We start from the raw sequence: 288,358 nt of genomic DNA on the forward strand, positions 1-288,358 counted from the left end.
GAAATAAGGTCTTTTAGAAAAGAAAAGAAATACTTTGCGAGCATAAGAATGCTGGACCACATCCTCAATAAACTGGTGCTGGGAGGAATCAAATATGTTACAAGGCATGCAAGAAGCAAAGGTGTTCAGGGCACTTAGGACTATTGTGTAACGGTCTTAGAGTGTGATTTCTGTAAGACTGAATGAAAGTCACTACTGCAATTGTTGTTCAACACTGAGGGTGGAAATGAACTTGGACTTCAAGTAGCACTACCTGGGTAGGAAACAATGTATCATCAGATGCTGAACGTTCTCTCGAATGAAACACAAGAAGTTACAAATTCAATATTCCATTGTCACAGCACCTGTTTTTCTTGTGAATGTAGAATACCCTTACTTCTCAGTTAAAGAATTGTTGGCCATGGCCTCAGCAAAGCATTTACTCTAAGAATCCTCATGGTTTGAATGGCTGATATCAAATGTTTAAACTACTGTGTGGTATCTGAGCTATCTGGGCACCAGTCGATTCAGTGCTGTATTACTGTTCCCAATAACACAAGCATTGTCCTTGATAGCTATACTTTTATTGGTGGAGAAATCCTCTCCATAGTAATTTGTAATAGATAGACTTCCCCCAAGTGTGAAATCTAGTAATTTATACTCTCTAGTTGTTTTGGATTAGTCAATCTGATAGACTGAGTGACTAAATGCCAGCATAATTTTTTTATAAATATAATATTTTTATTACATCCCCCAAAAGCTTTATTAAATGGACTTTGTTTGCAAAGTCGTGCTCAAAAATTAGGAAATGCCAGAATTAATGTTGCCTATGCAATCTTAAATCAGCCTCTTGGTGCATGTGCATTATACAATCTCCAATTACATTAATAGATTCCCAGGCTAGAAGGGAACATCGAGAACATCTAGTCTGACCTTCTGTATAACACAGGGCATAGAACTTCCCCAAAATAATTCCTAGAGCAGATCTTTTAGAAATTTTTTTAATCTTGATCTAAAAGTTGTCGGTGATGGAGAATTTACCACAACACGATTACTTACTATTTTTTCCCATCGGACCCCTGTGTCATTCAGTGACTGTCATTATTTTAATATTTCTTTTCATCTGCCTCATTCAATGCATGGCCACAGGCCTTATTTAAGAAACAACATCCAAACCATGTACTAAATACAACTCATTGATTTCCTCCCCCTGATGTTTTTTATGCTCTCAGTATAGTAGATGAGTCTTTCCCAAACATTCATGAATTGATATTCACAACCCCACCATGACATCATTCCTACTTTACAGGTGGGGATCTGAGGCACAAAAATGGCCCCCACAAGGATTGAACTCACAACCCTGGGTTTAGCAGGCCAATGCTCAAACCACTGAGCTATCCCTCCCCTGAATGTGCAATCCAATCAGCAAACAGGGGCTGTAAGGGGATGAAGCATGGAATCTTCAGAGAATTTAGCTGCCAAACCCTAACAAACCTGTACTGAGCATGTATGAACTGATATTTTCAAAGGCTTTTGCAGATACTCCAGATGCAGTTGACATCTGGACAACAAAGACATCCTGACTTGAAGGTTGGTGTTTGCAACAATTTCTCGTGGGCGAAACTACTGATATTTATTTGAAGTCCCTTTACCTCTGGGTGGAGATGGTGAAGAGAAGGAAATCGCATGCAAATTGGGTAACTTTTCTTGACACTTTCCTTTCTTAACATTATATAAGAGGAGAGCTACAAAGACCTCTACTGTGCTAGGTCTTATGCATACAGAGTTGTAGGTAGTTCCTGCTCTCAAGAACTTCCATTGTAAGTGGAAAAGACAAAGGATGGGAGGGGAAATGAAGGCACAGAGACATGGAGTGACTTGACCAAGGTCACACAGTGCATCGGCAGCAGAGTTGAGAATATAATTAAGATCTCCTGACTCCTGCTACACTGCCATGTCCACTGGACCAAACAGATTAAAGTTTACATCCAACAATTCCTTGAATAACTTTCTCTTTTGCATCCCAAAGCATCTTTACAGACCTGGAGAGCACTACAGCATTGCCATTCATTCCTGGCCATGTCTTGCTCCTCTGTTAAGCCCAGCCTGATTATGTCCCTGCAACATGATATCCTGCCATCTAGTAAGTGGTTGGCCTCTAGATGAGATTGACCTTGTTTGTGTTTGCATTAATTTCTTTGGCATCCTCTTGTCCATTTCTCTTCTGCAGTATTCCCGCCATTGTAATCTTTTTGATTATTAACAACCCCGTCCTCTGATTTCACTTCCTACTCTCCTTGTAATGTCTTCATTTATCTTAACATCATTCCACTTTACACAGCTACCTTTCAAAGAACTCTCATCTCCACTGCCTCCAGCATTCTGATGTCTGTTTCATTTAATTCTGCTGCTTCCAGACCATAGAGTAATGCTGCTAATACACTGGTTTGATACATTTGGTACCAAAGTGAAAATGTAACTTGTTTATTGGTCCATAATTTCATCAATTTCTGTGCAGCACTAGTGGCTAAGGCACATCTCCCTTTAACCTCGTCCGTGGCGCACATAAGATTCTACTTGTTCTACAACTTCATGTAGCACGTTTCAACACTTTATATACTGTCCCTTTTCCAAGATGCAACTACTTTGTCTTCTTGCCATTTACTGTATGTCCAAGTTGACTACACCAATTTTCCACTGTAGTGAAGGGTATCACCATTAATTCAAATGCGTCGGCCAGCTATATGATGATGTCTGGATAAACTAAAGAACTTAACTCTAGATCATCTAATGTCATACCTTCCAAATCAATTGATTTCAATGGGGCCAAGATTCCATCTGTTGGGTCTATTTCTCTAGTCTCCATTCTGCAGTGCAATGTGGTGTTATTTTGCATTAAATTTGCTTCAGTTCCAGAACTATTTGAGTCCAATTTGCTCTTTTAAAAACAGATTTATTTTTTTCTCCATCAATTCCACAGATGTTTGTAATTTCTGAATTTAGTGAAAAATGATTTCCATTTTATAAATTGTTGATGCAAAGTATTTAATATCTTCCTCTCATGATCCCAGAGAAACAAAACCTACATAAGCTGTGTGTGTGTGTGTGTGTGTGTGTTGGGGGACATCCTTGAAGGTACCAGCCTCCATGGATTTCCTACTTTTCTTGCTAACTTTAAGATGCTTACATTGTTCCATCTGGTTCTGTGGTTTCATTTTCTCAGGGGATCTATGTTATTTGGCTCCATGCTGTCTGGAAGAAGTTGCCCCCCAAAAAATCAAAGCAAAAACATAGCAACAATAACAACAAAGAAAATGGAGTCATCCCAGTAGCTTAAAAAGATAAACATTTTCTTAACTAATGCCATAGAGAGCCAGAACAATTTACCAGCCTTAAATCCACTTACATTAACATCTACTTGAAGCTAAGCTTTAACCTATTTTCAAAGGGGCAAGAAAAAAGAATTACTGTAATAATAGTATCAAAGTTAGTTATCAAAAATCCTTGGAAAAGTGTCTACAATACAATTTTTATTTGTATTTGTTATTTGTATTAGCATTGCACCTAGGAGTCCTAAGTCATGAACCAGGACCCCATCATGCCAGGTGCTGTACAAACACAAAACAAAAAGATGGTCCTTGCCCCCCAGGAACTGACAGTCTTAAATGTAAAACAAGACAAGAAATAACAGATGGATTCAGACGGGCAGAATTTATTCCTAGTGTAATCCTGTTTCAACTCTCCTCCCTCACCAGGTGATGTCAAAGCAACTGTTCTTTGAGTGGTGGGTTTAAATTACTTTTTTTTTAATGTCAGTGGGTGTTGTGTGCAAACATAGTGCATAGAATATCTATTGGGCTTTAATTATTATCATCATTTTTTGGTCAGTGTCTCCCACCCACCCAGTTTTAACAATATCTAAATGCAGGGCAGAGTATGGCTGAGAAGCTCTACGTAGTTAAATATGACTAAGTATTATTATTATTATTATCGTCCCTTTTTAAAAACAACCCAACAAAAAAACCACAGACCAAAGCATGCTATGATCACTCGTGGGTATGGTACTATTTGAACCAATTCTGTAGCACTTTTTAATTACTAGAAATGGGGAGAGACTTGGGAGGAGGAGGGCCATAGAAATCCCAGACACACAGAATTGGATTATTAACATTCTTAAAGTTACGTGTGCTTCAGTACTCTATGGGATTGGGGCCTTCTTTCTTGTGCAGAACTTTCCCCCCTTTTCAGTTCTAAAGAACTTGGGCCTGATTCTCTCCCCCACACCCTCCCCCAATTTTTATTGCACTGTTTTTGTGCCATTCTAACTGTATCAAGGTTACTGGAATAAGAGGCATTAACATTGTTTAATAGTGGGGAATTGGATCCCTCAGCTGCAGACAGAGCACCAATTGATCTGCATAGACCTTGCGGTGGTGGTCATCGGATTAGGTGTGTTTGATATAGGGATGTCCTTTTTCCACTTTGACGCTTTCCCTCCAGTTGGATTGTTGAACTAAATACCTGGAGTTGTTGCAAAAGGAAAAGGATACACTTCAAAAGCGGACCCGATTCTGCAAGCTGCTGAGTGCCTTTCGCGAGGGGCTGAATACCCCGAATTCCTATTGACTCAGTGGATAGTGAGTGAACTCCACACCTGGCAGGAGTAGGCCCAGAATACATAGGATTGCTTTGGAAAAAGGGACCACAAATTTTGTTCCTTTTCAAATTGCTGTATAATCTTTTTATGGGGAGTAAAACAGTAAGGCATTTACAATGCAAAACCTAACAATAAACAAGGCCTCGTTTTGTATTTATGACATGTGGAGAAAGATTGCGCCAACATGGTAACTTTTAATTCTGAGCTAACCAACTTTCATTCTACAGTAGGTTTGACTCTGGAGTTGTTTGATGGTGAGTCAATGAGCCTTACATGGGGAGAGGAGTAAATCAATTACTCCTTGTGCTTTGATATGGGCTGTCCCCAAAAGAATAATGTAAAGCTGTCAAGTGAATGACAGTTTACTCTGCCTCCACCAATGCTATTATTTTAAAGGATCAGGTACGATAAAGTCTAGAAATCTCAGTAATATTCAAAAGTCCACTTTGATTTTATTTGCCTTTTCCTGGGAGATGAACTTTACTGCTGCATCAGGGGACTAATGATGCCCCAATGAGACAATGGGCCCTCTATGAACTGTGGGCAGATGTTTAAAGGAGCTCAGCATCCAACAAATCCCATTTTCTCTGACTCTGGTACTTTAGGCCCCGATTCAAGAAAACATGTAAGCGTGTGCTCAATTTTAAGCATGTGAAATAGGATTTTAATATCTGCTTAACGTTAAGCAAGTGCTTAAGTACTTTCCTGACTCAGGATCATACGTTGTATTGAAGTTTTATGTTCATGGTTTGCATTGCACCATTACATCCGCAGATGGTAGCAATTTTCACCCTTGAGGATCCCAAAAAGGCTTGCAAACTATTAACTACTAAATCACCTACTTTTAGTTGGAGGATGTTGGCCGTGTGGGTGCACAGCAGTGAAGAAGAGGGGGAATATTGGCCACTAACCCTACTGTTTAAAAAAAAAATGCCATAGGCTCTTTAATGTCTACAGTGAAGGGATAAAACCTAGAGGTTCAAGCTCTCATCCAAAATATGAGTATTACACAATAAGTTGCATTTTTACTTACCGGAAAGGGTACACTTTTCACTTTCTAGAGGACATGGTTGACAAGCTGAAACTTAGAGCTGTAAAACTCCTCACCTAAATTGTGCTTTCACATTATTTTTCTTTGTATTTTGAACACAGCTATAAATCCAGTACTAAGTAAATAGCATTTAGCTTTCCCTGTACTCTAAATACAGTGCTACAGAAAATGGAATTTTATTTTCTGCCAAATATCTTTTGTGACTCCCAAGTCATATTTCTGAAACTCCCTCAGTTGCCTTGACACTGCATTAGTTTGCTTAGAAGAAAGGCAGCTGATCTGAAACCAAGATCTATTGACACAGTGCCGCCAAGAGGATCTGAGCAAAGGTGGCATTGGAGATGGATCTGTCATGTGCTTTGAATGGCAACTGATTCCATCACGAGAGTACCAATAAGATGGACAACTGAAGGCAAGCGAAAACGAGGCCTCCTGAAAACGAAATGGCGAAGAACTGTGGAAGCCGAGCTGAAAAACCTGCGGCACGGCTGGGGAACCATTGAAAGACTTGCCAGAAACAGACAGGAATGGAGGAGCATTGTCACTGCCCTAAACGCCAGAGGTGTAATAGGAACATGATGAAGAATGGTAAAAGATGGTCGGGGTATGTACTGTCCAGAGTGCCTTAGCAAACAGGTGGCAGTCTGTATAGCTAAAACATCATCATTTCAGTGTTCTGATCAATATATAGGAAAAATACTGAAGAGACTTGAGCTGAGAATAGTGGTTATAGATCAAATATGGGTGGGTTTTAATGAATACATATTTGTTTATTACTATCTATTGTGTATTAAGATAATGCCTAGATTGGGGCCCTACCATGATAGGTATTGCACCTATCACATAGCAAAAGACAGTTCCTGCTGTTAATGATTTACAATCCAAACGGAAAAAGGGTGTGAGGTAGGGAGCACTATTATTTTCATCTTACAGATGGGGAACTATGGCACAGAAAGACTAAATGACATGCCCAAAGTCACAGAATAAACCTGGGGCAGAGTTGGAAAGTGACCCCAGATCTCTTGAGTCCTAGTTGAGTGCCTTACCCACAAAATCATCTACCCTTTTCATTTGGCTTGGGAACTGCATTTAATCAGATGCTGATTGTATATTGTGTGTTTGACATCAAAGTCAGTAATGGGTTTAAGGGTTGCGGTAAATGATCTTGAAAGAGAAACTGTAATATTCATAAAGCCTAAAATGACAACTTAATGGAGAACTTAATTTTTAAAAAATCCTTTAGTGGTCAGTCATGTCCATTAGTTAACAGAATTCCCCATTTAACTGATTTTTTTAAAAAGCTCTTTGTGAAAGTAAAAATGGAACAAAATTATACCATGTTGTTTGCAACAATCAAGGGCCAAATCCTACTAGTCTTTTCCTGGCAAATCTGTGACTGAAGTCAATGAAGTTTTCGCTAAATAAGAACTGATGCTCAGATTTTTAAAGGTATCGGGGCATTGCTCCACTGAGTATGGCAACTCCGAAGTTTCACTTTCAAAAGTGGCTAAGACACTTAAGAGACTAATTCTCATTGGCCACCTGGGATTTTGGATCCTAGGTTCCTAAACCCATTTCAAAAATGAAATGTGGGCTCCTAAATCAGTTAGGCATTGCAATGCTGAGCACAGCAATGCCTCAATATCTTTAAAAATCTGGGCCCTAGAGTTTTGGCCCCCTGTAATTTTAAATGAATGCAATATATGCCCCTAATAAGTGTCACAAGAGGATTTGAAATATTAAACCGCTAAATATCCCTTTTTGTTGTTTACAATGGTGCTTATCGCAGGAAAAAAAAAAAGCCATTTTCTTAGTACTAAGTTATGGCTGCTCCAGCGTGGGTGACCTAGGGTGGGTAGGAGACCAAATGCGCTTTTCCTTGCATTCATAGCCTGTGGGAGTGAGTCTCCTAGCCTGGGCCAACAGGCTAGTGGGGCTCATGCTAGTGCTCTCAAAATTGCTATGTAGACAGTGCTTTGAATTTGCAGCTCAGACTGGAGCCATGGCTCTAAAGATTAGGGTAGGGGGTGGGATTTGGAGCCCAAGCTCCAGCCAGAGCTGACTTCAGAGCGGTGTCCACACAGCTATATTGAGAGTGCTAATGTGAGCTCCGCTAGCTTGAATCTGTTGACCCGGACTGAGAGACTCACTGTCGTGCGGTGCATAGACATACCCACACAGGCCCCACTCTTGCAAGCTGCTTCACACAGGCATATCCCCATGCCTTGTAGAGCCCTATTGGAGTAAGAAAACCAACCAACCCTTTGGGTCAGGTTCTCAGCTGCTGTAAATCAGCATATCTCCACTGAACTCAATAGAGCTACACCAGTGTACTCCAGCAGAGAATCTGGCCTTTTTCTTGACTTGGAGCCATTGAAACCCCCTGAATGCTTCCTTCCTCATGTAGATTTGGAACAGCCTAAACACACATACCACTGATGCTATTGGACTTGTTTGAAGGATTTTTTTTGTTTTGTTTTGTTTCTTTAATCATTTTTGTAGTTACACATGCAGATTCTGACGGGAACTTGTGAGGGGTGCGTGGAGGTGTTCCCATCTATAGCTCAAGGAAATACAACGTTCAGAACAAAATGAACTTGTGTAAGAAAAACAAGCACAGAAAATTTCAGTTCCAAAGGAATTTATTTGAGAAAGTTATGAGTGAGAGTTCTGAGGGGTGAGAGTTCTGAGGCTGGGGTCAAGAGAAAGGAATGGAAGCTGAAACTCAGCCTAAACTACAGCAGTCTATGTTACTGTAATAATGAGGGTAATAACAAAGCCTTTTGTAGTGGTGAGTGGAGCTCAAAAAAGTTGGCTCAAAAAAGAAAGTCTTAGTCTCATAAACGCATGTCTTCAGTTTCTACCCGAAAGCTGATTACAACTATCTTTCTTTGGTTAATATTTCCTGACTTAAATACAGTTTACAAATTATACACCTTATGTATATGCCTGTGACATGATAGACTAGATCCGGAGGCCCCCTGCTGATGGCCTCATGGCTCTGCCACATCCTACCCCAGAAAAGGGCAGTAGAGAGGTCCTCCAAGCTACCTAGAGTGGCTGTATGGGAAGCAGCCAATCAGGGCCACGCAGGCTAGTATAAGAAGAGCTGCAGGGGCAGCGGGAGTTCAGTTCCTTGCTGGAGCTGGTGGAGTGTGGATGGTGTGCCTGGCTGAGAGAGCTACAGGACACTGGACAAAGCAGTGCTGGCAGCGGCTGGGGGAACCATAAAGGACTGGTTGCTGAGACTCAACCAGGACAAGACCATGAGGTAAGGGCAAAGAATGAGCTGGGGTTGTGGGGAAGTGGCCCCGGGAATTAGACCAGCAGTGCAGCTTAGATAAAGGGACATGGCATGGCTACTATTTATAGGGTCTCTGGGCTGGGACCCAGAGCAGAGGGTGCACCTGGGTCTCCCCCATCAGCCACTGGGAAAGTGGCCTGGACTTTGATGTACCCTAGAAAGGGAACTGAACTCTTTTAGTGGCCCAGCTGAAGATATGGGCCCTGAGAGGGCAAAGACATTGCCTCTATACCAGAGCAGGGATAACTTGAGAGAGACATTATGGAGGGCACTGAGAGAGGCCCCTGTTGGACTTGTACCCTGGAAAAGGTTTGTTTTGCTTTTACCTTAGAGATAGATTGTGTATGACTTCATCGGAGGGATGAGTCAGTGAAGACCCACCATAAACAGAGAGAGAGAGTGAGAGTGCAAGCACATGTACTGAGAAAGGGAGTGCTCATTAGAGATGAGTGCACCCCATTATAGTACCAAAACAGTTCTTTGAAAAAACAGTAAGGAAACTAAGACTGGGTCTAGAAGGGGGTGGTGCCTCCAGGAGGGTGTCCCACAGCTAAGTCCCTGTATTGCTTGTAGTAAGTGACTCTGCTTAGTGTTATGGGGTTTTATTTGGCTTAAATCCTGCTAGGGTTTTCAGATTTTTCTCAGCTAGGAGGGTCTCCCTGATTTCAAGCGACTGGCTGCAGGTAAGCCTAGTTGGATCCAGAACCTTTATAAAATTGTCCAGGCTACCCTCATGATGAGGGGAGAGAGGGTTTGTTTATCAGAAGCCAGGACAGTAAGTTCTGGAGACATAACAGCAGCTGGCTGTGTTTAGCTTAGTTTGTTTGGTTGTATATTAGTTGTTTAGGAGTCTAGACTTAGTTAGAAGAGTGTAGACAGAGACTTTGTGCTGCTCTTCCATTGATTAAAATGGAAATCCCGTGGAAGGTTTCTGGTTAAATGTGGGCATCTTATGAACTTTTCTCTTTTGAATGGAGATTTCCAGAGGAAGACCCAGAGGCTGTGGGAAGCGGTATTGATAATTGGGTACGTGTTACTATTTGCTTTGGGATGGTGCCAAAACAATGGCCCACTTTGGGCTCTATAGGGTATTGTGCTGTGGCAATTGCCATTTTCAAAGTGAACTACCAGGTTCCTCACCAATAGTGATTGTCCATGGCACTGCTAAAAAAATAGGTGCTGGAGTTGTGATTGGTATCTAATGTGGCATTTTTTTCTGTCTACCTATGTTCCTATTTTGGGTTCAACTTGAGATGGGGTAAAATTTTCAAGAAAGCCTAATCCCACTTTCAAAAGTGACTTCCAATGAAGAGCCTAAATCATATTGACTTTCAATGAGACTCAGGGGCCTAAGTGCATAAGTCACTTTTAAAAATGGGACTTAAGCTCCTCAATCACTTCAGTCCTTTTGAAAATTTTACCTATGGTATTTTTCTTCACTTCCTGTCCTAAACATTTGTTTCATGCTGCTTTTGCCCTCTTCCACCTCAGAGACTGACTGTATTTTACTGGTGGGAGAAATGTATTCTAATATTTGTATAAAGTACTTTCAGATCTTTTAGAGTCAAGGACTTGCATGCGTAGAGCAATTTATAAAGTAAGTGTGGGATGCAAAAGGAAGCATATACTATTATGGGGGAGTTTTGTTTTAAAGAGAAACATCCGTTCTATAGTCAGTTCAATTTATCTAATGATTACAGAGTTCCTGGCTGGAAGGCAACTCAGTGTATTGTGGAGGAAGCTCTAGACGTGCTGGTAAACAGAGCCTTTGGTAGTTCTAAAGGAGGCAAGAAGAAGGAAACAAACCGTTCTGAATAATAATTATGATGATAGCTAGTGGATTTTCAACACCGCTCCACACCCAGCCCCTGCTCTCCTTTAGAGCTCTTGTGCTGAACCCGTTTGAAAGTCTGGCCAGTAGAAATTATTTTTACTCATCTTTGAGAGGGAGCATAAAAGGTAAAGCAAATAGTTCCATAAATAGTTAATTGTTTTAGTTCAAAGATCTTTAGGGATACCCCACACTGGGAATGATACATAGTTATTTTCTATTCAGTATCGGACATTGTGGAAGTATCCTGCATATACTGTTGCAGATTTATATTTGGGAAAGTTAAATTGAAAGGGTTCAGGGGGACTACTCGTGAGACTTGTGCAGTTCTAAGAAATTTTGTTTAAAATTTAACTTGGATAAACGAAACGGGACAAAAGGAGTAACTCTGGATTTATAGTGGTGTCAATGAGCCTGATTCTTTCCTCACTTACACCGGCACCACACTGGTGTAAATCCATTGAGTTATTCCTGATTTACTCCAGTAGAAAGAAGAGGAAAATCAGACCCGCTGTTTGTTTCAGCTGGATCCTGCAATATTGTTACAAATAGACAGACTTGTACGGGAAAAGCATTTTAATGTTTAATCAACATGCTTACAAATGAATCACCAGCTCTCTTGACTCTGAAATTAGTCATTCATTTACTGTTACATAGATGTTGTAGAAGCCATTGGAGCAGCACAGGAGCAGGTTGGCTTATCATATTGCTACTCCTTGTGGTAAAAAATACAATTTTCCACCTTCAGCAGATCTTACATAATTCATTGGTGCTGAAACAAAGCTCCCTGTCAGGGTGCTGTATCCCTAGCTCTATGTGACAATAAAAATAACCCAAGCACATTGCACTCAAGCAAACATACCTTGGCTGAGATCCTAGAGGTAGTGAGCTGAGCAAGATCAGTTTTGTTGAAGGGCCAAATGGAGTCAGCAATATTTAATATGAATATTGCTTTCTGCTGTTGTTCCTACTAAAGACTTAGCGCTTTTAAAACTCCACCTGCCCATTAGGGGACATCCTCCTTGCATGGTGCGTTCCATTCAGGAACACTGACTTCCTGTTCAAACCAATACACAAAAAGGCCAGGTCCAGCAGGTTAGATGAAATGTTTAAAGATTCAGCAGCACAATGGAAGTAAGTGGGTGGAAAATAATAATCCGAGTATAAAACAGCAGCTAGTTCCTGGAGTGGAGAATGGTTCTTGCTGTTTGTGAAAGCGAGAGAAGTCCTAGTTAAGAGGCTGTCTCCATGGTATTCTTCAAGTAGTCCCTGGTTTAGCATTAAGGATAAGTGGGTCTTTGTTAAAGTGGGAATCCTTAGATAAAGCTGTTTGGAATCCTAAGCTGCTCTGGCATGGAGCACTCCTTCATTCAAGCTACAGAGGAAGAAACAAAAGCGTAGCTATGTTTGTCTATTGTTGCATGTGTTAATGAACATTGCACAAGGTGGGAGAAAAAGACCGCAGAGCAAGATACCAGCTGCCCAGGCAATGCACAACATTTAGGAGACAATCATTTAGAATCAACTCCTAGGAAGTTTTCAGCACATGGCAATAGCAGATGATGATCAGTAAGGAAAATCCCCCAAAGCCTCTATACCAGCAGTTCTCAAACTGGGGTCCTCCAGGGGGTCCATGAGTCATGACCGGGGCCGCTGGCCCTGATGATCAACTCCTCCCCCTCCCTCCCAGAGCCTCCTGCATGCTGCGGAACAGCTGTTCAGTGGCGTGCAGGAGGCACTGGGAGGGAGGGGTAGGAGTGGGGATGGGGCATGCTCAGAGGAGGGGCAGGGGTGGGGCCTTGGGGGAAAGGGTGGAGTGGGGGCAGGGCCTGGGGTTGAGCGGGAGTTGAGCTCCCTGGGGAAAATTAGAAGCTGGCTTGGGGGTCTGCAAAAAATTTTCAATAAAAAATGGGGGTCCTGGGGTTGTTAAAGCTTGAGAACCACTGCTATATACTGTTAATGATTTAATTTTCTTGTGTCTTTGACTGTGCTGTTGGGAAGCAATCCTGGATTGTTAGTAGAAGTTACAACTTTCTGTAAGGTGCATGTGAATTGCTTGCCATGGATAAGCCTAAGAAGTAGAGAACAGATAGGAACCACTGACTACATCAGAGGAGCTGGTCAAATGGGGGGAGATGGATGTTCATAACAGAAAAATTGAGGATTTTCTCTTGATAAATAGAGTCAAGAAGGAACTTGAGCTGTGGGGAATAGTTGCTGAATTTGTGAGGAGGAACATATTATTTGAGGTCATGCTTCTTGTTGTAGAGCTAAATAACAGTGGTACCAGCAAGTATTGGAAAGCTAGCCTGCATTAGAAAAGGCAAAACAACAAATATTGTTGGTGAAGTCAAAGGGGTTACTCTGGCTGTAAAGGAGACCCAAGGTCCCATTATCTGAATATGTGGAGAAAAAGTGAAGAAAGAATTAGCAAACCAGCAGGAAATGATTTGGGGCGTTGCCTGGCTTCTTTTATACTATGAAGTTCCCGCAGTAAGTCATGCTGAGTAACACGTCTCATTTTCAAGTGAAGAATTCTCAACAGGCAGCGCAAGGTTTGAGTGAAGAGGTGATGACAGAGTAGGGGATGGAGTTAATAATGGAAGCACTTACACAACCTTAATTTCAGTGCTAGTGGATGCTTTCATGATATTTATATCCTGTCTTGGCTTATCTGTTAGAGAATTAAACCTTTTTTGGCTGGGTGCAATGTGACTCTTCCAGTAGCTCTCTCCTTTCAGCAAAAACAACGAGGAGTCCTTGTGGCACCTTAGACACTAACAAATTTATTTGGGCATAAGCTTTCCTGGGCTATAACTCACTTCATCCGATGCATGGAGTGAAAAAAAGAGTAGGCAGGTATAAATATACAGCACATGAAAAAATGGGAGTTGCCTTACCAAGTGGTGGGGTCAGTGCTAACAAAGCCAATTCATTTAGGGTGGATGTGGCCCATTCCCAACAGTTGACAAGAAGGGCTGAGAAGGGAAAATTATTTTTTGTAGTGACCCAGCCACTCCCAGTCTTTATTCAGGCCTAATTTGATCTCTCTTTTCAGTTAGTCTTATGTCTAGAATCTCTGCATAGAATGGCTGGTGCTATGGAGATATATAGAACTGGAAGACCCTGAAAAGTCAGAGTCCAGCCCCCTGCCTTCACTAAGTACTGATTTTGCCGCAGATCCCCTAAGTGGCCCCCTCAAGGATTGAACTCACAACCCTGGGTTTAGCAGGCCAGTGCTCAAACCACTGAGCTATCCCTCCCCACTCTTAAAGAGCTCAGCATTGTTCTGTGGATACAACACTGAATGTACAAAGGCCCTATCTTTAAAGGCTCAAGCCTAAAGTCCATGGCCAAAATTCTTAAACCTGGGTGCCCCTAGTTTGGACCCCAAATCCATATTCAGGCACTTAAGTTAGAAGTGGGCTGATTTTCAAAGATGCTAAGCATCTTTAGCTAGGCTTCCGTGGGATTTGTGGATGCTCAGGGACTCTGAAAATCAAGCCACTTCGGTTCCTAAATATGGGTTTGAAAGCCTAACTTTAAGGCAACCAGATTTGAACATTTTGTCCATGTGCAGAAACATGAACATTTTTGAATGCACATTGTCAGCATGTGAGTGCTGTGAAGGGAGTTGTATCTGTCTGTACTTGGGGACCACAATATGGAATGGCACATACTGCTCCTATAATGATGAATCGAAAGCATTCCCTGTTTTTCTCCAGGCCTGCTGGCACTTCAAAGTTCATAGCCATATCCCTTTGAGGCACGGAGCACTGCAGAGTTTGCTGGTTGACCACCTTCCTTGTTCTTCCTAGTGATCTGCAGCAGGATTATGGCTGCCTCTCACATAGGTGTGCTGCTGGTGGAGGAGATGCTTCATTCCCATTCCTCTCTAGAACACCTGCTCAGGGCCAGCCATAAACTAGCCCCAAGTCAGCAGATGCGGCTTTCAAGTTTCCACGCAGTCATGGAAGAAGGGTAGAATTCAGGTTGCTCAGTAGTTCACACCTAAATGGAGCAGGACCTCATAGTGCTAGGCACTGTACAAACACAGAACTAAAAGGCAGTAGTCCCTGCCCCGAAGAGTTCACAATCTCCGTATAAAACAAGAAACAACAGATGGAGATAAACAGATGGTGGTAGCACCAGGAAACAACGAGGCAGGCTAGGTTGGTACGATAGGCATTGGTCTCAGCACAGCAGCTGCTTATATGGCTGTCATCACTGTAGTATCTGAATAAATAAATGTTCATTGCAATCAGAATTTGAAATGGAAGCGGTTTATTAAGTCCCTACCCACCCATCCCCGTCAGCTAACACGGGGTTGTTTTCTGTCACAGATATTTTCTAGTGTGATGTCCAATTTCATATTTGAATGTCGCAAGTTTTGGGGCTTCGACCCATTCCCTTGGGAGGCTATTTCACAGTCTAATACATCTTGCTGTCAAAAAGCCTTTTCCCCTTCCTAGTACTCAGCAAAATATTCCCTTTCTTAATTTCATCCTATTACTCTGTGTTTATATTTAGTTATAATTGTGATTCATTCTTCCAGTTAAGAAAATGTCATTTTCTGGGCTGTTGGGTTTTTTTCCGGGGGGGAAGGGGAGGACTTTTGCTTAATTGCCACACATACTTGTGTTTCATTTGCATGAAGTAGCATGTAAGTGGTACTGAAAACAGCAGCTTTTTTTTTTTTTTTTTTTGTAAAAATTTACCGAGGAAAATCTGATGAATCACAAGCTTTTCATAGCTAATTACTGAGTGGGTTTTTAACATCTGTATGGAAATAGACTCCTAATATGAAAACTCCACAAACAGCCTGAAAATGGCTAGGAACTAAAATGTTTACATGTCTGTTATTACCATCATTTATACAATCAACTTCCAGAGGGCTGTGCCCAGCACTCTCTCTAAATTTCAATTATATTATTAGCAATAGCTCTTCACTGAAGTAATTGGTACACTCACTTTATCTAATGGAGTATTTTTCATCTAATTGACTCCAAATATATCATATAAATGTCAAAGCCAAATTTTCCTATAATAACCTATTATCTCTGCTGTTCTAGCTCGCTGCACTCACAAGAAACAGAGTAATAATAATCTTTGGGATAATGAAGGACAGCAACTTAATTCACGAAGTGCTGAGGAGAATGACAGCTACTTTTCCCCTTTCAGAAGCAGAAACCTTTAATATATTCCTTTAACTAGGCTGCAGGTTCCATTCACAAGGTATTTCCCTCCTCACTCCCCTTTGTAACACAAAGATGAATCTATCTTTCATGAGAAAATGAGACCATCCAGTGGTTCCTTGATGGGCCTTCCTGTGATTGTGTCTTTAGACAAGCATTTCCATTATACTGAGTGTTTTCAACTTTCTTTCCTTACTCTATGTAGAGTAATCAATCGTAGCCTAAGAAATAGGCAATTATATCATGACACAGAAGTGGCGAAGAGGCTTTTTAATGTGTAAATGAATTTTTGAGAATAAATATGGGGAAAATATATGCTGCAAGTGTAACTATCAATCTTAGAGATTTTATATGGGCCTAAATGAGACAGAGCTACTCTAGCAGGTTCCAGATTGAAGATATACTGTTGTTTGCTGTTGAAGGGCTGAGCCATTGTGCACTACAATGTTTTTCTGTAGTGGGATGGTGATAAAAGTAGAAGCCCCATAAAACTTGTCCTTAAATTCTATCTCTTTTTTTTTTTTTAGGCTCATAAATGTTGGGATAACTTTTTTAAAGACTTTGTTTCATCAATTCATGTGTCTTTGTTCCTTCTTCTGGTTCTAGCTAAAATCAAAAATACCAGGGGTTAAATGATGCCCCATAAGGCAGGGCAAAGAGGGATGGTGCTTTGGCAGCTGTGCTTGGGAGCACTGTGCTTGAGAAAACCATTGCTCCCCCAGTGGTGCTTGGGTACCATGGATCTTACTATGCCTCTAATAAAGCATGCTTCTCATGTGCCCCAGCATCCTTCCCTTGCTTGCCAGAATTTGGTTAAAGGCATGGGTCCACCTACCTCTTCCCCAGATACATCCCCTTCTGGATCCAATTAGTATTGCTGGCAACACTCGTCTGCACTGGCAGAGAAATGGCTTCTTCTGGCCCTTCCCCTATCCACCTTCTAGTGTATCTGGTCAGGCCTAGCTCTCATTTGAGGTTTTCTCCTGAGATTTTCAGCCCATTTTTTTGCAGAGCCAGGTGGCTTACACAATTATCAAAGGCAAATCCCTGAATCTGTTCAGGTTCACACATTGCAAGGAGCAATGGTCTCAAGTTGCAGTGGGGGAGGTCCAGGTTGGATATTAGGAAAAACTATTTCACTAGGAGGGTGGTGAAACACTGGAATGCATTACCTAGGGAGGTGATGGAATCTCCTTCCTTGGAGGTTTTTAAGGCCCGGCTTGACAAAGCCCTGGCTGGGATGATTTAGTTGAGAATTGGTCCTGCTTTGAGCAGGGGGTTGGACTAGATGACCTCTTGAGGTCCCTTCCAACCCTGATATTCTATGATTGCAAGTTGTAGCCACCCCCCTCCCCCTCTCTCTCTCCGTAGGGAAAAACTCACTTTCCTAAGAAATTATTTTATATTACTGAGACCAGATCCTCATTTTGCATACGACACTCAACAAAAAAGTCATTACAATTTTTTTTTAATGTTGCAATTATGTATGTCTTTTCAACTTGCACCTTGGGCTGAGAATGGGATTTGATGCTGAAACACTCGCGGCTAAAGCACGATGCTCTACTGCTTCTGTGGACAAGCCACGAGAGAGAGAGATCCACCACTCTCCTGCTGTGGGCTACACGCACACTGGAGGCAGTGCAGGAGCAGTGTTACACATACCCTGGAGATGGGGGACTCTATCCTGGGAAGCAGTGACTGAAAAATGTTGGGGGTTGTGATGGATAATCAGCTGAATATGAACTCTGCACTGTGGCCAAAAGGATTAATGTGTTCTGTAGATGCATAAACAGGAGAAGCTCAAGTAGGAACAGAGAGGTTATTTTACCTCTGTACTGGCACTTATGTGACCACTTCTGGAATACAGTGACCAGTTCTGTTGCCCACAATTCAAGAAGGATGTTGAGCAATTGGAGAGGGTTCAGAGAAGAGCTAGGATAATGGTTAAAGTATTAGAAAATGAGCCTGGTTGATTCAAGAGGCTCAATCTATTTAGCTTAACAAAGAGAAGATTAAGCAGTGACTTGATTAGTCTATGAACGCCTTCATGGGGAACAAATATTTAATAATGGACTTTTCAATCTAGCATAGAAGCTATAGCACAATCCAATGGCTGGAAGTTGAAGATAGACAAATAGTGTGTACAATTTTAATGATGAGGCGATTGTTCCAATAATTAACCATTGGAACAATTTACCAAGGGTCATGGCAGAGTCTCCATCACTGTTAATTTTTAAATCAAGATTGGCTATTTTTCTAAAGTCTGCTTTAGGAATTATTTTGGGGAAGTTCTATGGTCTGTGTTATAAAGGAGGTTCGATTAGATCACAGTGGGTCCCTTCTAGCCTTGGAATCTAAGAAAGGGGTTGAGGGAGAAAGGATTGGATTCCACTGTACAACTGCCTATGTTAATGTTCTGGCACCAAGCTGCTACTGTTTGGTGGCAGCGGTGTGACCTAAAAGGGGGAATAGATAGCTAAATCCATCATTCGTATGAGGTGATAGGCGCAGACTCTGCGCCTTTCTTACTATATTTCCTTTCAAGTAAGGGAACCAGTGCGCAAGGCATATGGAACTACTGCTTATTGAGGACCTTTGTGCCTGGAACATAACCCTGCATGTGCCCATGCATAAACTCTGCTTGATATAGCTTTTGCATAGCATGCTATGCAAGGACGTGTAGGAATCATAGCCTTACTGTAGTAAGCTTTTATTTATTTTTTCGAGGGGAAAATCCTGCCTCTTCCGCCCCAGCTCTGCTTCACATACTGGTTATTGCGCAAAAGCTGTAAAAGCAGCAGAACTACCATCGTTTGACCGCACGAGGCTGTGGTGGTGGGGAAGAGGCTATAGGTAAACTGCATCTAGAGGCTGCTCTCGGCTGTAGAATGGTGGTCAGTTGAGAATCTGCCATGGCTCCATGGTCCCCAGGGCCGGTTCCAGGCACCAGACGAGAAACAATGTGCCGCCCCAGGCGGGTGCTAAGGGGCAGCATTCTGGTCAATCTTGGGGCGGCACATTCCGGCCGCCCTGCTGTGGTTCTATTTTTTGCTTTGGCAGCCTGGTCTGCAGCTCCAGAGCCCCAGGCCGGCTCCCCACGCTCCAACAGTCCCAGCCCTGCAGGGGCACAAACCCCAGCCCAGGGGGGCAGGAACTAGCGATCCCCGCTGCTCACCGTGCCACTGGGCTCCCCGGGACGCACCACTCCCCGCCGCCTGCACCGGTCCAGCCGAGCCGCCTTTAAAGGAGCAGCTGAGCCAGCACCTCCTGCAACCCCAAGGGCTCCCCCTGCCTGGCCGGGAGAGGCACCCCAAGGCCGGAGGGGGGAGTCCCTCTTGCCCGGCTGCGAAGCGCTGCCCTTCACCCCCCTGCGAGCCGCCTTGACCGCCCTTCACGCGCACCCTGTGGCTGCCGTTTTTTTGTTTTGTTTTTGTTTCGGCAGTCCGGCCACCCCTTTTTTTCGCTTGGGGCGGCAAAAAAGCTAGAGCCGGCCCTGGTGGTCCCAAAGCAGCAGCAGCGATTATTGCCAGTGCATCTGCTTTACTGCACGGGGTAGGGATCTAACCCTTTCAAAGATCTGCGCCCATCTCATTTATTTGAGCTATGTTCAGGGGACCAAGAATTTGTGATGGTCGGAGGGTTTGTGCTCGATTTAGCCCTGTGAATCTCATTAAAGCCAATAGCAGCCATGTTAATGAGAGTTGTACAGTCTGGCACTGAAGGAAGGATAAAAGCACAGTTTAAAGTGCTCTCCATTTAAAAAGAAAATGCTGTCAAGTAACAGGTCTTCGCTTCAGTGGGGCATATTGGAAGCTAATGTTAGTCACAACATATCACTTTATTCAGTGGCTTCATTAAGAGTGGGCTTCACTGCACAGCATGTATCTTTTCCTTTTATGCTTTATTGCCAGTAAGTCTATTCTGCCCTTTGTCCTTTACATTTCCGAAAGTGAATATTTATATTTCAAGGGGGCATAGTTAGTTTTAATGCTTTCTCTACTTAAAAGACCACCCCAAATAGGTGGCCAAAATGATAGAAATAATTAGTTAAAAATAAAGGCCTAATGAACCTTAACAGGCCTGAGATTCATTGGGCCTACTCCAAATATTTCAGAAGCTATATTTTCCTGTATCCCCTTTATTTTACTACATAATCACAGCACTGTCACTCTGACAGGTCATTATAATACACCTGCACAATACTGGCGGAAGAGACACATTAACCAATTTTCGGGGAAGAGCTAGTCATCCCAATTTCTTCCTTTTTAAAACCAAAAGGAAGTGAAAACTCATTTTAAAAAGGTACATGTTGCTAATATTTCCAAAGTGCTTGAAGAGATGGACAGAATGGGGTCAATGCAATTGATGTACCAACAGCTAAAGGTTCCGGCATTATGTTCAATTGGGACAAGTGCAGAAATGTTAAATTGCTAATGGAAAGTTTGTCTGAAACTTTTGATGTCTTCGCTACTTCTCTGACTTTTTCTTTCTCTGGTTTTGTGTCTTTTGCTCTTTACACAACAAAAAACAACACGAGAAACCATATGGGTATAGCTGGTCCCAAATAACTGTTTTTACTAAAGATGCACCAATGGGCAAGGCCTAGCCCCTTGCTTCTCTGATGGGGAGGAGGTGGTTCTACAACATGGAAACAGTGTATATCAGGAGGACTCACAGCCTGTTTATGTTCCTATATTCTACCTCTGACCATCTTCTCAATCAACTCCCTAACTCTCTACAGTACAACTAACTTTCTGGAGGATGTAACACTTTCCTTTCCACAGCGAGCCTGATTCTGTCCTTGCTGCCTTTTTCCTTCCGATACAAGTATACTTCTCTTTTTCCTCACTCCCAGAGACCCAAAGGCAAGGTCTGTTTTATTATCCCAGGCATTTCTATGGTGGCCATATTTGTGCTTGCAAGTCCAACACAAGTCTGTTGGGCTGGCTTACTTCTCAAACATGGCTTCCCCAGGTCAGAGTGGGGCACAAGAGAACATCCTGGGTTGCTTTTTTCCCTCTGTGTGGAATATTTTGGCATGCACAAGATTTCAGCAGTGAACCCAGCAGTGGCAATCAGAGGAGTTGAATCCGGGATGAAATTGATGAGATAGCAACAACTGTATGGGAGCATTCAATGGGCCAGATCCAGATTTGGATGGTAGAGGTGAGGCGCTTACCCGAGCTCACGTGAAGCTGCCAAAATGTACATTTGGTTTGTTATTCATGTTGAGGTTCAAGACAGTTGCATCAGTCATCCATAGTGTGCATATTTACACCTGTGCCTTTGAGACAAAAATTAATTTCCGTACACTGATCTACTAAAAAAATGTGGGTTTGGCAATCGTTGCCATGCTGAAATATTTCTGGGATTCTTTTAAAACACTCATACAATATAATGGGCTGAATGCTACTCATATTTTTACTCATGGAACTTCATTGCAGCCTATAGGTTTGCACAGTTGTAACAGTTGCAGCATATGGTCCGGGTATTTTTGTGATTTATAGTTACAAAATGACTTAAAGTGCAGCTCCAGATAAAGTGTGAGGGAAGGTTTGCAAGGAAGCATTTAGAGAAAGGAAGTGGCTCAGGGGGAATGGGTGATATGGCATGGTGCCATTTTGTGCATCTATGTAATAGGAAGTGCTGAGATGAGAGGAAGTAGGCATGGGAGAGACATAGACAGAGTATGGGACAGAGTGAGAAACTAAACCCATTTTTGATGTCGTAATGTAATAAAAGCAGTTTACTGAAATCGGAGTCTCCCTGATTCCTCAAGAATACTGCAGAGGGGAAGAACACTCCAATACATGGGGCAACACAAGGGAAGGAATGATGCTCCATGTGCAAACACACAGGGAGAAGACACAATGGAATCCCAGATTGGAGGCATGGGATGTTGAAGTTCACCCCTTTGCAGAGAAGCTCTAGAAAACCCTTGTGTTGTTTATGTCACCGAAAAAGGTCTAAGTGGAACTGCATTTGGACATAAACCATGTGCTGCTGGTATCTGTAATTTCACTTGCCTTGGGGGTGGGGGAGGCACTAGGTTTACTTTAGCTAGCACAGCTATAAAGAACTGTGAAGATACTGAAGTCCATACTGCTGTATGTGCTGTACGAACCAGTCCAGAACCCTGGGTACATACTTGAGTTGCTAGCCTGTGCGCACCAGGGTCTGCGTCTGGACTGCTATTTTTAGCCACACTCAATAGATTAAAGCTGGGACTGGTATGTCTACCCAGTCTGCAACCCCACTTGAATTGCAGTATAGACATACCCTAAGGGCCAGCTTTTAAAAGGTATTTAGGCATCTAAAGATGCAGATGGGAGCCTAGCAGGATTTGAGAAGCACTTAACTCCCATTGAAATATCTTGAGTATTTACATCTTTAGGCACCTGAATACCTTTAAATTGACTGGGTCAGGGTCACACAGGAAGTTTGTAGTGGAGCAGGAACTGAAGCTGCACATCCTGAGTGTCATGCTAGTACCCTAACCACTGAACCATCCTATTCTCTCAATATTGTTTTCAGGCTCTTGCTTGTTAAACCTCTGTATGGATCACAGTTGCTGAAGTTGATGTGACAAATAGAGAAGAAAGTGGGGGAATTTTAATCTAAGAATTTAATTCCAGCAATAGGCTTACATAGAACATCCATAAAGAATAGCAAGTCAATATGAAACGCGTGTATGCTCCATTTCTCCTCTATGTTCAATATCTTCATCAATGATTCAGATAATGGCATAGAGAGTACACTTATAAAGTTTGTGGATGATGCCAAACTGGGAGGGGTTGCAAGTGCTTTGGAGGATAGGATTAAAATTCAAAATTATCTGGACAAACTGGAGAAATGGTCTGAAGTAAACAGGATGAAATTCAATAAGGACAAATGCAAAGAACTCCATTTAGGAAGGCACAATCAGTTGCACACATACAAAATGGGAAATGACTGCCTAGGAAGGAAACTGCAGAAAAGGATCCGGGGGTCATAGTGGACCACAAGCTAAATATGAGTGAACAGTGTAATGCTGTTGCAAAAAAAGCAAACATCATTCTGGGATGTATTAGCAGGAGTATTGTAATTAAGACATGAGAAGTAATTCTTCTGCTCTACTCCATGCTGATTAGGCTTCAACTGGAGTATTGTGTCCAGTGCTGGGTGCCACATTTCAGGAAAGATGTGGACAAATTGGAGAAAGTCCAGAGAAGAGCAACAAAAATGATTAAAGGTCTAGAAAACATGACCTATGAGGGAAGATTGAAAAAAATGGGTTGGAGAAGAGAAGACAGAGGACATGGTGATAGTTTTCAAGTACATAAAAGGTTTTTACAAGGAGGAGGGAGAAAAATTATTGTTCTTAACCTCTGAGGACAGGACAAGAAGCAATGGGCTTAAATTGCAGCAAGGGCAGTTTAGGTTGGACATTAGGAAAAGCTTCCTAACTGTCAGAGTGGTTAAGCACTGGAATAAATTGCCTCGGGAGGCTGTGGAATCTCCATCATTGGGGATTTTTAAGAGCAGGTTGGACAAACACCTGTCAGGGATGGTCTAGATAATACTTAGTGCTGCCTTGAATGAAGGGGACTGGACTAAATGACCTCTCGAGGTCCCATCCAGTTCTGTGATTTGTGACAAGTATACCTAGTTAGCCTGTATTTTTGCCTACTAGGTATGTAATCTTATCTATTAAATATGTCCTTATATTGCTTGTCAAATTGAAAGATACGTAATGATGGCAACAGCTACCTTTATCTTTATTAAACAGAATTGACATAGCAATTGTGAATATTGGCCACAGGGTCAGGTATTTACTCAGGTTATTTCCTTAGTAGAACAAACATTGTAACAGCTTGAGCATAATTACTGCAACGTGCACAAGGGACAAAGCATATGTAGATCTCTCACAAGACAATGAAGCAAAGTTGGCTAAAGGGAGTCCTGGATTTCCCAGATTTGTTACTATCATACTGGGAGCTGTATGTCTAAATCCTGTAGATGGTTTCAAAAATCTCCATCTTTTATTCTCATTTTGCTGGAGTATCAAATTGTTTGTCACTGCAAGGAGGACTGTGTTCCTGATTGAAAAAAGAACTTTGAACTGACTTTAGCCTCTCTCCAGAGCATTCCCCATTTAAAATAATTGCCAGTTTCTTTATGGAAAAATCCCACAGTTCAGACGGAGATAAAGAAGAATTTCAGTAACAGCTTTCAGCTTACAAGATCTATGGCGAGAAAGTGAAGACTATTTGGGGAACTATCAATACAATTGTAGAAAAACTTGCTGTTCACCATGCAGGTAAGGATGGTACAAATGATAAGCACAGCCAACCTTTTTCAATAAGGCTCAAAGGACATGAAGCAATTATTACTGTACTTCTGGCAGAGAGAGCATTGCATTGAGTACATAACGAATGGTAACCAGAGATGTACTGTACCTTGATCTTTCTTTTCATGGCAGGGAGTTTCTCAAGAGTGAAGAAGCTCTCCCATACTTTGTTAAACCCAGTGCACATGTTGGGGACATAACAATGACACTTCAGTGGAGAAACTAGATTAAGTCTTGGTGATAAAAAGCCCTTTGGTCCATCTCCATGCAATCTATTTTTGTATAAATTTAGGCCTGGATTGGATGGCTGTAGGCACCTCCCTATTTGGAAATCTTTGCAAAGGATGAAGGGGCAAGGGAAACGGGGCTGGTGCTGCCATTTAGGCAAACTAGGCGGTTGCCAAGGATGCCAAGATTTGGGGGCACCAAAAAGTGGTGCCCCCAAGTTTTTTTTTTTTTTTACATCATTCCTACGCCCCCTCCCTGAGCGCGCAGTCACTGCTCCACTTCTCCCGCCTCCCAGGCTTGCAGTGCCAATCAGCCAATTAGACCGGGGGCGGCGTGCTCGGGGAGGAGGCGGAGCAGAGGTGAGCTGGGGTGGGGAGTTGCCGCATGGCTCCCGGGGGGTGGGGAGCTGCTGCGGGGGGGGGGGGGGCCCTCAGGGTGGAGGGGTGGGCGGGGAGCTGCCGCAGGGCTGGGGAGGGGGGCGCGAAACTTCCTTGCATTGGCCCTGCAGGGAAACATTGGACTGGGATGCTGTGCTGTATACATGGCTCAGCTCACTGTTGTTCATAGTACTTAGGTGAAAGCTAAGTGGGAGAACAAACTGCACGGGGTTTTACTAATGAGGAAACTCTCTGGTCAGGTACCCAGGTGTCTTTCCAATGAGTTGTTGAATGGATTTTATTGGACACTTAAAGTGCCTAAGTCTGGCCTTCTACTCCTCTTTCCTCCCCCCGAGAAATGCCAATATTTGAAAATGGGATTTAGGAACGTAAAGTGCTTTCAAAAATGTTACCCACCCTCTTTCGGATGAGATGTGAAGCTGAGATTCTGAGCATCTGTGATCTCTAACAACCCCACAGTGTAATTGTGAGGATAGGATGTTAATTCATGCATCAGATTCTATCCTAGGTACTTTCATGCTGCTTATCACAATTCTGGTTTTAACTGTGTATAGTTTTTAATTGGATATAGTGGCCAGATTCTCTGGTCCATTAGAAGCTGGCAGATTGGGGTCTGGGATTCCCTCTAGCTAGGGGAACCCCCGGGTACCTACACCAACTCCATCCTGCACCTTGATATAGGGACCATGTCCAGGGAAAAGAGAAGAGTGGTCAGGGCACCCCAACATTGATTTGGTCCCCAACTGTCTGTCTGGCCCATGGCACTATTTAGGGCAGCCTTCAAGCTACTCTGATCTGTTCTGTGAGACTGGACTGTCATTGTTTCTGCAGAGGATCAGAGGGGTGGACTGGCCCAGTATTCTTTCCTTGCTCCTATCTTAGAGCCTGACTCTGCAGACACTTGTGAGAGTAACTTTCTGTACATGAATTTAACCTGAGAAAAGGTTACTTGTGTGTAAGTCTTGTCCAGATCAAGCCTTAAAACTACACTGCAATTTTGCTGGGTATCTTTAAACTGCCACATTTCACCCCAGAGGAGGTTGCATTTCAGTGTTGAGTGCATATACCTTGTGTATTAAAAGCCTGAATGCAGCACTTTACTCATGCAAGTAGTCCCACTGAGTATGCTATACTAATATGTTTAAAGTTCTGAGTTCTAAGTCTGTAAACACCTAAGGAAGGAAAGGATTATGATAATTAGTAGTGGTTTAAAAAAAAAATTTCAAAGACAAAACAAACGGAAAATGTACTAGGTGAATTAAGACAGTTGTAATATTACTTTTCAACTGATTCATACAAATATTGTATTGGCTGAAAGTTTTTGATTCTGAAAGAGCATTTGCTACCTTTGTCCAATTAAAGCAATGAGCAATAAGAGACATTTGTTCAAGGAGATGTGCCAGAACTGTGATAACGACATTGGCACTGGACCATTTCTTCATCTGTGACATTTATCATTGAGCAATATTCAGCATCTTGATTGTGAGTTCCTGCTGTGAAATACAATGAATGTAATATCTAGAAAACAAGAGAGAACAGATGTAGCTAGGTTGTATAATCCAGTGTGACATTCATTATGCTTTTGAAAGGAATAACTACTGATCTTGAAACATAGGAAATAAATGCAGGAGCAATGGTCAAAACTCTATCTGGATTAAAATAAATTTATAATTAATTTCAACTACCTGTGAACAGTCCTTATGAAGGAGGTTGTCATTACTACAGTTTTTAATACACACAAGAATCTCTTGCAATATGCCATAAAACCTGTATGATTTCTCTGAAGGTGTTTAATTGCACTGAAATTACCTCTTGCCAAGAAACAGCGGCTGCAAAACACAGTGGTAAGGAAATGCTTTCCCATGAAAAATTACAGTCCTGCTTGTAATCCATGACTTGAAAAGTGGACATGAGCTCTAGCTATTTAAACAGAAAGGACACTGTCAAGAATAAAAAATAATGTACATATTTTAAAATGCACTGTCATCGCTTTACAATATTAAAATTGATTTTTTTAAAAAATTGGGGCCTCATTCACCATTCTGCACTTTGCATAGTAGACCATTTGTACCAGTTCAAAATGGGTGCAAAATGTGGCCATTCTGACTGGGTAGCATTTGACACCCATTTTGCCCTGGTGCAAATGACTGCACAAGGTGCAGGGCAATAGTGACTCTTCTCCTCTTCCACGCCCCCCATTTCTTTGTTTCCATTTATTCTATTTTGGTTTCCTGGGTCACTTCACTCAAAGCAAATAAAGTATAAAAATGGAGGGTGAAAGAAGGCTGATCCATTTTGTCATCTGTTTATAGCCAGTTTCACTTTCTGACTCTTGTACACTAGCATGGTACTGGTACACTATGCAATTGGAGGTGTGATTCCAGCATGCATAGACACATTTAGCTCATTTAAATCTAGCAAATGTGGGAACCAATAGCAGTGAAGCTGTGGCAGCACGAGCTTCAGCACAGGCTGTACAAAGCTGGCCAGAACCTTGGGTGCTTGCTTGAGCACTAGCTCACGCTGAAATCCAGGCTACTCGACTGCAGCTTCACTGCCTTTGTACCCAAGCTAGCAAGATTAAAGCTATGAGTGCAGTTGCAGTGTAGAAGTACCTTAAGTTGTGTATGGATTCCAAAAAACTGCTGGTGGTGCAAAGCAAATTCATAGAGACATTTCTATTTAGCTATTGCTTTAAGTGAATGATGTTGCCGTCTAGTGCTTAGCTCACAAAGAGGATCTGGCTTACTATTGTTGTAGCCTACAGGGATTTTCTTTTAATATAGATAGCAGAGGCCTGCGGTATTGAAACAGAAAGACTCTGGTTTTAGTCCTGGCTTCTGAAGGGCACATGCATTAGCAGGAGATTTATGGCAGTAATTGTCTGTGGCACATTTTCTTTACAGACAGGAGTGTGACCGTATAGGGATTTGAACTCCAGTGGAGCTCAGGTGTTTAGGAGAAGCTTTTCTTAACGGGGGCTGAGTATGATCACTGGTTTTATGAAATCCTAAAGAAAAGACCACTGGATTCTAGAACTGAAACTACTTAAGTATCCAAGCCAAGAATAGCTTGCAAAGAAAGATGAGTCTAAAACACAATCTTTAGATCCATGTTCACAACTTTACACTATCCTTATAATGTGAGTGTGAGCTTACTGACATTTGGGAAACTTAATATCTGGAGTTTTAACTCCCGTATTCAGGAGGGCTTAGCTCAGAGGGCTTCTTATTATCCCAGGCAGACTGCGAGGAGCTACAAAAGGATCTCTCAAAACTGGGTGACTGGGCAACAAAATGGCAGATGAAATTCAGTGTTGACAAATGCAAAGTAATGCACATTGAAAAACATACGTATAGTTGGGATTATAAAATGATGGGGTCTAAATTAGCAGTTACCACTTAAAGAGATCTTGGGGTCATTGTGGAGAGGTCTCTGAAAACATCCATTCAATGTGCAGCGGCAGTCAAAAAAGTGAACAGAATGTTGGGGATCATTAAGAAAGGGATAGATAAGACAAAAATATCCTATTGCCTTTATATAAATCAGGGTATGCCTACACCTTGAATACTGCATGCAGATGGGGTTGCCCCATCTGTAAAGAGATATGCTGGACTTGGAAAAGGTTCAGAAAAGGGAAACAAAAATGATGAGGGGTATGGAACGGATGCCTTATGAGGAGAGATTAATAAGATGGGGACTTTTCAGTTTGGAAAAGAGATGACTAAGGGGGGATATAATAGAGGTCTATAAAATCATGACTGGTGTGGAGAAAGTAAATATGAGAAGGAGTAAATAAAACTTCCTTAACACAAGAACTAGGGGTCACCCAATGAAATTAATAGGCAGCAGGTTTAAAACAAAAGGAAATACTTTTTCACACAACTCAGTCAACCTGTGGAACTCTTTGCCAGAGGATGTTGTGAAGGCCAAGATTTTAACATGGTTCAAAAAAAAACTAGATAAATTCATGGAGGATAGGTCCATCAATGACTATTAGCCAGGACGGAAAGGGATGGTGTCCCTACCCTCTGTTTGCCAGAAGCTGGGAATGGGCAACGGGATGGATCACTTGATGATTACCTGTTCTATTCATTCCCTCTGGGGCATCTGGCATTGGCCACTGTCGGAAGACAGGATACTGGGCTAGATAGACCTTTGGTCTGACCCAGTATGGCTGTTTTTATGTTCTTCTTTTCCTCAATTTTCTGCCTAGTAATCTATTAGTATGCAATCCATCAGCTGATGGATTTATGCCCATATTAGTCATTGCTCCCCAGTGTGATACATACTGATAAGGGCAGCTGAATTTAGTGGCGATGTTTCTTTTGAAAATAGAAATTAGGCATTGAACTCCCATTGAATGTCCAGGAAATTGAGCACCTAACTTCTGTAGCCTTGTCAGAAAATCCCAGTCCTTGTGAAGGTGTTGGGTCTCTATGGGAGAACTGTGGCCCACACATCTGAAAGTTTGTCATTCAGTTCTGAAAGGAATCTGAGACTCAATAAAAGTATGTCAAAGTTGAGGAAGGAGGAAAAATTTGCAAGACTTGGAAAACCACACACAGAGAAATTAGAGGAGAAATTGGTGGTGGTGGGGGTGGAAGCTTTGGGAATTAATTCCAAAGCAATTTGTCTGGTGGCAAGGGAGAGGCCAAACAGAGAGCAAGATGAATCAATTAGATAGTGGAAGGCTGGTTTATTTGCTGAGAAATAATACTGCGAACAGTGACATAGGCATGTAGAAACTGACAGTCTAAAAGATTGGCTGGTTCCATCCAGAGCACCAGGGTGAATTGGTGCAAAAGCAAGACCCTACCGGCAGAAATCCTAATCTGTTTCTGATGTTAATTCTGGTTACCCCCACTCCGCCCCAGTGTTTACTAATTTAAAAGGGGGTTGGTTCAAGTTTGGCTTTAAAAATGTAGGTAAGTTTGGGGATGTTTTTGTTTTATGCTTACTGGTACATTCATCCCTAATGAGAGATGCTTCAAGAGCTCAATCCCACGCCCACTGAGTCCATGGCAAAACTGATATTTACTTCCATGAGGTAGGGGCAGGTCTCGCATAGACATATATAGATGGTATTGCACCACTGAAATCTGGGGAAGGGGAGTCCAACTGTAATTGTTTTTAACATCTATCACTGAACAAAATCCTTTAGCAGCATTTTCCATTGATGCCTTAATTCTATATGGGCAACTTCAGTTGATGATGATGATGATCAAACTACAAGACAGGCTCAACAAAGAAAATAACAGAACACCACTAGCTGTCACCTTCAGCCCCCAACTAAAACCTCTCCAGCACATCATCAAAGATCTACAACCTATCCTGAAAGATGATCCCTCACTCTCACAGATCTTGGGAGACAGACCCATTCCTCGCTTACAGACAACCCGCCAACCTGAAGCAAATACTCACCAGCAACCCCACACCACTGAACAAAAACACTGACCCAGGAACCTATCCTTGCAACAAAGCCCAATGCCAACTCTGTCCACATATCTATTCAAGTGACATTATCATAGGACCTAATCACATCAGCCATACCATCAGGGGTTCGTTCACATGCACATCTACCAATGTGATATATGCCATCATGTGCCAGCAATGCCCCTCTGCCATGTACATTGGTCAAACCGGACAGTCTCTCCGCAAAAGAATTAATGGACACAAATCTGACATCAGGAATCATAACATTCAAAAACCAGTAGGAGAACACTTTAACCTGTCTGGTCATTCAATAACAGACCGGAGGGTGGCAATTTTGCAGCAGAAAAGCTTCAAAAACAGACTCCAGCGAGAAACTGCTGAACTTCAATTGATATGCAAACTAGATACAATCAACTTAGGCTTGAATAGAGACTGGGAATGGCTGAGCCATTACAAACATTAAATCTATCTCCCCTGTAAGTATTCTCACACTTCTTATCAAACTGTCTATACTGGGCTATCTTGATTATCACTTCAAAAGTTTTTTCTCTTACTTAATTGGCCTCTCAGAGTTGGTAAGACAACTCCCACCTTTTCATGCTCTGTGTGTGTGTGTGTGTGTGTGTGTGTGTGTGTGTGTGTGTGTGTGTATCTCCTCAATATATGTTCACTTCTATGCATCTGAAGAAGTGGGCTGTAGCCCACGAAAGCCTATGCTCAAATAAATTTGCTAGTCTCTAAGGTGCCACAAGTACTCCTGTTCATTTTTATGTATTTGAAGTATGTGTACCCCTAACTAGGTATTTAAAGTTTTTATACTGATAGAAACAGAACAAGGGAAGAGTTTCCAGAGACTGAAATACACTGCATAATTCAATAAAGTACTCATGTATATTAGCATTGTCAACTGTTATGAGCGGAAACAAATTCCATCTTTCATTGCCCATTGTGCTTCAGTATGTTGACTTAATGATCTCCATCCTAGAGAGAACTCTATTAGCACTTGCAGATGTCCGTATAAATGTGTGTGTGGGGGGAAAGCTTTAAAATGTGAAATATTCACCCTATATACTGCTAATCTCTTGCTGTTAGTGAAGTTTTTGAGAATCTCAAAATGGTTTTTTGAACGAATACCAAATTCTGAATTCCTACTGCTTACAATTCTCTGTCACTCATTTAATGAGGCATATGATGGGGCAACCAAAATTCATATTCAAGCAACTTCTATATTTTAGAAAGTGTTTTGCATCACATAATGACAGCAGTGAGAGAACTGAAATTATACTAAATCTCTTACAATGCTTGATCAATAATGCATTGTACCTTAACTGATCTATCTAAAGACCTATTTTTAATGCTGTTCTGTGTAGATCTGGGTTTTATTATTAACAAATTCCTTATTTTATGTTCTATACCAGTCTCATTTTTTTCCATAGACCCTACAATTCCGAATACGAAAATGCATTATGTTTCCTCTGACCTCATAACTGACTGTTTCTTCTCCCGTGAATGGACTGCATTAATGCAACAATGATGTTCAAGGTCAGAATGTTGTAAATAGTCATTCAGTGCTCCTCAGTGTCCCAGACGTCTCGGTGTAATAAGGTACAAGAAAATTCCACTGACATTTTGCCCAAGCAATCTGCTCAATTCCTCTGCTGTATCAGAGACTTTTGATGCTTTTGCAATGTCATCTAAAGTTTCCAGCATTGTTTTTGGAGGTTTTTTGAGCATTTCAATTATGGTTTTATTCAGCAACACCATTTAATTCCTGACAGTTACTTCAGTTTGACAATCTCTGATTTAGCTGTTATCTATTTTGCAGCAGTGTCAAGAGCAGCATGATAAAGTAGGCTACTTTGATTGAATATAAACAGAATCTGGACAGTCCAATACAACTTCCTTGCATGCTTAATTTTTATCGGTCACCATACCAGCATGAAGCCTATAAGAAGATTTAAGCTGATTTGGTTAACTTCCTTTAGTGCACCAAGATGCAATTCATTAATGGATTTGTGTTTTGTGCATATTTAATTGAGCTGCATGCTCTGCTTATAATCTAAAACACATAGTTGGGGGGGGGGGACTTTATTTGTTTATTTATTTATTTTTTGCATTGGGGGGGAAAATTCACCCCCATGCAGAGGACCAACAAAATGTCTACATACCACTGAACTCCTACTTATGCCCTCAGAATCAAATCAAATTGCTGAGATCCATATTATGCTAATCAGCCCAAGCACTTGAGGAAGATGCAAAATAAACCCATTGCCTCCATTTGATGTATTACAATATTTTAGGTTGAAAGAACCTCTCTGGGTCATTTTCCCCGGTAGTTAGTGGGCCTGGTTCTCCTTTCCCTTACACTGGTGTTGCTCTGATTTTTAACCAGTGTCAATGATAGGAGAATCAGGCAATATATGGCATGACAATTCTTAGATGGATTTTGATTTTTCACTAAGATGCACTGACTTGCACATACAAAATATGTAGTTGTGCATGTGTAAAATGACTAATTGAGTGCACACTGATAGACAGGGATTCTCTCAGTTCAGGTACTGTTTCTACCATGTCTTGCAGATCAGATATTTTAAAATAATTTTGTAGGTGTTCATGCATATTTCCAGCTGCCACTAAAGCCATCACACAAACACCTATGCAGAAATGCATCTATGCACCTATGCCCTTGGATCTATAATTTGTGCATTTTCATAATTCATCTTCTCCATTGCTCTCATGCCTCTCAGTGAATGCTTCACCTTTGAAATGAGAAATTATTTTCTAACTAAACTACTATCCTGAACTTCTGATGTCTCCCCATTCTTTCCTAATTGCTGCTACTCAGAGTTGATTACATAGTTTTTCATCAAATAAAAAACGCAGTAAATTTTGGCTCTGTGGAGCATTCATAAACCAATGTTTGTGGAATTATTCAGTATGTGAATATTTTAAGTTATTGCTGGTGAACATAATGGCTGTGAAGGGATGACTGACCTGATCCAAATGTTTGTTCTAAATAAATAATATTTTACTTTCAGAAGGCTGTTTTGATCACTGATTACCACAGTCATTGCCCTCTTGGGAACAGAATTGCAGGGGCTGGGCATAAGTTCAGACCTGCTGAGGTAAATCATGGTTGATACACTGGGTACTGCAACTCAGAACCTGGGTGGAAAAACCATGTGATTCCACCCTGAGAGATAGGCAATGGCCCAAGGCCAGAGACATAGGTTGGGTGCCTTCGGACAGACCAGGAGGGGGTCAGAGGTGCAGTTTGCCGGATAACTGACAAAAATGGCCTATTATCCTCGTTACCTAGTCATCCATTGTGCAGACACACATGTAACCCACACACAACCTGGGTGTGGTGTTCTATCCCATGTAGTGGCACTGAGACCACTTAGAGATTAATGAGTCTGCTACAGCCTTAGCTAATGGCCATGTGGCTTTTAGCTCATGCAGTAGAGGCTCACGCATTTAGCTCCAGAAGTCCAAGGTTTAATCCTGACAACTGGGGTCTGTCAATGTTACACATACACAGCTTTGTTGTTTGTCTGAGCCACCTGTTATGTTTTGTGTTTTGAGACCGCGAGGTCTTCCGGGCAGCCGTGGGGGGGGAAGGACTCATTTTTGTTGGTGCTAGGCATCCAACTTGCATTAACTATCAGTGGGAGTTGGATGCCTACCTGCCCTTTGTACCTTTGAAAATTTCCCCCAATTTGCTTGCACAGCACCTAGCACAATGGGGCCCTGACACAGTTGAGGTCTCTAGGTGCTGTCTCAGTATCCGTGTTTAACCAAACAAATAATAATGTATGTATTTGACTAATCAGGTAGACAAATTTCAACCCTTCAAGAATTCACTACTATTAAGGGGCTTGAATTTGGTGGAATTGGACAGAAGCAAGAGTATTTGTAAAACTATTTGTATGCCTGTGTTTAATCAACTGAGTGAGTAATGCAACCACCCAAATTTCCAGTTCGTTGAAAGTAAATTTGAGAAGCGGGTTTTCAGATTTGAGCTTTTGCAGATATGTCCAAACCAAAGTATTTTTCTTTCTCTCCTGAGTTTTGGCGGCAACAGAAAGGTGGTTATTAAAGGTCAGCTTGCTGCAAAATAATGAAGTTTCTCTGCCAAAACATTCAATTTCTAGTGGGCAGGAGAGGAGGAAGAATATTGTCATTTTTCACCGTGAAAAGCAGTGTTAGAAAATGGATAGTTAAGCATAGCTTTAATAATGACATTGTCCTCAAGGCAACTCCGTAAGTAAATAGCTGAAATGTGTCATAGTAATAAATGCATCGAAGAAATATTCTTGCTGGAGAGGAGCCGGTCACATCCAACAGCAGCTAGGTTATCCAGGAAAGATCAGCCGGTTGTCATTAAGTTTCTGCAATTTAGTTTATAATAAATATTATGGGCTTGATTGTGATCTCACGTCACTTTTGCACTGGTGTAACTCCATTGACTTTAATTGATTACAACAATGTATGAAGAGAATAGGGCCCAATATTCTTTAACTGAACGATGGAAAGCTCATTGTATGTTATGCAGCAATGGGTGAAACTCAAAAAAAAAAATTTGGAGGTTCAACAGCCATAAGTTTGGGGGCTTATCTAAAGTGTTATCTATTGGGATGGTAAAATTGAGCTGTAAATTTTGTAAGAATGAGCTACTTTCTTGTGAGAATTCTGTTTTTTCAGGCTTCTAGGCTGGGGACGGGGAGAGGAGAAGGGAAAATAGCCTTCCATGTAATATATATCCCCTTCTGCCTGCCTCACTCAGGTAACACTCCCATTCTTAACTCTTTCCAGTTTATCAGCTTCTCTCTAGTACTGTAGAAGCTCAGTACCGGATGCAGTCTACGTTTGTGGGGCAGTCAGTGGCATGGTGGTAATGACCCATAATTGCTTTGGTTTTGGTTCTAATGAGATCTGATGCTGGGAATCTTGATCTTGATTTTTCCAAAGTTTATTTGGGTGCCTGACTTCAGCCACTTTTGAGCAGGGCCTCATTTCCAAGAAGTGCTGAGCACCCTTGAAAAAATCAATCCTGGTTAAGTTCAAATTGGACACCCCAGAAATTGAGACATCCAAAATCAGTGGCTGCTTTTGAAAATCTTGACTGAGCTGTTTCAGGAAGATTCCTGACCAGATGCCTGATCAAGCCTCAGTACCACTTTGTACACAAAGTACGTCTGTCATTGTCATGCCACACATCACTGTCGCTCTTTCCAAACGTTTTTGGTCACTGCCTACTTCCCACAAAGGACCAAAACCTTTATAGTAGCATCAACCTGCCAGTGAGAGCACCAGAGAGAAATTCCAGCAAGGTAGCTCCATAATAGTAGCTGATGTGAGAGAAGCCAGACTTGAGAAAGATGGGGATATTCTTTTTTCTTCAATTCAGCTGCAGCATAAGACTTCTGATTTACATTAGCAACGGCAGGGAGTGAGAGAGAATGAGATCATGCATAATTAAGGGATAAGTGGGACTGGGTATTTTTAAAAAAAAGTTTGGTGTTGCATATAGTTTCCCAAGTTGTAGGTCACAAAGCACCTGTAAGTTGTAGGAGGTTTCCACTGGGTTGCAGCCAAAGTGCTCATGTAGTGAACATGATGTGCAATACACCCACTCCTAAAATTGCTTCTACAGCACTTTAGCAAAGGGTTTATGGAAGAAGAAAAAAAAGAAAAGCAATAAGGTCCCTGGGGATGAAGTTTGCTAACATTTTCTGGTGACAAAATGCTGTCAGAGTTTTTTCTAGAAAACTTCAGAGACCAGGAGAGAATGGGACATCATTATAATAGGCAGGGCTGCTAACATCACCTGTTGTTGACACTTCCCATTACAAGAGCCTATTTTCATCTGCTTATAACATTGCCAAAATTTAGCCATTTGGGCTGAACTTTTCCATGCCAAGTGACTGTTGCTGGCTGAATTGTTTTGGAGAATTTCGGCCCAAACTGTTCTGCCAACAAGGCTAGGGAAAACTTCATTGTTTTGGCCATGTTTTAAAAAAACTTCTAGTGACCTTTTCTTTGAAATGCTTTAATTCCTCACATATTTTAGATCAAGGACTTGAAATTTAGTAGGGGGACTGCCTTTGTGTCAGGGATGGGCCTCTCGCTGGTGAAATTTGGGCAGATTTTCAGGGGAGCAAATAACGCCTCTGAAAAATTGCAGTTTGCGCTTGCTCAGTGGAGTCTTGCTAGACCTTAACAGCTAAAATCTCAAAGATTCTGCCCTCACTGAGCATGCTCAATACCCTTGCAGCATCTACGTGTATGCAGCATCCCCACAGAGTGACTGAGCATGCTCCAGCCCAGGGCCATGGAAGATCAGAAGGACTTTCTACATAATGGGTGCTCCTAGATGCTCCAGGGCAGGGTCCGACTCTGCACCAGAATTGAGAGCAGGGAGCCTTCATGGAGAAGGAAGCCATCTGATTTGAATGCAGAGGGGACAATAACTGATTAGATGGGAGGGAAAGGAGTAGATTGGGACAAGGAGTTGTGAGACTGGGTCAGGGAGGGGAACTGACAGTTCGAGAGTAAGAGACTGGGAGCCAGTTAGGGAAATGGGGGGTGAGGGGGTGGGAAAGGGGAGAACTGGGAGCTTGTTGGCTGGAGATAGTGGTGTTCCTGAGATTGGACAAAGAACTGGAGGGAATGGGAGACTGGGGCTAGATGGGTAAAGAGACTGGGAATAGGAGTAAGGGAAAGAAGATTGGGATGGGTGGGAAGACTGAGATTGGATGAGGACCCAGAGTGTGTACAGGAGAGACAAATCAGATGAGAAACTGTGGGGTTTGGAGAATTGGGACTGTTGGATAAGGGGACTGGGACTGAGATGAGAAGCCTGAGTAGAGGCTGGGAATGGGTAGGCAAGGAGAATGCTACTGGGATAAGGAGCCAAGGGAGGAAAAGAGACAGGACTGGGACAGGGTGGATTGGAGGAGACCGGGCAGAAGGGGCCAACATTGGGAGAAACTGGCCAAAGAGTCTGTGCCCACTAGCTGTCAGCAAATATGTGAAACTGGCAAAGTGTGTGTGTCTGATACCCTCGAGTGCTGGTCTACATAGAGGATGACAGCCTACTATTGCTCTTAGTTAATCTATTAGCTCAAGTGGCAGAGGTCTGTGTGGTGACTCTAAATGTTCCAACCCTGTTGATGAACGATGTAAGCATCAATATATACCACATGATGGAATATCTTTTTTTCTTTTGAAAAAACCTAGGAAATTAAACACTAAAAGGTAGATTGAAAGAACATTATTAAGATTGCAATGTCAAACCCTCAAACGTTAGGAAATACCAGCATTAAAGTTTTCTGTGCAACCTTAATTCATCCTCTTGTGCATATTCATTTAATTACATGATCACATACTGTATTTTCCAAAGGACCCCCAACTTTCTTTCCCTCCATCTTATTCTGAGTAATATTCTGCAAACCTTGCCTATGAGAACTAATCCTTTATTCAAGGTCTGATCTTGGAAGGACCTGAACACCTTCAACTTCTATTGAATTCTCTAAGTGGAGGGTCCTCAGCACCAATCAGGATTGGACCCTCAGTACATAGTTGCAATGAAATTAGTTGAATTAGGTACTACTTCTAAGTAAGGGTGGCAGAATCTGGCATTTTGCTTTTGAAGCCATATTACTACATGCATCATTGATACTGGATTCAGGCTAGAGAAGATATAGGATAAGAGAAAAGAACAAATACCTGAGAATTAACAAATTTAACAGTCTATCATTTTTCAAGATTTAAACTGATGTAGAAAGTATTCAGGCAACAGCGAGTAAAGCAAATTTGTTTTGAAGTGCATGGGAGTAGGGATGGTGTTTTCTACTTCATTTAAATAAAATTGTTAAATGCTATTTTGGTAAATTAAAAAAGATCAAGTTATTCTTGCACTGAGATAAGGGGGATATATTTTAATTTCAGGGATTTGCCTTTCGCCATTTTAAATCACAGGGCTCCATTCTAGAATATCAGAAATCTATGCACAATTTACTTAGAATATCACATGTATTGTTGAGGGCTTCAGCATCACACTATCACCGGACACGAATAAATCTAGCTGCCATGTCTTTCAGAAATCAGTTGAGGGAAAACCTATTAAAATGAAGTTAACTGAATTAGGATTTTGTTTGGAGAAAGCTGCCAACTAGAGATAAAGAATTCACATTTTATTGTGGATAGCCAGAATATGTATCCCAGGACAAGATATAATTACCTCAGTAAAATACAGGTGAAAATAGCTGGGGATGGGAAATTGAAAATATTACCATTTCTGATCATGCTGTTGTCTCATTACCCTTAGTCATTAGTGATAGACAACATCCTGATTCTAATTGAGAGCCTCTATTTTCCCCTGCGAAAGTAAGAACACGTAGACTGCCTGAATGAAATTATCCTTCTAAGAATACTTCAGTGCTAATGACAATAAGGAAACCAGCTACTCAGCATTGTAGGCTGCAGCTGAGGCAACATTGACATAAGGGCAGATAATTAGCACTTCTGCTTCTAGTAGAATAAGAAAAAAATCAAATTGATTCACTGGATCAAAAGGATTTTTGAAATTGCAAAGAAGTCTTATTTATACTGTGAATCCAGCTGAACAATAATAAGTGACCTAATCAATATGATGGGCAAATTCTATTAATCTCAGACACACACAAGAACCCTGACTGAATAATTAAACTACTGGAAAGAAAAGTAATCTTTTGAAAAAGGAAGCAGAGCTGACAGGCAGAGCTGGTCAGCAAAACCAGGTTACATTTCTTCAGCTCCCTCTGGCTTCCCCAAAATAATCACCTTGAGCTATTTACTCCCTTCCCATGGCCCAGAAGAGAGAGAGAGAGAGAGAGGGATAGAAAACACCTCCTGGGGCATCAAGTCCAGTCTCCTGCTATTGTAGGCCACACTGGCATATAAATCCTGTACATAAAATTATCAAGCTCCATCTTAAAACGAGTTAGGCTGTTGGGTCCACTACTCCTGTTGAAAAGTTGTTCCAGAACCTCACTTCTCTGATGGTTAGAAACCTTTTCTAAATATCCAGCCTAAATTTATTCATGACTTGTTCATACCCATTTGTTCTTGTGCCAATGTTGTCCTTTAGCTTAAATAGCTCTTCTTCCTCTTTGGTGTTTACATGAGAAAATGGGAAGAGATAAATGAATGGCCCAGGTGATTAGGACTAGCTTTGGCTCCAAGTCTGTGCAACCTAAGATTGAATGGGTTGGAACTTTCAATGGGAAGCTTAACAGGAATAATAGAAGGTAGAATTTGGCCTCACCGTATTAGCATTTGAAGAGCGAGACTACGTAGTACCGGTAGGTATAGTCTCATACTGCATGAGTGACTTTCTCACTGCAATCAAGTAAAGTGAGGAGTTTACTCTGTGTCAGGATGGAAATTAATTTACATAAATTGTAAACCTACTCCCTTTCTGAGAACACTAAGGAATAGCTTTCTCTGTATTTCTCTTTTAAATGAAATCCCAGATGGGGGAAAAAATCTGATACTTCAGCATAAATATTGCATTATATTTAACTGATTTATATTTATAAAGCTAATTTCCACTTCTTAATGCAATTCAAACAAAAAATGTATCTGGGGGCAGGCTGTTTAAAAGTTGGATGGAGAATGTCAACATAATCAAAATGAACTGATTTCCCTGGCTTGATAGCCTAATTTTTATGTGGCCTCTTCTCATTCTCTCAGTTTAGGAAAGTAGATTAGTGAATTTCCTCTTGGCTAGGAAAATAACTGTGAAACATACACATCTGAGGTGACAGCTTTTTCTGATCTTTGTGTGTATTATATTATGGAGTTGGCCAGCTAAGAACTCTGGTGTCTGGGAGATTTTGCCCTTCACAGTGCTACTCTATTGAGATGGGAACACATCGAGATTGAGGGCTTTTCACAGTAGAACATAAATTGCCTGCATTGTGTGGAGTCAGCCCGGTCCTAGATTATATTATATGGGGTCAGATTCTTCCCCTGTTATAATCTGAAGAGAGTGAAGTTACAACAGGGATCAGTGAAGCCCTATGAGGGTTTATTTTTTCATTATTTCTTCCATTCCTAAATGGAACTATTAACACATTAGTTTCCTGTGATTAAACTTTGGGAATTGATAACTGACCCATGTTGTGTTTGGAGTAGTTGTTGAGTATGGAGGTGAATTAGAAGTCTCCCTCAACTATCTGAGCTGAAATCCTCCTCAAGATGGGGAGAAAGCTAATTCAGACTAATTTGACAGACTCTATCCTTACCTGTGTGATGCAGGAACATGTTGGTGCCAACTGGCAGAGGGTGGAGGAGACTGAGTTTTACAGGGATCCCTTATGTCAGGTAAATACATATAAATTCAACAAAGGGTGGCATGGAAGGTCTCTTCTGAGGGCCAGTAGCCTGCTGGTCATCACAATAATCGAGAAATGTATGAAAGGGTAATATTTAATAGATCAGCGCATGTATGTATCTATATTGAAAATGATATTTTTAAGGTAAGGCAGGTCACTAGGAAGTAACATGCCTCAGACTTTTCCTTCTAGGTAGGGGGTAACAGACGCTTCTCTCTGTCTGGTTATGTGTGTATTGTGCATTGTATGTCTTATGATGGATGCCTATTTGCATACAAAGCCAAGCAGCAGGCATAAGATTGCAAAATCTACCAGAGAGAAATCCAGTTTGAATAAATTCAAGGGATTAGTCTGGTATACCAGGTGATGCAAGGAAACTCACAGCATCTTCACCGAGGAGACAGGTGGACAGTCTGTTTTGTCTCATGCAAAAGGGATCACAGCAGTGAGAGAGAGCAGTTCAGACCCTTCATTTCAGATTAGTCATATTGTATATGCAGATGTCACTGTTGCAAAACATTGCACACAAGTTTCATTACAAAACCCTGAAAGCAGGCTAAACTGTCGTTCTTCCTTGGTCCGGTATGAAGAATGAGAAACCGTCAATGGGAGTAGTGGGTGTTCAATGCCTCTGGAAATCAAGCCATTGACCTCTATGTACCACGGTTTACCCACATATACAATTGTGATATTACCTACTTCATAAAGGTGCTGAATGCATTAATGTTTGTAAAGCAGCTGTGATCCTCAGATGGAAAGGCACTATAGATATGTAAAACATCATTGATCAAGGGAAAGTGGGGGAAGCCATTCGAGTTGGAGAGTCAGTAGTCTCAAATATAAGAAATGTCGGGCAATTCAGGATTCTCAAGTTTTTCCTAACGGTGTGGTCTGCATCTTAGCAGACAGATTGTTCTGCAAACCTAGGGTGACCAGGTGTCCTGATTTTATAGGGACAGTCCCGCTATTTGGGGCTTTCTTGTATAAGCTCCTATTACCCCTCACCCCAATCCCGATTTTTCACACTTGCTGTCTGGTCACCCTATGCAAACCCCTCCCTTCCTATTCTCAGTCATGTGGGTCTCTTTTCTTGCTCATGATCACACTGCATCCCTGAGGCTAACACAGCAATTGATCACATGGAAAACTGACAGTAGGAAAGTATTTCTGTGTGTTCAGCTTCTCTAAGATGATGCATCAGCTGGTCACAATATGACAAGCAAGCTCTCATGTGACCACTAGTAAGTGTTCCACAGACCATGGTTTTCTGTGGTATTGTATTGTCATCATTTAGGTTGACTATATAGATAGCTACTATATTAAGACAATCGTTCAGTGTGATTGTGGCAGTTGCTTTTTTTCTCTTTTATAGGTGAAGTAAAAGAGACAAAATGTCCTTTCTTGAACAGAATACAAGGGTGTGTCAAAACAATTCAAGCATGTTTTAACCAGGTCAGAATGGAGTGTTATGGGCTGGTTACAAAAACACAGCTGTACTTGCAGCATGGCTGGGCCCTAACAGACATTAAATCCAACTTAAATTGTTTAAACATAGCTATATTGTTAGAGAAAATAGAGTGAATTATAAGATAAGGGATAGCTGAGCAAAAACATTCTTCAGAGTAATATTGCTAAAAATGTTGAGGCAGACAAGAACCTTTTGTTACGAAGTAGGCAAGAGTTCCCATGGACTTTGCAAGAAGAGAAGTTTTATTTGGCTCGCTACTTGTAGACTCCCTTTAGTCTCCATCCAGCGTTGTCCTTTTGCTCATCATTTTAGGAGGACTCTGATCCCTACAAGAGCTTTAGTGCTTATAATGAAAACCTTGTGCTTTTCTGTTCTCCCAAATTAACTCCTTTTCCTTCTCAAGTTCCAAAGGAGTTCAATTTTATATAATATTTCCAGACCATTATATAATATTTCCAGACCAGTTTTGCATGCCCCTCCTTTTGCCCCTGGGGATAGTAAAGTGTGGATGATGTCTGGAGAATCCAGAGTTTGGATTAGGGAAATACAGTGCCACCTTGAATTCCATGTTGACTAGGTGGTTTGTATTTAGAGCCTGCTTGGGTTATTCCACAGAGAAATGCTATTAAACAAAACGGGGCGGAAGTAGGCTGAGCCTCTGGCTTTGGCCAAGTTGCTGATATCTGGCCAGAGGCTGCAATCACATTGTGCACAAGGTCCCCAAAATGATAGACAATGCACAGTGTTTTGGGATGGAGTCAAATAACCATTTGGTACTGTAGTGGCTGTTCAGTGTATTGTATGCATCTTACATTCTTGAGGCATGTAACTTAAAAACAATCCATGGACTTGCTCCTGCCTACCTCATAGATCTTATCTCTTCTTCCCTTTCACCTCCCTTTCCTGCTCCAATTCACTTGTCTAGCACTACCTTCCGCTCTGTCTGTGCAGTTTTGCCACTATTCGTGTGGGAACCTTCGCCCCTTAAGCACGTGCCACCTGAAATGGTGTCTTTCCAGCTCATCAGTGTTTTTTATAGGAAACCTCACCTATAAAATATCTTTTTTTATAGCTCTTAGTTTTTCTCTTTCTCTCTGTTAAATCCATCATCCTTATAATTGTACTATTTAACTTGTTTAAAGCATTTTGGAAGGTTGCTTGTGTGATATGACAATATATATGGTGTTTAATAGCATTTTTAAAACAATTTAAATGAATAGATCTGAATCAATTCTGTATTCCACAAAAGATTTTCAAAACTTCAGCAAATGCATTACCAATCTAAGTAGAGTTGAGAAGATTTAACTGCTTCAAAATCAGTGTGCCTTTTTAACTCTTTCACTGTGCTGTGGTGCCTGGGCTAATTTTTTAGATCACTTGTATTTCCAAAGATCAAGTGAGGAAGGATGGACTTGTGGTTAAGGCACTGAACTGGGGGGAAGGTGATCTGGCTTAAATTTCCAAATTTGCTGTAGACATCTTGTATGCTCTTGGGCAAGTCACTTAATCTCTCTCTACCTCATTTCCCTATGAGAATAAGAGAATTATTAGCGTTGATTGGAAAACAAAAATCCCATTTAGTGAACAATGAGGTTTCAAAATTTGTTTCTGTTCTGATACAGAAATAAATCAAACTTTTTCTTGTTTTGGGAGGAGTGAGACACCCCCCCACTCAGAATAACCAACAGCTCAGTGGGATGTGAGAGAACCTAGGTTCAAGTCTCTTCTCTGCTCAGTTTGAGCCAGGAACTTGAACCTAATTCTACCATGTCCCATGTGAGCACACTAACCTGCAGGCTATTGGCTATTCCAGGTAGGTCTCTCTCTCTGGGTTTGACCAGAAATTCCATTCTGTCCACAGGAAACCTTCCTGGTCAAAGTTTAGTCAAAATAGACTAAATGTTTCTGTGAAAAGTTTGTTTCAGTGAATCAGCATTTTCCAACAAAAATTGTGTTGAAAAGTTCACAACCAGCTTCGACTATTATCTTGTCTATTTAGACTGCAAGCTCCTCGGGGTATGGACTGTCCCTTCGTGCATGTTTTGTACAGTACCCAGAACAATGGAGTCCCAATATCTTGGGGACATTGGGCACTTGTGTAATATAAATAATAGGGAAGTGCTGCAGAAAATGCAGCTAACAAAACAAGGTTGAAAGTGAAATGTAAATACTGAAGCTGAGGGAATAACGCGCAATGAACAATTTTTGACAGTCACCCTTGTTTTTAATCCAGAAATTATCCATTAAATGATTTCAAAATGCTCAAAAGTATTTTTCAAAATTCTTTAACCTCAGCAAATAATGTTTAGTCTACAGATGATTCATGAAGAGTTAGTTACCCCAATCATGTGGTTATATTTTCTGTTCCCTAACTGGGTAATCTAATATTCCAATGTACAATTTAAAATTCCTTTAAAGCAACTATTCCAATTTAATATTTGCTTTTTATGAGCATTTGTGACAGTAATGAAGTATTGCCAACTCTCTCAATTTTATTGCGGGACTAATAATCTTAGGGTTGGATTTTTTTTTTTACTAGTTTTATGAAAACATGAAGAAAGGCAGCAGCTCTTGAATTTTCCCTTATTCAAAATGGCCACCATCTCCTATTCCTGTCAATGGGCCTGAAGTCAGCAAGATGGCCACCATTTCCCCAGAGTCTATCTGCATCTGGAAGTGAGGCTGCCCTTAAGAAAGTGGGCTGGCACCTCCTGTTGTTTTCATTGATATTGAAGCCATGTGCACAGTCAAAATTGCTGCCATCCACTGGTTCAGGTAGGGTGACCAGATGTCCCGGTTTTATAGGGACAGTCCCGATTTTGGGGTCTTTTTCTTTTATAGGCTCCTATTACCCCCCACCTCCTGTCCCGATTTTTCACATTTGCTGTCTGGTCACCCTAGGTTCAGGGGACTGGACAGGACATGACACGGGGACTCTGAGGAGAAGAAAAGACACTGTGAAATGTGAATGAGGAAAGTGAGGGGGGACAGGCCCTAGGAGGAGACAGGAGGCAGATTGACAGGTTGTAGGATGATGTGGGAGGCTGAGGGGGTGCAGAGGACAGTGATGGGGATAGGAGATGGAGGGATTGAATGGCAACTTCGCCAGCTTGGAAGTAATGATGAAGGGGAGTCCTTGCCACGCAGTCCATGGAAGGCAGTGTTGCCAACTCTCATTAACTGATTGCAGGTCACAGGATTTTGGCTCTTGTGGGAGGAGTTGTCATGGATGAGTGAGAAAATCCTCCAATCCAAGGGTTTTTAGGGATGGGCATGTGGGCAAAACTATGTCCTGCCACTGAGCCCTGACTTCATATATGACCCTAGTGCAGAAAATGGGTCCTGGGGCAGTGAGAGGCAGCAGAGGGGGAAGTTGTGGAAGTGGTGACCGAGAGTCCCAGGTTGTAGAGAAGTCCCGGGGCAGCAGGAGGTGGAGAAATGCTGCTGCTCTGCTGAGTCAAACCAGTAATAGGAAATGTCTGGTATTTCCCCTTTCTCAGGGATGAGGTGATAAGTGGACTCTCCATCTGAGCAGCCAGTGAGACTTGTGCATTTTTGCATGCATTGGAGGTTGACTTTTCAACTGGAAATTATTCCATGTGTATTGGCTGAGGAATAGAGGGGAATTAAAAAGTCAGAAGGCCAACTGGAAAGCATTATTTGATCCTTTTAAAAATCTTGTTTTTGGGCCCATCTCTTGAGGGGGTCTGACTTCTCATTTTTATCTCTTGTGGTTGGAAATACTGTAAATGTCAAGCATGCAAATGTTTATACAGGGTAATTGAAAGGGTCCCAAAACATAGTCAAAGCAAAATTCACTTTCAAATTCAATCAGTATTCTCCAGACATATTTCTTTAGTTTATTTAGTTATAATAAAAGCCCACCAGTTGAAAAAAAATTGTTCCTACTATCACAGTCTCCGGAGGTAATGACCTGGGTTTCAAGAACTGTTGTTTCAAATCCCATGTCTGAATATTCACTTGCTTCTTTTTTGTATTTTCAGTAATGTAGTTACTGACACTATCATGGTTGCAACTGGTGTACTGACAATATCATCACTGCTGCATCTCCTAATGTTCCATATTGTAGAAGGGTATCCTCTGACCGAATGTCTGTCAAATTCTTGGATACAATAGACATAAGATCTCTCTGCTGTATTGTTTTGTGGAACCTGGGATATTACAACAGCTGCTTGAAAACCTTACAAACGCAAAAGGAGCAAGGGTAGGTGGCAGAGTCATTTATCAACTTCTGTCCTCCTGAACATCTTCAAAAATGTTAGTGATGATGTATGTTAGGACATCAGCTGCTGACTTTTTAAATGCTAAGCAGCCTCAGCTCCATCTGAAAAGTCCACTTAGCCTGTGTCTCAGACTGCTTACTTGTCTGATGACTTCCCTTCACTCCCGGCTACTGCGCTGATTTTGGTCAGTGGCATGAGCTTTTCCATCTCATTTGTTTGTCTCAATGAGAGCTGTGGGAAGCAATCACAAAGAAACCTGAAACCAGAACACCCCTCTGTAATGGACAGAGTCTTGGTTTCTCCTCCATTCCATTCCAAATCCATAGGACTAGTGAGCCCAGGATTTCTAGGCATAAATTAAGGTGGCATAATCCACCCAATGGCTCCCACAACTAATAACGAGCCATCTTGCTTTGTAAACATTCAGGTTTATTACTATTCTCCAAAGTATATAAAATGCTTTTGTCTTAAATTTCAGATCCCTTCACATTTGATTCCTGCTGATTCCCTGTCCCTCAATATTTTACTTGGATTCACAGAACAATCATTTTTTATCGATTCCCTACTCTATCTTCCTTAAATTAAACTCATATCTCTCTTGTCTGGCACCAAAGTTCACACTTCTGATCTGATTATCTCATTGGAATTATCACCCTCTGACATCTCTCTCTCTTTCCCAAAATACTTACTGATCACTCTTTAATTTCTTCCACTAAGTCTCTTTCTTAAATAAAAGTCTTGAGACACACAAATAATATCCTTGTTATGGGCCCTAATTTGCATCCTGATTCAGCAAGGTACTTAAGCACATGCTTAGCTTTAAGCACACGAGGCTTGATCCTGCAAGGTTCTGAGCACTCTGGTGCCATTCCAGCAAAGCACTTAGTATGTGTTTAATTTCAAGCATTTGCATAGCCCCATTGAAGCCAATGGGATTATGCATATACTTAAAATTAAGCGCATACATAAATGCTTTGCTGGATTGATGGCCAGATGGTTCAGCATCAAGCCCATTATGCACGTAAGAAACTTGCTGATCCCAGGAACCATGGCTGGTTGACCTCCGTATCAGCATGAAGCTCTTCACATAAAGTCCTTAGCTTTGCTCAAAGCTAAGATGGTAGATGCAGGTCGAGTCTGACCTTTTTTTTTGGAATCTTCTGTAAAACAAAATAAAGTAAAATTTCTATATGAAAATTTGGGTATATAACTAATGCCAATTTATGATGAGCAACTAAATTGGAAACACTTTGTTTTAACATGCGACCTTCTTCTCTGGCCCCACCTCCCCAAAATATATTTCCACTGCATTAAAGAAAGACCCTCTGCTTTATAACTTACTGCAATGAAAGAGCTGGGAGCACTAGGCATTAGCAGTTGGTTTAATATAATATTTTTCAGAGTAGCAGCCGTGTTAGTCTGTATCCGCAAAAAGAAGAACAGGAGGACTTGTGGCACCTTAGAGACTAACAAATTTATTAGAGCATAAGCTTTCGTGGACTACAGCCCACTTCTTCGGATGCATCTGAAGAAGTGGGCTGTAGTCCACGAAAGCTTATGCTCTAATAAATTTGTTAGTCTCTAAGGTGCCACAAGTCCTCCTGTTCTTCTTTTTATAATATTTTTGTTGGTGAGCCATAATATTACTGGATAATTTTGTAAAATGGCACAGTTTGTCAGGCTGATTGAACAGGGCTAATTTTGGACAGTTTTCAACTTCAGAGGTGTCTTTTTCTTTGATTGAAACATTAGTCTTTAAATAATATAGAATTTGTGTATTGTATGGCCTGTAGATGGCATTGTTACACTGGTATAAAAATGAGTGGAAGCCACATATTTCAATATTAAACAGTGAAGAAGGTCATCAAGGTTCAGTCTCTGAAAATATGGTGCAGGTAAATATCTAAAATGCAATGTTTATATTAAAAAGTGGGCATGGTTAGGAAATATGTTGGATCACTATGATATTTGCTCTCGAGTAAGCTCACTGAGGAAAACGTGTTTACTATTTCTGCAATGGCTTTCTCACATTAGGCTCAACAGCAACAAAAAATTGGGTTAAATTCAGATCAGGTGTGAGCAAATGCTATTCCACTGAAGGTTTAACTCCATTCAGGAGAACTTTAGTATTCTAGTTCAGGGGAGTTGCACGCTTTAGGACCAGCTCTGAATTTGGGTTGATAATAAATCTGTTTTCATGTGAGGATACCAGAATACTAAGATTCTCCTGAGGAGAGTAAGGCAAACTATGCAAAGAGAGTATTCATAAAAATTCAAACAAAACCACACATTCATTGCATCGCATTTTCAATCCCATGTACTTACTTTTTATGAACATTCTGTGCAAAGTAATTTTAAATTTGCAGAGACAGTTTCATAAATACCCATGGGTGTAGGACCATATCTTCAAAGGTATTGGGTGCCTAACTCCCATTGAAAACCTAAATACCTTTTGAGGGTCGGGACCCTAGGGTCTGATCCAGTAAAGCACTGAAGCATGTGTGTAATTTTAAACAAGGGAATATTCTCATTGGTGTGAATGGAACCACTCACATGCTTAAAGTTATGTACCCACTTAAGTTCTTTGCTGGACTGGGGACGTAGAGCCTGATCCAAAGTCCATTAAGGTCAGTTGGAATCTTTCCACTGACTTCAGTGGGCTTTAATTAGGCAGTTATATATTTACATCCATATTTGCACCATATGTTTGCATGAAGCAATAGCACTCTGTGGGCATGGGAACCATTTAGTTAGGCAGAAAAAACAATGCCATGTGACTTAAAAGTGCAATTACAAAGCATCCATGGCAAGTACTTGAAGCAACAGTCATGGAAATACTTTTTGAGCCGTCTTCAGGTTGCAATATATTTGAATACACATCTGTTCAATAACTTCAAATAATGAACACATTGGAGAAAGAAAAGGCATTTCAGGGGAGGTTTGTGCACCAAAAAGGAGGAAATGTTCACCCAGTTCTGCAAATATAGAACTGAAAATAAACGTATCGAGGCCAGCATTTCGAAAATTTCATGTAAATTAGCCACCAAATTTTTGTGATCCTTGTCATGGTGGGACCTTTATTTGCAGGCCTAAATAATACAATTGTGACATCTAATTATTTAGTTTGGAGGCAGTAACATCATTTTGCTCCTGCAAATCAGGTATCTAGATGTGAAAATTCTATTTATTGTGGCTACAAATGATTACAGGCACTAATTTTGACTCTGAATTGGTGCCTCGAAAAAATTAATTCACAGAATGTCTACTGTGAAGTGAAATCTATACTTTAGTAGGGAATCCCCTTTCTGAACTGACCTTTTAAAAGTATCCCCAAGGTTTCCATTGCAATTTTGTTTGACAGTTAAAGACCAACATCTTGTAAGCAAATGGTGTTTTTTAGAGTGATCAAGTAAGCAGTCATGAGATAAGAGGTAAGGTTCTCTCATGGATCAGTAACCGGTTAAAAGATAGGAAGCAAAGGGTAGGAATAAATAGTCAATTTTCACAGGGGAGAGAGGTGAATAGCAGTGTCCCCCTCTCCCTCCCCCCCCCCCCCAAGAATCTGCATTGGGACCGGTGCTGTTCAATGTATTCATAAATGATCTGTGAAAAGGGGTAAACAGTAAGATGGCAACATTTACAGAGAATACAAAATTACTCAAAAAAAAAATTAATTTCAAAGTCTACTGTGAAGAGGTACAAAGTAATCTCACAAAACCTGAAACAAGAAAATGGCAGATGAAATTCAATGTTGATAAGGGCAAAGTAATGCACATTAGAAAACATAATCCCAACTATACCTATGAAATGATGGAGTCTAAATTAACTGTTACCACTCAGAGACCTTGGAGTCATCATGGATAGTTCTCTGAAAACATCTGCTCAGTGTGCGGTAGTGATCAAAAACGCTAACAATGTTATGAATTATTAGGAAAGAGATATATAATAAGACAGGAATATCATAATGCCACTATATAAATCCATGGTACACCCACATTTCCACTACTGCGTGCAATTCTGGTTGTCCCATCTCAAAAAAAATACACGGAAAAGGTACAGAAAAAGGGCAATAAAAATTATTAGGGGAATATGGAACAGCTTCCACATGAGAGATTAAAAACACTGGGGCTGTTCATCTTAGAAAAGAGATGACTAAGTGGGGTGGAGGAGAGATATAATAGAGGTCTATAAAATCATGACTGGTGTGGAGAAAGTGAATAAGGAAGTGTTATTTACCCCTTCACATAACACAAGAGCCAGGGGTCACCCAATGAAATTAATAGACAGCAGGTTTAAAACAAACAAAAGGAAGTATTCCTTCACACAGCGCACACTCAATCTGAGAAACTTGCTGCCAGGGGATGTTTGTGAATGCCAAAAGTATAACTAGGTTCAACAAAGAATTAGATCTATCTTTCAGGAACTTATCAATGGTATTCGCCAAGATGGTCTGGGATGCAACCCTATGCTCTGGGTATCCCTAAGCCTCTCACTGCCAGAAGCTGGTATTGGATGATGGGGGGTGGATCACTTGAGAAACTTTTCCATTCTGTTCATTTCCTCTGAATCATCTGGTACCTGCCACGGTCGGAAGACTGGATACTGGGCTAGATGGACCATTGGTTCTGACCCAGCATGGGCATTCATATGCTCCTATCACTTTAGAGAGGTTTCATTGGAAAAGGTTTTTAAAATGAAATAATTGTTGAAAAAGAATGTGGCTGTGTGAAGAAATGAGTAACACACACTTCTTTGTGACTCATCTGTTCTGCAGTACATTATAACCATTTATTTCAGTCTATCAAAGACAAAACAGAGTAATTGGGTATAGTAGACAGAGCTAACTGCTAACTTGGGTGGGTGAAGAAAATGGGAATTCTCTCAGCTGTCTCACAGAACGTACAATGGGAAACTTAACAAACAAACACAAAAATATCTTACAATAAGATAGCTGGGAGACCAGGAGTAGTAACATCTTTGTTTCCCCCACTGGTCATAAAATTTGTTTCCATGACAGCTCTGCAAGTGAAACAACTCCAAGTACATGCAGATATTACCACTAGAAACACAAACCTGGACAAATGAACTTGATGGGTCTGATAATTGGAATGTAAAGTAAATCTATTGAATATTCAGCAACTAAGATTGGAAAAAAAATTGTGGAGTCGAAAGTTTAAAAAAGACAAACAAAAAACCCAAAGGTATTTTCTGAGATTAGTTGGTGAGAACTAACCTGTAATGTCTAGGCACAGGGAAGCCCCAGGGGATTCAAAGTGTAAGAACTGGAACACTGGGAGAAAAGGTCCCTGTGACTGGGTGTAGAGAGCATACACAGGATTGTCTGGGAGAGATTTAACAATCTCCATAGACAGAGACATACTGTTGACCTGAATTTATGGGGCTAGTTTATTATGACTTGCCAGAGATCTGACCAGAAGATACTTAGGTTCTTGTACCGAATTCAGGTGATAGAATTGGAGAACATAGGAAGTGCGGGTCCCTCAGGATGTGTGGCAAAGACACTGAGACTGAAAATAAAAGCAAAATTTCAAGACCTCCCTTCCTTGGAGACTTGGTAGTGGGAGACAAAGGACCAGATAATTAAAAGTAAAATACACCTTATACTCCAATGTAATACCTGTACCTACTGAAATAAATTTAATTTCTGTAAAAATGTTATTTAAGCATTCCCATTTGAGGAATTATTAGCAAGTTGCTAGGCAGAAGGCGCATAAAGTCATGGTTACCATCCACCACACTTCTAATTAAATTAAACAAGTAATTAAGAGGGTTAGCAGAGATTCGGAACACGGTGAAAGACATTGTTAGGATGGTCCCCTACAGCATCGGGAATTTTCAGTTTGGCCTTACGTTCAATTCTGGTGATTCTCATGCTTCAAATGTCATTGGTGGTGGTTGTTCTTAGCACTGACATGCTGGATAAGGAGAAAAAATGATCAGTTGCAAAACTAGCAATTTTACAAACCATGGGTACTTCCCAAAAATAAGTACATAATGTCTGGTCTTTAATGAGGCAAAGTTAGGGGTGAAACTGAAGAATGCCAACGAAAAAATTCTTGCTGTCTTGGTTAAGAGCCTTGAGCCTAATGCTGGAGTTTCAAAAGTAACTAACTGAACGTGTGTGTGTGTGTGTGTGTGTGTGTGTGTGTGTGTGAAAAGGCCTTAATATTAAAGATGTATAGACTTTAAGGAGGGGAATGTTGCCCTGGTTTTGAGAAGTGTATATACCCCAGAATGTGATTCAAACTAATTGCAACCATATTATATGCACTCAGCTACTATGAATTAATGAAATAGAACACCACATAGTTAAGGGTTAATTTGGAGACAGGCTTTCAGAAGCAAGGTCATAACTACTGGCAGTTTTGTTACAGTATGGGAGGAAGGGAGGAAAAAGTAAATATGTGCTTGGAAGAAGATATGTGGATGGACAGCCTTGAGTCTAGATGCCCCTGATAGTAAAAGTTTATTGAAAGTTAGGAAAAGTAGTGATCCAGTAGGGGACATCATGACCTATGTGTTTTTGAAGAAGTTAGTTATAAAAAGTTTAGATAATAGAGTGTACTTGGCAGCAGTCCTCTGGAGATATCCTGGGAGAGAGATTTTCCTGACATCTTTACTTCCCAGCAGGGAGGCGTTTGGCCAGCGCTGACCTGTCGTTGTTCACTCAATACCATCTCAGAATATAGGTAAATATCTGGGATGTTCTAAATCTATTGCTTATGTTTGTGTGTGCTTAAATCTAATAAACTGCAGTGTTAGACAAAAGCACGCTAACTTGCATTTAATCCTTGATCAGACAGAATTGCTGAATTCCTGTTGATTTATTCTTACACTGCCGGGAGTGAAATAGTTAAGTTGCCCCTGTTGGAGGTTCTGACAACCCTGGGTAACAGCACTGCCCTGAATATTCATATCAATGCCAAACCTTCCATGCCCAAATCTTCTTTCCTTACTCAGATAAATCTTTGGGTACACTTACTCTATAGACTAACATATTATGACACATTACTACCATATTCATATATATGAATATTGATTATCTCATCCTTGAAACTGTTACCTTTGGCCTAAATCATTAATTCCATGTTGTGTGCTGTACTTTGTGGTTACCGGTATGTTCCAGAATTATGGTAAACACATTCAGTTCTCTGTTCAGTTTTCCATTCAGTTCCCCAAAGTTAAAAGGGGAACCAGTAGGCCATTTATCTATGCCAAAGGTTACAAACTCTTATGCTAACTTGCCCTAGCTAATCATACAGGATAGAGGCCTGTAGGTTCCTTACATTACTGCCAGGTATAATGAAGTAATGTGTACTGGAATTATTCAGAATCAAACATAATAAAACTAGTGAAGAAAACAGATTATATAGTCACATGGGCTACATACCACAGGTGCGTTCTGTAGATGCGGGTGTTATCAAGGTAATAGAGCTAAGCCAGCAATATCAAGTTCCGGAATTTTCCTTAGCATATTATGACATTATCCAACTCCAGTTAAATCAATGGAAAGACTCTTAGGGCCAGATTCTCATTTATATTAAGACAACTTTACATCACTCTGGCAGTATGAACAGGCCTAGAGCAGGAGCAAATTTACTCCCAAGTTTATGTCAGAGTGATATGAAGGGGCTTTTAAAGTAAACGAGATTCTGGTTTTCAGTGTGAGTTGAATTAGACCCTATAAAACGGTATGTGCTTTGAAGTGCCAGAAAGCCTGCACTAGAATACAGACCTTCCTTGAAGAGCAATATAAATTAGCTAGAAAACCTCTCTTTGGTGGACTCACACCTTGATTGTTCAGTCATCCTTTAGTTACTTAGCTAAGTTCATGTTCAGGTTTTGAAAGAAGCCTTTTCAAATAGTAACCTGTGCATATAAATCAGTTGGAAATGGAGATCTTGCAACTTAAAAATGATTTTCCAGACCTGTCACATTCTTGAAGCTTTCAGCATCCCTTGAACTTTAATATTGAGGAGGATCATATCTATGCAAAGAAAGCCTATTGGATTCCAGTTACCCAAATAACTGCACAGCAAATAACTCTTCACAGCAAGTACACTGGATATTTATAGTCTCTGATATAAATCATAAAGACAGGACAAACGCAACAGTGCCTATGTAAAAGAGGAGGTTTTGAAATCTGTTGCTTGCCTCTTTTAATAATGTACAAAGTTATGCCCAGAGTCACTTCCCAGCAGTAAATAAAGATAGTATTTTATCTGTTTCAAAACAGGGTAGGCTTATCTTACCCAGCCTACACTCAGGAGTCTAGAAAGATAAAATGATTTCCTTTTAACCCAATATGAACACTGCCACATTTTCAACACTGAGCTAGTTAATCTCACTCTTTTGTAACCTGCAGAACCAAGTGTTAGACGTGAAAATAAAAAAATGTTTGGAGACTTGGTGGCAGCTGAAAAGTTAGTGCCAAAGTTAACAGCCGTAGTAGCATTTGCATGAGTGCACTTGGGTATGAGCTGCTGGTGACTGATTACCTTAATGATGGAATTTGGAGTTACTTTGGGAATATAAATTTTGTACCGTGACAAAAGTGTGCCACTTACGTTAGGCCGCCTCCTTCCTCCACCCCCCCAGACATCCTACGTGTGACACAATTACATCATGTAATCTGAAAGTCTCAAATATTGAAAAGTAGCTTTTGAGTTGGGGTATGTCCATCCTCTGGGTGCTTATCTTGAGACAAATTGAATGAGATTTTCAGAGGTGATCAGTGCCTAGAACTGCATTGGGAGCTGTTGTTTGTGCAGCACCTTTGAAAATTGGCCCAAATGGTTTTTATTGTAAATGCCAAATACTGGAAGCAATTAGTTTCTAAATGTTAATGAATGCCTTGTGTCTTGAAGGACTCTCCTCCCACCCCGGGGCTCCAGAGGGACTGAGCACAATTGCAGTCTCTATTCCCTCCTTGCTAGCACTCTGGGGGTAGGAGATAAATCACCGTCAAAGAGGCTGTACAGCAACTACTGAAGCTGGCTAGCCATGTGAGGCAAGCTTCGCCCCCTCCCGCTGAGGGGAGATGCTTGGGAGTTTGAGGTACCTTCTGTTGATGCCACTCGGTGTGGGTGAAAGCTGCCTAGACTTTCTTCCAACCATAATACGTTATGCCAGTCAGAACAGTTCACTAAAAGGAGAGCTCAAAAAAGAAATGAAAGGCAAAGAAAGAAGCTACCCTTTGTCCCCCACTCAACTATTGACTGACAATCACTAGGAAGAATTTCATATGATAGAACAGCCAGCATTTGAACTGCTGCCTCTACATTGAGCACCAAGGACACCCATTTCTGGAAAGCTGTATTTTTAAGATTTCTTTGTCTTTGACCTGAATTTCCACTTAAGGATCACAGAAAAACTTAGTCTCATAATGCTGGTGGCACAGCTGGTGAGTCTGTGATTAAAAATTGGATTCCAGATACAATTAAACATCTCTTCTTTTCTTGGTTCTAAGTAGTTTCTGAAAGAATCCACCGAAGCAGGAAGGCATTTCTCAACTGTAAACTTTGAGGCTGATTTCCCCCCCCCCCTCTGAAACTGGTTTTACACTGTTTTATCTCTATTGGCTTAAGTGGATTTACTCGTGATTTACACCAGCATATGCTTGAGGAGAATTTGAGGCCTCTTTTCTTTCCCCTTGCTGCATCCTCTATTGTTCTCATGGGAATAGGTTACTGTTGGAAACATATAGACAATTTACAGTGTGAAGTTTCTGCTTAGGATAATTCTTTTTCTTTTCTTTTCTTTTGATTGTGTTGTATATTCTCACATTCTTCAGTGGAGTGACTGGTGAGCAAAACCTACCAAATTAAAAAAACATTTTCAAAAATCCACTAAACACTGACCATTATTATGACTAGTGTGTGTTTCCAGTATAGCTCACAATGTGGAAACAAAAGGCACATCCTTGCTCACATTTCAACAAAACAGACGAAGGGTAGAGTAAGGATTATGGTATTCAGTGATTAGTCAGTGTTTAAGGGGCTTGCAAGAGCTCTACTTTATTGTGTCCAGTTCCAAGTGGCTTTGTATAACCCAAACTTCACAGTGGCCTTCCCACCAGGGCCGGCTCCAGGGTTTTGGCTGCTTCAAGCAGACAGACAAACAAACAAACAAAAGCTGCGATCTCGATCTGTGGCGGCAATTCGGCGGGAGATTCTTCGCTCCGAGCAGGAGTGAGGGACCGTCCACTGAATTGCCGCCGAACAGCTGGACGTGCCGCCCCTCTCCGAAGTGGCCGCCCCAAGCACCTGCTTGGTAAGCTGGTGCCTGGAGCCGGCCCTGCTTCCCACACTCTGTCTGGGATGCTCAGCCCTTAAAGGCACAGTCCCCAATACCTCATCTTCCCTTCCAAGTAAAAACTTCATAACACTTTAAAAACTAAAATTAATATAACATACAATTGCAAATATTTATAAATAACCTAAGAATGATTAACAATGTTCAATGAGTCTTTGAAATGCCCTGTGCTGTTACCTGGACCTGCAGGGCTCCCTGTAACATCATTCTTCTGTTGTCAGGAGGCAGCAGGTCCACTTGTTCTGGGATTTGTTCTCACAACCTGCTGTGGTTGTTGCCTGTCTGAGACCCTCTCCCGGACAATGGCTGACTCAATGCCTCTTATCTCCCTCTGTTCAGGGATTTGTAGGTGTCACCTGACCCTCCCTAGTATGTGTCTTTCAGAGCTGACAACTGCAGGGCAACCACTTGTGACACCACTGCTGTTTGCGACCATTGTTTCCCTCCATAGAGACGCACAGCATCATTTTCATGAACTTGTGGCAACTCCCGTGGCCCCAAACCATATTGATTTTTTTTTTTTTTGCCTTATCTGTCTCTTTGTCTCCCCAGTGATTCTGACATCCGTTTCTGACAGTGCGGGCATTCTTGCTTCCAGTTTTCCGTTGAACAAAATGTCAGCAGGTGACAGCCAATGGTTCATTTATGCTCGTTTGTAATTTAACAGTGCTAAATATAGATTGGAGTCTAACTCTGCTGCCTTTTTCAGTAGGCATTTTATTATTTTGCCACCATTTCCCACCACATTGGATTGAGGTTAACGGGGACTAGCTGTTACATGTCTAAACCTCGACGTTGCTGAAAATTGCTTAAACTCATGCCCACTAAACTGTGGCCCAGTGTCAGACATTACTGTGTCAAGTATACCAGTGGTTCTCAAACTAGGGCCGCCACTTGTTAAGGGAAAGCCCCTGGCAGGCCGGGCCAGTTTGTTTACTGCCGTGTGTGCAGGTTCGGCCGATCGCAGCCCCCCAGTGGCTGTGGTTTGCCGCTCCAAGACAATGGGAGCTGCAGGAAGCGGTGCAGGCCGAGGGACGTTCTGTCTGCTGCTTCCTGCAGTCCCCATTGGCCTAGCGGCGAACCGCAGCCACTGGGAGCTGCGATCGGCCGAACCCGCGGATGCAGCCGGTAAACAAACTGGCCCAGCCTGCCAGGTGCTTTCCCTGAACAAGCAGCGGCCCTAGTATGAGAACCACTGAAGTATACCATGTCTAGGAAAAATAGATTTGATATGCGCAATCACCTGTTTAGTTGTAGTATCTTCTAGTAAGGCTATCTCAGGGAACTGAGAATAATAGTCTAGAACACGTACATAAACCCCCACCCCTCCACTGCCAATGTAAACAACTCTATGCCTACTTTGCTCCAGGAGGGCAATTTTTCCTGTGCCTCCAACATGGGCTCCATCATGTGATTTGGCTTGTACTTTTGGTATATGTGACAAGACTTAACAACTTCCTCAATGTCACTGTTCATTTGAGGCCAGTATAAAATGTTCCTGGACCTTCTCTTAAATATTTTTTCATCCCTAAATGACCTTTATGTATCCCTTTAAATATTTTTTTTCTGTAATATTTTGGGAATCACCATCCTGACGCCTTTAAACAAAACCCCATCTAGTACTGAGAGCGCCTGCCTTAAATTGATAAGAGCTGGGAATACCCTGTCCTGGCAACTCTTAATTACTTTCTGTAGGAGCTTCTACTGAGCAGTAGCTCTGGCAATCACAGTCCACATTTCATCTGAGATTGGACTGGTTTATTTTTTTTTTCCACATTGACATTTACAAAATCTAGCTCTGGACTTTTTGCCCTGCTGCACTTTTATCAAATGCTCTGGAGAGTATATCTGCAGCCACCAAATCTCTCCCAGGTTTGTCATCAATTTGCAAATCGTGCATTTGTAGCTGAAAAAAATAATCGCTATATTCCCAGGCCCTTTATAGCAATGGCAATCAGTGGTTTATGACCAATTCAGCTAACAAAGGCCTCCCATAAATAAAGTCATGAAACTTTTCAAGCTGATAGGCTATGTCCGCACTACCCCTTATATTGGTATAATTTGTGTTGCTCAGGGGTGTGAATAAGCCACCCTCCTGAGCGACATAAGTTACACCAACCTTAAGCGCTGGTGTAGACAGTGCTATGTCAGTGGGAGAGCTTCTCCCGCTAACATAACTGCTGTCACTCGTTGGGGGTGGATTAATTAAGTGGACAGGAAAGTTCTCTCCCATCGGCTTAGAGTGGCTATATGAGAGAGCTTACAGCAATACAGCACAGTGCATCAGTGCCACTGCTCGAAGCCACAGCCTGAGGCCAAAACCTCCGTCTCTGTTTGGGTGTATCGACACTCAGCTTTTGTTAGAGCCAGTGATGTGTAAGCTACTGGTCTCCAGTTTTGATCAGACTGTCGTAAGAGGACTGCGCCAGTACATTCTTGTGGACAACTTAATTTGCATTTACTGTCATAGTCTGTCAGGACTGGGGCCTATTCACCTGTTTCAGTTTCTCAAACTCTTTATTAAGATTTGCATCCCATGTTCATTGGACATCTTTGCCGAGTAGCTCTCTCAGGTGGCTGATTCATGCAGTTAGATTAGGCACAAATTTCTCTACACAGTTTGCCATTTCAAGGAATCTTTGTACCTCTTCCTTTGTTGGGGCAGCATGTGGATGATGGCCTCAGCCTTACCATTCTCTATCTCTACACCTTGTTGTGTTAACTTCTCTCCAAGGTATGTTATCTCCGTTACACAGAAGTTAATTTGTTTTCTTTTGTTTAGCTTTAGTCCAGCAGCTGTGGTTCTTTCCAAAACTGCTCACAGCCTTTAGTCATGCTCTTCTGCTGTTTTTCCCCCAGATTAAAATGTCATCTATGTAGGCCTTTGCACTCTTTATTGCATCAAAAAAATGTATTTTCTGGTGAAAGGCACCAAGAATAGAAAAAAAATATTTGGCATTAGCCATCTCCTCAAATTTCTCTCCCTTTTTACATATTTATTTAATTATTTTGGTCTGTGCATAAGTGAAGGGATCAGTCATTTTTTTCTATAATGTCCCATGAGTTCATCTAGTCTGTTCATTCTTCTACTTGCTCTAAAAGCAATAAATGTCCCATTTGCTTATGAGTTGATAGTCCAGTCATCTTCTGCTGCTACATTGTCCATTCTTCCTATGAAGAATTAATTTGAGCGAGTGGTGCTGTTGTCATCCTCTTGGTCCACGCTGTGCATACTCTGTTGGTGAGTGCAAACTGTTGCATGGTGAAGTAATCCATTACATTTCTTGCATCTTTTCCCATATGCCCAGCTTTATCTTGGCTAGTATTGGTTGTCACGGTGCGTGCATCACCATATGCTATTTTGGCTGGACTCTGCTTTTGAGCTCTGCATGCATTTCTACCTCAGGTCTCTCTTCTTGTAGTATTTCGGAGTGTCTATCATGTCTTGATTCTCAGAGAACTATCCACCCTCCATAAACTTTATTCTGGACTGGGTAACTTCTGTAGCTTGGCAAATTGTAAGTCTTTGTCAACAGCTAATTATGGGTCCCTCTCTGAATTTTTTGTTCCAGATCTCAAACATAGAATCACAGAAATGTAGGGCTAGAAGACGCATCAAGAAGTCATCATGTGCAGTCCTATGCACTGAGTCAGGACCAAGTAAACCTAGACCACTGCTGATAGTTGTTTGTCCAACCTGTTCTTAAAAACCTCCAGTGACGAGGATTCCACAACCTCCCTTGTGAGCCTATTCCAATACTTAACTATCCTTATAGTTAGGAAGTTTTTCCTAATATCTAATCTAAATCTCCCTTGCTGCAGACTAAGCTCATTACTTCTTCAGTGGACATGGAGAACTATTGATTCCCCTCCTCTTTATAACAGCCCTTAACATATTTGAAGACTTATCAGGTCCCCCGTCACATCATTCTGGGGGTGCAATTCAGGCCGGTAAAGATTTGTGTCACCAGTTGCCCTGCAAGTATGGGTGTCTTACAATGCTTCACTGCAGTAGCTGCCAGCCAGGAATGCTCCCAGCCAGCCTACAATCATGCAGGTCACACCATGAGTGTCTGTATGCTAGACACGCCTGTTCCAGTAGCTCATCCAAGCAGTCTGTCTACAGCTCCACTCTAGCTTCCACCAGTCTTGGTTACAACCAGCAAGGTGACCCCAATGTACTCTCAGTCCCAAATTTCTCCAGCCCTCTCCTGGACAGTTCAGAGAAGTAATAAGGTTTGTTGCCCCTTTAAAGAGGCAAAAGCACATTACAGCTTATGAACTTAACTGGGGTAAATACACTCTTCCCTTCAAACATAGCACTGGGTTTGTTTTAGTTTTTACTATAAACCAATTTATTAGCAGTAGGACATAAGTTAAGTGATGCAAAGTAAAAGAAATAAAATTAGAAAAGGTTACAAACAAAAGTGAAAACACACATTTAAAAGTCTAAAACTTCATCTAACCAGGTATAGGCTTTGTTCAAGATGGTTTCTCACCAATCATTTCTTCTTCCCAGCCATGGTTGACTTTCCCTCAGTTAGGATCTTCCACAGAAGTAAAAGAGGCTGGTTTCCCTTGTTTTCCTTGGTGAAAGATCTTTGCCTAAGTAGGCTTTCTCACCTATATTCAGTTCCCAGAAACTTCAACCCTACCGCTTGGTTGAAGGATCCATCTTTCTCAGCTTGCAAGAGATCTGTTCCCTTTTGTATGTCTAGTGATAGATGCCAATCATGACTTCACTCTTTGCTTATGTATTCCAAAGTTCAACGACCTTGTTTCAAGAGGCAGGATGACCTCATGCTGTTCTTCCTTTGCTGTTGGTTTCCCATCTGCCTGCTGATTAGAATGTAAATGGAGCTTCCATTATTTTTGGTCACATCTTGCTTAATTTCTTTGGAGACAGGTAGATAGCTGTGACATTCCCTCCTGTCTGCGAGAAACCTGTTTCTCCCTTTGTTTGAACACAGTCCATAAAGCCTAATATCAATTGGTATCCATAATTCCTTATATCTTGTTAATCTATCCATTTTATGATATAAATTCCCAGTGTGTCCTAGGATTTCATAAAACACCTCACTCAATATACTTTTATAATACAGTAATATTATATGTAATTAGTTGATTCAATTTCTTCTCTTGAGGTTCAGACTCCCTGTCTTTATAGACCAGTAAACCTTTGTAATGTATTCTTTGAAAGGTAAAACCCAGACCAAGCTTCTCTCTCCTGCTGCATGTGGACACCATCCTGTCTCCTCCCACACTTGTTAGCTTGATAGCTTTGTTTACCTACTATGTAAATGGACCTTCATTGTCTCCGCCTGACAATTGGGCAGGTCAGAGAAGTAAACACACTCCTTTGTCTAGGGCAGTCCTATTTACCAACTCCCCACAACCTGCCTGGTTTAAACACATTTTAGTCATAACTCCAGCATATATTCATAACTCTTAATACACACTACATACATACATCACACTTGAATATTAATGATCTGTGAGTTATTAGTTTTCCAATGACCTATTACATGATACCTTTTAGATATAGGTTACAACCATAGTGAGTTGGGATACACTAAGTTGGCCAGGCCAGCTGAAAAACTCATTACCTGATACTTCTGAGCCCCTTTCCCTCTGGCACTGGGATGCTCTTAGGGTCATACCTGCCTGCTTACAAAGCTGTAGGAGGGTTCGCCACTGGCTGACCTGGAGGCAGCCGGTCAGAGCCCTCTTTCCTGGACAGGACATCTGCCACCATATTTTCTTTCCTCTTTGTACAGAAGAAACCTGTTTTGTCACGTTCATCTGTTTCCAATTTCCAGGACATATAATCCTTTTGGCAGTTTCATAGACATGCTGGAGGTTGCTCAAAAGATGTGGACGCTCATATATCAGCAGCTGTTGCAATGTTTCAGGCACTTCAGTGGACTTTCTTGGGACATGGTGACATCAAGATTGCTACAAAGCTGCAAATCTAGAAACCCCCAGTTATACCAATTCTATCACATGGAAGTGAAATATGGATTCTGAGAAAGACTGAAGAATGCTGCATTGAGGTTTTCTATTCTTGTTGTCTTTGTCAGCTTCTCCAGATTAAGTGGCAGGACAAGATCAGAAGTCAGGATAGTCAAAGCTGAACTCAGCAATTGCCTCCATCAACACCGGTTACATATCAATGGTTTTCTGGTATGGACATATTGCTAGAATGGAAGACCAATGAATTCTGAAGCAGGAGTACCAAGGGATTCTGCTACACAGCCGGTGATCATGTGGGCATCAAAAGCTTTGTTGGTGCAAGAAGATTGCCAGTGATGGACATAAAATGACTGTTCAACTAGACCACTTTAAGCACCTTGCCTGAAATTGATCCAGGTAGTGCTCCAGATTTGCAAAGAGGCCATGTCTCTTTGGTATTTGCCATGATGATGATGAAGAAAAACTTGTTAGTAATTAATTACCACACATTGCACAAAGGTGTGCTAGGTGCCACACAGCACAGATTGGATCTTTAGTTTGGGGACGTTTTATAGGCCTGTGCTATACAGATTGAAGGACATAAATCCACACCGTGTAGAGGTCAAAGCATGGGGTTTATTACACACAGCGCTGGCGGAGTGTCACCTGGCTTATAAGGCTCAGAGACACTGTCAATCAATTGATTACAATGGAATATATAGATTTACCATGGGCGGGGGAAAGTGACGGGGTAGGCAGTTCCACACCCCGGGATAGGTTTTGCAGCAAGACAAGATAGCACAATAGCCAATGGTTAAAAAGGTTACATAATGTCTCCGCCCATGGTCTCAAGTTAGCAAGTTAACATTTAATTAATACTTTGATAAAATGTTATTAGTATAAAATATATATGTTGAATTCTGATTTGGGGTCCATAGGAATGGAGCAACTCCTTTGACTGTCCAACAGGTACATTCCTAGGGGTTAAAGCAAAGAAACAGTGAAAGGATATGGTAATACAGATTGTCTTCTTTATGTCTTAAGGCAGGGCATTGGTCCCTTGGAAGAGAGGTGGAAGGATGCCATATCATTATACTGACATGTGCCAATTTTCATAAACTCAAGGTTGGATCTGTGGGAAGAACGTTCCTATAGAAGAGACTGATGCAATAGGAACAGGGATCCTTTGTTCAATTTGAAACATTGGATGAAACATAATTATTCAGTTATTGCTTCAACATCTGGCATTTCTACTGACCAAGCATATCTTAGCAAAGGCAATGTTGTCTTGTTTACCCCAGCTTTCTCTTAGCTAATCACTATTAGCTAGGCCTCTGGTCTCTTAACCAAACTCTGGACTTCGGGTCTGGAAAAGAGCTGGGACAATCCATATACCAGGCTGTTATACAAAATGCACATGGATTTTAACCCTTCACAGATCATCAGACTAGATTATCACAATGATCCCTTCTGAGCTTAGAATCTATGAATAAACTGAACCTATGACAAATGGACACGGGATCAAACTTCAAGCACAGTATGTTACTGTATCATGGGGTGGTCATACTCATGACTGAAAGACGCTTGATAGTAGGGTGGTCTATCTTTTTATTACACTTTGGCCTAGGGTGACCAGATGTCCTGATTTTATAGGGACAGTCCCGATTTTTGAGTCTTTTTCTTGTATAGGCTCCTATTACCCCCCACCCCCGTCCCGATTTTTCACATTTGCTGTCTGGTCACCCTACTTTGGCCTGACTTGTGTAGGTTGTCAGGCCAGCAAGGTCCCACTTAATCAAACTGATCATTGGAGCTTAAAATTTAAGGCCTTGATCCTCCCAACTGCTTTGCTCAGTAGACCCCACCATGGAGCCCCATTGAATTCAATGTGAGGACAGAGGTCCACCTGGATTGAGCAGGATCTAATGTAATGTGTGATGCAATGAAGTGGGGGAAACAGTGGGGAGAAGATGGGGAAAGAAATAAGCAGGGGCTGCAGAAGTACTCTGGCACAGCTAGACTGTACTTATGACTGTTTTATATTCAACAATTTTTTAAAATATAGTTTTGATGAAAATATCTTAGAAAAAACTCCATTTAGTTATTCAGACATTAAAAACCACCCACACAAAAGCTGTAGGCATGTTAACAATTGATTTAAACTTACAATAACCTAATAGCAACCATCCAGCAGCACTAACCAATGAAATAACGAATTAACTCAGCCAGCCACTAAATCACAGCAACAGAAAAGCCTTTTTGAGCCCTCAGCTTAGCCACCAGGAATGCACCCTCAACTTCCCCCCTAAATCATGCACAGCAACTTTCTTCTTTTGGCTATCTGATCCGATTTAGTCTTAAGCAGGGTTTGAATGAGGGAAGGTTAGAGGCCCAGAATTAGGATTACCATTTGTCCGGATTCCCCCGGACATGTCGGGCTTTTTGAGCTAAAAATAGTGTCCGGGGGGAATTTGTAAATGTCCAGACTTCCCCCTCGCCCCCCCCGCCATGCAGAGTGCACGTGGCTAACAGGGCAGCCGGCCGGATGGTGCCACTTACATGGGGCTCCGACAGCCAGAGAGAGCCCCTCCTCCACTTCCCCTGCAGCAGAGATCAATCCCTCCCTGCATTCGCAGATCGCCTCCGGCAGTCTGGAGCTCCTCCCCACCTCCTCCTGTGATGGTATTTAATTTATAAAGAATGAGTTTTGTTATCTATTATTTTGCCAGAAAGACTTGTGTTAAGAAATGGTAGCACTGAGATAGAAAGAACTCAAGATTTATTTTAAAAGGAGCTGATGGGTTGAGTTCATCCAGATTTAATTATGAACCTTGTGTTAATAATAATAATAATAACAATAAAAGAAAGTTCTCTCTCAACTACAATGCCCTAGGTAGATTTAGGGAAACTTCCATTATGGTAGACAGCAGTGTTAAGTCTGTAAGTACAGGATTTTTTCCTTTCAAGAATATTAAGTGCATGATGGGGGAAAACCTTCATTGTATTATCTAATCATTTCTGATCTTTTTGAATTACTGTATCTTTTCAAACACATCAAATACCCTTCGAGGCAGACTTCTTTTCAGACATGCTAAACAGAATAAAGAAAAAAAATAGAATCATCCAGATGTAATATGCAAAGTCATTCTACCATGCTACACATCACACATCAATTGTGGTGATGTTTTTGGCAGGGGATGACAGGGAGGGTACACTGACATAATGTTATAGTTTGATTACAAAAAACAGCAATGAAATCAGTAAATAGGCCTGGTTAAACAGAGCAAAAGAAATGTATTTCTATTAAACCAGCTCTTTGCAGTTATATTTAATGTACAAGTACAGTTGCAACTAAGATAATTAAAATGTAAAAGACTGGCTGGTTCCTTGAGTGTTTGACTGAATATGCTAATTCGATGCAAACACATAATCACATGGCAGGCCATTTGGCATTGTTACTGCACAAGAAAAACTATGCTTATGAGAGACCTTGATCTTCCACATGCCCTCTAAAAACACTTCCTTCACAAACTTTTAAACCCTAGTTCTCCTCATCCTCCTCTCTAAGAAGCGTCAACCAAATAATAAAATAAAAACAAAACCCATGGAATTAACAAGATACATCTTGTTACTCTATTGTTTGCTTTGTATTGCATCCCATTCCCTTTCTTTGGTCAATATAGATTGTGAACTCTGTACAACAGGCACCGTGGCCCAGATCCACAAAAGGACGTAGGTGCCTATATCCCAGATTTTAGGCACTATTGCAATCAACAAACCCTCCTCCCTTCTCCCCTGGTGCTGCTGCCTAAATCCATAGGCACCTAATCTCACTCAATGTTCACTGTAAAGGTTTTCTAGGCATCTAAGTTTCTGCCTCTGGGCATGTATACTGCTGCCACAGGCAGGAGCCTGCACACACATCTGACACCTTCACACCTAAGTCCCAGTGCTATCCTCACAGCAGATGGAGTTAGGTGTCACCCTGCAGGTCTAATCCAGTAGGCATGCTCACAGCATGTCTAACTCCCTCCAAAACAGCCTTTAGCCCAGTTCTAAGCCATTCACCTGGACTATGGGATATCCTGGTTCAATTTCCCCCTCGGCCTGTTGTGGCAAAAGGATTTGAACAGGGGTTTCCTACATCTCAGGTGAGTGCCTGAGCCAGTAGGCTATGGGATATTCTGATGTGGGTCTCTCTTGGTGAAGCCCTTCCACTTTGAATAAATAATTAAATATACATTGGGCCACAGAGAGTGTGAATGACTCAATAGTCCAGTGGTACCACATGCCAAGAGAGGGTCCTGGTTGCGGGACAGAGAGAGGCACAAGCAGAGATAGGCCCCTCTTTCCAGCCCAGGTTTTGGTGCCTAACTCTGTGAGACAGGGAGGGCTCAGGACAAACCCCTCTTATCACCATCTCCCATTGGCTAGCTTAGGCAGCTCCCTGCCTAGCATGTTGGCTTTTACCGATCCCATTCTTTAGTGTAACAAAGAGAAGGTTAAGGATTGATTTAATTACAGTCTATAAGTACCTACATGTAGAACAAATATTTGATAATGGGCTCTGCAATCTAGCAGAGAAAGGTACAACACAATCCAATGACTGGAAGTTCAAGCTAGACAAATTCAGACTGGAAATGAGGCGTACGTTTTTAATAGTGAGGGTAATTAACCACTGGGACAATTTACCAAGAGTTGTGGTGGATTCTCCATCACTGGCAATTTTTAAATCAAGGTTAGATTTTTTTTCTCTCTAAAGGATCTGCTCTAGTAATTATTTGTGGGGAGGGGACTAGTTCTATAGCCCTGTGTTATATAGGAACTCAAGTTCGATTATCAAAATCGTCCCATCTCGCCTTGGAATCTATGACACTCTCCCCATGCATTGTATAGGGACCCTAATCCAGTGATTTTTGAGGTGCCTAAAAGTTGCAACTCCTATGTCCCTTGTCCTTATACTTCTCTGTAAAACACTTGGCCTACTTTTGGCACTACAGAAATAGAAAAAAAAATGCAATTTAGAACTTATCACAGGGATACCAATTACTTAGGCTTGCCACCAATGGCAAGCAGTTAAGCTACTCTCAGAGAATTAAGAAACATGGTCCTGCATCTTCATAGGCTTAGTCAAGTCTTATGGTTTCCTGAGAGCGGGCATTCTTGCTTATAGAAGTATGTGGTCATTAGTTCCTCACTCTGCAGTTTGTATGGGTCTGTGGGAAAGCAGCTGAAGCTCCTCTGAGTGACCTTTCTTATCTTGATGAGCCAATTAAGGGAACCTATAAAATAGTCCAGCCTGGTTTCACATGTGAGAGACTGACAGGCTTCAAGAGGAGTCTGGATGATCAAGGAGTGAGTCAGTGTGTCTAGTACTGAGTGTAAAAACAAAACCTGTACTATTATGTAATGTAGCACTAGTAATGTTAGGGCTCTGAGAGCAAACACTTCACATAGGAGATTCAAAAATCTAAAGGTGTTCCAGTCATGTTTGCTCAGCTACAATTGCACAGATGGAGCATTTTATACTATACATGAATAAGAGTAATACAGCAGGGTTTACAAATAACAAGGGGAATTGGAAATGAAATGAGACTAATGTGATGGAATTAGCATTCCCAGAGCAATCTTAACTGTAGGAATTTCCTGACCTTCAAGTTTTTGGCTTTACATCCTTAACTCTGTCTTCTTTTTTTTTCTTTTCCAAACTTTAACTGTAACTATGGCAAGAATATGTATGTGGGGCTTTTTTTTTTTTTTTTTTTTTTTGCATTTAAATTTCCTTGGCTGTCTTCTTCAAAGGGGGAAAAGATCTGAGTAAACTCTGGAGGCAATTAGTGCCATTTATGATCTTTGCTTCAAAAAAATATATGTATGTTGGTCTATTTTCCATCAGATATATTAACTTGCATTTTTAAAGCTGAACTGCACTATATTTTTTTCCTGCAATTACAACCCCCCTCAGTTCCTTTGCATGTTTGCTCTTTCCTCATTGATATTTGCAAAATCCTCCCAATTTAGTAACATCAGTAGCTATCTTTAATTTGCTGTTAACACTCACTTCCAGATCTCAGTGAGGCTGTTAAATGAAATTGGTTTTAATTATAATAATTAATGGAGATATCCCATCTCCTAGAACTGGAAGGGACCTTGAAAGGTCATTGAGTCCAGCCCCCTGCTTTCACTAGCAGGACCAAGTACTTATTTTGCCCCAGATCCCCAAGTGGCCCCCTCAAGGATTGAACTCACAACCCTGGGTTTAGCAGGCCAGTGCTCAAACCACTGAGCTATCCCTCCCCCCTAGGGAGGGATAAAAGATTTGATACCAATCTTTGCAATAACCCACTAGATGTTTCTCCCATTGCTGAATATTGTCTTTTTTTTTATAATTGGGGTTTAAAATTCATACAACAAATTTAGTCTTTTTTTTCTGCTCACTGAATGTCTGAGAAGATACGAAATTGTTCATTTGAAATTCAACAATTTTTTTTTTTTAACTCTGTGCAGCATAGTGTCCCCTATGCCACTGTGCTGCAATGGTGATTTAATGACTGCCTCTGTACCGCTCTTCTGAATTTGACCCATTGACATGCTCATTAGCTGGAGATTGACTGATTTCAATATAGTTGCATCTGCTTACCCCAGGACTGAATTTGGCCCTCAGAAGCATTTTATTCTTGCAATGGTGCTATAATGCATATTCTTATAAAAATTTAGTACTTTGGAACATTAGGCATACAGTTTGCCAATGTTATGCATTTCACGTATCGATAGAACGAATTGCATGTGTAATAAATCTGTAATACGTTTTTGTAATGGCAGTTACTTAAATATGTGTGGTGGCAACATTCAGGGGCACCAATTTTAGTTTTCTCTCACCTAAATAAGAATCTAATTTATTAGCAACAACTGGAAAGCTATTAAATATATATTTAAAAAATCCATCTGGGCTAGTGAGTGGTAGAAATCTTTCAGCACTATAATTTAGAGTAAGCACATAAAGGGAACGATAGACGAGCATATCTGAATAATAGATATGGCTCATCTTGGGCCAGCTCTTATTGCTAGTTTTAATTTTTGGTTTGTTTGTTTTGACGGTGATCTGCTGAAATACTGCATGTATTTTTAATTCAAAGGTTATCTGAGGATAGTTGAATCCCACTGCAGAGAGAAGACAGGCATTGGATATTTGGTGAACTTTCTGCATGACTTTGCCTGTGCACATTAGGAATCTAAACATCCCTTTTAAAAAAAGTTACTCTGTCTGGATTTTTCTTTTTGTTTTGTCTCTGATTCTGATGCCTTTCAGAAGTGGTGTGCCGAGTCTTCATTTATTCACTCTAATTTAAGGTTTCGTGTGCCAGTAATACATTTTAATGTTTTTAGAAGGTCTCTTTCTATAAGTCTATAATATATAACTAAACTATTGTTGTATGTAAAGTAAACAAGGTTTTTAAAATGTTTACAAAGCTTCATTTGAAATTAAATTAAAATGCAGAGCTCCCCGGACTGGTGGCCAGGACCCGGGCAGTGAGAGTGCCACTGAAAATCAGCTTCCGTGCTGCCTTTGGCACGTGTGCCATAAGTTGCCTATCCCTGCCTTAAGGCCTGATCCAAAGCCCATTGAAGTCAGTGGTAGCCTTTCTGTTGGCTTCAGTGGCCTTTGGCTCAGGCTTCTAATATCTTTCTCCTCTTTTTTTTTTTTTTCTCTCTTCCCCCCCCCCCCCCCCCGCCCCCTTTCCTTCTGCCCCCATATCTTACAGTTTGCTTCATGGGGAACAGCCAGATTTCTTTTTGAGTCTGTACTTCAGGAACAATAAGGCTGAAATGTAGTGAGACTGGCCTCTCTCTGAGAATTCTGGCCTAGACACAAACTAGAAGGGTGGGTTTTGATCCAAGAGCCCAATGCAATTCCATTTGATCTGAACCTTCATCCTTCCTGATATTCAGAGGGAGACAGAATTTGAGCATTTTGTCTTGGTACTGTTTGTAAAGTCCTCTAAAGAGCACACAAATTGTTGGACTGTAACCCCTTTCTTGTATTGACTTTTGCTATTTCCAGTTGGCAAACAATCTGAACCTTGAGTAAATGCTGCCTATAGCTGCTTTGGTCATTGTGTTTACACAGTGGTTTTTTTTTTTTTTTTTAAAGAAGAAATGTTTGCACCTTGCAATTTAGAGCCTGGCAAATGGTATACCTGCATTTTGAAAAGATGGTGCACACTAAGTAGTTGAGTGTGCAAAAATGTGTCAATATAATATTGATATGTATAGGAAATGGGGATTAGAAGCACTCAGAGCTTTACCAACATACTTGTGTGATGGAGTCACAGGTCTGATGCTCTGTATGAAGCCAGCCAGGACTCTGGGGTAGTGTGACTCCCTTCAGGGCGCGCTGTCCAGGGCAAAAAAAAAAAAAATCTCCTTGGCTTCGGCCTTCCTGGTCTGACCTCAGAGCATTCAGTATCCCTGGTCTCACTGCACACTTCCCCTTGGTGGGGGAACCTAGAGGGCCCTGAACCCCACTCCACAGTCAGGGGTGACTCTCAGCCAGTGTTGTAAAGCAGAAGGGTTTCTTGACAGCATAAAACAGAGCTTGTTAGCTAGGGTTACCATATCTAACCAATAAAAAAAGAGGACCGTCCACGGGCCCTGGCTCCACCCACTTCCCCACCCCGCCCCAACTCCGCCCTTTCTCCGCCCTCTCCTCCCTCCCACTCCCAGCCACGCGGAAAGGGCTGCCCGAGCGCTACCGGCTTCACGGTTTGCCGGGCAGCCCCCAGACCCTGCGCCCCCGGCCGGCGCTTCCCCAGGGCAGCTGGAGCCCGGGAGGGGAAGTGCCCAGCCGGGGGCGCAGGGTCTGGAGGCTGCCCGGCAAACCGTGAAGCCGGTAGCGCTTGGGCTTCGGGCAGACCCCTTGCCTCCGGACCCTGCAGCCCCAGCCGGGCACTTCCACTCCCGGGCTCCGGCGGCACAGGGTCCGTAGCGCTCGGCTCTTAAACAGAGCTAAAGAGTTGGGGAGGAGCAGAGCCGCCGCGGCCGGAGGCTCTGCTCCTCCCCTGACTCTTCGGCTCTGTTTAAGAGCCGAGCTGCCCCAGCGCTACCGGCTTAGGGCAGCCCCCATGCCTCCGGACCCTGCGCCGCCGGAGCCCAGGAGGGGAAGTGCCCGGCCGGCGGCTGGGGTCCGGAGGCAAGGGGGCTGCCTGAAGCCCATAGCGCTCGGGCAGCTCGGCTCTTAAATAGAGCCGCCGCGGGAGGGGAAGTGCCCGGCCGGCATTTTCCCGGACATGTTCGGCTTTTTGGCAATTCCCCCCGGACGGGGGTTTGAGTGCTGAAAAGCCGGACATGTCCGGGAAAAAGAGGACGTATGGTAACCCTATGTTAGCACAGCAGTCAGTGACTTTCAGCAAAGTCCATCTTGGGGGACCCTGGGCCAGATGGCCTGGACTCCTCCTTCCCCCTCCCCCCCCGCCTTCCAGTCCCCCAGAGCACACTGCTCTGGATCCCCTGCCTGTCCTCCGACATGGCCATTGCTCCTCCTCCGGTCTTTGTCCTGCTTTGCGGGCAGAGTGTCACCAGGTCGCATCCCCCTCCTGGCTCTCAGGTTACAAAGGGTGTTGGCCATCACCTACGTTTCTTCTGTTCTAGTTTTCTCACATTAAATTCTCAGTTAATTGTTTCTGTTTTAGAATCTGGAGTTCAGGTTTTGCACAAACTCCTTAGCTCTAGAAAGAGCCCTTTGAGTCTGAAGGGGATGGGCTGCTGTGAGCTGGATTGCCTTGGAGGAAGCTGTGTGCTGAAGGGAATGGTTCTGGGGGGCTTTTGTTTACATTCCGAGCCTAGATTAAGGGCTCTTTTTACTACCAGAATAGTATTTATTCTACTTTCTTTACCTCATGTATCACTTGAGGTTCTGACACTATTGTGTGTCTTGAACCCAGAATGTGCCCTCAAATTTTATATCTGCAGAACAGCTCATAATTCTGATCTTTTTTTTAATTGTAACTGACATTCTCTGTTATCCCAGTAAAAGCCCAAAGGAAACAATTAAAACCTGCAGCTTTAAATTCCATTATATTGCTGTATTCTCATAGCTGGCCAATGTTTGTTTAATGGGTTTGCTTTTTTACTGATGGTTTCCAGGGTAAAATATTTATTGAGAGAAAATCAAAAGATTCCAGAAAGACACACTGTCAATAATTATGTCAAAGCAATTATGTTGTGCTGACTAACTGCCATGAAGACTCTCTTCCCATTGAGTTTTAAAATCTACGGGGATCTTTCATCAATAAATCCCTCCAATCCATGCAATGTAATTCAGCACTTGTACCTTCTACCTTCAGCTAAGTCACCATGTTTTTCACCACCCCTCTCTGCCCCATAAAATACACGTTTTCTGGACCAGTCTTTAGAATCTTTGCTATTTACCTTATAGGAATGGCTTTTATTACTGAAGCCCTTCGGTCTCAGCAAAATTATCCTGGCAACTAAATCCTTTAGCCTGCAGCTTTCTTATACCTCCCAGGTACCTGATGGCACTTGAAAACCTTGAACATCCCTATGAAGCCACTACATAAATAACAAGGCAGCTGAAAGATTTGGGAAATATACGTAATGTGAATCAAAGCCCACTGAAGTGAATGAGAATCTTTCCATTGGCTTTAGACCAGGTCCTTGCTCTTCCTCCAGATAGATTTCCAACTGCTAGTTTTGCCTTTGATGGATCTCTTTGAAATGCAAAGAGTCTTCTTGATTGGTCCTATATTTGATAGCATTAAAAGATAAATGTGAGGACTTCTGCTTTTTAGCACTATAGCGGGGTGGGGTGAAAGGGTTAAAAACCAGCCTTTGGAGAGGGCTGGGGCTGCGAGCCAATCAGGAAGAGGCGGGACAGGGCAAGAGTGTTGGGTTTTGTGTGAGTAGAAAGTTGGCAACCCTAATGTGATGTGAACTCACAAAGTTTTCTAGACACTGAAAAACATTTACCTTTGACTTTGTGATTATCAGATTGACATGGGATTCTAACCCAGTTCTTCTCATCCACAAAGACACTATTGCTATATGCTATATATCACAATATGCTAGCTACTGCATACTCAGTTTGATAGGTCCTGCATCTTTTTGATGTGATGTGGTACGTAGGTTAAAGCACAGTCCCCAGTATTCATCCAGATAATCCTGGGGGGTGACGTGCAGAAAGTTTTCCATGGACCAAGCTTACATTGACTTCCATGGCAATTTTGTGAGTGGAGAGTTTTAAAATCCCTCCAGGGGCAGGGAGGGAGAGCTCAGTGTTTCGAGCATTGGCCTGCTAAACCAAGGGTTGTGAGTTCAGTCCTTGAGGGGGCCACTTAAGGATCTGGGGCAAAAATCAGTACTGCTAGTGAAGGCAGGGGGCTGTACTCGATGACCTTTCGGGGTCCCTTCCAGTTCTATGAGATGGGTATATCTCCATATATAAAATAGTAAAACCAGAAAAGAGAATTCCTTCAGAAGCTCCTCCTCCTCCTCCAGACAATGGAATCTTTTTTTTAAAAAATTTCTATTAAATGTGAAATAGAAATGTATTGTTTTCATTCTTCCCTTCCTGAGAGGATGATCAATGTCACATGGATATTCTCAAATTTATTACAACTATAGGCAAGAATTTTTTTTTCTGTCTGACTTTCCCATTGCCCTTTGTTATCAAATTTATGTCTTCAGAATGTGTGCTATTTTAGGAGAGTAAAAAGTAACATTTTAATTTTAAGAACTGTTTCTAATGGTTCTTTGGCGTTGGATGACATCATCATCTTTGTTTGGTAGGTAGTGTAGCTTTCAGTCAGAATTCCTGAGTTCACTATGATTTCTGTCACTAGTGCTTGCAGTGAAAATCCCCATTTGTATTTCCTTGATTGTAATGTTTGTCTTTTTATCTGAAACTGCATCCACGACCCATGTATTTGCATGTTTTATTGCAATATCATATAACATTAACACAGTGTTCGGACAACAAACCTGCAATATCATTACATCACATTTAGGTACCTAAGATTAAATTTACAACCCCTTAAATTTCAGGACGGGCGTCAACGCCCATGAAATTACCATTTTAAATAAGATCCAGCGTAAAAATTCTAGGTTGCTGTAGCTGGAACGGTAGATACTTTGGAAATGAGTACTATATAATAGCTTGAATTGCAGAGGAGTCTGGTGGTAGCACCACAGTTGGGATCATGTTTCAAAATGGTCTAAAAATGGGATATTAGTTCCTTGCTTCTCTAAAAGCAGGCCTCCAGTAGGTATGAAATGTCATGCAGGTTCATTTTTATGTACGTTTCATTTTTATGTAACTTTTATTTGGCATTTATGAAGAAATTTCTAGTAGGAAACGCTGGTTGAAATTTTTCTTTGTGGTCAGACTTTCCATTGTTGACTTTTTTAATGATAAAGAGCTTGTCCAGAGAAATATCTGGTGTAACTAGTGGGGTTTAATAGGTTTCTAGAATAATTGTTAGCCATTGTTCACATTAATAATTGAAAGATTATGCTCTGTTTTTGAAGACAGACTGATTGTGGCTGGATGCACAGGAACGTGATTGATAAAGGGAGATGCACCTAAAACCTACATCAGGAGTTACCCCTTTCCACCTATGGAATACATATGGGTCAATTGCAGAGAGATAGGCACGTACAGTTAAAGGTACAAAATACCTTGTCCTAAAATAGCCAGTGCAATTGGGCCTCTTGATTTTTCTGAAGCCAATTTCCTTTTGTCCAAACTGTCCTCCTTAAAAATGGCTTACAGCCCTAAACGTTACATAAGATTCTTTTGTTATATTTGCGTCTCTATCTATTACGTTGTTCTTTGTGGCCTCTGTTCTTCACAAGCTTCTATCTCACTATGCTGTACCCAAATCATTTCCCTCATTCTAATTAACCCCAGTCCATTTGCTCTATTATTCTTGCTTCCTTTTTTCCCAGTAGCCTAGGTAAATGAATAGCTTTATTTCAATCCTGCATTTATACCAGCGCCTCAGGATAGCTGGTTACTTGTCATGCTTATTCTCAAATTTCTTCTTTCTTATAGTTAACCAAGCAATAATTTGGCACTTTTTATTTTTCCTCACCAACTTATTCCAATCCTTTTTCACTTAGATGTCGAGACGTTCATAGTCAAAATGCAGAAAACAATTCCTGCTTATCTTTTCAGCATTCTTACAACCTGAATACAATAGAAACTTAAGAAATGGGAAATCTTAGTTGAAATCAAAAATGGTACTTTTCCCTCTCTGTTATCAGGTCTACTACTTAAAAAGCTTTTCTGTGTGTGTAGCTGCCCATAGGAAGTGCATTCACTTGACAGTTCCAGGTTAGTTTTCTAGTTGTATTTAACCTTAGGGTTCACTAGGAGGTTATTCTCTGTCTATCCAGGCTTTCATTTAAAAGGGATTCACTGTATTTCTTCACATGCTTTTTGTCTAGCTATGTGGAAAAGAGAGCTCTTCAAAGATTTCTACTATTGACACTGGTTTTATGAGGGTTCCAATGTACAACCAAACATTTAGATCCCTTCAGTTCAAAGATTGCATTCATTTGTTTTTAAATGATATTGATATTTTGCATTTCTAAAGGACATTGCAACCCTAGATCTCACAGCACTTTTCTGACATTACACCTTAGAATGACTTGGACTACACACTGGTGATGCGGAAGAATTCCTCTTACACGTATATTACGCAGGCCTTGAGTTCAGGCATGCAAACATAGCAGCTCCCACGTATTCCCCATATAGATAAGATAGGCAGGGGTGGGCAAGGAACAGACAGAGCCACAGAGTGTACACTGAGTGACACTGGCAGGATGCAGTTACATGCAGGCACTCAGGGCCACCTGCAAGCTGGTGGCTGTTTGTGAGTGATCTAGGTTGGGGGCTACAGCAGTAAGGCATTACAGGGCAGGTGATGAGACAGCCCTGACTGGTCTGGATAACACCCTGGAATGTCACACCTAGTGGTTAGAGCACTCACCTATAAAATGTGGGAGACCCAAAGCCAAGTCTCTGCTCCAATGACTATAAAAATGTGGAGAGAATGAAAGCCCTATACCAGCGTATCCCATAGGCCAGTTGCTAGGTTACTCTCCCACAATATGGGAGATGCAAGATCAAATCCCTTTTTATCACACAGAAGGGGGAATTGAATGTGGGTTTTCCATATTCCAGGTGAGTACCCTAATTGCAATGCTAAGGTTATAAAAGAGCTCTTATCTCTCTCTCTCTGGTATTTGTGAATGTAGTCCTCTTTTTGCTTTTGTGGGAATGCCTGGTAGCAAAACAAAAAGCTGGATTGAAATGAAACCTTTCATTTCACCTGACTCAATTGTTTTGACTTTTCAACTTGTTGTTCAACCCAAAACACAAGATTTTTATTTTTTGGAATTGCTAGTGAACCAAAAAAGTCCATTATTCAGCCAGCTCTTGTCCTGATTTCTCTGCCACTGACTCACTGTTATTTACCTTTTTATTCAGTCACTTCTATTCTGAAAATTGAAGGATGTGCGAGCTGCCTGTAATGTTTTGTGACTATATGTTCAAACTGCTTGATGACTACTGTGGTGTTTGCTATATGATTTCCAAGGGTTAAATTGCACATGGGTATACCGGCAGGACGGGAGACAATAAGCTCCAGACAGCATCATTCAGAAATTTTCTTCTGACTGTGCTGAGTTTAAAACACTGACTTGCCACAGGGGAGGGGAAATCCAGGTGGGAAACTGAAACATAGAACTGTGGAGTGGATAAAACCTGAGCTCATGGGAGAGGGAGACACTGCTTCATGCAGACTAGGGTGACCAGACAGCAAATGTGAAAAATCGGGACAGGGGGTGGGGGGTAATAGGAGCCTATATTTAAAAAAAAAAAAAACCCCAAATCAGGACTGTCCCTATAAAATCAGGACATCTGGTCACCCTAATGCAGACTGTCCCCAAAAGCCAGGGGTGGGGGGATTTGGAATAAGCGTTAGGTAAGATAGAGGTGTGTACACTGTAACTCTTTTCTTGTTATGCTGGGTTCCATCTGTTAAGATTAAACAATACTTTGTTTTGAAAAGGCTGGTTTGGGTCACCATGTTCAAGCTGGTCTCATCTCCCGAAAGGAAGTCTTGTAGAGCAGCCTCCTCAAGTTGGGCCTGCTGAGCAATCGCAGTTGGTAAACAGGGAGTTGCATCCTGGAGAACTGGTCTAAAGAGTGGAAGAATCATGGGCTTCTGTCCCAGAAAGGAGAAGGCTCAGGGCCTTGGAGAGAGATTGAGCAGGGTCAAAGGTGTAGATAACCCTGACCCTTAATGTTGAGCTACCTACCTCTCAGAGGTTCTGTGAGGATTAATTCTGGTAATGTCTGAAGGGTGCTTTGAACATCTACAATACTAAGTGTTAGTACTGTAAAGCACTGAGGCAGACCAGCTCTGAATGCTAACTCCCAGGCTTTGGAAGGCCCCTATCTCTAATTATTGCATTCATGTAGGAGGGGAATGTGTCAAATATGTACAGGTGTTCTCCCCAAACATGGTAAAATGGCAGGTGCTTCATACAACACGAAACACAATCTGTGTGACTGAGATGGGGATTAGAATGACTAATCTCTCCAACATGTAGGTGGCAAATGGTACAAAATTATTACATATAATACAATCTGAAAATAAAACTAGTAATGGTGTCTTACTTGACGCCTTCATGTATGGTTGAGTGAACAGGGCCCTGCACTGGACTTAAGAAACTTGGCTTTTATTCCTGGCTCTACCGCTGTGGGACCTTGGCCAAGTCATTTTACTTCTCTGTGCCTGTTTCCTCTTCCATCCTTCTGTCTGCCTGGTCTATTTAGATCATAAGCTTTTTTTTTTTTTTTTTTTTTTTTAACTGGGTTTGCCTCTTAATGTAAGTACTGCTGCTACCACAATGGGCCCTCAGACTCATTAGGACTTATAGAAGCTACCACAATGCATAGTGTGTGTAGACTGATTTATAATCGAAAAGATCTAGATAGCCCTCTTGCCTTACAAGCTTACTTTGGAAGAAGGCCTTATTACTAAAGGGGTTTTATTGCATTTAAGGCAATTTTTGCTGACTCTCTCAACATTTTTTTTTTCATTCGCTGTCTCTTCTCCCCACTGCTTTCTTATTTCTTCCCCACTGCTAGCTTTATTTTCCCATTTGAAATGGTGGTGTGTGCATTTTCCAAGAGGCACCGATCTTAAAAACATGCTCAGAATTTTTTGAACATTTGTTTTTTAAAAAAACGAAGTTAGAAATATGATGTATTTTTTTCTTTTATTAGAAAAAGTAATGCATTCTAAAGCAAAATAGAAATGCTACCTCCCCCCAATCACCCAATAAAACCTTTTTGCATTGTTATATTAAGAACATTCTTGTATCAAATAGCTTCATGGAGATCTATATTACTTTCCTATGCAGGTGTCCATCCCTGAGCAAATTATTACTGAACACTATAAAAGTGAAATTAATTAACAGTTTTTGTAGTTCTTTGGGTTCCTGGAGCTCCAGTAATGACTTGATTTTTATAGAACTATGCCTGTTATATGTATTAGACAAGCCTGGACACACTGACTGTGTAGTTCCTTGGCACTTATTACTAATATTAATGCCCACTGTCCAGTTTCTTCAGTAACTGCAGAGAAACCAGCTGCTGGGATTGTAAGTTTAAGATGCAGAGTCAAACTAAGGCTGACTTCCTAGAAGGTCTTATGGTTTCAACCCCTTTTTACCAATTTTCAAGTGACCCACACAAATTAAATTTATGTTGCTTACAAAATAAATAATGGCTGAGACACCCTAGTTAAGGCTGCATTGAGATTTGCAGTTAACGCTGGGGTAAAATCTATTTCTCGCTTTAACGGTTGGAAATTAGTTTCCAGCTTTGGCACCCTAACTCTGCAGAGAACTATTCAGCTTTCCATATTTCTTCATAAAACTAGTTTTGCAGAGGAAACATTTAAAAAGGCATCTTTAAAAAATGTTCCCTATCTATCCCATATGTAGGATTTTTGTTTTCCCTCTTGTTAAATGACTTGAGTCCCTTCAAACTCTTCACAACTACCTCTTATACTAAAACTTCAATTCCCCAGTCTAACAAAATGGGCTTCAACTCTTTCCCACACCAGCCCCCTTTTACTCCAGGACTGCCAAGTGTTGGGCATCTCATGTGACACCCATGGATGTAGAAGTCCTGTCGCTCCTGCCGTCATACCTTCTTGTGGTATCTGGCTGCAGCTTTAGATGGTTTGCAGGCATTCACCTGCAACTGCATCTTCTGGCTACCTGAAGGCACTTAAGTAGCTTCTCTGCCTAATCACAGGTTGGAAAGCCATCTGAGAGGAAGCATGAGAACAAGGTGAGGGGCCCCATATTAGCCTCAGGCTCCATCCCCCACTCCCAATGAGCTGTACCAGGCTTACTCAAGCAAACACCTTTCCATACGGCCAGACACCTTAGTTTTCTCCCAGGCATACTCCGCCAACATCCCCAGCACTGCAGTCCTGGGAGCCTTGCTACCCACCTACATGAGCCTCAAGCAAGTAGCAAACACTCACCCTCTAGGTACCTCTGAAAACACATCTAGGTACTCCACCAAACAGCCCCCACTTCTGTTCAGATTCCTGCAACCATCCTGTTACTCCGCAGGTCACCCACCCAACTTTGCATCATCAGGGATCTTCCCTGACACACGCCCAGGAACCTCAAGACATGCTCACCTACTCTAGGCACAGCTGCCAAATTCGATGAAGCTCCATGTCCAAACCCTGTCACTGCTTGGGCAAAATTACACATAGCTGCAAAGTTTCATACAGCTCTATGCTAGCCTCTGTAAGTAACAAGCCAAGAAAGGGGGAACAGCTGAAATCCCACTTGTGTATCAGAGACCTGGAGGCCCCTTTCCTGAGGCTTACCAGGTGTGAAGGGGAAGGAATAGATGCAATAGAGCCATGGGTAAGGCAAGGGGGCACAGATGCTGGTAATGGGCCTGTGGAGCAGAGCTGGGTTGAGCATTGACACTCCTGACTGATTTCCTTGGCCAATGCTGCCCACTGATCCTCTGCCCTACTACTGAGCCCAGTGACCTGGACCCAGTGGGCAGTCCATTTTCCTACTCCCATAGGCAATCTTTCCCTTAGCTGCCATTGGCCTGGATGTACTACCCCACTTTGCAGGGATTGTTTGGGTAAATTCATTGTTTCCCCTATGTCTAAAAAAGGGATGATCATACTTTTTCTGTTAAGCGTCATAAGTGCTGTGTAAGAACTAGGTGATAGTAACGTCTCTGCGGTGGTCAGATTCTATGATGACAAGGGCCATATAAGTATCTGGGTAGGTAGGTAGAAACAAAGAAAACAAGACAAGGTAGATGCAGGGCTGGCCAGAGGATTCAGGGGGCCTGGGGCAAAGCGGGGGAGCAGACATTAAAAAAAGGCGCCACCCGCTGCGGCGCTTGTACTCACCAGGCGGCGCTCCGAGTCGTCGTCGTCGGGTCCTTCACTTGCTCCGCGTCTTCGGCAACACTGAAGGACCCGCCGCTGAAGACCTGGACCGCCGCCGGGTGAGTAGCCAGGGAAGGGATTCTCGGCCAGGGTTCGCGGGGCCCCTGCGGGGCCTGGGGCAAATTGCCCCACTTGCCCCGCCCCCGGGCAGCCCTGGGTAGATGGAACGGTAAGTTCCATTGACTTTAATGGAAACTTTGTTTTAAGGTGGCAGAGCCCATTACTATAGTGTAAATTATCCCCTGCTGTATTGGCTGTATTTTACCTTAGTTTCAAGGGGCTCTGGCTAAGGGGCTGTTTAATTGCAGTGCAGATATTTTAGCTTGCGCTGCAGCCCAAATCCTGGGACCCTCCCACCTTGCAGTGTCCTAGAGCCCAGGCTCCAGCCCAAGCCTGAACGTCTAAACCACAACTAAACAGCCCCTGAGCCCGAGTCAGCTGGCATGGGCCAGCCACAGCTTTTTAATTGCAACATGGACCGACCCTTGGCTATAAATTTCCTCTCTCATCAGCTTCCTTGCTGCTCCAGATTAAATTACTTATTGCTAACATGAATCTGATTACAGTTAAACACAAGCAAGCTGAGGCAAACTCCTATCATTGCCTAGAAACTGAATACAACATGCACACTTGTCCTTTTTACTCCAGATTTGGCACTAAGCAGAATGTTGTACCAAAAAAGTTACCGCTTTTTGTACTTTTAATCTAAAATACACCAGATAACCTCCATGCGTTGGTTAGAATAGTAATGACAAGATTTTAGACAATGTAATCCTCTGCAGAAGTTCTATGCAGAATATAATTTATACTATAAAATGAACAATTTGTCTCCAATTTGCTCAGTTCTGAGAGGTTTTTTATTTTTTTTTTATTTTTTATTAATTTGGCTTTGTTTGAAAGACTTCATTGGTCATTACCTGTTTTTTAATACTGGACATTATTAACAACATTTTGAAAGTGTGTGTATATAACACATTTTACACTTACAATGGTAAAATGATTTTTCTATCACGAGAGAAGCCTTCCTACTGTTAGGGTAGGGCCAGTGCTTAAGTACTTCCAGGGCTGAGCTCCAGCACCTCTAGGGTTAGCAGTTCATATCTCTGGCACCTCTGGGCTTGCTGCATCAGTTATGAATGTAAAAAAATTGCTTGAGCCCCGGCACATCTTTCATTACAAATTAACCAATTTCTTGATGTCTGTGTGCACCTCCTACTGAATTTTCCTACTGAAAATTTATGTTTCAAAAGAAGGGAGATCCATACAAAACTTCAAACTTGGGCAAATTATTCAGGTTAAAAGTGAAGTGTAAACTTCATTGGAATTCTAAAGATCCTCAGCCACTATAAATTTGCATTCATGGAGTGACCCTAATTCACACAGGCTGAGGATTTCTGAATAGGGTATGAAGCTTAAAGAGGACATTGTCAACATTGGCCCCATTGGGAGCTCTGAGTACTGCTCTCTGGTAGGCTGGGCCCTGACCTGCAAGGCAGTTCAGCACGTGGCCAAGTGCTTTGCTGGACTGGAGCCTTAGTTTAAGGCTCTGATTTAACAGCCCATCCATAATGAGCAAAATAGATTAGCACTTGTTTAAATCCCATTGATTTTGCAGAATAGGGGTGGACTTGAGCACATGCTGAAGTCTTTTGCCAAATCAGGGTCTATGAATCAAAATCTGTAATATTTATCAACAATATTTATAAACATAAACATTTATTAACTTCGATGTGCTAAGCACCTTGAACTCCCTGGGAGTATGGCCTCATGTTATCTGCTATAACTTGCTATTCCATCATCTCCCACTGTTCTGTAGATGTGCTCTATATTACTTCATGTCTGTACATATTACTCCTGTACAAGAATACAAAAGAGGAGTGGAATATCAAGTCAACATTCTTATGTGTAGTCATAGTCTCATGCTTGACACACATTGTCAAGCTTGTTAGTGTGAACTGATCATCATGACTCTTTAACGAAAGTAGGGCAAATACAATATCAGCCTAACCCTGGAATTCTTACGCAATTGCTCAGGTAAAGCTGAAGGAATGGACCCTTTTATATGGTGGCTTTTTCGATGCACTAGTAAATTCCCTTTTGTTGAAGATACATACTGTATGTACTTTAGCATTTATAAATGATGCAGATTCAGAGTCTGTATTTCCTGACACTAGACACTGAGTTACTAATTAGGCTTATTTTTTTATGCGGCTAATGCTCGTGTACACTAAATTTCAGGTTGCCTTAGTGTCACTGCTTCAGTCAGTTATTGTGTACCATTATAGTATATTTGAATTTGCCAAACCCTGTGGCAAGAGATTCACTTAAGGCTAGATTGTGCTATGCATGTATGCGGGTGCGTGGGCCGGGGCAGGGTGGATTCAACACAAACAGAAAAAGCTATTCATAAATTTTCTAAGACAAATTCTACTTTTAGTAGAAATTTCAGTACTGAAATATTTTGGGTTTCAGACATTGTTTTTCAATTAAAAAAAATCCAATTTTCACAGAAAGCAGACATTTCTTTCACAAAAGTTTGTTTAGTCACAACCCCACTTTTCTGTTAAACAGTTCTGAGGGAAAGAATTCAATCAACCTTAATCGTGAGGTGTCTGGGCCAGAGACACTCTGTTGTTTTATTTACAATGGCTAGTACCAGAGGACTGTGATTGGAAGCTAGATGAAACTGCAATAGAAATAAATTATGATAATGGTGGAAAAACAAAAATAATAATTAAATTGAATTTTGGAGGTAAACATGTTCTTCTGCTTTAGCTATATAAATCTGCCTCCAACACACAAGAAAAGTGGTGGATTCATTGCTCTTCAGTAGGAAGCTCCCTGGCTCTATAAGGTGGCATTTCTTTCTGTACTAAATATTTGTTTCTTGTTTAAGACTTGGGGAGACTGTTTACTGCTGTGCTGTGATGTGTGCTATGCCTCCTCTGTCATCAGTAAAAGTGGATAAAGAACTCCATGTTCATTGGGTCTCTTTTCATGCCCTTTCATGGTTCACTTTCAAAACATAAACAAAAAATCCTATATCATACTTCCATCCTAAGTTAGTACTGGTTGCATCACTTCATTTGGAAAGGCAAAGATAATAGATGAGAGGCAGGAAGGGATGGATGGAAGCTTGCTTTGATGTTGCAAGCTCTGCCATAAACTGTGATGTGACAAGTGTGAGGAGAGAGTCTGGTATCAGAGATCAGATGCTCAACTTCGAAGCCTCCCATTACACACATACCGATGCTACAAAACTATGGTAATAAGTTACCTGAAGTAAAAGCCAAGCCAGTAATACAAAGATATTGTAAGTGATGATAGGAGAGATTGAAGGGCACAGCAGTAGCCCATCTTGTACATATACTTAACACTGCCAGTCATATGCATTGGAACTAATTAATTTTAATCATACCTCTACAGTGTACATAGTGAAACTGCAAAGTTTAAATTATGCACAACATCTTGTCCTAATGGCAAATATTTAATGCCATCCATCCCCAAAGAAACCAGATATGGGACCTAATTAAAAATAGAAACTTGAAGCAAATTCTGCTCTTACCCTGCATTGTTGAGCTCTATTGAATGTTCCGCCCCCTTCCACATGTGGAACAACCATCCTGAACCAAGAATACAAACTATTTGCAGAAGGGTCTGTCTTGTACTATATTTGTGTGCATCACCTAGCATAATGTAGCGCTAGGGGCTATTATGGTACAAATAATTAATTTGTGCAATGCCATAAATGCGGATGGCACAGAGCAGAAGAATAAGAGGTGGTACCTGCAGTTATAATCTAAATTAAATTAGAGTTGCTTGCCTGATCAATTTGTTTGTTGTTTATAGCTCTTCTTTTCTGTTATCTGTGTTTATTATGAATTTGTTTTTTGCCACGGGGTGAGGATGAGAGAGAGAATATCTCACTTGACAGATGTTCTCACTGCTTAATGTACTGCTGGAAGGCCACGTATACTATAGGGATAAGGATGATAACAAGAACCCATATAGAATAGAATTGTGTGTACAAATGGCCTATGGATTGCTTGTCAACTGTGTGCTGCAACTAATCATTTGAATGTCATGATTACTGTAATTAGACACCTAAGGTGAAGAATAGAGCTAGTTGAAAATGTTCTGAAAGTGTTTTCCATTGGAAAATGCTGATTTGATATCATTGGAATGCTCCCCAGAAATGTGTCCATTCTGTCAACTTTGATGGAAACAACGCAGGTAGGCAAGCCGGAGCAGGACTGCCCGTCCGTCTGGCTCTTTATGATTACCAGGCTTCTCAGCTCCCCACTACCAAGTAGCCTGAAGGATACCTGATTACCAGGCCAGCAAGCTAGGGATTTGGCTTGTCAGCTTGGACATATTTTTAAAAGTTATGTTTGGTTCTTCCTGTACAGAATTCTTTTGGAAAATGTCCATTCTGTGGAAAAAATTCTGTTCAATTTGGAACAAAAAATTTCTAGAAATTCAGATATTTCCACAGGATAGACATTTCCGTTCTTGCACTGCTCTATTGCAGGGTAATGGCTTGCCTCTCTGATTGAAGGATCTGTCTAAGATAGATGAAGTGCTTCTGCCTGAAATGTTGACAAGAAGGTGTGAGTAACAGTAGGGAGAAATTAGTATTGGGGAAATTAAGTTTAGGTTTTGTTTAGGTTCTAGCCCACGAAAGCTTACTTATGCCCAAATAAATTTGTTAGTCTCTAAGGTGCCACAAGGACTCCTCATTCTTTTTTTTTTTTTTTTTTTTGCTGATACAGACTAACATGGCTACCACTGAAACAGTGCAAAATAAGTCTCTGGACTTTCAGCTACTTATCCAAATCTGATTTCTGTAGTGCTTGAAATTCAACAATGTTAATGCTGACCTTAATATATGGGAACATCAGGAGAAGGAAAACTTGCCCTACAGTTGGAGTGTGAGGGCACCATGAATGAATAAATATGATTGTAAGCTCCTGGGGATGGGGTGAAAAAGGCTTCGTTCTCTGTGTGATATGCATTACGTGTCTGGGGCCCAAGTTACAAAGGTATAGTAATAACGATATGAATGTAGGTGCCAAAATGTCACCATTTTTATACAATTTTTAAAATATGTACTATACCTTTTCTTATGAGAAACTGATAACATTGAAGACCGCTGTGATTCTGACTGTAATACATGAGCAAATGGGACTATAATACATGTGCATATATCTTTCAGCTTTTGAAAACACCAAGTAGTTTTGGAGGGGCAAAGTACATAGAATATTCTAAAAAGCAATCTCTTGCTCCAAAAACCGATTGTAGGAGGCCGTTTGTCAGTCTCATGCCTGTGGTTAAATTCTAAAATTCAGAATCTCATATCTGCTCCAGTTTGTTGTACTAGTTAATTTTTAAAATATATGGAGAAGTGCTGTCTAACACCATGCTTCAGTTTAGTTGCCAATCAAGTGTCAATTTTAAAAACAATTTATAAATGGATTGCAGGATTCATTTATTAAATTTGAGACACTTCCATCAATTTTAAAAGTATGGGTCGTTCCCTGATTCCTCGTTTTAACCTTGGTTCAGGTGGTTTCTCTTTTCACCTGGTTGGTTTTGTTCTCTGGAGGCCATATTTTATATCGGGTGTTTTCTCTGGGGGGCAGAGATAAATTTTTGTTTGTTGATCCTTTCCCATTCCTTACTCCCCACTGTTGTTTTTCCTCATAGTCTCAGTATTTGTCATTCTCTCCTGTACTCTGTTTTTCACCTCACCGCAATTGGACAATCTTCATTTACCTCAGTTACCATGCCAACTTTCCTCTTCTCTCCAGCCCATTGACTACTTCCCCACTCTGGGCTTCTAGCATTAGACCAGGGGTAGGCAACCTATGGCACGCGTGCCAAAGGCGGCACGCAAGCTGATTTTCAGTGGCACTCACACTGCCTGGGTCCTGGCCACCAATGAAGCTTCTTAAACATTTAAAAAACCTTATTTACTTTACATACAACAATCGTTTAGTTATATATTATAGACTTATAAAAAGAGATCTTCTAAAAACATTAAAATGTTTTACTGGCCCGCAAAACCTTAAATTAGAGTGAATAAATGAAGACTCGGCACACCACTTCTGAAAGGTTGCCGACCCCTGCATTAGACATTAGGGCTGGCATCTTCCAAGGAGCCGAAGGGAGTCTGATACTCAGCTCACCTTTGAAATTAAGTAGAAGTTGGATGGCAACTCCCCTTGGCCTCCGAGTAATGCCAGTAAAGATTTTGCTGAACTGTGGCCTCTCGGCAAGTCAATGTTACAATATTGGTGTAAGCGGAAAGATAATTGGTGTTCTAGTTTCTAAGATGAAGACCTTGTCTACAATGGGGATTTATCCAAATTCTAGCAGTCAGTGGCCATCCATAGTGAAGCTGCTCCAGCGCAAACTTCAAGTTTCAACAAGGAAAGGGTTGATTTCAGCAGTGGGGCTTAGAAACTACTTGTCCACATTTCCTTGTCCACATTTGGGGTGAAATTCTGGCCCCATTGAAGTTGGTGACAAAACTCCCATTGACTTCATTGGGCCAGGATTTTAACCTTGGAGTTTGCATTGGCATTGCTACAGCAGTGACTGCTGGAACTGTGGGCCAAATGCCCAACTGGAGATGAGGTCTAACCAGTAGAGATCTCTGATGAAGCCCCCATCATGCTGTCCCATAGGATAAAAGCCAGGCATTCTAGAATGATGCTTGTGCTCCCAGCGTGTGATGCCATAGTCTTCAATGAATCCTGAGTTTGCTAAAATAACAGACTTGTTTGGGAAATTAGGTAACTTAATTGATTTTTTTCCCCCAGACTCCGTAGCTGGTTAGAGGAAGCAGGGGCTCAACAGTGAGCTAAAGTTTCCCCCTGTATGCAGAGGGAATTACATGTTCATGTTCAGTCATTTTTACTGCCCTCTCCATGCTTGAGTTCACAAAAATAACTGGGATCAAAACCAAGGCAGAGGAATTAAAAGCAAACTGGTAACTTTTTAAAAAGTGCATCTTTTAGGTATGTTTTATCATGACAAAGGTCCTTCTGATGGATTATTGTCACATTGTGTCTGAAGAATGCGACTACTTATTACAGTTTATTACTGTGAAGGGAAAAATGTTTATTGGTTTGGACATTTTAAGTCTGAGTCTCCTCTAAAAAAAAGAACAGGAGTACTTGTGACACCTTAGAGACTAACAAATGTATTTGAGCATAAGCTTTCATGGGCTACAGCCCACTTCATCAGATGCATAGAATGGAACATATAGTAAGGAGACATATATACATACAGAGAATATGAAAAGGTGGGTGTTGCCCTACCAACTCTAATAGGCTAATTAATTAAGATGAGCTATTAGCAGCAGGAGGGAAAAAAAACTTTTGTAGTGATAATCAAGATGGCCCATTTCAGACAGTTTGACAAGAAGGTGTGAGGATACTTAACATGGGGAAATAGATTCAATTTATGTAATGGCTCAGCTATTCCCAGTCTTTATTCAAGCCTAAATTGATGGGATCTAGTTTGCATATTAATTCAAGTTCAGCAGTTTCTCGTTGGAGTCTGTTTTTGAAGCTTTTCTGTTGCAAAATTGCCACCTTTAAGTCTATTACTGAGTGACCAGAGAGATTGAAGTGTTCTCCTACTGGTTTTTGAATGTTATGATTCCTGATGTCAGATTTGTGTCCATTTATTCTTTTGCATAGAGACTGTCCAGTTTGGCCAATGTACATGGCAGAGGGGCATTGCTGGCACATGATGGCATATATCACATTGGTAGATGTGCAGGTGAACGAGCCCCTGATGGTGTGGCTGATGTGCAGGGCCGGCTTTAGGCTGATTTCCCCCGATTCCCGGAATCGGGCCCCGCGCCTTAGGCTCATCCGGTGGCGGTCTGCTCCTGTGGCATTTTGGCGGCGGGGAGGGGGTCCGCTCTGGGGTCTTGGCGGCATTTCGGTGGCGGGGGGTCCTTCAGTGCTGCGGAAGACGTGGCGCGTACCCCCTGCCTCCAAAGACCCAGACTGCTGTCGGGTATTTGAATCGGGCCCCGCAGGTCCTAAAGCCGGCCCTGCTGATGTGATTAGGTCCTATGATGGTGTCACTTGAATAGATATGTGGACAGAGTTGGCATCGGGCTTTGTTGCAAGGATAGATTCCTGGGTTAGTGTTTTTGTTGTGTGGTGTGTGGTTGCTGGTGAGTATTTGCTTCAGGTTGGAGGGCTGTCTGTAAGCGAGGATTGGTCTGTCTCCCAAGATCTGTGAGAGTCAGGGATCATCTTTCAGGATAGATCTCTAAGGTGCCACAAGTACTCTTGTTCTTTTTGTGGATACAGACTAACACGGCTGCTACTCTGAAACCTGAGTCTTCTCTAACTCCCAAATTACAAAAGTTAATTTAACTCCAGTGCAGTCATTGGTTCTACAGTGGAATAGCTCTAATGTATTGGTGAGAGAAGAATCAAGCCTGTCATATTTATCGCACATGAAATGAATGAACTAGATGTGAAATGGTTTCCCTCATGCGTTGGGACATAAGCCAGCCTCTAACTGAGAGAGTTCTGACATTTCCAAGGGGTGGGCAGGCTATTCCACTTTTGGTTTTCTTGCACCTTCCTCTGAAGCACTGGGCACTAGCCCCTGTCTGAAACAGGATAGTGGACTAGGAAGATCCCAGGTGAGGCCTGAGATGGTGGTGCCTTTTTTGACAGAAATGATTACGTGGATTTTTTAGATTGTCAGCTCCTTAGGGCAAAGGTTTGACTTTCTTTGTTTGAAAAGCGCCTAGAATGTGGCGGATACTACTGGAAACAAACAGAAATAACATATTTAAAATTAACTCAAAGACCAATCTAATTTTCGTTAATTTGTTCTAATTTTATGATAATACTAATTGGAAGAGAGGAAAAATATTACATAATTGAAGAAAGCAGAAATGTTACAGTTATCAGCGAATTCCCTTGTTTTTGAAGCTTTAGTAGAGAGGAACTTTAGCACTTTGAATGGCTTCAAACAATGCTTTTTACTTTTTAAGTTAAATACTTCCATGTTCTAGCATCCATGGTTTAGGCAATAAGGTCATCAAACAAATGGCATCACTTGTTGGCTACCCGGTAGCTTGAGTTCATCTGAGAAAGGAGTAAGAGTGTGCTTATCTAAATACAAGATTAAAAAAAGCAGATGGGAAAAGGTCTCTCATCCTATAGAAATGGATCAGTCTGGCTTCATCAATTTGAGACTGCTACTGGTACAATTTCTCAACAAATATATTGCATTTTTTTTATATTGATACCCCACTGCAAAGGTAGTGCTAAGGTTAGATCAAATGTTGCCCTTGTCGGTTTACTGTATATACTTTGACTCCAGTATAAGCTATGTTCAAGGAGAAAAAAAATCTTTGCAAAGGTCTTTACCAGTGTGAAAGTCAATAAGATTATTCATATTTACCATAGAAGCAACAATGAGGAGTTGGTGCTACGTGGGGTCCCCACGGCAGGGGAGATATGTGACTATAGGATGGACAGCATACAAGCTTGACCAAGCTCCTATTCTCACAGCTCTCTGCCTGCAGAGTTTAAGAGCAGCTTCTTGTCTGCTTGCATCTCAAATAGCAGGTAATTGCCCCATGTACAGTATTGCCCACCAGGAGCATTCAAAAATAATGAGATTGACTTAAATTAGATTTTCTTAAATCTATATCTGGGGTTCTTTACTTTGATTTCTGAGGATTTCAATGACATTACCAAGATTCTTTTTTTCTACAGCCCCAAAGGTTAGAAGTATCTCTCTTTCCAAATTAAATGAGATCCTCCTGTAATTTATTGATTCCAGCAACTGGGGCTTTAAGAAAAACACAAATATTGCAAGACGTATGATTAAGATAGCGAAAGCTGGCAACACTGCTTAACCCACAAAATCAAGCTCCTTTTCTGGTTTGGAAATAAATCCACTTATGCATAAGTCTTTAGCCTAAAGTTTTTTTTCTGGCCATTGCTCCTTCATATAGAAGAAGTGTGGTATTTCTATAGAAAGGAAAATGGAAGTAAAACATGGAGCTCCTCTCCTCTTGTCACATTCTGAGGAGCATAGGCCCTGCTCACTACTAGCATGCCTTTGGTCACTGAGGGTACGTCTACACTTCAATTAAACACCCATGGCTGTCAACTGACTCAGGCTGATGGGGCTTGGACTGCGGGACAGTCAGACTGCAGCGTGGAGTTCAGGCTTGGGGACTCTACCCTCTCATGGGATCCCATAGCTCTGGCTCCAGTCTAAGCCCGATCATCTTCACTGCAATTTTACAGCCCTGTAGCCTGGACACGACACGCTCAAATCAGCAGACATGGGCCAACTGTGGGTGTTTAATTGCTGTGCAGACATATCCTGTCTGTCTGGAAAGGCAGAACTGCGGGAGGGCTGTATTCTGGGGGAGCACAACTGTTCACCCACAGAGAACTGAGTCTGTTATGGCCCCACCTAATGACTTCATGCTTTTACCTTTGGAGGGCCTTGGCGTTGCACCCAAGATCATGGCTGTCACACAATGATCCTGTTCCCAGTATGGTGCAACCGCTTAAAAAGCGTGTGCTTCCTCAGCAGCTCTGAGATGTATTCCAGTGGAGTCGGCCAAAATTCCTCCTGGGGATCCCATTGCTCTTTTTTTATCTCCCGCTCCTTGGGGCCCCAGGGGAACCAAAAGCCCAGTTTTGCTCCTCTGTGTGTTTTTATATCCACATATCTTTTATATGGATATTTGAATACATATTTCTGCTATTTTACCTGGTCCAGTTTTAGACAACCTAGTTTGAGTAGGATTTCTAATGTATGTTAAATAGGCTATTGTTGTAGGAGGCCTATGGGTAATCCTTTATATTATGAACTGTGCAGCTTTTTCTGTTTTTGTTTTGTTGGGTCTGCGTTTAGTAGCCTGTCAGTCACAAGTGCTCCATTTGTGACTTGTCGGCTGAGTAGTCTCTGCTGGCTGGACACCGCAGCTGTCTTGTCCCTCATTTTCCCATCCGTTGTTTCTGGAACTTAGATACAACTGTCTTTCTTGCAACTTTTCAGCAATCAGCTTTTAACAAAGAAAACCATAAATTAAGCTCTCCTTCTTGGTACATCTGGTGACCCCATTGCATCTCATCCTGACAGGAGATAATTTATACCCTAATCTTTGCAGTCTTTTAATGCCTGCAGACCCTTACACCCCATTGCCTTCATGTGGTGCTCAATGAAGTCTCAGGGGTCTGCTGGTGCTGATCCAATTGCAAGACTGGGGAATGGAGCAACATTTTCTATGATTTTCTGGGCACAATAAAAACTAAAGAACAAGGAAGCTAAAAATGTTATGACTATAATGGGATAACTTTCAAAAGCTGGCACCTAAATTACATGCCCAAAAAAGTGTATGCGCCAATCTGTCACATTTGTTAATTGCAGTGTTATAGCCTTGTTGGTCTCAGGATATGAGGCATAAAGTTGATGAGATAATATATTTTATTGGACCAACGTCTGTTGGTGGAAGAGAGACACTTTCGAGCTTCATGAAGCTTTTCTTCAGGTTAATGGCATGCATACCAGTTGCTGTTCACAGTCAGCCAGTTTGCTAGCACAAGTACCTTTTTGTGTATACAGAAAAGTGTATTTGAATTTTTTTTTCCAGCTGCACTTTAGGTGCTGCTCTTTGAAGACATCCCACTGTTCTAAATTGGCTCTTGACACAAGAAAGGTCAGGCCAGATGATCTGATAATCTCTTCTGACCTTAAAATCTATGAAAGGGGAGCTGGCTCTCTTCCAGGGGAAAAAAAACCCACATACTTGACCATTTTGTGCATGTCAGTCATAATTGTTTTTTTCACGTAGGAAAATTATCTCCTATGCCATTTGCAGGCAGCTGATTGTTGTGTAATTTTCATCAATGCACACGTGGAAAACAGTATTTCTGCCAATGGGAGTCCACCTTTATCGCCATTGTTTCCTGCCTAAACTGGGAATCTGGAATGTGGTTGCAGCAAGAAAATAAGGATCTGAAGCGAGAAGATAGAGTGAGGGCTCTGTACATAAACACTGATTTCAAGATTTCCCTCCTCAAATTCCGTAAAACTAAAACTGGTCTCAGGCTGCTTTAACATCTGAGATTATTTATACATTATGGGCCCAATTCTGCTCTCATTGAAGTTGATGATATTTTGCCATGAACTTCAGAGGGAGGAATACTGAACCCAATATTCAGATATCGATACCCTTCATGAGCTATTTCTCTACAGCTGAGTTGGTTTGCAAGCAGTCTCTCTAAAACAGGTACAAATAGGTTTCCCATCAACATCAGTGACACTCAAATTCTTTGCTTTCTCCCCCATACATTTAATGAGTTGAATGAAAGAAAAATTCTAGTGTCTGACTCCTGACATTGTTTGTTTACATTTCTCTTCTGGTGTTGGATTATAGAAATTTATTTAAAAAAATCTGATAATTTTTGTAAAATTCTTCATGAAGATTGTGCAATATAGCTTCAGATTTAGTCATTGGGAAGAGAAGAGAAAACTGGTTTTAATAAAAGAACCAAGCCATTGGCCAAGATTCAAACTGATCTGAAAGTAAGCCTGTTGTCTGATTTCCCCCTCCTTCCCTCCCACCCACCCGAACCACAAAGTCACCAAATACTGTGGAGATCAGATATTACAGTGATGAAGGCCACAGATGTATCTGAATGTAGGTCTTACTACAAGGTGCTGCTCCTAGGGGATGAGTGTGTTTGGAATGTCTTGTTCTCCCCTCCCCCCCCACCCAAGTTGTCTCCTGTGGGGAAGCCACATGTCCTGGGGTCTCCTGTTTACGTGGAGATGCTCCCAGTGTTGGCCCTTTCTTTAAGGAGGTGGCTGGGTCCCACTCCAGTCTCCTCCTCAGTGGTTGGCCACTAGAGCAGCTTCTCCCAAAATTATACCTTAGGAGGCACTGCTGGATTTATAAAATATTTGTGGATAAAATCTCTCTTCCCGCCCCACAATGAGTGCTTTGGGATTTGATCATCCTGTTGGGCACTCTCAGCAGCAGCAGTAGTATGCAACAACCCCCCTCCCCCCGGAGTGCCCTGGTATTTTAAAAGCAGACAGAGTAGTTGACCCAGTGGAGCATTTACTTTGTGTAGTTGCATGGTAATGGTCTGCACCTGAAAGAGTCCAATAGTAGACAACAAGGAGTCTGGTGGCACCTTAAAGACTAACAGATTTATTTGGGCATAAGCTTTCGTGGGTAAAAAATTCACTCCATGCATCTGAAGAAGTGAGGTTTTTTTTGTTTTTTTTTACCCATGAAAGCTTATGCCCAAATAAATCTGTTAGTCTTTAAGGTGCCACCAGACTCCTTGTTGTTTTTGTGGATACAGACTAACACGGCTACCCCCTGATACTCAACAGTAAACAGCAGCCGAAGCTGCTCTGAGAGAGTAACACAGCAGAAAGGGTGGGGCGGGAATATGCAAGGCCTAAAACTTTAGATTAGTATCCATATTTTTGGATCCATCCTCTAGCCCGTCTCTCATTCTTAATGATTACCTGTTCTGTTCATTCCCTCTGGGGCACCTGGCATTGGCCACTGTCAAAAGACAGGGCAAGATGGACCTTTGGTCTGACCCAGTATGGCCGTTCTTATGTTCTTCTTCTGAGTACAGTACTTGATCGCATCAAATTCACTGGGATGGTCAACAAAACTGTACCCATATTTGAAATGTTCAGTTTGGCAACTGCCATCTGTAAGATAAAAGCAATCTGCAGCCTACTGTGGACGTTTTTTTAAACTAAATATTGCACAGTTGAAAATCCCAGAGTGCCCCACATAAACAAAATGAGGAGAAAAGAGAGGAACACACACAGATATGTAAATCAATTCTTTGAGTAGAAGGCCCTAGGTGTCCAATCCTCCATGTAGCCTTGTGTACAAGCTGCTTAAGTGAAGTGCTCAGGAACTTTCCAGGGGTTCTGTTGCTAAGGAAACCTTTTCTTTTAACTGAATGTGCTGGGAATAGGTAGCTTTATATAGCCTGTCTCTTAGGCAGCTTTGGCAGCTAAAGGGGAACAGAAACCCCTAAGAAGCCATTTTGAAGTTTTACATATTTGTGTTTTTTCTCTAACACACACAAACAATAAGCAAGAAAATCCAAAGCCTATTTTAAAGCAGCATTATGGTAGGGAATATTCATGGGTAGAGGTGAGGGAATTCGGTATTGAGGTTGCAAAGCTAACCAGTCAAATCTGGAAATGCAAAAATTAGCACCTCTGTGTCAGAGATAAGGAATGTTAGGGCCACTGGATGTGGGCTACCCTGCTCCACCCCCATAGGCACTGGTCTGTCAGTATGTCTACTCAGCATTTTGAATTGAATGGGAGTGAGTCTCCCAGCCTGGGTTGACAGACTTGGGCTTGCAGGGCTCATGCTACTGCTCTAAAAATAGCTGTGTAGTCAGTGCTTTGAAATTGCAATTGGGGCTTTGAAGCTCACCACACTCCCTTTACTTCAGTGCCCTGATCTGCAACTTTGCAGTGCTGTCTATACAGCTCATTTTAGAGCACTAGCATGAGCCCTGCTAGCCCAAGTCTGTCTACCTTGGCTGGGAGGCTCGCTCCAAAATGCTGTGTAGACTTACCCCATGAGAACAGCATGGAGGGCTCTTGAGTGGTTCATAGACCTATCCAGGTGTAATCCATGCCAATGTAGTGTGGCTCTTTGTGTCCCGTCCCCCCCAATGCCTGGACAACTTAGAGAAACTTGAGTCTATTACTGCTTGCTAATGGCCATGCTCATTTAGCTCCGATAAGCTCATGCTTTCAGCTCTGGAGGTCCATTCCTTGTAGATGACTTAGTCGGGGTGTTGTCGAACAGGAACCCTTACACAACCATTTTGCTTGCTGCCGTGCCGTTCAATCCCTACGTGGGACTTAAGTGTTGAAGTGGCCCTTGCGTTAGCCTTCCATGCCATGGGTGAATCTCCCCCTGAGGATGTAAGTTGGGTGTTGCACAGGGAAGGAGGCATGGGTATGTAGACAATGACACAGGAGTCCTGTGAAGTCCTGCCTTACTGTAGGCCAGTATTCTGTTTGCAGTTGTCAACAGAGCAAATCCAGGATAACTTCATAGCCCAAACTGACACATCTGTTACAGAGAGCAAACTTGGTCCTAAGTGGGCAGTCTGGATGTTATGCAATGAATGAGTCCATTGGGATGTACAACGTGGATTTTTTTCCCTCTCTTCCTGTCCACTTGAAGGATCTTGTGATGGTGGTTAAGCTCCTGGTCAGTCTTCTGGATTTTATTCTTTGACCCTAATCTACTCGACTGAGTGCTTTGTTTCTACTGTTAAACACTTAGCCCTGTACTTTGTGAGCTGCGTTATCCCGGAAGACTGTAGCTGTCTTTCTGGGTTATGAATGGAAAGGGGCTGCTGATCCAGCCAAGTCCCATCTTATTGATGGCCTCCAACATTAGTACTAAAGCCTCCAAATGGCTTAATAGATCAGGAGAGATTCAGGCCTTTCTTCCATAGCTCAGGGCCGACTTGCTCCACAACAACTCTCTAGTATATCAGGTGTTCTCCTTTGGCTCACTTGAATTCATAGTTTTATTGTAAAGTGCAGCACAGAACTGGAAATGTCCCAGACTGAGTATACACAGTATCCTTAGGTTTTCTCCAAATTAAATACTTCATTTCATCCTCCTACTGTGCACTTAAATTGCCTACTATTATAGAGTATTATAGAGTTCCTTTGTTATCTTCTCTTCTCTCCTGTCATATCCGGGGCTAGTAGCCCAGACTGAGCTACCAATGGTGCCAAGCCAAAAAACATCCAGAGGTCTCTAGTTCAGTGTGGCTGCAGCAGACGTAGATGAAAGCAGTGTGGATAGTTATGAGATTACTTATTTATTTAGTAGCTCAGAACTGCAATGACTATTCCTATCCCTGACTGTTGTTACCCATCATCTCATCTGTTGCCTTAGGCAAAGATGCTCCAAGCTTGCTACTAATTTTAGAGTGTGTTCAGTTTTGTCTCTAGTATGGTATCATTACTTGTTTCATTAATTCATTGTGACTAAAAGGTAACAATCCCAAGAAGCTGAAGTTTGTTTTCCACGGTGGGTGGCATCTTGCAATGCTTGAAGTGTCAGCTAACAATTCATTTTTCAGTTATTGCATTCATAATTACACCTGGCTGCAAAAACCTAGGACTCAGCATTTTCTCCTAGTTTGCATTTACTATTCTATAACTTTCTGAGTGGCTTTAAAACTTGCTGCTTTTGGTTGGATCACATGATCTTTCCTTTCTGAGATGAATGTCCTCTGATGCTTTGCAAACTGGATCTATGTTAGCATCCTGTGATATTCTTTTGATAAATGTTGGAGAATTTCATTTTATTGTGGGAAGTCCTGGGATGGTGGTTTGGGTCCTGCCCCCAGGAGGAGGTGGGAGGCCCTGGGGGTGTTGCAGAATGAACCTGTCTCACACTTCTCCCAATCTCTCTCTCTCACTCACTCCTGCCCTGCAGAGATTGGCCCAGTTCCCCACTCTGGGTGGTGTTACCTGGCAAACAGGATTGCAGCACTACTCAGGTTTGGCCCAGCCACATCTCCGTCATGATGCAGGGGTCAAATTTGAGTGAGTGGCATTGCGACCCTGTGCACTAAGTCACGATGCCTGAAGTGGGGAGTCAGCCCTGTGGGACAGGAGCTGCAGGACCCACCACTGTGGAGGAAATTTTTCATGTTTATAGGGGTTTTTGTCTTGTTTTGCATTTGCAAAAGAACACACAAAAAACCCCGCAGTGCTCTCTCTGCCCCTCTTGTTTTGGTTTTTAAATTCCAAACTGGTTTGAAATGTGGAACGAGATGTTAGATTGATTAATCGTACCCTGACTTTGATATTCTGGAACAATTTTAATCCCACTGTTACCTGGGTTTGCAGAACCCAAAGCAGTGGTAACTTAACTGTTTCACTCCAGGCGGTGTCAGGAATAAATGAATGGGGGAACAGCAATTTTCATCTTATGAAAGATTAATGCAGGTACGTGTGCTTTTATCTAAAACTACAGTTTATTAGATATTAAGCACACAGAGACATAAGCAATAGGTATAGTACATCCCAGATCTAGTTACCCATAGTTGAGATGGGTTTTGAGTAATCATTGGCTGGACTTCCAGGGGCCCTCTTTCTGGCCAGCTGATGAGGAGTTTAGATGTAAGCTCCTTTCCCGAAGAAAAGCTCCCTTTGACTGCTCAGAGGTATTTACTTTTACCTAATCTTTTATAGCTAACTCTCTAACAAAACACATAACCCATAGTGACTATTTATGGCTCAGTATAATAACCGCTACTGGGTCACCAATTCTCCTAATTTCATCAAACTACTGTACTTATCTCAAAACATTTCTAGTATTTATAGCCATAACAACAATATGTCAGGGGCACCTCAAATCAAGGTTGCTATCCATTCACTCTCTTCCGTAATGTTTTTTTCTTCCATCCTCCCATTCTGATTAACAAACTGCAAGTATTCAGCTATCTGACCTTGTCTCACAAAAACCTAAGATTATTCCTAGCTATGTGATGTTTGGTTTTCAGCCAGCAGTGGCAGAACATACAAAATAGCTGACTGCAGTACTGTCAAGATTTGGGGTACACAAAGGAATGTCAAATTTTGGGGGAAAACCACCTTTATCTTGCAAATGAAGAGCAGGATGCAGGACTGATCACATTATTTTGCGGGGCAGTTGTCTCTTTTACATCAGTGCCATAGGATCAGATACCACAGTATGAAAACCTGAAGAGGAAAAACAAGAGCAGCAGTGTGGTGTAGGGGATAGGGCATTGGGCTGGGAGTCAGGAACCCTGGATTCTTATGCCATTGGTTTGCTACGGTGATAGTTCTGTGGCTCTAGCTACACATTTAGGGTGATGTAGTAGGGTCAAATCTTGAAGTCCTTGTCCAGTTTTTACTTACCACTTAGGCAAAATTCTCATGGATTTCAATAGGAGGCTGAGTAAGGACTTAAAGATTTAACCCTTTGTTACTGCATTGTTGGGTTTTTATTAAAGTATTGCACCTCACCCAGAGACCTTTATTAAACTAAAATGAATCACTTTTTAAAAGACTCTTAATGAGTTGTTTCTACTTACAGAAAATAAGCCTCTTAAATCAGTTTATGACATCACTATAATATACAAATAGGGTTATGTGAGGCTCTATGATTTACCCAGATGGGGAAAAGAGTGCAGTTTTACAAGTGAACATAAGATGATCTTATGTTCTGCAAGACATTACTGAGCTGAGGTTTGCATTGGGCAGCCTGACAAGTTAGGAAATGTGAAAAGAAGAAACTTCATCTAATGGAAGAGATTCACTTTTACTGACTGTACTTTAAAAGGGCCTCTCCCATCCTGATTGCTGGCCGTGTAATTTCTCAAGGATCCCAACAAGAATGATGGGTTGTTTTGTTTGTTGTTTTACAATACCTGCCCTTCACTCATTTGTGTGTAGCCCTAGAAATAAAGCACCTAGGACTGTGATCTGTTTATGTAATGCTGGATGAAAACGGGAAGAGGATGGATTGACGGGTGAAAGTTCCAGCTAGAGATGCAAGAACTGGTTTAGAAAATGTAAAAACCTGCCCCAAACCATTGCCAAAGGCCAAGCTGAATCTTTGGGGGATATAAAATATTGAGAATAAAAATTAACTTCAGACAGTGCTCTCTGCCCTTGCAGGTTCACAGCGGGTACAAGAGGGAAAGTATCCAAACACTATGAAAATGGCAGTGGTTGTGTGTATTCCTGGTTGGACTGGAAGCCATTTTTTTTCGTTTTCTACTGAGATCTCCAGCCAAATTCCCAAAACTCAGAAGTTTCAGATAGTTTGGATAATTTTAAGATATGCCGGCAAACGTTGGTTCTTACCTGAATGTTCTGATTATCGTTAGTTCTAACTTGAACGTACATGATACATTTCTATTTATTTTCATTTAGAGAACTAAAAAGATGCCTAGCACACCATGAACAAAGCAGTTAAATCTAGGCAGCAGTAAATGGTCAATTTATCAGGAACTCACCTAGCCACCTACAAAGTCTCTTTTCTACTCCTTCAAGATAAGGGGGAGAACACTTTCACTTCATATTGCTCCCTAGGCAGGACTTTTTTTTCCTGTTATATTTAACATTCCTTTAAATATATTTAAATAACATTCAAAATACTCTGTAAAATATTTGTGAAACTCTTTTCCTGCACCATTTATAGAATTACGTGATCATGTGATGTGTTTTTAAAACTGGCTTTAGCACTGGTTTGAGATAACCTGCTTCACTCACTCATAACTTCACCACTCAAGAGTAATGCAACCATCCCAAACTAATGCTGATTAAACTCTCATGGTGTGATATAAATCACTTTGTATGTTTTTACGAATATACACCGTGCCTGCACTTACAATGGAAAGATTCTAGCCTTCTGAAAGTTTGTAGCAGTTCCTGAAATTGGCAGACAGTTCTGCTGGAACTGGTAGAATCTTTCAAAATGGTTCCAAGTTTTCACCCAGGAGAATGTGTATATAATGATATTTCATGAGAATAATAGTGTGCATATGACAACTTATTTGCTCAAGAACAGCTTTCCATTACACAATCTCTTAATACTTAATTATACATAATTATACTATTACTTTGCCCTTGCATATCCTAACCCCTTTCATGCAAGCTTCTGGAAGTGATTTCAAATGAAGCATTATTATACTCACTTTCCAGACAGGGAAGCTAAGGCGTTTTAGTGGCTAGTGTGAGTTGGTGACAGAATTGGAGAAAATCAGTCCCCTGATCAAACCATTAGATATACTCTCCTTTAACGATGCCTAATGGTGCAGATATATTACCTTATGAAAAACTAATGCCTTAGCTTAAAAAAAGTATTACTAATGTATACCTAATGTAGTACTGGGTAGTTACAGACTAGGGGGTTTCTTTACTGATTGATTTTTTTTTACTAGTTTACCATGATTTTTCTAAATGCTTCTCTTTAGCACAAAACAAATATTTGCATACTGTTGCACATTGGCTCTGCTTCTCTGGTCAATTACAGCCATTTCCCATGTGTGTAATTTCGCTGAAATCAATGGAATTATTTTCAAATTCCAGCTCTGATAGGAGAACCAAGCCTGTTATCTGTATTGCTGTTAAAATGCAGTACATCGGTGCCCCTTTTAACCTGTGCCATTTCAAGAATTGAGGTAGTAAATGGGAACATCTTACCATTGAAAATATGGAGGATATCTGATTATTATTAAGTTTTTGTGGCTGATGAGCCATAAGTCATATTATGAAAAATATATTGTCTGGACATCATGCTACTGAATATTTTATTTTACTGGCAATGGTGCTGCAAAAGAATTTAATCTTTAATCAAATGTATTATGTAATATGCTCTTGGTTGTAATATATTAAATAGTAGGGATGAGGGAGTGGTGCAATATATGAACTTTCTGGATGGCAGCAGAGGACAATAATTGGTTATTCAGTAAAATCAAATAGAGCAGCTCAAATTTTGTATGTTTTCTAAACTGCCCCTCTCCCCACCCACCCCCAAAGTATGACTACATAGGAGAAGTTCTATCTCAACACAGCCTGCAGCACTACTTCTGAGAATCTCCACTCCTCTGAGTACAGGAGAAGACAGCAGTATGAAGGAAAGAGTGGGTCAAATAAATGCCTCAACGTTTATAGCTTTTCCTTAAATGGCTTTTTTTTCTGCTTGCTTTTACACGGGGAATATAAGTTTTCATTTCACTTTTCCCTGGCTAATGGTGGCAGCTAAGATTAGTTTTGGGTGTCGTCATTATTCGGGTCCTCCAGAGATTGTGCCAAAGACCTCCAAGAAATTAAAAAAAAAACAACCAAACAAAAACAAACAAACAGGGCCTGATATTTCTAATGCAGAAAATGGGGACAGGGGAGAGCAACCATTAAAACATTGATGGGTCTTCATAAATTATAGAGAAAATCAAAATGAAAGGTTTAAGAAGACCCTACTACACTTTCTATCCCCCCCCCTAGCTTCTAGGGCAGAGTTATTCCTTACCTTTAAAACTATGAATGTCAAGTAAGAAGGGATCACTCACATCTCGTCTGACTTCTTGCATAATGGAGACCATAAAAATTTCACCCACTAATTCCTGCATCAAGCCCATAACTCTGAACTTAAATGTTTTCTAGTGACTTGTGAATTTTTAAACTGCCCTTAGCATAGTGTGTTTCAACGGTTTCTTTGTTACTTGAAAATGGTGAGCCTCCATACTCTAATTGAGGTTAATGAAGTTACTCATTCATGCAAGTGAGATCAGAATCAGGCCCCAACTCTTCTAAATTTGCCTCTTCCCTGGTACATCCTCTATCTGAGTTTTATTAGATAGTCTCATATCATTCTAGCTCCTTTTTTATTTTGATCTCTATTTTGTATATTATACATCGTCTTTCCATGATAATTCTGTTGCACTCGAATTGTATCACTTTTAAAGATTCCTGGAGAAAGAATTAATTAAATGGACACAACCAAGTCCCTTTTTTTTATAGCTCCTTTAATTGTTTTTGTAAATATATTCGGATTCAAAAGGAGAAATGCCTGGATGAAAACCCAGGGAAGCACTAGAGAATAGGTTTGTATGAGCTATTCACCAAAGACACCTGACACTTTCAACTCTTTCCATGTTGAGAATTGCTAATGGAGAAGGTCAGGGGGTGCTACTGATCTCCCACATTCTCAATGGGAGCTGTTCAAAGGGCTCAGTGCTTCAGAAGAAGCCAGCTGAGTGACTCTTTACGCATAGATCTAGGATTTGCTTCTCTTGAGCACAATGAAAAAGCATCCTTTAATTGAATAGAAGCAGGATCAAACCTTAATACCCAAACCAGAAATTGATATTTTAGTGATTTTTTTTTGGGGGGGGGGGTAATTTGTTGGGTTAAAGCATGTCTATAAACATCCTGATATTAAACAGATACACTTTGGTGAGCTAACTAAGCCTTGACTGAAGTGCACAGGAGTTGGATAAGACTCTGCCTAATGATAGTGGTGTTTTGAAATACTTATTTCTCACATGTACAGCCCTGAGCATCACGAGTCTATTGCAGGGAGATCTGGGTTCATTTCTCTTGTTATGCTGCCCAGCGAGATGCATACATGTCATGTGGTAAGGCATAACCTGAGGCAACCCAGTGCAATGCAGAAATATAAAGCAATCAGACTTTCCTATGCAGGCCAAAAAGACCTCCAGGCATCTGTGGCAGATGTTATCCCCTGATTTTTCTGGTCTTATTTTCACCATGGAATTAAATGAAATCTGCTTTGCTGCTCGGCCGCCTTTTAGACGAGTTGAGTGAGTTGGCTCTTCAGAAAAAGCGTTGATGCAGCAAATAAGGTTATTCAGGCAGGCTGTGCTGTGTATAATACAGGAGCCCTATCGAAAAAGATTACGCTTTCTAGCTACATTCAAATGCGCAAAGGCAAATGGGGACACCACGTAGTGTAGCACAAATAGTGCAAGGGATCAGATGTTAGCAGACTCCTGGGGTCTAACTTGGACTCTGACTCACAGAGTGGCTTTGAGTGAATCACTTTACCTTGTTGCATCTTTCTCAGATCAACCACATGATGGGCAGAACTTCACTGAAAAAAACAGATGCTGCCTCTGAATTACCTTCTTTTCAGTAAATAAAACAGCATGCATCTATTTATGGAAAGATCCAGAGTTTACAACACAAATGCCACCTAAAATGTCAGGACAATCTTAGCTTGGAGGAAAGACAAATTACTGTAGTTAAATATAATGGATATTTTAATAGGGAGAGGAAAAAATATTTTCTTAAAGAAATCCACAAGTAAAGAAATAAAAATGGGCCATGTCTTCAGCTGGCATAAATCAACATGGCTTCATTAAAATTAACAGTTATGGCTCAGGAACTTCAGTAAAAACGAAATGTAAAGTCTTTTGCAATAACAATATAGGTACAGTGTGCATATGTACAAAATAATTTCAAATGTGTGACATATTGTCAAATGCATTGTTATAAATGTTGTAGATATGTACCAGTACTGTTGGGGGAACCTAGCTTTGAACTTTCATGAGACTCTATTGTGATGGGGTATTATTGTTTCCATATACAGAGATGATCCTTTTGAAAAGTATGCTTTTGTCATCACTCACATAACATAACACATCACATAACAGCTGCATCTGAAATACCACAATGTTTCCCTATACACGGATGGTAAACATTGACAGTTTCTCCACATTAAGAAAAGACTATTATTGTTGTTAATACTGGATGAGGGCCTATAATTAAGGAAAAAGGCAGCAATTCTTAAGATTTTTATATTCTAAGTACGGGGAAATAAGTGCACTTTTCTCAGACAACATTGTTGGTTACCGATATTGTGATGGCTCAGTTATCCAATCATTACATAAATTCCCTCTACAGATTGTTGGCTCTCCTTGATGCTTTTTGAATACCTTTTCTAAACACCACTGAGGATGATACCTCACGGAGCAGTCGTTCAAATTGTAGATGTTGTGACCAAATCCTCAGCTGGTGTAAACTGGCATAGTTCTGTTAAAATCAGTGGAGATATGCCAATTTTTTTAGCACAAGCAAGGCTGTTTCAGGTAACTAATTAGGACCACAGGCAATGTACCGCCTACTCCTGCCACCATCTTGCGGTGCAGATGGGTGAAATCCAGTCCACTTGTTTGTTTTTGTTTTTATTCAGTACCACATATAAGAACCTAGACAAGAAGATAGATAGTAATAAAAGGCACTTTGAATTAACACAAAATGTTTAAATCTGGGCTTAGATTTGAGAATAGATATTGAGTTGAACACTGACCAGACGTTCCTGTAAACTGTCCACAGAGTGAAGTGCATTTATCTGGAAGAAAAGTAGCTGTTTTTATGTCATGTAGAGAGCCGTTCTCCCAAAGCAGCATGCATCACACAGTCCATGATTTTTGCTTGTTGTTCTTCAGATAATGGGTGTTTTTAGGTTTCTGCAAAATTTAGATCAGAAACTTGCAGGCCTTACTCAGCCGAAATGTCTAATGACCTCAATTTCCCTCGGAAAAGAGATCCTGAGGAAATGCAATCTTCTTCACAAAGGAAATTTCAACATTTCATGATGAGTTTTCATTCTAAATCAGAGAAGGAGGTTTAAATACAAAAAATTTCACAGGACAAAAAATTCTGAAAAGTGTTAAATCAAAATATTGAAACATAAAGCAGATATTCCTGATCAAAACAATTTGCCATTTCAAAATGACATTGTTTTGAAAAATTACAGTGACACAACTAATAATAATTCTTAGTTTTGGATTTAACAATTTGAAAGGACTTTTTTTAATATCTCCTGCTCAGAAAACTAAAAAAAAAATTAAAATAAAAAAAATGTTGAAATTGACATTTCCACACAGGAATCTACTTTTTGACAAAAGCACATTCTCAATACAAAAGTTTGTCAAGCAAAAATTTCAACCAGCTCTATCTATGAGTAATGACTGTAGGACTGGGGCCTTGAGCACCAGTTTAGAAAGGGACATATGTACATAACTTTTAACACGAGTAGTCTATTGGCTTCAAGGTCTTTTTGTCCTAAAATTCTGATTCATACCCTGATGTTTTGGTGCAATACCATGACATGGGAGTTGCATTACGTGGAGTAAATGAAGTTGCGTGGTGTTAAATTAGTCTGAGTTTGATATTTAATTCTAATTTTTATTAAGATTGAACAACATTTGATTTCTCTTCCCTCCCTGCCCCCTAAAAAGCCTACCTAGGATCAGGAGGTAACCATCTTAGGGTTGTCATGAGAGTAAGTTAATTTGGTGCATTTTTTTTCCTCCCATGAAGACGGATTAATTTTGTCCATTTTCTTCTCCTGTTATAAGTCTTGTCATATGAATAAGAATGTATTATAAAGGGGCACATTAGACATAGTAATTCTCTGATAACCATTTTTGTGACCGAGTGTAATAAAATCAGAAAATGGTGCAAATTGTCACAAGAATGTGATACATCTTAATAGTGTGATCTCATGCTTTTCTTTAAGACTTTTAGGCCACATTGCTTTGTTTTAATTACAACCATTGATTAAAGGAATCCTCTTCCTTAAGGGAAATGTAGAAGTCCTCATAGATCATCAATTCCAGTTACAGGGGTAGACAGTAGACTGGCTCTAGTATTTTCTTCTAATTTAAACACATTTAAGAGTTAAGGGGTTATTTATTTGTTATAAGAAAAGGGACACCCAATCAAGAAATTCCTTTTTGAAAGAGGATATTGTTACAGGTAGGGAAGTAATCATTTTTCAGGACTTCTTGAGTGATAAAGTTGTTAATATCACTAAAGAAAAGGACCTCACATTTATAAAACTTCACAATGCCTTATATTTATTCCTGAAATCCTTTTAACGGGATATTAGTATAAAATATTGTTGCTTTTCCATAATGAAAAGTAAAATAATAGATATTTTACTTTCAGGAAAATTTAATTGCCATCAGTACTCTTTCTTATATAATATTACATAGATTTTCTTTCTACTCTTCAAGTGAAATCCTGGACTCATTGAAATCAATGGGAGTTTTGCCACTGACTTCACTGAGTCTAGGATTTCACCCATCATACACTTCACTTTCACGCTAAAGTGGATGGAACATCATGATAGTACTGATGAACCAGACTCTGGGTTGCTGAGCAAGAACTTCAACCCAAACTCTAGAAAAAACTCTCACCGTGTATGCATTCTGGAATATTTGAGAGAAAATTCTGCTTGTGCAGGTACACTGATGTTAGGCCGTACATAAAAGCCTAAGACAGATAGAAATAGATAGACAGCTTAAGCATTTATTTTGTTTTTTATTATAAGGAACATTTGGCTATTGTAATTTCTTATGTGTGCAGTAGTTCCTGCAGTGGACTTTGGGTTAATCTTGCTTATAAAATTTATATATAATAAATGTTGCTTATAAAGCCCTAAGTGGGTCTGGTACCTGCTTATATGAGACATCTCATCTTGACATGTGAAATCCACCACGTTTGTGGTCATTGGAAGTGCTTGAACCGGAACCCCCTCACTAAGAGAACGGAGGGAGCTGCCTGCAGGCAAGTTCTGAGAGAAGCTCACAACTTTGGAATGAATTCCAACCCTTTGTCCAAAATGGCCAGAATTGTTAACCTTTAGGGTATGTTTCCAAGGCTCATCTTCTCTTCTGGGTTAAGAGGAAATAAGTGAAATAAGTGCTGCCTAGATAGCATTTGTGGTGTTGAGTTTGATTTTTAGCTTTATTCTCTGTTTTTTGGAGGAGGCTGCTGGGTTTTCAGATGTTCTGTCAAAGATGCCTAGTGTCTGGGATAGGTACATTCTCATTCCAAATCTAGCTAAATCAATAAATTATTAAAGAAACCAGTGACAGCTGGAAAGGGGGGAAAATAACCTTCTGCAGAAGTTTCTCAGATGGGTGGGCAGCTGGGGAATCTCTGTAGATTTTCAAAAACTCCCTGTATATTTCTGCAGTCCCTGCCGATGGTGGCTTATGACTTCTCCCTCTGGATCAGAGTCTTGTGATGTGCTCGTACTCACTCTGCACTATGATTCCTCCTGCTTGAAGAATCCTCTGAGATAAGCTTTTTTTCACAGTAGCTTACCATGCCACTGAAGTCCATTATGTGCAGTATTTCTCCCTTCATAACACATTTTACTGTAAGAAGATTTCTATACGATTGCTGGGGAGAGGAGGAAATGCAGACTGAAAAGTAGGGGTGGTCTGTCATAATCCCAGCTGAAATAAATTTGTAGGCACCAGAACTTCCATTGAGGCAGTAAGTAGTTTAGATTAAAAAAAAAATTAATGCTGTCCTTTGCTAACAGTGGTGATTTTTCAGCAAAACATTTCATAAAGATATGATCCAGTGTGGGTTTTTTTTCTGGGTCGGTGACCCTTTGCAATCCTGCCTACTATAAGCACTGAGGAAATGGCATCCCAGCAGTTCAAAGCTCCAAAAGTTGAAGCTCCGCTAATGCTCTAAATTAGTACTTGTATTTATACGGGGTAAAAGGGCTACCTAATCTGAATGGATATGTTGTAACAATAATAAACAGAATTGGCTTCATACTGCTGCATGACTCACCACTCTGTCACAAGCCATTGAGCACCACAGCTTTGAAACGGACAAAACTCTGGAAATCTGATTTGGAAAAGTTATATAATCTTGAAGTGAGGGAAACGATTATTCTTGTCTTGATGTAAAAAATCTCAGAAATTCCTTTGTTATAGGCCAGAAATAAGGAGCATTTAAGAAAAATGGGGGAAGAAATCAACTTTTGGAAGGTGCACTACAAATTCCATACTTGTAGATAAGAAATCTGCCTTAATAATATTTCACTTGCCATAATCAGTGACAGGAATTCCCAGATTCGCAGCTAGGGCCGGCGCAACCCATTAGGCGACCTAGGCGGTCGCCTAGGGCACTGCGATTTGGGGGCGGCGACCACGGTGGTATTTCCGCAGTGGGACCTTCCGCCGCCTCTGGGGGGGGGGGAGGCGGCACTTTGGGGCGGGGCCTTCCGCCGCCTATGGTGGTGGACAAGCTGGCAGCGCTCCTGTTCGCAGCAGGTCTCTTTGAGTACTTTAATTCCAAGAGCACTTATCAACAACTGCTATCTATAAAATGTATTATGTACATCTGTTAAGTTCTCTGACAGTTAACAAATTCTCAGTTGCTTCAGGAATTGGCAGTGTTTGCTGCTGCTTGGAGATTAAGAGTATGGTACATTTATCAAAAAAACAAAACCAAACCCCCCAACCCTCAATTTATTCCAATTCCCAAACAAAAAAATCTCCATTAATGTTAAGTATTTTAATGTTAATGATTTACTTACCAAAAAAACCTCTTTACAGAATGTTTAGTTAAAACCTTTACCATGCAAGATTTTGGACCTTCTCAATTATGGTGGCCAAGTTTCTAGTAAACAAGTCAAAATGTAGCAACCCTAATTTAGGACTTGCTTGTGACTCAGACTTTGTACCTGCATAAGAGAGTAAGAGGGGGTAAGAACTTGCTTTATTCTCATATATGTGTGGACTATCTGGCCCTTGAGTCTGGGGACACAGGAATAAGCAGGCCTACTTGTCCACTTACCATCTCTGAAACTAATGGGTGGAGAGGGCTGAACTGACAGATGCTTGACTCCACTTCACTTACCCATCATTGGTCTGAGTATCAAAGCCACCACAGGCAGGTTATGATCTTTTGGTATAGCAATGGAGGAATTGTGACTGACTCAGGTCATGTTTACATTACAAACATTGGATGATGCAAGTTGCATCAGCATATAGCCACCGAAGTTTGCCATTGCTTGGGCATGTGGAACTGAAAAATCCATCATGGGGGCTGTTGTGGTGGAAATGTATAGGGCCATTAATTGTCTCCTGCTATACAGGACTGTGACTCTTGGCAATGTACAAGAAATAATGGATGGATTTACAGCAATGGTGTTCCTGAACTGTGATGGGATGATAGATGGAATGCATATCCCTATTTTGGCACCAACCCACCTTACTATTGAATACATAAGCAGAAAGGGCTACTTTTCCATGGTTATGCAAGCACTGGTGGATAACTGTTATCAATTAAGTATCCAGTGTGGACTGGTCCGGGAAGATGCATGACACAAGCATCTTTAAAAACACAGGACTGTTCAAAAGCTGCACACAGGGATATTCTTTCCTAAGTAATGGATTACTACAGTAACTCCTCACTTAGTCATCCTGGTTAACATTGTTTCGTTGTTACCTTACTGATCAATTAGAGAACATGCTTGTATAATGCTCCTTTATAATGTTGTTTGGCAGCCGCCTGCTTTGTCTACTGCTTGCAGAAAGAGCAGCCCGTTGCAGCTGGCTGGTGGGGGCTTGGAACCAGGGTGGACCGGCAGCCCCCCTATCAGCTCCCTGCTCCCCTAACTAAGTTCCCTGTGTGGCAGCAGCTGCTGTCTCAACTTGCTGATCTACTTAAAAAGGCAATGTACTTAGAGTGGGGTCAGCGTACTTAGCGCATCTCTCTCTCTCTCTCATGGGGTGTGTCCCTCTGTCTGCCATTCTGTCTCCCCTCCCTCCATTTGTGCTGCCTTGTAGAGTGAGGCTACATTAACAACGTGTTAACCCTTGAGGGATCAGCCGAGTGCTAGTTCATCATTTAGAAGCAAGGTATTCCCTGGGAAATATCCCACCCTCTGACTTCACCTCCTCAACCAAGCTTCACAATCATCATTGCTGTGTACAGTATTAAATTGTTTGTTTAAAACTTTGTGTGTGTATGTGTGTATATATATAATATATAATCTTTTGTCTGGTAAAAAAAATTTCCCTTTAACCTAACACCTCACCCCCATTTACATTAATTCTTAAGGGTAAATTGTATTCGCTTTACATCATTTCACTTAAAGTTGCATTTTTCAGGAACATAACTACAATGTTAAGTGAGGAGTTACTGTACTAGCAATGTGGAAATGCCAACAGTGATTCTGGGTGACCCAACCTAGTTTTCTCCCTTTCCTCATGAAGCCATACACTGGCCACCTTGACAGTGCCAGGGAAAAATTCAGCTATCGGATCAGTAGATGCAGAATGACTGTGGAACTATACTTTTGGTAGATTAAGGGTCACTCACTGGTATTGTCTATTCACTAGATTAGATCTCAGTAAGTAAAAATACCTATGGTTATAGTTCCACATTGGATATTTCATAATGTATGGGAGGCAAAGGGAGAAAAGCTATTGCCAGGGTGGTGGGGCAAAGTGGAGTGACTACTGAATTCGAACAGTCAGACTCCAAAGCTATTATAAGAACCCAACTTGGAGCTGTATGTTTGAGAGACATCTGGTCTATACTGAAATTTTACATTGGCATCAGCTACGTCTCTTAGGGGTATGCTGGCATAACCCCACTGTGTACACAGCACTAGGTTGACCAAAGAATTTGCCCATCAACTTAGCTATCTCTTCTCAGGGAAATGGATTAACTACAATGAAGGAAGGAACCCTCCCGTCACTAGTGAGTGTTTACACGGAAGCACTACTGTGGTGTAGCTGCCCCGCTGTAGCTTTTTAAGTGTAGACCTACCCAGAGGCATTAAAGGTTCATTTTCATAATCTGCCACAGTAATGTTCTGTCTTGAAATACACAAGAAAGACATTACGTACTATTTTTTTCCTGTCTGTATCTGTTCTGTTATGCCTGCTGCAAATTTGAAATACTGCTGGGCCTGGGGCTTTTCCTGCCACTACGAACTCTATATGGTGCTTGCTGTACTTCTGTAAATATGGCTGGATGTTTTCCTGAAGCTATGAATTCTGAGTTAGTTGGTGTGCATTTAGAAGTACTGTTTGATTTCTTGACTGCCATTATGTGTTCTGTAATATGTAAAAACATATTTTTGTATCTAAAAACAAAACATTGAGTGCAAAAAGCCAGTGTAGAAAATCAAAGTGCAAACAAACACATACAATCTTCAAACATAACTGAACAGGGCAAAACTTTTACAATTCCTATCAGAAAAGAAGTAAACACTTATGTCTGTGTAACTCAGCCCTGAGGTGTGGCTGCAGCCTTTTCCTTTTTCACCTCAGAAGTCTTGGTCTTGGGTTCACCTAAAAAGATGCCTGGTGCCGCCACCCAAGGAAACCCTTACTAGTGGCAAGAATGCAGAGGGCCTATTCCTTGGGAAAATATTCAGTACCCAACTGCATCTAGAGGAGAGTCAGAGTACAGAAAAATAAAATAGCTATCACAGTTCCCAGAGTAATAAAACAGTATCCAGGCCTTTATTAGGTATGGGGACCTCAGGATAGGGGACAATGAAAAAAGGGATTACTACATAAAATTACTACATAAACTTTACCCCTCCCAACACTTAGAGCCAATACATACCACCCTGCTTCCTCCCAGTACCTGCATAGGCAAACGGTCAGTTTAGACTCAGTTTTTGATGAGGGCTGAAATCTGTTGCCGGCTTAAAACACAATATCAAAATAAACAAAGAAGAGTGTTTGTAAAAGTATCAACACGAAGTGGTGGCTTGTGACTTTTTTTTGACAGGTGAGGTACAAATGCCACTATAGTCATTTGCACCCCCACCCAATGTATAATTGAATAGCTCTTAAAAGCTCACCTTATTTATACTGAAGGAGCTGGATCTGCCACTGCTCCTGTCCCAGACCAGCATGGGGGATGGAGCATGAGGTGGGCCCGGGGCTTATTGGTGGCTCCTCACACACAGGGCCTGCTCTGGAGGGGAGGGAGCCAGGGATGCACAGGCTGCATCCCCGGCCCCTGAAAACCTCCCGTAGCCTGGGCTCAACTGCCACAATCACATGTGGAATCACCAAGCAACGATTACCACAGCAAGATCCTTATAAAGTGACTCCTGGGTGTGGTAAATTGCCATGGGAGCTGCTTGAGTCATTATTAGCTATACCAAGATTTGAGCCTCATGCAGCACTACATTCTTTGAACTTTCTGGTGATGTTTTGCTACTGGGGAGAACGAGTTGTCCTTAAATCTGCATATATTTATCAATTAAATAAAAAAAAGTATGCCAAATGTATTGTAGCTTCGGGGAATTCTTGGTTAAGCTGGGCCGCACTTGCCTGGGCTTGTGAACTGCCCCGGCAAGGATAGTAAGATTTGCTGTTGTGGCTCTGTGGTCTGGATTCAAATGTGCAGTCAGGCTGGCTCTTGGTAGCTTCACCATGCCTCTCTTCTCAGCCTCTTGGGTTTCTGTTCTCTGCTGCAATGACGTTGTTCAGTGTCCCAGAAATCCCCAAAGGGCATTTTAGTGTAGGTCAGCCCTCTGAGGCACCTCTGAGTCTCTCCAGCCAGTTGTGATCCTGGAAACATAGCAAACTGAGGAATGCAGGCACAACTCTTTCCCCTCCATTTTCCACAGGAGGTACAATCCATTCAGTGCCAGAGCACATGCAAAGCTTTTCCCTCTTTCCTTATGGCCCAAAAATAAAGAGATGGACATTTATAATCCATTAAAACTTGTTAAAGAAATAAAGGACATAGATTCATAGATTCTAGGACTGGAAGGGACCTCGAAAGGTCATTGAATCCAGTCCCCTGCCCACATGGCAGGACCAAATACTGTCTAGACCATCCCTGATAGACATTTATCTAACCTACTCTTAAATATTTCCAGAGATGGAGATTCCACAACCTCCCTAGGCAATTTATTCCAGTGTTTAACCACCCTGACAGTTAGGAACTTTTTCCTAATGTCCAACCTAGACCTCCCTTGCTACAGTTTAAGCCCATTGCTTCTTGTTCTATCCTTAGAGGCTAAGGTGAACAAGTTTTCTCCCTCCTCCTTATGACACCCTTTTAGATACCTGAAAACTGCTATCATGTCCCCTCTCAGTCTTCTCTTTTCCAAACTAAACAAACCCAATTCTTTCAGCCTTCCTTCATAGGTCATGTTCTCAAGACCTTTAATCATTCTTGTTGCTCTTCTCTGGACCCTCTCCAATTTCTCCACATCTTTCTTGAAATGCGGTGCCCAGAACTGGACACAATACTCCAGCTGAGGCCTAACCAGAGCAGAGTAGAACGGAAGAATGACTTCTCGTGTCTTGCTCACAACACACCTGTTAATACATCCCAGAATCATGTTTGCTTTTTCTGCAACAGCATCGCACTGTTGACTCATATTTAGCTTGTGGTCCACTATAACCCCTAGATCCCTTTCTGCTGTACTCCTTCCTAGACAGTCTCTTTCCATTCTGTATGTGTGAAACTGATTTTTCTTTCCTAAGTGGAGCACTTTGCATTTGTCTTTGTTAAACTTCATCCTGTTTAACTCAGACCATTTCTCCAATTTGTCCAGATCATTTTGATTTATGACCCTGTCCTCCAAAGTAGTTGCAATCCCTCCCAATTTGGTATCATCCGCAAACTTAATAAGCGTACTTTCTATGCCAATATCTAAGTCGTTAATGAAGATATTGAACAGAGCCGGTCCCAAAACAGACCCCTGTGGAACCCCACTTGTTATGCCTTTCCAGCAGGATTGGGAACCATTAATAACAACTCTCTGAGTACGGTTATCCAGCCAGTTATGCACCCACCTTATAGTAGCCCCATCTAAATTGTATTTGCCTAGTTGTATTCCTAACCCAAGAATGTTGTTGTTTGATTTTTAAGGGCTAGGTTGTGACATTAAGCACAGCGATGAGCCAGGGGAGGTACATAAGCTGGTACCACCCCAGGAATAGCATCAGGAAGCATTGTGACCCAGGGTATGTCTGCACTGCAATAAAAGACCCACAATACATCTGCGGCAGGTGTGGATCAGCTGATTCTGGGTCATGGGGGCTCAGTTTGCAGGACTGTAAAATTGCAGTGTAGATGTTTGGGCTTGGGCTGGAGCCCAGGCTCTGAGACCCCACGATGGGGAGGGTCTCAGAGCCCAGGCCCAAGCCCCAGTGTCTACACTGCAATTTTATAGCCCCACAGCTTGAGCTCCATAAATTGGAGTCAGCTGACCCAGACTCGGAGAGTCAGTGCAGTGATTTTTTTTATTACAGTGTAGATAAGGGTCAGCAACCTTTCACAAGTGGTGTGCGGAGTCTTCATTTATTCACTCTAATTTAAGGTTTCGCGTGCCAGTCATACATTTTAACATTTTTAGAAGGGCTCTTTCTATAAGTCTATAATATATAACTAAACTATTGTATGTAAAGTAAATAAGGTTTTTGAAATGTGTAAGAAGCTTCATTTAAAATGAAATTAAAATGCAGAGCCCCCCGGACCAATGGCCAGGACCCGGGCAGTGTGAGTGCCACTGAAAATCAGCTCGTGTGCCACCTTCGGCACGCGTGCCATAGCTTGCCTACCCCTGGTGTAGATATATCCCCAGATACAACTGAGCCCCAGTTCTTCCCCTGCTTTCTTCTTGCTCCTGGGAAAGGAGGAAATTAGTAAGCCAAGCCTTGAGCATTCTACATGTCCCTTTATCTTACAAGACTCCTTTATTTCCCTACCCTCAAGCTTCTTGAGTCTTCTAATACACATGCGCCTCCTTTAAATGAAGGTGAAGACCTTTTTTTTTCTCTTTTGAGAGGCTTCAGTAATAGTTCACCCACCAAGTGGAAGTGAATTGTGTAGCTCAAAACACCCACTTAGTTTCTCCCCAACGTACTTGCAAAAGGCATTCTAGCCATGCCTCTCAGACCTTGTCTATAGTAGCCGCCCTTCTCTCGTAGACCTGGGGGGAGGGAGGGGTCATAGGGATTGGAGGAATATTGTCTGGTCCAAGAACAAGCCTGCAAGTTTTCAGGAAAAGGAAGGAAGGCTTAAAATAAGACTCTGGTTGCAACCTTAACTGTGTGCGTCATTTTAAAATGGTAGTTATTCAACATGAATGGTGAAATATGGGAATTGAGTCCCATCCCATTGTCTGTATGTTTGCTATGTAACTTACCTATCCTTCTGTTACTTTGCATATGTTTTATTCTGGTAAACAATCTGTACTTCACATGTTTGTAATAAAATTCTAAGGACATCAAAGATTAAAGAGGGAAAATGGTGCACAATTTAATTACCAAACTACCCTTTAATGTATTCTTCTATATGTTGTTTTGTAGTGTTGCCTGGGGCCAAATCTTGGAACACTTCCTGTTCAAATGAGTGTGTATCTTTAAAGGGACAGGAATAAAATAAGAACTGTCCCAAGCTTCCACCCACAACTCATTCGATTCTGTCCACTGCCAGAAGGTGGACACTCAGAGATGCTCCTGCTAGCTTCCAGTTAATCCAGCAATAGCCTAACAGCACTGGAAATCTAATGAGAGCATGTCCTGAAATTTTCATCCCACTTTGCAGACTCAGATGGAGGTTCAGATGGTTTGGATAAATTTCTGATAAGCATCAACAATATTTACGTTCTTGCTTTTCGCCATACATCAGTCCTCTTCAAGATAGTCTATCTCTAATCTTCACTGTCATCTATCTTCTTCTGCCGCCTCCTCCTTCTGTCTTTTTTTTATTTTTTATTTTCACCCTCTATTTATTTTTAGATGCAGCAGCAGTTATGAATGACCTTCCCTTCCCTGATTCCAAACTCTCCCCCTGGTGCTTCTGCTTTCCTTTCTCATCTCTGATTTGACTTACTGTTGCTTTCAGTCCCTGATCTTCCAGTGTCCCTTTCTCTTGTCCACTATTCTTCCATCATGCATTAAATTCCTGTCACAGAGCTAGTAGGTAAAGTGAGAAATAATTTTAACTCCTCTCTGGCTGTTAAATGAAATGGTACTAAAACTGAATTTACTCATTATCCACTGACAAGTTTATGGTCTTTTAAAATTAATTATATGGAAGTTAAACCTGGGAGGCATTCATTTTATTTAGAAATCTGAAATCTTATGGCATTTAGTGATACATTTGTGTGTGTAATTATATTGTTCATCCTTATATTTTGTTATCCAAATGATTTTTTTTCTTCCAACTGTAAGACATTTACTTTGTTTTCCTTTGTCCTTCTACCTAGGAGTCCTCACTTCACAAAGCTACTGTACTTAAAAACAGCTACCAGTATTCTAAAATTGCCTGTTGCCTTGGTAATCCGAATGCATGGGTACTTGCTGATTATCTATGTTGAGAGTTGCATTGTTCGCAGTGCGCCGCCTATGCTATGTTTAATCTGAGATAATGGCAGCCTGAAAAATTCCTTTTGTTCCCGGTTTTGCCATTTTGTTCAGAAGAGCTTTTTAGGTCAGCAACTTTTAGAATAAACTGAACTTCTGTGCAGATGTTTATTACTTTTGACCTCACTTCTGCCAACCCAAATGACTTCCAGAGAATGAGTTAGAATGAATTAGAAGTTTGCTTATGTTTCCAAAAGGAACTCAATCAAACCACCAGTTTCAATTGCAATGTTAAATGGGATGAAATTATTCAACCAATTGGTTTTCACTTTTTGATCAAAGCAAAATAATTAAATGGATTGCTTTTGCTTTAAATTAATGAGAATTTTGCACCCAAGTCCAGTAGCAACTTTGAAAATCCTATCCTTAATTTGTTCTCTCATGTGAGATAAAAGCTAGTCGTGTTTACATTGTTTTTCTGTTTCCTGTGTCAGGGTTTTTCTTTTTCAATCAAAGTGTGTAACTCAAATTATTCCTGTTTGTCTTTTAATATTCAGTTTTAAGACGTCTCTTCTTGTTTGTGTTTGGCCTGGGGAGAAATCGCAACCAAAACCATAAAGGATTTGTAGCCAATTTATGTAACTTTTACACAGGGGCACCAGGCCTGCATACTGCTCTTTGCTGACCGATGTTCTATATATCTGTTAAAATGCAAAAAGTAAATACTTTCAGCTTTTCTCAACTGAGAGACTGGGATATTGCCTGGGGACAATTGTGAAGGTGAAAATGGCACAAAATAAAGATCTGGAAGAGGCGGGGGTGGAAAAGGGGAGAGAAACTGTCAATGACTGATATGTCAGTCAGATGAAGGCTTTTCCTTCTCAATAGTCAACTACTCTAGGCTAAAAAAAGGGGGGGGAAAAGTTGAAAAGCAAATGTTTGATATTAAATATATGTTGAGAACCATGGATAGTAGATTTATATGTAAGAAAATTGCAAAGCTTACAAACTTTTCAAACTGTTTTATGGTATTTAAACATTTGGTCTGATCCTGCTGTCCTTTCCCATGAATATTATAACTCTCATTGAAACTTTTGCATCTAAAAATGTCCTAGTAAGTGGAGGGGGGGAAATGCCTCCTTCATTGAAAACACAACAACAACAAAAAATAGTTTTGAATCTTGGCTTATGAATCCTAGGCCCCAGTTCAGCAAAGAACTTGCTTAATTTCACACACATGCTTCATTTCCATTGATTTCACTAACAAACTGTGTTCTTTTGCTCTACGTGCATGTTAATGACACTTCTTTAATATTTCATAATAAACTCTTCCAGAACACCAAGTTACCAGCATAAACACTCCACTTTGAGAAATTTACACGTGGTGTTGCAGAAGCACTTGTGGGCAGTAGAGATACCTGCATGTTTTAAAAAAAAGCCTGTTTGGTCTCGTGTGGGTCACAGTTTCAGGGTAATTGTACCTTTTAATCCTTTCACCATGGTCTAGTCTGGGAAAGCCCCTCAGGTCTCCAGCAATGGTTTGCTACTAAACTGGAAGGCAGGGCCGGCTCCAGGGTTTTTGCCGCCCAAGCTGCCCCCCCCCCCCCCAAAAAAAAAACCCCGCGATCATGATCTGCGGCACTTTGGTGGGAGGTTCTTCACTCCAAGCCGGAGTGAGGGACCTGCCGATGAATAGCCGGACATGCCGCCCCCCTCTGGAGTGGCCGCCCCAAGCACCTGTTTGCTAAACTGGTACCTGGAGCTGGCCCTGCTGGGAGGGCATACCAAGTGGGGTCCCACAGAGGCCTCTCCTCGGTCCAGAGCTATTCAGTCATTTCATTAATGACTTGGATAATGGAGTGGAGCATTTCTTTATAAAATTTGTGGATGATATTAAAATGGGAGGAGTTGTAAACTGTTTGGAAGACAGGATTAGAATTCAAATGACCTTGACAAATTAGAGAATTGGTCTGAAATCAACAAGATGAAATTCAATAAATACGTGCAAAGTACTACACGTAGGAAGGGAAGATCAAATGGACAAAGACAAAGTGGGAAATAATTGGCTAGACACGCCAGAAAAGGATTGGGGGATTATAGTGGATCACAAATTGAATATAAACCAACAGTGTGATGCAGTTGTGAAAAAGGCTAATATCATTTTGGGGTAAGACACGAGATGTAATTGTCCTGCTCTACTCAGCACTGGTGATGCATTAGCTGAGTATCATGTACAATTTCAAGCACCCCACTTTTAAGAAAGTTGTGTTCAAATTAGAGAGAGAGAGACCAGAAAACAGCAAAAATGATTAAAGGTTAGAAAACCTGACCTATAATGAAACATTTAAAAAACCAACTGGTCATGTGTAGTCTTGAGAACAGACTGGGGGCGGGGGGAGACCTAATAAGTTTTTAAATATTATAAGGCTGTCATAAAGAGGATTGTGATCAATTTTTCACTGTGTCCACTGATGGTAGGACAGGAAGTAATTGGCTTTATCTGAAACCAGGGAGATTTAGGTTAGATATTAGGGAAAAAATTCTAAGTATAATGGGTAGTTAAGCACTGGAATAGGTTACTAACAGAGCTTGTGGAGTCCCTGTCACTGGAGGGTTTTAAGAACAGGTTAGACAACACCTGTCAGGGATGGTCTAGGTTTATTTGGACATGCCTTAGTGCAGGGGGCTGGACTAAATGACTTCTTGAAGTCCCGTTCAGCCCTACATTTCTATGATTCAACCTTTTATTCCAGAGCCCTTTCTTTGTTTTGTTGGGCCTTTGCTACCCATTTGAACTAGTACATGCAAATTACCCCATGGGTGGTATTTCTCTGGAGCTGTTTCCAATGTCAGGGGCTGCAGTAATCATCTCCCACTGTTTTTAGTTCCTGGAGGAGCTGTGGTAACCCTTTCCCATGGAGTTGAATACAATTCCTAGCTCACAATGATACATAGACTGTTCATTAATTTAATACAATATGGTCCCTGAAGACACTGCATGTGGCTGCAATATCTGTCACGTGGTATAATTATTTCACAACCCCAAAAAAACCACTGCAGCTTTTTGAAAACAGTCACCTAAATTAAATGGCATAGACTGGTGTGCTTTGAAATAACCAACATGAAAGTGCCTTCCAATAATTCATAGCATATTAGAGGTGAATGTGGTTGTTATTTACCATAAAATTTGGAAGGTGACATTACTGAAATAGTCCAGTTCTTCCTGGCTATTATTCATTAGAAGCTCTGTTAAATAGGCATTTTTATGTATTTACAGTCAAGCTGAAGCTGTTTGTTGATTCTCAGATTCTGTAATGACAGAGAGATCACATCAAGGCTGCATACCTACAGAGCAATGATCATTTTCTAAGAACTCTAATCAGGACTTGTTACTTCTGAGGCAATATAGGTGCTATATAGGATTTTTATGCATTTTATTATTAGATGAAATATTTCTAATATTCTATTTTACAAAATTGTCCCAAAGAGCAACTAAAGAAGGAAGTGATTCAGCATCAAAACTGTTCCAGAGAGTTTAGCTTTTTTGTAGCTTTATTATTCTGTAGCCAAATATGGCCACTTCCCCTTCCAGTCATGATTGCAAGGACCAGTTCCTATCTAATCCATAATGACACATCCCACATCCATTTGCAATCACAGGCTAACTACAGCAATTGCATACATGGAAAAGTAGAGTTAGGAAAGCATTTAGCTGTCTTGAATGTGCTAAGTGTTGTGACCTACTTTTGAAAAAAAAAGTTCATTGTGCTGTTGGCTTTTGCTCTTCTTTTAATCTCCCCCTCTCATCTGATCTGTTCATCGCATTTATGGGGGAAAGAGGAAAGCCAGCACCTTGTGACCAGTCAGTTTGCCATGGTCTAGCGCCAACATTCCAAACACCATAGGCCAGACTTAGGGGACCTCTGATCAAGAATAAATCTGGATGGATTGTATTTTTTAAAATAACATTAAACCAAGTGGCTTCTTTATACCAGTTAAATATACATGAGCCCATTCCAGCCCAGTCATGAAAGAGAATGGAGACATGGATGTGTTCCTCAGCCCACTCTACTGCCAAGCTTGCCATCTTCCCTTTCTACCTTGTAAATTGCTGCTTTATTATTCAGCATCTGACACTTTGCAAGCAATCCTTCTGAGTGGAAAGAGTCAGCAAGTTCTGGAGTAATCATAGTGAAGCACCTTGCATGTCTCAGATGCAAGCTCTGCAAGAGCACATAGAGAATATTGTGTGTTGGCCAAGAATATGGCCAGTGGTTTCTGAAAACTGTATATCATTGGCCAAAAACCTTCCTTGAGGTGTGTGGAAGAAGGAAAAGAAAGAGAGGGTTTAAGTGCAGCCATTTAAGTGTCAGAGATAGAGCAACTGTTGAGGTAAGTCTTAGCCTAATATCGCGAGACCTGTGGAAGCAGGACTCACGTCAGAATAGGGTGACCAGACGTCCCGATTTTATCGGGACTGTCCCGATATTACCTTGTTTGTCCCGCGTCCCGACCGACATGCGGTCGGGACACTGGACAAACAAGGAAATGCCCCGGAGCCTAGAGCCCGGAAGTGCTCGCACACACACACCCCCCCCGCCCCGACTCCGCCCCCTCCTCCCCCGATTGGCTCCCTCCCCGAATCCCCGCCTCTTCCCCGGGCTCACCATTCCCCCTCCCTCCGCAAGTGCTGGAGGGAGGCCCGGGAGACGCAGGGGAAGCGCGGGGCCGGGGTGAGTAACAGTCCGGTCTGGTCCCTTGCAGGCAGGACTCAGTTGGGTGGTTGGGAGAGGAGGGGGGCGACCCGCGGGGCCAGGCGGCGGCTGTTGTTGTCCCCCCGGGCAGCAGGACTCGGGAGCAGCCGCTGCTGCAGCTCCCACTGCCGCGGGGGAGGAAGCGGCCATGGCGCTTGGCGGCTGCGGCGCCTCCGAACCCCCCGAGCCGGGGCCTGCTGCAGGGACCCAGCAGCGCGTACGCTGGGCCCAGCCCCTGGCCAGGCGCGTCTGGGCTGCTACCCAGCTGGTGCTATCCCGCGGCGGCCCCGGGGCGAAGGCATCGGCCGCCCAGCCCCGTTCGTTCCCCTGCGGGACGGGGGGGCTGGGGCCTGCTGCCCCCACTCCGCTGGCCGCCGCGGGATAGCACCAGCTGGGCAGCAGCCCAGACGCGGCTGGCCAGGGGCTGGGCGCAGCGTGCGCGCTGCTGGGTCCCCGCAGCAGGCCCCGGCTCGGGGGGTTCGGGGGCGCCAGAGCTGCAGCCGCGGAGCGCCATGGCCGCTTCCTCCCCCCGCGGCAGTGGGAGCTGCAGCAGCGGCTGCTCCCGAGTCCCGCTGGCCGGGGGTGAGAACAGCCCGCCTGGCCCCGCGGGCCGCCTCCCTTCTCTCCCAACCACCCAACTGAGTCCTGCCTGCAACGGACCAGGCCGGACTGTTACTCACCCCGGCCCCGCGCTTCCCCTGAGTCTCCCGGGCCTCCCTCCAGCACTTGCGGAGGAAGGGTTTTTTTTTTTGGCCCCGCCCCCTGCCACGCCCCCCCCCCCCCGCGTCCCGATATTTGTCTTGGGTGATCTGGTCACCCTACGTCAGAAGCTAGTGGGAAACAGCAGAATAGTTAGTGGGACCTAACCTTGAGATAATGATGTTTTGAGAAGAGAAAGTGAGAAAATACTGGAATAGATAGCAAATAGCCTAAATAAAATGCAGATGTTTCTAATTAATGCACGTCACAAAGAGGTATAAATGCTTGTGTGATTTCTTTGTACTTTGGAGAAACTGAGGCAGAGATGCTCTCTGCCAGCTGTATTCTTCCCTTGCAATTGCTTGAATAAAGCGGTCTCTGATTTTGTTGCTTCCAACCTGAGAGTGGAGTTTGTTTCTTCCTCAGGTGATACAACCCTTTGTTCTTCAATAGCAGTTCTAGGCTGGTGCTCTGTCTTGGCATTCCAGAGGAATTTTTTTCTTTCAGTCTTCTGTACACCCCCTGCATAGAGGCTATTCACTCAGAACATGTAGGAAAGTTGAAATTCTTCTGTCTTTGATCACTTAAGAAAAGCTTTCTCACACAGTGACACATTTGTGAGGATTAGAGCTAGGCAATTTTTTTTCAGACAAATAGTTTATTTGCCGAAAAATGTAGTTTTGGGTCAAGTGAATTTGGGTCAAATTCTGCAAATAATCCAGACAAAAGGAAAAGTTTAAATAAAGAATTCCAAAAATATTGAAATATTTTGACTTTTCTTTTTGTTTAAAAAAAAAAAACTTTGTTTCAAAATTTAGCTAGATTAATTTTTTTTAAAAGAATGTAAAATACAAAACAAAATATTTACCCTCAGAAGCAGTGACTCTGAAAAAGATTTGGGGGTCATAGTGGTTTATCAGCTGAACATGGACTCCCAGTGCAATGCAGGGACCAAAAGAACTAATGTGATCCTTGGATCCATACACAGGAATCTCGAATAAAGAGGTTATTTGAACTTTGTATGTGACACTCACGCTACCACTGCTGGTGGAATACTGTGTCCAGTCCTCATTACCACAGTTCAATAAGGATGTTGTTAAACTGAAGAGGGAAGAGAAAACCCGTGAGTGATTAAAGGATTAGAAAATCCTTATAATGCCTTATAAGGATAGATAAAGCCTCATCATTTTTTGTTTGTTGTTTTTTTGTTTTGCTTTTTGGGACTTTCTTATTTAATTTTATCAATTTCTCCCTACCCCCTGGAGGTTGGGTCTTGTCCCCAGAGAGGGATGGTAGGCTTGTATGGGTTGGGGGGTCAGGTCCTTCCTGGAAGGTTGAGAGGCTCAGGGGTGGTGAGGGTGGCTGAGCAGCCTGCCCTACAATTCGCCCTACAGTGGCAGTGCTTGCAGTATTGCCAACCTCAGCCGTTCAAAAATCATGAGTCAGGCTCACCAAAAATCATGAGATTGGCTTTAAAATCATGAGATTAAGTAAAAATACTAGATTTGGTGTTCTTTATTTGCCTTCTGCTTTTTGCGCCTTTTAAGGTGCACTGGAGTCACATTTTGAAGCTTTTTCACAGCCAAGAGGGCTAGAAACGTACTTTTTCTCTAAGAATGAAGGCTGAAATCTCACATATCCACTTGACTCCAGCAGCTGGAGCTTTAAGGAAAACAATAATTATCATGAGACTCGTGACAAAATCATGGAAGTTGGCAACACTGTGCTTGTGTTGTTCTCTGTTCCAGGTGTTGGGACCTGCTACATGGGTTTGCAGCACCGCTCTGGTTTGGTTCCGCTACCCTTCTGCCATGATGATGAGGTGGGGAGGGCCAGTTTGAGCGAATGGCTCTCCAATGTTGTGTGCCAGGTCACAACACCTGGGATGGGCAGCCAGGCCCAGTCCCATGGGACGGAGACTCTGCTGAATGGTGAGTCTTTCATTTTATTTGGTTCTGCATTTGTGATAAACACAGGGCTCCAGTGATAGACTCAAGGAGTTAAATCCATTTAGCTTAAGAAGAGAAGGTTAAGCCATGACTTGATTACAACCTATATGTACCTATCTTGATAATGAGCCCTTCAATCTCGCAGACAAAGATGTAACACGATCCAATGGTTGGAAGTTGAAGCTAGACAAATTTTGACTAGCAGTAAGGTATACATTTTTAACAGTGAGAGTAATTAACCATTGGAATAATTTACCAAGGATTATGATGCATTCTCCATCACCGGCCTTTTTCTAAAAGGAAACATAATTTCTAGGAATTGTTTTAGGGCAGTTCTATGGAATCTATTAATCTGTTTTTTTTTATTTAGACAAGAAACCAAAGATTGTCGTTTTGAGTCAATGGAAAAATGAAATTTTCTTCTCTTTTTTTTTTTTAATTTTATTTTCTTATTTTATTTTATTTTTTGTTTGGCCACAACCAAAAAATTAGTGATTTGCCCAGCTCTAGTTAGGAACGCAGCTGAGCTTGCTGAAAGCATTTTTCAAACACTTTCTCTTTCCAGCCTCCCTCATTTCCCATTTTAACTTTCGGGGGAGGGCTGCTTAGTTATTTTGTAGCCATGGACACATACCTCACAGTTTCAACAAAACTCCAAGAGAAGGTGGGAAAAACCACAGGATTAATATTTGTTTTGAGGAGGGAACGCTTAACTACTTTTCTCCATTTAAGCAGAATATCTAGAGTATTATAATAAAGAGTAGTCATGAACATGGGCGGTGGGTATCAAAGGCCAGGGGAGGCTAAGCCTCCCCTAACCTAGGCTGTGGCCTAGTCAGCAGCCTGGAGCTCAGGGCTCAGGCCAGGGGCTGGGACGGCTAGGAGCTCAGAGATCAGGCCAGCTGAGGCGGCTCGGGCCAGCCCAGCTCCTCCAGGCATGGGGAGAAGGGGTAGGGCCTCAGGCGGAAGGGGAGGAGCCGGGACTTGCCTCCCCGAAGGAGGGGGGGGGGTTCACTCACTGCCCATGGTCATGAAAATAAAAATCTAGGGTTCTAGTCTCCTCTGAGTATCAAGTGTTGTTTTCCTCTTGATCATTGAAATAATTGATTTTGCTAACAATGAAACATCTGCTGGTAAACGACAGTGCATGTTAATGATGTCCAGTTCAACTAGGGCATTGATGTGGGAAGCCATCTTAAAGTAGACTGGATCCAAGAGGGTCATGGCCATCCTTGCCTCCCTATGAGCTCAGCTACATTAAACCTGACATTCAATTCTCAGGGGCATTATGTTCGGTTCCATGTTTGCTTTCAGTTTACATGGGTTTGCATTTACTTGAACTTTACTTCACTTCAAATTTGAACTTAACTTTACTTTACTTTACTTCACTTCACTTTGGGGGGAGGGATAGCTCAGTGGTTTGAGCATTGGTTTGCTAAACCCACAGTTGTGAGTTCAATCCTTGAGGGGACCATTTAGGGATATGGGGGATTAGTCCTGCTTTGAGCAGGGTGTAGGACTAGATGATCTCCTGAGGTCCCTTCCAAGCCTGATATTCTATAATTCAAATATGTTCTAAGAATAAAATCAAATTTAATCAAAGCCTAGTTCTGTTTTCCCTGCATAAAATCAAAATATGAAACAGGGAATTTCTGGGTGAAACAGCTTGCATTAAAGTTGTAGCCTGTACTGGAACTGAAAGGAGAGAGATATTTCTGGAACTGGGTTTTTATAAATATTCGACCATCTCTAGTTACTTGCCTTTTATTGTCTTGTCTGTTGACAGCTGAAACTTAACCAGGAACAAGTGTTTCTAGATCAGCTAGGCTAACATTTACCAATTGCATGTATTAACTCAAGTTAATTGGCAATTAATTCAATTTACAACCCAACCAAAATTTCTAGACAGACCTTTACTCTGGCATCTTTTTGGTGTCTCTTGAGCTTCTGCATTCCTGTTTCCTCCTTTTCCCCATTCACCCTTAGTCTTTTCTATAATTCTCAAAATCCAAGCAACCGAGACACCATCAGTGTTTAATTCTGTGCAGTGCTTTCCCATGACACTCCAGGGTAGACGGGTTTTTATTTTTTTTATAATAGTGACATTTTTTTCTGCTGAGGGACAATACAATCCATTGCTTACTAGCATCCATCTGTTGCACAGCATACAGCATCTGACATTGGGGCGGGTTTATGAATAGAGCACTGAGAGCAATTAGCATTTGAATTAAAACTACCTGTGGATAACAACAGGTGATTACCCTATTTAACAGCTGCTAAGTGGTGTTATTTGCCAGCTATAGACTACAGGCTGAGTGAATTGTATGCATACAAATGGGAGTGACTGTGCATACAAATAGAGCAAAATTAACTGGATATTTTTTAAAAATGCAGTTATGATATATGGGCATTAATTCTAAACATGCAGTCACTGGCAATGTGTTAGGTATATGAGGTATTTGGGGAACAACATATTCAATGTTAAAGTTTTTAAACATTTTGCAATCTAGCATTTTGTTCTTCAAGTCAAAGCTTGATGTCAACAACCATTTTAAAGTGATTCAGCTTACTGTGAACTGGGAAAACTGTAAGAACAAAGCACTTCGAGCAAAGCAAAGCAAAATAACCTACAATGTAGGCTTATCAATTGTGAGCCTTTTGGTGCCACAAGTACTCCTGTTCTTCTTTTTTTTAAAGTATGGTAGTATTACTGTTGTAGTTCATCCAGCCGCCTCTTCGCATATATAGCAAGAGGTAGCACGTTATTAACTCTCCTTCTGTAGAAGGAGGGTCTTTTTGAACATTTGCTTAGCATATGGATGTTCAACTTCCTTTTGAGTATATGCAGGTTCTGCCCAACGGTTCTGCTATCCTTGAACATTTTCCTTCTTGGTTGCACCAATTTTCATCAGCAACTTTTTCCTTTGCTCAAAATTGTCCTTTTTAATTTATTTGATACACAATTTTTTAAAGTTTTTTAAAAAACAGATCCTATTCCGAAATCTATTCTAACTGATGGTTTCCTTAAATAGTCACTTACATTTTTAAAGTTGTTTTTGCTGCATGTGTGCAATGTCACTGTGATCAAATGGCTTCTTGAGCATGCTACAAACACAGTCCTCACAAGTGGAAACTGGTCAGGACTTATCCCTTTCCTGGAGAGTATTGCACCCATGGTCATATGATTCACACAATGTGGCATGCAACTTGCCCAGAGGGGAGACTGTGTTGCATGAGGGGAGATGTAATCCTGCCAGGGAAACCAGCCTATGTGAGCAAATGGGGGCACCAGGCACCTGAATTACAATTTCCATGAGGCAATGTGGCACCACAGGAAGATTCAGTTTAATATTGACCTGATTCAAAACCAAATATTTTGGATCATTTCAACAAACTGAAATATTTTTATATGGATCAAATTAACACAAAATAAAATGATTTGGTTTTTCTGATGGAAAATTGAAACATTTTGGCAAAATCAAAATTTCAGTTTTCTGGAAACTGCCGTTTCCATTGAAAACCATCTTCACCAGCTCTATTTTTGAGCAGATGCACTGCCTGCTTTTAGGGTGTGGTTTTCAGACAAATGCTGCTGGCCTCTTACAGTCAGTAAAACCATTAAATTATGTCAATCAGAACTTGGAGTTTTTAGGTATGAAGTACAAATACAGAGGAAAGAATAAAATACTAATAGCAGTTGACATATGTTCTTATAAGATCAGTGTTTATATAAATTCACATTAACATATTAGTATAGAAATATACTGTCTAATATCCTGCATCTCCTGGAGTTCAAAGTGATTAACATTAATTGTGCATGTGGAAAACTTAAACAGATTAGAATGAATGTGACTAATTTTAATATGTGATATGCAGTATCATTGTACCCATGTTGGTCTCAGGATATTAGAGAGACCAGGTGGGTGAGGAAATATCTTTTATTGGACCAACTTCAGTTGTTGAGAGACAAGCTTTCTCCAGTCCTGAAGAAGAGTTCTGTGTAAGCTCGAAAGTTTGTCTCTCTCCCAGAAGAAGTTGGTCCAACTACAAAAGCAGTTTCTCCTCCCTTGGTGTTCACACTTCAACTGCTAGAAGAGGGCCTCATCCTCCCTGATTGAACTAACCTCGTTATCTCCAGACTGATTCTTGCCTGCATATTTATACCTGCCTCTGGAAATTTCCATTACATGCGTCTGACGAAGTGGGTATTCACCCACGAAAGCTTATGCTCCAATACATCTGTTAGTCTATAAGGTGCCACAGGACTCTTTGTTACAGAAATGAGGAAGCAATTTAAACAGAAATGTAAAAGGAACAATCACACATGGGCGGTGTGTGAGCACCCCCTTCGGGGTGGTTAGTCAAGCAGTCCTGCCCCTTCCACCCAAGGCCCCACTTCTACTCCCCTTCCCCCCCGAGTCCAGAGGAGCCCCGGCTGAACTGCGCTGGGCTGCTGGCCAGCCCCAGCACTAGGCCGCTGGCCTCCGCTGGATCTGAGCTCCCTCCAGCTTGGGCACTGACTTGAGGGAAAGGGCGGAGCATGGGAATTTTAAGAGTAACTAGCAAAAGACACAAAAACTAACAGCAATTTTTCTTTTTAAGTACATCAGAAGTAAGAAGCCTGCCAAACAATTGGGATGGTCAGGGTGTTGAAGTAGCATTCAAGAAAGACAAAGCTATTCCGGAGAAGATAACTGCATGTTTTTGCATTCGTCTTCACTGCAGAGGATGTGAGGGAGATTCTCACACCTGAACTCTTCTTTTTTAGGTGACAAATCTCAGGAACTGTCCCAGAATAAGATGTCAATGGAGAATGTCGTGGAACAAATTGATAAAGAGTAATAAGTCACTAGGACCTGATGGTATTCACCCAAGAGTTCTGAAGGAACTCAGATATGAAATTGCAGAATTATTAACTGTGGGATGTAACCTATTGCTTGAAACAACTTCTGTACCAGATGACTGTAGGATAGCTAATGTAATGCCAATTGAAACACACACACACAAAGGCTCCAGAGGCAATCCTGGCAATATTAGGCCAGTGAATCTAACTGCAGTACCAGGAAAACTGGTTGAAACTATAAAGAACAGAATTATCAGACACCTAGATGAACATATGTTGAGAAAGAGTTAACAATGCTTTTGTGAATGGAAATCATGCCTGTTAGAATTCTTTGAAGTGTCAACAAGTGTGTGGATAGGGGTTATTAAGTTGATATAGTGTATGTGGACTTTCAGGAAGCCTTTGACAAGGTCCCACAACACAGGCTCTTAAGCAAGGTAATCAGTCATGGGATAAGAGGAAAAGTTCTGTCATGGATCAGTAACTGGTTAAAAAATAGGAAACAAAGGGTAGGAAAAAATGGCCAGTGTTCAAAATAGAGAGAGGTAAATCGAGGAGTCCCTGAAGGATCTGCACTGGGACTGGTGCTGTTCAACATATTAATAAATGATCGGGGAAAAGGGGTATAAACAGTGAGGTGGCAAAGTTTGCAGAAAATACAAAATTACCTAAGATAGTTAAGTCCAAAGCTGACTTCAAAGAATTACAAAGCGATCTCACAAAACTAGGTGATTGGGCAAGAAAATGGTAGATGAAATTCGATGTTGATAAGTGGAAAGTAATGGATAGTTCTCTGAAAACGTGTGCTCAACGTGCATCAGCAGCCAAAAAAGCAAACAGAATGTTAGGAATCATTAGGAAAGGGATAAATAAGATAGAACATATCAGAATGTCACTGTATAAATCCATGGTATGCATTGAATACTGCATTCAGTTCTGGTCGCGACACCTCAAAATAGATGCATTAGAAATGGAAAAGGTGCAGAGTAGGGCAACAAAAATGGTTACGGGTATGGAACAGCTGCCATATGAGGAGAGATTAAAAGGACTGGGACTGTTCATTTTAGAAAAGAGATGACGAAGGGAGGATATGATAGAGGTCTATCAAATCATGAATTGTGTGGAGAAACTGAATAGGGAAGTGTTATTTATCCCTTCACATAACACAAGAATCAGGGGTCACCCAATGAAATTAATGTGCAGCAGCTTAAAACTAACATAAGGAAGTACTACTTCACACAACGCACCTATGGAACTCATTTCCAAGAGATGTTGTGAAGGTCAAAGATACAATTCCGTTCCAAAAAGAACTAGATAAGTTCATGGAGGATAGGTCCATCAATGGCTATTCATGGATGCAATTCAATTATTTGATTGTCAAACTGGGACTGGATAACAAGGGGGTGGATCACTTGATAACTGCCCTGTTCTGTTCATTCCCTCGGAAGCATCCGGCACTGGCCACTGTCGGAATACAGGATACTTGGTTAGATGGACCATTGGTCTGACCCAGTATGGTTGTTCTTATAACATCCACATTACAACATGAAGAAAAATGTAATACATTTTATTTATCTTGTACATTTGATCAACTTGTGTACCTTCTATCTGCCGATTCATCTCTGCAGGACTATTTCTTATTTCAACCCCATTGCCCAACAGCTGCCTTTTTAAAAAATAACTAGCCAGGGAAATATTTTCTTCTTCCTCCCTCTCCTACTCCATCAAAAAGAGCTGGTTTGATGTGCTGTAAGAATAATATTCTATTCTTGACCAGTGACACATTTCAGGTCCAATATTTCACCAATCACCAGGACTTAACATAAGTGATTTAAATGTTACTGAAGAGTTGAGTCTCTCTTCTTTCCAGGAGGATAAGGCATTTGTTTATACAGAGATTGAGATACTGAAATTTTATATTCACTATATTTTAAAGAACCTATTTTAGATCATTCTTAGAGGTGTATATATGTGACTTTAATACTGTGAATATTAGTAGCTCTTCTGGAGATTGTAGTTCATAAGAACTATGTGTTCATGTGAACTACAAACACGCATTTGATATTTGATTCACAAGCTTACATTTCACTTAATCATTACAATATACGATAACCTGCTGTGCAGTTTAATGCCAATATTTTGATTTGCTTGGCAGTTATTATTATTTTTTTTTGCAGTGAAACACTGATTCATCATAAATAGATCTTAGAAAATGCAAATACATCCTTATTAGAGTTACCAACATATTAATATATGAAAGACATATGGCATTTTTGACGCTTTATTAGTGCTGCAGCTCATTTTTGTGTTTGTTGTGGCATGAAAACCTAACAAAGCATTAATAGCAACTTCCCTGATTTAATTAAGCTCCTGCACTGTAATGCCAGAGCTACTGATAGAATAGCCATTTAATAACACTGTAATGAACATTCAACTATCACAGCTTTGGAAGGTTTAATGTGGTGGTTTAAAACAACATTATTTTTTCTCATAGTTGTTCTTGAGCTATATTTAATACCAGTCTCACTTCTGCTTACCTGTATCTAACACTAAAGAGAGAAGACTATAAAAGCGAAAGCTTTCCTTATTTAAAATGTAAAACAGCCGTATTAAAATAAAACAATCAGCCTCCCTAAGTAAAAAGTAATACGCCTTCAAATAGTGTTTTTCACACAATACAGATACAGAAGAATTAATGCTGAAACTAAACTAAAGGTGAATAACCTACAGCAAATGCATCATGCTAAAGGGATACAACACATTCCTTTTAGAACAGGGCCAGACTAAAACAACTGACCTGTTTGGATACAACTGGGTACCTGATCTGATTATGTGGATTATGCAAAAGTATTAGACCACAACTTTCTCTGTTATAGTAAAACTTACCCATGTGGCACACCAATTATCAATATATATGGCTACACATTATATCTCAAATCTAAGGACATAGAGGAAATAAGACAAAATATGGGCCAACCAGATGCTGGGAAAACCAGAGAAAGCGCTCTCTAGAATAAATCAGCTTTTTACTGAGAGACGTATTTTTTAAAAAAAAAGTGGGGAGAAGATTAGGACTGAACTGGGAAACAGCATAACAACAACTGTTCTATGGAGGAATAAAAAACCATGCCATAAATGTAATGCATAGATATCTTGTATTTCATAGCTTACCCTGAACATATATAGGATTTTTGATTTTAGGTTTTAAGTGATAACCCTAAATGCAAACAAACAATAAACAGTGTTTATCCAATAAACCTCTACACATTCACTAAGTTCATTTGGACTTCATTACTTTGGTAGTGTGATGTCCCTTCTCCCTGGTTTGTATCTAAGGGCTTGACTACATGGAGCAGCAATGGGAAACCCGGTGGTGTGATTTCTGAAGAGCACGAATGTCTTGCACATTTATTGGCCCATGTAGACCCTGCTGGTGACTTAAAGGGTCCCTAGTGCACTTAACATAGTGCTGTTTCGAAACAGCACTATGGGTGTATACAAAGAGAGAGCCCTGAAAACTCCTGTGTTTTGGATATCTACATAGAACTCAAAAAATTGCTAAAAATAAACCCTGAAAAAATGAGGTTAATAAATCCTCCAAAACAGAAGCTCTAAATATATACAACCCCATGTATGTTGTTCCCATATCAATCACTTGTGAACAACAACTGCCAAAATGGTAAAGGCCAAAAAAAAAATAAAAATTCTAGAACTTTCCTATAAGTACTAACATACATGGGAAGGCCAGAAAGGAAGGGTATATCAGGAAAAAATCCTTAAAGACCGCTGTAAGAATGTGAGGGTGTCTGAAATCCAATAAGTCTTGTAATTTACATCTCCTACACATCACCTCCAAATTTGGGTCTGTATATGTTTGTATAGTGTAATCTGTATCTTTGAGTGTGTACACACATGAAATGGGCTGCTTATTAAATAGACCTCCGGTTAATAACACTTCAAATGTACGTATGTATTTTTACTGTGCTGACCATTTAAATTTATATAGTGAATACACCTTACATTTCAGGTTCTCATTACCCAGCTGGGGGCTGTGGACTGTGTTTAACACATCCTCAATCTTAGTGGTCTCATGACACGGTGTCCTTGCTATGGATTCCCATCAAATGGAACAATTTAATCTGTGAAGTCCCAATAAGTTTTTGTGTGTGGAGGTGTCTGGGTATTTTCTGTTGGCTGTCCATCTAGAATGTCTCCGATTCTTGTCAGGTAGGTCAATTTCTGTTTCTCATTCAAGCTTGTCAAATTTGTTTTGGAAAATAGCTCTTGGATAATATTTGCATCCTGCTGCTCTTTGCTTATACTTTCAAAAGCACTTGTAGTAGTATGTCCAGTGTACACTTGTTCCTGCAAGGTGCTGAGCTCACGGATACTGATTCAGCAGAACAATTAAGTTTAATGACTGCAGTGGGATTACTCATGTTCATATTTACCCATGTGCTTTAATTTTTTGCTGCATTGGGCTCAGTGGTTCAGCACTCTCCAGGATAGAGCCCAGTAGGTACTCAAATACTGCAGTGATGAGAGTTAATATAGAACCTTTTGATAAGCTAAGCTCATTACTGAGATTGTTTCACAGTTAACTAGTCGTCTTGTGATTGCTTGATCATTTCCCACCGCAGGATTGAAGTAAATGGATCAATAACCATAGGAAGCCAGTGACAAAGTTCCTATTGACCTCAATGATACAGGATCAGAACCCCAATGATTAAAGTCTTAGTTTGTTAAACTAGTTTGGCCTTACCTCATTTTTTCAGCTACCTATGAAACATTTCCCGTTGATACGCCTGCAGAACTTAATTTTAATGATACATGGACATCGATGGGACAACGCAGTGCTGTAAACCAAACATAAATATTTAGGGTTGAGGGGCATAAACAAATGCAGGATCAACCATCCTGTGTGCAGTATATTTCAAAAATACAATTATACTGTGATGGGGTTTACAAGACCCATGCTGGACAAAACTTTAATGAGAACTTCTGGGCTCAATCAGCCTTGCCCTGCTACACCTGCAATAGGTGTCAGGCCTGGGGAAGGAGTTAAAAAGGAAGAACTGTCTCAGTTAGTGGCTCACTGAGGAAAGCAGATCTTTAGCTTTTACTTGGTGAGAATAGCCTGGCTGGAGTTAGGAAGCTGACTTGGGCTGCTGCTGGTCAAGGCCTCCCTGAGGGAAAGAGGGCTGAAGCAAGATTATCATTTGAGTTCATTTGCAATGCCTCATCTGTTGGTGCTGAGGGAGACTGGTGCCTGTTAGAAACTCTTTGATGGAAGATTGGCCTGTAGCAGGGACCTTAGATGAGCATTAGCTAGAAAAGACAGTCTCTCAGTAGAAAGGTAGTGTCTAGATGTGGATTGGGATGGATTAGACTCCTTTTTGATTTTGTTATATTTGTTTTGGAACTTTGATAATCCTGAAGGTGAAAAACCTTGGGGTGATTTAACCAGAGGGCTTAGTCACTTCAGCAGTAGACCATGTTGGAGATGGTTGAAGACTTTGAGGGAAACTGAAGCAGGGTAAGTGTCATGGTTGGCGAGAAGGGGTGCTGTAGAGGCCAACCCTGCTACATATACAAAAATCATTAACATCTGTTGTAATTGTTTTCTAACTTGTCTGAATTGGCCTTGTTCACATGCAGTGTGAGTTTTTGTTTAACACTATCGTGCGGGATGGGGGCGGGCTGTGTGTGTGTATGTGGGGATCTTTGACACTTGAACTCTTCCGGGTCCACTGTTTGGATCAAATCTAATCCACGTAGCTGGTACACGTAGTGTTCACAGTTGAAACCTCCCAGCATCCTTAAACCTGCAGATTTGTGGTTCACTGACTACCTGAATGAATTATTTTCAATTAATTTGGCACATCTTCAGAGGAACAGATGGCTTCATGTTTACTGCAAAAACAGTAACAAATAAACAAAAACAAAAAATCATCCATGAATCTCCCTGGAAATTCTTCAAATATAAGAGAGATCTTGATGATTGTCTTACAGTTCTTACTGAATTATCTTAAGAAAAGGAGTGTTTAACAAGAAAATAACATGTATCATTTACTAAGCAAAGTATCATATACACGGAGCAGTTGGCTGCATAATAAAGCTGTTATGCATGAAGTTTCTAATAGGACTTCCCCTAGAGTCTAGCAGCTGGGAAGAGAGAAATTAGGGAAATGTGATGTTGAGTGACTTGAGGAAAGAAAAGCTTAAAAAATAAACAAACAGTAAAGAAACAGAACACAAGGAGAAAAAATAGCTAAGCTCAGAGAAAGCCCAAGTAATGTGACTGGGAGCACGCATCAGAAGGTTCATATGTTTAATCGTCAAAGTACAAATATGGAAACAAAACTTACCCAAAATACCACTGGCCAAAACGGTTTCCATTGAAATGTTGTTTTCTGTGGAAAATGACTCTTACAGCTTCCACATTCTGGTAGCATTTGTTATAGTTGGGTATTTTATTTTTCTCTTAGTATATCTTTGGGAAGGTATACCATTGAAGTTGCTGTTTAATTGCTAATATTTTAGGGAAGAGAAACAGAATATTGATGGTACAAATTATTTTCTCATTTAAGCAATAAAAAAGGAGGATTTTAGATATACAAGAGAAATGAGAATTGGAGTCAAAGCAATAAACATTCATAACCTTAAGTGTAACACTGTTCTGCAAGTTATATCTGGTTTATATCACATAGGTAACATTTACAGTTGAGAGAGAGAGAGAGAGAGAGAGACCTCTGCTTTTAGATCCTCTGCTCTTAGAGGATTTCTGGTGTGGACAATGTATGAGGGAATGATACTTTTTACTTCCTCTAGGAAGCTTTTCAGTGATAACCCGCCAAATATTGGAGCCAACTCCAACAGCCTTACTTAGTCAAAGTCCCATTGACTCTATTTGATTTCCTCCCCACCCCCAAAGTAAGGACTGTATAAAGGCCCCAGGATTTGGTGTTATATTTGGGGAATAGAAAATTCTTATGGAAGTGCAGCTCCTCAGATAATTTCCTACCTAGTTATCTTCTGTAAGTGCAGTGCCAAGTTCAATTTTCCATCTTCTCTTAACATTGATTTATTGTTGTGACAGTGGTCTATGAAAGAGATGTCTGCATATGGAAATAGTTAATAGATGAGGTGCCAGTAAATGGTGTTCAAAAATATGCAGCATTCTTCCTGGTTTTGGCCCTACAAAAACCCACTTGGTACTGTGAATGGCTTCTTGTCAGTAGTTCTTTATATGGAGCTCTTAATCAATTGTGTCACAGATCATACTCAGTGTTATGGAGAGTTAAGCAGTCAACATCACTGTCAGAAGGTGAGCTGGGCCTGTAAGCCTCCATTCTGACCTGTGCTTGAATCAGGTGACCAAAAGACAAGTGACAGAAATCTGGATGAGGCCCCTGATATAAGAGGGGCTGACTATTCTTTTCCACAGAGGAAGGTAGACCGGGGTATGGTCTCTCCATGGCACCTTGCAGCTGGGCAGCTAACATTTGGGGAAAAGCAGTTGCCCAGGGGAGCCAAAACAACTATTGGGCTTAAGCAATGGAAGAAATGGGAAAAGTCTGTGAACCTAAAAAGTCAGGTAGCAAATAGGTGCAGGACGGATAGAAGAGAGGAAGTAGATGGCCACTCCTCTGTATAGGGCCTGGGGCTTGAACACTGGATTGAGGTGTCGACTGTGCTCCCCTATATCTCAGCAGTGCCAACAGGAGGTGGAGTAAAGCTTTTGAGCTCCAGAGGCAAAAAAAACTAAGATTGATGGGGTGGAGAGGATGGACTGTGTGTGAAGCTCTGTTGCAAGAGGAAGGGACAACAGAAAATGGAGGTGAAGTGGCAGACTAAGATGTGTAGTGTTTAGCAGTTTGCCATGTCTCCATGGAGACAGTGGTCTTCTTTCCTATGAGTGTAAACAGGGAGTAACTCTAAAGGAAAGGAGATAATGACACCAGCCCTCGTTGTAAAGTGCCTTGAGAACTACTAATGGAAAGTACTAGATAAGAGTGAGGTATTCATTATTACTGCTACAATGGTATCAAACCAGTCTGAGCAAGAGCAGCATCAAGTCCAATGTGAAAAATGTCAGCACCATGTTTTGCTGCCTCTGATGCAACTATTGGAATGCTGTAACAATGCTGTTTCAGGGTGAGCGTACACATTGAATCAATCCAACCAGGGTACCGCAAGCTGTGCACATGTATGTTGTGTTGAGTGAGTCCGGCATTAAGAACATCTTTTATCTTCCGTACTGCAGGGAGGTGGGCTAGTGCTTAAAATTAAAACCATAGTAAAGAATGTCATTCTAATAGTGCCCACAACTGCTGGTATTTTAATGTTGTGTCAGCATTTTTGTAATAAACTCATACTTTCAACGATTTATAACTCAATCATAAAAATTTGCAGTGGGCTGAATTTTGGCAAGCAAGGCTGTTTACTGAAAATTGAAGGGCTCCCACAGTTCAGGGGGATGCAGTCACAGGCTCTTTATTCCAACAGAGAAATAATTCTAAAGTAGTGCTGGGCGAATAACTGATCTTTTGATTTGGTGGCTGAACCAAACCACGCCCCGTCTACCCCAAATGTCATTGTAAGTTGATTGAAACTTTTCATTTGACCGGAAATGAAACTGTTGGTGGTTTTCAGTTTAATCCAGCTAAATTTCAAAGCAAAATGTCATTTCAAAACAAAAAGTCAAAATGTTTCATTTCGAAAATGTCAAAATGAAACATTATAGTTTTGGAAAATATATATTTTTTGGCCAAAATTATTTGCCATATTTGCCCCATATTCCCCAGCCGCTTAGTTGACCCCAAATTGCAATTTTTGTCAAATAGTTTATTCACTGAAAAAGTTTTGCCCAGTTCTATTCTAAAGCAATATGGGTTATTTGACCAGTGAACTTGTATAATACAGGAGGAGGTTAGGAGCCAGATCATGACCTTCTGACTCACACCAAGTAGAGCTTTTTCTCTAAGAGCCATCCCACTGAAATCAGTGAAGCCCCTGAATTCAGAATTTGCATGTTGGTTTATCTCTGATGCTTATATGGCCCTATAATGGGATGACCTGCCCCTTTAAAGGCCTGGGGCAAGCCAACCCTGTTAATTATCAGAGCCAGCTGAAAAAAAGCCAACACATGTCTCAGTTGAGTGTGGAGTCAAGTTGTGAGAAGGGAGAGTTTCCTGCTGTGGGTCCCTGAGGATTGACTTCAGGTGGGAAAACCTCGGAGTTGTGGCTTTGTAGAAATCCCCAGCTGGAGGTTTTGTTTTTCCTGTTGTGAATCTGTGGACATTTAGATGACAAACAGAGTCCAGAACCAAGGGTTAAAGACTATATTGGTGTGGTTGATAATATTTGAGGCTCATTAGGAAACCAGTCTTATTACAGGCCCTCATCACTGGAGTATCTGAGCGCCTCACAATCTTTAATATATTGATCCTCGCAACACCCCTTTGAGGTAGGAAAGTCGTATTATCCCCATTTTACAAATGGGCCTCCAGCAGCAATGTGACTTAAATAAAATAAATAAAAAACTCTATGGTGGAGCAGGGAATTGAACCCAAATTTCTAAAGCTGTAGGCTACTGCCTTAACCACTTGAGCATCCTTCCTCATCTTTATTATCGATACAGCCAAAATGCCAGTTCCAAACACTTCCAACCTTCAGATCTGGTACTCCCTTTGTCATTTGGGCTGATCCTAAGTAATAGCGATTCAGTGGATAAATCCCCTGTACTATTCAGCACAGAATCCCCGCATCTTTCAACACCACTCCAGTTTGCATTGCACAATGTCATTATGATTTACTATTGATATCACAGCAGCATTGTGTGACTCTAAGAAGGACTGGGGGAACTATTGGTACCATCAGGTAAGTCAACGAAGTCTCTGATGGAGGGATCTTGCATTCTAAGACCCTGATCCTGCACTGTGGTTCACCTGCATGGATCACAATTTAGATTCAGGGCTTAGGAGGATGGGTAATAGCTCAAAGGTGAATATATGCAGTGGGGCGGAAATGTAACTGATTTTATTTTAAAGAATGCAGTGTAGTGTATGCTTTGCATGAGCAATGTGATTTTATTGATCACTGCTTTACTGTGATATAATGAGAAAAAGTAGATACCCTCTAATGGAGAAACAAGGAAGATAGAATTCAATAATACAGTCATCCACTTCCCATTCTTCCTCTTCTACAGCTCCTTGCTCTTATCTGACTGATTATTGGAATGTCTTCCATGAGGAGAACTGTTTAATGACAGAACTGTTTTGTTGTACAGTAATACCTCATAGTTTGGTAAGAGTTGTCTTTCAATTAACTATTCATTCCCTGGAAGATGCATGCATGTAATTTAAAAAGTAAAATTATTATTTCTAAAATCAACCCCCCCCCCACTGATTAATAATAAGAAATGAAATCCAGTTTTGTAAAGAGAAATGAGGATGTAGTTTCTCCCCCATTCCCTGCCTCCTTAAAGATATAAGTCGAGTATATATGTCTTTGTAATGTGATGCAGTGGTTGCCATGGAAATATTTTTTAAGTTTTTGTGAAAAGCCATGTAGTCAAAGGCATAAATAGCCAGAACCTTTGGCAAGGTAAATTGGACAATGGCATTTCTGAATAAATTTTCATGGGCTTTTTTTTTTTTTTTTTTTTTTTTTAATGTGGACTCTAGACACCTTTCATTCTTTGTGAGCAAAAGCATTTCATTTTCATTACAGATAGGTAACTATAATCTTGTAACTGCTTCAGCTAAGAGGTGATTTTGTATTAGACTGTCCTTCATGTTTTCATAGGCTATGGCTCCTTGAAAGACAGTGATCCAGGCTTTTCTGTGAGAGCCCCAGTGAATCTAGCCTACTTGAAATACTTTTTCTGTACCTGTTCTATCTTTCAATTGCTTCTTTTTACTCTCTCCCCCACTTTCGCCTTCATGCTTTATGTCATAATTTTCCCACTTAGTTTGGCACAATAAGGATTCTTTTTTTGAAACCCTCGCCCCCAATTCTTACATGCTAGAATAATGGAAAGAATTAGTTCAAAACCCAGATGGGACCAAATAGCCTTGAACTCATGTTTTGTCTGTGGTAAATGGAATCTGAACCTCAAAAATTAGGGCATTCTTTTCTGAAACCTAGAATATGTTCTACACTTGACAATTCAGAGAGGTTTTTTTGTCAGGTTAGAAGAAATCATTATGATCACTCTCTGACCTCCTGTGTAACACGGGCCTTATCCAGGAATGTCTGCATCCCGCACATAACTTCTGTTAAATTCAACAGAAATTGTGCTTGGATTGTTGTGGTTGGTTGGTTGGTTGGTTTTAAGAGCTGTGAGAATGTGGATTGTTTGACTTGATGAAGTTCGCTTAAAGGATGCAAAGTTTCCAAGAATAGGAGATGGACAATTTTTAACCCATTCACTGCTCTTCTCCACTACCTCTGCTGTGCTACCATATTCAGGGCCACAGCAGGTGCACTTTACCTAAACGATCCAGGAATGCAGAGGTCAAGTGGCTAGTGGACAAAGGAATGCTGAGACCATTGGGTTGAGAAAGTCTATCCCAAAGAAAGTGACAGAAAGCTAGTTGTTGGAGTGATTTCTCATATCCCACAGACACCTGTATCCCGCTCCTAACCCAATGATATAACCTGGTGTTGTGCTATTGAATCAATGGAACTATGCCAGTTTACATCAGCTGAGAATTTGGCCCTTTGAGAATATCGTGAAGGGGTATAGGCTGGACTAAATGTAATAAACCTTTCCATCTTGAAAATCTGTGTTTCTGTGCAAGCCCTTTAAACTGGTCAGTGTGCGTTTGCTTTCTGTCCTCACAAAGTCTGTTTCCCAGTCAGTTGTAAGAGGAGTGTCTTCAGGGGAAGGGGAAATAAGCAAATAAATCCACTGTTTGTCTCACTACTTTACCACAATCCTTGAGCAAGTTAACACCTCCCTTACATTTATCCATAGCCTTTATAAACTGTTATGATCCTAGGTTGCTGGGGGTTTTTTTATTTCTATTTATGATCAGAATAAAATTAAGCTCATTTGAGAGAGAACACTCCTCTGCTCCGAAGCTTCAAAACAAGTTATATGTATTTGCCAGACTGTAACTGTCTTTATTTTTCTTACCCTGCTTCTTTTTTTAAAGTTTACTTTTTTAATATCAGCATTTCAATTATGCTTTAATCTTCATGACATTAAACTACATCAAAAGGATCTTTATGGTGTCGCTCTGGAAGCGAGCAGGAAAAGGAAAACTCCCTTATCTATTTATGCATCTCTTTGCACTGTAAACATCCAACTGGCCCTGGTCTTCAATCCGCTCACTTTTATTTTGACTGCAATGTGACTATGAGCCCAGAGAAGTATTATTACTTGTATTACAGCAGTGCCTAGAGGCCTTTACTGAGAGCCCAGTGTGTTAGGTGCTGTACAAACGCATAGTGAGAGCTGGTCTTTGATTCCAAGAGATTAATTATAGTCTAAGTAGCCAAGACAAAGGATGGGAAGGGAAACAGGTACAGAAAGGTAAAACTGGACAGATTTTTCAGGTGAATAGTTTGTTTGACAATAAATGCAGTTTCTGTTGACCAGAAACTATTCACAGACTTGGCTTGATTATTTCAGCCATTCACAAAACAGCAGCAGGAGTTGGAAGTGGAGCTGCTACTGCTGTTTCCTTCTGCCCTTTTATAACTTTTAGCCCAGTAGTTAGGACACTCAGCTGGGACTTGAAAGACCCAGGTTCGAATTCCCACTCTGGAACAGACACAGAACAGACTTTTTTTTTCCATTCAGAGATTCTCAAACTTTTCCGATTCAGTTTGACCGGAACCATTTTTTTTTCTGAACTCCTACTGAACTTGAAAAATCAGTTATTTCCCCAGCTCTACAAAGAGGTGATCTGACCTGCGCCAGGTCACGTAACATGGTCTGTGACCAAGCTGGGAATAGCAGCCAGATCTCCTGACCAGTTACCTACCTACTAGTCCACACTGCCTTCCAACCATGTAACAGCCACTCAAGCACTTTACTTCTGGAGTTAAGATTTATATTTTTCCCATTATTGATATTATCCTGCCCATTACAAAGATTTTTAAATGGCAGAGGTGCTGTTTTCGTATCAAAGAAAGCTAGAACATTCTAACCTCGCTTACGCTGGTGTAAATCTGGAATAATTCAATAGCAGGAAATGAAAGTACTGTAAGTAACTTAGACTAGAATTTGATCTCCTATATGCAATAGCACACAGCAAAGAGCGTATTCAGAAAGTAAAAGGCAGACATTGTGAAGAACATGGGTGTGACGGGTTGGATCACAGAAACCCCCTTGGGAGCTGCCACCCGATGTGCAAAGACTACCCCTGCTTCTGTTTTCCCTGCCAGCTCAGGACTCCAGCACCCTGTCTTGCTGAGCCAGACACTCCTGTTTGGCTCCAGACACAGATCCAGGGTCTGAATCACTTGTCCCCAAAGCGGCAAGTTTACCCGAAAACAGCTCACAGTAGCGCGCTTGTCTTTAGCACTCAGATGCCCAACTCCCAATGGGGTCCAAACCCAGATAAATCCGTTTTACCCTGCATAAAGCTTATGCAGGGCAAACTCATAAATTGTTCGCCCTCTATAACACTGATAGAGAGATATGCACAGTTGTTTGCTCCCCCAGGTATTAATACATACTCTGAGTAAATTACTAAATAAAAAGTGATTTTATTAAATACAGACAGTAGGATTTAAGTGGTTCAAAGTAGTAACAGACAGAACAAAGTAAGTCACCAAGCAAAATAAAATAAAATGCGCAAATCTATGCCTAATCAAACTAAATACAGATAATCTCACCCTCAGAGATGTTTCAGTAAGTTTTTCTCAGACTGGACACCTTCCAGGCCTGGGCACAATTCTTTCCCCTGGTACAGCTCTTGTTGCAGCTCAGGTGGTAGCTAGGGGATTCTTCATGATGGCTTCTCCTCTTCTCTGTTCTCTTCCCCCCCTTTATATATCTTTTGCATAAGGCGGGAACTCTTTGTCTCTCTGGGTTTCCACCCCCCCTCACTGGAAAAGCACCAGGTTAAAGATGGATTCCAGTTCAGGTGACATGATCACATGTCACTGCAAGACTTCATTACTCACTTGCCAGCACACACATATACAGGAAGACTCACAGGTAAATACAGCCATCTGCAGACAATGGGAGTCATCAAGATTCCAAACCATCATTAATGGTCCACACTTTACACAATTACAATAGGCCCTCAGAGTTACATTTTATATTTCTAGTTTTAGATACAAGAGTGGTACATTTATACAAATCAGATGATCACACTCAGTAGATTATAAGCTTTGTAATGATACCTTACAAGAGACCTTTTGCATGAGGCATATCCCAGTTACTTACATTCACTTATTACCGTATTTTCTCTAAAACTATCTCAGTTACATTATATTGACTTATTATCAAGTTTTTATAAAACCATATAGACTGCACAACGTCACAATGGGTTCCAAGGATTGGTAATAAATGGGATACAGACTTTTCTACTCATAGGAGGTCACTTGATATTTATATAAATCCAGGTAACTAATGATCAAAGTTTTCACCATTTGTGTTCTGTTTGGTGATCTACATAATTACAACATGGTTCCCACCTCCTCTTATGCCTTCCAAGTTTTGCTGTTTTTAAATGAGGAGTCTTCAAAACATTATTAGTGTAATGATACTTTGCATTTACACAGCAATTTTCATACACAGACCCCTAAGTATTCATTAACTGATTCTTAGAACATCATAAGGACAGTGTTATGTTATCAATCCATTCTATAAATGATTGCACAGGGAAGGCATAGGAGTACCCAAGCATCTGAGGACCCAATCCTGCATTGGTCTCTGTTAAAACAGACCCTCTGCCTGTGCAGAGTCCTATTGATTTTTGCATGGGCAGTGCTAGCAGATCCAGATGGAGGAGTGGGGCCGGAGTCAGTGACGGAATAAGGAAGAGAAAGGCAGGAGTCCTGGTTCACTGATCCTTGTTCTAGCTATTAGACATCATTGTCCAAAACAAAAAATTCATTTGTCCCTGGCAGTCACATGTACAAAAAATAGCTTGTGAAGGCTGGCTGCGGCAGCCTGCAAACAGCACTTAATCTGGGCTCAGTTGGGGCTGTTTGGACACAGCCCTACGTTGAGGGGCATCACAGAGGTGCATCACCTTAGTGGGAGGTAGAGGAGATGTATGTGTGCCTGAGCAGGGCACTTTTCCTTCTAGAGCTGCAGGGAGCTAGAGCACAGCATCATCCCAGGGTGCCGTGTGTGCTCTCAAACCTGTACAACAGCGCTCTGCTGGCTATTGTGGTGGTGGGATAGGTCATAATCCTCCATCACTTGTCAGAAGTCTAGTGCTGCTTTTGACACTACCCTTAAGACTCTCAGGGTGAAATCCTGGTCCCATTGAGGCTGGTGGGTGTTTTGCCATTGACTCCAGTGGAGACAGGGTTTCACCCCCCAGAGCACAAGATCTCTGTTTTTTCCCAGTCTCTGTGTAGGGGCACAAGGGAAGGGTAAGGGCGACCCTTGCATCTGCACAACTGCCTTTTCCTGCCAACCCTTGCCTCTGATACACAATGTATTTGTGAAAAGCAACAGAGGGTCCTGTGGCACCTTTAAGACTAACAGAAGTATTGGGAGCATAAGCTTTCGTGGGTAAGAACCTCACTTCTTCAGATGCAAGATGTATTTGTGCACATTTTCAGATAAGCGGTATCTTCACTGAAGAAAGAATTTTGAAAATCTTTCAGTAGAGGCACAATGTATAGGATCACTGTATAAGTGATACATTACTCTAGCAACTTGTCATGTACAGTGTGCACTTCAGGCCTCATTTCACTATTCTCGTTGACTCTCTGGATATGTATTTTTCAAGTGCTGTTAGCTAAGCAGCTGCAGCTTCCAATCTGCCATCACCTTTCAGAAGCTAAATTACTCCTTAACTCTGTGCATTTGACTTCTTCCTTTGAAAAAAATATTTAGTTAGCAACGAGGATGCAAAAAGCACAAAGAGGTTCCATATCAAAGCTGACCTTGCAGTACTGGTTGTGACTAGTTTTGAATTTTAAACTCAAATTTTACAACATCAGAGTCCAAGACAGAAGGTATATAATAGATTGCTGTCAAGATGTGTGACAAAGTGACTCTTTTCACCAAAGACCCATCTTCTTCTCCCACTGAGAAATCCTAAATTTGAGGTTGAACACACTCCAAGAATGACAGAATGCAATGATATCAAAAGTTTGGTCAGTGAGATTTTTCTGTTGACGATTTTGATGGACAACAAAATGTTTTAAAGCTACAAATCCTTTAGAAGCAGAGAAAAGAAAGGTGACAAAGTGAAACATACAGAATAATAAACCTACCAGCCGTCAGCCCCTGAATACATGAGGAGCAAAAATATGAATGACTTTATTTCATTTGTTATGTAGTGTAACAATTTTTACTGAAACCTCTGTTCATTAAATATCTAGATTCTTTTTTTGATGGTAATTAACTCATGTAAGAGAGACAATTTAAGAATCTCTAAAAGCCATCTATAAATAGGGTTAAAGAAGTCCTAATTAATGAAATATAAATAGATTATTAAAAGAAGTTACCAACTTTGAATAGGCATTAAACAACTCTTTCACACTCTATATTTAAACATACATTGGTTATATTTGTGTAAGCAGACCAGTTGTGTTGATATAAGCAACTAACTGGTCCTTTATGTTGTGTATTTTCTGAATCATCCTTAGAATGTCTCAATAGTAAGGAATCTTTAAGTTGGAATTTAGTAGAAGAGCTTTGCCCTGTTCCATGTGAAATTATTGCCACAGTCATATTTAATGTTTATGGCCAAATGTTATGCTCTTTACTGAGGTAAAATCCCCACTGAAGTCTGTAGCATGTTAGAAACAAGTAATATCCCTATAGTCTGTGAGCCCTCTCGTGGTGCTCACTGCGTTCTATGTTGTAGGAGCCCCCAAAACCAGCCAGCTCAGCAGTACAAATATAGCTGGGCCTTGCATGGTTGTGTATATTTAATAAACGTAGTTATTTGGAACCCATATTTTTGTTTTGTAAAGGCATTGAGTTGTGCCTGACAAAGTTTGAACGTCATACATTTATACCTTTTCCCTCCATGCAAGTTTAAGTAAAAGTGTTTTTGCATAAAGATTCTGAGATTAAGACTTCAGTGTGGTTACCTTGGCATGAAACAGGAGTAATACATTGAATCAAGCCTTGAAATTTTACGTTCTTTGTCTATGGAAAAACACACCCACAAGTCGTTCAACAAGGCATCTCTGCAGTGAATGGTAATGTCAGTGAGATATATTTTCTGGTGTTTGTCATTTTGGAGGTAAAATTGTGGGTATTACATTACATCTGATTCCCTGTGGAAGAAGACTTTCCACCTCGTCTTCTAGCACACGATTATTATGGGGTGAAGGAAAAAGAAAGAATGGCCCACCAGTCAATAGGGACTCAAGGACCCAGATATGGCATTGGCATGAAGTAGCTCCCTACCTGAATGCTAAATAGCCCAAATATGACAGGTCCCAAATCCAAATGTGGTGGAATAAAGATGCTCAGGGATTCTTGCACATATCTACTTAAATTATTTTTAAAATAAGTAGGAAAATCTTTGCCCTCTCCTTTGCCCTTGTGTTTAGAGACTTGTGTTTTTGGAGCAAGAGGCTAGGCATTCTGTTCCACACACGGCACGTACTGTGTGTGGTTAGCTGATGGCTGTAGTTTTTCTGAATGTATGGAACTAGGGATGGTTACATCTTCATAAAAGTGTGTAATCAGGAAATTTTGCAAATTTTTAGTGGTTCCAGAACTCATGAGCATTGTTATATATATCTACATCCTCGTTGATATTTTATACAAAGAAAGCCATCTACATATATTCACGCACACATAAAGTTATAGTTGTAACTCATGTAACAATCAGGTCTTGCTGATTGCATACAATTGAAGCTGACAGACTATCAGCTGCATATAGAAAAACAGAACCAAATAAATGGAAGGACAAAAAACTTGCAAGCACTCTGGTATACTTCTTTGTAAGAATTTTCATGGGAGATTTACTAATTACTAGGCCACATTTACTAATTGGCCTAATTAGTTACTTCAGTCAAATAGTCCTGTTAAGTAAAATAACATGTTAATTAACTAAAGCATTGTATGGAATAACTGACTGCCGTGACTCATCAAATCACCTTGTGGCACTCTGGTGTTTAGTCATAAGACATACGTCATAAGCTTGGTATGTAATGCTCAGGCTGGGGAAACACTTAAAGAGCTAGAGTTTGTCATAGGGATCTGTGAAACATCCAGCTGCATATAGTGTCTTATTCACTGTTTATTGAAGTTAATGGAAAGATTCCCATTTACGTCAGAGGACGTTGGGTCAGGTCCATAATAAGCCCTTCAGTAGCTGAAGTTCTGAGGCTTGGATTGGCAACAATTTAGTATGACTTTGCTACTTTTAAAAGGAAGAAAGTGGTGGAAAATCGGTGGAGGCTGATGGTGGAAAGAATGATGGGAAGGGCAAGCGATGTATGGAAGTGAATGGAAGGCAACTCAGCAGGCTAAAAGATGGAGTGGTGGAAAAGGATAAATAAACATGCCCTCCAGGTTACTTCAACACACCTCTGCTCAAAATATCCATGTAATAATACGTAGCATTAATATGTAGCATTTTCAAAGCACTGCGTAAACATTAGTACTTCTGCAAGATAGGAGTATCCTCATGTCAAACATCGGAAAGGTGAGATATTCATAATGTGACACTCTCCAAATTGTACCAATGTAATTAGGAACAAAACATAGACCAAGAAAGTTATGGGACACTAGATAGGGTGGGATCTGAGTTACCACTGAGAATTCTTTCCCAGGTGTCTGGCTGGTGGGTCTTGCCCACATGCTCAGGATCTAACTGATTGCCATATTTGGGGTTGGGAAGGAATTTCCCCCCCCAGGTCAGATTGGCAGAGCCCATGGACATTATTTGCCTTCCTCTGCAGCATGAGGAATGGGTCCCTTGCAGGTTTAAACTAGCGTAAATGGTGGCTTCTCTGTAACTTGAAGTCTTTAAGCTATGATTTGAGGACTTCAGTAACTCGACCAGAGGTTAGGGGTCTATTATGGTAGTAGGGATGGGAAGTTGTGTGGCCTGCAATGTGCAGGAGGTCAGACAAGATGATCATGATGGTCCCTTCTGATCTTAAAGTCTATGGGATATGCCCAAGACCACACAACTTAGTTTGTGAGCCCTTTGAGGGCAGAGACCATGTTTTTGTTGTTTGTACAGCGCTAGCATAATGGGGTCCTCCTGATCCATGTAGGGGGCTCCAAGACACTATCACAATACAAATAATAAAAAAACAGTAAGTTGATGTTACAGCTGAGGTTAGAACCCAAACCAGTAACCAATCTGCTATGAAGGACCCAAATATTGTGTATTGTGCTGCAACAGTGCTAGGAGCTAGCAGAGACCAACTCTTCAGAGCTGTAGTGAGTTTGATGGCATTACACCGACCTGGATATATATTAAACAGAGCCCTGTTTACTTCTGCTGCATAAGAATCACAGGGGAAACTGAAATCAATGTTTTCCAAATGGAAAAGAGCAAAGCCATCAGGGAAAGAAATGGTATTTTCAAGCTTCTTTGAAAGGTGTAACAAACAATGCAGAGGAGAAAAAAAAATCTTAAAAATAAAATTAAAAAAGCACTTGCCAGTGGCCTTTTCACTCTAAATTTAGCTTGCTTTTCAGGGTTTCAGACATTGTAGACCCTTAGCATTATTTTAAGAGTGTTTTTGTGCATGTGTGACTAAATATACTTTTGAAATGGATTTGTTTTGAATTGCAAGATACACAAAGCATCTGTATATCTCAGCAGCAACAGAAGGCGCTTAGGTTTCACAGAGGGACACAGAGATGACACTGGGAGTGTATGATACAATGGTGTAATGAAACAGAGATCAATGTTAAAACGAATGTAGCACCACCGAGGAGTACACACAGATCAATACTCTTGTAAGCCATAGAGTATAATCCTGCTATATAGGTCTTGTTAGATAGTACAGTCAATTCTACTAAGACACATTTTTCTACATTTGCCGAATACACCCGTGACTTATTTGTCCCAGTGGCTGTATTAAAATGTCCTCCTTTTGGAATTTAAAGGTTCAGAGCTCTGTCTGCCCATCTATAAGATGAGATATTCATCGCAAAATATGGAGTTTGTAATGGTAAATTCTCAGTCCTCAGGCATATAGAATGGAAGGAGGGAGGGGGAATCAAAGATGGCTGGAGTTTCATTAAGATTTTGGAAATGTTACCTTCCTTTCTTGTTTGTTTGTAAAAACACATCTTCAATAGAGCTGGCGGGAAATTTTTTTTGTTGAAACATAGTTTTTGATGAAAGATACCATTTTAAGTGAAAGTGAAACGGTTTGGAAAAATGTTTCATCTTTGACAAAATTTCCTTGGGGGTAGGGGGGACTGAGCATTTTGATGTTGAAATGTCAACACAATGAAAAATCCAAATGAAAATTAGTTTAGAGTCCATCAAAATGTTTCATTTTGGTTGAACCACTGTTTTGGGGGGAAAATTTTGGGTTTCATAGAAATGTAGGGCTGGAAGAGACCTTGAGAAGTCATCAAGTCCCAGCCCCTGCACTGTGGCAGGACCAAGTAAACCTAGACCATCCCTGATAGCTGTTTGCCCAACTTGTTTTTAAAAGCTTCCAGTGATGGATACTCTGTGACCTCCCTTGGAAACCTATTCCAGAGTTTAACTACCCTTACAAATTAGAAAGTTTTTCCTAATCTCTAACCCAGGGGTCGGCAACCTTCGGCATGCGGCCCATCAGGGTAATTCACTGGCGGGCCGCGAGACATTTTGTTTACATTGACCGTCCACAGACATGGCCCCCTGCAGCTCCCAGTGGCTGTGGTTCACCATTCCCGGCCAATGGGAGCTTCAGGAAGTGCGGCCTGTGCCACTTCCTGCAGGTTGCCGACCCCTGGTCTAACCTAAATCTCCCTTGCTGGAGATTAAGTACTTTACTTCTTGTCCTACTATCAGTGGACATGGAGAACAATTGATCACCATCCTCTTTATAAGGGCCTGTTATAAAACGACTGTTATCATCAGGTCCCACCTCCATCTTTTTTTTTTCTCAGAACTAAACATGCCCAGTTTTTTTCCTCATAGAAGGTTTAGGAAACTTGACCTAACATTTTTGTTGCTCTCTTCTGGACTCTTCCAATTTTTCCACATCGTTCCTAAATTGTGGTCCCCAGAATTGCAAACAGTACTCCAGATGTCAATACACCTGAGAATCAAATTAGCCTTTTTTACAGCTCCATCACATTGATGACTCATTCAGTTGGTGGTCCACTATAACCCCAGATCCTTTTCACCTAGACAGTTATTCCCCATTTTGTAGGTGTGCATTTGATTCCCCCCCCCTTTCTATGTGAAATACTGTGTACTTATCTTTATTGAATTTAATCTTATTGAATTCAGACCAATTCTCCAATTTGTCAAGGTCATTTTAAATCTGTCCTGCAAAGTGCTTGCAACCCCTCCCAATTTGGAGTCATCTGCAAATTTTATAAGCATGCCCTCTACTTCATTATCCAAAGTCATTAATGAAAATATTGAATATTACCAGACCTAGGAATGACCCCCGTGTGACTACACTAGTTACACCTTCCCAATTTGACATCAAACCATTGATAACTAGTCTTTGAGTATTGTCTTTCAAACAGTTGTCCACCCACCTTCTAGTAATTTAATCTAGACCACATCTCCCTAGTTTTCTTATGACAATATCATGCAGAACTGTGTCAAAACCCTTACTAAAAACAAGGTACATCATGTCTACTTCCCTCCTGTCCACTAGGTCAGTAATCCTATTAAAAAATGGCTTGGCGTTATTTGTTTTTGACAAATCCATGCTGACTATTCCTTATAACTCTATTGTCCTCCTGGTGCTTACAAACTGATTGTTTAATAATTTTGGAATGGAATAAAAAGTTTAAAAATCATGAAATTTCCTGCAAAACAGAAAATTTGGTTTCCACCTCCGCTCTAATGTTTCAGCACAATCACTTATGCAATATGAGGGCTCAAATCCTACAGAACTTGCCTGAATTGTGCTCAGAGCTGGCTTTGGGGTGGTGCCCATCCCTGGTATTTTAAAGCTTATGAATGTCCATTTTAAAAGCGCAGCAAGTTTCCATCTCTTTTTAATGAATAGATAGCCTTGAAAATATAAGCTAGTTGGTAGTGTTGAAGGATTTTTCTATGTCCTCCCCCATTAAAGCTCTCAGGTGTTCCGCATTTCTCCTGCTGCAGCCCCCCCCCCCCCCCCCCGATTGCCCCTCCCTTCCAATCTGATGGCTGTCCAGATGGAGGTTCTGCTTTACTATCTTCTGTACTACTTTTCAGAAAGCTTGGGAACTCCAGTGCAGTTTGCTATCCTGTGCTAGCACTTCTTCCCCCAGCATGTACCATGCTGCTATCTGGTTGGCTGTTGTAAATTCCTTACTAACTGTGGAGTTCTGATTTGTGGGCCAAAGGCTCTGTGGGACACTACAACTATAGTAAGGCCTGTGGGTGGAGGGCTCCAACTGTGATCCCCGCATGGCTATCAGTTCCCTAACCTCGGCTGTCAGTGCCCCCACACTGTCCCACTTCAGTCAGTGCAAAGGCTCCTGGTGAGGACCGTGCTCCACCAGCAGAAGGAGGGTAGTGTGGACACCAACAGCCGATTGAATTACTGCGTTGACTGTAGGTTGACCTGAATTAAGTCGACCTAATTTTGTAGTGTAGACAAGCCCTGATAGTTACATCTGCTGCTTTTCCTAGCTTTTAAGGCCAGAAGGGACTATTGTGATCATAAGATCTGACCTACTGCATAATACAGACCATCAAATTTTACTTAGTAACTTCTGCATCAGGCCCATAACTTCTTGTTGAGTTCTGAGGCATCTTTCAATCAAGATTCAAAGTGTGTCTAAAAGGCTTTGTATAGTGATGGTGAATCCAGCACATGCCTTGGCAAACTGTTCAGTGGTTATCCCAGCAATTAAAATTTGCACTTTATTTCCAGTCTGAGTTTGTATAGCTTCTTGTATTTGAAATTCCTAGTCTTTGGGGTGTGGGTGGGGTGCTGCATTGCTGAGAAGGAGCCACATAGTCTCAGCAGAGCCTTTTGTGACATTTTTAATTATTGTTGGCAACCCTTCAAGACCTTGTTCTCGCGTTTCATGCCATGCCGTTCCTTTCCTCCCAGGCCCCTATGCGCTTCAGCTTCACTCAGCATTAGCTCTGCTGTCTCTACCAATTTTGATACTATCAGCTCACTATGATAACGCTCAGTTCCACTGACACTTACCCATACTTACCCTTCACCTCCTCTTCCAAGGCCATGATTGAACCTGTCTACTACAATTGGGCTAGCTGGGTGGTGAAAGGGAGGAAAGGAATTGAATTGTCACTGTCACCAACACCACTGTTTGGGAGATGGCTTCCCTAATGGAATTCTAACTTCCAAAGGTGCAGTGTTGTTTGAAAACATTAAGCCCACATTCCTTCCAGAATTCTTTCCTTCTTCCCCAGTGCAAAACCAGAAAAACTGTTAAGGGATCACTTCCTTACAGTACTAACCTGACATCCGCGCTGATGATACGGTAGTAGATGAGTAACTGCAAATAGTAAGACTTTTTTTTTTGCTATAGAAAGAAGCAATGCAAAGTAATACACAAAGTAAAATGTTAGCTGCATAGTTTGTTAGTCTAATCTGTCACTCCTGGCTGAACTTCTGTGGGAATTATTGCAAGTTAGATAGCATTCCTTTCTGTATACTGATTTGATTGAAAGGGTAATTTATCAAGGTTCAGCACCACATAGAATGCTGCACTCTGGTCTAGAGGGTAATGAATTGTACCCACATCTCACTTTCCTTTCTCATATGACCATGAGAGATCATAAGATGAGGTGAGCCTTTGCAGCCTTTGACATCTCACGCAGAGACAGCTCCCCTGGCTGCTCAGAGAGACCCTTCATAACAACTTCAGAATCAGCCAGATCATTTGACCCTCCCAGGAAGACGCGGAATGCATTAATCAGGAGCTCTCCGAAAGCTGCAGAAAGACAATGGGAGTAAAGATGGTGAGAGAGGAAAGGGGAGGAAGAAAAAAGGAGAGATTAGAAAATGGGGTGGAGGAAGGGGAAAGATGGCAATATGCTACGAAAGCACAAAGGACTTTGTTAATATTATTCATCATTCTCAAAAATACCAGATACTTCAAAGATGGATTATTGTGGCTGTTATCCGTGCCATCAGCTTCATTATGTGGCTCACAGCCACCTGTCATTATCTTCGCTGACTATAGTAGCCCATCCCTGTCTCTGTCTCTCTCTTATCATAACACATTGCAAACTAATACCATCTCCCTGGGTTTCCTTTTTATGAAACAGCCCTGGTATTTGTTTCAATCACAAGAATGTCCATCATATCACCTTAATTTAAGAAATCATAATAAACAGTATTTCTGCTCGGTATAAAGCGCACATTGGAACACATGCCACTATGTATCCACTGTAATGGATTTTTATAAAGGTCTTATGTGAGCAAAGAATTAAAATGCAACGATGGTCTCACAACAAATACCTAAATCCTTTATTGCCTTTTTCTGGGGTAATCTCTCTATATTTGTGCACTATATGGCTGTTTAGAAAAGGCTTCAGAATGCAGTTATGTGGTTTATTTACCAGAAGATGGCAATGGTGATCTACTACAGTATTCACCTGTATCCTAAGGGGCCATATTATTCTGGTACAACACACCAGAACCCAGTATGAATGAACTGGAGTGTTCCAGAACTGTTTGCCATTCCATTCCTTGTTTCTGAATTGTTTGAGTTGTTGCTAATTATAAGACTTACTCTTTTTGATTGGAACTACAGCTTTCTGGACGTATCTAAATGATCATTCCCAGTGTTCTGGAAGCCAGGGTGTTTAAAAAACAAAGGAGTAATACTGTCGAATTAAGCATGCTAAGTGTCAGAAAAATCAAATGATCTCTGGAACTGGAATGATAAAAGAACATGTTTAGTTTGTTAGTATTGAATCTGAACTTCAGCATGCATCTTCAGATGCATCTGAAGATGTGACTTTTTTTTACCCAGGAAAGCTTATGCCCAAATAAATCTGTTAGTCTTTGAGGTGCCACTGGACTCCTTGTTGTTTTTGTGGATACAGACTAGCACGGCTACCCCCTGATACTTCAGCAGTTAATGAATGGAGAGTATATTTGGGGTAAACTATTAAGTCATGTTATCTTTGTCGGTAAAACAGTTTGAAATATAGCCCCAAAGTGTATACACAGTAACCATATTATAGCATCTGAAATGGATCATGGCCTGCAATACAGTCTGAACTGTCATGTTAACTAGCTTTTCAGACTCTTAAATCAGCAGGAATTTTGGCTTAGTAAGGGCTGCAGCACAGAGCCCTATGAAATGTGCGTAGAGTTGTGCTGTGTGCTCTAATGGGTATAGAGCCCTTCAGCAGGGAAAAAAAAACTTCTGTGAATATCCTCTGTAATGTTTAAAGGCCAAATTGTTATCCCCTTATCTTATTGGTGAGCAGTGACTTGTATGAATAGTACTATTGGCTTTATTATTGGGATGAGTCCTGCAAGTCGCTGCTCACCATTGGGATTCAGGAATTCCCAATCTGGTCCTAAATTAATTTGCTGCTGCCATGTTCAAACACTTCTTGCTTTCTGAGAACATCAGAGCAATCAAGTGAATCTCTCCATCTACTCAGAGAGAGTGAGCATTTCAAGCTTTCATGAACTCTTGAACAAACAAGTTAGGACTCATATCCTACAAAGACTTAACTTTATACAATGTGTGTAGTGCCACTGAAAGTTGGTTATATGCTATGCATAGAGCACTGAAGTCAGTGGCACTGATCACAGTATGTAAAATTAAGCCTGTGTGTAAATCTTTGTAGGAGCAAGGCTTTAAAAAGTGTCACAGGTGGATATTAGTACTTGGAAGTGTTTGAGTGCTCATCAGTAACCATGTTACTTTTCCGGCCCATCACAGCTAACTAATGTTGCTCCAATAGTAAATAATGAGTATTCATAGATGTTTGTCATCAATTCAGAGTTTTTCTAAAAGTTGCGACAGAATTTGAATAACTTCAAATTATAAATACATTTCAAAAAGTCATCAGGTGCTTGTGGTTTTTCCACAAGCGGCTAGAGACTAAATCCATGTAATTACTGTTTTCTATTAATCATTTATTCAACACTAGTGCAGATATGCACCACTATTGAAATGTAGCATCTTCTGGGTTAGGGTGTGACATCTATTTAATGGTGCATAGCAACACTACAGAAATGGAAGTGAATTAGATAATTATCCAGTGGAAATTGCAGGGAGAATTTTAGGGAAGGCAAATACAATTACCCAAGCTGGCATCTGGCCCAAACATTAGGTCTAACTGCCTCAGGACTTGTCTGCCCTTAGAACGCTTCAGCAGTGCTGGTATAGCTCTTCAGTGAATATACTACCTATGCCAATGGGAGGGAGGTTTCTCATTGGCATAGGTCGTCCATCTCCCCAAGAGGTGGTAACTAGGTTGATGGGAGAATTTTCAGTGCGGTCTACGCTGTGTGTTACGTCTGTTTAACTGGATTTTTCACACCCCTGAGCGATATAGTTACAGCTTGAGCAACCTAGTGTAGGCCGGGCCCCAGGCTCACACCCTGAACCTACTGAAGACAGAAACAAGTCTATTGTTAACTTCACTGGGAGCAGTGCCAAGCCTTTAGGCCTGGTGTATGTTAGAAAATTAGGTCGTTTTAACTATGTAAGTTGGGGGCTGGTCTACACTGGGGGGGGGTTGATCTAAGATACGCAACTTCAGCAACGTGAATAGCATAGCTGAAGTCGACGTATCTTAGATCGATTTACCTCGGGTCCTCACGGCGTGGGATCGACAGCCGCGGCTCCCCCGTCGACGCCACTACCGTCTCTCGCTCTGGTGGAGTTCTGGAGTTGACGGGGAGCGCATTCGGGGATTGATTTATCGCGTCTAGATTGATCGCTACCCGCCGAATCTGCGGGTAGTGAAGACGTACCCATGGATGTGAAAAATCCACACCCCCTGAGTAGCGTAATTAATCCAATTTAAGTCCTGCTGTAGACAACACTAGGTCAATGGAAGAATTCTTTCACCGACTTAGCTACCGCCTCTGGGGTAGGTGGATAACTATGCCAACAGGAGAATCCCTCCCATTGTCCTACACTTGAAGCGCTACAGCAGCACTGCTGCAGAAGCTCAGAGGTGCCACTCTAGCATTTTAAGCATAGATAAGCCCTGGGATTGTTAACCACAAGCATGCGAGACTGTGGTTCTACATCTCCTATAAAGAAGAGACACAGGATAAATGCATTTGTTTTACTTGATTCTTTTTTAAAACAGATGGCAGTCTCTGTCACCAGTTGTAAAAGGAGTTCAGAGTGGGTTCTGATTGGTCACACAAAAAAGACATGTTCTGAGAAAATTCACATACTAACTGTTTCCCCCCCCATTAGTTTACTGTGTAAAAAATGAAGCAATGTGACATATAGTCACACTACCTTAAAAAAACCATTTCTATTATATAGAAAGCTAGGTCTTTAAAGCTACATTTGCTGCTCCTTGTGCTCTTGATCTCCTCCTTCTAGTCTAGGGTGTAGCTGGTTGGAGAAAAGCAGCAATAAACAGAGTGGAAATAATCTTTCTGCTCATAAGTCCCAAGGCAACACTTTCCCAAAGTGTGGGGTATGCTTCTTTAAGACTTCTTTACTTCAATCAATAGGACTCAGGTGTATTCTTAACCTTTTCAATACATTTTCTTTGGCCTGGTCCCCACTAACCCCCCACTTCGGACTAAGGTACGCAAATTCAGCTACGTTAATAACGTAGCTGAATTCGAAGTACCTTAGTCCGAACTTACCGCGGGTCCAGACGCGGCAGGGAGGCTCCCCCGTCGATGCCGCGTACTCCTCTCGCCGAGCTGGAGTACCGGCGTCGACGGCGAGCACTTCCGGGATCGATTTATCGCGTCTAAACCAGACGCGATAAATCGATTCCAGAACATCGATTGCCTGCCGCCGGACCCTCCGGTAAGTGTAGACGTACCCTTTGACTTTCTTATACACCTTAGCATCACCCTTTTCCATATCACTAAAAACTTGTCTTGCATAGCTAGTTAATCTGGTCAAGAGGATAGCATTTACTTATTCTCTGGGAACTTTGGGATCCCACACAGTCTCTTAAAGGTGGACAGGAAGTCTTCTACACTGTCAGTCTCTTTTATAAATTATGCAGACTTTCTCCCACTTCTTGGTGCTAGGGGGTGAAGTGTGCTCACTGACTGAGGATACTCCAGTACTTTCATCTGCAATGTGTGAGCGCTCTCCTCCATTTCTAGCTGTTTGATACCACTCTGGTGGGCTTCTTCATCAGTTTCAGCGTTGACTTTGACGGCTGCCATACGTTCCATGTGTCTTTGGTGGGCTCTCTCTTCAGCTTCTTCATTGGCTTTGACTGCTGTGCGGGATGCCTCATTCTGTCACACTCACGTTCTTCTCGGGCTCTCAGGTACTCCAGTTGGGTCACTTGCACTGCAGTGTCTGGGACAGAAAGGCCATTGATCCTGGGCAAAGCTTATGAGCAAAACTCTCAGTGCCTGATCTGAGGCTTTCTTTTATGGGATATTCCCCTATCTTTATATAATGTTTCAAGGTCTTTTGTGTTAAGACCTCACTCATTGGGGCTAATCTTTAACCTTTAACTCTCAATATCAAATTTAAACTTTTAACAGCCCAGTTGACCTGTGGCATGTGACTCCTGCCAAGATTCCCCCAACTGTCATGCTGTCTGGAGTGGTTCATGACCATGAGTGCCAGTCTCGGGGCAGAGTGTCAAAAAGCAGGGCAGACACCCCAAACTGGTTGTATGTTCTATCATTTGATTTTACCAACCCAGTAACAAATGTGAACTTCTGAAGCACTATAATAGTCTTACCATGGAGTCACAGACAGTCCCCATGAGCACGACAATCTTGCCACCCAGGGAAGCTGGACTTATTGATAGTCGGTTGCTGTACGCCAATGATCAAAAAAGATTCAGGTTGCATCCAGTACTAAGAGACCAGTCACTTATCTCAGGTGAATTTGTACCTGAGATCTCAAACCAAAGACAATGCTTGTAGCCAATCATACAGTAACTAAGGATTTATTAACTAGAAGAAGAAATGTTATTTACAGGTTAAAGCAGTCAACACATAAACACAAATGAGTTACTGTCTCTGGTTCCAAAAGGTGACCGCGTTGTAGCAATTTGTTAGCACTGAATGCCTTTTAGGGCTAACCCAGGTTGACCCTCGGGATCTCTGCTTCTGTTTTGTAGCTCCAGCTCTGTGAGAGCCCAAACAGCAAAACAGATGAAAAAATTTCTTGTCAGCTATCTTTATTTCCTTCTTCCAGAATTCAAGATGAGATGAGCTCTTTTGCACCTACCCTTTTCATGGGTGTGAAGGGACACATAACAAAGTCTTTGAACTCTGATGTCCCATAATGGCCCATTTAGTTTTGATAGGAGTTTCTTGATGAGCAGATGATCCCTCCAGACAGGTTCAAGGTTCTAGAGCAACCTTTTTTTACAGTTGTAATGGAAAAACTTAAATATTTACTTTATAGCATATGATAAAGATAAGTGAGATTAGTTCATACAGCTATTTATAAGCAGTTCATTGTTGTAAGTTCAATACCCATCTTAACATACTAAAACATGGGGGGAAACAGACTGGTTTCCAGCAATGAATTTGTCAGTGCTCGGCTGAGGTCTACCGCGTTGGGAAGAATTGGCACCTGGTTTGCCAGAGTCACAATTGTGCCTCTCACTGCTTTAACATATTCTACTCAGGGATCTCAGATCATGTTGTGTAGGTGGGTAATTGTTGTTGGCCCTATTTTGTAGATGGGGAAATTGAGGCAAGGGCTGTGAAGTAACCTGCCCATGATAACACACCAAGTCAATGGAAGAGAATAGAACCTAAGTCTTAGGAGTCCCTGTCCCTTTTTCTAAACACTGTACCCAACATAAACATAAACCTGTCAAATTCCACCAGAATCCAATGCTAGCGCTGGACAGGAATTTTTTGGGTTAAATGATTTTTTTTTTGGTTTTTGCCCAAAAAATACGGATTCGTCAAAACTGAAACTGTTCGTGGGAAAGGGTCAGTTTTGACAAATTTCCCGACAAATTTGGTTTCTTTTAATTTTCAGCACATCCCATCTGACATTTTCAGAATGAAGAGATGTGGGTTTTCAGTTGGAAATGACTTTTTGTTTGGAAGTTTAACTTACTGTATACTTAAAAAAAAAAAAAAAGTGATGGGGGGGGGGGAGGAAAGAGGAAGATCAAAACCAAAATGTTTTGATAGAGCTGAACTGATTTTTTTTTTCTGTTTGGAATCTCAATTTTTTTTCCCAAACCATCTTTTTACATATCTCAAAAATCAGGATGAAGAGGGAAACCATGTCCTACTCGAGCCTATTGAATTTGGTGCTCTGATAGCAGCACTCTGGTGTAAGGCAGAATCATGATAAAGATAAGAACCATCAGTGCTATTTTGGGGATTAACCAGCAGGAGGCATTCATGCAGAAATCAGGTTTTTCCCACCTGTCACCTGTTTCCCTTTCCAAACTTATCCATCTTGTCTGTACACTCTTTGGGACAGGGATTGTCTCTTGCTGTGTTTGTACAGTGCCTAGCACAATACAAGCCCAAACGGGTGGAGCTCTCCATGCTACTGTACCATATATAACAATCCCAGTGACCTATAGAGAGAGAACTAGGGCTAGACTCCGAATTAAGCAATTCATATCGGACAAAGGGAAGTAAAAATTTAAATTGTAAAGTTGTAAAAAAGATTCAAAGGGAACCAAAGGGCATCCTCAGCCCACTCTTTGGTAGTAAATAGATAAATAGATTTTGGAGGGGTATCATAAAAACCAGACACAAGTCTGAAAACTTCATTAGTTCCTGTCACAACTAAAATAAGCTCTATGAAAACTACTTTGCAATGGTAATGTAAAGCTATTGAGAAATTTTAAAAATTCAAATACGTCACGGTGAACAATGCTTTTGATTATAACCACATCAAATTTCCTGTTCCTCCCAAACATTATTTTATTTTACGGTTTTCCCAGTAATCATGAAATCAGCAGAATCCTAGCTAGCATTACCACAGTCTGGCTAAATATATATATTAAATGATATAAACGGCTGCATAATTTCATTTTCCCTGTAATGTTAACTTCCTGCGCCTGAAGACAAAAGACAGCCTTTTTTTTTTTTGAGTTAGAGAGAGAGTGTGTGTGTGAGAGAGATTGAATTTGATGATGATATTGAGATGTATTGTAATCCAAAAGGGACTCTGAAGTAATTTACAATCAAAAGTTGACCTGCAACACCTTACATAATGTAACTTGATGGAAAGAGCCTTCTAGAGATGAATATATTTTTATAGACACTGTCTTACAGCCGTTCAGTATAAGAGCTTATGATGGAAGGGATGATAACTCAACCCTAGAGCAATGCAAACACTTGCCGTCTACTTTAAAAATAATTATAATAATAGTACCTAGCTCTTGTATAGTTCTTTTCATCAGTAGATCTCAGAATGCTTTACAAAAGGGTACCATTGTCCTCATGTAACCGATGGGGAAACTGAGGCACGGAGTGATGATGTGATTTGCTCTAGGTCACCCAGCAAGTCCTTTGCAGGTTATAACCCAGCTCTCCTGAGTCCCAGTCCAGTACTCTCTCCACTAGGAAACACTGCCTCCCATATAGCATAATGAACATAAGGATAAGTGGCTGAGATGGCTGTTTTCAACCCCAAGTTTTATAATTAGGATGTTGGTCATTTCTGGTTACTCTGGCAACTATCACAAAACAGGTGTTCACAAATAGTAATTAAATAAAAGCCATAAATATACTTTGATTCACAGCTCTTTTTATTATTGTTTTTATTATGTCTTTCCTATGAGCATTTGTACAAGTGATTTATCTAATTCACAAGAATGTTCACGGAGAGTGAAAGTATGCTGAATATGGCTTGTAAGTAATGTCTTAAAATCTATTATTCTCTGTGTGTTTATTTAAAAAAAACACACCAGACATCCAATCCAACTAGGAAGCTGAAACAATACAATGTAATTTATGTGGCCGGTGACACAACAAAAATAATGAATTAAGAACAGTAAATAAACATGGTCATAATCAAAGTGAACAGGTCAGAATCCATAGGCTGAAATGTGTGCAAATGAAATGTTTGTACAACTTAGAAAATTTTTAAAAAATCTGATGGAATTTCTGAAAGCTCCTTGTTGACCAAACTGTGCTGCAGTTGAAGATATTGGGAGTTGTACTATTGACTTCAATGAGGGCTTTTGAAAATTCTGCCTTTTGCTGATAATTCAGAAACAGAAAAGCGGCTAAACTCATTGAACAAATCATTTGCTAGGATTACTTCATCCAGCTGTACTGCTAGACAGAAATGTTTCTTCCTTTCATTTAATATTTTGTGTAATTTCCATGTGACCTTGTTCGTTCTTTATGATAACATTGTGACTGAAGTGTAGTTTGCTGGCAAATTGAATGTTAACCATTTTAGTAATTCAGTTCAATAATTCATACTTAGTTCAGGTATTTGAAAATGAGACAAATGCAAAGAGAACTCCATTGGGTTCAGAGGTTGTCAGATAATTTCATTACAGTAATAGTAATTTCTAGAGCTGGCTGGAGGATGACAATTCCATTCCATAAAGGACTGCAAGATGGTGAAATTTGTCTTTATTCCAAATTGGAATCAAACCCCAAAATTTTAAAAATTAGCCAAAAAAAGAATTATCTAGGGAAAAAAAATCCAGAAAAACTTTAGTTTTGGTATAACTGAAATGTTTCATTTAGACTTTGACATTTTATATCAACATAAAATTTAAAGAAAGCCTTGGAAAAAAAACACTGTTTCAAAACCAAACTTCTGAAAAATGGGATGTTTCAACATTGTTGAATCTTTTTTTTCCAATTCCAGTTTTTCCCGTTCTGTGAAATTGATGTGAGTTGGCAAAGTGTGTTGATTTCAACAGAACTGCATTTTCTGACAGGGAAACTGGTTCAGTAGAAGTTTTTCCCAAGCAACTATCTTTGTAATATTACCGCTAATACTTAGTTTTTATATAATATCACTCTTCATCTATAGATATCAAAGCATTTTACAGAAGAGGTAAGTATCACCCCCATTTTACAGATAAACACTTTTGGTTCTTAAAGCAAGTAGAATTAAATAATAAAAATTATAGTTCTTCAAAAGTTCCTGCTCTTTATTAATGGGATTTTCAAAAGTGTTTAGTATGGGCCAAGTCTGTAGTTTTAAGCTTGTATTTCCAAATTCCTGCTACAATTATAAATGCCTCAGCAAATTCTCAATAAAATCAGGGAATCTGATCCAACAAACCCACAAATATATTGAAGAAAGTTTGTGAAAAAGATTTGGGCAGTAGAAAACCTGAGGCTTTCTTCCACTCACCATAAACAACAAGGTGGGTGAGGTACCAGTAATATCTTTTATTGGACCAATTTCTATTGGTGAGGGAGGCAAGCTTACACAGAGCTCTTCTTCAGATCTGGGAAATGTAGAAATATTTTTCTCAAACACTGGATCAGTGAAAACATATCTAGCAGGTCTGAGGATCTGGCTTCCCAGACTCTAAGCATCATGTTGAATGAATAATGTCAGTAGGCAGCATAGGGTCCATCCACCTGTTGCTGCTACTGATACCCTGGATATATTTGAACTTTGCCGGTTTATAGAAATTGGCAATGAATATTTTAAACCAAGAGTGTGGAAAGCATAACTCTGTCTTGTCATGAATTCATTTAAGATAATCTCTTTTAGAGAGGGTCATTATTTACACTGAACCTGTAGCATCCCCTCTCCACCCCCTGTGCACCAACAATGCTCCAATACTTAAGCTTCCCAATGTTGCAAATAAGATTTTTATACAAACTGATTAAAGTTCTTAGTTTGATTTATCTCTCTAAGCGAAAATAGTCTGGTAGTTTGCCTTGAAGTTAAAAGAAAAAAACATACTCTGTCAAATCCTATATATTCCTTTTTATGTATTTTGTCATTTCCCCTCTATTAACTCTGTCCTAAGGTTGGAAAGAAGTCTGCACTCTAGCTTCTATTTACATACTGCACTTCAGCTTTGATTTTTTGGTTGCAGCCTGTTAAATTTATTGACTGTAAGTCCCTTGAGCTATTTAAGAGTATATGGCTTACATTGTATATCTTTTGAAAGATGCTACTGGTAGCCTATCTTAATGTGTTTATACTTTCTCCTATATTTTGTACCAGATACAATTTGCCTGACATATTCATTGTTTTGTTTAGTACCAAGAAACCATTTCTTCATTGTAACTATTGTGGGCAATTTTTACTGCATACATTAAGGTTAAGGTTGTTCATTGATACCTAAGGGATTTGGATGCCAAGTGAAAAAAAATTAATGGGAGTTGGATATCCAAATCCCTTAAGCAAATCCATTCGCCTAATAGTGAAAGAAAAATTACTTGACAGTATGACAGACACATTCAATTTACGCTTTGCAATATACTGATGACCTCAAATAGCCTCACAAAATTAGTGACGATCCAGACCTTCCCCATTCTTTAATGCAGAATTGTGCTCCAGAGTCTGTTTTATGCTTCAAACATCTATCTCCTCTGCCCCTCCCCGTCATGGTTGTGAACATAACCTTGAAAATGTGTCTCAAATGCAAACTGATGCAGTGTTGTCTATGTGAAACAACAGCCCTCTTACTGGAGCATACTGTCTTTCATTTCAATGGAATGTAAATGCTGAAATTTAAATATATCAAGTTGAAGATTCAGATTCTTAACAACTTATTAACAATCATTCTAGTAGATACATACAGTTTCTCTGCATATCCCACAATCTCAACAATTCTCCCTAGATGACAAAAGTCCCAGGTGTCCTCAACCCGGCTGCCAAGACAACTCTTCCCTTTGAAAGCTTCTACAATGAAATTATGCTTTTTCAGTAAAACAAACAAAAAAATGTAAATATCTTTTATTTTTGATTTTTATTCATTTTCATTCTTATTTAACTAAACAACTGCAAGAGTCTAAATTTAATGAAGTGCCATGGAATCCGGGGATTTAGACCTACATTTTTCAACCATCTTGCTTGGTGCTTTGAATATACTGCACAAAGGGAATCCGGCTAGGCCTCTAAATATGTACTGATTCAGCTTCATTGTAATTTGCCACAATGGAACAGGAAACAAGTGATCTTCTGACTCAGTACTATGTGCAATATTTATTTTCTAAATGAAGTCTCTGGGCTTGGAGGGTACAAAATATAATCTGGGAAATAAATCCATTCATCCCTAAATTCATGTTGTTGATGAGAAGCTCAGAATTGGCCTGTTGAAACTAAGATTCTGTGTGAAATCCTGGGAGTTTTGTCATTGTCTTCAATAGAGCCAGGACTTCACCATCCGACTTCAGTGAGCTTTAGATCAAGACTAATATTTGTGGTTAATGGTTGGATGTTAATTCATACTTAAAGCTCACCTCCTCCCCACCATAAATAACCAATCAATTCATTGCTCATAATTTGTTATATTGATTTAGACTTGTTTTCGTATGTAGCATCACACTGAAAGACAATGGAGTTACAGAAGAGATGAGTTTGAGCCTATATGTAAGGGGCTAATCCAATGCCCATGGAAGTCAATGAGAAGCCAGACAATCATTTTTACAGGGTTGAGTTATTTATTTTGGTCTTATTTTTATTTTTGGGAGTTGTCCTGAAGCATTCTTAATGGATTTTATCCTGACCCCCATATATTCTAAAAGTGATGCATAATGTTTAGGAAGGAAATGTACCTGGCAAAACAAAAATTATATCCATTTTATCTCTTTCATGGATCCATTCTAAGGCATCAAGAAAGATAATTGCCTTAGATGTATTGTAAATCAATTTATTTTGTCTCTAGCTGCCTCTTGTACCAGAAATTGCAATAAAGCAATTTAACTTTATATGTGTAAAGATTGATTTGGACCTCCTGCATCTTCCATGTAAAGTATATATATGTTTGTATGTAGAATATGTTAGATTTGGCCAAATTCAAGATGACACCTCTAAATTTCAAAGGTAAAATATTCAAAGGTCTATTAATAACAGTCAGCATCACCATAGTGTCTGAGTTCCTCACAAAGAATGATAAAATTATCCTTACCTGCTATAAGGTAGGTGTGGGTCTGGCAGTAGTGTAACCCCCATTTTATAGATGAGAACTGAGGCAGAAAGAGATTAAGGGCCAGATTTTCAAAGGTATTTTGGCACCAAAATATGTAGAAAAGCTTGTTAGGTGCCTAAATTCCTATTGATTTCAATGGGAAGGAGGCAGCTAATATGTGTAGTCGCTTTTGAAAATCCCACCAGGTGTCTATTCCCATCCAGAGGTGCCTAAATACACTTGAAAATCTGGCCTTAAGCAACTTGCTCAAGGTCACTTAAGAAGGATGTGGTAGAGGTGGGAACTAAACTCAAATCTTCTGCATCCATGCCCCAACTATGAGACCATCTCGCTCATAGATATGCATATAGAAAATATATACCAAAAGACATATTCTTATCTCAGTGAACCCCATGATAAGGAAGCCAGAAAACTCCATGCCTGTAGTGAGTGAAACCTCCAAGCACTGTTGAATCCAAGTTTTATGGAGACTGGAGTGATCTCTTTGGATTGTACTTGTTTTCGTGCTGCTCTGCTTGGCCACTTCTACCTACCTACTACCTATCAGCACAGCTTCTTAGGAGCCATCTTTCTAAGGGTTGGGTATCTCTCTGTCCCTCACAAACAAGGAAGAAGGAAAATAATTCAGAGGAAGTTTAACATAGGCATGGGAAAATCCAGGGAGTCAACTAGCTATTGATGCCAGAAATGGCTAGTCTTCTGATTCCTATTTTTAAGTCTCAGACCACATCAAATCCCAGCCGAGGTACAGGGAGATCCTTGAATGGTGGGTGCCATCTCCATACATGGATTCCAGGGGGATGATCCAGACTTAATTAACTATCAATCGCCTATGGTTAGTGCTTTAGACAAATATAGCTGAAAGACCTTATCATAGCCAATAGCATAAAAACTATTCATGAAATAATATGGATTTAAGTTATATCTGTCTCAGATGATTTAGGGGTGGATTGGGCTTATGTTGTACTTGTCAAAGAAATATAATTATCTCTCTCTCTCAGTATTTATAGCCCCATCAACATAATTAGCTTAAGTGAAGCTGTATTTAGTTTGACGATAGCTTCAATTTGCTACAACCTAAATCACTGAAATAAATCAACAATTTACAACCTAGCAAACACTGCAGACTTGCACAAAACCCCCCTTATGCTTGGGAATTGCCAAATGCAGCACAACCACTTGCTTAGTTTCTTCAAGAGCGTTGTGACAATTTCAGATACCAGATATTTTCATTTGCGCAAGCTGAAGACATGTAAAACCGCACAAATAATGACACTGAATGAGGCTTTGATTAGGAGGCAGTGACGTGATCCTGTTCAAATATTAGTGTTTGGTGTGTTTAACATGTTTCACATTTTAAATGATTCAAGCAAGTTACACTGACAAGATTTTTGGTATTGAGGGAAGCACACTTTAATAAAGAAGGGAGCTTGTCAGGGCTTGGTGCCAATCAGCTTCGATCAGCTACGTTGCAAACACATCGGCTGCCCTCATTCTGAGTTGCAAGAAAGAACATGTTTGATATTTTCCACTTTCCTGCTCTATTCTCCTGTGAATTCATATGAGGCAAGTGCTAATTCTCTCTTGGTTCCGACAGTGTATTACTTAAAAATAAAAGAAACATGCCCATTCTTTTTTTCTGGTATGAGCAAATCATAGGCCTACATTTTTTTTTAAAAAGTCTCCACTAATTTTGAGTGCCTCAGTAAGATGAGACATAACAGTGGTGCACTAAATAATGAAAAGGATAGAGGGGGGTAAATTGGGTGTTCATATTTATCCTTCTGCATACTGCAAGAGCAAGGTGAGAGTCAATGAATTTGAAAGATGGCAAGTTAAAAACTAATGAAAGGAAATGCCTTTCTCACATATGCCTCATTAACCTGTGGAACGGGCTTTAAACAGTCATTGGATAAGAAAGGAGGTCATCTCATGGATCAGTAACTAGTTAAGACAGGAGACAAAGGGTAGGAATAAATACTCAGTTTTCAGACTGGAGAGAGGAAAATAGTGGTGCCCCCCAGGGATCAGTACTGGGACTAGTGCAGTTCATCATATTCATAAATAATCTGGAAAAAGGGGTAAACAGTGAGTTGACAAAGTTTTGAAGCTGATACAAAAGTAGTCTACAAAGAGTAATAAAGGGATCTCACAAAACTGGGTGTCTGGGCAAAAAAGTGGCAGATGAAATTCACTGTTGATAAATGCAAAGTAATGCTTGTTGGAAAACATAATCCCAACTATACATAGAAAATGATGAAGTCTAAACTAGCTGTTACCACTCAAGAAAGATTTTGGAGTCATTGTGGATAGTTCTCTGAAAACATCTGCTTAATGTGCAGCAGAAGTAAAAAATCTAATAGAATGTTAGGAGCCATTAAGAAAGGAATAGATAATAAGATAGGATATTTACTAATGTCATTCATATAAACCCATAGTATGCCCACATCTTGACTACTGTATGCAATTCTGATCACCCCACCCCAAAACTATATATTAGAATTGGAAAAAGTATGGAGAAGGACGACAAAAATGTTTAAGGGTATGGAACAGCTTCCCTATGAGGAGAGATTAAAAAGACTGGGACTATTCTGCTTGGAAAAGAGACGACTAAGGCGTGATGTAATAGAGGTGTATAAAACCATGAATGGTGTGGAGAAGGTGAATATGGAAGTGTTATTTACTCCTTCTCATAACACAAGAACTAGGGGTCACCCAATGAAATTAATAGGCAGCAGGTTTAAATCAAACAAAAGGAAATATTTCTTCACACCTTGCACTGTCAGCATGTGGGACTTATTGCCAAGGGATGTTGTGAAGGCCAAAATTATAACTGGGTTCAAAAAAGAATTAGATAAGTTCATGAAAGATATATCCATCAATGGCTATTAGTAAAATGATCAGGAATACAATCCAATACTCTGGGTGTCCCTAAGCCTCTGAGTGCTAGAAGCTGGGACTGGATGACAGTGGATGGATAACTTCATAATTCCTCTGTTCTGTTCATTCCCTTTGAAGCATCTGGCATTGGCCACTGTTGGAAGACAGGATACTGGGCTAGATGGACCATAGGTCTGAGCCAATATGGCCATCTTATCTTCTTAACTCTCTAGCACAGGATGTCATTGCAAGCAAGCTAGACTGGGAAACTGTTTTCCCATTCAATGTATATTTTCGAGAGCAACACTTTTTCCCCATCTTGGACTGGGTTCCTTTTTCATGAATTGAAAAATGGACTCTCTTTTTTTCATTCTAGGTCAATTGAAATGTTTCATTTTGATTTAGACCTCTTTTCTGTCTATAGCTTAAATTTTGAAACAAAAAGTTGTTTTGAACAAAAAAAACAGAATTTTTCTTTTTAAAAGTGTAAAAATAAAACATATTCACAATTTGAAAGCTTTTTTTCTAGACATTTTTTCAAGTTGGGAAATTCATTGAACCTGACTCAGTTTTGTTAAGAGCATTGGTTCCAAGAGAGGTGGGAAATCTGGCAGGACATCAGGCAGACAGGGTGGCCAGTCATCCTGTTTACCTGCAAAAAGTTTTGACACAACACTTTCCAGTGCGATGTGTCAATTCCATTGAATCGGCATTTCCCAACAGAAACTTGTTTCACTGAAAAAAAATTTCAACCAGCAACTGAAAATAGGGGCTTATAATGGGAAGGGTTTGGCACCCTTAATAATGGTGCTACCAACCCTGGCTATAATAACAGTGATGACAAAACTTTTTCTGCTGACAACCTCATTAATCTTTCCATGTATTTCATTAGAAGTTTGCAGAATCTGTGTCATTCCCATACTCCGTTGGAAACAGCAGTGTGATGTGACAAATTCTGTTATAATTTTCTCAGTACTGTCATGATTGTTCCTTCTGCTGACATATGTTCCAGTGGAACCAAGTCAGCAGAAGCAAACATTGCATGCTGTGTCAGTCTATCTGGGAAGGTACTGGGCATCACTACCATGTTCAAGTCTGGTAAAGACTGGCCACTTTACTGGAGTTGCCTCGGTAGTTGTGAAGGAGGAAGCCTTTGTCCTGTTTGAAGCAAAATTTGCAGCAAAGTATAGCATGTGGCTGTAGATCAGTTTATACTCACTGCTGTCAACAGCATCAACGTGCTGTGTGCAAGTGGAGCTAACTTGGTAAACATACACTCCAGTAACAGAAAATAACTGAGTGTTGTTGCTAGGATTAATTAATTAGTGAATGTTTGTAAAGCACTTTGAAGATGAAAAGCAGCATATTAGCATTCAGTGTACAGGAGCCTGTGCTTCCTGCCATAACAGAGAGACGGTGATTAATAACAGTCTTCCCCCTTTCCTGGGCTGTTGGAATTATTTACCTGAACAAAACACAAGACACACCAAAGACGTTGCTACCTTAAGTCCCAGCTCATGTACCTCCTCCGCACCCCACATCACTAAACTGTATTAAGTGAACAAGAGGAAACAATCCAGATCCTTAGCGCTCGACTGACTTCAGTAGAATCAAGCTGATTGACACCAGCACACAGAATCCAAACCACATGCAAACCTCTTCCTATCTATCTGGATCAAAGTCCTTACTACAGGCTCTCTGCTTATCACTGTGATCTTTTAGGGGCTCCTCCCCAGAGAAGATCAGGAGGCTATGTACCTTCTGCTGAGTTAACTGGCAGAGTAACAAGGGCTACATGCCAAGCAACAGTTGATTAACCCTTTTTTGTCCTGGATAAAGATCCACAGTAGATGCATGTGCATAGTGGGTTTTCATTGTAGGGATCAGCATGAGTCATGGTGGTGTTGGTCCAATATACTTCAACAGCTGACACACAAAGGACCAGTGCACCCCCTCACAAGTATTGGGAAGTGAATGTATTATGGAGAGGAACAAAAAGGAGTCTGGTGGCACCTTAAAGACTAACAGATTTATTTGGGCATAAGCTTTCGTGGGTAAAAACCTCACTTCTTCAGATGCATAGAGTGAAAGTTATAGTTACAACCTTGCAAAATATATTTATTCACATTTTTAAAAATGAGGTTTTAGCAGAAACCCAACAAAGCGTCACCCAAGACACAGTATATTATTTAAGGGAAATAGCAGTTAAAAAGAAAAAGACAAAAGCAAGCTCAATTACAATCCTTAAAGAAAATTAAATTTAGAGTTAAACTTCTGAGGTTTTTTTGAGCTACCTGTAGTTTCCTGGAAGTCATTACCTGAAATGAGTTTTGGGAAATCAGGTTAGTATTGACTTAGTCCATAATGGTTGACTGTTGCATTTTTGTTGTTTGTTTGGTTGTTGTTGTAGAAGATTGATTAAATTATTTTGAACAGGTTCCAAATCTATGTCCTTATCTGAGGTCGTCTGTGAATAGACCACTAACACACTCTCTAAAAAAGTATTTCAGAGAGTAAATAATCCCTGAGGCCCGAAGCATGTTGTTGTGCTCATTATAAATGACAAATACATTGAATTTGGTTCCTGGTCTTTAATATACATCTTTTCTTTGTTTATACCACCCACTTTCCTGGGCCAAATGGATAGTTGCTCAGATTTCTGTAAGGCACAATAAAAGGTAATTTTGGCTGTGGTTTAATGAAAGAAACGGTTAGGGATAAATCGAGAGTAATGAGTATTGAGCAACTGTGCTTCAGAGAATGATTTCAGCATTAATCTTCTGCCCCTCTACCTGTCTGACTCTTCTTATTTATTATTTGTACTACAGTAGCATCTAGAGGCCACAAGTAAGACGAGGGCCACATTGTGCAAACAAATGCACTGCACTGTACAAACAAATAGTAAAGGACAGTCCCTGCCACCAAAGAGCTTACAGGAAATATGAACAAGACAGAGAAAGAGTGAGAGAGGAAACATGGAGGTGAAGAGACTTGGGCAAGGTCACCCAGTAGGGCAGTGACAGAGCTGGGAATAGGACCCAATTCTCCTTAGTCCCAGTCCAGTGCCTCAGTGGACCATGCTGCCTCTTGATTAGTTGACTTGCAGTAACTCTCAAAGGCCCCCAATCTGAATCTGGTCCCCATGGTGAGAGCTGTTGTAGGGAGATATGGTCCATTCCCCAAGGAGTTTATGATCTAACAAGGCAATTAGCAAAGAGGGTACAAAATACAGGCAAAGCGACCTGGGCAATGATGGGTGCACATCTCATCAGCACCACTTCTTTTTATTAATTATGAAGAGAAGGGTGAGGGAATGGCAAGAGAGGGTGAGTGAATAGGAGCCAAGGGGAAGGGAGACACTAAGAGGGAGGGACAGAAAGGGAATGGAAATAGGAGTGAAGAGGGAGAGGAGGAAGGATGGAGAGGGGTCACAATGCTGGCATAAGGGGAAAGAGTGTGGCTGGTAGCAGAGGAAGGAAGTTGGTACGAACAACCAGACAGAAAAGTGTCCAATCTTCAAATTGTGACAAGCATTCTGCTACCACTGTGAAGGAATGAGAACGTCCCAACTGGGCCCCTCCCAGCCTTGCTACTGCTGCTTCCAACTTCTGCTGTGGGAAGTCCCTACTACTCCTGGGGCCTGGCTCCACCCCTGAGAGATCCTGATCTGCTTCCATGTGGCTGGGGAGATAGGGTCTGTGAAGTCTGGTGTTTTCTGCCACATGGAGATGGGAGATTTCCCTTCTGGAGTCTAGTTCTATGGGGGCTGGGGTTCCTAGCTGTGCCTCACTATACAATACTGTTGCTGCTCCCATCAGTTAGGAAATCTTTACCTATGACTGGGGCTGGTGTCATGCTTAGGAGGCTATGCTGTGCTTCGTCAGCCTGAGAGACGTGGTCAGGGTGGGGGGAGGTTGCCAGGAACTGATGGCCTCTGAGGTTGTGATTTGGTTCTTCCTATTCTGATTGACCTTTGCTCATACCATATTGGGCATCCATATAGAGATTTAGGGGGTTTAATTAAACAGGAACCCCCTGGGGCTCAGACTAAATATGTAAGTGGAGAACCCCATAGCTATGCTATACTTGTAGCCGTGAGTGCACTACATTCATTGCTTATTGATCTAGTCTTGTTCTAGTGCAACCCAAAGAGGAGGGGAAATTTGTTTCCTAACATTTTCAGCTCTGTAGATGATCCTCTTTAGATCTTTAAGTGAGAGACAAATCCTCCCGAGTCTGCTTCCAAAGCTGATTGAAGCATAAGGAGCGATTTAGTTGAGTTAATGTGGCGAAAAGTAGCAAACCTGTATTAGGTTTTCTGTTGAGCTTTTTATTTATTTATCTTCAGGTTCTGTCTCGGGTAGAGAGAAAATCATGTAATTTAATACCTTAAATTTTAGATGTAATGTCACTTTTTTTGAATTATGCAGGTTTTTTGAACTTGTATAAGGAGGAGGAATATTTTCCTGGTGAATGCGTTGATTTTCTCTGTATTAATCTGAATATATTATTGATAAACTGAATGTAGTGCCGTCTCCCAAACAAGGTGGATACGGACATTTCTCTCTCTTTTTCCAAAGTTGGCTTGGAACACAGTGTTAAATGTAAACGGAATCTCAGTGCAAGGAACAAAGGATATTTCAGTTCGTTAAAAGTTACCTTCCACACATCTCTTCCTACCTTCCACACATCATTTGATTGGTCTTGGGATCAATACAGCTCACATAGTGATAGTAGCTTCCCTGAAGAGCTTATAGTCTAAATCAGGGGTCGGCAACCTCTGGCACGCGTAGCTCCCACTGGCCGCAGTTCGCCATCCCAGGCCAATGGGGGCGGCGGGAAGCGGTGCGGTCGAGGGATGTGCTGGCCGTGGCATCCCACCACCCCTATTGGCCTGGGACGGCGAACCGCAGCCAGTGGGAGCTGCGATCGGCCAAACCTGCCGACGCGGCAGGTAAACAAACTGTCCCGGCCCGCCAGGGGCTTACCCTGGCAAGGTTGCTGACCCCTGGTCTAAATAGACAAGATAGACAAAGGGTAGGAGAAAGGGATGGTACATACAAGCAGAAGATTGGGAACAGGGGCCCATGGAAATACTTACTTAATTTGCAGTCAGAGGTCATGTGCTTAAAGTTAAACATGTGCTGAAGTACCTTGCTCAGGGTCGACAAGACTTATCCAAGATCCCGAAAGGGAGTCTGCGGTAGAGTTGAAAACTGAACCCAGATCTCCCATATCCCTGTCTAGTGCCTTAATCGCAACACAGTCTTTACTTCATCCTTCCACACTACCCTTTGCAGTAGTGGAAACAGTGGGGCAGCAGTTTCAAGAGGTGGATTTTGAGAACTCTTCATTCATAGCCGAGTGAGCATGCATTAAAGCTAATATAATTCCTTATGCTTTAGGTATAAATACAATTTCATTGCCTGTACTAAGGGTGAAGTGTGGTCAATAAATAGCCTAATTCCCTTGCCTTCCATATTGTGCAGTGGTTGTTTTTGTACATACACCGTGACGTTTTATGGCTATGGGGGTTATATAATGGTAAATATCTATGCCACAGTGGTTGCATAGTTGCTTTCCCTGATTTAACTGTATTTTGCACTTGATAGAGTGGAAACCTCATAGTTTTCGGTTCTTTGGCTTCGTTTTCCTTTCCCAAGGTTCTGACTTAATTAGAATCATTGAGCAGAACTGAGCCACATATTTTCTATGGGCAAAGCTACAGGAGGAGATGCATTTCTACATATTGATCTCTCTCAACATCTACATTCCACCAGGAGATGAAACTGGGGACCAAAATGGGGAGAATTAAGAACGCAGGATTCAAGAACTTTCACATATGCTGAGCCCGTTGAGCTCATGAGGTTAGAATGACCTTGGGCCTCCCTGCATTCGGAACTAAATGCAAAACGCATTTCTTCACTTTCCCTCAATGATTTCTTCTCATACACACAGAGATACAAGACCTCCACTCACTCATACAGCAAGCAAATCATAGGGCCCGTTCAAAATTTTCTGTTGAAACTATTTTTGATGGAAAATTGGGTTTTTAAATTAATTGTTGCCAAAAATCACTACTATTTTTTTTTAAATGTGTTTTGTCAAAATTTTCAGGGATAGAGGGTGGGAAAGACACCTTGTGTTCCAACGAGCTGTACTATAAAATGTTCTCGCTGGGAAGACAGGAAAAATGATTGTTTTAATTTTTAATATTTTAATAACTTTAGGTGCTCAGATATTATGGGACCGGGGGGCCATAAACTCCCACCAAAAAAAGTTTTGATTGTATTTTGGTCCTGCTTTGAGCAGGGGGTTGGACTAGATGACCTCCTTTCCAACCCTGATATTCTACGATTCTATGATTGGAATGTTGGTGGTCATATAAGTACCCAAAAAGATGTATGGAAACAACATCATACACAGTATTCCTTTTTTATTACTTGATGACTGCCAACTGTGTGCTCTGCATTATACAAATCATACAGGAAGACACAACCCTACCTCAAAGGAGCTTATGACCCAGGGTTCTGATTGTTTGCCTATATGATGAGTAATCCTTATTCACGTAAGGTTTTCTCGTGACTTCAGTAACTCCAGTAGTCCTCCCCTTTGGAAATAGATATTTATCCCTTCCTTACTCCATCAGGGCTACTCCAGAAAACAACAATTTGCCAGATCAGACTCTTTCAAGGTGGTTGCTTACCATCTAAATAACCTACCACTTTTACTGACAAGTCTCTTGTTGGTGATAGATGTTTTTGTCAGCTGTTAATGATAAATAATTACACATTGTTTCAAGTGTAACTGAAGTCTCTCTCTTAAAGTTCTGTTAGCCCAGGAGGGGACCAGTGAAGCAAAAGGATTGGAAAGAGTTTTGGGAGCAGGAGGGAAGAGGAGGAAGGAGAACACACACACAGTAGGTAGGAAACACCCAACAAAGCCTGTTCTTTAAGGATTCCCATCACAGTTTGCATCCCCAAGGTCTGTGGAGGAGATTTTCATACACGTCCAAATTGTACAGCGACTCCTTTTGTGATTTGCCAACTCTGACTCCTAACCACTTGGCATCTATCCCACTCTTCAGTCCTCACCAAATAAAGGCATCAGACTCCTGAATATCCCATGAACCGTTAATCTGAGAAGGGACCACAGGTTCCCAGGTAATATACTAAATAGCTCATATTTTACTGTCTCTGCAAGTGCCCAGTTGTGAGCTTGTAACACTGATATAACACACACAGCATAAAACACCAACATGTACTGCATAAATACTACTTGGACCCCTCTCGATACAAGCAGGATATAAATGATGATAGTTTAGTTTCTGGTAAAGCTACAGCCTTTTCCTGGGCAGAAAAAGAGAGAGGGTATATTTCAGATGACAAATGTATACTCTGCTGGTGCTCTCTCTTGCTATTTAGTGATTCATTCTGTGACCTTTCCCCATAGCATCTTACTGTTTTATTTCCCCAGACTAAAACCTACGATCATAGCCAAAGCTATTCCTTAGCCTTCTCTCTTCCCTTATCATTTTTCCTTTCCCTGGGGGAAGGCGTCTCTAGTCTGTCTTCTTGTTTTGTGTTATAACCAACAACAGGCCAGGTTCTCGCAGCTAGAGCGGGGCAAATTCTTTGTTGCAGATGTAGCTGCCATTCAAAAACAAAGATATGTGTTTGTGTGATGCCCCCAAATTCTTGTAAAGGGCAATTAACAAGGGGCATGATGAACTTGTCTGAACCAAACAGCATTTCTGAACCTGGACAAATGATCACAAAAGCTATTTTGCCGTATTTAACGCCAGAAGGGTCCCTGGTGATCATTTTGTCTGACCCACACATATCACAGGCCACAGAACTTCACTCAGTAATTCCCGACCTTAGCTTGTGACTGTGCTACAATATATCTTTGAGAAAGGCATCCAGCCTTGAACTTCAACCCACTCTACTTGCAAGGCGCTTTGTGATGGGATAACCCCACCTCCGGTTGCCAAGGGTTTAAATAGGTTACAATGCTTATATTTTATCAATATTTTCTGAATGGACAAGCACTTATTTTGTTAACCCCCTATTCATGTGGCTGCATCACATCTTCAGGATAGCACGAAACAAAAAAAGGCCTTTTAAAATCTTTGGTGACTTTAAAGGAGGTTGGTGAAGTTGACTCTGTTTTGTTTAATTTTGGTGGTTAAGGTGCCACCCAGAAAATTTGGGAAATGATTTTGCTGCTTTTTTTCCCTACATGAAAAAGGCATCGTACATCAATTTCAATGACATTGCCATCTGTGGCTCTTTAGATGACCGCTGAATTTTCGACATTAAAAATCAGGGTGATCTAATTGAAAATCTGTTTGTTTGATCAAGATGAGAGGGTGATTATATTATTATATATTTTAAGCCTGAGGTTTTCCAAGGGGCAAAAGGAATCAAAACCACCCAAGGCAGGATTTTAAAAAGAGCTTAAGGGAGCTAGGCACTGGGGAGAAGATTTTCAAAGGCACAAATGACACTGAACTCCCATTGACTTTCATTGAGAGTTAGGCACCTCATTGCCAGATGTGCCTTTGAATTTCTTCCCCCTTAATTCTTGTTGACTATGGCCAAATTTTTGAAAAATACCAGTCTCATGGTAGGCTCCTAAATTATTTTCAGGTGACAAAGGAGGTTGGGCTTCTAAATCACTTATGCACTTTTGAAAATCCTACATTTTGGTGCCACAACGTGGATTTTGGAAAACGAAAAACTTGAAAATGTTGCTCTAAGCATCTTTGAAAATCTTCCCATAGGTGCCTAAATCCTTTAGGCCACTTTGAAAATTCCAGCCTTAAAACAGATGCCAGTACAATCAGCATCTCATCACGGCTAATAAAATTCAATGGGATTTCAGCAGCAAATTCTCTCGGGCCCTTTAAGAAATCCCATCTTATCACCTTTGTCGGAGGTGTAAGATTGAATAGACTGAATCATGTAGCTCTTGTCAATGAAGTAGGCTGGGTGCTCGTATTATAGGATGTCAGTAATACCTTATGTCTTGTCCTTGGCAATAAAGAAAGTGGCTTTGTAGACTGACTCTTGAAAGAAGAAAAATAGACTTTATTTGATTGTTATGGCAAATGTCAAATCTATTGAATGATGCAGATAATTGTGTAGGCAGTTGAAGTAGAAAATAATATATGATTAATGGCAACTCTATTCGTTAGCTTTCTTGTCTCTCTGTCTGCAGGGTTTCTCTTAGTTGAGAGTGTTTCAAGTGCTATTCTGTCGTTAGAACTAAAACTGGTCCAAAAATACAAGTTTTCAACAAGCACTGGAGGACATTTTTATCCCACCTTAATTAAAAAAAAAAAGCCTATATTACTGAATTCTAAACAATTTAAACCCTTTACAGTCTGCAGTCTCTTTGGGGCAGGGACTGTCTCTTAAGTGTTTGTACAGTGTCTAACACTATGGGGATCCAGTCTCAGTTGGGGCCTTTAGATATCATTGTAATATAAAATAACGAATAGTTCTATTATACTTCCCTCCTCACAGATTGCTTTGTCCTCTGCAAATATCTGACCCTTCCTCAGCATTATTTGAAAGGCGTGAGCCTAAGGTTACTGGTCCCAGTTGCACCTTTTGAATCTGAGGGTAACAGAAATGAGAGATTTTCAAATCATGGAATGTTTTTGTTCTGGGCTGTCAGCCCTAATTGTTGTATAATAGTGGGAACTGGGTAGAGGAACTAGTGTGGGTTTTGAACCTCAGTCTCCAGATAGGATTTGCATACTGACTGCCACCTGGCAGCTTGCTAATAACTTAGTGGGCTGAGTGACTAATGGAACCCTAGCCTTACCAGAGTCACCGCCCTTGGTTGTCCTGATTGGGTGAATCACCGATTGGCCCAGGTGTGCAATTTAAGCCAGAAGGCGGCACAGGAATTTGTCTGAGCAAAGGGGAGATGTCCTGTCCGGCTGCTATTTTGGACCCTGCTTTCTTGCTGCCATGTCCCTGGTTCCTGCTTTGCTCCTGATCCCGGTCCCTGCTCACTGATTTTGGTTCCGACTCTGATCCTTGGCTCGACTCCTGACTCTATCTGGCTCAGACCAAAAGGTCTGACGACCCAAGCCCTTGTCATGACAGAGTCATGATTAGAGTCTGTCACCAGCTGATTGTGTAAATATGAACAAGTAGCAACCTCTCAGTTTACCCGTCCACAAAATGGGGCTACCACAGACCTCCCTCACACAAGTATGATGAGTCTTAGTTTGTTTTTTTGGAAAGTGTTTTGAGCTCCTCAGCTGAAGACACAGTTTGGATTTTTAATATTTGATTGTATCTGTTTTGTATCTTTTAAAATTATATTTTAATTGCTTATTCAGTTCCATCAACATCAGTAGTTGGGGAGGAAGTTATAATTAACATGTGCAAAGTATTACCATGAGACTATAATCCCAAATTTGCTCCTCTCCCCATCATGCCATGGAAGAGAGAGAGAGAGAGAGAGAGTGAAACCATGTGGGAGATGGTATCATTTGGAACAGGCCCAGGTGTTGGCTGGCATCTGGGTGAGGAGGCCCCCCCACCGTGTTCTTGGGCATCTGGGTGAGGAGGCTATGGAACTTGGGGAGGAGGGCTGTTGGTTACACAGGGGCTGTAGCGACGGTCTCTGCTCCTGCTGCCTTTCCTGCAGCTCAACCATACGCTCGAGCATATCAGTTTGATGCTCCAGCAGACGGAGCATTGACTCTTGCCGTCTGTCTGCAAGCTGACGCCACCTATCGTCTTCAGCCCGCCACTTGCTCTTTTCATCCCGCCATTCAGCCCGCCACCTCTCCTCTCGTTCATATTGTGCTTTTCTCATGTCCGACATTGACTGCCTCCACGCATTCTGCTGTGCTCTATCAGCGTGGGAGGACATCTGCAGCTCCGTGAACATATCGTCCCTCGTCCTACGTTTTCTCTTTCTAATGTTCACGAGCCTCTGCGAAGGAGAAACATTTGCAGCTGGTGGAGGAGAAGGGAGAGGTGGTTAAAAAAGACACATTTTAGAGAACAATGGGTACACTCTTTCATTACAAGGTCGCATATTTCGGCTTGCAGGCAGCCATGGTAGGCCACAGTGTTTTGGCTTTTTTAACCTTCTTAACATGCGGGAAAGGTTGCAAACAGCAGCGCATTTCCCATATCAAGGATGAATTGGGTTGTCCATTTAAAATGGGTTTTCAATGTAAAAGGAGGGGCTGCGGTTTCCCGGTTAACATGCGGCACAAACAAGTAAACCCCCCCCCCCACACACACACACGATTCTCTGGGATGATCACTTCACCCCTCCCCTCCACCGCGTGGTTAACAGCGGGGAACATTTCTGTTCAGAAGAGCAGGAACGGGCGCCTCTGAATGTCCCCTTAATAAAATCACCCCATTTCAACCAGGTGACCGTGAATGATATCACTCTCCTGAGGATAACAAAGAGAGATAAGGAATGGATATTGTCTGCATGCCAGCAAACACCGGGACCATACGCTGCCATGCTTTGTTATGCAATGATTCCAGACTACGTGCTACTGGCCTGGCGTGGTAAAGTGTCCTACCATGGCGGACGGGATAAGGCAGCCCTCCCCAGAAACCTTTTGCAAACGCTTTGGGAGTACATAAAGGAGAGCTTTCTGGAGATGTCCCTGGAGGATTTCCGCTCCATCCCCATACACGTTAACAGACTTTTCCAGTAGATGTACTGGCCGCGATTGCCAGGGCAAATTAATCATTAAACACGCTTGCTTTTAAACCATGTGTAATGTTTACAAATATTTACAAAGGTACACTCACCAGAGGTCTCCTGTGTGCCCTGAGGGTCTTGGGTGAGTTCGGGGGTTACTGGTTCCAGGTCCAGGGTCACAAACATATCCTGGCTGTTGGGGAAACCGGTTTCTCCGCTTCCTTGCTGCTGTGAGCTACCTACAGTACCTCCATCCTCATCTTCCTCGTTCCCCGAACCATCTTCCCTGTGTGTTTCTCCAGTGAGAGAGTCATAGCACACGGTTGGGGTAGTGGTGGCTGCACCCCCTAGGATCGCATGCAGCTCCGCGTAGTAGCGGCAAGTTTGTGGCTCTGCCCCGGACCTTCCGTTTGCTTCTCTGGCTTTGTGGTAAGCTTGCCATAGCTCCTTAATTTTCACGCGGCACTGCTGTGTGTCCCTGTTATGGCCTCGGTCCTTCATGGCCTTGGAGATCTTTTCTAATACTTTGCCATTTCTTTTACTGCTACGGAGTTCAGCTATCACTGCTTCATCTCCCCATATGGCGAGCAGATCCCGTACCTCCCGTTCGGTCCATGCTGGAGCTCTTTTGCGATCCTGGGACTCCATCACGGTTACCTGTGCTGATGAGCTCTGCGTGGTCACCTGTGCTCTCCACGCTGAGCAAACAGGAAATGAAATTCAAACATTCGCGGGTCTTTTCCTGTCTACCTGGTCAGTGCATCTGAGTTGAGAGTGCTGTCCAGAGCGGTCACAATGAAGCACTGTGGGATAGCTCCCGGAGGCCAATAACGTCGAATTCCGTCCACACTACCCCAATTCCGACCCGCAAAGGCCGGTTTTATCGCTAATCCCCTCGTCGGAGGTGGTGTAAAGAAACCGGTTTAAAGGACCCTTTAAGTCGAAAGAAAGGGCTTCGTCGTGTGGACGTGTCCAGACTTAATTCGATTTAACGCTGCTAAAGTCGACCTAAACCCGTAGTGTAGACCAGGCCTGAGACTGATAGGATTTAGGCCAAGATCCTTCTATGAAATCTGATTTACTGGCCCTTCATCTTTAGGATTTTGATAAAATGCTGAGTCTGGTGCATCAACTGCTCCCCTTGTTCCCGAAAGCCACTACAGTATTAGAGCGCCAATGATGAACCATCCTTATCTAAGAAACTGAGCTGCTTCTGTCACAATAGTGAAGCATCATATGACGTAGAGATGGAAAAGCAGTATCAGCAATCCCAAGCATTCAAATGTCAGGAGTCAGGCCCCCAAAATTATGATATTGCTTTAAAAAACTCAATTTTAAGAATATCATGATATTTGCCTTCTGGTTGTTGGGCTTAATTTGTGCTAGGGCTTGCCAGGTGTGTTAGTTCATAGCCCCAACACCTCTTTCAATTATGAAAGTAAAAACCTTGCTTGAGCCCTAGCACCTCTTTCAGTACAAATTAAGCACTGGTTTGTGGGTATGAGCCTTTCTCCAATCCATGGGGGCTAGGACTCTACTTTTTAATTATTTAATTAAAGCTAGGATTTTCCTATAATCACATGACTCCAGGAACTGGGTCTTCAGAAAAGCACACTAAATATTGTGTGCGTTATTTATTATGTTTGTATTTCAGTATTGCATAAAGGCCCTTGCCATGGAGCAGGACCCCCCTGTGCTGTGCAAACACAGAATAACAACAAAAATTCCCTGTCCCAAATTTGGCAACATTAGAAAAGTCCTGCACATATTTATTACATTCATTTAGTGGATCTCCCTGTTAATGCAAGCTTGTACATTTTGATACAGGAAAATACTATATTTTCTAGTGCGTTTTTTCCCCACTTTTAAATGCCGCAATCAATTAGCAAATAAAAGTTTCCCAAGAGATTTAAATAAGTGAGAATGTTTTGGATGTTTCATAATGAAAAAAGGCTGCAGCTGAATCAATATTTCCCCTCTTTTGGCCCTTTGTATGTTAATTCATTTTCTAGCTTTTCCTAATACCAATTACTTTCCAGAGCTGCCTTCAATAATACAAAAAGGGTTTAAGGGAAGTTTCCCCCCACTTTTCTCCTGAACATGTGATGAGAAACTGAATACCACCTTAAGGAAACAAATGTCAGAAAGATCTTTTTGGGGGGGAGGGAGAGGAGGGGATATCGAAACAGCTGCTGAGTCATTGCTCATTTTAGGAGCCTTCAGTAACCCAGAAAGCTTTTCAAAGTCAAGCCAGTAGCTCTGCAGCCGTGGCACGTCTGCCTTGGCTATCATCAGAAAGCTTCCTGACAAATCTTTTTTGGGGAAACAAGACAATTAAGAAACTGACTTTAGATGGAGAGCTGTTAACTTGAGCACTGAGCACAGAAGAACAGGTAACTTGTAAATGTCACGCTCAGACCAGATATTTATTAGTTTAAACTGACACACTTTAGCTTTCCAGTAAGTAGTGAGAAAATATGCCCTATCGCTTGAGATGTTTAAAACTGCAGTGAATTGGACAAAGCACTAGAAAATGTATTCTCTAAGCTAATTCTCCTGTACAGGCAAAAGGAGAGGGGGAAATGAAGTATTCAGTCCCCGTTCCCTCCAGCCCCCCTCCCCGCTGATCACTGGGCTGCTATCATTCCTATTTTACAGTTAGCTCGGTTTGTGGAAGGCTAGAGAGTATTTGGCCAAACCAACTTGTCCAGTATCTACAGGAATGATGCTCTAGTGATAGGGTGCCAGCCCTGGGTTTAGAAGACCTAAGTTCAATTCCCTGCTCTGCCTCAGGCATTCTGCATGACTTTGAGTAAGTCATTTAATCTTTCTGCGCCTCTGTTCCCCATCAATAAAACATACTTCCCTACCTCACAAGCGTATTGTATTTATCCTCGCATTAAAGATTGTGTCATGCTCAGATACGACAGTGTGAGGGGCTGTAAATGTTTATCTAAATCGTTAGCAAAAGCTCAGACTATCGACAAGAGCTTGAGCTGGCGTAAATTGGCATGACTCCATTTACTTCTGCTGATTTACATAACCTGGGGATGCAGCCCTTCATATCTGCTGCTCAGACCTTAATATGAATGCAGAGAGTTTCACCAAACACAAGAAATAGCGGGCTCTTACTTGAAATAGTGGCCACGGCCATTCACCTTCTTTCTTTCATTTTGTTGGTGAGTCTGAGTTTTGTAACTCTTTTTCATTGTATTGTGCTTTGAGCCAGGAGCCTGCCCAAGGGATCTGAGGAGATTAAAATTCACTGACACATGTAGCTCCCTTACAGGGAGAGAAATAAGATTGCATAGCGCCATGTTTATGTTGATAACTTCTCCTTGTGGTAGTTAATGTTGTCAGGTTTGCTTGATGTGAAACAGGGAAAATGAAATGCGAATAAGAAGCGTAGAACTTTCAAACACACCTTTCCCCTTTGACTTAATGTTTAGGGTAGGCGACTTGGCCCTGATTCAACATATGCGCAGGCATGTGCCTGCCTTGAAGCTGGTGAGAAGTTCACTGACTGCTCATCTGCCTACAATTAGGTATGTGCTAAAGTACCTTGACCTTTAGTTTTATCATAGCTTGGGAGGGAGGGAGGGAGAAAAATGAAATGTGATGCAGTCTACCCAGAAATAAAGTACTTTTCAAGAACAAAGGTGACGTTTCTTCTTGTTAGTTTAATAACTACAGAATGTGTATCAAGAGAATAGGCGGTGTCATAGAATGATTCATAGTCTCTAGAGAGGAAAAAGACTCACGGGTCATTTGTCAGTGGTCTGATCTATGACTCTTTATTAGAAAAACACCTATACATCTGTATAGAAAATCTCATTCAAATAAAACAATTAAACATAAATACATGAATCAACGTACCAAAACGACAGCTATGATCTTCTCTGGATTAAGGTGCTGCTCTTGAACCATATATAGAGCTCCCATTAGTTATCAGCAGGAGTTGCATACACAGATTTCAGTAGGATTTGCATCAGGTCCTAATTTCAGACCAAAGTGAAATTAAGAAGCAAACCCACTCAGAACAAAAGCATAAAATGCCAGGGTTAAGGATTATTTTTGAATCTCCTCTTTAGTTTTTACATTTTAGCCATTTCATTTCAACATTTGATGTTGTTTTTAATGGAATTCGTGAACCAAGTTCTCAAATATTTTGGCCTTAATAGAACCTCCTAACCTTGTCTTTGGATGTGGATAGAGGCATGTAGGCAAGCTTAATAAAAGTATTTACATTTTTAAGAGATGATATAGGTATGCTGAGTGTTCTACTAAAGTCTCTTGTTTGAAAATTGACTCCCTCTATGTGAATATGATTTATGCTCCATAAAATAATGTCTTACAGTTTTCTTTTTAGTCTACATAATCACTGTATTATTAGCCTGGGGCAATCTCTCTGTTTGTCCTCTCAATCAGTGAAATTTCTTGATGTCAATGCTTATCTCAAGTGAAAATGAAGTGAGAATTTTTGGTTCCTGAAGAAAACAGATCTTTTATAGAAGAGAGTGAGTCTCAAAAGTTTTATAGCTTCAGCTACTTCTAGATAGGCACACACAAGCTTGGAGGCTTGTTCAAAGCTTTTCTGTTACGTAAAACTGGGCTGAAGATGTCACAGAAATAGGTTTGTTCCTCGTACTTATTGTTTCTGGATAGGCTGGAAACACCCCCTGAGCAACTTCTTGTAGTTTTTGGTACATGTGTGTACAGCGTCTAGCACAATGGGGTTCTGATCCTTGTTTCAGGTTCCTAGATCCTACCCTAATAAATAATTATCCTTATTTTAGCATTTCTGCTTCTGATCCTGAGTGGAACCACTGAAGGATGAGGCATGTGGAAATGGGATAGTGATGATTTTTAAAAAAGCTTCTATCTTTTCTCAACAACAAAAAAGACTTGCTTAGTAGGGCCGGGCAAGATTTGGTCTTGGGTTCTTCAAGCTATCTCATCCATCCTTAATCTGAAATTGCTTTCATATCTGAACCTTCAAAGAAATCCAAAGAGAGACTGGAGGGACCACACTGTGGCCAGTTCATTCATCAGCAAAACACTTTCCCACATGTTGAGTGCAGAGAGCTGACCACAGAAGTATGCTGCATTTTGTTCATTGTGAAGCATGAACAGGAGAATCACAGGAAAACAGCTATTATCCCCAAATAATCTTCAACTAAGTTGACATGGCTAAGAAATAACTTTGAAAGACCTTTGGGAATGTAACACCTTAACCTCTGCCCACCAAACTGCTAGATCAGAAAAGAAATGTGCATAACTACTCTTTAAATTCCATCTTCCCATAAAAACAGTGCTATAAAATGTGTGGTATATGGCAATCTGAGGCTGGATTATTGTGTGACCTAACCATTATATGAACAAAAGAGGGGGGGAAAATTGCACAACAGTTCCATAAATTCCATCTATCCATGAAATAACGTATTTGCATTTCCATTATACGGAATAGTCTATCTTCTGACTTACCAAGCCCATGGTATTTTATTTATTTAAGCGGGATGTTTTGCTTTTTACTGTATGAACAGCTAGGGGAAAAATAGGATCCAATAATATGGACATTTCACAGTAAATAAATTGCCCTAATACAAAAATATAAAAGGAGTGCTCATCAGCTTTTCTAGGACAAGTTCTGTTCTAGAACTACGCACCCAGCCTTTTCAACTCTCACGAAACAAAAGTTACATTTTTCTTAAATGAAATAATACAAACATCTTACAGGATTTCCACTTTGGGTTTTATATACTCACTTATCCCCATGGAAAAGGGTTTCATGCTCAATTGGCTGTTCGCCTGCAGAATATTTCTATTGTTCTGTTTCATGTGGATTCTCAGCAGTGCAACCCCCAAATTGTAAAGTGTTTCTGGGGGTCAAGGCTAGGGTTTGAGTAAGGAAATAGAATTGCATGCCAATCACATGCGCTTGGAGGGAAAGAAATGGGGAGAAAGCTAAAAAGCCTTCTCTGCAGTAAGGTTTTGCAAAGTCTACAAATCCTTGTGGAATATTCCATTGTGTAGGACCTCCAAAAGTCTGTAGAGTCTGGTGGAGTTCTTAGCAAGGGCTTAGCCTCTTTTGTTTACAGTGGAGGGTACAGTATTGGTCCCATATTGATAGCCAAAGGACCATAAAAGTCATATTTCTAGTGGAAGGAGCTGGGAGTTGCTCCCTCCCCATTCATTGGCTACCACCTCCGAGTTGCAAACTTGAGCTGTCAGCACTGAGAAGGTAGAACTGGCTCCTCGGTCTCTCACCAGCAAGGGGTGCAGTGCTGCCCTCTTTCTGTGCATCACACAGCTGACTTCTGCCTGCCTTTCTCACCATCAGCTCCTATATCCCTTCTCTCTACGTGTGATTCAGATCATAGAGATAAGACAATAACCGGCTTCTGCACCACCACTGGCAGCAGCAGACATCACACCACTACCCCCACCAGCACCCCCTTTTAAAGCACTGGTGATATTGGGGGAGAAGGGATGAACACCAGGACAAGATCCTCTTATGACATGGGAAGAGACTGAAAACCCAATGAGGAAAAAGAGACTCTAAATAGGCAATTGGATGGTGAGGAAGAGAGACTGGAAATAGAGGGAGATATGGGTCAAACCAATAGGGGACATTCCAAAGGTGGAAGAAAGATCCCAGGGGAGAAATTCTAGGGTGAGAGAGTCCAAGAGGAGAGGAAAGAGATTCAAGGAGTGAAATCCTGCCTTCTGTGAAGTCAATGGGACTTCACCCCAGAAGTTGGGAGGTAGTCTTAACCTTAAAAGCATATTTCAGAAAGCTGTTTTGGTTCAGATAAATTACTTGGAACCCTTTTATTTCTACAGAAAGGATTCATTTACACTATATTGGTCTCACTGCATTGGTAACCACCACTATATTGTGTTTTCATTCACTTAGATGTGATCCAAGTAGATCTTGCACAAAACACTCACTCCTTCTCTTGAATGTAAATTATTCTTAGCCTGGAAAGTTGTCATAAAATTAAATTCTACCTTGAATTTTGCTGCTGCTTTGCTTCCAAGAAGTATGAAGCTCTGATTTTCCCTCCCCTCATCTAATCAGTGTAATTGGCAGCACACACTACAATTGTGTGTGTGTGAACCAGCAGACTATGATGCAATTTTTCTATTGCTCATACTTCATAGAAATACAAGTGGCAATTCACACCTAAATGCATATTATTTGTATTCAGAAGAAAGCATCTGTAGTAGAGCAGAATTCTTTTGTCATCATACCTGCTATGGATAAAGTAGCATTAGTTGCATGGTAATACTGATCCAACAGTTTAATGACAGGGTTCATGGACAGATGATAGCTTTCAGCAGTATTTTCAGACTGTGCCATGATAAGTGCTTATTGGTGTAGTAAACTTTACAAGAGAGGAATGATCTGTACCTAATTTATCAGGAAAAAATCTCAAAACTGTTTTAGAACATTGAGGGAAACAATGTGAAATAATGACCTGCCACAGTACATCATGCTATCACCTCTGCGTGATTGTCATATTAAGGCCTTAGTCCTGCCAACATGGAAGTAGTCCCATTAGATTCCTTTACTCATGTGCCTAAGAGTTTGCAGGATTGCAGCCTTTAAACTCTGCATGGATTCACATAAGACATATGACCCCCAAACCAATAAGCAAACAGTGGTGAACAAAATGTTTGCAATGGAATCGTAAACAAAGCTTACCTGATTTTAGATTTGGTTACAGACTCAAAATTCTTATCATGCTGGTGGAACATTTTACCAAGTTTTGCGAACCTGGGCTGGATTTTGAGGAAGCCCAGGCTAATTTAAGATTTAGCATTGAAATCATACAAAGTTCATCATTTCAGATGACTTCCAACATAAAACTGTGTGAAATGCCATGTTTCAACTGGGCATTGCTTTGTGAACTTTGAAGTTTGTGGATTCATTTGAAGTGGAATTTCAAAGCATATCTCGAGAATTCAAACCTCTGCAAGAGTTAACCATCAAACATATTTGTAAGAATTCCAGCAAAGCATAGCAGCTAAGTTTTGCACTGCTATGGCTTGGTGTCCTTGTTATGCTTTTGCTGTTTCACAGCTTTTGCTGTTTTGTGCCCAGGTTGGCCAGTGTGCTCTTCAATACTTTTTGTTGCATGCAGAGGGAATGATGTGTGGGTCAGAAAACCATGTGGATTTATCAAAGGACATTTTTTCCCCTCTGTGGGTTGTGGAAGTGAATGATATGGGATTTGGGCCTTTAGTATCATTTGAATGTATGTCTTCATTTCTTTGTAATCATTAAAATTTGCCCCTGGAATGCAATGATATATGGTCTAAGGCTCCCTTGGAAGACTGGGCCTAATTCCGCTCAGACTTTCACCTGAGCAACCTCACTGGGATCACTTTATATTGTACTTCTGAGCAAAAATAGCTCTAAAAATCACTTGGAAGTTGCAAATCTTGATTGTCATATTAAGCCAGCGGTGGGCAACCTGCAGCTCGCGGGCTGCACAAGGCCTGTCAAGGTAATCCACTGGCGGGCTATGAGACAGTTTGTTTACATCGATCGTCCGCAGCTCCCAGTGACTGTGGTTTGCTGTTCCCGGCCAGGAAGTGGCGCAGGCTGGCTGCCGCTTCCCGCAGCTCGCATTGGCTGGGAACAGCGAATCACGGCCACTGGGAGCTGTGGGCAGCTGTGTCTGCAGATGGTCGATGTAAACAAACTGTCTCACGGCCCGCCAGTGGATTACACTGATGGGCTGCGTGCGGGTCGCAGGTTGCCCACCACTGTCTTTGGCCTTGTGTCAGATTTCACCTAGAGTGAATTTCTCACTTTACCCACAAAATCATGCTCTCTGGGCAGACTGCAGAGTAGTCGGAGAGGTCAGTTTCAGCTCCTAGCCCTGGACCACAATGCAGGAGCGTTGCGCACACACCCCTGTCTCCTCTTCCCTTCTGCAAATGCTGCTTCAGTATGTGGGCTGGGAGAAAGGCTACAATGGCTCCATGGTCACCAGATTTATATATACATGGATTTATAGACCCTCCTTTGGCCTACCTTGGTCATGCCCCCACTGTGGTGTCCCATATGACCTATGTGGGACTGGCAAGGAGACTTTTCTCACAGTTTGTATGGAGTTCTATGGTACCTCTCTGCGTCCATTCCAAAACCCCTCATGCCGTCCCTGTGCAAGGTGTTGAGGTCTTTTCAGTAGCGCTCTGCTCCACGGACAAATTTCATCCCTAATGATCAGATTTTTATAACAGAGCTATAAACCTCTTCAAATAATGGGCCAGATCCTCAGCTGGTGTAAATTAGCATAGCTCCTTTGCCTTAATGAAGCTCTGTGGATTTACACCAGCTGAGATTCCAGCTCATTGTTTGGTAAATTGACTCTTAATTTGGTGCAAGTGAGCACTATTTATAAGGTGGCCCTTTGTTTTAACGAATATCTTCCTTAAATTAATAAATCCAGTGAAGTTCTTCCACTCTTCAAGATCAGAGATGGCTGCCTCACAACCCCAGGGCACAGTTTAATAACACTCAATACCATCTGGTCACTTCTTGTATTTTGTTGTCAATAAATATCATCTGTGCACATCCCAAACTAGTCAACAATGATGATGACCATAAGTAAGATCCTGTGCATTCTTCTTTTGGCACGCGAACTTATTTGGCCTTCTCAAGATAATTATTTTTTTAACATACTGCTTACAGAATTGTATTAGCATTTTGTTTAGGCTTAATAGAAATACTCGATGCTCTCAATATGAATGGAAATTCATTGTTGAAGGAAAGAACAGAGTGAGGTCGTGTCTGACTTGGAAGGGTAGCAGAAACTAAATGAAAATAAAAACGCTTGCTTGCTTTTAATGCTCTCAATTGTCCTCTCTCTCCTTGACTTCTTTGTAACACTACAATCTTTTTATTTCAGATTCACTTCTGAAAAAGCCGTCTAGAAAAGGCAAAGCTTGAATATGGATGTACGATAAGCACCTATTTTCCTTCTTACTTTTAGAACCACTTAAATATATAAATAATGTATCTCTATTCATTTGTTTTACAAGCAGTAGTGTTTTAAACTCTTTTTATGGTTTGATATTGCAACAACATGCTTTTTACTGGACAGGGCTAGAAACTGGAGTCCTAGATGCTGGAACTAGGGGTGCTGCTGAATCCCCTGGCTTGAAGTGGTTTCCATCATATACCAGGTTTACAGTTTGGTTCAATGGCTCTCAGCCCCCGCACTATACAAATTGTTCCAGCACCCCTGCCTGGAGTATTTGTGATCTGATATATTAAGTGGTATTACCCAGAGACTTCAGAGGAGTGGATGTTTTCCAGCCTCCTAGACGAATGCAGCAAAAACATTTCATAGAGTTAGCAGATGTATTGGGCTTAGGGAAGGGGTTGCAAAGACATTTCGGTGTCTACAAGTTTCGAGTTAAAATTCACATGTTAATGACATTTTTTCACAGATGCCTATTTTCAGGTTCACAATTTTTTAAAAATCCCTTTTTTTTTCAAGTAGCTTTATATTATAAATAACTTAATGGAGATAGCCTATCTCCTAGAACTGGAAGGGACCTTGAAAGGTCATCAAGTCCAGCCCCCTGCCTTCACTAGCAGAACCAAGCACTGATTTTGCCCCAGATCCTTAAGTGGCCCCCTCAAGGATTGAGTTCACAACCCTGGGTTTAGTAGGCCAATGCTCAAACCACTGAGCTATCCCTCCCCTTGTAAGGTTTAGTTTGGATACACACTCAGACTTCATCTGAATTATGAGGCTGCAAAACTGGGAATGAAATCTCACAAGTACAGAACTGAAGTGTGCATTCGGGTACGTCAGGCTTTCGATGAGGTCAGGAATATTACAAAGATAGCCATGGTTACATTACACAATTTTGTCACTTCTGCATCCTGAATATAAAGGAACAGGAAGTGAGTAACAACGACAAGCTATAATTCAAAAGAATTCAGTCAATTTTTTTGTTTGTTTTAAACTTCAAAATGAAGAATTGGTTTGAGCTTTGATCTAAAGTTTGGATCATTTCCAGTGTTATCAACTCTCAATTTTTATCATGTCTTGTGATATTTGGTGTTCTACTTAAAGCCCTACCTCCTGGATTCATGTGACTGAGAATCTGTTTTAAAAAAGGTAAACCTTATGGTTACAGAGAAAAGCTTGTGAGTGTGATCTGAATGTGTCCTGAAGGTCCAAAACCCAGAAAGGGGGGGGAAAGCAAAAACAAACAAACAAACAAACCACCAAATGTATTTTTTTTAAATCTCATGATGTTTTGGTACCTTGCTCGTGATTTTTGAACACTTGTTGGCAATGCTGAAATCCTCATACATACTTAGTGCTGATGGGTACATGCTATACCTAACTGAAATAACTAAGATTTTTGTCTGACAATTTCATCCATCCTTGGTCTAAAACCCTGTTGTTTAGTTACAGATATAGAAATGCTACCTATATTTTGCTTTCGTCCTTCACTGATTATGCTAGTTTTTAATGTTACCTGATTCTTTTGTGGCACTACTTGTTATGACTGAATATGTAAAAAACAAGAAATATCTATGTTTCAACCAAGCCTTTTATATTTGATTTTACTTTGAGAATATTCTTCCACATGGCTGTTTGATGTCTGAAGTACAGAGCAATATACCATAACATACTACTCCATAACATAAAATATTGATAAAAGAGCGTTTGTAGGTTAGTTCTGAACACCATTAGCATTCATTATAAACGTATACATTTCTGTATCACATAGATGCTGATTATCTCCCAGGAACAATCTTTTAGAAGTGATGATTGTATTTAGTACATCCAGTGTGTGTGTGTGTGTGTGTATACTGTTACTGTATTTATATGTATCCTTATGAAGACAGCACCAAGCCTGCATTCTCTACTGATTTACAATTAATCTGAAAGGATAGGAATTATAACAACAAAAATTTCCAGCACATCATGCATGAACTAAGAATTGATTGTATTCTAAGAATTAATTGTCCTCAACATCCTCACACTATTGTAGAAGCTTGAAATAATTAAATGTAATGCAGAGTCTGTCAGTTACTTTTCATTTTAAAGAATTGCTAAATTATTACTGATGTGGTTTCATAGGTGATGGTGCTTTTTTATTTTTTAAAGAAAATGAAGAATTTAATTCATTAGATTTAATCTTTAATGATCTATAAATCTATTTAAACTGGAAGAATATTCATCCCTTCTTCGGGGTGAAATTCAGAGAACTTTGCAGCATTATCCATGTGGCGCTGTGCATCACTTAAGGCAAATGTGAATAGAGACTTATATAGATCCCCTGAGCTATGGAATGCATTTCACCAGAAGGTCAGATCTTTGCTGATTCATACCAGGTATATTGAATTCATTAAATTCAGTGAAACTATGCTGATTATCATCAATGGAGGATCTGTCTCTTAAATATTTAGCAGGAGGTAACTACAGTGTTGTGAAGATTCTCAGTGAACTCACTCTGGAAACCTGAGGTCTATTTCAACAAGCACACATTCCCCTGTCACCCTATTACATTGATCCTACAGCTTAACGGCTCTTCTACTGACAGTCAACTAAATATTGAATGCCCCTTCCAGTGCTTTGTCTTTTTATTTCTGAGCTTTTCAAGGAAACTGATAAAGTGCCTAATTATTTGAATAATCAAGGCAATGGATATTTGATTGCTAACATCAAAGAGGGAGCCATAATTTCTTAACTGAAATATGTGGTTAATATTGCATTATTTATATGCAAAGAAAATGATCATTTCCTAATAAATGCTTTGGTCAATGGTGCTTTTGCAACTGTCAAGGTACGCTGGCTCTTTGAACATGTTGCATGAGATGAATTTTGAACATAGTGCCATATCTGGGATGAATTTGGGCCTATATCTTTCATAATCTAAAGTTTATCATTATCGTGTCTGACAAGCTGTGGGGTAGCTTCTCTGAAATGGTCTGTCTCACTGTGTAATTTTCCATATTACACGAAGTAACCCCACAATTGGCCATATTGGATGACAGTGTCAGTAAAGAAGCCAAAGTCTGAATATGCGTTGAGATTGGGCTGGCCTCTGCATTGGCATGGAGATTGGATTATTTGTCACTGTTGGATGTGGTCTCCTCAGGTCAGGGCCGAGACACATTGGCAGGCCAAATGGGATATGTGCATTGCCACCACCTATATTATTCCCATTTTGACTACCCTTTGCCCCATGCCCAGCAGGACACATACCAATCTAAGAGCATGATGCCTGCCCTCCCTCCTCCCCCACCGATCACACCTGTCATTCACCATTACGGGTGTTACGATTGGCTCAGGTTACTCTAAAAGAAGTTCTTTGAGTCTGAACTGATCTGATGCTATTAGAATTTGGGGCAAGGGGACCACAGTCTTCAGTGGTCCCTTGCAGTTGTCCATGTAAAAAAAGAATCTTCAGGATTTCATGCATTTGTGTTTGTCTGTATATCTCAAATTAACAATTGCTACTGCTCAAGATACGTATTCTAGGAAAGGCGGGCATGTGAGCTTTAGTCTCAGATGACTTGGTACATAGGTGTTATCTAAGGAGAACACAGATATGTAGCAGCTTATATATCATCAAACAAGTTGCTTTCAAATATCTATCTATGGTTCTGTGGCATCTGAGTGCCTCATAATCTTTCATGTATTTTTCCTAACAGCACCTCTGTGAGGTAGTGAAGTGCCATTATCTCTGTTTTATACATCAGGAATTGAAGCACAGAGAGGCTAAGTGACTTGCCCAAGGTCACACAGGAAGTCTGTAGTAGAGCAAGGATTTGAACCCAGGTCTCCCAAGTCCTAGGCTAGGACTTTCACTGGCCCATGCTCCCTGTCTGTGTATAAAACACATTTACAAAGACTGGATCGGTATGAAAGAACATCAGTACAGGACAACTGTCAAGGTGGACAACCATTTAGATCTAAAAACCATGACCACTTCCTCTGAGCATAAAAATCAGAAGATATTTTACAAATATTGGTCCAGATTTTTGCCTGTGTTGCCCTGCACTCTGCCAAAGCTGAGCCAGTGGTCTGGATAGCCCCTGTATAAGGGTGATCTTGATATGGCATACAGGCAACACACAAATTCGTATGCCACATCCCTTTCTTGCTTTTGGTGTAGCAGTGAAGGGAGAGGTGTGATCTCAATGTCACAAGCCAGCTCTGGATTTTTGGCCTCTTTGCAGTCACTAAAGTCTATTGTAATTTACAACAGCCCTCACACGGTTTTAACGCCGTGGCTGGTAGAAGGAACATACTGAGCATCACCAGGGTCGGGGCAGTACATTACATCAGCTTTGTACACCTTTAGCTGACTGGAGTTGTGGCAGTGCCCAGAGATCTGCACCCTTAACTGTGTAGAAATTAAGCAGGCTTATATCAGGATTTTCCAGTATCTCTTATACATCCACTTAGGTGGAAAAATCATTGATATCTATTTGGATGCATTTACTGAAAACATACCCAGAGGGGACATCAGTGCTTCAGCATTTATTAGCGTTGGTCAAACAAACAAATAAACAAGTTTAAAAAAATGGCAGGAATTATTTTTACTTTTATTTTAATTTCAAAAAATGTTGAAATTTTAAAATTGAACAACATGTTTTGATCATCAGAAACTTCCAATCAGCTGGAAAGGAGGGTCAAAACCTAGACGTTTTCATCACAGAAATTAGGTATTTTCCATCAGAAATTGAATTTGCAATGATATTTTGCTAACAATGTGAAAATCTGAAAACACTATCCATCTCTAATATTTATAACTCTCCTGGAAGGATTTCATCCACAGAAATTGCTCATAAATGTACAGCCAGCCTGAGATAGCTACTAAGCAAAGAAATCGCAGAACAATTAAAAGCGTTGCCAAGAGCATGGCAGTATCGTTCAGAGAGGGCAAGGCTTTCCCCCTCTTAAGGCTGAAAAGGGAATAAAAGGAAGAAGTCTGTGCCACATTTAACCCATCTTCTATTACAAATCCTGAATCATCGTCATTATTTTCCTTTGTAACTGTACCTACGGGAAATAAATGGTCCAGATGTAAAGCTAAAGAAATTAAGTAGGGAAGATTCCAGGTCAAAGGGTTCCCCTAATTGTTAATGATAAAGTGTTTCGTGTCACTGTAATATTAAAAACAATCATGGTCCTGCGGTCAGGTGGGAAATAATCTGAACTACAGAAATAATCTGATATTCAATGGGAAGAAGAAACCTGTAAAAAAATAACACTGACAGAGCCCTACAGGTAATAGTGCACAGAACATGATTATTCTTATTTGCATTGCCTAGGGGCCACAATCCGGGATCAGGCCCCTTGTGCTAGGCATTGTATCCACATGTAACAAAAAGCCAATCATTGCCCTGCACAGATGACGGTCTATAGTGAGGGGTAACAGGTGGATATATTAGCCAGTGAGTAAGCACAATGTAATGGTGAGACCATAATAAGACATGAATTTGCCATGTGGCAGGTCAACTGAAAGGCAAATGCCATCATAGGCTGCATACCCAATAGATGTTTCATTGAAGATTAGGAGGGTGCAGTAAAAGTCCCTGCTGAAATATTTGAGTTTGGATACTGCATTCCTAGAGAGATATCGTTGCATTCCTTTGGACTCCCTACATTTCAACAAAAATGACCAGGGCCTGGAAGAACTTGACTTATGAGAGGAAATAAAAAAGAAAGCTACTTAGGCTTGGCTTGGAAAGAAATTGCTTAGGGTAGACGTAGCAGCCTACAGATATCTGACAAGCATAAACAATAAGGATGAGGAAGAATTATTTGTGTAAGTAAGAATAATTGCTTGAAATAAATAAAATAAATCATCACATTATAGGATAGTGTCCAAGGATACATCTACACAGCAAAAAAACAAACAAACAACCCAACAAAACTCTCCATGGCAGTGATTCTCAGAGCCCAGGTCAGCTTACTGGGGCTCTCGGGCTTGTGCTATGGGCTAAAAATATCTGTGTAGACATTCCCACTCAGACTGAAGCTCAGGCTCTGAAACCCAGTAAGGGTGTGCGTCTCAGTGCCCAGGCTCTAGGCTGAGAGGGAAGGGCTACGTGGCTATTTTTAGCCCTGTAGTGTGAGCCTGAGTCAGTTGACCTGAGCTCTGAGACTCACTGCTGTTTTCTGCAGTGTAGATGTACGCAAGATGAATTGGGGGCATCTGCATCACAGGGGACGCTTAAAACTAGACTGGACAAAACACTATAAAATGTGCTGTGAGTAATATGCACTGGCAGGGAGATGGAGCCAGAGAGCTAGATCTTTCCCATCTCTACATTCTTTGGTTCTCATACTGATGGTTCACTGTGACTCCTCTTTCTCCAAATTTATATAAGATTGATGGGACACCAAATATTGTCATAATTCCCAGTTATGCAGAACTTCTAAGAAGGCTATCACCAAATTAGTCTATCAGTGCTGTTGAATACTGTAATTCAAGTCCTGAAGCACTGCTAGTCAAAAGTGGCTGCATCCTCGGGTCCTGCTGTAGGTAGCTAGAAATTACCTGTGCTACTAATGGGTAAGAAAACACCATCTGCTCTTCAGAAGTGAAACTATGAGAGGGTTTCCTTTTTTATGTTCAGGTTTCATAACTGAACAGGAGGATCCCTTTAACTTTGGGCTTGTCTATACTTACGCGCTGGTTCGGCGGCAGGCAATCGAACTTCTGGGTTCGATTTATCGCGTCTAATCTGGACGCGATAAATCGAACTCAGAAGTGCTCCCCGTCGACTCCGGTAATCCTGCTTGCCGCAAGGAGTACGCGGAGTCGACGGGGGAGCCTGCCTGCCGGGTCTGGACCGCGGTAAGTTCGAACTAAGGTACGTCGACTTCAGCTACGTTATTCACGTAGCTGAAGTTGCGTACCTTAGTTCGATTTGGGGGTTTAGTGTAGACCAAGCCTTTGTAGATAGGAGATTATTTAGTTTATGCTGCTAATGATAATGCTAAATGTCTTTTTAGGAGTCCTCAAAATGACAAACATCTGTCTAATTATTAAAATACAGGAACAGGTTTTAATTTTGCAAGATAACAACCAAATGATGATTTGTGGTGTTCTCTACCTATCTTGAAAGGGATAGAAATAGTAAAAGAAACACATAATTGACATTGTAATATCCCAAGCTCACTGTCTCTTAATAAGTCTGAGACTTGGAGAATGAGATTGAAGCATAAATCCCCAGAAGAAACTTTCATGAGAATAACTGATGATTCATTAGGACAGAAGTTTCAGCTTCAAGTTTTAAGTCTCCCTCTGTCAACAAAAGAGGAAGGACATAAGACCAAATCTGTAGGCAGCAGAGTCACTCACCACCTGTCTGATTACTTTTTCTGTAGGGGAAAGTTGCCATCACTGGTCTAGTTCTAAACAACAGATCTCACATATAGCCTTTGCTTTAAATTGCATTTCTGCCCCACCACAATCTGACTTGTTTCGCTCCAAGTCTACAAGACTGAAAAGGGCACAGCAGACTATGTAAGAATTACAGAAATTGCTGCTGCCAATCTCAGGGGGAAATGTTGTATAATTCCTCACTTATAGATTTATTACCCTCAGGTGATTATGCCACAAATAGCAAGATAGCACTGGAGTGAGGAAAACAAGTGAAACAGATTTTCTGAGCATGGCACACAGCAACAATGAATGACAAGAGACAGGACCGATTTCTAACTGCAGGAGACTGTGTTTTCATCTTTTCCAGTTTACTGGTGCATAAAGTCCATTAGTGTTTAGCACTGTTAAGAAGCCCCGGAACTCTTGGGTTAGTATCTGTCATCTCATTGATCTTCTTTCTCTTAATGTTGGACCCTGCTCTCCAGTTTGTTCCTGATAGAGTATTGCTTTTAAACAAGGGCCTGGTTAATTCCATGAGTGTCATTCCAAAGACTTCATTTGACTTTGGATCAGGCTCTATAACTCTTTTACCTTATTCTTAGAATAGGAAGTAACTAAAACTATGTCTATACTTATGGCAGGAGGTAGAGTACGGAATACACCAGGGTGGCCAAACTTTCTGACCCTTCCTGCTGGGCAGAAGCCTCGACCCCACCACCCTGCTGCAAGGTCCCAAGCTCCTGCCCCCGAGTCTGGTAGGTGGAGAATGGGTGGAAGGGAAGTGGAGGACTCCGAGAGATGCACTTTAACTGTAAAAGAGCCACAACTGGTTCACAAGCCACAGTTTGGCCACCCCTGGTATATACATTGCAAGTCCCCCTTGCATGGGTATGAATAGCAGTGTAGATGGCGAGGCACTGCTCAGGCAAGTAGAGGAAAGACATGCCAGGGCCTTAGGGTAGGTCCCTACATGGCTCTCTGTGCCCAATCAGTACCTCCCTTGTCTATACTGCTATTTTTAGCAGTGTTGTGTCTTGCTGCATTCCCCCCTTGCAGAGCTTTTCCCCACAGCAGGGACTGCCGGAGCCTTTTCCTGCTGCCTCCCCCTTCTGGAGCCTTTCCCTCCTGCATGTAGCTATACACCACAGTGTGGACACAGCCTGCTTTTCACTACGGCCATGCTCTGCTGCCAGAGAAGACAAGGCCTAAGATATATCACAATACCACTTTGTGGTAACTGGTGTTACATGTTTGTTGTTCTATTAATGGTGATTCTTTCTTCCCTTTCATATTTAGAGATTTGGAAGTAAGTAGGTCTCAGTTCATTTACAGTTTTCATTATCATTGCCACAGTTACAGGCGAGCTGCCGTTCTGTCCCCTTTTGTGGTGTCTCAGAGCACACCACCTCAGATGTTGGGCCTTGAGCCTCTCCCTATCTCAGCCTGGAATTCCACTGTACTCCCACTCTTAGACTCTTGGCCTACAGGAGCCCGCCTGTCAACAGTTCTGACCCTGATGGTCTGATGGATTTTGGACACCTGTGGTCCTTCCCTTCAGGCATCCGTGACCAGTGGTGAATGCAATGACCAGACAGCCTTCTTAAACCAAAGTATTGTTTATTTTGCAGTCGGAACAAGCATTTAGGCCTAGATTTTTAAAGGCATTTAGGTGTTCCTGATCTCAGATTTGCAATGTCTATTTGATTTAGGACTCTAAATCTCATTTTCAAAAAAGAGATGTAGGCATTTAGGTGTCTAAATTCCATCAACTGTTGATGATATAGGCTCCTAGGTGCCTAAACCCCTTTTGAAAATGACTTAGGCTCCTACATCAGTTAGGGATTGGAGCCAGGGATGAAAGTAAAAGACAGGACTTACCAGAATGGGGGCCAGCGCCGTGGGCAGAAGGGGTGGGGCCTCAGGCAGAAGGGGCAGGGTGAGAGTGGCAACGGCGGCTGGAGCCCCAGGCCCTTTTAAATCACCGGCCCTGGGGTAGCTCCCCTTTGCCCCCCATCGGCAGCTGGGGGGTGGCAAGGATGTTAAAGCGCTTTAAGCGGGGTTCTTTGCCACGGCAGTGCTTTAAAGTCAGCTGGGTATGGGCCGGTACCGGCGGCCACTTTTTACCAGTACACTGTACTGGTCTGTACCGGCTTACTTTCACCCCTGATTGGAGCACTATGCACAGAAATGCCTAAATCCTTTTTAAAAACTAGACCTTAGAGAAAAACGATTTTAAAACAACAATCTACACCCATATCTATTTTATCTAAAGGGTTACCATCCTCCGATAGTAACCTCGGCAGTTCTAACTTCTTCAGCCACGCCCAATGTGGTCCTGGTTGAGAGAGAGTTCTTTTTGAAACCTGCCACAGTCTTGATCTCTTGTGTGCATGGGCTTTTCTTGTTCTGCCTTTGTTTCTTAACTCTCAAGTGTTTGCTGAGAAGTAGTTTATCTTGAGCCATTCCTTTTCTTCCTGCTTGTTTTTCCTTACAGCACCCTATTAAATTAAAACATATAATCATACAGTAAACTTTCCAAAAACCAAGTCAACATTCAGTATTCATAAAATATTACAGGGGACCTCAAATCCTGCCATAATCTCATATGCAACTTTTTAAATTGCTTCTCTGGCTTGCATTAGGGATTAATTTGTCTTTATAAATTTTTATTTGGCTGTCGCCAAAGACAACATTTGCAGATGCTGATTAAAAAAAAATGGTGACTGACTTCACTGGAGTTACACCAGACGTGAATTTGACCCATAAACTCTTAATGTTACATTTTGTGCCATCAGAATAAGACATTTTCTCCACATGTTTGTCAAGGCATGAATTTTCTATTAATTGCTATCAAAGGAATTATTCTAATGCTCCAAAAGCAAATTTTCAGTGGCCAATTGCCACCAGAGGCCTCCTACATTAGACACACTGTACTGTGTTTCCATGCACTTCCTTTGCACACAAAGGAATCTACATTTGTGCTTGTAAATGGGCATTTGCATGTGGTTACCAATGGTATAGTCATAAATGGGGAATTATGTACTTGCAAATGAGTGAGCATCGAAGTATATGGATTATTGAAATTTGATTTTAGACTCTGATTCTTGGCTGCATTGGGGCACATTTATAGTACCATCTCTGAAGTAAAGTGCCCATGTAGCCAGTCATGGGAGGATCATTTGGAAGACTGTGTCCAGTTCTGGTGTCCACAATTCAAGAAGGACGTTGATAAATTGGAGACGGTTCAGAGAAGAGCCATAAGAATGATTATAGGATTAGAAAACATGTTTTATACTGATAGACTCAAGGATCTCAAGCTATTTAGCTTAACAAAGAGAAAATTAAGGGGTGATTTTAATTACAGTCTGTAAGTACCTAAATGGGGTGCAAATATTTGAAAATGAGCTCTTCAGCTTGCAAAGAAATGAATAACATGATGTGATGGCTTGAAGTTGATGTGAGACAAATTCAGACTGGAAATAAGACATAAATATTTTAACAGTGAGAATAATTAACCATTGGAAAAATTTGCCAAAGGTCGTGGTAGATTCTCCATCATTGACAATTTTTAAATCAAGATCGGATGTTTTCCTAAAATGTATACTCTAGGACAGGGGCAGGCAAACTTTTTGGCCTGAGGGCCACATCGGGGTTCCAAAACTGTATAGTGGGCCCTCCCACTTCCCGCCCCCTGACCGTCCCCTTCTCCCCCCAAGAACCTCCACCCCATCCAACTGCCCCCTGCTCCCTGTCCCCGACCCCATCCACTCCCCGCCCCCTGACAGGTTCCCTGGTACTCCCATGCCTATCTAATCCCCACTGTTCCCCATCCCCTGACCACCCCCCCAGAACCTCTGCCCCATCCAACCGCCCCCTGTTCCCTGACTTCCCCCCAGAATCCCCTTACCATGCCACTCCGAGCACCAGGACTGGCAGCCATGCCGCCCGGCTGGAGCCAGCCATGCTGCCGTGCAGTCTAGAGCACCGGGGCAGGCCAGTGGCTCTTGCAGTCGCGCTGCCCGGCAGGAGGTCACCGCCCCGCCACCCAGAGCGCTAGCGGCATGGTGAGCTGAGGCTGCGGGGGAGAGGGGACAGCGGGGAGGGTCCGGACAGCAGGAGGGTCCTGTGGGCTGGAAGTGGCCCGCAGGCTGCAGTTTGCCCACCTCTGCTCTAGGAATTACTCTGGGGAAGTTTTATGGCTAGTGCTGTACACCAGGTCAGAATATATATTCTCACAGTAGACCCGTCTGGCCTTCTAATCTAGGAATCTATGGAAAAAAATGAAATCTCCATGTAAGTGAGTCCTCCAGAGGCACACCGCTAGCGTAACTGCTCCTGTACCTAGGGTTACCATATTTGAACATTGAAAAAAGAGGACACTCCATGGGGCCCCGGCTCCGCCCCTTCCCCTCCCCCAGTCCCACCCCTTTCCCCACCCCCGGCCCCGCCCAACTCCGCCCCTTCCCTGTCCCCATTCCAACCCCTTCCCCAAAGTCTCCGCCCCCTCCCCTGAGCACCCCACATTCCCCCTCCTCCCTCCCAGCCACACAAAACAGCTGCACCAATTCTAAAGTCAGGCACTCCACTAGTATAGACTCCCATGACTTTAATGAAGCTGCTCAGTGGAGGATCTGCCCCGGCGCTCAGTTTTTGGGAGCGGTCAGGACACGCAGCTCACACTGTTCTGTTTCCCAGCTCCCCAGATGCCTTGGAGCACCCAGTTCTCCTCCCTGCCCGGTAAAATCCCGGACATTTTGAGCTATTTAATTCTTTAATTCTAAAACGTAATTCTTTATATGTAGTGAACTTTGTATTTTCGTTTTGGCATTGTGTTTGCTCCTAGGATCAGGGGCAGCCAGGGTCTCCACGTGCTGGGCCCGCCACAAGCCAAGCTCAGAGGCTCCCATTGGCTGGGAAAAGCTCCAATGGGAGCTGTCGGAGCCAGCCCCTGCAAGCCCTGCCCCCGCAGCTCTGATTGGGCAGGTATTTCGCAGTGATCCACCACACTGCTGTGTCTCATCACAAATGGGGAGCTGAGTGCCATACAGCACACCCCAGCCCCAGGAGCTCTGATCCACTTGCAGGCAAGGCAGCCCGATGCCCATCGCAGCCAGAGCTCTGATCCCTCTGCACACTCCTGCCTTTTTCACACTGCCCTCCCCTCCTCCCCCACCACAGTCAGTGCTTTTTGGCGACTCCCCGGAGCAGCTCCCCCAGCGCTGCCCCCCACCTGTGCAATCAGTGGCGCATGGTACTCCCAGCTTTGCTGGCATCCCTGGCTTACCTTAGAGCAGGCTCTGGCGACTGCTGCTGCTCCCTGACTCTTCGGCTCTGTTTAAGAGCCAAGCTGCCCTAGTGCTACCGGCTTCAGGCACTTCTCCTACCTGGGCTCTAGCTGAGCTGCTCCTCCCAGCTCAGACTGTAAGAGCTGAGCTGCTGGCTTTGGGCAGCCCTCCCCTACCTCAGGACCCAGAGCTGGCTGGACACGTCCCTTCCCCGGCTCCAACTGAGCTGCTCGGCTCCGCCCCCTCAGACTTACAGAGCAGAGCTGCAGGGGCCAGCGTTACCGGCTTCAGGCAGCACCCCCCCTGCCTCGGGACCTTGCACCGTGGGAGCAGCTCAGCTGGAGCCGGGTAGGAGAAGTGCCTGGCTGGGGGCTCGGGGTCCGGAGGCGGGGGGGGTGCTGCCTGAAGCCAGTAGCGCTTGCTCGGGCAGCTTGGCTCTGTAAATCTGAGAGAGGAGGAGTGGAGCAGAGCCACAGGGGGAGAGGAAGTGCCGGCCATTTTCCCGGACATGTGTGGCTTTTCAGCAATTCCCCCCGGACGGGGGTTTGATTGCTGAAAAGCCGGACATGTCCGGGAAAAAGAGGACGTATGGTAACCCTACCTGTACCACCTTCCTTCCTGCTGATAGCTTGTGAGGTGTGGCTGTGAAAAAGAGGCATGGTCAGGGGATTAGTGCACCCTATTGATGCCTCACTGCTATATTGGTCCCTTTTAATGTAAATTAGAGTAGCCATCAGGTTATTCTAAATTAATCCAGGTGAGTGGAACTATGGCAAAAATGGCTCAGGACTAGGGAGCATAAAGGTGCCTTTAAAGCCCCCTCTTGACTTGTGTCCTTTATTGTAGATGAGAATCAAAGCCTTGTTCTTTCAGACTCCCATTGACTTCTGTGGACTTTTGATGGCAATTTAAATTGTGACTGTATTAACATTTATGTTGATGAGCAGCAATTCTGAGGATGGGTTTGAACAAGTGAGAAGTAAACTTCCCAACTTGCTTTGCAGGTACTTTCCATCAGTGTATCTCAACCTTTTTGAAACCAGGGACTGGTTTGCTGCCTTCCTAAACTGTGTCAGGGAGATCTCAGGGACCAGCACCAGTCCACGGACTGGTTGTTGAGAAACACTGTTCTAGATACCGTTTTTTTAACCTATAAATCTGTCCATTTTTTTCATCCTGTCTAACCGAGTGACTACTTAATTTCTTCCTGTGGTATCCTAATAGATATTCAAGGTGCTAGAACTATAAATGAAAGGGGGCTATCAGCAGTGTGTTTTTGGGTAATGGGTCCTGGGCTATGAAACTCACTTCCTGCCTTGGTTAACCAGAACCTTGTCTGATGACCTATTCCTACTAGCCTCGGCTGTTATATGGGTAAGACTGAGGTGGGGTTGAATGGTGATTAAGAAGAGACCAAGAAAACATTCTGAATGGAGATTGCAATGGATGATATGCTAGGGTGGTGGAAAGGTTTCCTGAAGGATTTTTTAAAAGATAAATTTAATCGATTTGTTGAAAATTATTGTATCAGATCCTCAGCCAGAACAAATTGGCATACCTCAGTTGAATCCAATAGTTCCATGCCAATTTAAACCAGATTCTTGCCCTGTATTTTTTAAACAAACTTGCGATGAACTTACAATATGAGAGAAACACAGAAAAAGTCTAAATAAATACACCTGTCCAGACACTTGTGGGTTGCTTTGGTGACTAGTGTTTTTTTGTCAAGCACTGTATGAAAATGAAATCAGAGTAAGATATCCAGGTTTGTTGATGAAGGATACCAATACTGGAAATTAAGTAAATGCAATTTTACTTCAGTTGGTAAATCTTCTTATAGTCAAGCTGACATCTCATCAGCAACACTTACTGGAACTACCTCTCCTGCTTTTTACTTGCTGGGGATAATTCTGCCCAGGGAATATTTCTGGGTGATATCTCTTCCAGTGACAGATGTTTGCACTGATACTTCACATGATGAGAGCAAAAATAGAAACCACATCAAATTAACATTCAATGAAAACATAGTAGCATGAATGGAAGTGGCACAGAACCATTTCATTTTCCCTGCTATCTTCAGACAGTAATTTTGTGGCTCTATGTACAGTTACAAAGGAGTAATTCTTTTACATTATTGCTGTAACATACAAACATAGTTTAATTCAGCATTAATGTCTGACAATCCAGCTGTCATCTTTCCAAAAGTACTTGCTGTCTAACTACCATAGGTTTGTTGCTGCTTTGAACTGGAAGAAGAGATTCTGCTCAGGGGCATTTTGACATGGTGATATCTGTTGGAGTGACAGATGTTTATGCTGAAACTGTCTGATGTTTTTAAGGTTTATGCACATTTCAATAAGTAAGTGCTAAATGATTTCCTGTATCCTTAAAGTTCAGGTTAGAAGGTCTCCCTAGTAGAAAGATGTCAATGCCACAGAAAAATAAGGGTACTATTTTCGTGCCAGAATTTTCAAAGTAGAAGACGCCATAGGGATCCAGCACCAATGCTTATGTATGTGATCAACATGGGGATTGCATGAAATACGTGGAGCTGCCATTCTCCGATGATAATTTTTCATTTCCCCAGAACAATGCTTTGTTAGGGTGGGGAAATTATTCCTAAGCATATAAGGAATTTTACTATATGAAGTGGTATGATGGTCCTCATTGACCCAACTTTGATTTGCAAGCTGACGGTGAAATTACTTTGACTTTTGGTATAAACACAATTAACTTCGCTGGAAAGGTGGTGATGTGATGTCTTGGAGTGAAATTCACTCTTGTGCAAAGGACCAGCATAAGGCCTATGCATAATTTAAGCCTTCAATAGGCTTACATGGAATGTGAGTGTTGCATATGCCTCATGCTGGCCCTCTATACAGGGCTGAATTTCACCCTTGGAGGATAAATTATGGGATTTCTTTCCCATCAGAATGACCCTTGACTGTAATGTGGTGCAGGAGTTTGATTCCTCATTAAGACAATATGTAATGGGCCAAGCAAAAAGGAGGAGGATACGGATGATATTGATTGAACAATGTTTCGTATTCTTTGTGTAGAAAGTCTTGTTAACCTGTCACTGCTAAATGAATGAAGTTTTGTTTCTGTGTGTACTTCAGGCTGTACCATATTTTAAGAAACAGAACTTGGGTAAACTATTTGAGCTCCAAAACTACTGTGACAAAGTTCCTCCTCTAGCTTGGTGGGTCCTGCGCTTATTGGGGGATTTTCTTGCCTCAGAGATTCACCATATGGGTTGGGGAACAGCCCAGAGACCTTCCCCTCTGGAAGAACCCACGGTTCAGGTCAATTGGGAGGTTTGGGGGGAACCCAGGCCCACCCTCCAGCCCAGGGCCCTGTAGACTGCAGCTGTCTATAGTGCCTCCTGTAACAGCTGCATGACAGCTACAACTCCCTGGGCTACTTCCCCATGGCCTCCTCCAAACACCTTCCTTAGTCTCACCACAGGACCTTCCTCCTGGTGTCTGATAACGTTTGTGCTCCTCAGTCCTCCAGCAGCACACCCTGACCCTCTTACTCCTTGCGCCTCTTGCTTCTAGCTCCTCAGACTCCCACCACAAACTGAAGTGAGCTCCTTTTAAAACCCAGGTGCCCTGATTAGCCAGCCTTAATTGATTCTAGCAGCTTCTTCTTAATTGGCTCCAGGTGTCCTAATTAGCCTGCCTGCCTTAACTGGTTCTAGCAGGTTCCTGATTACTCTAGTGCAGCCCCTGCTCTGGTCACTCAGGGAACAGAAAACTACTCATCCAGTGACCAGTATATTTGCCCTCTACCAGACTCCTGTACCGCACTGGTCTGGGTCTGTCCACTACTTATTAGGGAAGATGTGTAGCAATGTATTTTTTTTTCTTTTTTTAATCAGGAAAGCACTTATGATTGACTAGATACAGCAAAGAGAAAGTGAGACTACAGATAGGAGTATTTGCTGATTTCTTAGTATCTTTCAAAGCCAGTAACAGAAATTCAGTCTTTTTTTCTAGTCCCACATAACTAATAAAACAGAAACCGGAGGCCCCAAGTCTGGGAGCTCTTATTCATACAAGCTCAATTGAACCACTTGCATGAGCGAACCTCATTTACAGTCAGAAACATCAATATTCCTCCTGATCATACCTGAGAGAAGTAAAATCAGGGAATTAAAACACAAAAGCAGGAGAGGGGGAAGAGTTTAAATAACATACAAAGAAGAAAGGACTTGCAATGTATTGGTGTAAAACTATGTTCTAGGCCCTGATCCTGTGGCTCTGTGCAGACAGATCTTGGGTCTGTGTAGCACCCCACTGATTTCAGTGCACGTCCCTGCTGACCAAAAAGATCCGCACAATGCAATAGCATATAGGTACATAGGCCCCCAATTCAACAGCCCATCCTTATTCTGCAAAACACTTAAGCACATGTTTAACTTTAGGCAGTTGGGAGAATAAGCATAGGGTTGTTTCATGTTGATCAATGTACACAGGGAGACCTGGGATCTGATGTACCTTTTCCTGCACTCATCTGCTGCCTATTAGCAGCTGTAAAGGGAACCCAACCAATGATGGCTGTTCGAGGCTCCTGTCTACATACCTACAGGGTATGTTTAATCTGCCCTTAAAAAAACCCCACAGCACCAAGTCTCAGAGACAGGGTCAGCTGATTTGGGCTCACAGATTTCAGGTTGAGGTGCTATAAAATTATAGTGTAGATGTTTGGGCTCAGGCTGGAGCCTGGGCTCTGAGACCCCGCGAGCCCGAATCAGCCTGAGCCTGAACATCTAGATTGCTAGTTTTATCCCCAATGCCCGAGCCCCACAAACCCGAATCAGGTTCTGAGATTTGGAGCCAGGGGTTTTATATCCCAGTGTTGACATACCGACAGTGACCTCCATATGTCTCTTTGAGGGATGGCTTGTGTCCGCCCAGAGAAGGAATGGCATTTCCTTTCACATCCCCTGATGACCTTGCTGTCTTAAATATGTCTTTTTGGAAAATAGTTTTTTTTTTTTTTTCAATAATTTAACAAATGCCTCAAAAATGATGAATCAAGTAACTTAATTATTGCTTATAGTAACCTGGTGAATTATGTATAATTTTTAAAAAGGCTATATTCACTCTAATAAACAAATATAACATGCTTCCAAATGAAATTATATCGAGCTGAAGGTCAACTATGGGTCAAATTGGAGATAAATTATCTAAAAATGTCTGAGGTGATATTATATGTATTAATGCATAATTTTGTCTATATTTAAAGTAAAGAGGTAGTATGGCGTAGCTGACAGGTCATTGGACTAGGAGTCAGGAGGCCTGACTATTCCTTGGCAGGTGTATTTTCCTCTCTGCCACTGACCAACTGTGTGACTTTGTATTCCTTTCTTTCCCTTTTATTTGTCTGTCTTTTCTCTCTTGCCTCTTTGGGGCAGGGGTTGTCTCCTATTATGTGTTTGTGGTCCCACTGTATAATCTCAGCTGAAACCTCTAAGCATGACTCTTAAGATTATTATTATTACAATCTGATGCATTTATATAATCTTGAAACTAGAGCAATAGCAACATTCTGAGAGAACAATCACTTTTCAGTTTCTTTAGGGTGATATAGTAAATGGAGCGTGTTAAAGAATTTGGTAGCATGTGGTGATTTTCTGAAGTTCAGACTCTCTCTTTTTTGTTAAGATAGAAATTGGAATGCAGGCACTTTAGCTTTGCAGGAATTTTAAATAGTCTAAGACAGGTATGCTCTCTTTTGGTATTTTCTCTGACTTCAGCACAAAACACACCTTACAGGCTGCCTTTTTCTTTTTCTTCTTCTTCCTCTTTTCAGATTATTTGTCTGCCTTACAGGTTGTTTGAAGATTTTTATTGTATGAGTTTTTCTAAGAATTTTTACCTCTGAAAATACAAGGTATTAGAGGAATGGCAGATTGTTCCAAGGAAGAAAAAATATTGGACCAGGTTCTTCAGATAACATGGATAGCTGGAAGCTGATAAAAAACAGGGTATTTGAGATTAAAACATACATTCCAAAGAAAAATGTCAGTCACTATGCAAGGATTTAGATTATAGAAGTAGACTCTGATCCTGACATTATCTGCAATATTACTTAAGGAAAGCTCCACCAGTCCCAGATGGAAAATTGGAACTTGATGCCAGGTTCTGGACCATACTGAGGCAATAAAAGCCCATCTATATGTTTGAAGAAAAGTGGGCAACTCCATCTGGTTTTTAGGCAAAATGCTCTTTTCAGCCATGAAATGAGAGTAAATGATGGTGTGTTTTGTTTGCATTAACGGATAGCTTCTTAAGCCTTTTAATAGTGTAACTAAATTGGATTAAATGGTGAAGCTGAATCTCTTCTCACCTATGCTGGTGTAAATAAGGAGTAAGATTTCACAGAAATCAGTGAAGTTATAACAGTGTGAAACTACCATAAGGGAGAGGCGAATCAAGCCCCAGTCCATCCACTATTGTGACTTGTTCTGTTGTTGTTCACTGTAAATTGGAGGGTACATGGTCGTTCTTTGTTAGTGAAATAATTAACCTAACTTCAAAAGGGTGCTCATTGTGCTAGTGTGCTTAATACATATTTTTACTTTCCTTCTCCCTTGTGTATCAGTAAATCTTGCAGAATGAACACTCTAAGGGAATGGGAATGGCAGTAACCTAATAATAATAATTCTCAATTATTTCCCTACTTAAATAATTAATAAGTAATATATCTTATCTAATCAAGCTGAGATTTCAACTCAACATCCTTCTCTCAATTTACTGAGCCTTCATGACAGCACTATTTCTTTCTCCCTCTTTCCCTTAGGGGACCCCCTTCCTTGAATTCTGGGAGGGGGAGATTAAACTGACAGATGGTATCAGTAAAAGAGCGATTATGAGTTTTCAAAAGCTGATATTATGGCTAGTGCATTGGCTTAAATGCAGATACTGAAATAGATATTAGCTTTCAATTAAGAATGCATGAGACTATGTCCTGATGTGATACATTGCACTACAGTAATTTAATGTTCTATTGAAAACAATAAGAAAGGCTGAAATGAAAGGGATAAAATCAGTGATGTACTTGGCACTTCTGCTGATGTTTCTCTTCCAGGTACTATGCATGAGTGGCAGTTTGGCAGTGTATCTTTTTAAACTCTCCCCTTACTTCAGCTGGCAGGGTGATTGCTGGTTCTTTTTTGTCTACTGCCCTACTAAAAGGATCAACATACTTTAATTAGTAGCATAAAACATTATAATAATCTTTTCTGGTCTTAAAATAGACACATCTTTAAAATTACTTTAGCATAAACATAGATAGGTAGAATGATGGACCTGGATAGATAACAGGATACAGAGCTTTTCACCTCTAGGTGAATGGATCCCAACCCCATAGAAATCTAGAGGCTGGACCCTCTATTGATCTAAATCACTGTAAGTCTATTAACGTCAGTGGAGCTCTACGAATTTACCCCAGCTAAAGATTCAAGTGTCAAGTGTTAGTCTGTATCCACAAAAACAACAAGGAGTCTGGTGGCACCTTAAAGACTAACATTTATTTGGGCATAAGCTTTTGTGGGTTAAAAAACCCACTTCTTCAGATGCAGAAATTGTATACCCAAATAAATCTGTTAGTCTTCAAGGTGCCACCAGACTCTTCGTTGTTTTTGTCAGCTAAAGATTGTCATGCAAAGGTAGAATGGCTGCTTGGTGGTTTATGTGAAATGAGTTTTCGGGCTTCAGTCTTGTTTCCAGTGTTGCAGAGCCAGTGGAGAGGCCAAAGACTGAGCTGAAAATGATCCCTTATTTATAGAGGGGTTTCCAGCCCAGTCAGGTTGGAGGAACACTGGTGAGTCTGTAAAGTGAAAATTAGGGTTGGTTGAGAGTGTTCTGTTGATATTGCATATTGATGAAAAATTGGGCTTTTGACTCAACAGATTTTTCATTAAAGTTGTCTGCTTCCAGGGGAGAAATCCAATGTTTACTTAAAAAAAAAATCAAATGCTCTAAAACCAAAAAAGTTTTGGACACAAACAAACAAAATTTATTTTGAAATGCTGGCTCATGAGAAATGTAGTAAGGGTGCCTCATGCCTCAATTCTTCTCTATGGGCCAGATTCCCCAGAGGGACTGTGTCTCCCACAATACAGATTGGAATTCCTATGATGCACTACAGTGGCTCAGCAAGAGGGATGCATCATGGCAGATGTAGTCCAGCTAGGAAGACCAGCCCATTGAGAATAGGAGCATAAGGCGTTTGAATTACAACTCCTATGAGGCACCACAACAGCATTTCTGAAGTGAAATTTTTGGTTTCCAAGTTTTTCACCAAAAGATTAGAAACTTCTATAGAAAATATTGATGAAAATGATATTTTTCATTAATATTTGGTGTTCCTTCCCCATTTGGTATTTATTAAGAATGCATTCTTTTAGAATTCTCTGTGACCTCATACTAGAAAAGAAACTCCCTTTAGCGTGATGTGATTTCAATGGGATTTACAGCAGTGATAAGCCAGCAAGCAATAACAGTTCTTTTCAAACGGTAGCAGGATATTTTAACAATACACTGATCTAACCTGACCACCTGTTGAATTCCTTTTTTTGTATTCTTCACTTTCAGGTTACTCTTATAGGTGTGGATACTTTCTGAATGTTAGCAAATTAAGTAGAACGGAATTCAGGTAAAATTCTGCTTGGCTTCTTTGCAGCATAAAACCCACAAAATAATCTTAGCCTAATATGTTGGGAACCTAATGGAGTATTTTTATTGAATTAAATACATAGACTCTGATCCAGCACTTCAACATGTGTTTAACTTTAAGCATCTGAATAGTCCCACTGACTCTGGGGGCACTACTACGGTGTTTAAAATTAAATGATGTAATGGTTTGGGACCATAGTAAGTGAATCCTTCAATACGATGTTTCCACAAGCAATATGTATAATGCATAATGATTCGGGTAGACATTTTGGCTGGCATTTTCAAAAGCACTCTGCACAGGTCTTATTGCTCCCATTGAAGTCAATGGTAAAGCTCCCTTTGACATCAGTGGGCCAGAGTTAGGCCAGAACTGCACACTTATGAAAATCCCACTGTCCACTTGCAGAACTGCGTGCATTCTCATAAGGGTAGAACCTGGCCCTTGACTGTTTCCTCCCATGTTCAGTCTGAGCCTGATTCTCCCCTTCCTTGCACTTTGTTTAGTCATTTACACTTGTGCAAAGTGGATATAAAATGCTGCCAGATCAGAATTTTCCACACGCTAAAATCAGTGGTAGCACTTTACACTGGTGTACATAAACGCGTAAAGTGCATGACTATAGAGATTTAGACGCTCTTTTTCTACACCTCCATTTTCCCTCTTTCTCCTTGTGGAGAATGACCTTAGAGGACAGGACTGGGTACTAGAAGACCCAAATTCTATTTTCTACACTGCTGCAGATTTTCCATACACACCTGAGCAAGTCACTTGATCTATCTGTGCCTAAGTTTCCTCCTCTGTAATATGGGATCATAATTAGAGCTAGTCAGAAAATGGTTTCCCCATCCTGTGAAAAATTTTGAGATTTTGAAAAATCATCCTGTTTGGAGTTGGAACAAAAAGTCAATATTGAAAATGTTCGCCAAACTAAAATCTGGGGGAAAAGATGGTCCTGGCTCAACTGAAATATTTTGTTTTGATCATTTCAAACTCCTTCATTTTGATTTTGACCATTTTTTTTATTTTTAAAATATTACTTTACTCCAATTAGCTTAAATTTCCAAATGAAAAGTCATTTCAAAACAGAAAATCAGAATTTTTCATTTAAAAAATGTCAACATGAAATTTATTGAGAATTTTGAAAAAAAAATTCAAAAAGAAATGTGAAGTAAGAATAATTGGTCAAACCAGACTTTTCATGCAACTTGTTCTGGTTTTAATAAAACTGGTATTTTCTGACAAAAAAAAATGTAATAAAAAAATTCCAGACCAGCTCTAATCATAATTACTTACATCACTCGGAGATTGTTGGATAAATACAAAATATAAATATCCTTTCTGTCTCTGCATACTTATAAAAAGTGTAGTAAGCAAAAACAAGCATGAAGCAGTACAAATTACTGTGCTTCTTTCACGAAAAATGTTCTTTTAGGTTGTGTGGCTATGAAATAGGTGAACTCCCATCCCCCAAATAATAACCTGCCTATGAAGACAGGAAGGAGAAAATATAAACAACATTTGGATTACATTTTGTTGTCATCCAAACCATTTTGCAATGGAAACGGCTATGGATGGGAACTGATGATGCTAGTATTGCGTGTAGAATATCAGGATCTCTTATGTTCAGAGGTATCAAAATCTCTTGTGGGTAATTCATCACATCCCTAATCCTATTAGCACCAATGGACAACAGCCAAGCTATTTTCAGCAAATATTTATTACTTCTCTTTAAATTCATATAGCATCTAAGATTAAAGAGTAACCCTAGTAAAAGAACAAATATTGTCTGTTAATTGACTAAAAAATCCTCAAACCTGAATGAAAGTAACCTTTAAGGGTCCTTTTTGGTCACAAAACACAAGGGTAGTGGAATATCAGAATTAAGGTTTTGTTGGGGGATGTCTAAACTATTTGGTTTTGTCTCGTTAACAAAGCTGTAATCTATAGCAGTGCTATCCAGGCAAGTTTCTCAGGGACTCGTTGAAGCCATTACAGTAGGAGTTATTCATTTGTCTATGATGTCAGTGCCTATCTACCAACCTTTTAATCTGTGAGGGCATTGGCATAATTGTCAATAGGAATGCTGATATTTTGCATACAAGCCTCCTAAAGCTTTCAAAGAATGGCACAAGGTTTTATGGTAATTACATGTAGCAGACAAAGGCCTAGCAAAATCCAATGTCTGGATGTGAAATCTAGACAAATTTAGACTAGAAATAAGGCACACATTTCTGAAAGTGTGGGTAATTAAGCACTGGAACAATTTACTTGGGTATGTGGTGGATTCTCCATCACTTGAAGTCTTTAAATCAAGATTAGATGCCTTTCCAAAAGATATGCTTTAGCTCTGTCAGAGGCTGATTGTCTTGATGCAGGAACTGCATGGTGAAATTCTGTGGCTTGTGTAATGGAAGAGGTCAGAGTAGATGATCAGAATGGTCCCTTCTGGCTTTAAAATCTAAGAATATATAGAGGGCGTCAAACTATATGTAATGACTAGACACACAAACGATTCACAGGCCCTGATGTTTAAACAATTTAGGTGCACTGCTATGTGCACAGTTGTATTAGTACTGTATTACTGAAGTCGATAGGAATTTTGCAGTTGTAATGGGTGAAAGACTGATCTCAAAATTAGAGCTGAGTGAAAACCAGAATTTCTGTCAAACAGGAAATTCTGATATTTAGACCTTTTTTTACCACAAATTTAGTGTAAAACCTGAAATATTGAAATTTTCCAGTTCTGAGCAATCTCAATTTCAAATTCTCTAAATATTTTGTTTTGACATTTGTGATTGAAACAAAACATTTTGACACTTCTTAAAATGAAATGTTTCATTATGGTTTGAACATTAAACTGCATTTCCTTATAGTGCCACACTGCCTCATAGGAACTGTCATTCTGGGTGTGTCATATGGGCCTGGCTCTCTGGCCAGACTCTCTCTCTGATGATGCTCTGCAGCCACAAGACTCCCATGATGCATCAGTAGGGTCATTCAGATGGAGGTTATGGGTACATGACAGGAGGTGCAATTTAGCCACAGAGCCTGGCCCATAGGGAAGAATGAAGCACCTGGAACTACAGTAATTATAAGGCAATACACCACAATCAGAAAATGCAGTTTAATATTAAAATGACTTGAAACAAAATATTCCAGATCAGTTCGACAAACCTGAAATATTTCAGTTTGGGTCAAACTGATCTGAAACAAATATTTCGTGTGAAATCAAAACTTTTCAGCAGAACATTTTGATTTTTGCGGAAGCTGCATTTTCTATCAAAAAATCATTTTGACAGGAAATTCCAAACCAGCTGTACTCAAAATGCTGTTGCAGTTGAATGTTTTTGTTTGTAACTTGTGTATACAGCCAAATGAGATAATTGAATATGCAAATGATTAATTAGGGTAACATGTTAACACATTACAACCGATGTAGCCAAGCAAAATTGCCCACAGAAATATGGTTTGCTAGTGGGCACCCTATTACTTTCAAAATCATGCCACTGATGCCTTTTTTTCTGCACTACTAATTTATTGTGGTATGCAAAGAGGACTTTGTTAATTCTTCTTGATATGTTTATGGCTGTCTTTGTGTGGAGGCATAAGTAGCAGGGGGGCAGAGTGGGCAGTCACAATGCAGTTACGAGATTAGAGTGTCTGATCATCAGTATTATCACTTTTGTACTCCACAAAGGGGCAAGCATAGTGATAAATAACTTTCCAGTAGCAGGAGTTATCATGTGATTATTATGTATAGGAACTTAGACAGCTCTGTTTTCAGGAAGTGCTAGATGAGAGAGGACAGTACACCTCTATCCCGATATAACGCGACCTGATATAACATGAATTCAGATATAACGCGGTAAAGCAGTGCTCCGGGGGGATGGGGCTGCGCATTCCGGTGGATCAAAGCAAGTTCGATATAACGCGGTTTCACCTATAATGTGGTAAGATTTTTTGGCTCCCGAGGACGTTATATCGAGGTAGAGGTGTATATGTGGAGGAAGGGTATAAAGCCTGACTGTTGCACTTTCTTGGCTCACTTTGTTTGTTTGAACATTGAATAGCAAGGAAGGGTAGAGCCATGACGCCACATCCTGTGGTAGTAAGCTGGCACACACTGTACACCCATTTAAAGTGAAGCAGAAGTGTCACTGCACTGTGCACTCCCTACGAAACCAGGGATTCTGGGGTTCTGGCTACGACAGCACAGTCCCTCTTCTCCACCCCAAACATAAGTTTCTGCATTTAAGACACAATCACAGGGTATGTCTTCGCTACCGGCCGGATCAGTGGGCAGCGATCGATCCAGCGAGGGTTGATTTATCGCGCCTAGTCTAGATGCGATAAATCGACCCCCGAGCACTCTCCCATCAACTCCTGTACTCCAGCTCGGCGAGAGGCACAGGCAGAGTCGACGGGGGAGCAGCAGCAGTTGACCTACAGTACTGAAGACACCACGGTAAGTCGATCTAAGTATGTCAACTTCAGCTACGTTATTCACGTAGCTGAAGTTACGTAACTTAGATCGATTCCCCCCCGCCCCCCAGTGTAGACCAGGCCTAAGTGATTTCCTTGTTTTTCATAGGCTTGTCCTGCAAAGTGCAGGATCAGTGGAGCGACTCATGATCTTGAAGTTAAGGAAGTGCTTTGCTGGATTGCCCCAGGGAGCTGAGACCCTTGCAGGATCAAAGCGTGGGTGATGAGACAAAGGCTTTTAGGGATTCTCTGCTCACATATGTGCCTGCCTATTTACCCTGCGCTCTATGCCAGCAAACTAAACATGAGGGAGCTTACATGGGAGAATAATCAGACTAATGATCTGCAGAAATACTGACGTTAATGTTATCACTGTATATTCAAAGAATACTTTCCCACTAAATGATTTTTTTGTTCTCTTCATGACCACCTAAATGACTAAAGGGTGATAATAACACTCTCATTATTTTAGGAGCACATTTGCATCCCTAATGAAAGAGCTCCTAACGGGCACAGAAAACAGAGGCAAGTGTCTGAATTAATTAAAATGGTTTGGTTGATTAGATAAAAATGCAAACACAAACCACACACAAAGTTAAGATTTTCTTTTATCTTCATTTGAAATTTTTTTTTAAGTGCCATAAGCTTTTTGGATTTTCCCTGTAACAATGCAACATCAGAACACACAATCCTATCAGTATAATCTATGCTACAGTAAGTTCTGAAGAAGAAAACTACAGGATAGCTTCCTGGCCAACAACCTCTTGAGAATAGTTTACTTATGTATAAGTTTTATAAGTAAACCGACAGTGTTTCCCTTTCCAGTAAATACGATCTGGCTAAAAGATGACTGTGACAATCAACTGTCAAGTCTGCTAGTATCTGTAGCTAACAGCAGCCTGGAAATACCAGTGTGCCAACAAACTGAACTTTTACTAATTTTCTAATTAGACAATGTCTTTTAAACACACAATAAATTTGGTTACCAAAGATGGTCTAATCTCAAGGCAGGACATATTGTATATAATTCTTACATATATACATATGCACACATACTTCTTAGCTCACTGATGTTGTAGAACTTCATGGGAGAAGAGTGTTTTAAGGCAGAATTTAAATCGTGTGGTCCTTTGCATGTTTTTAATGTATGTTTTAAATGCTGCAATATATTAATTCAAATTCTGCTTTTGAATTCTCATGAACACTTTTCAATGAAGTCAATAACAAGGGTTTTTCAAAGGTCTCAGTAGAGGAATGGAGGCCAAATTCTGCCTTCAAATATACTTTATTTATATTGTCTTTTGGATGTAGTAAAAATATAGAAAAGGAAGCATGGGGATGAAACTTCAAAATCAATTTAATAGGATGCAGAATGTTAAAATGTGCCAGCCTCTGCTCTAAGACATCCACAGCACTAGCACAGTGAACGTACATTAATGTTCAGTGATAACAGGCACATTTACAATAACCCCACCAAAATATTGATTCATTACAGATTTAGATATTTAGATGTTCTTTTGGTGAATGAGTCAAGTATGGGTCAGCTTCATCATCTGCATAGAACCATGTTTTTTAAACAACAAATAAATGTCAAACTACTGCTTTTCTAACCCAGGAGAGGGTGTGGTTTTTTTGGAAAAAGGTATAATTAAGTTTCATTTGTCCTGAATGTTTTGTCTGAATTTTGTCTGCATAACATAGCTGGTCTGTATGGGCCAATGGTTTGGAGTGATATGGCAAGTCTTATCGTCCCATGAAGCCAAGATTCTAGGTGCCAGGAATTACTATGTTTTCTACAAACATTGTGGAGGTCCATTTACTATGTAATGATGCTATCAAAGTTTGAATTCATATCAAGGTGACTTGGATGCCATTATTAGGAAGGTAATTCTGTGGGCTTGGTGGGGGAAGAGGATGGACATTGAAATCTGTTTATGTTCCTATTCACAAATCATTATGCTAGTAAGTCAAAACAAAATCAGCTGAGGACAATTAGTCTACTTCGGCACAACTGGTTATTGTGCATGGTTTTGAGTATGCATCCCCCCCACTTTAGGTGCTAAGGTACCTTAAGGCAGCACTGTAGAGAGAAACTGCATGCATTTAGGTGCCAGAGTACATGCAATACCAAACATGGTTTTGGATAAAGCTTTCGTAGTGGGAGGCTTAAAAAAAAAAATTGTGTATCCAAATTTGGATTTAGCCTCTATTTAAAATTAAAATTCCAAAAGGTAACTTGCCATGCAGTCTTGGAAAGTGTACATTAAAACCATCTATTCTCATCTGGTGTTTTGGATAAAACCCTGTGAGTTGTTTTTAACTGAATCCCTGGTGTCATTTGTCAGTATTACAAAGTACCAAAGAACGAATGTTCAATCAGCCATATCACTCAGAGTGCTGAATGTTCTGCATATCTGTTTCCCCAAAAGGACTGTGCAGTGCAAGGGCCATACACAGATCATGGTCACTGTAAGGGGGAAAATAACTGTTTGAAAATGAATTCAATCTCCTCTCTCATAGTCCCTTGCTCTAGTCACTGACTCGTGCTGCCAAAGCCAATCTGGCCTGCCTTCCCCCAGGCCCAGACCCCCTCTCCTTCTCTTTGCAGTTTCTCCAGCTTCCCTCCTGCTGGATCCTTCTCCCTGTTATCACCTGGGAAGCAGCAGGTCTCCAGCAGGGGCCAGGGACAGGTTCAACTATGGCCACTTAAAAGTGGTCTGAATCCCCATTGCAACACATTTATCAGCTTTGCCTCCAATGCTGCATCAAGACAAATCAATTTAAGCAGCCAAAACCTGAGGGTGACAGTGTGATCTTTGCCTGCGTCCATCAAATGAGGTGTGTCATTTTTACTGAGTATTTTTTTACTGCTAAAGAGAGAATTTTTTTTAATGAATGACCGTCTCTGTGCCTTTGTCACTATAACGATGAAAAGCTCCCACCTGGCAGTGGAAAGCGAGTGGATAAACGTCAGACTTAATTATTTATTATATTTGTCCGTTTAAAAAAATGCAGCTATCCAGAGCTCTAAGTGCATGGAGAATTTATTCTTTTATCATGACTCTGTATTAATTCAGCACCCACAGTATTCCAGGTGTGTCCAAAGACAAATTGTCCTGAAAAAATAAATAGAAATATTCAAATTGAATAAATATTCAATATAAAACACATTCCAATTCCTTTTCACACATGTACCCAATCCCACTCAAACATCCCCTAAGAACAGGACAAAAGCCTGAGAAAGTAGGTTTTGAAGTGTCATTTGAAGTGTTTAGTCATGGTCCTGTGATCATGACAAGTGATGTAGCCATAATTTTTCAAAGCATACATGAACGTATGGGTCAATGTGACCCTCCTTTAGTGGATTGTAGCTCATTTTTGGGTACCACTATGTGTGGTATGACTCTTCTCTTTCTACCTGCAGATATGGTAAGTGGGAATATTTTTTGAAGTGGGGACCTTTTCCCCAGCTGCAATTGGAAATGTGGAAAAATGTGCAATGTGGAAAAATTGGAAAGAATCCAGCAGAGAGCAACAAAAATGATTAGGGGGCTGGAACATGACTTATGAGGAGAGGCTGAGGGAACTGGGATTGTTTAGTCTGCAGAAGAGAAGAATGAGGGGGGATTTGATAGCTGCTTTCAACTACCTGAAAGGGGGTTCCAAAGAGGATGGATCTAGACTGTTCTCAGTGGTACCAGATGACAGAACAAGGAGCAATGGTCTCAAGTTGCAGCAGGGGAGGTTTAGGTTGGATATTAGGAAACATTATTTCACTAGGAGGGTGGTGAACCACTGGAATGGGTTACCTAGGGAGGTGGTGGATCTCCTTCCATAGAGGTTTTTAAGGTCAGGCTTAACAAAGCCCTGGCTGGGATGATTTAGTTGAGGGTTGGTCCTGCTTTGAGCAGGGGGCTGGGCTAGATGACCCTTCCAACCCTGATATTCTATGATTCTAATTAATTGGGACAGAAGAAACACTGAGAGCAATCAGAATACACAAAAGTCTTGGAAAGATTATTTGCATAGTGGTGTTCATTAGACTCAATGCAAATATGTTTTTCCTCTCCCCTAGAGTCAGAAAGTTTTATCCTTCCAAGGGATTTATTTTTAAAATGCTGAATGAAGATTATTTACACCCTTTTCTGCATCATTTACTTAGAGAAGTTGCTGGGTAATAAATATAATGGTGTTGACTTCAGTGGGAATGTAAAGAATTCATCTCCTTTCTGGAGTTAAAGAACTTATTCCCTCTGGACACCTGAGTACAGGTCTGGCATATGTCCAAATAAAACAAAATGTGTGTTTTTAATTTAGCCCCAACCTATATTGCCTCCATAGTGTCTAGTGTAACTTGACACTCCTTGTCTAGTAAATAGCCATTTGGCTTCATCACAAAGCCATTAAGAAACCATTTCAAAAATTTATTTATTTCAGCATAATGGGCAGTTTCCACTGAAGAGATGGCTATTCTGGACTACCGTAGCAGGGATGTTCTATGTTAGAAGGTAGATGTACAGAGATGCCGGCAAAGGATCATTTCAGCTGTATCAAGGAATTGCTGATACACCTCTACCTCGATATAACTCTGTCCTCGGGAGCCAAAAAATCTTACCATGTTATAGGTGAAACCGCGTTATATCAAACTTGCTTTGATCCACCAGAATGCGCAGCCCCGCTCCCCCCGGGAGCACTGATTTACCGCGTTATATCCGAATTCGTGTTATATCGGATCGCGTTATATCGGGGTAGAGGTGTAGTTCTTTACTTGTATGAACTCAAAATTTCATCCAAAAATAAAATAAGGGGAATGAATGCAATCGGTATGTCCTATATTTGCTAAAAGTCTCACCTGGCATCTGGTGCTACTCTCTGTGTGTGTCAATGGATAGATAGACAGATAGATAAATATAAAACTTTAGAGCTACAAGAGTTAAAGTAAGAAATGAAAAGGTAATTTCATATTAAAAGCAACTCCTTACAGTGGGGGCTGTATTGGAGGAACCTGTGTATCAAATGATCCCAGATTTGCACCACTAACTCTACCCCGGCAAGGGATGCCCATGGATTTTAGAGTAGTTTGAAATATTGGCTCTTAAACCAGAAGCTTTGTTTTCAGGACAAAACTTCTGAAAGGGAGCACCTGCAGAAGGCAGGCAGAGAACAATTGATAATCGCATAATCTGTCATAATGTGGATAAAAAGGAATCAGTGATAATGAAGAAAAAAATACATGGTCTTGATAAATATAATCCCTTGTAAAATCTAATTGAAATGCATTCAGTAATGAAAGGCATAATATACACAATAACTATATTTCAGTTCTGGGTAATGACCTTCTTAGATTGCTATTATAGCAAAACTAGTAAAGGAACATAGGCTAATACATTACAGAAATATCTTTGAATCAAACACAATAACAATGTGATGTACCAAACTTGCATACATTTGCATTAAAAAAAATTAAAATAAAAACAAAGACCTGTGTTTGAACTATTCTTCTTCAAGAAGGCTTCAGATCTCACAAGCATGACATCATAGAAATATAATTCCCAACAGAGAGAATTGCCTTTAATTTGTTTCCTTACTTGCTGTAGTAATGCTTTAAAAGCTTATTGGTTTGTCATTCAGGTGTATCAATTAAGTTTTAGTCCTTTCAGGAATCTGACCTGGTTATTGAGCTAATAAATGTCTAAAATATAATTTCCTTAGTATGGTTATTTTGATGAGGCGTTCTCAATTTATACAGTTCTGCTTTTCAAAATCTGCTCAAATGAAATCTTTAGAAGGAAAATTTAATTCAAAGAAAATCTCACTACAATTTCTGTGCTACCAAGATTCATTTAAGTATTAGTTTAATTTGGCAAATAAGCATGCACACACCGAACAACTAGTCATTTAATTGCCAAGTAATTAAACATGTTAGAATTAACTAGTAGTCTAGTTGCCAAGTACCTAAACATCTGCCACAGTATATTACCACAAGTGTGGATGATAATCGCTGTGGGATATTATTTCTATTCTCTTCTGACAGGGGATGGATGACTTGATGATTACCTGTACTGTTCATTCCCTCTGGGGCACCTGGCATTGGCCACTGTCGGAAGACGGGATACTGGGCTACATGGACATTTGGTCTGACCCAGTATGCCCGTTCTTATGTTCTTATGACTATATTAGATCTTTGGTTATTTGCCTGGCTGCCATCCTACATTCAAGACGTAGTTGTAAATTGTATTTCAGTGGTGGGTGAAATTATTTCAGTATATGTTGTAAATTGTTTTGAGATAATTTGAGATGAAAGGCACTATTTAAATGCAAAATTATTACAGGGAGATTGAACAGCCACTGTGAAATACACAGAAGAAATTGTGGAGCAGGGCAGGAGAGAGAGGTATAAAGGATTATTTGGTCAGGATCAGTGAGATGATATACTAGTCCCATACAAATAAAAACAAGGGGTGAAATCCTAACCCCATTAAAGTCAATGGGAGTTTTGCCATTGACTTCAATGGGGCCAGGATTTCAGCCAAGGAGCATATATATGAATTTACTTAAGCAACAGGCAATTAAGGCCCTGATACAGTAGATAATCTCTATTCAGCAAAGCATTATGTTTAATTTGGAAATTGACTTCAATGAGACTTAAAAATGTGTTTAGGGAATAGTTGGCCACCCTCCCATAGTAATAAGACAAATAAAGCAAATCCTGTTCAACTGAAAACATACAGGCAAGCTCCTGCTATTGTCCCAGCAGGAGAAAAACTTTTCACTTCTTGATTGTTGTAGCTTTTCCTTTTTGATGTTTTTATATTTCCATGTTTTAAGGTTCCATGAAATCAGTTGAAATATGTCCTCTTTTTAAATGAGAAGAATGAGAAACCGAAAACAATTAACAACATTTATTGAATCATTTGTTTTCATTGCAGCTTATGATCCATGATGATCCTTTTCATTACCTCGATTCTGAAAGATAGACATTTTACAGTGTCTTCTGCTGGCTTCATGCTGTTTGTAACATTTTACAGTACAGTGTAGACGGTATTTAATTTGGGATTAAACTCCTCCATTGTTTTGCCTTTGTGTGTCTAGCACAGAGCTGTTCTTTAATAAGACTTCTTGCTAAAATTAATATCTGGAGAACCATATTCTGTAAAGGACTGGCTGGTGTGTACATTATACTATTAACTTCTGCCAGATGGACTCAGCTGCTTAACTGCTTCAAAGCTTGCTCTGAATACTGCTAACATTGCCTCAGTTTCCCCATTGGTAAACTCTGGATAATACTTATCCAGCCCTACTGCATAGAGTTGTTGTGAGGATTATTTAGATAATGGCTTTAAAGTGCTTTAAATATGAAAAGCACTAACATTCTATGAGTGCTAATTTTATTACAGTTGCCCATCTGCTAAGCAGTAGTAGATGTCTGGGCCCTTGCAGGTTGGGTTCCCAGTGGAGAAGAAATCTGTGACATAGAGTCTGGGTATATACTAATTGGAACTTTTTATTAGCCTTATTTATCAGTCCTAGAACAGAGATGGTTAAACACATGCAAGTCAATCCTTTCTTTCAGGAATCCCAGCAATTCCCAGTTCCCAAAGAGCAACTTTGCTTCAAGAATTGACTATAATCAGAGACCAAGGCCAAGAGCAAAAAATCTCCTACTATTCACACTATTCTGTACCCAGAAGCTTGCATAGCAAAACTAACAACATTAACCGGGGCCTCCCGAATATTTGCCTACATGCAACGACAAAGACAAATAACTTGAAGACTAAATGTAACAGTGACACCTGACATAACATTTATTTTAGGATTTGATCCAAAGGCCACTGAGGCCAGTGAAAAGCTTCCCTCTGTGTCTGTTTTCCTGTCTGTAAAATGCGCTTGATACCAATATCAACTAGCTCACATGGTTGTGTGGACCAGCTAGTTAATGTTTGTAGAATGCTTTGAAGAAGGAAAATACTAAGCAAATACAAAAGGCGAAATTCTCCTCTTATTTAGATTACTTTAGTGGTGTTACTTCAGATTTACCCAGGTGTAACTCAAGCCAGAATTGGGCCTTAAATAGTTTTATATTGTTCTTTATTGACTAAAACTTGCTGTACTATACCACAACTCTCTTTAGTTGAAGCCCCATGCATACATCTCAGGGAAGAGCTGGGTTCTATGTTGTCAAGAAGAAGAACAGATGATTATGTCCCAGATGCTGTATATGCTGTACAGTATGTCACTATTTGAAAAAAATGTCATGTTGGAATCCGTTGTATTTGAATCCATTTCGGATTTCTTCTCTCCTTTGAAGTGATGCTTTATTTTTTTGAGTTGGAATCATTATGCTAAATTCTCTCTGGCACAAGGAAAACTAGCATCTTTTCACAAGTCTATTGGCTGCTTTACCACTGCATCCTTGTGTTTGGAAAACCACAGCTGGTGAAAACTGTCACATCACAGAAAAACACAAAAGCAAATAAGAAATTTAAACTACTGAAATGAGCACTAGGGACAACAATGGAGAAACCCATCAAACAAAAGTCTGTATGCAAAAATACATACAGACGGGCAGATACGCTGTCTGGTGGTGTGCCTGTGCATGGTGTTGCAAAGGCCACTCTGGCCTGATCTCTCCCATTGCTCCTGAAGCCATTATGAATCAGGACCACTGCCTCTGGGTGTTGCAACTCATATCCCTCCCTTCTGTGGGCAGTGACTGAAGAGCCTCACTTTAGCCCATTATTATCACAGCATTTATTGTAAGATTATAACAGTGAACTTCAGTATATTCTATATAATGAATATAGGGGGTGTCCAAGTTCCCATACCCAAGGAGCTGTTGGTTCTTTAAAACATATGCAGCTAAAAGCATTATCACAGAAAGGGAAATTATCACAAAAGGGGAAATATGCCCACATAAAGATGAGATCCGGAGCAAAACAGACCTAAGTACTCCCCTTGGCATGTGTAGACAACCCAATAGTAAACAAGGTAGTCTAAAAAGGAAAGAGAAAAGGCTTGAGGCTTGTCCTGAAGGATGCCATAGATGTGGTGAGGAGGTATAAAAATAAGATAAACAATAATATTGAAACTTTTATAATATCATTGTATCAGTCCATGGTATGCCCTCAGCTGGAATATTGTGTTTGTATCTGGTCTTATTTTATTGCAAAAATCTCTACTGGAAGTAGAGGGTTTCCAGAGGCAGGTGACAAGTGATTAGAAGCAAACAAGGCATTTGTATGAAGAGAGATTAAAAAATATTAGTTAGTTTAAAGAGAAAATGAAAAAGAGGGCAAATGATAAAGGTCTACAAATTAATGAATGGCACAGAGAAGATAAGCCAGATGGTCCTATTTACCCTCTCTCATAATACAGAAACTAGGCAATAAAACTGAAAGACAACAAATTTAGGGCCTGAAGTCAATAGGCATTCTTTTATTATCTTTCAGTGGGCTTTAGATCAGGCTCCTAAGAGAGACAGAAAGAAATACATTTTTACACTATGAATAATTAACCAGTGAAACAAAATATCATTGAGGCTAAGAGAGTAAATGGATCAGATCTTTATGTGAATATAGAGAGCATCCACAGTTAAGATGGATAACTTAAAAACATCATATACATCTACATGCTTCAGGTCATAAGGCAACCACTAACTAATGTGAGTTAGCAAGCAGTTGCCACAAGAGGCAGTGTTAGGATATAGATATTCAGACCCGTCTTTAAGAATTTAGGTGTATTCTTATCACTTAGCTAGTTATAGAGGTATAAAAGAAGAATCAAAAACACTGTCTGTGTAAGGGCCTTCTTTTACTGTGACAGTCTGAGGCCTGGTTCTTAGGCTAAGGCCTTCGGCTAAGCAGCAGAGGCCAGCCATAAACTGGGAAGTGTATGGTCACTTCCTCACATTCCAAACTAGTCACATTGAAATAAGGTGCTATTGGGCTGTTAGGAATACAATCCTGTCCTGATATTCCTATCACCTCCAGAGAAAGGGAAGAGCCTAGAAGATGTAAAAGGAAACTTAGTTTAATAGCATCCTGTCTGGCAAGAACTCACTTATCAATAGCTGGGATGTGAAATCCTCATTTCTGTATTGTTCTATCACTGTAGTCTCCACTTCCCTATTGTTTGTCTGTATAATCTCTGTCTGGTTCTGTGATTGTTTGTCTGCTGTATAATTAATTTTGTTGGTTATAAACCAATTAAGGTGATGGGATATAATAGATTAAATAACCATGTTACAGTATGTTAGGATTGGTTAGTTAAATTTCAGTAAAATGATTGGTTAAGGTATAGCTAAGCAGAACTCAAGTTTTACTATATAGTCTGCAGTCAATCAGGAAGTAAGGGGGGGAACTGGAATCATGTTTTGCTAAGGGGGGAATGGGAACAGGGAATGGGAACAGGGACGGCTCTCTGGTGTCAGAGCTGGGAAGGGGGACACTAAGGAAGGAAACTGGAATCATGCTTGCTGGAAGTTCACCCCAATAAACATCGAATTGTTTGCGCCTTTGGACTTCGGGTATTGTTGCTCTCTGTTCATGCGAGAAGGACCAGGGAAGTGAGAGGGTGAAGGAATAAGCCCCCTAACAGGCAGTTTCTTCCTTAATTACCTATTACTAGGCTTCTTGCATCTTTCCTTGAAACAACTGGTGCAGGCCTCTGTCAGAGCTAGGACACTGGAGTAGAGGGACCACTTGTCTGTTCTAGTTTAATAATTTATTTCTTCCTGTTTGTTACAAACTCTTCCCCCAAAAGTAATTCTGTTATGTTTGAGAGAGACCAGGTGGATTTTAACTATTTATTGGAAACTACAGTTTCACTCCCTGCTAGATAGTCCAGCGAGGCATGCCAGTTGTGGGCTGACGAACCTTCCTCTCTGGCCAGAGTCTGTCACCACTCAAGCACACAGAGAAGCTCTTAACACAGCCCTACATATCCTAAGTAACGTATGCGATGGTCATGCGTCCATATACAGCATATCCAGACATGCCCAACTACAGTTCCCCCTAGTGCCCTAAAATGTGAAACACATGGTAAGATCAACAGTAACACAAGAAGGGCAAAGGTGCCTAACCCCAGGGACAGAGGAATGTCTAAGGGTGCAGCCTGTATGGGGGCTCTCCAGTCCCCCAACATAACATGTTGAACAGGCAGAGTATTCCAACGATGCAGGCATTGAATGGAAAAGGTCCAGGAAATCATGTAGGTTTGTATAGTCCATTCATTTTAGAAAAGTTAATCATAGCTGATTCTTCTGCAGTGAATATGAAATAAGAGATGTTATTAATAATGAATAATAAGAGTAGATTATAATGGTTTGTTTATTAGGATATCAATTATTAACAGTGACTTGGCATTTATTGTGAAGTACCAAGTCTGAAGTCTGTTGCAGATTTCATGGCATAATTTACATGGTAATTTTATAGGCAACAGCACCAATTACAGCATGACTACTACAAGAGAGAACAAATGATGACTATTCGTTTTGTTAGCTTTTCAATTTTACCCAGTATTCGTTTAGCGTGCATAGTAAACAATGCCACGAAAGGAATAAAGCAGGAGAGAAGAGGTTCTCTGCTATTCTCTATTACTGCGCTTAGGGGTTTTACTACTTATCCCACAGATAATCATACTGTATTTGGGGGGATGATCAGGGTTGGGGAGCAATGGAAATCATTCCTCAAGCACTGGATGAAGCCAGGTCCATCTCCTGAAAGTGTCGGGGGGTGGGGGTGGAAGGAGGAGGGAGAGTAGCAGGATAAGCTAGTTGGGATAAGCATACAAACTCAGGTCTCACCATGTGTAGATATATAATATTTGGGCTACGTAGAGGATAGTTTGCAGCACATTTTTACATACAGTTTATTTTAATGCTGGGGTTTGCGCATGTTTAGTTTTATTCCCCATGCAGTCACAGTTCAGAGGTCACTAAAGAGACAGAAATGTTTTGAGGTCCAGGTGGTGGGGACAGCCTTGCTTATCTGCACCCAAGCCATAACCACAGTCGTCACCATGTTGTCAGCCTCTAACCTACCTGTCCGGAATTCCAGTTTAAAGTCACCTGCCTAATACACTGGTTCCCATCTTGGCAGCTGCTTCAATTCCCATGGACTGGAGTGGGTAGAGAGGAGAACCAGCTTCCAAGGGCAGAATCGGTAATAGGGCAATACACAGTTCTTTGGCTGTAGGAATGGGCCTGCCTCTCTTGTGATTAGCCAGAGTTCCTGGTCATCCAGAGGCCACTCACAGAGGCTTCTGTGTCTCACGATGCTGAGGGAGAACAGTCCCAAAGCAATTGGAGATGACATTCATTTGTATGATCTGGCAGCCTCCACCCTCCTTGTAGTTGCTGGTGCTTTAGGGCTTTAGCTTGGCTCCCTACCTCTAAACTTCTGGGACTTTGGGAGCAAAGAACTCACTGCAGAACCTGGCACTGGTTCTAAAGGAGGGATCCCAAGTGTGTGAAATGTCATGTCAAGATTTTTCACCATTTGCTTCCAGCCTATTGAATGTAAAGAAAATAGTGAGTGAATAACCACTTTCAGCTCTTCCATTTTGTTTGGGTGGGTCGACAGCAGAACTCCCATCGACTTCCATGGTGTTATGTGAATGGCCTCAGGCCAATTCCTGTGTTTCCTGTATACCAGCACACTCTCATATTTCAATAGCAGTACGGATATGCAAGGGAGACAGAGAAGACTGAGAGAGGACATAACAGTTTTCCAGTACATAAAAGATTGTTACAAGGAGGAGGGAGAAAAATTGTCCTCCTTAACCTCTGAGGATGGGACAAGAAGCAATGGGCTTAAACTGCAACAAGGGCAGTTTAGGTTGGACATTAGGAAAAACTTCCTAACTGTCAGGGTGGTTAAGCACTGGAATAAATTGCCAAGGGAGGTTGTGGAATCTCCATCATTGCAGATTTTTAAGAGCAGGTTGGACAAACACCTGTCAGGGATGGTCTAGATAATACTTAGTCCTGCCTTGCGAGCCGGGGACTGGACTAGATGACCTCTCGAGGTCCCTTCCAGTTCTGATTCTGTGATTCTATAAAAAGCAGACACCTGCTATATACCACCTCTTGGAGTTTCCATCCACTTGCTTTTGGGTAAGGCGCCATCTTCTTTATAGAATTCCCTTGGCTTTATGCAGGTGACATGAATTGGCTAGACACCAATTGGGGCTGTCCCAGAAGAGACAGGAAGGATTCTCTGCTTGGGAAATCACTCTTTACACTCTGACAGCAGACTTCAGTACTCCTTACAAGGAAACCCAAAGTAATACCTGTCCACTAAAGTGTACACAGTCTGGGTCTTTGTCCTGCTCTAGAGGCCGGCCCACATAAGCTAATTGTCTACTACAGATGATGGCTAATGAGCTACTCCTTTAGTTGAAACAGTAGAGACTCATGCTTTTAACATTGAAGATTCTGGATTTAAACCCTACTGATGACCGAACCATATGGGGAAAATGTATACACGAGGACCCAACAAAATGCACACAAACAGTAAAAACACAGAAGGTGGACAGTCCACCCTCAATCATTTTATTTAAAATTACAAAGACTAAAAGAAACTGATTTAAAGGCTCTGAGTGATGTAGAATTTTACTACATACACTGGTAACCTATTCAAATGGTTAATTATCCTGACTATTAAGGATTTGCAATCAATGTCACATGGAGGAATATATCTGATAAGTATTCTAAGTATAATAATTTCCATGAATTAAATTATGTGTACATGGTAAAAGTGAGAAGGCAGAACCCAAATGATCCAATCCACCTACAACTAATTCTGAATTTTCCCATGTACTCAGATCTAGAGTATTTATAGAAAAAGTACATAAAGTTTTACCAACTTAATTTTATTATCAAAGATGCTTGATTTATTCTAGGAAACACAAACCCATCTCTAAAAACAAAACAAAAATGCCCTAAAACCATTCTATAGTCTTGCCAGAACCTGCCACTTTGATATTAATTTATCAGTATCTTCAGAACTGCAGTAGCTGAACTTGAATGACACAGATGGAAAGTCATTTACAAGAGAAAAATTAGAACTGGACAATATATGGATCCCTTGGGGGGTGCCATGACCCATTAGTAGAGGAAAGAAGACCTTTGCTGAATAATAATTGGGACTTATTACTAAGATAATTACAAAACCAATTCACTGCCAGAAGGCCTAGACCTTAGCTCCTCAATTTAAAAAGCAACAGCTCATGATCTGCAAAGAAAAAGTGCTCAGGGTTCACAAACACCATAACCTCAACATCTGCCTGTCATCTAAAGATAATGATTTGGTATTAATTAATTTGAGCAGTGCAGTCACTGTAGAGTTAGACTGCATCAGAAATTACATTTAACATCACTTCACTCATTGTGTTAGTTACCGTCCAGCTTGAACTAATAGTCAGAAATATTTTAAGGTAAGTTGTTGAGACAAGAGCAAGTCACGTCACTGGAATGAACTTATTTAATTCTGCTTCTCATAGCGCATCTTTAGTTTAAGAAAGATTATCATTATAACTCTGTGATGATTATGTTGTACTTGCAAACATAATACCATAATTAGTGCTCTTACATTCATTTTGCAAAGCTGCAGTCTATTTCAGCGCTTTGCATAACATCAACATGTGTAGGCAAGTTTGTCACATTTTTTTGAATGGGGCCGATTCGATGTAGACTTCTAAATGAGGAATTGTGACTAGCACTAGCCAGCCCTTCTGAGGTGAAATTCTGGTCCCATTGAAGTCAAAACTCCTATTATCTTCCATGAGGCCAAGACTTCATCTCTGATGTCTACTGCCTTTTGATCCCAGAAGTACTGCTGGAGTATAATATTTGTTACTGTTGCAGTTTCCAACATTAAATGTTAAGGCAAGGATCTTGTTTTGTTTTTTGAAAGTGGCTTATGAATTTGGGTGCCAGACTTCAGACACCTTGGACGTGATATTCAAAATGCTGAGTACCTGATACCGCCAGTTGGTATCAGTGGAATAGCAGAGGCCTAGCACCCTTGTCCCCAGAATCAGAGTATTTACCCCGGTAAGGCCCCTAAAATTTGAGGCATCCAAAATTACTGGCCACTTCTGAAAATTTTGGCCTTCATCTATTTCTAGCAATGTTGGCATAAGCAATGGTTGGAGTGAAGTTTTCAGCTAAGTTGTGAAAAGAGCAAGAGAACTACTAAAACTGACAAGAAGGTTGTTCCGGATAACAGGAGCTGTCATGGAGAAGACTCTTGAACTAACAATGGCTATGTTGTGGGACAGGGCTGTCGGTTTGGCAGAGAAGGCTCAAGGTTTGTCTGTAATGGAAGACAAGATCCATAAGTTTGGATTAGAACAAATCCATAGAGAATTTTTTAAAAACAATTACACTCCTCCCTCCCTTGGCCTCCATGAGGATCCAGGCTTTCATTGGCATAGTAATGTAGACCATCCTTGACCTCCACACTGCACCTGAGGTCTCCAAGCTTAGTTAGTATGCCCACAAAAGGGGGCAGGGGAGTTAGCCTGGAAGGGATGAGATCAGGCTGGCACATGTGCTGATTCATTTAAAATTTCTCCCTGCTAGAAGAAAGCATAATGGTAGTGCTGCCTCTCACCCAATGGGGCAGCTTTCATCTGCTCCTGCTGGTAGAGATGGAGTCTGGAAGGACAGTTTTAAATAGGATCCTGAAATGAACCAGGGTCATGGGGGAGGTATCTGAAGATGAGGCTGGTGCATGGGAGAAGCCAGGCAGCTGCATTCTGCATATGCTCTAGTCTGGAAAGCTAAGCCAGTCATGACAGCTGAATCAGGAATGACCTGCTTGGTACTGGTTTACTTGTTTGGTTTAATAAGAAAAAGGCTGTAGTGACAGCATAGTTTGCACAAAAATGCCATGATAACTTACTGTACAGATCAAACCGCAGTCTCAGTAATTTATTACAGGATTTACTGCACTGCTTATTATTTCCCCGAGGGGCTGATAAATGCTAAAACTTGAGAAATTTCAGAACAGGGAATAAGATAAAATACTGAACAAAGATGTCTTTTGGAAGGAAAAAATTGCCAGCAATAAGAAATGGAAATAAGATAAATACGAAATGAGAGAGAGAGAGAGTGAAGCAAAACATGTGAGAAAGAGCAAATGAGACACAGAACTGGAGCCAAAAACAATACTGGTAGTAAGAACTGAAGAAGATAAATACTGTAAGCGATACCAAGGAAGAATGGGGATTAGCACAAGGCTGAAATAATATAAGCTCTAATGCACGTTGTTATGTCAATTCTGTTTGGCAACTGTGCATTGACACTTCTAGTGTGACATAAACTTCTCATTCAAGTCCTCTTGCCACGTGTTTTAGACTCAGTTGACTAGGCAGTTAATACCCCACCACTAATGCCTGTGAAATGCTCTGGATGAAACAAATCTGGTGTACTTTGGCAGCATGACAAGTGGTCTCGCATGACAAGTGGTCTCACATGAGGAGTATGGAGGCTCTCAATTATAGATCTGCTCAGGGTCTTTGAAAGCCAGTGTACAGATGAGCTTTGGGGGTCGGGTTGTTGAATCTGTGATTGTCTGGTGGATTGTCCTGATGAACTCTGTCCCTTTGACGGGCAGCATGAACACAGCAACTTCAGGGAGACTGTAGCTCTGAGACGGCACAGGGATATGCAGGCAATAATTCTGGGTGCTGCTCCAATGGCCTCTCTCCCCAGTCCCCCATCACCCATTTTCCATCAGAAATCTCCTTTTCATAGTCTGTTTACTTGCTCTTTGCTCAGGGGAGAGAATTTTCATTTTAGGATGGAATTTATACAGTTATTGACGCTCAGATTCCAGTGATAAGTGTAGTAGAGAGAAACACAATTGGATGCTGCTCTGTCATCCTTGACTGTGTTCCTGGTACTAATCATCAGATGGAAATCACACATTTGGATAGATTTGTGCAAATATAGTTATGTGACAATTCAGTAAGCAGTAAAGAGAGTTGCTCTGCATTCTTTAGTGATGCTACCTGGCAAGGAATGAAAACTTTCTTCCAACCCGGAAAGAAAGCCAGCTTGATACATATGCCAATGCTGTATAAGAAATCATAGAGTTTAAAGCCAGAAGGGATCATTAAATCATCTACTCTGACCTACTCTCGCTAAGGCCCTTAAATTTCACTCAGTTACCCTCTATTGAGCCCAATAACTTATTTGGCTAAAGCATATCTTCCAGAAAGGCATCCAGCTTTTATTTAAAGAAATCAAGAAACAGGGTCTCCACCACTTCCCGTGGCTGTTTGTTCCAAGGTTTAATCACTCTCTGTTAAAAATGTGTGCCTTATTTCTAATTTGAATTCAGCTGTTGGTTCTTATGGGGGCAGGGGTGGGGGGTTAGGGGTAGCTGCTGGAGGTGCAGCAGGCAGCCACTGGAAGTGACCACCCCTCAGTATGTCTGAGCCTATGTGCAGGGAGCAGGCCTGGCTGCCTGGGTATGGGGTAAGGGCTCTTGCCGGGGCCCCAAGTCCATATGCACTTGCTGTGGGGCCTGCTAACCCCCACCCCACTCGGGCAGCCAGGGCCCAACTGCCCAGCTCCAGGAATCTTGGCTCCAGGACTTCCCCTCCCCAGAAGCTCCTAAGTTGCATAGGGTAGGGGGAGCCAGCCAGAGCCCCACTTTTGATACCTCCAAAGGAGGGTAAGCCATGGGGCCGTGATTCCTGGAGCTGGGCAGCTGTGGAGCTGGAAGGCCCCATGATTGCTGCAGCCAGGCTGTAGCTCTAGGGGAGGCACCCTGCCCATACTCTTGTTCCCTGCACTATGCTGGGCTTGGATGCGCCAAGGACCTGTCCCTTTCGGGGCAGTAGAACTGGTGGGGGCTAGAAGCCCCATCGTGGATAATTGTGAGGGCCTGATCTATGTTTCCACTCCTGCATGGGGGTTGAAGTGAGCATGGGACCAGAGGAGCTGGTACGTCTGCTGCAGAGCCCAGTAGCACTTAGAAACACTTGACTTGGATCCCTTCCTAGTAAATTCGGGTTGCCCCTGAGTACCTTTATTTTCTCTCCATGAAGGTACTAAGACACTGTAAGCAAGTCACAGTTCAATCTTATTAAACAGATTGCGCTGTCTAAGTGTCTCACTGCCCAGCATTTTCTCCAGCCCTTGAATCATTTTTGTGGCTCTTCAGCCTCTGCAATTTTTCAACCTTCTTTTTAAAATGTGGACACCAGAACTGTATTCCTGGATCAGTGTCACCAATACAATACATAGCAGTAAAATCACCTCCCTCCTTCTCCCAACTCCCCTGTTTATACATCCAAATCTTGGGTGGAATCCTAACCCCACTGACATCCATGGGAGTTCTGCCAATGACTCAAGTGAGGCCAGGATTTCACCCATTGTGTGTTAGCAGATGTAATAAGGGGAAAATTAAATTAATGGAGGTATCCCCTCTCCTAGAACTGGAAGGGACCTTGTTGAAAGGTCATTGAATCCAGCCCCCTGCCTTCACTAGCAGGACCAAGTACTGATTTTGCCCGAGGTCCCTAAGTGGTCCCCTTAAGGATTGAACTCACAACCCTGGGTTTAGCAGGCCAATGCTCAAACCACTGAGCTATTCCTCCCCCAAGGAAAGAGAGTGGGTCTGCACTACAGTGATAGTGTACTAGCCTAGAGGGCAGACAAAAGCAGCAAATAGGGCAAGCTTTTTGAGCAGCCCACAAATTACTAAATGATTTGCATAGTCGGAGCAGGGTATGGGTTCCATTTGCAAAATCCAAATCTGAATGTCAAACAACTCACATTTCTGAAGCAGCTGGGGGAATTTCAGTTCATCTTCCTAATATAAAGATGGAACCATTCACAAAATTTTGACCCTGTTCCAATTTCATTTTTCAAACACCCCCACACAGGCAGGTGGATCAATGAGCAAATAATTTGTTGCCCAGTGGCCTAGTCCAGATCCTGTGATGGAATAGGTTTAACTGAAAGCAGAATTGGGCCAGTCTGTGATCTCCCCAACATTGGATGGATGAAGTGAGTCCAAGGATGGTACCGTATCCAGACCCCAACCAAAATTCAAAATGGATTTCTTCATCACTGCAATTTGCTGTCATCAGTCACCTATTTTGCTTGTGTACTCACATGCCCTACCCTCCCAGTTATGTGTCTGGGAGATTTTGTGGGTGCAGCTTAGATTCCTACTAGATATCAGAACAGCTGGAAGCAGTTAAAGATGGGGAATAGAATGCCTAGCAACACCTGAGTTACTGTCTGAAATATACATTTTCATGTTAAGCTCATATAATTGTTTTCAGAAAGACGAGTGCAGAAAAAAAGGTGTAGCTGAAAAGCCAGCAGCAGCCTAGGCAATGTCAGGTTACTGTGTGTAGGTTTAATTCCTTCATTTCTTAAAGTATTCAATAAAAACCATCATCACTGTGCCAGTCCTTAGGCAACTGCCTCTTGTTGTTCGTATGGTTCTTTGGAGAAAGCTAGTGCTTCCTTGAAGAAACAGCAACTCTATATGTCATTTGAATTTTTATGCCGTTACAGTATTAAAATACTGAAATACTGATTTATTGTATTTGTTTGCATGGCAACCTGAGGGTTTTGTAATCAGTCTTTTCTGGGGAAACAAATGACAGTTTTCCCTAGTGGGCATATTAAATTTCACATTCCTAAATCAATCTGAGCTGAAATCCTGCTCACGTGCTAATGGTTGTGAATAAAATTTTCACACTCTCTATTCTGATTTGTACATAGACATTCTCTCTCTACTCTGACATTAGGAAGGGAAAAAATAAAGTGAAACCATATCAGCAAACCCCTTAAGGCCATTTTCCACATTACATTAGCCTCTAAAGGCCCTTAACATTTTTCTAAAGCATTAGAAGGACCAGCTTGCAGAAGTTCAACCAGTAGGAGCTGAGAACCATTTCACGTGTAGTAACTTAAAACATTAATTTTATCAATAATATCAAGAGAAGGCAACTTAAAGCTGACTGGTCTCTTCTATATATGTAATGATTCAATTACTGTGATATCTACAAACCTGGGACCAAATCCTTCACGTAGTGGCCAGTCCCTGAAAGAACTCTGTATGCCACCTACTTCCTGCAGCAGGGAGCATGGTCAGTGAAATCTGCCACCATTGCTGACATAAAAGGGTGAATCCAAGGGACTGTCCAGCAGTTGCACCTAGCCAGAATGCAACATGTGCCTACTCCTCTCCAACTTACCACCCCCCGATGAGCTCCCTGTACCTGAGCACGGCGGGCTGAGTAGTGTAACAGCTGGCTACACCACCACATCAGGGGGACTCTCCAGCTAAGAAGATGCATCTAGTCCCTGCTTCCTCTGTGTCATCTGAATAGTACCAATGGCATTGAGTGGAATAGTTCTGCCCTGTTTATAGATATAATTTAAAAGAGATGGTGGTTTGATTTTGTAGGTTGCCTGTGGTTAATCATATTGCAATAACTAGGCCTTATTGGGTTTCTGACTAATGGAATTACTTTTTGCAATGGCACCCACTTCTGCAGCTTCTGGGCATGCAATCAAAGATGTTAGCCAACAAAAAATTCATTTATTATGAAGACCTTTGTAAAAACCCTCCACCCTCATAACCTACTGCCAAAATGAATCCAACAGTAAGTTAGACATTTGACAGAAATAATAGGCGATATGCTGGCTCTCCAAACTCTGATTCTGGCCCATCACCAGCAGGAGTGCATTCCAAAGTTGGGCATACTTTGCTGAAAATGTTCTGCTGCCGAGCCTGGAAAGTTCAGCCCCAGGACCCAACAGGAAATATGACCCTGTCCATAGAATACCCATCATGATGGCACATAGGGCGAAAGGAAAGCTCTCGGATACTCCTGGTTGCTAGGAAACAGTTGACATTTACGGTTTGAAAGCAATTTGTCTTTAGTATAATACTCAATTAGGAAGTAAGTATAGAGAATTGAAGTGTGCTAACTACTTTCAAATGGGAAATGTCAGTATTTTAACAATGACCATTTTAGGTTATTTGTAATTGGGAAGGCTTAGCATTGCCAAAATGATAGTGTAAAATTTCTATACTATAGTGTAAAAACAATATTAATTCTTGGTAAGGAGGCTGATTTCAGTACAGATCCTCAGATAATAAATCTGCCTGACTTCATTGAATCTATTCCAATTTACCCGAGCTGAGGATCTGGCCCATAATTTGTAATAAGCTCTGACAGTGGTTTGAGCATTAGCCTGCTAAACCCAGGGTTGAGAGTTCAATCCTTGAGGGGGCCACTTAGGGATCTGGGGCAAAATCAGTACTTGGTCCTGCTAGTGTAGGCAGGGGGCTGGACTTGATGACCTTTCAGGGTCCCTTCCAGTTCTATGAAAGAGGTATATCGCCATATATATATTTTTTTATAGAATGGAAGCACCACTCACCTTAAATACCCCACTATTTTAGAGTCTGCTTAGACTCCTGGAAACATTTAGTTTACACTGAGCCTGCTCAGAGACTCAGCAAAAGTGTTAGTATAGTAACTTTACATTATTTTATTTGAACATTCATTCCCATGCTAGTAAACTGGTACCTGTCTTTAGAGCTGGCAGCTCAGAACTGAAGAGTGATAGTTTGTATGGTGGAACACCTAGGAGCCCCAGTCCCAGACCAGCACTCTACTGTGGTAGGGACTGTACAAACACAGAAGGAATAGGTGGTCTCTGTCCCAAAGAGTTTGCTATTTATTTAATCAGTAGTAGATTGGGGCAAAGAGAAAAATCAAGCGAGAAAGATGGGTAGAATGATTAATGGAATACCAAGGCTCCCTTTGAATAAGTGGATGGATGGATGCGGTGTTGGCAGTAGGACACGTTTGGACACTATGAACTATAGAGTTAAGGGACAGTAGTGGGTCAGATATTTATCAAGACAGCATGTGAATATGAAGGCTTTCTTGGTTTTATACCAATAATGAGAGCTTGCTCTTTTGTATTTCTCTCCTTTTGTGGACTGAATTTGGTGTGTATACTTTTACATGAATAATTCAGTATAGTAAAATTGATGGCACAGTTCTTTTGTTAGAGCAGTTATGAAATGAGAAAACAAATCCTACAAGGAAAAGTTATGAAAAAACAACATTTCTCTAACAATAAAAAGATGAAGTTGCCTGGCCATTTACATTTATCTCCTGTGTCCTGAATATTAGATCAGACTTTTTTTTATCCATTGATAGTTCCATAAGGCAACTCATTTTTGATAAGCTGTGTCAGGACTGTTGTAAATATATAAAGATTTATGAATTAATTTTCATACTTAAATGACAAAATCCTCTGGTATGTTTGAGGTATCTGTCTAGCAGTTAGCATACATGTATATTTAGCATTCACATCACTCGCTGTTGTTTGGTTTAGAAGCTAGAGTAATGAGAAATACCTCTTTCTGTTGGAAAGAGCAATAAAATCATCATCATAATGATTGGCCTTGTAGCTATATTTAAAGAATAAAATAGAATCCTTCATTGTTGTTTAAGAATAGTGTTGGGGCTAGGGTATAGCTTAACATTTTTTAACCCTTTTGGTTTTCTACTGTTAAATGTTTTCACTGTGCTGCATATATGTGCATATATATGTCATAAATCATAAACTACCATTGAGATGCTGTAAAAATGAAGTACCCAGACATTTTTTTCTTTTAAACCTCTTAATAGTATTATTATTTATTATTTGTATTGTGGGCATGCCTAGCAGCCCAGTCATAGGCAGGACCCCATCGTGGTAGGCAAATAGGGTGACCAGATGTCCCAATTTTATAGGGACAGTCCCGATTTTGGGGTCTTTCTCTTATATAGGGTCCTATTACCTCACACCCCCATCCCGATTTTTCACACTTGCTGTCTGGTCACCCTATAGGCAAACAAAGAACAAAAAGATGATCCTTACTGTAAAGAACCCATAGTCTAAGGCAGGGATGGGCAAACTTTTTGGCCTGAGGGCCACATCGGGGAATACAAATTGTATGACAGGCTATGAATGCTCACAAAATTGGGGTTGTGGTGCGGGAGAGGGTGAGGACTCTGGTCGGGGGTGCGGGCTCTGGCAATGGTGTAGCCAGGTGGAGGGAACAGGGGGAGTGATCAGAAAAAAGGCGCCAGCCACTGCGGCACTTGTACTCACCCGGGTCTTCGGTGGCACCTAGGCGGCGGGACCTTCACTCGCTCCGTGGGGCTTCGGCGGCATTTTGGGGGCGGGTCCTTCAGTGCCACCGAAGACACCTGGAGCTAGTGAAGGGCCTGCCGCCGAAGACCTGGAGCGCCACCGGGTGAGTAAAAGCACCATAGTGGGTGGCACCTTTTTTTGTGAGTGAGTTAAAAAGGCGCCACCCGCTGCGGCGCTTTTACTCACCTGGCTGCACTTTTACTGACAGGGCGCGCTCCGGGTCTTCGGCGGCGGGCCCTTCACTAGCTCAAGGTGTCTTCGGCGGCACTGAAGGACCCCCCGCCAAATTGCCACTGAAGCCCAGCCGCCAAAGACCGCGCCACAGTGGGTGGCGTGTTTTTTTTGTGAGCGAGTTAAAAAGGTGCCACTTTTGGGGAATGTGCTCAGGGGGAGTGGCCGCTCCCCCTGCTTCCACCCCAGCTACGCCACTGGGCTCTTGGGTGGGGCTAGGGATGAGGAGTTTGGGGTGTAGGAGGGTGCTCTGGGCTGGGACCGAGGGGTTTGGCGAGTGGGACGGGGATCAGGGCTGGGGTAGGGTGTTGGGGCATGGGGAGAGGCTCACGGGTGCAGGCTCCGAGCAGCGCTTACCTCAAGCGACTCCTGGAAGCCGTGGCATGTCTCTTCTCCGGCTCCTACACATGGTGCAGCCCCCGACCCGGCACCTCAGCTGGAGCAGGGCAAGCCCCAGACCCAGTTCCCCAGCAGAAACTAGCGGGCTGGCTTAAAACGGCTCACGGACCGTGGTTTGCCCACCCCGATCTAAAGTATCATCTATGCAAGTTTCGGGCAAATTATGTGCAGATCAAAGTACAACAGAAGTTCTTCATTTCTGCTGCATGTGTTGGTGGTCATAGACAGTGGAGATCACTCACAGAGGCACACCTTTCCCATCTCCATCCCTATACTCATGGAGGAAGGACTGGAGGTGTGGTTGAGATATGTGAGTGCATTGTATGGGCCCATGGGGGAAACCAGCAGGCTGCAGCCACAACTCCCTTAATTTCCTATATACCACACAAGCAACTATAGTTCCACTGCTTACCAGTTAGTGCAGGTTGGAAATAAAAAATGTCTCCCTTGACTCCTGTACCTTTTGAGCACTTTGTTTCCCTCCCCCCCAAGCACATGGTCTGTTTGTTCTGCTGTGTACTGTTTCCCAGGATTTGGCTTTTAGAGACTGGTTCCTGAAGTGCAGGCTCCGGGTGGGCAGAGATTAGTGAATAAATGCAGTATATTGGCTATAAATGGGCTATTTTTGCCCACTAAGATAATTAATTTATGGTGAAGACTTTCAGGACAAATGAACAGGTTCAGAAAAAATAAACCAACATGTAATGTATGTAATATGTGCAATATATTTGAATTTTACTAAAGTATTTGAAACTGTCGCTAAACCTTACTTAAAATAAGTGGCTTAGGTAAGAATCAACTGGAAACTGACTGAAGGACTAATAATAAATAATACCCAGCTCTCCTCTCTAGATCTCAAAGCACTTCTTTTTAAAAAAGGGTACCGTTATCCTCATTTTGCAGCTGGGGAGGCTGAAACACAAAAGGTGAAAAGTTTGGCTTAAGGAAGAATAACAATCTACTGTAATGGGCCAGGGCTTCAGCTGGAGTAAACTGGTGTAGCTCCATTGATATCAAGCTGTTCTTGATGTCCGTGTTCTGTCCATTGATATCCAAGACACAGCAGGGGTACACATATAAAGTACCCAGTTCATTGCTAAGTGGCTGGGCAGGCAGGCATTGTTCTGCTTGACGTTTGGATCTTCTTTGTACTGGTACATATTACTCTATTGTAGTCTTGGTATTCTATTTGACGTAGGTTGTAAGATCCTTGGATTAGGACCCGTCTTCCTCTATATCTAAAAAGTATCGTACCTTCCAGTGGCACTTTGTTTTTAATAATAAGTCATTCCAGAAGAAAGTTTACAGTTTGAAATAAATATGTAATATTCTGTGACAAGAAATAAGATGCAACTAGGGTAAAAAGATAGACTTTAAACTATTCTATTCTGTATAGATTTTTATACCTCCCCCATCACCACAGTAGCTGAGCGCTGTCTGGCAGTACATTAAGTAACATAGCTACCATTTGTCACCATTTGTTCCCACTCATATCCTCTCCCCGGGAGATAACTGCATGTTCAGTGTAGTGTTTTATTTTGGTAGGGTTTTGTTTTTTATATATGCACTGCTCTTTTGTTTGTTAGAGAAGGCAGGTTGAAAAAGTGCACCTTGTTCTTAGAGAGCCAGGTAACGTTTGGGATGGTCCTTATTTGCTGTGGGAGTTTATTCCAAGGTTTTGAACTGGCCCTCAAGAAAATTCTGTCTTCTCCACAGATGAGATTTACCCTTTTGGTAGAAAATTTCCTTGTTCCTGAAGAGCAGAGCTGCCCACCACAGTCCATACTCATTATTGTGTTGTGCTTCTTGATTAGCAGTATGTTAGTTATGTGCTGCTTGTCAAAATGAAAATAAATAAATAAAAGGCACCTTGTATATTATTTTAGAAATATAACCAACCTACGGGAGAAAAATTTAAGGCAGCTGCAATAATGTTCCTTCATTATCTCTGGCATGTTAGTCCTAAGGAAATACATACAGCAAATTGATGGCTGGAAAGATAAGTAATATTTATATTAAAAGTGGAGTTGAAATTATTAGAACTCTTTTGATGTGACTCGTGCAGTTACCTGGACTTTCAATGTCAAACTAAAGTGGCATTGCATTTTACTGGAATACGCCACAAACGTTCTGCTGCCCCCAACCTAACAGAGTTCACTTCTCAAAAAGTTAATATCCTTATTGACTAAATGTGAAGCATATATGTTTTAATAGTATATTGATAGCACTTTTGCTATCTTACTTAAGCAAAGGTGGCACAACAATTTGGTAGAAAGGTGATTCTTAACCAAGAGATGTAGGGAAATAAAACACCTGAATGTTTTATGTGGTGCACCAAAACCATTTCTGTGCCTGGTACCCATAACCTAGCACACTAATAGAAACATTGCTGGCCAAATACTGCGGTCCTAACTCAGACAAAACCCACTTTCTTTGTAGGCAGGGCCGGCTCCAGGGTTTTGGCCGCCCCAAGCAGCCAAAAAAATAAATAAATAAAAAAGCCATGATCGCGATCGCGATATGTGGCAGCAATTTGTAGGTAGACTTTTTAATTTGCTTCTTATCACCATAGTAAACTGAAGTCCAATGGGATTCTTGTATTCAAAGGGACTGCAGGATTAACATCATGCTTAAGAATATTCTTAAAAGGGCAAACTAATCAAAGTATAGAAAGAAATAACTGGCCTACACCTTTGTCCAAAACTGTAATGAGTCATTTCTGAGATTCAAAAATGTTTGGTAGCATTCTTATACACTTCTACACTATCTGGATTTGATTATTTCCTGGGGCTAGGCTATATATCTGTCACTATAATACTGATATAATTTCTAATTTGTACTACAAATCAAGGCCCCATTATGGTAGGCATTGTACACACAGAGTAACTGACAATCCCTGTCCTGAAGAGTGTACAGCCCAAATGGACAGGGCGGGGGGGAAAACAGAAGTACAGAGACGGGAAGTGATTTAACTAACATCACACAGCAGGTTGGTGGTAGATCTGGGAATTGAACCCAGATGTCCAGAGTCCCAGTCCAGTGTCCTATTTGTTGTATTTTTCTGGGTAATAACAACCTATATTCTCAAATAGTTATTACTTATAACTCTACTCTTAGTGATAATACTCCATTCAAGTGTAATTTAATATTTTTCTGATCTGAAGTTTGAGAGTTTGTTTTCTCTTAGTGGCAGAACATACTTTACTGACAGCATAAATCCTCAGTTTATTTTCTTCTTTTATAACACAGTTCAATCACCATTAATTCAAAACCCATTGAAAATCTCCTCCCATCAAAAATGACTCCTTCGGCAGTTGCAGTTGTTGTTTGAGGAAAATGGATAATATGAAGCTAGTTCAGTTCAAGAAATTCCAACAACATAAGAGAATATTAAATGATAGATGTTATGTCAACTTGATTGCCGGCTCAAGACCGCAACGTTTTCAGAATCCTGACAGGATTAATAAGAAACAAAGATTTTTAGAAGGAATGATGACAAATTCACACTGAATCAACTTGTTTGCCACACTATACTGTATCCTATAAATTTATAAGCAGAAGGATTAAATTAAAAGAAGAAAAAAATTAAAGGAATCCATAAACCCACATTTCAATACTATTAAGATTATTGTAATAAGGATGTGGCTATTATGGCTAGCAAAGTAGTGCCCAGCTGGGGTCCTATTAAGCTAGGCACTGTACAAACACCTAGTGAGAGACAATCCTTTCCCTAAAGAGTTCACAGTCTAAGCAGACAAGAAAGACAATGGTAGGAGGGAAAACAGAGGCAGAAAGAAGTGCTGTGTCTTCCCAGGGCCACACAGCAGGCCAGTGGTAAAGCCTAGAATAACACCCACATCTCCAGCGTCCCAGTCCAGTGCCCTATCCACTAGTTTAATGTTTTAGGCCCACGTCTTCCATGCCTGACCCTGGGAGACAATATCTGCATGATATCAGGGGGTAGCAGTGTTAGTCTGTATCCACAAAAACAACAAGGAGTCTGGTGGCATCTTAAAGACTCACAGATTTATTTGGGCATAAACTTTCGTGGATAAAAAACCTCACTTCTTCAGGTGCATGGAGTGAAAGTTGCAGATGCAGGCATTATATAATGACACATGGAGAAAAGGGTGTCTTCTGCATCTTCCTATGTTGTTCTTTTTCTGATAGCCTTTTTGGTACTTTTAAACACCCTGGCAACAAAGTGACGTGTTGCTATAAATTGGCGCCTCATAAAGTGTAATCTTTCCCTCCAATTTACAAATTTCTCTCTCTGGAGAAATTTACCTTGTTCTGAATTCCAGATGGTTTACTATTTGTTTTAACGAAACCTCAACCCATTTTTGTTTCTCAGCTGTGCTGTCCTCCTCAGAAACCTATCCAGTCACATTATTTGGATTAATTAACACTTCCCAAACTTAAACCATATGAAGCTTTGTCTATAGTTAAAAGATTTGCCAATATAGTTATACCAGCGAATCTTCTGAGTTTAGACACAGTTTATACTTTTGTTGGTATAGCTTCTATAGGTTACCTACGTGAAATAATAAAATCCCATCCCTAACTGACATAGCTATGCAAACAAAATTCCTCAGTGTAGACCAGGCCTTAGACTTTAAAACAGGGATAGATGAAGATGTAGTTTAGGAGAAACAGGTCTGAATTCTAATATACTTACACCAGGGTAAATCATTTGAAGTAAATTAGGTTGCTTTGCAACAACACTGGTGTAAATTCAATCAGAATTTGGTCCACAATTAACTTCCATACACACATATGACAAAACAAATCACAGGTGATTACAATTGTTATGTTCAAATGTCCATATGGTATGATATCAGGTACAAGTGGCATCTGCAAAAATGATTGGATAGGAGGGAAAGCCAAGTTTAGGGAAGATACCTGGGAACTTCAGAGAGTAGAGGAGCATTCACTTTAACCACTTAAGTAAAGCAAATATTATCATCCAGTATTTTAGAACAATGTTAAGAAATATGCCACAGGGAACATAAATCCAGAAAAAATATATATATTCTATTCTCATACGAACATAGAACTGCATTGACGGGGAGGGTGAAAGAGGTCAGAGTGTGAGAACACTTATATTAACCTATTCACTTGCAACCCCTTGAGGGCTTATTCATCATGGTGTCTATCAAAGTGTCAGCCTTTCTATTACCTCTTCACACAGAAGATGTCTGTCCATCATTGTCACACTCTTCTAGGAAGATTATCCATCATTTTGGGTGAAGCCAAACCATTCATTTTCATGACTGTCTACGTTAGTGAACCAAAAAGAAGATGTTTTATTCAATAAAGGAAAAATGATTGAATTGCACTCTTACTCATTTTCTTTTATTACTTAATCCAAAAGGCTGGGATGAGGGCTATGCAATTTATTACAGCATCAGAAGCCAGCAGCAGCATTATACCCTAAGATATAGCTGTACTTCCTGTTTTTCAGTAGTTTATAAATTTGGCTAGAAACATTTATTCAGACTAGAGTTCGTCATACAGGACTAGGGTGCATTATTTAATTTGTTCGTAATCAAGAATTGATTCAGGGACTGGTTGATTCAGAGATTAGTATTATGGAGTCTTCCGGTTGTAGCTAGCCAGTTTGACTGTAGCTCAGGCTGATGGTGACCAAAGGTATGTAGATTATGTTGTGTTGGTCCCTACTCCACTAAACTCGGTGTGGTCTTTATAGTTTCTACAATCATACTTTACTTTCAATACAAAGCTTTGCTACTCACTTTAATGGTCCAGTTTTGCAAACACTTACTACCTAATCTTGGCTTTCTACTGAACCCCAATCGTGCAACTACATCTGTGACATCTGTGAAAGCAGGCCCCTGTGTCTGCATGGAGCCCATCCAGCTGTCATTGTGCAATGAGTTCCATAAGTAATCCCCTGGGAGAGAGCTAGGTAGTCAGTGTTTCAGACACTGATCCTGCAAAGACTTATACACAGCTTAACTTTTAAGTACACGGATAGTCCCATTGAGTATGATTATTATCGTACATTGTGTAGCTTAGAGTAGAAGAAGGGGATTTGGGAATTGTGAGGGACAGGGAGAAAAACCTGGTTATGGGGCAGGGGGAGAGAGAATAATGGAACACAGAGAAAGAGAAAAGGGAGATATGAAAAGGTTTAGTTAAGCTTTCGATCCGGTTAGGGAATTATCTGAACTAAATTGTCAAAACATTGTCTCACTATTTAATAGCAAGAAGTGAGAATAAAAGAGTTCTGAACATTCTTTGAATAGTTGTTATTGGGAGATTCACTATATTTTAGCCACTGTTATGAAAGTGTTCAGAACAATATATTTAATAATTATTATTATATGCAATTTCCTGCCAGAGTATAATAGTGACTGATCTTTCAGTGCTGGAAACCAAACTGATCATACCTTTAACAGTCACATCAGCTTCAGCAATGTGAAACTATACAATAAAGTGAATGCAGCAATGTTAGATGGAATTTTTAGGAGTTTGGATATAAAATAGTTGATTTTGATATCCTAAGATCTTAACAAGAGTTCTCATAATTTCCATATAAAATAATATTTCTCACAAGAATTTCCATAATTGTGATGTGAGGTGCAAAAATTCCCTACTGTATGTTAATGCCTTGTTAAGGTTTTGATTATAATTGTGCAAAAGTCAAACAATTGCTAACTCTTGACAAATGATCAAGAAAAATGGCAAAGGGCCAAACCCCTAGTCCTATATTTTAAAGATTCAAACTTTAATATGGGGTAAAGCTCCAATGGCAGGAGATTGAAGTTAGATGCATTCAGATTGGAAATCAGATGAAATATTGTAACCATGAGGATAATTATCTTTTGCAACAGTTTACCTTGGCAGGGATAAACTCATCATTTGGAGATTGCATATGGCAATGCAATGTCTTTCTGAAAGATGTGCTGTATTATTTGGGCAAATACTCTTTCAGAATACTTTGTTTTTTCAAAAACACAGGGCCTGAGCTGAAGCCCGTTGAAGTCTGTGAGGTTTTGGGATTCAACACAGACAAGGAAGGGGTTGTGTCACTACCTGACCTACAACTCTGGTTGCCTTAAATGCTATGTTGCTGTGGCTCACAGCCCTGACACCAACAGCCAGAGTACAAGCATGCAGGTCACACCCTAGCTTTCACCACCCACTTACTGTTTGCAGGGTGACCCCCAACATCCTCCCAGTCCCACATTTCCCCTAAACTGTCTGCTCAAATTTCCTCAAACACTATGTTTTAATCAAGGCACTGAACTGGTTTCTAGTGAAAGTAAAACAAGTGTATTAAACAAAAAGTCGTGTGTTTAAGTGAGACCAAGTATAAGGCATAAAGATAGAAAGGGTTACAAGCAAACCAAAGTAAAAATATGCTTCTAAGGTTCAAACCTGATTTAGCAATCTAGAGTCTCTTGTTCTAAGCAGAGTTTCTCGCCAAGTCTCTTTTCCAGCAAGACTGACCAGACTTTGGCCTGGACTCTTCACCTGAGGAGACAAAGGGACTGAGAGGTCCGAGCTCTGTTAACCCCAGGTAAGGTAATAAGCCGCTGGTTACTGTCTCTTTAAGGGACCAGCACACGTAACCTGTGCAACTGTTCAGCGAGAGGGCTGGAGGCAACAGGGCAGATGGTTTGTGGGAAATTCAGGACTGGGAGGTTGGGGTCACCCTGCAAAAAGAATAACTGGCTGGTAGAGGCTAGTGTGTGACCTGCATGCTTGTATGCTGGCTGTTGGTGACCGGACAGTGAGCCACAGCTGTATAGCATCTAAGGCACCCAGAGTTACAGGGCAAGCAGTGTCACAACCCCTTCCTGGAGGTTGAACCCCCAAAGCGTCACAGCTTAATGGACTTTAGTTCAGGCCTGTGGTAGTTCAGCTATCGTTGAGCATTGATGACCAAGGCACACTTCACTACAAATAGAACATGTGGAAACTGAACTACAAAATCACTACATATTTATAGAGCTCTAGAGTTCAAGAAATAATTACTTGGCTAATTTTGGATAGCCTGGGAGATGATGTCTTTGTATTGTATAACGTCAGTTGCCCGATACATGTTGAAGCAAACCCTTCAGAAGTGTTGAGTGCCTTCTCACAATCATACTTATTTTTCAGTGATGTCCTCAAGTGGTTTCAGGATAATTGTGCTAACCTAATAATAGAGTAAGTCAAATTCCATAGAAATCTTGAATAACAAATGGATTTTTTTTAAATGAAAAATGAGATTCTTCTCGCATATACTTCTCACTTTAAATTATTAAGTGTTTTCTTGAAAAGCTTGAATATTCAGTAACAACCAGTTGTTCCTTTTTAGAGCAACATTAAATATGTACAATAATACTAATGATAATAAAAGTTATCTTATAATCTTAGCCCAAATTCTTCCTGTTTGGAATGAAGGGAAATACCTTTTTATCCAGTGGGGACCAACATGCACTTTTTATCGAACCGTACTGAGTACCATGAATTCCCCCGTGGTAAGTATAAGGAAGTTTCCATTTTCTCTTTTTCATACACTGTTTGTTTTTTGTCTTCTCCTGCTGTAAGACCGGCATATTGTCACTGTAAGTGGAGACTTGAAATATGGTCATTTTAGTTTGGATCAGCTCCTAGTTAGCTTTCCTCTCCAGAGCATACTATGGTCTTTCACTATGAATTTGGTTTGCTCTTTATATTCAGTGAAATAATTCTGAGTAGCCATTCCCGCAACCTGCCCCCCCTCCAAAAGGTAATCATGTCACTTTCTTCCTCCCCATTCATGAATCCCCAAAGTGTCCAGAATCTGAGGCGGACTTGATTCTTCATGATCTCCCTTTTGCTCCCAATTACTTGATTTCCTTTAGATGGCTGAAAAGTTTTGAATGTTTCCTTTGAGTCACCTTACATTTTGTTATGCTCAGCTTTACTTTTAACCGCCTGGCTTTCAACAGTGTCCAAGATTTGATCAAATTTGTTATCCAAGTCTGTTACAGAATTCCGGTTTCATCAGAGCTTTTATTGATTTAATCCAGCCTGGCAAGAATGTAATCTGTGCATGTTCTGCTTTGCCTCATGCTGTTTTCTAGCCCCAATCTTGTTTTCCTCTCATTCAAAATTCTAATCTTTTATTGTGAGCCCTTTCTGCATCCTGACTCCCATATATAGCAGGGGGTTAGAGGGAGATATTGGTATAGATTTGGGATCCAGATGCTTCCCCAAAGACTCACAAGGAAAGGGTGAGCTATGAAGTGAGGGACATGATGGTTTCAGATGTTTCTTTTGTATGCTTTGTACTCTCTCAGGCTTTATAAGATTAAGGATAAAATAGCATGAAGGTGTTAGACTCTGTGCAGTGTGTGTGTGTGTGTGTGTGTGTGTGTGTGTGTGTGTGTGTGTGTGTGTGTTGACTGCCAGGTCCCCCTGAGAGAGAGAAACTGTAAACCAGGAGCTTCATACCTTGTGGATGGAGTTCTTGGAGAGGAGTGTGTTTAAGTAACTGGGATATCTGGGGGTCAGCACTAGTTCTTGGGTCTAGGGAAAAGGAGTAACTGATTGAGAGTCAGTGCCCAGGGAATATGCCAGATAAGCCAAGGGAGGAACCAGTGATGCAGCCTGCTGAGGCTCTAGGGATTGAAACATCCAAAGGACCCAGAGCGGAGAGGCTTGGATTCCCCTGAGAGCAGTCTTAATGTGTGGCCAGGAGGTCACTAGGATCTATCCCAGAATAGGTGCATCCATGGTATCTAAGTTGTATGTGAAGCTTTTTAAAGACATAGGGTTACCATACGTCCGGATTTCCCCGGACATGTCCGGCTTTTTGGTCCTCAAATCCCCGTCCGGGGGGAATTTTCAAAAAGCCGGACATGTCCGGGGAAATAGGGAGGCATAAGCCAGGGTCCGGCCGGCCCCAGCACAACCCGCCCGGTCCGCAGTGCAGCCCAGCCCAGCCACCCTGGCTACATTGTAGCGAGCTTGGGGGGGGGCTCAGCCGCAGAAGGGGCCGCTGCTACCCCCGCAGGCTGGGCAGACCGCGTGCCCCAGCCAAGCCCGCAGGACCACGGGGAGGCTGGGCCCAGCCAGCGGCTCGGGCTTCCCTCTTGGGCGGGGACCCCCCGGCCACTGGGGGACCCTTCCTGCGGCCCCGTCGCCCCGCGCAGCTCGGAACCCGGCGCCACGGCAGCTGTTTCCAGCGGGGACAGACAGGCCGGGGAACGTGCTCGCCGGTGGCAGGAAGGAGGCTGCGGCACAGGGTGGGCAGTGCGGCGTGTGCCGGGGCTGCAGGGACCCATGCCGCCCCGGTCACCACTGAGCATCCAAAGCCCCCGCCAGGCAGAGGCTGCCGGGTGAGCGGGGGAGCAGGGCAGGTGGGGGGCACAGAGGCTGCAGGGTGAGGAGGAGCAGGGCAGGCAGGGGCATAGACGCTGCAGGGGCAGGGGGCACAGAGGCAGGGCAGGCGGGGGGTGCAGGGGCTGCAGGGCGAGTAGGGGAGCAGGGGGGTCACAGAGGCTGCAGGGGTGGGGGGTGCAGGGGCTGCAGGGCGAGTGGGGAGCAGGGGTCACAGAGGCTGCAGGGCAAGAGGGTGGTGCAGAGGCTGCAGGGCGAGTGGGGAGCAGGGGTCACAGAGGCTGCAGGGCAAGAGGGTGGTGCAGAGGCTGCAGGGCGAGTGGGGAGCAGGGAAGCACTTAGCAACCCCCAACCAAGATCAGAGCGGGAGGGAGGAGGGGAAATGCGGGGTGCTCAGAGGAGGGGGCAGAGACTTTGGGGAAGGGGTTGGAATGGTGGCGGGGAAGGGGCGGAGTTGGGGCAGGGCCAGGGCCATGGTCCCCGTGGAGTGTCCTCTTTTTTCAGTGTTGAAATATGGTAACCCTACTGTTGCAAAGATTTACATTTTTGCTCTTAAATCAAAAGCTGGGAGCAGACTTGTTCGTTTGTCTGAGGTAAAGCTAGTTAGCTAGCATGAATTTCAAACAGCTCATGAAAGAGCAGCATCTGACCTGACGTGCACTGCTTGGTCTGGGTGCTGACAATTAGAAGAAACTGGAGCTTGCTGTCACAGTTTCAAAGTAACTGCATCTGTATCACCACCTCCCACCCCCTGGTCTGCTCCAGGAGTGCACAGTCAGGTCTCATGTTCTCAAACTGTCACCTGTCTTTGGGCAGGGACCCTTGTCCCACTGCCTTCTGATTCGGAGCTTTAAAGGCTGCACAGCTTCTTGTCTTACACTGTGATATCCCCAGCAAGTCAGTCTGTTTAATGGCCAGCACCCATGTGGTGCTTTCTCTCTGAGGGCTATGAATAGTGAATTGCCATTGGTTACCAGTTACCACCCAGCTCTTCCTAAGCAAGCATATTTATTCTTAAGGTAAAAGCGTTACAGAGAAAAGGTATAAAACAATAAAAGTTCCTATGGCATACTAAAAACTTACCAGAGGTCTTATCGGTCTTATGGGGGCCTAGTAGGCCAAAGTTTTTCCAATCCATCCACAAGGACTGGGTCCCTACTGTGGTGAAAAGGTAATGTATGTTTGTTGGATCAGAAAGAAGGCCTTGAGTCAGTTTAAGCATCGTCTTTTTATGCCAAAAGCCTTTTCTTTGGCTGCTGGTCTCTGAAAACCCAGTTCAAACCAATATATACAAACCTCCCTGGGTGGTACATTTCCAGAGGTGATGACAACCTGAGTAATTCACCTTAATCAGCTCCCCTCTGTTTTCAGTCAAGTCATGCCGATGGACTCAGGAGGGACATAAGGGTATTCCTGATCAGGGGCTAGCAGGCAAACGGATGTGTGTATGATGAATTCTGTTACCTTGCCTGTATCCTAAGTCAGTGTGGACATGAGGATGTCCTGGGATTCTGACTGTGAGAATGTGGAAAGTTTATTTTTGTATGTTATTTTGTATAATGTTGTAACAGGGTTAAACCATGAGGGCTCATGTGCAAACCCACCATGGCTAGACTCAGGCAGGGGGCAGAGGGGCAAATTTACTGTCTACCCTCACTAGAGAAACAAAGTCACTGCTGAGTGTGGCTGTGGCAAGAGTTTTTCTGGGATCAGTGAGAACTGGCACAGCTAGGAGGTGGGGTGAGAGAGAATTCCAGCTACCCAGTAGGACTACTCTGAGGGGCATCCAACCCTCTGCTACTCTGGATCTCTGGGTTGTTTGAAGCTGCTGGATCATGAACCAAGTGTCCCCAATCTCACCGTCCTGAGGTGCACTCTCAAGGTGCAGACTTTCTCTCTGGAATTCCCTCTGGGTGGTGTAACCCACTGTCTCAGCTCAGCACTGACCCTTCAGACTCCCCAGTACTTAAATACACCCCTCTGCCAAAACTCCACCCAAAAAGTTTACAATTTAACTCTCTGAGGGGCAACATGAAAGCTTAACACATACTGGTGAACAGGCGTTGCACCGAGTCTAGTACCATTGCTCTTTACTTAACAGATAAAGCACAGAGAGTACAAATCCTATAGAAAACAATAAAAATCCTAAATGCAGTGTCCCTCACTAGCTTACCTGTCACTTGGGAGTCCTTGGGGGACTATCTGTATGCAGGCAGTGTCCTCTGCCCCCTGGCCTGCCCTGCCTCTGTAATAGCCTCCCTCATCTTAATCTGGTGTAAAATGGCTCTCTCCCTCTGGGAATCCCTTTATAGACTCATACTGGGGTCACTTACTTTTTTGTTCCGTCTTTTGGTAAATTTCCACTGCTCCTAAACCCTACTCCCATTAGACAGGAGGAGGAAATGTCTTCTAACAACTAGAGCAAACACATTCTCCCAAGATGTTTTACTTTGAATTGACAATTCCTGAGTGCTGATCCCACGCCATTGTCTCTGGCCTGATCAAGATGTGGTACAACCCTGCTGATTTGTGGTAGAGCCACATACATACAAGCTTTTCCGACACAGAAATTTCATGATACAATTCCATAAAATCATCCACTGTTCAGAAGTGGTACAGACAGACCCCACACAACCATCCCATGTACAGACATCTGTAATGGAAACTTACAATTACTAGTAATCAAAGCCTCCATCATTGCCCCTGCCAATGCTCTGATCCTTGTAATAAATGGAAGTCTGGAGGAGGTGTGGAAGAGCCATAGCTGGAAGAAAGCAACCGGAGGCATTTCTACAGAGAACTCTGAAACATTTCAAGTTGCTCCATCACAAGATTATTGTATAGTTTTGTTATGTTGGCACTGGTTTGCTGCAACTTTGCAGTGGTGAGGCTGGTTTGCCAATTGGGTATCATTGCAACCTGGCCCAAAAATGGCAAGTGTGTTGTGAAACTGATTTTTCTTTCCCTCCTGCCTATTAAATATCCAAAACCCATTCATCTTCTTAATTATGTTATCAATATAATAAAAAGAAGGGTACATCAGAATGTTACATAGGAATTTGTTAGCTGCAGTTAGTGTCCAGCCCCTACCATATGAGAAAAGATGGTGCAGCTACCACTGAATATGAAATACTTTGGGCAGTTAGCATACGTTTATTTTTATGTTATGTGTAATAACAGAAATTAAAGAAACATAAAAAAGGATTAGAAGAAAACAAGTCTAGTAATATGGATACAAATTATACAGTACATAATTTTCAAGATCGATCTATAAAAGCAACAAAGAATCCTGTGGCACCTTATAGACTAACAGACATATTGGAGCATAAGCTTTCGTGGGTGAATACGAAATGGGTATTCACCCACGAAAGCTCATGCTCCAATACGTGTGTTAGTCTATAAGGTGCCACAGGACTCTTTGCTGCTTTTACAGATCCAGACTAACACAGCTACCCCTCTGAAGATTGATCTAGCAGCTTCTGTAGCCCAGAAAAGATCTCCGGATTCCAAGGCCAGAAAAGACCATTGTGATCATCTAGTCTGAACTCCAGAACTTAGAACTTCTCCAAAATAATTCGTAGAGCATATCTTTTAGAAAAACAACCAATTTTGATTAAAAAGTCGCCAGTGATGGAGTATCCGCCACGACTCTCAGTAAATTGTTCCAGTGGTTACAGACTCTCGCCATTAAAAATGTACAAATTCATGACTACTCTCAATATTGTCTCATCCTTTAAAGAAAACCAGTATCTTTAATCTAGTGCTCATAAAAGATGAGGGACTTGAATGAATGCATTCATCACTGAAGTCAGTGGATTTACATCAGGGATGAATTTAGCCTGAGGTGTCTAATTAATTTAAATTTCAATAAAAACCAAAAGGAGAAAAAAAACCAAACTGTAAGACATTCTTTCCCCTAAATAGAAGGATAACATTATTTTAATCTAGAATGTCCTTTATACAAAGAGTAAATTTTAAGTAAAGTTCATTAACAATAGATGACCTAACAAGCAAGTAAACACATTTAATCATACATACAAACTCAATGCCAGCACATGATTATCATCTCAGGCACTGAACATCAAAACAAGTACATTTTTCTCCTTGTTTTGTGAATGATGTTAATGAAGGGAGCAGAATTTGTTAGCTAGTGTTGCCTAAACTGAGTTTGCTCCCAGGACTCACATTATGGGCCTGATCCAAAGCCTGTTGAAGTCAATGGGAATCTAACCAACACAGGGTTAGATTCAAAACTGAAATGAATGGGAGCAGTAGCCTGGGCTACACCCTTGCCCCTTTTGGCTATTCGATGGCGCTGGTCATGCTATTGATCCTTTACCCCCAAAGAGCATAAGCACCACTATTCTGACTACTTCCTATATAGCTATGCTAATGGGGGAGAAGGTTTTTCTCCTATATTTTTTATCACAATTTACACACCGAGGCTGTCAGAATCTAGCTCCGATACAGGTAAACAGGTGACATTCCTGTAAAAGCAGGGGATGATTATAGAATCGATTGTTACAAGTCTATAAAAGCACAATCAAGCCAGTTAAATGTTTGGTCTGGATACAGGATCTCTATAGGGAATTTCTTATCAGTGCATATCTGAGCAACCATTCATTCAAATTTAGTAACTGTTCTCTGTCGGTAACCAACAGTGACAGCTGAATCAGTCATTGTGACTGTGGGTGGCGATTTAAAATTATATGTGTGGGAACATCACCTTTTTGAGTAGAATGTGAAAAGAGGTATATAAAAGTTACAGAGAACAAGGACTATATAGTTTGTTGCAAAGCCTTTTAAATCCCTGGCTATACCTTCTCGTTATATGTCTACACTGAAATAAAACGCCCATAGCTGGCTCTGGCCTGCTGACTCAGACTTGGGCTGAAGGGCTATAAAACTGCAGCACAGCTGTTCGGGCTCGGTCTGGAGACTGGGATATGAGATTCCAGACAAAGCCCCAACAGCTGCCCTGCAATTTTATATTCCCTGTAGCCCAAGCCCCATGAGTCCAAGTCAGCTGACCCTGGGCCAGCCCCAGGTGTTTTATTGCAATGTAGACATACCTGGGTTGACTGCAAGGGGTTTTGCAGCATGCTCTTAGATTGCAGTGTTACACCCTGTGCTAGTCTCAGAATGGATGTAACTTTTCAAAGTAGGCTCCGAATGTTTGCCTTTTAAAGGGAAAATGCAAATGTTTGTGTTGGACGATTTTCAGCCAAATCCTTGTCCTTCTACCATCCTCCTGAATCTCATATTCTATTTTCTCCTTAATGGAGCCTGGCCTTTACTACTTTTACCGCATTTTGATATTGGATTAGCTCCCTGTTTTCTACATTATCTTTCCTGACTATTCCCAGCCATATTTTACTGTCATACCTTTTGAAAAGTTTACTGTATCATTTGACTCTCTATGAAATCATCTTATCGGATACAGTTATATCCTTATAGTTTACATGGTTCCTCTGTATTTTGTATTCTGCCTCATCTCCTGTAGCTAGAGTGTCGTACAGAAATCTGCGTAGGGTCTCATCCAGGTTCTAATGAAAAGACTCCTATTGACTTCAGTGGAAGTTGGATAGCATCCTTATTGTTGGACATGGGTTTTGGGTAGGATATTTCTCTCTACCATTGTTTACCCACAAAAACTGCTCTCAAATACATGATTTGATTTCTTTCTTTATCTTTATTTTTGTGGTGGTGGGAGCATGGGAACGACAACAGGAAATTATATATATAAATGTATTGTGTGTGTGCGTGTGTGTGTGTATTTAAAAAGCAGCATATACATATTTTTGTAACCCACCAGTAAGTAAATAGGCTTGTCTATATGGCCCTGCAGTTTGGATTGCTGGGTTGTGAACTGCAGCACACACAAGCATGCTGCACTGTAACTCTCCCATGTGTATGCTACTGGTGCAAACTAAAAGGTACTTAGTTCACATTAATGTAGATTTCTTTCAAACAGGACTAAGTTAATGCAAACTAGGTCCTTTTTATTTCATGCCAGCAGCATCTATATGCCCGATAGTGACAACTCTGTAGTCTGAATTGCAGGCCTGGGTGGCATAATATCTGACTTCCTTTCTGCCCAGTGGGTGCTTGACCCCCCCTCCCAGCCCTGCCTCTGCCCCGCCTCTTCCTGCCCCTGCACCGCCCTCAACCCAACCTCCATTCCACCCCTTCCCCAAGGTCCCTGCCCCACCCCACACCAGCCCTTTTCCCACCCCAGCCCTGCCCCCTTCCTGCCCCCATTCCACCCCTTTCCCCAAGTCCCCACTCTTGCCCTGCCTCTTCTCTGCCTCCTTCCCTGGGCGCGCTGCATCCCCGCTCCTCCCCTTCCCTCCCAGCGCTTCCCGCTGCCTAACAGCTGTTTGGCAGCACTTAGGACTTTCCAGGCGGGAGGAGGAGGAGCGGGGATGTGGCGCGCTCAGAAGTGGGAGAAGGAGGCAAGGAGGGGGGAGCTTGGCTGCCGATGGGTGTGAAGCACCCACTAATTTTTCCCCGTGGATGCTCCAGCCCCGGAGCACCCACGGAGTCGGCGCCTATGTCTGTAGGCATAGCCTGTGTTATGGGTCCCCCTCTGTGCCCAATCTGCAAAGGATAAGATTCTGTTACAACACCAGCTACCGAGGCTTTTTTACTCAAGTTCTAGTAGCTTATGGTTTTAGCTCCGGGGGTATCTGGTTCAGTCCCTGGTGTGTCAGTCAAGATGCTAAGGTTGACCTATCTTTCTGTCTTAACAGAGGAAACAATTCCCAGTCACTTCAAAGAGAATTTTGCCTAAGGAATGCAGGATTTGTCCAATGGTACATGAAACTAATTCACTATACATGGTCCTGGCCTTGCAGTCTGATCTGTGCCAGCAGGCCCCTATTTCCGCTGAGCCCCAGTGGTTTCAGTGGGACTCTGTGGACATAAAGGCCCACCTGCATGAATCAGCTGGCAGGGTTTGTACTTTTAAATCATGAGTTTTTGTTTGAGGCTAAAAGTGCAACAGGAAATTTCACCAAGGAAGCTTTTGTCTTTTAAACCACAAATGGAAGATCTTTATTTGATATGCCCCCAGTCCTGCTGTCTACAATGCACAGGCAGATGGTGATACCTGTTCAGAACCCTGCTAACGTCAGTATGGCTCCGCATAAGCCCAGACGTCCTAGTTTGATAGTTTCATAGATTTTAAAGCCAGAAGAAGGAGCACTAGATCATCTAGTCTGATATAGAATTTGATCTAGTTACTTCTGAATTGAGACCAATAACTTGTGGCTGACTAAAACAAATTTTCAAGACAGGCATCTAGTCTTAGTGGCCTGTGCAAAATGTCAGCTGCATGTTTGGGGTCTTTTCTGGTTCTTTGGGGGCAACTGGTATTCACGTTTGCAAGGTTTAGCATTATTATTATTTCTATTATTATTCAGTATCCTATGCCAGATTTACATGTGCTTGTATAGCAAGGAGATATTGGTCTGACCAGATTAATCTGTCTGTTACCTGTGTTACAACTCTGAATATGTATGTAGTGTTGTAGCTGTGTTAGGATATTAGAGATACAAGGTGGGTGAGGTAATATCTTTTATTGGGCCAACTTTTGTTGGTGAGAGAGACAAGTTATTGAGATTACACAGTGCATTTTCCAGACCAGAAGAAGAGCTCTGTGTAATCTCAAAAATTTGTCTCTCTCACCAATAGAAGTTGGTCCAATAAAAGATATATTTCCTCACCCACCTACACAACTGAATAATTAGTTACAGGGATAATTTAATTCTTGTCATGAGTTAATGTGACAGGAATAATACACATTACCATGAACACAAGTAAATATTTCCCATAGAAGCAACGTCTTGCTAGATTATGACCTGCCGCAAGATCTGTTAGATGTAGTTGAACTTTTATCTTAATCTCAAACTAATTAAGATGGTGCTACTTTCTTTTTTCACTTGCTTACTGGAATTTTTTGCTTTATTGAAGCTAAAATAGTTTGCAATATAAAAAAAATGCAGTAAACAGACTCACAACCAGTCATTTTTGTGGCCAGCTTTTTATAATTTGTGCCTTTTGCAATTTATATATATATTTAAACACCCACAGGAGGAGCAGAAAAATATCCCTTATTTTAAAGAATATCAGACCTTTTACAGATCTTCTGCCCTGAATAAAAGTATGATTTACAGCTAAGAATATAGTCTGAACTATCAGACTTCAACCTGGGAGCTATTTTCTACCACTGAGAATTTTACTTTTAGTCACCTACTGTGCTTTTCACAGGGCCACTAAAGGAAGATCGGACAGGAGGTAAGACAAGAAAAGTTGCTTTCATCATCCTAATAGAGTCCAGTCCTAGGAGGCACTTAGCCCCTTCCATTCCCATAGCAGCTAATGCCTCATTGCAATTAAAAAATGGTGTTGGTTGTACCAGTGCTACCCCAAAACTGAACATGGCATACAAATGCACTGGTGTGTGTATCTGTTATGTGGTGACAAGATAGTCTGTAGGCAAGGGGCATGGCAAATGCAAATTCAAGTGGCGAGCTGAGGCAGGCCTGTAGCACGTGGGCTCCTAATTAAGGGACTGGATTGTTAGCACAACAGGAACAAAAACAGGAAGTAGGAACTAACCACAGCATAATCGTAGCGTTTCATGCACTGTATAATTTGAATGTTGTCTGGGTCTAGACTATTCACACAAGGGTGGGGGTTGGGATGGGGCCTGGGAATAAAGGGCTTATGTGATGATGAGCTGGTGCAACGGCCCCAGGCCCTGGGAGTGCCACAGCTTAGAACTGCTACCCACAGATGGACAGACAAGACACGATGAACCCATTGAGCTGACAACATAGGACATAAAAGCTGTTGCTGCTGGCTGATCCTAGCTTTTTTGCCACCTCAACCACTGAGGCCCGCACACTCCTCCACAATGGTTCAAGTCTCATACACAATCTGTGTCGGAGTCACTGTGCTATGAAATGACCCCACTTCATCAAGTAATGCATCCTAACATGCACAGTGGCTTGGTGCTACTGCACAGGAACTTGCACTTTAACCCTTGTAACACCCTACACTAGGGGCACAGCAAGTGGATCCACAAACAGGTATAGCTGAGCTCCATGCATGCATGGCCTCTCCAAATCCTGCCCCTTGCACCAGGGCCCTCCAGCACAGAGGTTTTGCCCTTTAATCTCAGTGGGCTGGACTGTGATACATTTACTCATGTTCGGTAGTACCTTCCACCCTGCAAAGTACCACTGAAGACAATGGGACTACTTATGGAGCAAGACATTACTCGGTGTGATTACGAATATCGCCATCAGGCCCACTACATCTAATAAGTATTGCAAGACTGTGCCGTAGCCAAGAAACCAAACACAGCATACTGCAAAGGAAAAAATAAAATGTTAAAAATCAAAGTCCAGACCTTCTGCCTTGAACAAATGATACAGATAAAAACCAGCATATTTTATTCCAGATAATAAATAACCCAATGCTTTCATTAACCTTTATTCTTTTTTTATTAGCAGTCTTGGCACCGGGACTCTGAGCTGAGCCCAGCAGGCCGCCCAGGCAATGACATTTCAGAGATCGGCAAAGCAGTGCACTCGGTGTCAGCGTAACACTATCTTGAGTTTTTGTCATTCACAGTGGGAGGAAAGCTGGACAGTTCCTTTTGTCCTTTTGAAAGGAAGCTCAAGGGGGGGAAGAGAGAGAGAGAGAGCTACAAGAACTTATTAACTGGTAGAAAACAGACTGAACGAATATGCCCAAGATTTAATGGACATTTTTATAAACTGGGAGGTGGATACATCAGTTCTGGTAAAACAATACAAACGTAGAGAAGAGAAAAAGATCTATATGTAATCTAATCAAAATCCAAAATGGGCACTGAAAATACAGGAAACCGCCATTTAAGAGTGCTTGAAATGACGAATCTTTTCCCTTTATAAAGAACATAAAGACTTTGGACTGTATTGGCCTTTAGATAGCCTGCTTATCTACTTGATGGAGGGTTCTTACCAGTGAACATACCATATGAAACATTCCAATGAGTTCTAAGCATGTATACTAATTTACTAGGATCCCAGGATTCAACAAAGCCAAAATGAGGCATATGGAAAATAAGAATCCAGGAAAAGTAGAATGATATGTGATCCGTTTAAAAAATATATATTTATAAGCTCAGTTCCAGGATTTGGCACTTCTGAGAATAACGTAAAATTTGTATTTCAGTAGCACCTAGAGGCCCCAATTAAGATTGTGGCTCTATTATCCTGCGCTGTATAGACATATCATAAGAGATTATTTTTGCCTCTAAGAGCTTACAATCAAGACAAGGCAAAGTGTGGGAGAAAGGAAATAGTATTATACCCATTTTATAGATGGCGAGCTGAGGCATATAGAGACTAAAGCAACTTGCTGAGTATCACACAGGGAGTCTGTGGCAGAGACAAGAATTGAAGTCAGAGGGCAGGTCTACTATGGGGGAAAATCTATCTATGTTACGCAATTTGAGTTACGTTAGTAGTGTAACTAAAGGCAACGTAGTTTAGATCTACTTACCGCGGGGTCCACACTATGCTATGTCAACGGGAGAGTGTCTGGTGGAGTACTGGAATCAACAGGAAAGCGATCTGCGGTTGATTTAGCAAATCTTCATTAGACCCGCTAAATCGACCCCCGGTGGATCGATTGCCACAGTGTCAATCCACCAGTAAGTAGAGACAAGCCCTCGGTCCCAGTCCTTCCTGTCTAAAAGTGATTATAACTAGAGGAAGGTTTGTCCTGTATAACAAGGAAAGCTGGGCTGCTATGATTGGACACCTTCTGCAATATTTATTGAAGCATATGTGTCAAGACAGTTTATAGTGCAGCGACTTCAAAGCTCCTACCGGTACATTACCTTGACTTAGCTCTCTTAATATTTTTTAGCAATTTTCCATTCTGTCATGCAGAGTGGAGCCAAAGCCTGTAGGTCTTTGGAGAAGAGTCCGTTTCTTCATTCAGATCCAATGATCTATTAAAAAAGCTTCTTTTCCCTAAAGGTACCATTTAAGGTTCACCGTGACTGGAAAAACAAAACAAACAAACAAAACAAACAAAAAATTAAACAGACTATCTGTTGAAAAGCCACTAGATAGAGGAAATTACCAAGTGAGATAGGATGTGCAGAAAACAAGAATCTATGCAGAATTTAGATGATGATTATTTATTCATACAGAAATAGACAGACTTGAAAGACTGAATTTAAAAAGTCATTCACCTAGCATATCAGAGCTGGCAGACTGAGGGAACATATACATCTTAATATAACATATCAAACTCAACAACTCTATCTTCAGTGCAAAGTAAGTGATTGCTTTTAATAGAATTAATTGTGTTCCATTGCATGTTTTCATTTTAATTGATAGGCCAATAATGTGTCTGCTTTCCTCCTTTCTTATAATAGGATTGCTTAAGCAGACACAAGTTATGCTCTGTTCTTTCGATTAGCAAAAGCTGTTGCCTCTAGCATTAATTAATTGCTTCCTTGTAAAGTTGAGAAGAACAGTTTCTTTCATGTAAATATTCTAGTTTAGTTACTTCATGTTGTAAGTGAATTTTTTTAGGCTTGTTTGTCAGAAGGTGCGAAAGAAATTGGATGTTCTCTGTCCATTGTGTTTCAGGAATATTTTTGAAGGTTTGTTTTTAAGGAGATTCCATATAACTTCAGTTATGTTAACCACCGATATGAAGCTATTTTGTGAATCCCAGTTAATTGAGTCCACTCAGGACAGTGGCTGTAACAAAGGAGGGATAGAAAGTTTAGACCAACATTCTTCAAACGTGGGTGCTGAAGGTTAAGCACCAAAATCCATATTTATGCATCTAGATAACTGTCTTGATTTTTTCCCGAGGCTCATTGACTCCAGTGACTTCTGAATGATGATGATAAGCCCAGTGTAAAGGCATGTAGATAAGAAGCCCTTAGCTATGACAGTGGTGAGTACTATTCAAAGCCTTGAGAGAGGGAGTTACATTGTGCTAATATGAGTTGACAGAGCCTGACTGGTGTGTCGCTTAATAGAGACTCTGCTTACACTTAATACACTGGGCATGAAAGAGGATGAAATTAACATATTCTTAATCCACTTCACACTGTATTTTTTGTAGTCTTGGCCCTGAAATACTTCCCTTGCCAGGCATCAAACAAATTTAGGATTACGCAAGCAGATTTGGATCGGAATAGCAGTCCTATTAAGCCTGTTTGTTCTAAATTATAATGTATCAAGTTCTCTGTTGAAGGAGCAGAATTAAAATGCTGTGTTTACCATGGGATCTGGCACTGTTTGTTCTTTTGAGGGAAAGGGATGGAAGAGCAGAAAGGTTACTTGCAACACCCGCTAATAAAGGCATAAATGTACGCCTGCTTTAGTTCCATGCCAACCAATGAGATATTTGTTCTTCTGGTGAGTTTTTGAATTTGCCTGAAGTGTCCCTCTCAGCCATCTCCAGTTTTCTATTGTCCTTTATCCTTCAGATAGGTTTCTTGTTAAGATTGCTTTATAGTTCAATGAGAACTACTCTTTGTACCCAGGGCCAGCTCTAGATTTTTTGCTACCCCAAGCCAAAAAATACCCTCCGGGAGCACAAATGCTGCCCCTGAAATTGTGCCGCCCCAAGCACGTGCTTGGTTTGCTGGTGCCTAGAGCTGGCCCTGTTTGTACCCAAAATAACTGCTGAACCCGTGGGGGGACTGACCACTCAGGAGGGTAATTGATGATTTCCCCCTTTGCCCTCTCCTTGAGGGTTCAGACAGGAAAACACAGCTTTTGTTCATGCTGGGGGCAGGGCCGGCTCCAGGGTTTTGGCCGCCCCAAGCAGCCAAACCAAAAAAAAAAAAAAAAAAAGCCACGATTGCGATCTGCGGCAGCAATTTGGCGGGAGGTCCTTCGCTCCGAGTGGGAGTGAGGGACCATCCGCCGAATTGCCGCCGAATACCTGGACGTGCCGCCCCTCTCCGGAGCGGCCGCCCCAAGCACCTGCTTGGTAAGCTGGTGCCTGGAGCCGGCCCTGGCTGGGGCTTCCACTCACAGTGGATGATGCAGTGAGGATGTATTGACTTAGCACATCTCCTAGCTGCCCAGAACATCCCAGCAACTACATTGCATTTTCCAGGCTCTAATAACCATATAGGGACACCATACTAGAAGAGCTGTGTAACAACCTTCTCCTGTGGGCTGTATAAGGCTCATCATGTACCAGCCAAAAGGGAATCAGTGTCCAAAGAGCAACAGAGGGTCCTGTGGCACCTTTGAGACTAACAGAAGTATTGGGAGCATAAGCTTTTGTGGGTAAGAACCTCACTTCTTCAGATGCTGAAGTGAGGTTCTTACCCACGAAAGCTTATGCTCCCAATACTTCTGTTAGTCTCAAAGGTGCCACAGGACCCTCTGTTGCTTTTTACAGATTCAGACTAACATGGCTACCCCTCTGATACTAGTATCCAAAGAGATCATTAACACTGTTTTCAACAGACAGTTAGCCCCGTTAGGCTGCTGGTGTGCTGAAGGCAGTGCCTATCATACTGACCGATATTGTTTTGTGGTTTACTTGTACTCCCCTGTCAGTCTTATTGTTTTAACTTAGATTGTTAGCTTTTGGGGACAGAGAGACAGGGGCCACCTTTTTGTTTGGTTTATACAGCACCTAGCGCATATGGGGTCCTGGTCCTTGCCTTGGACTCCTAAATACTGCGGTAATACAAATAAATAGTAATATTATGCAGGTAAACCTTAGCCATTTTTAGACTATGGAATAGACAAATCCCATAGAGAACAGACTGATCTGAGCATGAATGAAAAACTACAGGTTTCAAGTTGGTACAACACGAAGGCACTTGTACAAACCACAGAGACTTGAGAGGAATTCAAGTGAGCACAGTTAAGAAATGAAGCCTGCACTTAAACCTTGATCCAAACTCCACTGAAGTTAATGGAAATACTCGTATTGCCATTAAGAGGCTTTGGATCAGGGTTGGCTAAATCTGGAGATCTTATCAGAGGAAGCAGGTGGTATTCCTGAACATAGCTGAATAACTTTGCAACTAACAGAAAATCAACATCATTTAGTAACAATAGATTGTAGGGTTTATGAAATAATACACACTTGCACACAAACTCTGCTCAGGCCTTGTAGACTTAAAAACCAGAAGGAACCATCATGATTATCTAGTCTGACCTCCTGCACATTTCAGGCCACACAACCCTGTCCACCCAGACCCATAACCTCTGGCTGAGTTACTGAAGTCCTCAAATAATGACTTAAAGCTGTGGTTTTCAGCCTGTTTTCATTTGTGGACCCCTAAAAAATTGCAAATGGAGGTGCGGACCCCTTTGGAAATCTTAGACATAGTCTGTGGACCTCCAGTTGTCCTCAGACCACAGGTTGAAAACCACTGACTCAAGTTACAGAGAATCCACCATTTAAACTAGTTTAAACCTTTAAGTGACCAATGCGCCATGCTGCAGAGGAAGGTGAAAAAAACCGAAGGCCTTTGCCAATCTGACCCAGAGGAAAATTTCTTCCTGACCCTAAATATCGTGATCAGTTGGACCCTGAGCATTTTGGCAAGACCCACCAGCCAGACTCCTGGGAAAGAATTCTCTGTAACTCAGAGACCTCCCCATCTAGTGTTCCATCACAGGCAATGGGGGATATTTGCTACTAGCAGTCACAGATCAGGTAAATGCCGTTGTAGGTAGTTTCTTCATACCATCCCCTCCATAAACTTATCAAACTCAGTCTTGAAGCCAGTTAGGATTTTGCCTCCACTTCTCCCCTTTAAAGGCTGTTCCAGAACTTCACTCCTCTGATGGTTAGATACCTTAGTGTAATTTCAAGCCTAAACTAGTTGATGGCCAGTATATATCCATTTGTTCTTGTGTCCACATTGTTGTTTAACTTAAATAAGTCTTTTCCCTCCCAGGTATTTATCCCTCTGATGTATTTATAGAGAGCTATCATATCTCCCTTTGTTTGGGTAGGCTAAACAAGCCAAGTTCTTTGGGACTCCTCTCCTAAGGCAGGTTTTACATTCCTCTGATCATTCTAGTATCCCTTCTCTGCACCTGTTCCAGTTTGAATTCATCTTTCTTGTACATAAGAGATCAGAACTGGACACAATATTTCAGATGTCATCTCACCAGTGCCTTGTATAATGGTACTATCTCTTCCCTATTGCTACTGGAAATACCTTGCATGGTGCATCATGCATCCTAAGATTGCATTAGCCTTTTTCATAGCCGCATCACATTGGCAGCTCATAGTCGTCACTTCTTCTTTCCTTGTTTTCTTTTTATTTAAATGTCTATAGAACCTGTTACTAGGGGTTTTAATTTCCTTTGTAAGGTCCAACTTTGCTTTGCTTTTGACAGTTCGCACTCTTTCCTTTACACTTTCTGACCTCTAAGAGGGAGCATTCCTTGCTGATCCATCCCATCTTCCATTCCTTGTAGGCTTTCTGCATCCTCTTAATCACCTGTTTGAGATGCTTGTTCATCCAGTTTGGTCTGCAACCCTTCTCTATTAATTTTTCCCCTTGCTTGGGATGCAAGCTTCAGATAATTTCTCCATCCTTGACTCAAAGTAATCCCAAGCCTTCTCCACATTCAGATCCTTGAGTTCTTCAGTACAGTCCGCTTCCCTAACTAATTCCCTTAATTTTTTAAAGTTTGGCCTTTTGAAATCAAGGACCCTCATTGCAGATCTATTTTTGTTCATCCTTCCATTTAGTTTAAACTAAACTAGCTTATGATCACTCACACCAAGGTTGCTCCGTTACAACCAGTTCTTCTATGAGATCCTCACTACTCACCAATACCAAATATAACATGGAATCACCTCTTGTAGGTTCAATGACTATTTGCTGAAGAAATCTATTAGCTATCGCATCCGGGAAGTGTAGGCCCTACTATTATTTGTAGCACTTGTCCTCCAATCTATATCTGGGAAGTTAAAGTCTCCCATACTCCTAACCTAGGACCACTTTATATATTTGGCTTTCAAGCCAAAATAAATAAAAACCCTGTTGTATATTCAGAAATCATTAAAGTGGTCTTTAAATAGCCAGAAACCTCTGCTGAGCTGTTAAAGACAAAGGGGAAATAACAGCAATGGAAGTTCTTGTGTTTTGCTAGCCACAAAGAGCAACCATTAATTTGCAATCAGAATGACCTTAATTTTATATGAAGAGAATAACCAAAGAAGAATGGAATGAAAGTAATGTCTCCAGGAGAGAGCACAGTATGGGTTCACCCTCTGTAGTAGGCTGCATCTGAATACACAATGGTATCTGCCACTGTTGTGGTGAGGGGGGTTTCTCTCCATGTAAAGCTGCTGTACACAGAAAGTAGTCCACTTCCTGGACACTACAGTGCTAATAAGCGATGGTCACATAAACACCACCCTATACCAGAAACCTACTGACTGCTATACTTACCTACATGCCTCCAGCTTTCATCCAGACCACACCACACGATCCATTGTCTACAGCCAAGCTCTAAGATACAACCGCATTTGCTCCAACCCCTCAGACAGAGACAAACACCTACAAGATCTCTATCAAGCATTCTTACAACTACAGTACCCACTTGCTGAAGTGAAGAAACAGATTGACAGAGCCAGAAGAGTACCCAGAAGTCACCTACTACAGGACAGGCCCAACAAAGAAAGTAACAGAATGCCACTTGCTGTCACCTTCAGCCCCCAACTAAAACTTTTCCAGCACATTATCAAGGATCTGCAATCTATGCTGAAGGATGATCACTCACTCTCACAGATCATGGGAGACAGGCCAGTCCTCGCTTACAGACAGCACCCCATCCTGAAGCAAATACTCACCAGCAACCACACAACAAAAACACTAACCCTGGAACCTATCCTTGCAAAAAGAGCCCGTTGCCAACTCTGTCCACATATATATTCAGGGGACACCATCATAGGACCTAGTCACATCAGCCACACTATCAGAGGCTTGTTCACCTGCACATCTACCAATGTGATATATGCCAACATGTGCCAGCAATGCCCCTCTGCCGTGTACATTGGCCAAACCGGACAGTCTCTACGCAAAAGAATAAATGGACACAAATCAGACGTCAAGAATTATAACATTCAAAAACCAGTCGGAGAACACTTCAACCTCCCTGGTCACTCAATTACAGACCTCAAAGTCACAATACTCCAACAAAAAAAACTTCAAAAACAGACTCCAATGAGAAACTTCAGAATTGGAATTAATTTGCAAACTAGACACCATTAAACTAGGCTTGAATAAAGATCGGGAGTGGATGGGTCATTACACAAGTACAAATTATTTCCCCATGCTAATTTCCCTCCCCTGCTGTTACTCACACCTTCTTGTTGGAAATGGGCCATCCTGATTATCATTACAAACGTGTTTTTTTTCTCCTGCTGATAATAGCTCACTTAATAGCTCACCTTAATTGATTTCTCTGGTTACAGTTGGTATGGCAACACCCATTTTTTCATGTTCTCTGTGTATATATATCTTCCTACTGTATTTGCCACTTCATGCATCTGATGAAGTGGGTTTTAGCCCACGAAAGCTTATGCTCAAATACATTTGTTAGTCTCTAAGATGCCACAAGTACTCCTCGTTCTTTGTACACAGAAAGTCATAAGAGACTGAAGCTACAGCAGACACATGATCCAGTGTGCAGAAAAAATGCAGCACACACAACCGACATTAAAGTTGCTGATGAGAAGGGCAATACACAGTTCGGGAAAGAAATTTATCTGCTAATCATTTCCCTTTCCAAATGATTCTCGACTTGGCAGGCACAGCATTGCATTTTGCTAAACAGGCTTTTTCGTATATTTTCTCCAGAACTTACTAGCCTTTTTTTTTAAAAAAAGCAAGTTTGATGCTAAAATCTGGAGATAAAGGTGAGTTGGTTGCTTTCATTTCTCTTGGTTTATAGGCATGGTCTAAATATTTTATAGGTCTGCTAGAGCAGGCCTTTGGGCTACCTCCAGGCTTAAGTCTGTCTGTAAGAATTCTGTGCACTCCTACACAAGGTAGTTCATATAAGAAAAGTAATAAGGCCAAAGGCTTTTGTGGTCTGATTTCCTAAGAAGATCCATTTGTCTAGCTCCTTGTGATGTGAAAAGCAGAGACCAGCTGCAATAGTTTTTAGAGGACCTCAGTTTATCTATGAGTTATTTTAGCTGCATATGGATAAGGAATCTTCCCAAGTTAAAACAGGTTGTCTTAATTCCTCCCACAGACTTGTGTTTGAGGTGTTAAGCCATTTGTAAATCCTCTCTAAACTGCTCAATCTGCAGTAAGATTGAAGTGTTACCTGTCTTTGTCTTGTGTGGGATAGTCTCAAAGCTGACAGACTGTGCTGTCTTAACCATCTGCTCTGTTGACAGCTCCTGAGAGGACTTCAGCCTGTGAAGCAGCCAGTGATGAGCTGCACTGATTTATTTACTGCTTCAAGCAAATTTAAAATATTGAGATGGATTTAGGATTTCTCAGAACTCAGTTCCATGAAAATAATGGAAAATAGCACAAGGAATGGATACAAAGACATGTATGGACCTCTGGGTATGTTCAAAATCTGCCAGACATGTCATCAGGCACTCTTAGTTTGCCACCATGTGACCCACTCTCTTCCCCACATATGACACATGAATATCTGCAGTGAACATTATATTGCACTCTTTCTGGGCAAAATTAATAAATAAATAAAAATAAAAAGGGATTTTTCTCTGGTGCATCATCAAAGTTAGCCAAAGTCCACTGATTTGTTTAATTAAAGATGCATAAGGAACAAAAGATTTATTCTGCAAAGAGAGCCATCAATTGATACAACCTCAGCTCCTGGAAAGCATCCCCTTGAAAAAGTTATAAAATCTTTCTGCACAAAATAGGTCTTCATGGAAACCTTACCTACATATTGAGAAATACATCCAGTCCTTCAGCATAACAGGATAATATTTATTAGTGCATGTGCATATATGCACGCGCCCTGAGGTTGGGATTTTCTAAAGTGCCTCAAATGAACTAAGTTCTCAAGTTCCAATTGACTTCAAAAAGCCAATGATTTTCAATGAGATTTGTGCCCATAATTAATATAGGTGCTTTTGAAAATCCCACTGTCAATGCATTATATCCAAACAGGCAATATAGTTTGCAAAAGACTAACCTGAAAACCAAAAGTCAGCACTCATGCTATTTAAGTGACAATTGGTGGATTTGAGAATCCAGTGCTAACATTTAATTAAGGTCCGGGAGAAGAAGGGAGGAGGGTAATGTAATGCTTTTGAATCTCAATTGTGGCAAAATAATCATTTTTTGTACATTTACACTGCAGTTGTTATTTTTAAAAAGTATAACCATATACTTGCCCCATATTTACTGCTACTTGTTCCCTTTAGGGATTCCAGTAATTGAGTTTTTCCTGCAAAATACACTTTTAATTTTGTGCTAACTCAGAAATAAGTGAATGAGTGACAGAGGAATATGCCTGTGCTCGAAGAATGCAATATTGTTAATTTCCCCAAAGCACCTGTCTACAGAGCTAGAGATGGCTAAATAATTAAGAGGGAAAGATGAAGAACGCTCACACCTGTTGTAAATAATTTGCCAACTAGGCTTCATTTCTGAGAAACTGATTTCTTGGGGAAATGAGTACCCACTGCAAAAACAGGTTATTTTTCTAGTTTCAATTCAAATGTTCAGGAAAATAATTTTAATTAGTTCAGTGTACAGTATTTTAGGAGTCCTTGAAATTCAACAGTTCATAATGTATTCAGTATGGAAATAAAACGTAATGTTCAATAAACACTTTACTTATTATGATTTCTAAAGTAGTCTTCTCTAAATGATTCCACCCAACAAAAGCACATACAAGAAAATATGTAACTTTTCCAAAGCTACTGTAAAAGTAGCACTGTGACAAATATTCAGGCATAGACAGCTGCATTTAAAATATAGTTAAAATATTATAAATACCTTATATTTATAAATTATCATGAGGGTTCCAATGTGCTTTACACTCTATCTATGAACACATATCTGCTATAGCTAGAGATAGAAATCACATTATAGACCACTTCCTGTTCCGTCCCCCAACCTCACGCAATGCAATAGCTATTTAACAGCACTCAGGAACACAACATAACAGTTTAGGACAGGAAATGAGGAACTGATGCATCATGGGAGTCGTATCACGGGAGTCACATCACTCTGAGTGCATCATGGGAGAAGTAGTCCAACAAGTGAGCCTGGCCCATAGGGGACAATGAGGGCATCAGGTTGCCAAGTTACAATTCCCATAAGACAATGTGTCACAATGGGAAACTACAGTTTAACGTGTAAATGACTCAACATGAAAGAGTTGTTTTGCTTTGCTCGAAAATGTCAAAATGAAACATTTTGCCATTTCCATATCAATTTTCTTTTTTTAGAATTTCCATTCTGTGGAGATTTTCAACTTTTAAACTTTTCATTCCAATTTGGGACAAATATTGATATGCTGGAATTTTTCCCACTGGACAAAAATTCCAAATATCACTCAGCTCTACTTCAAATATTTCTGCTTACGGAGTTGAGCTTGAAAGGTGCTGGGTACCTGCAACTCCCATTGTAGACATGGAGGGCCAATTCATTGATATGGTAAGGTTACCTTGCATGGCACCACTGATCCCTAATGCCAGCCATTGGAGGTTTACCGCTGCAGAGGGAGATCCTTGAGTGTTCTAGAAATACAATGGCTATGTCTACACTTGGATATAAGAGTGTGGTTCCCAGCTCATGTAGATATACTTGCACTATCTCTCATTGAGCTAGTGTACTGAAAATAATAGTGTTGCCACAGTAGCATAAGCAGTGGTGAGTTGCAGCATGGGCTAGCCACCTCAAGTACATACCTAGGGGGTTCAGGTTTGCCCAAAGAAGTCTGTGCAAACTGGGAATCTCATCCCTAACTCCAAGTGTAGAAGTAGACAAAGATGGCTACTATGCTACCTTGCTACTAACCTCTGCTGCAGGGGACACAGTCAAGGAGTCTGTGCCCTGGTGATCCCTGGCTGCAGGAATGACTGCTAGGGCTTTCAACAGCTGGCATAGGGTAAAGCAGCCTTCTAACTTAAGCATCTCTGCCCAGCACCCAGATAGACTGAGGATCAGGCTTGTGCAGAAGTGCATTGAAGATGAGCCTCCTACCTCCAGCAAATGGATCTGGTCCTAGGAGTGGCCAATGCTTGGCACCTTGGCAACTTTCACATACATCCATGCACAACTTCAGTAGGGTTTCATAAGTGTATATAAGGGCAGCATTTTGTTCTGTTATTAAATAGATTTCACAAAGTATACAGGGTATGCAATATGTCTGAGTTAGCATTTAGCTCTTGGAACTGGGTGACCTTTATTAACCCAATTTCTTAACTTAAGCTTTGCATTAACAATATTAATTTCTATTTTTGTACTAGTATTACTAGTCTAATTTTAAATCTTTGTCACGAATTATACAGCCAAGTAATAAACTGGAGTTATTTAATTTGTTTTAAAATTCTGCAAGTGTAAAGTCAGAGGTCTAGACCTTATAGAGGTTTTAGAATCTGAGTAGCAAATCCTATTGAATTAGATTCAGTAACTCTAACTTCCTTACGCTACTGCCTCCACATCAGTATTTTGAGCACAGTGATGATTTTCCAATCTGTCTAAGCTATCATCCAAGACATGGGGAATCTCAGAAATGGTACATTTTGATAGATTTTGACATTATTGTATATTGTTCATATAAAATAACCTAGGAGGAGATTTTATAGAATTTTTTGAAAATATTAAATATCCAAAGGGGTCAATAGAGGCATATCTCACGTGTAATTTATTCACTAATAAGTTTCATGGGTTTTATGAGTCTATTCACCTTCCTAGTTAATAGAAAATCTGTACTTACCATGGCAACCCCTGTATCAGATGGTGGTACAGTAGAACTCTTGAAATATACCATAGATTTATTCAGTCTTCATAATCAGTCTGGCCATAAATGACTCAGTAACTTGTCATTAAACTTCCCCTCTAGCAACCCCAGCAGTTGTTTGATCCTTCCTGCTTAGTCAAGCTCTTCTTCCACACACATTTGCTCTGTTTCAGTTTTGGGTCTGTATGCAATATTTGCTCAGTCTCCCACCTGTTGGGTGTATAAATCCTGAGTGATATGGCTTGCAGAATGAATGATCTAATGGCATCAGTCAGCTTCTCACACCCACTGCTAATAGTAGTAACGTTCATTTTAAATGAATGTTGAGGACCAGCTGAAAGATGAAAAAAGAAGTAAAGTCCTGAAGCTCAGTAACAGGATACATTTTCTGTAGTCTCTGGATGCCTGTTAGTTTAGAGTGAGAAAAGCCACAGACTGAGAGCAAGAGTGAAAGTCTTTGATGCCGACAATCTCAGAGGAATGCCCTGTGAATAAAACATTTAACAATATCATTTTGTTCTGGCCATCAGAGTCCAGGTTGAGGCAGCATGCTCTGGGCCTGATTTTCACTTGCTTGTACTTTGTGCCGTCATCCACATCTGTGCAAAGTGGGTATGAAATGCTACCAAATAAAAATGAGTAACATTCTACACCCACTTTGCAGACATGCAAATGCTGACACAAAGTACGGGCAGGGGAGAATCAGGCCCTTAGTACTAGCACATATTTCAATTGCATTCTCAGTGAACTGGAAGAAGCAACGTGTGCCCAGCCCACCCAGGAGGTGACATATTCTGCTTATGCAAAGATGAGGGTGGAAAGTTAAGTCAGTAGAAAAGAGGAGGGCAATAGCATTCAGGATGATTTGGATGAACTAGGAGCATCCCGATGAATGGTTTATGTAATTCAATATAGGGAAAATGTAAGGTAATGAGGCTGAGGCAAAACACATGAAAATGGAATATACTCTTTATGACTGTAATATGCTGCAAAACACTGAGCAGAAGGATTGGGAAGTTATGGTGGATAACCCTCTAAAACCTTCAGCACCGTGTGTAACAATAGTAAAATAAAGATCTCATCTGTGTAACTAGGGGTATTGACTGAAATTCAAAGGAAAGTATTTTGGCAGACTTGGAGGTTGCATTTGGATACACAGCACATTTCTGGTCATCCCCCCACACTCTCCAAAAAAAGATGCAGGTTCATGTTATGAAAAGATCTGAGGTTCCAAGGGCCTTTTTCATTCAAAATGTTCGACTGATCAGGCCTGAATCTCTTCTGCGTTACTCTGACTTTACACCAGCATGGTGCCACTGATTGCAGTGGAGTTAAACCAGAGTCAAACTGGAGTAGAGACGCATGCCCAATGTTTCCTAACTGTATGTACCACTTTATAATAAGGGCCAAACACAAGCCCACTCTACAGCATCGCTGTTTTGACATCATTGATAGAAGACATGAAAAGGACCTTGTTAAAATATACGAAATTCTAAAAAATGATTAAGGAAATTAAGCTACATGATTATGGATGAAATTCACCCTAGGCAGAGTGCTAGTGCAGAGATTAAGTAGGATTTAGGTGACCAATTTCCCCCTTTGTGTTCTAGTATCAAATGTAAGAACACAGAGCATTATCTGCAACAAAAGATGGCTTGGCAATAAAAGGAATTGAGACAGAATTTCCTTTAAATGGGTCAAATCACAGTTATTGAAAAGCATACACTCAAACCTCCGTTATCTGAATGAACTCCAGATAGTAAAATCCCTTCATCTGATGTACCACCTGGAGGTCTGGCAGAAGTTATGGTCCTGTGGAAATCCCGAATTACTCAGGAACCCCACATGACTGAGCTGTGTAGTACCAGAGCCTTTTGTACAACTCATTGGAGGGCAGTGGTAGTACTAGCCTGCCTTGGGGAAGTTGGTTGGCTCATTATAATCAGGGGGAGACAGAACAGCAGGCTTTGAAGTCTGCATTCAGGATCTGCTGACCTAGATCACGTGCTTCAATCTCAGCTGGTCTGACTCACTCTGGACAATCTTAGACCATTCTGCTGAAACTGCCAACAAGAGTGATGCTTTTTCTTCACGTGGACACATATGCACTGAAAGTAGAACTGACTTTCACATGGACCACTGATCAGCTTTCATAGGGTAACAAGTCACTGGTGACTTGATGAATCAGTGACCTAGACATGAATATGAGTTTGCAGATTTAAAACAAATGATCAGATATTATGAAGTATCAAAGGGGTAGCCGTGTTAGTCTGGATCTGTAAAAGTAGCAAAGAGTCCTGTGGCACCTTATAGACTAACAGACGTATAGGAGCTCATGCATCTGTTAGTCTATAAGGTGCCACAGGACTCTCAGATATTATGAAGGCTCTGATGCAACTTCCACAAGAGCAGTGAATTAAAAAGCAGGGCATTTTTTAATCATTAAAAAGAACAAAGTTCCCCAGCTGCAGAAGTTTTTATTTCAGTTTGAATCTCACAGTTTAAGGAATCATTTTCTAAAATTGCTTCTTGTACAGTAAAAATGACAGTGATTAGTCCAGCTGTACTCTAGCCTCATACTGTGTGAGCCACTCACTCAGAGGATCAAATTTCAAAAGTTGCTATTTATAAATAATAACACCATTTAACTATCATTTAATAGCTTTAAACTCAGCATAATAGTTCTGAAAACCTTTAGCATTTAGACAACTAATTTTGATGTCTCAATTGTTGTTGTGTTTAATCATTTTTTAAGTCCTGTTGGCTAGTTTAGTTTGTTCCTTTTGATTTTAATTGTTGGAAATTTTTAATTCCTGGTTCAAACAACTTAATTTCACAGTTTGAGATTAATTAGCAGTTGCTTGGAAAAAAATTATTGACGTTCATCAGGATATTGGGAGTGGAGGTGAATCAGTATAATCTACTTGCAAAAAAGGATTTTATTTCTCCTTAGCTGAATAATGTGGCTCTAAACTTTCCCACTTCAGAGTGCCATTATAATAAGAAAAGTGGCTGTATAAGTGACTTTGTGGGTTCTTTATTTAATCTACAAGACCATTGCCTACAGTGGCTGGGTCATATTGCCAGTACAATGGCATGTCACCCCCAGAGCTAGCAGGCTTTAAGGAATGCAACTCTCTGCTTCCCTCAATAGGAGAAATGGGAAAGTCTAGCTGCTGACAGGCTTCATTTACGTAATTTAAAATTTTGTCTCCCAGCAGTCCCATTGAGCATTTTGTTTTGCATTATTTGGATTGAGTTTGTGTTCTGCTTTTGGAAATGGTACATGTAAAGGTATTTATAGAAGTGGGAAGAAATAGTGAAAGGTATGGCCTGGGGAAAGTAGGTCACCCACAGTTTTAAAGTATTACGGTCTGGTTGGGTAGGGAATTCAAATTCAGCAAGAGGATCGGAAGGTCTATCTTGGGAAGAAACTAGGAGCTCTGTCCATGGGGTGCTACTTTGCTTTTGGTTTCTCATCCAGAGCTTCTGAATCCTCTATAGGAATGACTGTAGGATTGGACAAGCGTGGCATAAGCCAGACTGCTGCTGGTGATGACCACATCAGACAGGTGATTGTAGAACTGACCTACCGGGACAAGAGTGGTAGTGACAGAGATACATTTATGAGTCCAGACTGGGCAGCAGCTGGGTTGGTGGAGCTGACTTCACAGAACTGGAAGCTGCAGGTCTGAACAGGACCTAGCCATGGAAGTTGTGCTGGACTGGCTAATAGGTGAAGGAGAGCCACCCGTTGACACTCACTTAATAAGCACTGAGTCTGTTTGGATTTTTGAGTGAGGTTTTAGGTGGGTGAAGTTTGTCTTGTGAATAAGAACTCGTAGCCTCAACAAGTCAGGCAATTAATGCGGTGCTGTTCAGTCCCTCTACTACAGAGTTTGGGTTTTGCTCATCTTTACTTGCCTGTAAATTACAGCTATTGTGTTCCGCCAAAGAATATGGAATGTATAGTTTCATATTTCTTGCATGCTGGGGAGTCCAGTGCACCTCAGCTCCTTACTGTAGCCTGTGCCTATCACACACAGTCTACCCAAAACACTAGGCAATAGGTGTGATGAAAGCTGGCCCTGGCCCTTCTCTAACCACAATATCTTGCCACTGCCCTTTTATTTTCCTGTGTCAGAAATCAAGGACTGCAACAGAGCCAGTCTCTGAGCAACCTTACAAGTGCAGCTGGCCTGTAGTAGGCTGCCTGGCTGGCTACACTGCCTGATTGGTTGGAAGTTTCAGCAGACTGCTTCTTAAGCACAGAAGTAACAGCAATTCAGGGGCAGCTCAAAACATTCGCTAATGGCTGCAATAGTGTCTGCCTTGGCCCAGCCTTGCCTATCTCTAGATAACCTAGATCAGTGAAACCTTTTCTTGTTAAATCATTGAACATAGACTCCTTTAGTGAGCCCTTCTCCAAAGATGTCTCTGCATGTCAACATGTCTGAGGACACCCATGCCCTTATTCACTGTGCTATAACATGAAAGTTATATATCAGTATAAAATATGTAATGTTCTATGTGGCTGTGATGGGGCGTACAAACCCCACACTGGGCAATGAGGGGTTAAGGGATTGTTTTGGGCTCATCCAGCCCCGCCCTGCCACACCTGCAGCAAATGCTCCATCTGCTGGAGGAATTAAAAGTCAAGGAATTAGCTTCTTTGAGTGGCAGAGCTGGAGGTGAGCAGACTTGCAGCCCACAGTTCTAGCAGCGCAGAGTGAAGTCTAAAGGCTCTGACACAACTGCCTAAAGGGGCTCTCCCCAAGGGAAGGGAGGACCCACCCCAGAAACAATCAGAGAGGGAAGTATCCCTCTCTTCCCCCGCCTGTAGACCCTGGACATTGGTAACCTCCTATTACTTATTTTGGTTAGGATTTCCCCAACAGGGAAAAGCCTTGGACTAAGCTGACCGGGGAGTGGGGGTTGGGAGACCAGAGGAAGAGGCCTAGGGAAGACAGCCTTAAGCAACCTGGGTTGCCAGACCACTGGTAGACCAAAGGGCCCTGGGTCAGAACCCAGTGGAGTGGGAGGGCCCAAGCTCCCCTCCCCACAACCCCCTGTGGCAGTCAAGGGTTGCAGCCGTGACCACTAGGCAACGCTCCCTTACCAGACCCCAAGGGAGGACCATTACAATGGCCCAACCTCTGTAATGACTTACATAACATATAGCTACGTTGAAGTCAATGGGTCTAATTCTCATCTCCCTTTCTGTTGTTATACACTGGTGAAACGTAACTGATTCTAATTTACTCTGATTTCACACTAATGTAACATGTCAGAATCTGGCCTGTGGGTTTGTACATGGTGTAAACCAGCACAGAATTTGGGTCTTATTTTCATTTCTTTTAGGCCAATGTAAATCAGATCAACAGACTCTGTACCACAGTAATTCCATTTATTTTAATGGATTAGTTGCAAAGTTACACCATTGTAACTTTAGTGTCTGTACTAGATTGTAAATGTCTTTGGGCACTTATTGTATCTTTGTATGCCATATGTGTGTAAAGTGTGAAGCAAACTGTTGGAGCTTGATACATAACAGTTTCTAAAAGGAGGACTACATGTGCAAGGAATTAATTGTATTATGCAAAATAAAACCAGTCATCTTTGCAATGCAGGATAGTTAAAGACTGGTGCAACTGGCACTGTGGAAAAAAGGTGGAGAATCTAGAGTAGAGAAGGGGAATTCTGTATCTCAAATTAGTTCCCGATTTGGAAAATCTCTGAGCTTTGTCTGCTCAAGAGGTGAACTTCAGTCTTAAAACACGATTCATCGAAGAGCTAAAAGAGGGTGAAAGAGTACCAGGTTTTTTAAAAAAAACTTTCTCTGAATTGTATTCAGCCCCTATGTCATTGTGCTATCCTAAGTCGATGTAATTTTTTTTTGCTACTCGACTTTCATGTGTCTCTTTATAAAATTATGGATTTCACTCCAACTAATTGAATGCAAATGTGGTTCTGGAGACACTATTCTGAGTGAAGGACTCACAGTTATTCAGACTATTCACTGCTGTGCACAAGTAGAAGTAATGCTATAGACAGTTCAGATCTACAGATGCTGCTGCCAGATCCTGGGGCTGAAGCTGAGTAAAGAACTGAAGCTGTTTCTGAGGCCTCTCTGAAATCACCTCCCCTTCCTCCAAACCACAAGCACATGCAATCTCCAAAATGGTAACAATTGGCTAGTCCTTTATTATTATAGTTCTATTATTCTGATTGATGCACAACATTTTTAGTTCCCTTACATACACTCCATTCCCTTCTAGCCTCTGAGGTCAATGGCTTGGAATTAGATAATTCAAGATTCAGGAACATTTGCTAAATGGACATCAACTCTTCTTTCACCTCAGTAATCAATTTCACTCCAGGATACTGGATCACTGGCTTGATTAAACTAATGATGATTTTTTTTCTTTTCCCCTTTGCACTTAACTGTAGAATAGGGGCATGTGGTGGCTGCTAAATTATTTATCTTTGGAGGTGGGGGAAGGGGGGAATAGCAATCAGTTCCTGTAACTCCACACAGATTATGCCAGGCCTCTGCTGAGGTCTCATGTGCAGCATATTTGATTGCTTGACTGCTGCTGGCTGATGTCTTCCAAGACTGATTCTGCAAAACCCATGTAAGGCTCACTATCCTTGCAACAGTTGATAAGGAATAATAGATGAATTTTAGGAGTGAGTGAGCAAGCCAGCACAGCTCTTTCCTTATGATGGTAAAACAGTCCAAAATAGGAATAACAACATTGCTAGCAAGGACTTGAGTGAGATTCTGTCCTTCAAATAGAGCTGTATCAAACCTCTAATATGTAGCTCTGGTCAGAAAATGGGTTTATTGTTCCATGGAAATTTTTGTTGTTGTTGTTTTTCTCAAAAAATCAAAAACTGTGAACACTTTGGCTGAAAACTGAAAATTTCCATTCTAAAATGCCACTATAGTGTCTCATGGGAGTTATGCTTCTAGTCTTCTTTATTGGCTGGTCTTCCTGATCTTCCTACATTTCCCATGATGCACCACAGTATCTCCTCTAGCTAGTCCACTGTAGTGCATCATGGGGGTGGGGGTCGTCCCTGGACATGGTGCAGCTTGGGAGATGCAGTCCAGCTGGACCCAGACCATAGAAGAGAATGGGGGCCTGAGGCACCCAAGCTGAAATTCCTAAGAGACACCACAGCAGCATTTCCAAATCAAAATGTTTTGATTGAGCACTTTAGGGTGGTCAGTTTTTCAACAAGTCAAAATTTTCTGTGGCAAGTATACCCTTTACATGACAAATCTTGTTTGTTGAAAACCCATTTTTCCATTGAAAATAGTTTAGATGGAACATTTTTGAGCAACCCTAGTTGAAAGGTTATTTGAATCAGTGCTATATTGGTTTATGTTCATAAATAATAATGGTAATTGTATTAGTAATTTAAGAGAAGGAAGGTATTTGAGTCACTCAAGCGAGCCCGATTCAGTTCTAAGTTCTGCCATAAACTTTTATACTTGCATTTCCATTTACCAAAGTAATGAATGGTTATTCTCCATTAAATAACTGAGAATTTATTGCATTAGTTCAGCATAATACTGCTAATAGGAACCTGTTTACAGGTGCAAGAAAGATAGCTCAAATTTAAAATGCATGCCTACAGCAATTAGATCTAGCAGTCTTTCAGATAGCATATGACAGCTTCTCAGACAAGAGACAGAAGCATAATTTCCTGAGTTATAAAATAGAAACTAAAAAGTTTATCACTTTAAAAACAAGAGTTTAGTAAACTAGGATTAGGGTTGTGGATTACGTGAGGATTCACCTACTAGTGAATAGAAGTATTTTTCGGACAAAATATTTTTTCATTGGAAAATGTCTATTTGTTAAAACTGTAACTGTTTCTCAGAAAAGGACAGTTTTGATGAATCTCCTAATTAGAATTTTTTTTTTGTTGAAATTGATTAAATGTCCCATTTTGATATTTTCAAAATGAAAAGGTATTGGTTCAAAAAGATATTTGATTCAAAATTTTAGTTAATTTATACTAAAGAAAAGGTGGTTGTTGGATTTTTTTGTTTTGTTTTGGGGTTTTTTGTATGTTTTTTTTTTAAGCTCAAAATTGAAACAAACCATTTCAAAATTACCTGATCCATATGCTTTTTTTTTTTTTTTTTTTGCTTATCAATTTGTAAAATATTTTGAGATTTCAAATCTTCAATCCTATTCAGGATGGGAAAAAATGTCTCAATCTCAAAAACTCTAACTGGATGGGGAAATTGTTTGACCCAGCTCTACTGATGGAACTTCGAGAGGACTTAGATGTAAGAATGATGTATGAATCAATATAATCATATTTTGAGGGTGGTGTGTTATATTTGCCAAAAAAACAAACGAAATTGAAATGATGTTTCAGTAATTAAGTAATAGTTAAAATATTTAATTCTATTACTTTTGGTGGAACTGTCACAGTCAGTCCCATAACATCTGAGTGGTATAAACTTGATTGGCAAACTGAAATGGTATAAACCAATGTGTACTCTACAGTATCTACTCTCATGTTCTCACATATTAGTTTTAATTAGATATGTTTTCTCTGGATGTAAGGTATCACTGGATTCCAACACTATTAAAGTGACTTAAAGACATTTTTTAATTAGAATACCTCATTCTGTTTGAAATTTCTATATTATGGTCTAAATTTTCTAGGGGTGTAGCCCCATGGTGTGTGTATTACATTGTGGAAATCTGCATATATGAGTCTGTTACAGTCCCAACTAATAGAGACTCTTCATATCAAACTGTAGCAGGTCATACTTTTTTCTCTGGAGGTCCCCAGTTCAATCCCCAATGTGTTGGCCAAGATGGCACCCATCACAGTGACATCTGAAGTTGCAAATGTAGAGGCTAGAATGAAGAGTATTCCTATATCTTTTTTTAAAATACAGGGCCAAAATATAGCTGGTGTAAATCAATGTATCTCCAATGAATTCAATGAATCAATATCAATTGGCACCACAAAAAGAATTGACCAAAAGGCTGTATACTCTGTGTAGATTATCAAGACGTCAGATAACTTGGCTCAATCAGTTTATGAATCAAGGATAAATCAGCACAAACAAAGAGTTCATATATTATCAGTCTCTGGGGAACAATCTTGCAGCAGTTCAGTCTGTCCTAAAGTGGGATCTAAAATGTGATCTTAATTTGATTTATATTCATAGTCCACTTGTTTAGGACAAGTAGAAGATTAATACGCTTTACCCTCCTTGTTATCTAGCCTAAATACAAAGCATCTGGAAATATATATGAAATTGGCTAACACATTGGAAAAATCAAAATCACGGTAAGCAACAGGTGCCTGTATGGAAGAGTTAGAATTAGAGGCTGTAGTAGAGAACAACAAGTATCAGACGCTTTCCCCCTGCTGTAACCTTGATGTGGTGTTCTTGGCCACACTTGGCCTAAACTAAAGAAGTTTCTTTTCTCCTTCCTCTGCTGCAAGGACTCCCTATTAGAATTGGTTGGAAAATGGGGATAGGTGGGGGGTTCTATGGAAAATTTTGATTTTGTCAGTGGAAATTCAAATCCTAGTGTTTGTTGTTGTTGTTGTTGTTTTACCCAAATCCAAAATATTTTGATTTAGAAATGCTGACACATTGCCTTATGGGAGTTGTAGTTTGGGTGCTTCTTGCTCCCATTACCCTGTGATGATGAGCTCTCTGATCAGATTACATATCTTATAATGCACCATGGTGTCCACATTTCAGAGGGGAGGCAGTGTCTTGTGGGTCTCCCTTGCCAAGGTGCTTCATGGGGGATATAGTCCAGCCTGAGAGCCTGGTCCATAAAGGAGAGTGGAGACATGAGGCAATTAACCAAGGCCCATGGTGGATTCTCCATCAGTGACAACTTTTAAATCAGGGTTTGATATTTTTTTTCTAAAAGACATTCCCTAGGAATTGTTTTGGGGAAGTTCTATGACGTGAATTGTACAGGAGGTCAGACTAGATGATCCCATAGATTCCAAGGCCAGAAGGGAACCAATGAACTACAGCTCCCATGAGGCATCATGCCAGCAAATCCAAATCAAGATATTTTTGGTGTTTGGACTAAATCTTCCGGCTTTGGATAGCTCAGTGGTTTGAGCATTAACCTGCTAAACCCAGGCTTATGAGTTTAGTCCTTGAGGGGGCCCCTTAGCGATCTGGGCAAAATCAGTACTTGGTCCTGCTAATGAAGGCAGGGGGCTGGATTTGATGGCCTTTCAGGGTTCCTTCCAGTTCTATGAGATAGGTATATCTCCATATTAAAAAAACTAAAATGGAAAGTAGACACTTTTTTGTGTTTGTTTGTTTATTTATTGCAAAATAGGTTAGTAGAAAACACAATTTTCCATCACAAAAGTTTCAGCAGAAAATTTTCATCTAGCCCTACTCCCTGTATAATTGCCCAACAGGGTATGTTTATGCTGCAGCTCGAAGTGTCATTTAGACAGACACATGATAATTTTGATTGAGTTATAAAAAAGCAGTGTAGCTGTGGTGGTGCAGGCGGTAGTATGAGCTAGCCACCCAATACAATCCAGCTTGTGACCCTAGGTAAGTATTCCTAGGAAATTACACCTCCAGCTGTGGTGTAGACATACCCACAGATGTTTCTCTAGCCCTCTGTAACCCAGAAATTGATTGAGTACAGTGGGAAGGCCTAGTTCTCTGTATAGGGGTGAATTTCACACCAAATTATTATATATATATTTTTTTGTATTTTACCTACTGCGTCAACTACCAAATAATTATAATCTTCTGTCTCATGAACCTGGGAAAGCAACAAAACCAAATAATAGGAAAGATATTATCCAGTGAGTGAGTCCATGTGCACATCATACAGCTCTGACACACCAGTGCAATGTTAACTTAGATTTAATTAACACATACAAATGCTTGCATCTGTCTCAGGAAACCTTGGAGAATATCACTGGTGTTCTAAAAATAGATAAGGTTCAGAACACTATTATTCTGAAGAATTTAATTAATCTAACCTGTGAAGTACTGAAAAATGTCATTTTAAAATAAGTAGAAGAATGAAAGGTTCTCTTTCCAAATGTAATTATAGATATTTATGGGTGTAGCAAAGGGTTGTGAAGATAACACCTGTAATATCACTATATGAGTATATTCAGCACATGGTAGTTATCAAACTTAAAATGAATTAACTTGATAAATACTTACTGAAACGGAAATGCACCTTACAAATTTTGCTAGGAGAGCTGAACTTTCTTATTACACATCCTTAATATTTACATAAATAAGTAAATAGAGGTACCCTCACAGTTTAGCTTAGAGCCTGTTTCTGCAAATACTGGGGCAAATCCTCATACTTACCAAAGCACTGCTCAGCACAGCTGAGATGGGTGGTTCAAAGGTAACTTTAAGCCATTTTTACACTCCACCAGATCCCAGGAGCAATTTGTGCCAGTTCTTGCCCTGTTGTAAAGCAGAGGAGCCTCAGGGCTACTACACATTGCACCAGGTGCCCTCAAGGACCATTCCACCAACCAGAGATTGCCAGGGAATAAGGATGACTCAGACACATCCCGCCGGTGGGGGGAGGAGCTGGAAGTGGAGCAGGAACCACATCAGCCGCCTTAGAACAGCAGAAGGGATCCCCTAGGCAGAGAGAAACCTGCTCTAGCCACTTGAAACCTATTAAAAGTTGTTTTGCTCTCCCAACGTGATGCAAAACAGCCTTAACGGGGCTGATCAGACTGACTGTCTTCCATGTGTTCCATCCCAGCAGTAAGCATTACACCCTTTGTAGGATCCATTCCTGAGAGAAGTTACTTGTAGTTTTTTTCCCCAAAAAAACCTTTTGTAAGTCAATTCAATGCTCATGAAAGAAACAGTAGTGGAAGGTAAGAAGTGGGTTTTCCTGATACAAACTGGAAAAGGTTCAGGAAGAGCTACAGCATGGTTCAAGGTCTGGAAAAACTGCCTTACGGTGAGAGACTAACGACGCTCAATCTATTTAGTTTGAGGTGACTTGGTAACAGTCCAGAAGTATCTGCCTGGAGGAGAAGCTTTCTGATAGGTGAAGACTCTTTAATGTAGCAAACAAAGGCATAATAAGATCCAGTGGAGGAAAGCTGAAGTTTGACAAATTCAGACTAAAAATGAGGCACACATTTTTAGTGAGGGTCGTTAACCATTGGAACATCTTACTTAGACATGTGGGTGAGTCTCTGTCGTGTGAAGTCTTTAAATAAAGATTGGATGCTTTTCTAAAAGTGAGGCTTTAGCTCAGCCAGAAGTTGTGGACATGATGCAAGAACCACCTGGTGAAATTCTGTGGTTTGTGTTATATGGGAAGTCAGACTAGGAGGTTGTAATGGCCCCTTCTGGTTTTTAAATCCATTAAATCCTTTATGAACACAACAGGTATAGCATGTGTAGCACCAGTGCAATCTACCCTATGCTGCGCTGAGAATTCCAGTATGGATTCTACTGAGTACCTGTTTCAATGATAGTATTTGTGATGCAGGCAGTTATCCACTAAGCCCACCAAGTCCTTTAATAAAGATCACCACCACTCAGACATAATGGTGATCAGGTGGTGCTACCATCTTGTTTTACTGATGTAACCTGTGACCGATAATAGAAACATGAAACACTGTAGGGGAGGGTGGGAGAGAGAAGAAATAGAAAAGGAGCAGAAACAGATGCACCAGGCCAAATTTTGCTCTCACTGTAAATCCAGACTCCACTGACTTAGGGAAAAGTTATTTGGATTTATGCCAGTGTTACAGAAGCAGAATTTACAGAGAACAGGGCCTGTACCTGTCTCTGAATTAAAAGCACTCATGTTTTCCTAGAGGACCATGATCATTATGGGACTTAGCAGCCAACACTATTTCCATAACCCTCAAGTGGAGGGTAAAATAAAAAAGAATCCTTTTTAAAGGTTTTGAAATTCCCCAGGGCCTTCTGGCTTGCTGGTGATTTGATTTATTAAAAATTTTATGCACCATTTAAGTGGAATGTTCACATTTCTTACTTGTAAAACTGCACAGTACAGCTCTGGAGCAAGTTTGAGGTCAAGCAGCTGTGTGAGAGATTTGGACTCATGAACCAGTCTTCCAAGTTGCCAGTCTTTAACTGTGTCGCACTGTCTTTAGCCCAGTGGGTTTGACATCAATGTTGTGTGAGAAAACAATGTCACTCCAGTTTTCAAATGTCTCCAAGTCTGCAGCAATAGTCAACTGAGGGGTTGATAACTACAAGTTAGTATGTGAGATCATTAACGCCATGATTTCATTCTGAAAGTAACTTGTTTGTATTGGTGTACGTGCAGCGGCACTGGAACATTTTTAGCAGTGGGGGTGCTGAGGCTGTCTCTCCAGGAAGGGAGGGACCTGAACAGGGGTAAGGGAGCTGAGGCTGTGGCCACAGCTAGCGGCGGGTGTGGGGCCAGGAGCGGAGCCCTGGGCAGGGCCCAGCAGCTGGACCCCACATTAGGGGCCCGGAACAGAGCCCCATCTGTGGGGCCTGGTGTGGGGCCCTGGGAGTGGGGGGCTACGAGTGGAGGCCTGGGAGCAGGGGGTGGGGCCAGATGCATTGCCCCGAGTGTGGGGCCAGCAGTTGGGGCCCCAGGAGCAAAGCCCTGGGTATGGGCCCCAGGCACAGGGCCAGCGGCTGGGGAGTGGGGCTGGCGGCTGGGACCTGAGCCAGGGAGTGGAGCCCCAGGCGTGGAGCCAGTGGCCCCGCATAAAACCTGCTGCAGCACCCCCTGCACCCCTACTTCCCACGCCTATGTGTGCATGTGACACAAATAATGGATATTAGCACAACTAAAGTGTCGAGTTTCACCGTGATGCAGGCATGCAAATCCCAGGCGTGCATCTCTTACCCCCCGGGAAACAAGAGGCAGCACTGAATGCACGGAGTGGACCAGAATGTCAGCAAATGTATGGTGGGGAGAGAATGGCAACTTGCACTAAGTACCATAAGAGCACTTCAAAGTGCTGCTTTTCCCAAAAGCATCCAAGAGGCTTAGAGGAAAGGGGAGGGGGCTTGCGTGAGAATGGGCACTGAGGGGGTCGTCTGTTTACAGCACAAACTTAGCAATCATAAAAAATTGATCGTTTCATCAGTCTGACTTCATCATAGGCAAACTTCAAAAATTGAAGTACTTAATCATTTTCTCTGTTGTCACTGCTCAGGCTACCAGACAAAGTAGAGCATGCCAGGTGGATTTTCCCCTTAATTTACTTTTCAAACGCATTCTCGTGTGCAAATAATAGAGGAGGGATTGGCACCACTGTCTTAGAATGGTGCTAGAACTAGCGGGGGGAGGTACAAAGCATTACATGAAGGTGAAACACAAGACTGGTGGTCCTTTTTACAAGAGTTAACTATAATGATCTTGACTGATTGTAATTCAGGTAATAAGAAGAGCCGTGCAAACCTTTCATTAAGAACATAAAGGCATGTGACACTCAGCTCATCTGGGGTTCCCAATGTTTGGTTCATTTTAAAACCCTTTAATGTTTAAAGGAAACATTTTTCTGTATCCTGATTAAAGATGGAGTTTCCCAATAACCTGAGGAGTGAGTCCATCAGTTCTGCTCACCAAAACCTATGCAAACCCACGTTGGCAATGTTCTCACCGCTGCTGTAATTGCATTCTGCCCTTCTAAATTGCACCTCCATTTTTTATTGAGTATGATATCATCTTTGTTTCCTGCCCTACCACGCTTTGTAACTGCCATTTTACACCCCAGAGGTGACTCTATGTAAGGCCCTATTATTATTTATTAAAACCACTGTTGAATAATTTAGTTCAACTGGATCTACAAGAGCAAATGTCAACCATTATACAGCACATTTTGCTGCACGATTTTTCAGCTGTAGCAGTACTACAAATCTTGGGGCTGTAATATGGTGTTTCTGATAAATATTCCTGGAAGCAAGTCATAAAAGATTGCTGTGTAGTTCCTTGCACCACATGTTACTACCAAGTTAATAAAAACAGATGTCATTCTGACAATGAGCTGGCTAAACATGAGATACTGTAGCTCATTATCCCGTGGAAGTCTTCTGTCATATTTGATGACATTTTGTACATACCTCGAAGGTGTCTGGATAATGGATCTGTGGCCCAACAATGCTGGTGTGCTTTACAGGGGACAGTCAAGGACCCAAGTAAAGCACCAAGATGAACTTGCTTTGATGTGTTGTCAGGGTAGATGAAACTAAGACCACATCTGGGGTAATGAAAAATGCGCAATTATCCTAGGGGATTTTACTCAGCATTGTTGGGAAGACATGTAATTACATTTTTTGCTATGCCTGGCTACACTTCTGGAACTCTTCAATTTAGGTTTGATTATCTGATGATTACTAAAATTTCAAATTTCACTTCTTATTTTCTTGCATTTTTAGCTGGTACATTTGCCAAGACTGCTTTCCCCCAATGAGGGAAGGGAACCCACAGGTACAAACAAGCAATGCCTTTGGCAGGTGTCATGGAAAGCAGGGGTCAAAATGTTGTCAGAAAGGATTATAATCATTATGATTCACAATCATACATATAGTATTGTACTGTCAACTGGCAGGGCCAGAGTCTCTGGGACACCAAGGTAGCTTTGATCAGGACAGTGTAGGATTCCCCATCTGATGAAGTGGGTTCTAGCCAACGAAAGCTTATGCCCAAATAAATTTGTTATTTAGTCTCTAAGGTTCCACAAGGACTCCTCGTTGTTTTTGCTGATACAGAATAACATGGTTACCACTCTGAAACCACTACATATGGTGATCCCTGGGCAGTACAGAGCTGCCAGTGGCTTCTCTACCGCATGTGTACATCCTGCCCCCCAACATAGCGTCATATTCAAGGGAAAGGGGAGGGGGGTGTTCAGAAAACCCCTGCTCCCTGATGATTCTTGGCTATAGGATTAGCCCTGGGAGCCATTGGTGTTGTTTACAGCTGCTTTCATGGTGTTCTAACCCTGGGGTGGGCAA

General features: G+C 41.3%; 1 protein-coding gene and 1 long non-coding RNA gene across 2 annotated transcripts; one reads left to right on the forward strand and one right to left on the reverse strand.

Moving 5' to 3' along the window:
* The first annotated feature begins 8,527 nt into the window (after positions 1 to 8,527).
* LOC101932652 (uncharacterized) lies at positions 8,528 to 194,922 on the forward strand. Its single transcript, XR_509086.3, has 5 exons — positions 8,528 to 8,958; positions 124,241 to 124,423; positions 129,044 to 129,209; positions 133,312 to 133,511; positions 190,279 to 194,922. It is a non-coding gene; the product is annotated as an uncharacterized LOC101932652 (long non-coding RNA).
* Positions 179,168 to 181,388, reverse strand: LOC135973607 (uncharacterized). The gene is made up of 2 exons (XM_065557433.1): positions 180,466 to 181,388; positions 179,168 to 179,643 (listed from the first exon to the last, which is right to left on the reverse strand). The coding sequence occupies exons 1-2, from the start codon at positions 181,001 to 181,003 to the stop codon at positions 179,168 to 179,170; spliced, it is 1,014 nt and encodes a 337-aa protein (XP_065413505.1). The 5' UTR covers positions 181,004 to 181,388.
* Positions 194,923 to 288,358: the final 93,436 nt, after the last annotated feature.

Source organism: Chrysemys picta, chromosome 9, assembly GCF_011386835.1.
Source record: "Chrysemys picta bellii isolate R12L10 chromosome 9, ASM1138683v2, whole genome shotgun sequence".
Lineage (NCBI taxonomy): Eukaryota > Metazoa > Chordata > Testudines > Emydidae > Chrysemys > Chrysemys picta.

Bases quoted from the DNA above. Each gene is read 5' to 3' on its own strand.
- LOC135973607 (XM_065557433.1), bottom strand. From the start codon at position 181,003: ATGGAGTCCCAGGATCGCAAAAGAGCTCCAGCATGGACCGAACGGGAG. The intron at 179,644-180,465 runs GTGAGTGTACCT...CTCCTCCACCAG, and splicing joins GGGCACACAGGAGACCTCTG to CTGCAAATGTTTCTCCTTCG.